At 38.0% G+C, this 204427-nt stretch overlaps 1 protein-coding gene across 2 annotated transcripts; it reads left to right on the top strand.

The window, feature by feature from the left end:
* Positions 1-4802: 4802 nt before the first annotated feature.
* On the top strand, positions 4803-200373 carry FILIP1 (filamin A interacting protein 1). Of its 2 annotated transcripts, XM_071219617.1 has the most exons (7): positions 4803-5273; positions 92290-92571; positions 138344-138517; positions 145243-145421; positions 179048-181853; positions 184687-184744; positions 197861-200373. In XM_071219617.1, the coding sequence occupies exons 2-7, from the start codon at positions 92296-92298 to the stop codon at positions 197899-197901; spliced, it is 3534 nt and encodes a 1177-aa protein (XP_071075718.1). In that variant the 5' UTR covers positions 4803-5273; positions 92290-92295; the 3' UTR covers positions 197902-200373. The 2 variants fall into 2 exon arrangements, with proteins under 2 accessions (XP_071075718.1, XP_024432429.2); XM_024576661.2 differs by lacking the exon at positions 197861-200373 and having other exon boundaries at positions 184687-185517.
* Positions 200374-204427: the final 4054 nt, after the last annotated feature.

The following is a 204427-nucleotide window of genomic DNA, read 5'->3' as shown; positions in this document are numbered from 1 at the left end:
ACAGGAAACATTCTGTGTTATGTGGGAGCTTATATTTAAGTCTTAAAGCCAGGCAATAAGTAATAACAGAGCATGTTTGTTTGGAGACTCCTCTCATGAACCCTCTTCCCCTGAACATTGTTTTGAACAAGGTCTTATCTTTCTCCTCACTGGTATATTAAGTAACTTATTAACTTTTTGCTTTAAAAAATCACTGTGCCTCTTTAAGCTGACAGGCAGGTGCCATATCTGAGTCTCCATCAACCTGGCTCCCACTATTTGCCCTGCCCTGGTGATTCCCTAAGACTCCAGTCACCCAACTTGCAGGCCCGCACAAACAAATTCCCAGTTGCTTTTCCATAAACTGGTCTCTCTTACCTCCTGCTTTGGCTTTTCCTAAAATCTCTCAAATAAACAGCATCTTGCCTCTGCATACACCAGATATCTTGCTAAGTGGCCCCAGGCCCAGCACTAGAGCAGCTATCCTTGGTTCACAGATTGGCTTCTTTTGGGCACCTCCAAGCCCAGTGCAAGTAGCAGGCATCTGCAGATATCTCTAGCTCATGCTCGGTGGCCCCAGACAGGGCACAGGAGGTGGCTGACTTTGTCCCTCCCAGAAGGCCCCAGAGCCTTTGCACCTGGTGGACAGCTTCAGACCACACCAGATTACAACCCTGCCACCTCCGTGAGTGATCAATTCAAGGGGCCTAATTGGTGAGCACCAAAGCCTCACTGAAGCAAGCCTTGCCCCGTAGGGTTGATTCCTGTGCAAAAGCTCCTCTGCTGTAGTTACAGCTGGTTTTGCAGCTGATGGGCCTGAGGGTCAATCCCTCCAGGTGATGCCAACAGCAAGCAAGGCTCAACCACAGCAGAGAGTGCACATCACTCACACAGGGGCCCATGCACCTGGAAGACCCAGCTTGGGTGACTGGGGAAGCTATGCCACTGGGCCTTATAGGACACCTACTACATAAGGCCACTCTAGCAAGTTTAGTAGAGCTCTAACAAGCTCTACCTAATACATAGAAACAAACACAGCTAAGGATCCAAAACACAGAGATAAAGAAATAGGTCCGAAATGAAAGAACAGGAGAAATCTCCAGAAAAAGACCTAAATCAAATGAAGCTAGCAAACTACCAGATACAGAGTTCAAAACAATGGTTATAAGGATACTCAAGAGACTTAGTGAGAACTTCAACAGCATGAAAAAGGACATAGAAACCATAAAAAAGAACCAGTCAGAAATAAAGGTTACACAACTGAAATGAAGAACAATTTATAGGGAATCAACAGTAGAATAGGTAAAGCTGAGAATGAAGTCAGTAATTTGGAATATAAGGAAGAAAAAACACCCAATCAGAATGGCAAAAAGAAAAAAAGATTCCAAAAAAAGGAGGATAGCATAAAGAGCTTCTGGGAGAACTTCATGCATGCCAACATTCACACCATGGGAGTGCCAGGAGAAGATAGACAGCAAGAAATGGAAAACCTACTTAAAAAAATAATGATGGAAAACTTCCCTAACCTAATAAAGGGAATACACATACAAGTCCAGATGCACAGAGGCTGAAACAAGATGAACCCAAAGAGGCCCACGCCAAGACACATCATAATTGAAATGCACAAGGTTAAAGACAAAGAGAGATTCTTAAAAGCAGCAAGAGAAAAGCAATTAGTTACCTACAAGGGAGCTCCCAGAAGATGGTCAGCTGATTTGTCAACAGAAACTTTGCAGGCTAGAGGGATTGGCAAAAAATATTCAAAATGATGAAAAGTAAGGCCTACAGTCAAGAGAACTCTACCCAGCAAAGCTATCATTTAGAATCAAAGGACAGATTAAGAGCTTCCCATACAAGGAAAGTCTAAAGGAGTTCATCACCACCAAACCAGTATTACATTAAATGTTAAAGGGTCTTCTTTAAGGAGAAGAAAAAAAAGATAAAAAATATGAACAAGAAAGTGGAAATAATACATATATCTCAAGAATTATATCTAAAAATCAAAATAAATGAATATGCAGAACAGAAATAGACTCACCAATACAAAGAACATTTTGACAGTAGCCAGATGGGAAGGGGGTTAGGAAGATGGGTAAAAAAGGTGAAGGGATTAAGAAGTACAAATTGCTTGTTACAGAATGGTCATGGGGATGTAGAGTACAGCATAGGGAATACAGTCAATGATATTCTAATAACTATGTATGGTACCTGATGAGTATGAGATTTATTGGGATGATGGCTTAGTAAGTTATATAATGTCTAATCACAGGTATACACCAGAAAGTAATATAATATTGTATGTCGACTATAATTGAAAAATTAAAAAATGATTAAAAAAATCATTATGCCTCTTTAAATGAAGAATGTGGTAAAATTTGGTTTCAGAAATGGATGTGGATATAATATGCCAACTCTTTTATAAATTCGTTTGCTTTTTTTCTCACTGATAACACTAATCTAGCTTCTTATTAAAAAGCTCATCATGACTAATCATTGAATTTGGGAAAGTCAGTTTTAGTTGTAAGTTTATCAGATATTCTCATAATGTTCACCCTTAACACTGTGGGAAAAGGATGCAGCTGAACAGTAATATATTAATGACATGTGTTGAAAAACCAGTTCCTTGTTGACTGTATACAAAACACAAATTTCTAAAAGTTCTACTGGCACTACTTCCTCTGTGGATTATGAAGGAAATGCTTTTGTCTAATCATTCCTGTGGGGAAAGCATTCAAACTAAATCCATTTTCTAGAGAGAGAGAGAGAGAGAATAAATGTGTGTGTGGATGGGAGAGAGAGAAGGAGATGGACAGCATGGGAAAAGACAGATTATTGTGAAAAATTGAATCAGACAAACACAGAAGCCTAGTATAATCAAAGAACACAACTTGAAGGTAGCAACAGTATCTAATTACGTAGTTTGTATGCTGCTTGTCACCACATTGTTTAAAATAAACTAATAGTGACAAGGGACAGCTAATCCAAGAGTTAAAGACAACAATGGTGTGGAACTAGGTTTTTATTAAAGAAAAAAAAGTGAAAACTCTAATTGTCTGGAGAGTCAGGGAAGAAATAACTATCACCCTCTCAGTGAAATTATTTAGGCCCATTGAGGCAAAGCATGTTATTTCCCTTCAGTTGTCTTGATTTTGGCTACAAACTTCTCTGCTTCATTTCGGACAGGAGACATCTATAAATTGAACTCTTTATAGTCTTTTATAGTGAAGTGGATTTTAGTATGGGGCTGTTACATATGGGATATGTGTGGGGGGTGAGCATTTTTGAAACAATAATGTCCCCAGATGCTGCCCCTTTGTATTTTTTAAAAAGTTCTTCTGGTGATTCAGAGCTATCTCATAGCCCAGGAACATACTTCCACCTCCTGTTACATCCGCTTTTCAGAAACTGTGAATAGATTGTTTCTAGCGGATCCATTAGTGTTCTAGAAGAGTCAGTTAATTTCACATAAGAATGCTTTCATCTTAATAGAACTCTTTTTAAAAAAAAATCAAGATTGGCCCAGACCCAGAAAGACTAAGAATCTGAACAAATGCAATTTTATATGTGAACGGTAGTAAATAAATTAAGAGGAAAAATTGAATGCTGTTAGTTAGTGTGGTGGCTGGGATGGGAAGAACTGCGATGTTTTCTAATGGGTTGAGGTGTTGGGATCAGCTAACCACGGAGGTGAGAGTCATTCCTTAGAAAGGACGCACACACTGTGTGGAAAGTGGTAGCCTTCCCAGAGAGACATTGGGGTTGTCCAGCACACAAGCCACTTACTACAAGATTGAAACACTTCAGATATTATTAAATCCATGCCTTTAAATGTCTGCTTGGTCCAACTTCAGTTTGCATGTCAATAAAGGATTATCTTTGAACTGATAAGTTGATCTCAGCAAAGGAGGGGGGCTCACCTCTATAATGATGTTGGTGAGATTTTTGTCAGGGCAATAGTTTAGTGTGTTAACCAATAGTGGTGTGTGTGTTCATGTCCCTTACCACTTTACCTGTGATTAAAAGGATCTCTCTCAGTTCCTCTTGCTGTTAATTTCACATAAGTAATTAGACAGTTCCAAGAACTAGTTAGTTAAGCACATTTTTTCATGTGTCTCAGTCTTGGCAGATTCATATTCTTTTAGTGTATAGAATAAAACAAAAAAATGACTTGAAACATTCTTCACGTTAGAGTTCAGGGTAGAAGTGACCCTTCTCTGGTTTTGGAGACTGCAGGGTTAATGATGAGGCAAGACAGACGGGGTTTTCCTGGACTGTTCTCCATTGCTTACTTTGAATGAATGACCTGAGTGAGAATGTTAAGATTTTCTTCCTTAACTTTTACTCCTTTCAAAAACAATGTTACAGACATTTCTTTATGGTAACCTTACTTTTACTTTTATAACATTCAGGTATATAAGCTGGCCAGGTCTGATATGACTGATTAAGTCAGTGATCTAGCTACGAATATAACACATCACCATAAAAACTCTCTGGAAATAATCACTTCCTGTGAATTTTTCCAGCAGTTGTGACCCACTTTTACATAAAAGCTTTTTCTAATTTGAGAACATTTATTTCTCTAAGAAAGCCTAATTGAGAAAAATATTGTGTTGGGAAAATGCTCTGCTCCAAACAACTGCTGCTCTTTGATTCTTTTCAGTTTTTAAAACCCAAGTCCTGCATCACAATCTGTATTTAAGAGCTTCAAATAATAATTACCTCTGTGTAAAGAGCAGAAGTCCTTAAAAGGGACTGCCGGTTTCCCCGCAATCTTTTACAGAGTGAGCAGAGCTATATCCACTGATAACCCAGCTGCCGAGGAACTGAGTAAAGCCGGCTCCAAACTTCTCAGCTGTTGACAGGCTTGACTTGCTGAGAACACTGGTTAAATATAGCACGCGCAAGTCAGCTCCTCAACAAAGTCATTGCTCTGACGGTGTTGTGGAGGGAGCAGAAGACGAGAAACCTAATCTCAGAATCCAACAACACCTAGCAACAGTTGAAAAAACTTTTAAACAAAAGTCTGGGTGGGAGATATACAACAGCCTCCAATTTCTGCTGATCGGGATTTCAGGGAGAAGCTGCTTTCCCCTTCTCTCAGTTTCCTGCGTGACTTCAGCTATTGGCTAGTCCTGGGAGAGAAAGTGGGAAAAGCTTTTTCCTCTGTATTCTTTTGGGCTGGATAGTTTTCCAGGACTCCAGTCACTCTTGGGCTGTGGGACAAGCCACTGATTCTTCAAAGGATAAACTACCTCCACACAGGACATACCCTTGGTTAAACGAGCTGCCATCAGGTAAGAGCAAACTAAATAGTTACTTACTCCTTTAAGAAATATCTGCTCCCATGAGAACAGCGTTCTCTCCGGCTCTGTGTTGTCTCTTTCCTTGGATTCTTACTGTTCCACTATGTGATAACACATTTAGGAATTATGATAATCATTGTGAATTATTTTTAAAGAACCAGAAACATCATGTCTTTCTCAGAATTATATCGATTCCCTTTTAAACACAAAGATTATGATGTTTTAATAGCCATCACAATATTTCTGCCGAGTTATCATTCTTCTGCAGGTAACAGAAGTATGACAAAGGATGATTTCACAGCTCCTCTCACAGTTAGGATGGCTAAGCAATGGAAGGGATATTTCCCCAGGAAGTAAAATAACTCATTTATTGAAACTAGCTGAGCAGCTTGTGTGGTAAATGGCAGGAAAGTCCTACACGGTGTTTGTGTTGCTGTACTTTTGACTTGCTGCTATCTGCCTCTCCCTTTGCCTCGTTCTCTGATTACACGGGTGCACCTTGTGACGGCTCTGACCTCGTTCCATTGCAGCCACCCCAATGCTGCTAACGAGGCACAAAAGACGCCTGGGATTAAATCACTCCTTGTGTCGTTGTTGCATACAAACTACTCAGGAGAATATTATTTTGCATTAAAAAATTGGGTAATAGCTTATACAAAGATAAAAGATTCTGATTTTTGAAACTAAAATTGAATTTATTAGAAAAAACCCTTCCTTAAGTTGTATGTATGTGTGTACAGTGTGTTTACTACACAGATGAAAGGAAATGAAAGGAAATCCTCCTTTCATCTGTGAGGATATTCTCTCCCTTCCATGAATTGCCATGTACTTTTCTCAGGGTTGCTTAGGCTGATTAATTTCACACTGAATCTGACAAAAACTCTCTGTGCATTGGTGCTATGCTTACTGTCGACACCTGGTGTCTATAGTTGGATTGGATTTGTGTAAGAAGTTTGATCCTTTAAATGAACATGATAATTTGAAAGAATATTCTAATGTAAGGATAATATCAAAGAAGATAGAGATGCATCTATTTTGTCAATTTAAAGAAAGAATTTACCCAAGATCAGTTTTGAACACATTGTTTGTTGACAAGTAAGAAGGTATTCCAATAAAAAGAAGAAAATAAGTTTTCCTATTTTAAGAAAAACTAAAGCTTATCACATACATTTAGTACATAGCAAGTATTATGTTCCATAATTCTGATTATATGTTTAGTTAAAAAGTGAATGAAGCTAATTATATATAATGAATGTATATAAGTAATAGTGTAAAATGTACTTGGGTAACCTTGGGTATCAGAGAATGAATCTCTTGGTGCCTTAGTGGAGACAAAGTATCTTCTTCTTGAGTTTTGAAAAGTCAGAACTAAATGCTTTACATTTTTCTCGTTTTTATCTTAGGAAGGGTCACATTGTTGGCTTACAAATGTACATGCAAGGCCAAAATCTATTTTTTTAAAAAAATTCTCTGAGGCAAGGCAGTTTAAGATTGGGGAAGCTGCAAGTCATTTCTTGAGATGTCATTTTATTTTATTTTTTAATTGAATTTATTTTATTTTTATTGCATTTATTGGTGTGACATTGGTTAATAAAATTATATAGGTTTCAGGTGTACAGTTCTATAATACATCATCTGTATATTGTATTGTGTGTTTGTGTGTTCACGACCTGAAGTCAAGTCTCCTTCCATCATCGTGTATCCCCCTCTTACCTTCTTCTACCTCCCCTCATCCCCTTTTCCTTCTGGTAATCACCATACTGTTGTCTGTGTATATGAAGTTTTTTGTTTATTGTCTGCGTAATCCCTTCACCTTTTCCACCCAGCCCCACAACCCCCTTCCTCTCTGACAGCTGTCAGTCTGTTTCTATTTAGTATATTTTGTTCGTTAGATTTTACATATGAGTGAAACCATATGGTATTTGTCTTTCTCTGACTGGCTAGTTTCACTTAGCACAATGCTCTCCAGATCCATCATGCTGTTGCAAAGAGTGAGATTTCCTTCTTTTTTATGGCCAAGTAGTATTCCATTGTGTAAATGTACTACAGCTTTCTCATCCTCTCATCTACTGATGGGCACCAGGGCTGCTTTCCCAATCTTGGTGATTGTAAATTACACTGCAATGAACTTAGGGGTGCATATATTCTTTTGTATTAGTGTTTGGCTTTCTTTGGATATATTCCTGGAAGTGGCATCATTGGGTCAAAAGGCAGATCCATTTTTAATGTTTGAGGTAACTCCATACTGCTTTCCACAGTGGCTGCACCTGTCTGTAGTTCCATCAACAGGGCCTGAGGGTTCCCTTTCTCAACATCCTCACCAGCACTTGTTGTTTGTTGATTTACTGATGATGGCCATTTTGACAGGTGTGACGTGGTATCTCATTGTGGTTTTTATTTGCATTTCTCTGATGATTAGTGATGTTGAGCATCTTTTCATATGTCTATTGGTCATCTGTATGTCCTCTTTGCTGAATTGTCTATTCAGGTCCTTTGTCCATTTTTTCATTGGATTGTTTATCTTTTTGACATTGAGTTTTATAAATTCTTCATACATTTTGGATATTTACCCCTTATCAGATGTATCAACTAATTTACCATTAGTTCTAGGCATGTGATTTATGTTGGAGTCAATGGAACAGTGTGTGGATAACTGAGGGCAGCATTTGGCCCTGAGTGAAAGCCATGTTTCCTGATGAATCGAAATTTTGAGAATTATCTTTATGGCTGTAAGTTTACCTTTGAGAATCAGAAGTAGCTCAGGTTAGACCATGTACTTTCCTCCAGTGTATGAACAGACTCTCCAGGAACCATGCACATTCTGTTCTCCTGTTCACTCAAGCTCACGTTCTGGGTTATTTTGGAATCCTCCTCTTCCCCTTTACTGTAAGAGTAGTTAGACCCCTTTCCATCTCTCCCACCACACCAAGGCCCACTCCCTTCGCCTTCAGGCTGGATTGTAACACTAGTGCTCCCCTCCCACCCTGCATTGCTATCCAAACCACTTTGCCCATGACCATGGGGTTAATTTTCCTAAAGCGTTGCTGTGTTTTTCTTTTACTCTAGTTGTCTTCTGGGACTCATTGTTGCTGCCAAACACCTAGGCTGGGTATTTTGAAATCCTTCCATCATCTGGCATATGCTTAACATTTCTAGTCTCAGCTCCCATCATTCAACAACAAGTGTCTGTCTCTTTGCTCCAGATATTTCAGATTTTGGGCCATTCTCCAAACACACACACAGCACACGCTTCGGTGTTCTGTGCCTGCCCACTTCATTCCCCATGCCTGGAACACCTTGCATCCCTTTTCCTTAGGGACCTTGTTTGCTTTTTAAAACCCAGATCAGTGTCTTCCACTTTCACAATGATTTCCAGGACTGATACCTTTTAGAAGCAATTCCTTCTTAGTTTAGACAGTTTGGTGCTCTGTTAGAATTAGGATACTTAGCAGGGTTTGCCTCTTTAAATTCTGAACAATTTTATGAAGATGATTAGGTACAAAGCATTATCCCAAGCATCACTTGGCTTTGAAGTTTTTCAGCCCCACACATACTGTAGAATGTTTTATCAACACTTTTGGCTCTAGATTCTGTTAGTGAGTATGCAAGAAAGTATAGATAAGTATAAAATCAAGAAAAGAAATTATAATTATGGTTAATAGCTTTCTATCTGAACAAATTTTAAAGGAAGTCTTCATGGTTTTCCTGTGCCCAGAAAAATTATAAGCCATTGTAACTATGCTCATGTACCCAATTGTGGAGATGAGGCACCTCTGGAGAATGAAATACAAAAGGGAATATGTAAAGGATGTATATATATGTGCATGCTCTGTGTATGTACCTAGACCTCTAAATACTATAATGCATGTACCTTTATTATCTTCTGGTACCAGATCCCATTTATAGTTACCTCTAGTACTATTCATTTAAATTATGACTCCTTTTTAAAAAAAACTTCATTTATTATTATTCTTTTTTTAGTGAGAGGAGGAGAGAGGGAGAAATAGAGGGAGAGAAACAGTGATGTGAGAGAGAAACATTGAGTGGTTGCCTCTCATACGTTCCCTGAATGGGGACTGAACCTGAAACCCAGGCGAATGCCCTGACCTGGATGAACTGGTAACCTTATGACACCCAACCACCTGAGCCACACTGGTCAGGGTCATGGCTTCTTCTATTTTTTGGTCATCATGATTTAGAATCTGGCCTTGAGCATTAAAATATTTAAATGTCATGCCATAGTATCTTTTTTTCCCCTAGACATTTAAAAAAGAGACATCTGTCAGTTTTATTTTTAATCACTCATGAAACCTGTAGCCTTACTATATGAGATAAAGCATGAATCATGACTATGAAGCAATTTTTTGTGTCCATCAAAAGAAAAGCATTCTCTTTACATTTTAAGAGTGCCAAGGAAGTTAAATTTACTCTTCTAAATGGTTGTTCAGCAAGAATCACTATGGGATTTTCCTGATGAAATTTGTGAAATATTGAATATATTCACTGAGTAGTGGTTTCCCTGTGGTTATAATTTTTACTTATTCCCTAGAAATAAAACTTTGTAATAAAATACACATTATAAACTACTGGTAGTTGTGGTTTCTTTTTTGAAGATTATTATTTCTTCATAAAACAGGTGCTCTAAGAATAAAATTCTACAGAGTTTATTTAATCCCCATTTTCCCTAATTTGTCTCATCTTATTTTTCTACTCGTGTGGGTTTTAGAAAAGCAGCACCATGGGTGGTGAGAAGGTAAGCTTAGAGAGAGATCTATTTCAGCAGAGAAGTTTAAGAGAAAAAAGATTGGTAACAGCTTGTTAGAAAAATGACACTAAGAGCCTGCAGCATGTTTGTTTATGTATTAATTATTTTTCATGCATATAGCAATTGAGTAAAAGATAAGCTAGTAAAATATACCTTGTTTCCTTAAATCTGAGTTGAAGATATAACAACAAGAACATGTTTATTGGTGTTCAGGAGGAGGCAGGAAAGCCTAGTATAATAGTTCTGGATTCAGATGTCAGCCAATTGTAATCTTGCACAAAAATTACTCTCTGCGCCTCAGTTTCCTCATCTATACAGCAAGGATAATAATAGTCTTCCTTTCACAGAGCTGTTTTGAAGATTAAATGAGTTAATAAAACTTACAGTTGCTTGGTTGACTTTTCAATATATTTAAGCTATTATTGCTTTATTACCACCCTGTAAATGTAGTTATCTGTTTAACTTAATCTTTGTTGCACACAAAATTCTTAGATACAGATAGTCTGAGAACTCAAGTTCATAGAAACAGCAGAAGAATGTATTGTTTAAATTTGGAATCCTGTTTGGGACATACTTTGCTCCTGGGTACTCTAAGCAGACATAGTTTGAACACCAGCCAATACTTTAGTATGGAATTCATATTTTAAACCCTCCCTTATCACTCAGCAGTCTGCTGTCATACAATCATTACTAAAAAGGCTAAGAAATCATGGACAGCATAAATTATTCTATGGTTTCTATATTTGTACTTGGAGATAAAGTGTGTTTATACACAGCGCTTGGGTGTCTCTTTTATAGCTGACTACACTGGGTAATGTGTGACAGCAGAGCCTTCTTCCTCCATGAAGGAACATATTATTAAATTTATCGTTCTTTATTTCTTCCCTTAGATGTTTTGTTTTGTTATACTAACCTAGTAACAGATAAAAATAAAAAGACCAAGAAAGGTCATCTCATGCTAGCTGCAATCTTAACCAAATGGAAATAAATTCTTGCTATTCATTCTTTTTAAACATGACAAGAGAGTATATTCTAAGATAAAAAAATTGTTTACTATAAATATGCATGTGTACATTATAGGGTGGTGACTACTATGCATATTTAATGCATATGAAACACTCTTAAAAGCAGAGAAGTTTCTTAGTTGCTTTAGTGCCAACAAATCTTGTGTAGGGGAGTTACTGTTTAGACCTGTCCATTTTGCTTTTTCTCAATTGAAAGGATGGGTTTGTAAACCATAAGGAGAACTGAGTTTTATAAATGTCATTCTCTAACGAAAACCTGGTTATAGAAAGAAAGAAGGAGAGAAGGAAGGAAGGAAGGAAGGAAGGAAGGAAGGGAAAAGAAAGACAATAATGGAAGATTTTTTCCTGGCTTTACAAAATACATTTTAAAGGTTCTAGGGCAAAAATATAGGAACCTTAAGAAAACGTATTGGATTATATTCTTTCTCCTTAATTGGTCAGGCCTATTCTTTAGCTCTCAGAGAAGGGAAAATGCTGCAGGCAGAATACAAGTTTCCCTGTCGCAGGAGCTGAGACAGTTTAATTTCAAAGGCCATGCAGTGAGTTGTGGAAGAACTTAGAATAAGGAAAGTCAAGCATGAGTTGAGCAGCTATAGTTGGCTCTTAACCAGCTGATTGCAGAATTTGAGAAAGTCCCGGCAGAGAGATGAAGAAACACGACATTAACCAGCACCCCAGTCCCTGAGAGCTTTGTTTAAGCCATAGCAGCACTGAAAAGTCAAAAGAAGGTTGGTGTTACTTTTCCTTTTTGGGAAATGGTGTCACTGTTCATAATATTGTGTGATTTATATGCTCCTGAGGTCTGTGAAAGACAGACTAAGAAGAATTTTTAAAGTTAATGCAGAATTTATCTCATGTGATCTGACTTTGAGTCCTTAAGTTTCATGGACTTGCTGTTTCTTTCTGGCTTAAATGCTGCCACCGACCCCCTTTACCAACACAGATGAAAATGATGATTACTGCTTCACTAGCCAAGGGCCTTATATGTCTGCACTTGAAAACAGGTTTTTTTTTTTTTTGTCTTTCAGTAATTATGACTGTAATGTTCCCAAATTTCTTTGAAAAAACGCATTAACTGCTGCTTATCTTTGTAAGGAAAAGGCATAAGAAAGCCATGAAGTGGACATGTCAGAGTTAGCCAAATGCATTCTTTAAAAAATGATTTGCTAAAGATTTAAAGCCAAAAGACAATTTGATTGAAAACAGTAGACTGCTGACATCACCAAGATAATCAAGTTATTGCCAACTTGCCTTGTTTATCTAAAAGAGCTTTGCAAAAATATGGTGTTCACACACACACGAACACATACACACTCACACACCCATGAGTCATAGGTGATACAGTCATAGGGATAAATGGACTTTATTTTCCCCTATATCTCTTTAATATACTTATGTTTTAAGTAACTCATTTTGGGGCCTGCTTCTTTGACTGAGGTGCCACAGCACAACAGGAAAGGAAGAGGCACTGCTGAGTTCATAATGCTATTTCAGTGTGGCAGCCTAAGTACATGAGGAAATGACACCATGGGCCTGTATTTGGAGCCTTGCAGTTACTGTGACGACAACACACACTAATGGAAAACAAAGACGGTCTGCTTGCCAGGGGGAGCCAGAAAGAGTTTTGCCAGCTCAGATTTTTCCTAATTATTCTGTAAGTCTTGAAATGTGACACTGGAGGTATTCAAGGCTTTTTGTGTTTCATGAACTGTTTAGTAAGTGACACATGCTTGAAGAGCAGCCTGGTATTTGGATGAAGGAGGGGCCTTACACATGAGCTTAACTTTCACGTGCTGCCTTGATAGATACCATCTCCTGGTTTGGACACCACCAAACCAACTGCTGTGGTCACAGCCTGTTGTTTCTCTGGTCCTTAAGGAAGCCAGCTGCTTTGGTAGAATTCACTCCTCAGGGGCCCCTGAACTCTGAGTAACATATCCTCACCTTCTATACCCTGTTTATTCCATAGATCATTGCCCAGAATACCAAATGTTCATGCTAATGACTGGGACTGGGATTCCCAATTCTTATATAATAATGTAATAGATCATATAATGATAATTATAGTTACATATAATACACCCTATCTACACGATATACATATTATGTAGTTATATGTAATCATTTAGTATATACAAATGATAGTAAGAGCTAGCATATGCTGGAGATTATTCTGTACCAGGCATTGTGCCAAGCACTTACATAGATGATTTTATTTACTTCTCATAACAACCCTATGAGGAACTATTTTTATCTCTGTTTTATGGATTAGAAAAATGAGTCTTAGAAATTGTTACTTCCCACTGGTAGATTTGAAATTCAGACTTAGGCAACTTGACCTTATTTAGCCCATATTTTCCACCACTTTCTTGTAACGTAGGCAGTTGTTCAAGGAAGATCCCTACCCAGATGACTGAGAAGTTTTAATGAGCAGTGTAGAATGTGACACCGCAGGGAGTCAGCTGCCACTCCAGTAGGAAGGGGTTCACTAAGAGCAAATAGGAAAGAGTCGCAGGGTCAGAGGCCGACTGGGACTTGTCTCCAGGGTTCCAGGGTGGCACCAGAAGCTTCAGTGGCCAGTGCAGTTGGGCAAATCAGAAAGAGCCACGCCTGGGGCACTGGCTTGCAGAAATTCTTCCCCAGTTATTGATGGAGCGGTACGGTTCTTGCTTTCCACATTGCTGTGTTGATTCCTTGGGAGAGGGTGCCATGGAGCATTTGAATTTATGAGCTGTTATAGCTACTGTTGTCACCAGATCCTTTGATACCACTGAGGTTTCAGTTTGTTGCTGCTGCTGTTGACAACTCAGATCCCCACCTTCTATTGTATTCAAAATGCTCTGCAGATCTCTGCCTTGGTCTTAAGCATTCAGTTTGTTAAATAGGTTCAACAAGGAGTCCTACAAAGTCATTTATTCCAGCTGTCGGTAGCAATATTCCTTGAAGCAGCCTTTGGTGGTATGTGTATATTGGTTGGAGGAGGTGGTGAGGAAGGAGACAGAGGTCTCGTTTTGTGAAAGAGTACTTATTGGCTCCCAGTGACTTTGTTGAGGCAGTGAATTGTCAATCATGCAGCATGTTGTTCCTTCAAAAAAAAAACAAACCACAAAACAGAGCTTGTTATAGTTTAAGGAAAATTAGCTGATATTTTATAACCAGTGGTTTGTTACTGTGGAACAATGGCATGAAATATTTTATTTGATATTTATTAATTACTTTATCTTTATTAACCAGAAGTTACCTTTAAAAAACCCAAATGTCTGACTTTTGGATAATTGGAAGTTTTGAGTTTCTATGTTACATGAGTGGCATTTAACTTTTGCAAGTGTCCAATTAAAGCAGCCAGTTTAATAACATTTTGATGGAGCAGATAATACTTGGCTTTTTCTGATGCCAGTGGCCAGAAATACTGTACTTTTCCAGTGTTTCAGGTATCTCAGGTAGTGGGATTGAATATCCCAGGAAGACAAATTTTTTTATGTGAATTGAACACGTAACAGAATGAATCTCTACCCTCTGATAAATTCTGTTCTATGAATTGAAAACAGTACCTTGTCACAACTATACTACCATACACCAATCCTCCCAACACATGTATACACACTCATTACTAGTCTATGCACAGGACTTATACCACTACTTACCTGACAGGCTAAATATCTTCCTAAAGCAAATATACTCTATGCTCTGTGGCATAGACCCATGTAATCCAAAACAAAAGTAGTGATGAATTACATTTCATCAAGGCCCTCTGTTTCTTTTATGTGATCTCTCCTGATTTTCTTACAAATAATCTCAGAATATCCCCTGTGTCCTCTGCTGTCTTTATGTAAAAAGGCGTAACAGTGTCGAAGGAGGGAAAGAATTAGTTATATCTTTGGAGACGAAGGGCATGGCTGGTTGGCTTCTGGCAGCATTTTTTTTTTTTCTCATTCAATTACTCTAAATTTCTCTTGGCAATAAAACTTAGTAAAAATTTCCACATTAATCCTTAGCTAATGCCTCGTAAATGGAAGATATTATCAGTTTATCATATTAATTCAAGGATTATCTAAGACATTCTGTAAGAGTTCCTAGTTCTCAGCACCTCTGCACCTGGTCTAATTTCAAGGAGGAAAAGAGGTCACTGTTGATGATCATACAGTTTTGGCCCTAGAGTTTCTCATACCCATCAGGGCACTCAGACGGTGGAAATCTCTGAGCCCACTTGGAGCTCTCAGATCACCTGTTCTTGTGGTTCTCAACAATTTCTGTGCATCAGATGTTCCTGGGATGCTTTAAAGATGCAGATGCCTGGGCTGTGCCTCAAAGGTTCTGATTCAAGTTGGCCTGAGTAGGTGCCCAAGTATTGGTCTATTTTAGAAGCGTTTATAGGATTTCAATGTGCATCCAGGGTTGAGAATCACTTATCTAGTACAGACTCATCATTTTAAAGAAGACAGTACTATGAAGAGTGGGCAGAAGTCACTTGGCAGAAATTATAAAGGCTTCTGAGTCTTAGGCTATTGCCCTTTCTCTCACATGATCACAATAAACAACAAGGTAGCTAATATTTAATGAATGCTTTCTATGTATTAGGTACTGAAAACCCCATGGGGCAGATATTCCTATACTCTATATTTCTTTTTTACGTTTTTCTTTTTTAAAAATTAATGTTTGAATACAGTTGTCTCCATTTTCCTACCACCACTTTTCCCCGCTCCACTCACCCCCATCTCCCACCCTCAATCCTACTCCCTTAGGCATTGTCCATGGGTCCTTTATACATGTTCTTTGATGACCCTATTCCTTCTTTCCCCTGTTATCTCCCTCCCTCCTCTCTTCTCCTGTGCTTACTGTCAGTTTGTCCTTAATTTCAATGCCTTTGGTTATATTTTGCTTGCTTGTTTGTTTTGTTGATTAGGTTCCAGTTATAGGTGAGATCACATGCTATTTGTCTTTCACTTCACTTAGCATAATGCTCTCCAGTTCCATCCATGCTGTCACAAAGGCTAGGGACTCCTTCTCTCTTTCTGCTGTGTGTGAATGTACCACAGTTTTTTGAGCCACTCATTTACTGATGGGCACCTAGGCTGCTTCTAGCACTTGGCTATTGTAAATTGTGCTGCTATGAACATTGGGGTGCATAGGTTCTTTTGAATTAGTGTTTCAATATTCTTAGGGTGTAATCCCAGCTGTGGAATTGCTGGGTCAAAAGGCAGTTCCATTTTTAGTTTTTTGAGGAAATTCCACACTGTTTTCCACAGTGGCTGCACCAGTCTGCATTGCTACCAACAGTGCACTAGGGTTCCCTTTTCTCCACAATCTCACCAGCACTTGTTTGTTGATTTGTTTATGATGGCCATTCTGACATTTATGAAGTGGTATCTCATTGTGGTTTTGCATTTTTCTGATGGCTAGTGATGCTGAGCATCCTTTCATATGTCTCTGGGCCCCCTGTATGTCCTCTTTGGAGAAGTGTCTGTTCAAGTCTTTTGCCTATTTTTTACTTGGATTGTTTGTCTTCCTGGAGTGGAGTTGTGTGAGTTCTTTATATATTTTGGAGATCAAAGCCTTGTCTGATATATCACTGGCAAACATATTTTTCCCATACAGTTGGTTCCCTTTTCATTTTGCTAATGTTTTCTTTAGCCATATAGAAGCTTTTTATTTGGATGAAGTCTCATTTGTTTATTCTTTTCTTTATGTCCCTTGCTCTAGGGAACATATTGGTGAAAATATTGCTGTGTGGAATATCTGAGATTTTCCTCCCTATGTTCTCTTCTAGGACTTTTTTGGTATTGTGACTTATATTTAAGTCTTTTACCCATCTTGAGTTTATTTTTGTGTATGGTGTAAGTTGGTGGTCAAGTTTCATTTTTTTGCATGTAGCTGTCCAGATGTCCCAACACCATTTGTTGAAGAGGCTATTTTTACTCCATTTTATGGAGTAAAAGGGTGACTTCTGCCCCCTTTGTCAAATATTAATTGACCATAGAAACTTGGGTTTATTTCTGGGCTCTCTATTCTGTTCCATTGACCTACATGTCTGTTCTTATCCCAGTGCCAGACTGTTTTGCTTACCATGGCCTTATAATATAGTTTGATGTCAGGCCTATACTCTACATCTTACAGATAACAAGGCTGGAGGAATATTCCAAACCCTGCCCAAACTCCCCCCAAAACAGGGGGCAGACCTGGGATTTGAGTCCAGACAACTGTACTGTCAATTTGTGTGCTTAATCTTTTAATGACTTTGCTGTTCTGGAGCCAACTCTGAGAATATGAGGTATTGAATGGCAGCTGTTTCAGTATCAGAGGTCTTGTGGCATCTGGCCTTGGTGCTCTGAATTCCCACTGAGTTATCTGCTTGAGTAGAGGTTGAGTCCTTTACTTCTCTATTTTCTGATTAAGTGGGCCCATTGGAGGCAATCCATTTACTTAGAGACTGTTCGAAGGTGCTTCATTTTTCCCATGACTTTGTTCCTTTTTTAAAAATCCTCACCTGAGGATATTTTTATTGATTTTAGAAGGGGGAGGAGAGAGTGAGAGAGAGACAGAGAAGAAGGAGGAGGAGGAAGAAGAGGAGAGAGAGAGAAATATCAATGTGAGAAACACTGATCAGGTTGCCTCTTGTAAGTGCCCTGATCAGGGATCGAACCTACAACTTAGGTGTGTGCCCTGACTGGTGATCAAGCCTGTGAAGTTTTTGGTGTATAGGATGATGCACCAAGCAACTGAGCAACATGGCCAGGACCTCATGACTTTGTTTCTTACGTCCTGTCTTTCCTTTCCATTGTAGATCAATATAATATTTTCTGCCTTACTTTTCATCTTTCCATGGAAATTCTAACTGAAAACTTTACTGTCCTGTTTGAACTGTTGGCTTTTCCACTAGTCCTGTGAGTTTGGCTGGGTTCATACTTTCCCTTGGATTCCCCTGTCTGGACGTTCATACCAGGCCCTAACTTTCATGATATTAGCAACAACAGGAAGGGATTAATCACTTTGCTTCTCCTGTAGCAGCAGGTGTGTTGGGAACAAGCTGGTCTGTCCCATGGAGCTGACAGGCCAGTCGGTCCATGTACTCTGAAGACCTGTTAAAGTCTATATTTTTAGACAGCATGTATAGAATTAATTTTCTGACTGTTTTTGTAAGTTTGAAGTTCCACAGAATAGGCTTTTTCACATCTAGGGGAAAATCCATATGCATTGTCTGGTGAAATGAACTTTCCCAAGTGAAAATCACCAATGGCAAATACTGTAGCACAGATTTTTCTAAACAATAGAAACTAAATAAAAAGTGATCAATTATTATAATTATTATATAGTAAATATTTATATGTAAATTAAGACTTTAACATGGTAAATAGATTCAGGTATGGCTTGGGACTATTTTTAAACTCACATCCCACAGAAAAAATGGTCAATAAATGTTTGTTAAATTGAATCCATTAGATGTCCTGGAATTGAGAAAGTAAACATTATTAACTGATTTCCATGGATTTGACTGAACATAATTTTTTAATAAATATGGAAATAATAATCAGTGACCATGAGTGATTATTTCTCTGCTTCTCAGTATTCTTTAAACTTTTAATGGTCACATACTGCTTTTATAACAATACAAATTAAAAATCAAAAAAGTTTTAAATGTTCACTAGAGTATCAGAGAATAACCAATGCATAACTAAGGAAGCTGGACTCTGTAGATATGATTGACATGATGTATATGTATTTCCAATAGCAGACTAGAACTCTTACTTTAAATGCAGTGGGATAAAACATAACTATTGACACAAGTCTAATTGTACTCTTTTCACTCATGTACCACAAAACACATAAAAAAGTACACATCCAGGATCTTATTGCGGTTTATTAGCTGGAAATGTTCTCATCCTCAGCAGTCTATTTTGGAGTTAGGATTGCTCCACTCCCCTACAAGTGGTAAAGCAACAGCTGCCATTTAATTAATGTTTCTGCTGACAGCTCCAGCTGATGGATAACATTGAAGTTCCCAATCAGCATCAATACTACCCATGTTACCCCCAAAGGAAATATCGATTATAGTTGCTTGATTTTGCCTTATTTCACTTTCTTTCCTGCATCAGTTCTTCCAAATTCCAATGATGCTGTTATTTACATCACCATTCACATCTTGCAGGGAATCAAGTCCCAGTGGAGCACATGTGTTCCTGGTGATGTATTACGATGGAATCTCACCAAAATGAACATGTGAAGTGCTGAGCTCAAACAGAGGAGAGGACAAGGGGGAAAGCCAGAAGAAAGTGACTGTGGTTTCTCAGAAAGTAAAGAATTTTGTCCTTTTGAGAGAGAGAGATTAGAGAAAAAAATAGTTCCTCCACAATTAAAATCCTACAATTTGATTTATATTAGGATTATTATATCAATTTATATTCCCAGACACTTTTTTACTAGTTGGACTTTAGCTACTATTGTGTGAAGATTTGAAGGGATTTGAGCTGTGTGGAAGGAACAGTTTATAGAGTGAGATCTGCTTAGTCTGCTCATCTTGAAGAACGTGCTGGGCTCAATTAGTCAAGGCCCATTTATGTAGCTGGAAGAGGGGCTGGGCTGGTGCTGAACTGGGAGCAGGTAGAACACAGGATCCAAATAGTATGGCATTAGGTGTCAAAGAGTGGTCCAAGTTAGCAGCTGACATCTGAGAGTCTAACGGTTAGTTCTGGAGCATCTTGCCAGGCAGATGGAGCATTGCAGTGTTTTGACAGAGACAGGGAGTCAGCATTTGGGCAAGCCAGTCAGCAGGACCAGGGAGGAGAGCAGGGAGGTGGAATCCAGAAGCAAGATAGTTCTGGAGGAAGAGCAGTTATAGAGACTGAGTGAGATGCCAATATTGTAATGCAATGTAAAAACAGCTGAGATGAAGCTAAATCTGAGTGCTGCGCTAGAGCTCTTTGTGGACCTACTGCTTCACGTTTAGTATGTGGCATTGGCCCATTCACTAACTATTTATTGAGATCCACATGTGTCAGACACTGAGCTAGGGACTGGGATACAACAGTTAGTATTATACTATCTCTACTCTGTAACAGGGGTTACAGGTAAAAAAAACAATAGCAATTTCAATGCCATGTGACTGGTGAACACATGGTATTGTGGGAGCACTCACACCTGGTTTTGGGTTGTCAGTGATTGGTTCACAGGTAATAGTTGGCATGAAGGACTCTTGCTGTGGGAAGGGGGCCTGTAGACACTGAAACTGAGATAGAGACGGACAAACGAGGTCTAAGGGAATGTCGCAGAAATGAAGTGATTGAAAGGCTAGAGTATCTTGAGTTGTTGCAACAAGTCCACATAGTTTTAAAAATGGCAAGGAACTTTTGAGTTGTAGTCTTTCTACTTGCATGAAAATTTTAATGTTTTTAAGAATACTGTGATGAAGAGGATGCCCTATATACATGTATTTTCATCATAACTAAATCTATAGTGGCCATAACAAGCTAGCAAAACATGTATTTTGTGGGCTAGAAAATTCCTGATCCTCAACATCACCAGTACTCTGAGTAATCTTTCAAAACAGTGACCACTCTTAATATGTCTAAAAGGGGCTGATAAATACTTCCTATAAAATTATATACTTTAGGACTTTTACAAGTTTGTGCACTTCAAAAAATACTTGTATATATTCAACACTTTAGTTCAAGTGCCTAATTGCTGCTGGAGCAAGAAACCTGTGTGAATAGCCAGGAAACTTTTGAAGCACGAGTTGGAAGCATTGCCTCACCTACCATACGTTTAAAAAAAATTAAAACCGTACTCACTGAATCACTTTCATAGTGGCGTCAGAGTCAGCTCATATCAGGTGAGATCAAGAAAAACTTGTAGACAGTCCAGAAAAATAGACACGTATATATTAACATTTAATGTTAGGAAGGCGAGACATTTCAAATCAGAGGCAAAACCATGGGTTTTTCAATTAATTGGGTTGAAATAACTGGAAAAAAATGAAATACACTCTGTGCATCATACCTTATACCAAAATACATACTAGATGCACCAGAAATAAAAGTGAAAAAAATGCAAGTGAAATTCTCTCTCTCTCTCTACATATGTATATATACATATATATATATGAAAAATCTTCCTGAGCAAGACAAAAAAGCAGTAACACAAAAGACTAAAATATTTGATGCTATGAAATATTGACTTCATAAAAATGAATGAACATTTTACACTGAAGAAAATCTCATGAAAAAAGTTAAAATGCAAACAGCAATCTGGACAAAGATATTTGTGACAAAAATACAAATATCCTTAAGATAAATAGCTCTTTCCAAATGAACAAAGCAAAAACAATGCAATAGAAAAATGGACAAATGACATAAATATTTGTAATAAGCAAGTGGAAAAACCAACCTCACTGATAATTCAAGTGTCAAATTAAAAGATGATAGTATTATTTCAACCAACACATTGACAAAGAATCTAATGCCCAGTACGGTGGGAGTGTGAGAAAGTGGACACTGAACAGGAGGAGTGGGGCAAAGCAGGTTTATAGTTGTAGTATGGAAAGTAACACAATAATTAATAAGTAATAATACAACAAAAAACTGTGTTTTGCATACTCACAACTGTAAACCTAACTTTGCTCCATTCTGTGTACTGCTGGTGGGAAAATTCACTAGGACAAGCTTCCTGAAAAGCAATTCTACAATATGTGTTTAAAATCTTTAGAATCAGAGGAAAAATAAGGCCACTTCATTTTGAAAAATAGAAGAGTCAAAACACATGTGATGTTTTTGAGAACGCATTCTTTTCTCTTCCTTCTATTGTTCTCAAATATGTCTATTGACTTCTGAAAGTTTGGCAGACCTAGCGGTTCTTATTTTTTTTTTAAAGTCCACATACTTCTTCCTCAGAAGCTTGATAGGATTTCCTAGGAGGGATCTTGTGTTTGATTAGAATTGTGGAAACAAGGTTGCATAGTCCATTTTGCCTGATCATTGAAGTGCCAAGTACATCTTGATGGCAATGTATTTCCTGAGTAATGTTACTGTTAAAACATAACCTGATAACCAAAATGCATATATTTATGACCGCACCATGAGCATGAGGGACTGGGGTCAGGTAGATTAAATTAGTCACTGGAGCAAGGCATTCCTTCCATTTGACCCTTACTTCATGGAACTATCAATAGCTGTATAGCAGCGATATCCAACCTTTTTCACCTTATGGCACACATCAACTAATTACTAAATTCTATGGCACACCAAAAAATATATATTTTTGCTGATATGACAAAAAATATATATAATTTTAATTCATTCACACCAGATGGCTATTGTGTTTACTGTTGTCATTTCATCTATTTGACTATGTATGGGAAAGAGGTCAGGGTTCCTGACTAAATAAGTATGGTGTGTTTTAAAAATTATTGTGAATAACAATAAAAATTTTAAAAAAAGAAGGCAATCCACAGAATTATATTGGCCTTTCTGCAAAAATAGTAAAGAGTGATGTTACTTATATGTATTCCTATCAGAACTTGGGTAATAAATCTGAGCCATTTTTCTCTTGCAAAAAAAAAAATTCTCGTGACACGCCACTGTGCCATGGCACACTGGTTGAAAATCACTGCCTTATAGGGTTAAACTAATCTAGGAAAGGGGGACTAAGGTTCAAGTTTTGGACAATCTTCCGAGTTCATGAGTTACTGTGAAAAAATTGTTTTACCATAGCACTTTCAGATACTGGTGGATGTTAAGGTATGATTGCCTCCAACCCCTTTCAGTGGGAGATAAGAAAGCTGAAACCCAGGAAATCTGATTTTCTCGAGGTCATATAGTTTATTAATTCAGATATGTAAATTCACAGACAAGTCACAGCATTGTGCTACATAACTCCCTAGAATCTAGAACATTACCTATATTGAGTTATTTCCCAAGATACCTATTATGTAAGAGCTCATGATTTCTCTGTCTCCTCATGCCTCTGGCACCTCCAGATGTTGGGCTTTTCAGAACACCAGCAGCTCATTACTCATCAATTCTGTCTGTTTTCCAAGGGATAGAGGGAGGCTACTTACAGAGTAGTGTGTGGTGTGCGTGTGTCCTGTGCTTCGCGATGCCCAGCTGCTTCTCATTTGTCTGAGAGCAGGGACTTTCTGTGCATGCATAGTGAGCAGGGATGTGAGTGAAATCTCACCCGAGACCTGGTGTGCTAATATTTTGTGCTTTCTTCTGGGGAAGCCCTTTTTTGGAAGAAGCCACTCCTGAAAGTTTGTTTACCCAGACTGAAGGTACGCACTAGGCATTTTAAACCAAGCTGGCCATCCAGCTCATCTTCTGTGTTTTAGGTCTGAGAACAATGTGCTGAGATGAGTCATCGTGTTTTATCACTTTCACTTGTTGTTCTTCCAAGTGTTCTTTTTCATACACTGGGCACAAGCAAATGAGCTCCTTTTACTCCTTTCATACCCATGGATAAAGAGGAATGAGCCCAAATATTACATATAATTCTGTTAATTAGAATGCAAGTGTGAATAATAGCAACAACTGTGCTTTGTTTCCAACTTCTGTCTGGTGATTGCTAGACCAAGTGATTTAACTAACAATGCATTATTCTGTGAGGCCACCACATTGTCCATTTGTGGCTCTTCGTTCTTTAAATGGCCAAGCCAATGATATTCCCACGTCCTTGCTACATATTCTCCCTTGTTGTCTCCCTCACATACTCACACAGTGTTTGTGAAAATTCTCTTTCCCCTTCTTCCCTTTCTATCTGGGTTCAGGCCTTCATATGTGTAAGTTTTGTCCCCTCTGTCACACGAAGGCCTTCTCCATCAAGCTTTCTAATCAAAGCCCCATGCTTTTCTGGGCTTATTGTTCATTCTCTCTTCATTTCCTCTTTTCAGAACCCCGCTTTCTGTTATTTCTTCTGCTTCAGCCAGTCTTAGAGCATCCTTCAACATTAATACACATGAAAGCTGCACAAATCAAGACACTTTCGTTAATGTTATAGAGAAAGTTATTATTCACAAATGATAATTTGTTATCAATAATTTACCTTCAACTTCAAGACTGATTATCAATTTCCAATTAAAACTGTTAACCCCAATCATCCTCTGAGAAATATTTACCTTGGAGGAAGGACCTGCCATGTCTTCTAGACTGTTGTACAACAGAATGGGATTTGAAGTACAAATTACCACTTGATGTGCAGGTCACACTAGGGGCTTGGGAACAGGGAAGTGGTCTGGCCTGACTCTCTTCTCAGTGTTTCATATTTGTTTTTCTACTTTGGAATTCTGGTGCCATGATGGGGAGTAGTATCTGCTACACGAAGAGACTGGAAGGATTTGGTGTGAGTACAAGGATTGTAAAGGGTGTTTAATACATTAAAGCAAAGGGCTGAGACTTGGTTATATAAAATCCTCAGCAAAATTCCAGAAACTTTTCATAAAGTGTTTTTTTTTAAAGGAGAGTTATAAAATATGGGTTTAAAATATGTATGTGGAATGGATTGGACACTATTTTCTAAAATATTATTTAAGAGCCAATATAATGGTAATACATAATTACTTTCTTTTATCCAGTAGTTTCCTCACTAATAGTGGTCAATTTATTTGTTTAATTTGGTTCACACAAAACTGAAGGTTACATATAAGCTTTTACCCTGTATATAACCTGGACCTAAATACAGAAGCAATTTTATATGTATTTTTCTACTTGTAGCCCAATTAACCTGAGTAACAAATCAGGAATAATGGCACCAGTAAAATCTGATCTATGAACTGTCTCATGTGAACATGATAATCATTAATGCATTAATGCTAATTTTAATATAACTATTATAGTTATTAGCTATAGAAAAAATAAATGATAGAATAATAATAATCATAATTACTTTTATTGTGTGCTTCAATATGCCGAGAACTATGCTAAATGCTTTATGTTCATGGTATAATCATTTTATAGACATAATCATGCTATTTTTGATAATTCCTTAAGATGTGGTCTGACTTCTTGCCATATAGAATTTGGGTTTATTTGAAACTTAGATCAAGATTTTAGAAAACAAGACACAAGCTTATGAAATAATTTTTTACTTCATAAATTTTAAAATACTTGAGTTTTGATTTGTATAAAGAATTCATTATGAAATAAAAAATTTATCCACAAAATATTATCAGATTCAAAAAATAAGCCATTTAAACTTGTTAAACCTCAGAACATGTTTTTATTATTTTAGTAATATATTCATATTACATGTATGATATATAATGATAATGTGTTATAGTGTTAACAAATGCTGGGCTTTCCTCCACAGGGAATAGCAGGATGATGGAGGATGCCCTTCTGCCATAGATACGACAAGGGTAGTGAGCTGATTTCAGGAGAGCAGCTAAGTCAGCTCTGAGCCATCTATTTAATTTATTTATTTATTTATTTATTTATTTATTTATTTATTTATTGCCAGATTCCCCTTGTGATTAGTTCAGGTTATACAACAAAATTCTTCTGTGGAAAGCTAACCACTCAGTGACATCAAATTTTCACATGCTTCTCTAGAACTATTTACATCAACCAGCCCAGACTGTGTGTAATTTACAATTCATATAACATTGATTTACACTGCAGATACATTTATGAGAAATTTAAAATTTTATTCACTTTAAAATAGAGATCAATCAAACTTTGTTATTTCCTTCTTTGAATAACTAATGAGTGTAATAGTGTCATGGAAAGAGGGAGCCCTGTACCTCCTATGGGGACCTTAATGAGCAGCTCACCCACTGCCCCTATGTCAGCTGCAGGCCTGCTGAGGAAACACTGCCTGGAAGAAAAGAACTAGCATCTCAGTAAGACCCACAAGTTACAAAGGAGAGGTCCTTCTTTCTTTCCCTCTGTTTTCATCCAGTGACTCTTCCTGAAGGCATGAGATTTTGGGGTCTGACATATGGCAAGTTACCACCAAATACCACCCGGGGTATGGGAGGTGGCATTAAATACAGCATGATGTTTAACTGAAGACATTTAATATATCACAACTATATGAGCACAGCATTCTTGCTGTGGTGAAAAACTGGAAACAGACATACATTACAAAAAAATATCTACTATCAGATTCTATTGGAAAAATTAGAAGACCATATTCCAAACGTTAACAATGGTTATCCCTTTTTGGAAAGATAAATGTGTGATTTTAAATTTCAATAATTACTATGCATCATATTTAATAAGAAAAAGAGATGAAGTTATTTTTAAATCATTTAATGGATTAGTTTACATGGCCAAGTGGATAAAAATATTCCATATAAATTTAATAAGATTCTCTGAAGGTCAGAATGCCAAAATTGTATCTATGTATGTATATATTTATAGCTGCCCTTCTTCCATAAAAGATTTAAAAGGTTGTCATACAGATTTAGTAGGGATTATGTATGTATTGTCCTAAATAAAATGATAATATCTCTGTATTTTTAAATAAAATATTTCTTGGCTAGCATGTACATGCACATTTTGCTTTCCCCCAAATACATTAATTTTATTTTATTTTTTAAAATTTGAAACAATCACAAACCTATGGAAAAATAGAAAATATAGTACAAAGGCCTCCCCTAACCCCATCCCCCAACCAAGAGAGAGTAAGTTTCAAACCCGATGTAATTCCTAGTTACTCACTGCATTGCCCACAAACAAGGACGTTCTCCTACAGGACCACGCCGAGTGTCATGGAGATCTGACTACCATCTCATTCTCAGAATCTGTTCAGTTTCCCTCGTCGCAGCAACGTCTTCCACAGCAAAGGGATTCATTTCAGAATCACACAGAGAATTTCGTTGTGACTTTTTAGTTTATTTAAGTCTGGAATATTTCCCTATACCCTTCTTGATATTTTTGAAGATTATAAGCCATTTATTTTGTAGAATGTGATCTCATTTTGGGTCTGTCTGATGTTTCCTCATGGTAAGATTATATTTAGGTTATGCACCTTTGACAGAGCACTGTTTTTAATGCCAAAAATGTCTTTTTTGATGTCAGAATTGTAACTTGTTTCACACAAGAAGGTTGTATTCTGCCCGTCATTTTTCATATGATTTCATCCTTTGTAACTTTGACATCATTTTTGACCTCAACGCAGCCCGTTTTGCTGCATGAATTGTGGCAGGAGGTCTTGTAATTGATTGTGCTTGTGGTCTAGCTTACGTTTCCTCAACCTCAACACAATTGACATTTTGCGCTGGAAAATTCTTTTCTGTGAGGGCCTGTCCTGTGCGTTCTAGGATATGTGTCCTTATGTACTCTTGACCTATACCTGTAGCATTTCCTACTCAAAGTTGTGACAACAAAATATGACTTTAGACATTGCCAAATATCCCCTAAGGGATGAAATTGCCCCTAGTTGAGAACTCCACGTATAGATTATTTCTTTTACTGGCCTGAGCTCTGTTGGTATTCAAATCCTCATGAAACAAAACTAGAATAATTTAGGCAACTTTTTTTCTTCTATTTAACTTCCATCTTCTTTTTTTTTTTTTTTTTTTTTTTATATATATATATATATTTTTTTATTGTTATGCAATTACAGTTGTATTCCATCTTCTTTTGAATATAACCAGAATATTTTAACAGTTCTGACAACCACATTCTAACCATGGCATTTTCTTTAATATTGAATATATCTAGTTCTAAGTTAAGTTTCCAGGGGACCCTTGGCAGGACATGAGACTTACTTGACTTAAGGTGCCATTTGACTAGTAAGCACCAGTCTTGGTAAGCACTTTACTTTAGAGACAAATGAAAAAAGAAGTGTGGGCACTTCTCTGGTGTTTGTATCTCTTTACTGTTGTTCATCTTTCAAATTCTATTTAAAAAACAAAAACATAGGTACCCTGCACTTTCCTTCATTATAAACGTGATTTTATGATTCCATTGTTCTCTTTGTTCCTTAGAGGCATTACTGTTTGGTCTATACACTTTGACAAATAATTATTTTCCACTTAGCACTCAGTTGTTTGTTTGCTCATTTTCACCTTTTTGTTTTGTGTACCTACCTAATCGGAAGTTCTTGAAGATAGAGATGCAGCTCTTTTGTGTTCCCTGAGATCCTGACATATGGCTAAACTCAAACATGAGATCCACTTCAACTGCTTATGCTGGAAGTGGTTAAGACCTGAGTATTTTAGACTATGACAGATTCCTACCAAACTGACCTCTAGAAAGTGCAGAAAAGAAATTCACTACAACAACTTTTCTAGCAATTCCTATTTGTTAGTCATTTGCCTTAGTATTCTCAGGAAGCAAAGGGAAGCCATTCCCACTCTGTAAATGGAAAGGTAGGCTCATTGCAGGTGCACTAGTGCCACGTGACTGAGGCTCTGACCTGGGCTGGCCCACCTAGAGGCGTTCTTGTCTCCTCCACAGTATTTTTATTTTGTGAACAAAAATGTGGTCAATTTCCCGTCAACAATTTCGGAACGATGGACTCCAGATGCATGTCAACACATAAGTTACCACGGCAATCAGCTATATTTTTCTTTCAGTTGGTAAGTTTGGTTATTAAAATATAGTATGGCCTTCTCAAAAGCAGTTTTTACCTTTTACAAAGTCCAAGATACTCATATTTTATTTTTTGTTGACAACATTTCTAAAATTTTTGACAAATATTGAGTTCTTGTAAGATTTAGTTGTTTTCATGGCCAAGTATTCAGAGGGGAACAAACATATATTGACAAGAAAGAAATAATTTTATTTTGGGGTTAGTGAGAAAAAGATACTTTATTAAAATTAACTACAGACCAATGGATTCTTCCAGTTCCAAATTGGTAAGCTTCATTGCAGTGCCTATAATATTTCAAGAATAAATATATTTTTTGTGAATAAAACCTATATGTATGTAAATATGTTTAATTATTAAAGATGTTCAGTAAATAAATCAGATGCAATTCTTCTTTAATACGTAATGAAATTTGTTTGAAAATGTCCTAAGAGTATGCTGTTGTTTTTTAAAAGATAGGAATAGCTCTTAGTATTCTAATAAACTCAGAAGAACAAGTATCTTCACCAAGGTAGTATTTTTTTATTTGCCATGTAGTGTTCTGTGATCTTAAATACCAGTATTATTCTATCTCATATAGTGATTGCAGGCTTGGGGGTTGGGCCCATTAGTCAGTACTATGCCTGGGAAGCTGACCTTCCATTCACCTCATCTTACAGTGACCTCAGAAACATGCTGGGGTTTCACCAGTCACATTTGTGCATAGGTAGGTACTAATCTAAGACCCCAAAACACAGAGATTGAAAGAAACAGCACATTGTCTAATTCAGTTTTTAGGCTGTATTTTTATTCTTCTCTATAACTATTTCAGTATTTTCTTACCTTTCTGATTTAAGTTTATACTCTTAATGGAAGGGAGTGATGGCAGGAGGGTATAAAACACCTTTAGAATAAGCAAGTCTAAGTGTCTTAAATGACCCCAGTAGAGCTGGGTAACTTTATAGAGGCCCCAAGCCCAGGAAGTTTGGTGCAGTCACTGAGAGAGCTTCTGGTTCCTCTGCTATGCACAGTAGTCTTCGAGCTCTTCAATTCCCATATTCTTAACTTACATATGGAAGTTAAAGGACTACAAATCCTTTGCTTGTCCTTATTGAGATCTTTCTGAAATTAATCACTTCTGTATTTGGAGGACTTTGTGGTTATTAAAATTTCTCTGAGAAACTATTAAGGCAGAGAAAACACCTAAGATTCAATTTCTACCTATATTGTATTTGGCTTTTATTTATTAAAAATAGTAATGACTTTCAAGAGAGGCTCCACTACTTTCCTGTAAGTGTGATATGATGGACTCAGTGCTTCCATTTTAACTGTAAAAGTCAACTTTCCACTCATTCCTTTTCCATTACTGATAAAGGAACTTTCTTTTTCTTAAAATTCCATTAAATACTTAGTGATTTTTATTTGGTTTTTGCTTTCATTATTCATTTATTACATTTGACACATTTTTAAGGTTCTACAATGTTATTATGTTATAAATACGCATTTGGGGGTAGCAAAGCAAATTCAGAAGGAGTCCTTCTGCAGAGCTCTTGTATAAAGTTAAAAAAAAATGATCTCAAATTTAGTCAGTTTGAAAGTAGCTAGACCTGATTTCGTACCCAAACTCTATTGACTGAAAAAGCCTGTGCTCTACTGTGCCCACAATCTTCCCCTGAGAGTATAGACCTTAATTAAAAGGTAGGAAAATATTGAAGTGGGTGATGAGAAAAGAAAGGTAAAAATATGGCTAAGAGACTTTGGGGTTTGGAAATGTGCTGTTTTTTTTCAATCTCTATAGGGCTTGAGATGGGATTTTTGAAAGCGGTAAGATTTATGATGTACTTTATATTATGTCTCTGTGACCAATATATGTGTTGTGGAGATAATTTGATGTTTTTACTTCTTTAACTATTTCTACTTAAATAAATTCATTCAGCCCATTAACCATAGTTAATGTTTTCCCACTGGTTTGTGCATGTCATAGCTAAAGACCAATGTGGACTAATGGGGAAGGAGAAAGAAAAATTAGTACATTCATGAATTATTCTCTGTTCTCACTTTAGACAAGTTAATTTTCCTTAAATTATCAGGTTCTATCTTAATCATAGGCCACTTGTGGTTATCAAGAAAGAAATGTTTATATGTTTGGTTCTTCATGGTTTTATATTTCACACTAAAAGCCAAATTCATTCCATCCTTTAACATCCTGTCACAAAACAGTCTATTTGGGAACCAAAATTCTAAGAAATGGAAAATTCTTAAAGTATAAAAAATTTCTTCAATTAATATATTAATATTGGACAAAGGCTTGAGAAAGACTATTTTGTTAAATTAACATTTAAATATTATGATTGCGTTAGGAGGGTGACTCTTGTTTCCAAAGCAATCATATTAGAAATTAAAGAGCACTATGTCACAGCATCCTGGGTGGGTTTCAAACTTCACCCAAAACAACCACAAAAAATAAAGCCCCACCCAAGATTACCTTTTATATTTTTAAGACCAGAGGGTAAAGGATATGCTATAACATGCAGTTTCTTTGGATTCTCTAGTACTATGAATGGAAAGAAGAAATAGCTTATAGAAAGGAAGAAGTTGCCTAGGTTTTTATAAAGTCTGTTTCATTGATTTCACCAGTTTAAAGCAACTTTACTTACAGTACTTGATATGCCTTTGTCTTTTATTTTCTACACTTAGGGCATATATTAAAAATCATTAAAAATTACTTTAGTATTGAAAAATTAAAACTTAGATCAAACTGAAGGAGCCTTGATTATCACCCTCTCCAATGCCTCCTATCTTAATCTCTCTAGAATTGTCACTCTTAACAATGTAATGTAGGTTTCTAGACTTTTCTCCATGGCAATAGAAGAGATATCTATATGTGTATATATTTTAACATAAGTGATATATCTATTATTTCACTTAACAATATGGCTTAGAGAATTTTTCATGTCAGTACATGTAGGTCTACTTCTTTTTAGGAAATTGCAACATAGTCTCCCATAGAAAGAGTATACAATTATTTATTTAACCATTCCTGTTTTTATAAATATTTGTTGCTTTGAATTTTTCATTGTTACAAATAACATTGCAGTGAAGATCCTTGTATGTGTTTTGTGGGGCACAAGGTTGAAGTGTCTCTCTGGGGTAGATACTAACTTTGGGATGATGGGTTATGCAAAATGATCTCTGAAGGGGCTGTATTTGCACCTGTTTTCCTTTCTGCCGTGTTGAGCGTGCACATTGATTTTGACGTTTCTCTGTTAAAATGAGGTTGAGCACCAGTTTATGTAAATCTTGACAATTATTATTATTTCTTCTAGGGATTACCAGTTTATATCTTTGGGCCATTTTTTCAATTAGATTGTTTTTCTTTTATTTAAATAACTTGTTAACTCTTATGCTTGTTGCTGTTTTTGTTGCTTGTTCTTTTTAACTTTTAAAGTGCTTTGGCCATTCAGGTATTTTAAATTTTCATGTAGTCAAATCTATAACATTTTCTTTTATGACTTTGGCTTTTTTTTGTGCATTATTCTCAGATGGCTTTGCTGACTCAAAGTTTATATATATTTACCTACATTTTCTTCTAATAATTGATTATCATTTAAAAAGTTTAAGTCTTGTTTGTAATTTTTGAATCGTAAGACTTTTCTCAAATGGTTAGCTAGGTTTCTTTGATTTGAAATACTATACCATTTTTTCCCAATGATTTTGAAATTCCACTTTTATTATGCTTCATATATATGTGTTCATATACACACATGAACATTTATCCTTTGAACAAAAATATTAGGTTGATTCATTGATTATTCCCTATTTTACAGAGAAGGAAACTGAGATGCAGAAATATCAAGTAACTTGCCCAGTGACACACTGGAAGTGGTGGAACAAGATACCAAACCCAGGAGTCTAGATTTAGACTCTGTTGTCTTAATGTCTACACTCTCTAAAATTCGCACTTGTGTGTGGGCCTGTTTCAGAACTCTATTCTGTTTCTTTACACTATTTGTGTATTTCTGCACTAGTATCTCATAGTCCTAATAACTATAGATATGTAACATGTGTGATATCTATTAAGATAAGTTCCTTCTCTTTGTATTCCTTTTTTAGAAAAAGACTTTGGTTACCATTGTTTATCCAATTTATATAAACATGGACAACAGTGTGGTGATTGCTGGGGTGTGGAAGGTATAAGGGGACTAAATGGTAATGGAAAAAAAATAAGAAAGACAAATAAAAAACAAAACAGAATTTCATTAAAAATTCTATTTGTACTTTGAATATGATTGCATAGAAATTACATATTAATTTGAAAAAATTTACATTTTAAATATATTTAGGTTTTTACTTATAAATATGGTATATTTCTTCCCTTTCCACCATATATATTTTTCAGTTGTTTTGTAAAATTTTTCCACAGAAGCTTTATTTATTTTTATTTTATTCCCAAGGACTTTATAATTTAATTTCTGTTTCTATTGGGAATGTGATATTTTTCCTCTAACTACATTTTCAAAACATTGATGCCAATATATAGAAAATTTGTGAATTTCTTGTGTTGATTTTGCCTCTTGCCATCTCACTGAACCTGCTTCTCAGTTATAGTAGTTTTTCATTTGACTCTCTTTAATTTTCTAGGTAGAGTGTTATATCCTGTGTGATTAATGGCAGTTTGTCTCTTACTTTCCAATATTTATACCATTTAATATTGACTTATTTATTTAACCCCATTGGCCAGGACATACAGTCTGATATTGAATATTAGTGGCATTCCAGTTTTGTTCCTGTCCTTAAAGACAGAATTTCTAATAAGTATCATATTTGCTGTTTTGGGGGCAGATACCTTTTATCAAATTAAGGAAGTTTCTTATTGTTCTTAGCTTTCACACACACACACACACACACACGCCTCCACCACTGAGTCTTTGATGCATCTTTGAAATTATTTTTAAATGATATGTCTAAGTGAATTATACTGGTTGTTCACTATTAGAAAAATATATCTTTGCATTCCTGGAATAAACTTTTCCTAAGCATAATGCATAATTCTTTTAATAGATTGCTGAATATACATTTTTAATATTTTATTTAGCATTTTTACATCAATGTTTGTGAGATTGGCTTATGGTTTTCTTTCCTTATGCAATCTTGTTTTGAATTTTTAGAAAGCTATGACATATACTTAACTTGGTAGCTGCCCATATTTTTCCATTTTATTTGTTTAAAATATAAATTTCTATTTTAAAAAAGGTGGTAAGATTTGCCTGCAAAATTTTGTGGGCCTGGTAATTTTTTTGGGGGGGAGTTATGTTTGAGTAATGTTTTGAGTTTTTTCTGACTTCATTGGGCTGGCTTATTTTTCTTCCACTTTTTTCTCTGATGGTGTAAAAATTATAAATTTTGTGTTTTTTAGTAATTAACACATGCAATTAAATATATTTTATATTACTATCCAGAGGTAATCAGTGTCTCTGTACATTCATTGAACAAAACAAAATCTCTGGATCTTTCAATTTTACTTGGAACATTTCCTTTCATTACCATTCTCTCCCATGTTAACATTATTTGGACTTTTAGTACTACATTGTTGCTTAAAAAATTATTATCACTGCTGTTTTAAAAAATCAGCCCTGGCTGGTGTGGTTCAGTGGATTGAGTGCTGGCCTGTGAACTGGGGCGTCACCTGTTTGGTTCCCAGTCAGGGCACATGCCTGGGTTGCGGGCTGGGCCCCTGGTTGGGGGCATGCAAGAGGCAGCCACGCATTAATGTTTCTCTCCCTCTCTTTCTCCCTCCATCCCCCCTCTCTAAAAATAAAACAAATAAAAATCTTTTAAAAAATCAACACTTTACTTGGATTAATAATATAATTCAATAGATTTCTTGGTTCACTATTGTTGCTCAGAGCTTCCTTATTACTATATTATTTTTATCTTGAATGGTGTAATTATTTCAGAGTTATTAGAGATGGCCACATTACTTGTTCCTTCATGTTTTATCTTCATATTTGAATGATAATTTAGTTGGGTATAAAGTTACAGGTTTAATATTTTTTCCTTGCTTCTTTTCTTTCTTTTTAAAAAAACATTTCTTCCAGTTTTACTGAGAAATAATTGGCATATGTCACTGCATAAGTTTAACACATACAGCAAGATTATTTGATTTAGATTCATTGTAAATTATAACCACATAGACCATTGTTTTTTATTTCTTGAAGATTTTAAGTTTTATTTCCCTTAGTCTTAGTGTTCTGAAATGTTATATAATGTCTAGGTGTGGGTTTAAAAAAATTATCTTACTCAGCATTTGGTTATTCCTTAAATTATGACTAATGTATATGTTACCTTCCTTCATTACCCCTAATAACTCTTTTAGTAATTCTAAGTAGATGGGTGATTAATTATTCAGGTCTATTTTATATGATTCTTAACTTTTACTTTATATTTTATATCCCTTCATCACTTTTTATTGCATTCTAGAAGAATTTTTTTGGCTTAATATTCCAGTTCAGCAATTTGTTCTTTGAGTATTCTATTTCAATGATGAAAATTTTGATATTTGTACTTTCTAACTGATCATTTTCTATGGCTTTAATAATCTCTCAAATATCTCTATGGATATGAATTATACTTATTCTAAAGTCTTATTCTGATTTCTTTATTAATTTTGACTCCTAGGTGTCATATCTTTATTTTGTAAAAAACAAAGATCTCTGTTTTATCTCTTTTTAATGGTATTGGTTTTCCTCCAATGTTTAGTAATTCCTGAGTGTTTGCCTGGTAGCTGAGACTCCTTGTTAGGTTTTTTGTTCTATGTGTTCCTGTAGCTTCTTAGAGATAGAGGCAGGATGGCTGCTGGAACTTTCATTTCAATCTGTTTTCAGGAATATGTGAGAGGGACAGAGCTGCCTTAGACGCTGCCTTCTGGTGCATGAGGATGTCTCATTCCTCCCAGATAGCTCCAGGAACTTAAGGCATCCAGGATTCTGCTTTGTTTCTTTGACCTAAAATCCTATTTCTGTTCGTTGGCACAAAACTGTAGGCTAGGTTGATAGAGGGAATGTGCAGAGTTCATTCAATCTTCTTGCTCTTGTCCCCTAACCATCATGCTGTCTGCTGTCCCCTCCTCCCTCTTCCCTTTGGTATCCATTCCTAACATTTTTGGCAGCACTCTGCTATACTTCTTTTGAGCCCTGGTTTTAAATCTTCATCTAATTCCATCTGCTTTCTGTCTTCCAGTGTTTTCTCAAAGTTTATGGTTCTCAAAAGGTTGATACTATTTTCCAGTTATATAGATTAAAAAAATTCTTTCTGAAATTTTAAGGTTTTGCAGTGGGAAGAGGAAGCCAAAATTTATTCCCACTCTACTCCCTTGAAATAGAAACAGAGTCTACTCTTCAGAACCTTAGGAGATGTTTTAAAAATGAGTTTTACAGGCCGGTTTTCAGGACTGCCATTTATGGTTATGTATGTTGTTCACTGCTTGAAGGCACCGGCGAGGAGGTAGGTGAGAGCTGAAATTGAGCTCCCTGCTTTTCACTACACTGTGTATCTTGGCAAAGGGAAACTTCTGCTGGGTGGGAGATGCTATTTTCCTCAAATTACATAATGATAACCTATGGGTCAGCAGTGGGTCTGGTCATTTGAACTTTAAATTACATCGCGTATGGTGATGGTTTCATGGATGTATACTTATGTCAACACTCATCAAATTATTCACTTGAAATACGAACAGTTTTTGTACATCAGTTACATCTCAATAAAACTGCAAAATAAAGTTTAAAAAGTAAAGGAAATTGCATTATGCAAGTAGTGAAATAGGTAAAATATGCTTTTGGATTTAGAAGATCAGTTCTGAAGCTTTCATATTTCATAAATGGGTTGATATAATATAGAAACATTATCTTAGCTGACAAAATAATGGTAATTATGAAAGAAGACACATTCACGGACCACAGAAAAGCTAGTTAACAGGAGGTGGTAATTGGCTGTTAATCAGCAGAAAAGTAGTGTAGTTAACAACCTCTAAGGGAAGTCCTAGGTAAGGGCAGAGGGCTGAAGTAGAGGTGCGCTGTCCAGTTTAGTACCCACTAGCCATACATGACTAAATTTAAATTAATTATCATAAAATTAAAAAATTCAAGGCTTCCACTATACTAGTTGCATTTCAAGGGATGAGTGCTCCATGTGACTAGTGGCCACTCTACCAAACAGCACAGATATAGAATATTTCTGTCATTGCAGACAATTCTATTGAACGGTGCTGAACTAGATAATCTCTTAACTTAGGTCCCTTCCATCTGAGTAGTTTTATCACATTTTATGAGATCCGAGATTTTAGTTTTCAGATTGTTTAAAGGGAAAATGGAGTATGGCTACATACTGAGTACAGAGTAGGTACTCAGTAATTGATAAAATTTTTGGTGAGTGGATGTATGAATGGATACATGTATGAAGACTAGCAGTGAATTTCTACTATTTGATAAAATACTGCATTTTTTTCTTTCATTCATTAATTCAACAGATGTTTGTCAAATGCCTACCATGTGCTATGTATTGCTTCAGATGCTTGGAATATATGAGTAAACTAAACAAAGATCACTTTCCATGTGGAACTTACATGCCAGAGGGATATTAGAAATAATAAGCACAAGAAGTAAATTATCACAAATTTTAGGGCAGTAAATATGAAAAATAAAATATAAAGGAGAGTAATAGGAATCAGGAGTGCTGGATGTAGATAGAGAAATGAGGGTTATCATTTTCAATAGAGAAGTGAAGATTATAACTTTAAATATGACTCAATGAGGTGAGACTTGACAAAAGACTTGAAGAAATTGGGGAGTGAGCCATATAATTACCTGGACAAAGAGCATTCCAGTCAGGAGAGCATCCAGGGCGCAGGTGTAAGTCGGGGACAGGTGTGTCAGTTTGAGGAACAGCAAGACGTGCGGCTGCAGCAGAGTGAGCAGGGGGCGTAGATGGAGAAGTCTGAGTGGTGACAGAGTGACACACTTACAGGACCCTCAGGGTCCTTGTAGGAATTGTGACTTTCACAAGAAGGAACACGATCTGATGAAAGTTTTAAAAGGCTCAGTCTAGTTTCTGCTTTTAGAGGACATTGTAGAGGGACAAGGACAGAAGCAAGAAGACCAGGTGGAGGCTGCTGCAATATCTAAGTGAGGACAATGGTCTAGGCTTAGGGTGGGAGCAGTGGTGGGGGTGAGAAGTGGTGAGGTCTGGATGTATTTTGTTAAGTACAACTCTCAGACCTCTGGGTGGATTTGATGTGGACGTTGGAGAAAGGGGGTGGTCAGGTGTAACTCCAAGTTTGCAGTCTAGCAGCGAGAAGGATGGAGTTGCTGTTAACAGAGAAAGGGAGTGCTGAGAAGGAGTAGTTTAAGGGAAAGACCAGGAATTGAGTTTTGGATATGTTGAATTTAGGATGTCTGTTAAGCTGAGTAGACTGCTGGATATGAAGGTACATATTTGGGAGAATAGTTTGGGAGGGATAAATTATTATTATTTTTAATTTATTGATTTTGAGAGAGAGAGAGAGAGAAAGAAATATTGGTTTGTTGTTCCACCTATTTATACATTCATTGGTTGATCCCTGTATTTTTCGACTGGGGATCGATTCCCCAACCTTGGTGGATTGGGATGATGCTCTACCCAACCGAGCTAGCTGGCCAGGGTGGATATAGTGTTATTGATAGGTAGGGAAATATATTCTCTGTTAATGAAATGTGCAAGTTTTAGTATATCAGAAGGTGTGAATTGGCTGGCTGTGAAGTCGAGTAAAAATGTCATTTTGTTTTTCACAGGAGCTAGGACAAGACCTGTCCAAAATTAGGTTTTGTAAGCATTCACAAAATGTTCAGGCATTAATTTTTTGCTTAAAAAAAAGAATGCTTCCCCACAGGCATGGATGTTGAGGGTATAGGAGCTTTCTGTAATTTTTGCAGAAAGCACTTAGAATTTTTTGTTAATATCAATGCTGTGTTAGGACATATGCTGGTATTTTTTCCCTCCCAGCTGCATAATATTTTTAGCAGTTAAACACAAATCACTGCATTTTAAATATATTTATTATTGTAGCATAAAAAATGTCTTTTTAAGTCATGAAGGAAAATCTTGCTGTTAATTTAAAATAATGAAATGGTTAAACATAAGTATTTGAGCATCAGGCCCAAGTCCTATAAAAACAAGTTAATCAAAATCATGGAGCTTTATAATCTTAAAAAGATGACATCAAGGGTCTGATGTCTTAGATTCTTAAGGGTAGACATGAAACAGTTCAACATCTGTGCCAAAGTGACCTCTGTGAAGCATAATATTTCCTTTTAAATATTTAGACATCATGATAGTTTTCCATGGTTTTAATTCATAAAACATGTTTTTTTAAAAAAGCCAGAAAAGTATGGCAATATTTTTTAGCTATCCACTCCTTTTTCTACCTTGCTTTTAACCCCTGTTAAATAAATACTCATCAGTCCTAATGTGAACAACTAAATTAGCACCTTCTTTCAGAAATATGACCACCTTAAAGCATCTTTAAATAGAAAAGTAAAGTGGTAAGGAGAAAGTTTACCAACTCTGAGTTAGGGTCTTGAAATCTAAAGGAATTAATACGAAGAAGCTAAGCTAAGAAATATTAGATAGATAGCTTATTCTGGGTTTAACTATGTTGCTTCCATAATGCTTTTAATAGTATTTCTCTTTCATTAAGACTGTTTGGCTGTTTTCCAGGTTAAATACAGCATAGTGGCCCCTGTTATGCATAAGGACACTTGTTTCGTGATACCTAGAATATTACTTCAGTTTTATTTATTTTTAAATTTTTATTGTTACAATTGTTTGCATTTACTACTTCAGTTTTAAAGTTTCAGAAGAATCATTTAACATGGGGGGACTCTCATTCAGGCTGTGGATTTTCAGCTGATTTGCTTTCTTAATTGAGTAATTTAAAACTGGATATTTATGAGGCCTTGGCCAGGTAACTCAGTTGGTTAGAGCATCATCCCGATACGCCAAGGTTGTGGGTTTGATCTCAGGTCAGGGCACATACAAGAAGCAACCAATAATGCATAAATAAGTGGAACAACAAATCAATATTTCTTTCCATGTCTCTCTTTTCCCTTCTTCTTTCCCTAAAATCAGTTAAAAAACTGGATATTTATGTTTTTGAAAAAAAAGTTATTTTGCTATATTTTTCTTCCTCTTTAGGTTTACTCCCATCACCCATTCGCACCCCCACCATTCCAGACACACACACACACACACACACACAGTGACTAATTAGGTTCTAATAGAACTAGATAATTCAATGATTATTAGTTTCTTATTCTGCATATTGGATGCTAAGTGCCAAGAAATGGTTATATTGGTTATGTTTGATAAATAAATTCCTCTTCCCATGAGATTATAATTTAGAGGAAGGGGGTATGCGACACATAGGGGGCACAACACTGAGCTCGAGTTGTGCCCTGAGAGCAGTTAAGTCTAAGTAAGATATGCACGTGCCCCAGGACATGGTACCAAGTGCAGACACTTTGGCCTTAAGGCCCTTTACTCACAATCTTTTCTCATGTCTCATTTGTTTACTTTCTTGCCAGAGCCAAGTATTTTGACTTAACTTTTCTCACATACAATGTGCTCATTTTTATTCTGTTGCCACTCTGAAGATCTCACATACAGACAAAGTTGCGTGACGATGGAAAAATAAATGACTGTGTAGCCACCTTTTTTAACCCCATGGACCCTCCCATTTCTACTTCAATGGCTCTTGGGCACTGTGGTCCTGATAGAGGTGGTAGAGCAGAGGAGATGGTAGAAAGTTGCCTAGAAAGGTTAAATGGTATAAAGGGAGAGTGGCAGCTTGCATGGAACTAACACACTGCTGTACCCAGAGAGCCGTGGGATGACAAGAGGGTGAACAAGTGGGTAGTGGGCTTGGCTTGAGTTTTAGAACTTTTCAGAGTTTAGAGTGAGAGAAGAGAGAGATTTTTTTTTTGAAGCAGCTACAGTGCATAACTATATAGATAGATAGATATGTATGTATATCAATAAAGATATACTCTTATTTTCAACTATTTTTGTTGCTAGCAGGATTTACATTAATTTGGTACCTGCCCGAGATGGGCACAATGATTTGGCTGGTGACCCTGCCATTGGCCACATTAGCTGTGTGGCAACTCCCCTTGGATTCTCTGGGCCTCCCCCATGTCTAGAAACTAAAGGGTTCGAACTTATTGACTCAGAAGGCTTCAGAAGCTCACTTCAGCAATAATTAGTAGGCATCACTCGGATCAGTTGTCAGATATTTAAAATATCACTTCTGATCCTAATGTATCTGCAATCAGGCCCTAAAGATATGAGATACTTAGAGGGGGCAAGTCCACATGGGCCAGTTGGCAGGGGGAGAAAGAGAAGCAACAGGAAGGGTTGTATCAGATGCGGGACGTGAACAAGGAGACGGAGGGTGTAGGCAGGGAGGTGAGTCAAGCTGTTGGGAATGGGCACTGCCCACAACCTCGCCTATGCCCTGCCTGACCCTGGGGCTGGCTGTGGCTTCGCACAAGCCCCGATCCCCACTTCAAAGTTCTGTGGGTACCTTCATTTAAAATTTTATATGAGCCCTGGCTGAGTGGCTCAGCTGGTTGGAGCATCGTCCTGTACACCAAAAGGCTGAGGGTTTAATTCCCAGTCAGGGCACATACCTAAGTTGTGGGTTCAAACCTTGGTCAGGTGGGTATGGGAGGAAACCCATTGATGTTTCTCTCTCACAGTGAAGTTTCTCTCTGTCTCTTTTCCTCTCTTTCTAAAATCAATAAATATTTTAAAAATGTTAAAGTATATGAAAACATACTTTTAAGCAAATGAAAAATTCTATGTCCAAGTCAATAAATACACTTGTGTAGTGTCAGGGAGGCACTAAAAATATTGGATTCTGAAGCCCAATGCCTGGCCTCAAGTTTGAGCAGAGCGATATTACGCAAGTTACTTAAGTTCTCTGTGCCTCAGATCCTTCATCTGTGTAATGGGAATGACCATGGTACCACTTCATAAGGTACTTCTGATGATTTTGCAAGAGGATTCAGATTAGAATAATGCCTAGCACATAACAGGACCATAGGTGTTGGCTATTGTATTATAATTTTTGGTGGGCTGAGGTTCTCTACAGCCCAGATTTAAAGCGTATGAGAGACCTGATTTCTTGGAATCAGATTTGATGTTCGTAACAAAGTGAAAGATCAGATACAAATGGGAGGCCATGGGGGGTTATTACAGTTTACCCTATTTACCCAACATCTTGGCCACAGAAAAATTTGAAAGTACAAAATATTTCTTCGTAAAGGAGCTTGTTTGAGCTAGTTTTATTTTTATCACCATGTCTTATCTCTCTGATAAACAAATCATGTCCACCAAAATTGAAAAAAGCTAACAAACATTTTAATATACCAAATTTTTTGTAATATCCAGAAGAGCTCAGTCATTTTTATAGTGTTTTTTTTTACCATATTGCCTTGGTTATCTTCTGAGAAGATGTATAAACAATCATTTTATGAAGCTCACAATAGAATCTCAGAAGTAGGGGGTGAATTCCCATTTCCAAAAAGGGAAATTTCTACTTCAGTATTATATCAAGCTTTCATGGAAAATGAAAATCATTATTAATAATTTTGATAAGTATTTTCTTCTAAGCTAAAATTCCAAGGTGTCTACTTTGTGAAATAATTTATTGATACAAATTCTCAACTACAGAAATGATTTAATATCCAACATTACTCTTGGAAAAATTCAGTTGTTTGCTTTAAGACATGTGTAACTATAAATTTTTCCCTTTTTAAAAATCTATAAATGTACATAAATGATCTTAAGTCATTGAGAAGGTATATAATTGCTGCGTGCCTTTAAAATGGCAAAAAGGTGACTTTCTCCAAAGGGTGCTGAATTTTGGGGAGAGTGTCTCCATACTTTTCAAATCTTCATATCTTTGCTGGGACTCAGCAAAGATATCTTTCTGGTTCTAGTTAGCTTAATGTTGCCTTATACTTCCTGAAGAAGGTTGTAGTTGTGGAGGGAGACCTGGGTTCCAACCAGAGACCCCTTAGACATATTCTAACTTATTGGGCTGGGAGATTTTCTGTTGTTTTTTAGGCCAACAGCCAATGGCACAAGGAATTTGGGAGACTCCTTGTTGTAAGATCACTGCCATCTCTGCTGGCTGTTTTAGGGTCTGGGTACTTTTCCAAAAAGGATGAAAATTGGAGCCAGGAGTCAGTAACATTTCCCTTCTGAAAATAGCATTTAATTAGAATTACCTATAATTACCTAACTTATTTGAAGTGATTAATGTAAATATTTAGGAAAGTTGGCTTTCGGGAATCATATAAGCACCTTGAGGATTCTGAAAATTGTCTTCTAATTCTCCTAAGAATGCAATGTGTGTGTGTAACCTACATATTAAGAAACAGAAACTATTGGACAATTGGAAGGCTGCAAACGAAATGCATCACTGTTAAATCAGTGGGTCAGAAAAGCAACTAGAAATTGTGTGTACATATGGAAATGTAGACATTAATATAAATAAAAGTGACAGATGTAGCAAGAGGATTTAAAAAAGCAGTTGGTCCAGAGGTCAGTTTTAGCAGGCCTGGAAAGGGCAATGTTAATGGCAAAGTTGTATTTCTTTTTCTTTACTTTTTCGAATCCTCACTTGAGGATATATTTATTGATTTTGAGAGAGAGAGAGAAGCATTGATGTGATAGAGAAACATCAGTTGCCTCCCATATACACCAGGGATTAAAACCGCAATCTACATACGCGCCCTGACCAGGAATCAAACTCACAACCTTTCGGTGTATGGGACAACACTCCAACCAACTGAGACACCCTGCTAGGGCCAAAGTTGTATTTCTTTAGAAAATTTTACAGTGATTGAATGATGGGGTTAGGAGACTGAGAAGGAAGTGAGATACTCTTCCCCAAAACCACCACAGGATATGCCCTTCCTAAATTCATTTTTATGTTTTATGTTAAATTTCTTTTAGCAGGATGAGCATTTCCACAGTTAGATGATCTAGTTAAAACAGTTATTCCTCTTTGGTCCAGTTCTGACAAAAATTCATACTAATCATTAATAACAAGCTGAATGAATATTTTAAAAACTGCATTTAAAAAACCTCAATTCATAATTTAAGGAAAAAACTTCAGTAAGCAGTAGCGAGAATCATTGCTGACACTCACAGAAGAGAAGCAATAAAAATCAGTCTGTTGAAACCAAGCAGGATCAGAGACAGTGTATAGTGTCATTAGATTCTTAGGTCATTAGATTATCTTGGCTAGCTCTTTACTGAGATGAGCCATGTTGCTTGCTTTGGGGCCTCCAAGCAAACCTTATGTGGCAAGAATTGACGTATGAATACATTTTCAGTACACCACTTCGTGTTATTTCACAGGCCTCCGACATTTGGCCACCTCCCAAATAATCTGTAGTTGGTTTCATCAATGCCTTCATTTTCTTTTGTAATACTTAAAAAGGTCTTTGGGTTGGCTTCTATGTAAGCAATTTTCCCACATCCAGGAGCAGGAAGATCCTGGAATAAGGCAAAGTTAAGCTCTCCCAAAGACTCACACAATGTATCTTTGTAGGTCAAAGAAAAAGTGGGAATAGGGGAAAGCAGACAAAATTGGAACTCATTCCAAGCCTGCCTTTTCACTCTTCCCTTCCTTTCCTATAAATAAAACAAGGTTGAGGAAAAAGATTTGAAAAAATATTTGAACAAACATTTTGTCCCAAGCCCTATACCCCCTCTTCCTTCTAGCCAGAGGCCACCCAGGGGTTTGATTACTATTTTCTGTTGGAGAAGTCTGAAGGAATACACTTTGGGATAGCGTAAGTGTATCTGCTTTAGTAGGTAACATTTCTGGGCCCCACAGTAATGGAACTGTTTTCTGGGTTTGCCTCCAAGTTTACCACCATTGAAACTAATAAGCTGTGAGGCTGAGGGCATATTATTTTAACTCTTCCAGGCTTTCTGTTCCTCTCTGATTAAAAGAAGAGGGCAGATTAGATGTTCTGAAAGGTGACTCTAAATTGGGATTTCTCAACTTCAACATTATTGACATAAAGGCATGGATACTTCTTTCTTGTGGTGGGCTGTCCTAAGCGTTGCAGGATGTTTAGTGGCGTCCCTGGCCCCTACCCATGCCAGTAGCATCATCCCTAGTTTTGAAGCCCCAAAATGTCTCCAGATGTTGCCAAATGTCCCTCTGGGGATAGGTTGCCAGATAAAATACAGACTGCTTAGTTAAATTTGAATATCAGAGAAAGAATGAATAATTGTAAAATACCAGTATAAGATCCTGGTATTAAATGGTACATTTTTATATGAAAAATTGTATATGATTTTGATCACGTTGAAAAGTATGTTTTGGCCTGGTTAATATCAGAATGTTTGGACATTGGGCTCTAAAATCAAACCTGGATTTGTCTCTTCCCTGCTTTGTGTCAAGGGGCAATCTATTTTACCTCTGAAAGCCTCAGACTGACCTTTTAAAGTTGATGTGGGAATTAAGTAAATCATTTTATATGAAGTGCTTATAATGAAACATTTATGTTCTATATCTGAAATTCAGATTTAACGGAGCATCCTGAATTTTTATTTGCTAAATCTGGCAACACTATCTGGGAAAGCAAAATCACTTTCTCCTTCATCCCACTGAAACCACTGTGCCAGGTAAAATTTCTAATGAAGATGTGCTCTATTCTTCCTGGTGTTTTCTGGATTAATTATTGGCACAGGCTAGACTTCCATTTTATTAGCTTATTGGAAATGTTTCTTTTTGGTTAATTTTGCATTCATAGAAAGATCTAAAAGAAAATATTTTCCAACATTGTTACGATAGAGATGTTAGATGGATTTTTTGTTAAGCCACTTCTGATTTTCCTCTGGGAAGACTAAGCATATGCTGAGCGCACTGACAAAATAGAAGAGAGAGGTTTTTTGAAAGAATGACATGTTTTTTAAAAGCACCAGTATAACCCTGGCTGGTGTAGCTCAGTGGATTGAGCACAGGCTGCAAACCAAAGGGTCACTAGTTCAATTCCCAGTCAGGGCACATGCCTGGGTTGCAGGCCAGGTCCCCAGTGGGGGCCATGTGAGGGGCAATCACACATTGATGTTTTTCTCCCTCTCTCTCTCTCCCTTCCCCTCTGTATAAAAATAAATAAATAAAATCTTTTTTTAAAAAAAGTGCCAGTGTAGAAGTAGACACTATATGGGAAATTATATTTTTGTTGAAGTTATTTTGAATTCCATACAGGAGTAGGGTGAAGGATTCTCAGGGCATTTAGCATTTTTAGCCCTGTCCTACTCTTTCTCTCTTTTTTTTTTAGGATAGTTTACCCCATGTTAGCCATAAGTGAAAGTGGAAGGATTCCCACAGGTACGTGGCTCCTCCTTTCAACTTTAAGCTCTTGAGAAGTTATACAGTATGAGGCAAAAGTAGGTTTACAGTTGTTTGTATGGAAATAGTATTGATCCAATAATTAACAAATAATAGTACAAGAAGAAACTGCTTCGTGGACTCACAGCTATAAGCCTACTTTCGCCCACCCTGTATATAGAGTGGATATCCACCCTGGATACTGAAAAAGTCTGCATGTGGGGAAGTGGGGGGTCAAAGGGAACAGAGACGTAGGCACATGTTTGTTGTGCTGAACCTGACACACTCCTTTTTCGACTTGAGTCGGTCTCATCTCACTAATTTCGGATTCTGGTTTATTTTTGTTGTTCTAGTCGGGACTTCCTATATTTATAAAAGCTTGGGGTTCAAAGATGCAGCATAAAAATGAAAGAATCTTGAGAATGTTGGAACTGGTGACATGTGGCAGCAATAATTGTAAGCCTGGGGGCTCATTGGTACTGAAGAACAAGAAACATTTTATCACTGTTTTCAACACTGGCTATAGGCAGAATCAAACATTGAAGGGGCTGCTGAAGAGCATAAAATTGTTTCTCTTTCTTACAAAATTCCAAATCACTTAGGAAAACCATACATGCAGACAGAGAAAAGGTAGTAAAAAGGAAATATATGCTAAATGCCATAAGATTGTTCATGCATTTGGTGTTACGGGAGTTCAGAGGACGGGACTTCACTTTCTTCTAGTGCAGTGGCTCACTCCAGCATCACTGATATTTTGAGCTGGAGACGTCATTGTCTTCGGGGTTTTCCTACGCTTTGCAGGATGATTGATAGGATCTTTGGTCTTTCATCATAGAAGCCACCAGCACCCCCTACCTGTTGTGACAATAAAAAATGTCTTCTGACATTGCCAAATGTCCACGGGGAGGAAAGTTGCCTGGTCTAGTAGAGAGTGGGAGACTTCCTAAAGGAGGTAGCATTTGAACCGGACTTGGGAGGGAGGGTAAGATTTTGAAAGGAAGGGGTTGTGGTGGTGGTGGGGAGCATTTCGGTGAGGGAATGGCATGAATAAAGATGCCAAGGTGGAAAAATCAAGGCTAAATTTGGAATATTGTAGGCAGATCAGTTTAATTGTGGTTATTATTCCTGTGGGAAATAGAACATATTTTATTAAATAGTATATATCTTGTGACTCTGTCTATGTCCCTAGTGACTAAAACAGTTTTGACCTTGGTAGCTGTTTAATAATTAATCCGTAATTGTATTTGAAAGGTAATCTGTATCAACATAAGAAAGGCCTTGAATGAAAGTCTAAGAGATTTAAACTTTTTCTGGTGGGCAGTAGACAACCCCTGGAAAGTTCTTTGAGCAAAGAAATGACATACATGTTTTTGAGAAAATCAAGCTGTTCTGGAGTCACTTTTCTCACTGGTGAGATAAAGGAGTGGAATTGAAGGTTGTGATAGTGACTTTACAAAAAATCTTTTTGCTTCACATTTATAAGGCACCTTTGCCCCTATTTTCTAATTTGGTTTTCCTACAAAATTCAATATTAACTACATTTTTTTAAAGTTATTTTTCTCCCCAACTAATACTGGTGCTTAATCATTGCAGCGGAAATGGGCTTTGAATACATTTCATGCTAACAAATTTTTTTTCTTCATCCCTCAAGATGTGATGTCATTAGCAGGCTTGGGCAGCTGGTTCACCTCATGGGCAAAGATGTAATTGAGTAGCACCCTGTTCTTGGCAGGGAGGGGCATAAAACCTGGGCTCCTTCCTGCATCTGGGATCAGGGTTGAAAGCATTTCCTTTTGCCTCCTCAGATGAATAAGTGGCACTATGCAAGCATTAAAAGAGCTGACTGTCATATGAATTTGGCATTGTCACCTCCACAATCTCTTGAAGGTCTGCTTGTGGTACCACAGGATTGGTTTTTGACCACTCTGTTCTTTCCATTTCAAAAGAGGCCAGACAGCTTTCTTTCTCCTGCACCCACCTCCTAGGGGCTCTTTCTACTTACTGCAGGATCGGGTCTTGTCCTGTGGACAAGTTGCATCATTGAGGGTGTTATGAGGCAATATACAGCTCAGTTTTCTTTCCCCTCAACCCCTAAAACAAACTTCTCTTGTTCCTTGGGTTTCCAAATGTCTGACTGATGTTAGGACAAAGATGGACCAACAAAATTGGAACTTGGGTAATTAGGACACAATTCTACTGGGGCTAAAAATGGTTTCTGCTAATTAAAAACACTGTCAGGCACAACACTGTCAATGTGTGTGTGTTCTAGATATGGTCATCAGGAAGTCAGACCTGTGGTAGAAATGTTTGTCATGAGAAGGAAAAACATTGGGGTTCATCGAATCTGATTAAATCTCTTGAGTTGAAACCATAATTTCAGTTTAGAGTATTTCATACAGTTATTCTTTGTCACTACTATTTGGGGTGGGCAGAATGGCCCTCGAAGATGTCTGCACATTAGTCGTTGTCCCATGAATGTGTTAGATTACATGGCAACAACGACTTTGCTGATGTGATCGTGATGATGGACCTTAAGATGGGGAGATTGTCCTAGATGACTCAGGTGGATATAACCTAATCCCCTGCATCTTTAAAAGCAGAGAATTTTGTCCAGCTGGGGGCAAGAGAAAAACAGCAAAAGAAGTTAGTGAGATTCCAAGTGTGAGAGGGATTCAATGCACTGTTCCTTGTACTGAGACGTGAGAAGCCATGTGTGAAAATCAAAGAGAGACCTCTAGGGGGTCACGGCCTTTCAGCTGACACCCAGCAAAGAAACAGAGATCCCAGTTGTACAACTGCAAGGAACTGAGTTCTGCCCACAAGCTGCGTGGTGTGAAAGCATACTCTTCTGCAGAGCCGCCAGGAAGGATGGCAGCTCTGCTGATTGATACCTTGCTTTATCCTCGTGAGACTGAACAGACGACCCCACTGAACTACATTGTACCCAGCTTTCTGACCATAGACGCTGTGATCTAATAAGTGAGTGAAATTTATGGTAAGTTGTCAGGGAGAAATAGAAAATGAATACATAGTTCTCATCATTGTTTCTGTCTTCATTACTATCACCACCATTGCCATAATTTATTGTGGATTTGCATCACATATAAAGTGGCATCAAGTAGTAGGCTCCCCTTCTGGATTGTATGCTCTTGAAGGCAGCAATTTTTCTTCTCTTTTAAAAAAAATTTCACCTATAAATTTCAAATAGTGTCTAGTACATACTATGTTCTCAGTAGATATGTCTTGAATGACTAAGTAGGGCTACAAAAGAATTTTCAATATTATCCCTTCCCTGGTGGAATTTAAAAATTTAGTTGGGGCATCAAAATCTCAATGTAAAGAAGAACCCAAAAGATGGGACAATATAATTTAAGTGCTAAATGAGAGATCTAGATAACACATACTCTAGGGTTCTAGTGGAATGGAGGCTGCAGTGCACTGAGACAGAGAAAGCGTTCGTGGAGGAGACAGGCCAAGTAAGAGGAGTAAGGAAACAAGTCAGAAGGGAAGGACAGGAGAACAAGGGCAGTCCCCAAACTCTACGCAGAGTAATCCAACATGACCAGCCAGTGTGCGTACTAGTCCTGACGTGAGCGTGGCAGGACAATTGCTGTGCCATCTGCTTGCTGGGAATTCCTGTGCACATTTTATAGGACAGTACACCTACCACTGGGGACCAGAGTTCACTGTCACATTCTTAGTGCTTTCAATCTTCTATCTGTTCCCCTCTCTTGTGATAATATGACATTTTCATATTGAATGGTGTCATACCATACTATGTAAAAATAAATTTTACTGCAAAAGTAATATGTATTTACTCTGGACTACTTGGGAAAAAAATAAGTATAAAGAAAAAATCATACACAATTTAACCACCCATAAGTAACTGCTAAATGTTTGGTATATTTTCTAAGCTCTGTCTTGTTAAATAATTTATATACTATATTCACAAAATTAGTATTATACTGAAGATACACTTTTATCTAATTTTTGTTTTATGAGTAATTTCCTATCAAATAAATAAACCACAATTTATTTAATAATTTCTACACTATTGGTCATCTAAGTTGTTTCCATTGTTTTGGAATTTGGAATCTAATACTATCGTTAAAATTTTGATAAGAATCTTTGTCAATAAAATTTTGGTTGCATCTCTAATTATATCTTAAGGATAAAGTCCCAGAAGTTGTGCCCTGATTGGTGTGGCTCAGTTGGTTGAATGTCATCCCACAAAGTGAAAGGTCACCCATTTGACTACTGGTCAGAGGACATGCCTGAGCTACAGGTTTGGTCCCTGGATGAGGTGTGTTCAAGAGGCAACAGACCAATGCTTCTCTCTCACATCGATGTTTCTCTTTCTCCGTCTCTTCCTCTTTCTCTAAAAATAAATAAAATCTTTTTTTAAAAAAGGCCCCAAAGTTGAGATTATTGAATCTAAATGATTGACTATTTCTCAAATTACTTTGTAGAAAGAAAAGGAAGAGTTTTATGTACTACCTCACATTAATTTACATTTTCATGAACTGTGTATAAGAGTGCTTATACCGTCCTTCCCTCATCAGCACTTAGTTTCTAACTCAACCTGTTAGTTACATTTTTGTTTGGTCGTGGCTTTCACTAAATGTAATTTCACATAGGTATGAAGTTATCTACGGGGGCCAGGGGGCTGGGCGGAATAGATGAAGTGATTAAGAACTACAAAGTGGCAGTTACAAAACAGTCACAGGGATATAATGGACAGCACAGGGAATATAGCCAATAGCATTGTAATAACTAGTTATGGTGTCAGGTGAGTGCCAGACTTATTGGGGGATCACTTTGTAAATTGAACAAATGTCTAACCACTATGCTGTACACCTGAAACTAATATAATATTGAATGTCAACTGTAGTTGAAAAAAAAGTTACATATATATTCATTTAGAATGGAAATTTATTTATGTTCTTTGTGAATCATCTATTGATGCACTTTGCTTATTTTTAATATATTAGTATTTTGTATTGATTTATGACAGCTCTTTAAATAGTGTCATTAATTACTGATATTTTGATTATTATAGTAATGATTAATCAGTATGTTAATGATATACAGGGTCCAGCAGAAGTAATGCCTGCTTGAGTGTGGTTGGTGGGGTAATAATGTGGGTGTAATAATTCATATTTTAATTTGAATATTTCACCTAAAATGTCATATGGTATGCTTGAGTATGATATTGTTATGTTACAGAAGTACATGCTTATGATTTTGTAATAAAAGATTTTGTAATAAAAAGGGGCGCTATTTGTGCCAGATCCTGTATTTGTTCATAGTACTTGCAAATAATGTTCCCAGTTTGTAGTTTGCTTTTGAATATTGTTTATAATGTTTATACAGCATTGACATTTCAGAGTAGTACCCCAGCTTAACATTATGGCAAGTCAATTGTTCATTCAAAAAAATTGGCACTCTGTCCCACTAACTCTATTCCTGCTGTCCCAACATGGAACAAAAAGGCCACTAGCATTTGGACTTCCAATACTTTCAAAGTAGTACAAATTGATTGTGTTACTTATGTCAACTAGTTCTTGAATTCAGGAAGTGTTTTATTCATATTTTATGATTGTTTAATAGGCCCACAGTGAATTTTCTTTTAGAATAAGCAGATAACATCAATTTCATACCTCAGAATTACATACATTTTAACCTGGATTCTAACTGGCTATCATACTGCTCTGAGTGAACTCCCAGACTCCGTTGATTTGGAGTAGGTCATAAACACTCATAACTTTTGAGTTGGAGTTACATATAAGCTGGAAGGTGAAGAGATAGCCTCTGAAGAATGGCTTTGGGAGTAAGTATTTCAGAATTTTTGCCACAATAGTCAAATAAGCATCATTATTTTTGGAAGTTTTTTCCTCCATAATTCTACTCTTGATAAGATATGATAATCTTTGTGTTTAACCAGGCTACTTAGGCATCTTTTTAAAAAGGATGTATTTACTATTTCCCTTATATGGTAGTAACACATAAGAATTAATCATGTTTCATTTTTAAAGAATTGAGAACAGAAATGCCAAACACATATTCCTGTGACCAGTATCTTTTGGAGGTGGTTCTGGTGATGTGTTGAAGATTCTGGGAATGTACTCGGGCTCAGCAAATGCACCAAGATTGCACACAGGGTGCTACAACCATCAGTGAACTGGGAGGGAGGGATGACAAAACTCATGCTGAGCATTTACCAGCCGGGTTAAGGTGAGTTTAATTAACTGGAAAGTTCAAACACAAATTTTCAAATTTATATAGTGTCTTTGAAATGAAATTGCAAAGACATTTTGCCTCATTTTTTTGGAAGGTGTTATTCTATTTGTGAAAAACAGCTGTCTATGGAAATAGGTTGATATTACAATTATTAATATTTTTCTATTTGAAAAAATGCTGATGGGGAATCCTGAGGAAATTTCCTTTCTTCCATATCAACACCTAGCTTGGTTCCTTCAAAGGCTGTCTTCAAAGAATAGGAAAAGAGACCAATTTGCGTGTGTGACAATATGTGGGTCTGTGTAGGTTTTCATATACAGTTTGCTTTTAAGATGAAGATTTAGTATATGTGGCCTCAACGAGATGTTTAGCTGAGAACACACTAGAAAGATCTTGAGCCATGGTTAAAAAATAGAATCTTTCCAAAGCTTTCTTGATCAGAAGAAACCCACACATACACTTGAAATGCAAAAATAACTTCGACTCCTTTTAGTCCTCATCATTAGCTTTCAAAATTCATTATTCTATATTACCTAGACAACTAACCTCCATCTTTCATTCTGTTGTACAAATATTTAAAATAATCTCAGCTTGGTAAAGCCAATCTTATGTCTACAAACCTGGTGACAGAAAGCACTGCTCTCCTTCCGTCTTCCTGTGGTGGGTGGAACCTCAGTGCTCCCTGCAGTGTTCCTGAGATGACATTGACCTTATTATCTAAAGTTCTGCTGAGATTTGAAAAACCAGTTCTGCGCTCAGGCTAACATGCATGGTGATCTGAAGTTTTAATTGAAATGCTTCTGCCAATTAAAACAAAGGAAGAAAATAAATTACAAATGGTTTTCAGGAAATTACGTTTATTACCAGTGTTTCTTACAGAAAAAAATAATTCTTTAAAAAATCTAAAAATCTATTTTTTATGTTTATAGCTCTTTTCTCATTTATCTCCCTACCTACACTGAAACCTCATTTTAGCTAAAAACATGTGTAGGTTCCTAAGACCACACAATTTTGTAGGCCAGATATGCTCATGGCAGTTTCGTTTCTCAATCATTTCTTTTCAGTTTTGGCTAAACATCTCCTCAGAATAATATGCTACTTTTTTGGAGGAAAGTTGACTCTTCACTGAGGTTGGATGACTTCATTGGATATGACACCAATGTTAACCAAGGAAATGAACACTGAATATTAAAAAACCTAAAGAGAAGGTGTTTTAAATCATTGGGCAGACGCTTGGCACCAGCTTTTAGAAGCAACTGGCTCAATTAGCCAGTCCAGAAAAGGTGCCCCATTGTGTGCAGAGAATCCGACTCCCCAGATTATAGAACTGGCAGGACATTGTACACTGGGTTTACTTTGCTGGGGTACGTCATCTTTGGCTCAGATTCAATGACAGATTCATCATCTTCCCAGGTGACACGGGCAAACCAAGGTTTAGTCTCCTTTTATTGCCAGGGTGAGATTGATGGTTGTGGGTAGAAAACTATGCAAAAGTTGGCAGTTCTAGCTGGCTGGAGCTTTCAGGTTTGTCCAAGTGAAAGTCAAGGGGTGTGAACCCAGGTAAACTAAATGTTTACCACTAAAGAAGCCACCATCCTTCGGAAACCACTGAGGGGCATACTCCCATTCACAGAGCACACGCCACTCTATACAGCCACAACTTTCTCTGGGAATGACTGTGAAATGGAGGTTTGCTCATTTAGTTTTTGGGCTACACATGCAACAGAGATTCTCACCACCACAGGTAGTGGGTACATCCATGGCATTCACTTAAGAAACACAGTTACGTCACTGTAGAGATTTGGGGCTTTGGCTCTTATAAGAGTGCTGTGTTTTACAATGACAGCTGCTGCAAACACTACCTGTTCACAGTGGTTAGCAGAGGACATGCCATCAGCTGTGAAAAACAGGATTTAAATGGTGAGTGGAACAAGGTGGGGCCTTATTCTCCTAAAAATCTAACTATATTAATAGCATGAGGAAATGAAAATTTTGTGATTTTTTAAAACTGAGTGATATAAGTAAAAATCTCTTAATTTAAGTTTTATCTTTGTAATCTATCCAGTGTGTGTATTTTGAAATTAGTTCTCAAAGTACTCTGTGGCATGATCATCCTCTAAATTTCATAACAAATATACCATGGATACTTGGAAGGTTTTATATTTTTAAGATTCAGCAAAAATAATGATCTTACATCAGTAGGCTCAGTTAGTATGTTTTTGTTAATAGGTATGAAGCATAAAAAGATGCACTGTCCCAAAGGAAGAAATGAGGAAAGCAAAATGTATTGAAAAGAAAGATGTGCAAAAAATGCTGTTAATAATTGTAGTGGTAACCAAAACAGCTTTATGACTTTGCAGAATGGAATCTGCAAATATACAGGCTATGGGAACTCAGTAGGTCCATTTATTCAATATTTAGTAAATATCCAGTTGCCTACAGTGTATCAGGCACTGTATTAGGTGCTAAGAGTAAAAATATTTAGAAACTTGGTTCCTGCGTTCAAGAAGCTAACACATAGAAATACACGTGGTAGTTGCCATAGTTCTATATGAACAACATTTACAGAGAGTAGCAGCTAAGTTTTCCTTAGGGAACCAGGGAAGAGAAAGTGATGCTTAAACTGACACCTGAAAGAAGAGTGAGACTAATGTTGGGGAGGAAAAGGGGAGAGGTCCAGAGGGCTGGAGAAAAGGTGATGTGTTCAGAGAACAGAGATTAGTTGGACTTGGTTCTTTGAGGGGAAGGGAAGGAATTGTATGTAGAGAGCTTGACAGGGTCTAGGTCATGTAGGACTATAAAGTTTACTTCTGGGTAATAGCAAATGACTCAAGAATCTTGAGCAGAGGATTAACACAAAGAGACATTTGTGTTAAATATATTTCTCTGAGATCTCTGCGGAATGAGTCGGAAGGGCCGACACTTGGGAGACAGAGGCTGTTGTAGAGGTGGGAGGAGAGAGGGTTCAGGTATGGGGTAGAAGTCAGACTGTATTGACAACTACAGTTCCCTCTGGCCGTCCATTCCCACCCATCTCAGCTTCATCTTATGCTGGACTGAAAGGCAGTGGAATGCCCTCTATGCTGGTCTTATTCTCTTTAATCGGTCACCAGTTCTCGGGTGATATAAATAACACACAATTACAGGTAAAATTCAAATAAAACAAACTCCGGGGAGGATACAAATTATATCATTTTTCTTTTTTTTTTACTTAAAATATTATTGGATTAGAATTTACAGATTTTGATTCTGTACAAATATAAACACACACTAACAGTGTGTATAAGTCAAATTTAATTAAAAAATGCATCTTAAAAGAGAAAGACAGTTAACTTAGAGGGAGCTGATTCCTTGGGCCTTAGATTTCAACATAAGCACTTGGGAGGAATACAAACATTCAGACCACAGGAGTACCCAACGACGTTTTTGGAAGAGTATGGTATTTGCTCACTCTCCGGGACAATATCCTCAAAGGCTAGTGTCATGAATAAATATTTTCTAAATTCCTTTCATTGTCTTATTATAAATCAATCATCCATTTACTTTTCTAAATCCTTTTCAAAGCTGAGTTGCCTGACTAATCCCAACAGGTGAATATATTTCAATTGCTCTACAGTTTCAAGAATAGATTACTTTGCCCTGGCTGGGTGGCTCTGTTGGTTGGAGTGTTGTCCTGTAAACCAAAGGTCTCAGGTTTGATCCTTGGTCAGAGCACACACCTAAGTTGTGGGTTCCATTCCTAGTCAGGGTGGGGACAGGAGATGACCGATGATGTTTCTCTCTCTTTCTCTCTCTCTCTCCCCATCTCCCCCTGTCTCCTTTCCTCCCTCTCTCTCTAAAACCAATAAACACATCCTCTGGTGAGGATTAAAAAAAATTTTTTTTAAAGAATAGCTTACTTTTGAATGTCAATTGTAATTGAAATTTTTTTCTAAAAATAATAACCTATTTTTCATTGTTCTCTGTTTGCCTTCCTGAATATATTAAGGACTGCTACTATGTTTCCACATTGTAGCTATTGCTCTGTGTTTTGAGAATCAGAAAACATGGTTTGCATACCCCATTCATGACTGTAGTTTCTTACTATCCCTTTAAACTTTTCTCAGAGCATTTAGTAGCTTTGATTTCCTCCTCTCAACAAGCGAGGGGAATCGCTATGATGTAGGACCTCTGTGTTCACATGCTGAGGGTGAGAAGTCAGAGATCTGGAGATGTTTCATAAGAGGTTATTTGGGGAGAATGTGACACTGGCCGATCAAGTTGGTCAGCGCCTGTTTATAACCCCATCTTTGGCAGAGTTTTCCTATTGGAGTCACTTAAAATTTATCTAGTTTCTTTTAGTCACTTTTTGGCTTTGCTGATTTTTCTGTAATATTTGGAAAATCATGTAAATTCTTTATCTTCTTAATAAAGAGTCCATGAGAAGAAGTAACATTCTAGAGGGCCTTTATGATTTTTGAGAGGAGGGCTCAGTCTATATTTTTAAGAATCTTTTGACTTATTGAGCCAGAATGGGCCACCTTTTCCAGATCAAATATAATGTGCTGGTGTTCATTGTGTTTTCTCACACCCTGCCTTTTTTTCTTGTAGTTTAACCAATCACACAAAGTCGTATTGTGCATACAGTTTGTGTGAGCCCTGGCTAATTGCTGCAGGGGTTATAAAGTGAATCAAACTGTTTTTGCCTTCAAACGGTTTGTGATCTTGTGGGATGAAGGAAATGGTAAGTACACCAAAACTGTAATACGCAGACAAAAATAAGTATAATTTCTGTTTCCATTTTTATTCCTTACTTGGGTTAAATTTATCTAAAGCTTTCTAATCAAAGCTCTGTGGAATGAAGGAGACTAAGAAGAGAAAAGCAAAGTCCTTGGCCTGAATATCCTCATCATGTGCTCTGAATAGTTTTGTTTCAAAGCATGAAGTCCAGATATTGGATTTATCCCATAGTTCTGTGAATGACAAAATCTTAATACTGTATCACGTATAGTGACGCTACTTATACACTACCTAAATGAAGCATTAACCCTCTTTACTACTATTTTCTGCCCAAACGGATCCATTGGCAGGCATACAATTAAGCATAATTGGAAGTAGCAAATTCTTGAGTTCACGACATTAAAACCGGTTGTCGTTGGACTGTCACTGTGCCACAGTAATAGAACGTAACAGAGATAAGCGGGAGTTGTTACAATGTGACAGGGCTAAGACACAAGGCCTTGTCTCTTAAATCCTTCTTTTCAGTAAACTTATTTATGAAATTAATTAGCCAACATTACTGATGACTAATTCTTGGTTCTTTTTATTTGCTTTTAGAGTTTCTTTTTTCTTCCTTACTTTTTAAAAAAACTTTTTAATTGAATTTATTGGGGTGACATTGGTTTAATTCTTGGCTCCGGACAGCAGGTCTTCCCTAGCTCAGTATGTTCTCAGCAGATCATGGAGCTCATGACCAACGAGCACAGCTCTGCTTGCTCCATGAGAGACTCGTTAGAAGTGTTCATGGTCACTGTTTGTATATATCTTTGACATCATCTTTTTGGACTGTACTTGAGGCGGTTACCTCATAGTGAGCACAGAGAGATCCCTGACTATATCAACATATCAGTAACTGTTACCAAAATATCACAGACCCAGGCTGTCCCATGAAGCATCTCTAGCCAAGAGGATAGCTGAAACGAGGAGTGTGAGGAAGATGAGAAAGCCAATATTCTTATGAACTAAGCTTTATTTCTAATAAAAGGAAAGAAAACAAGAACAAAACATTTACTTTGGTTCAAACTCCAGTTCGTTTTCTTCACAGAGGCCCTTTGCTTTGTCCATACAAACTCACACATTTTCTTCCTAGCTTATTGTGACATGCTTTAAGAAAAGACATTCTTTCCTTCAGACTTTTCTCTCCTCTGTCTGCTTTTCTTTCTGCTGAGAAACGCCACACTACTGTGGACTGAGGTTTGGCTGGTCAGAATATGCTTCACACTTGCCAGGCAGAGGGAGAAATGAAGGAAGCAGCAAGTAATGCTAGGTTCAACTGATGTATTGTCTTTCCTACTTCTGCCTTCGTATCATCTTAGGAATGCAGGGAAATTTCTCCAGTGCGATTCTGTCTGCATAGAAAAGGAGGAGGAGGGGTTCAGGCTGCTGCAGTTACTTGGCCCTTTCTCAGTGGTGTGCTGGAGCCAACTGGCACTGGCCTGCAGAACTGACTGCTCATCTCTTCTCAACTGCATTCAGTGATGTCAAGTGGTAGCTTGAAATTGGCCACAATGGGGGTATCTACCCCATAAAAATCTGCAAATGCTACCAATCAGGGATTTTTTTCTTCTGGAGAGTCCTTCTTAACCTATGAGATCTGCCCAGAAAGTATCCAGGAACATAATATGAAAAGTAGAGACATTTTTGTATTGAATAAGATACAAGAAACATTGTACACAGGACAATGAAGTCTCAGTCCCCTTCAAAGTAGGCACCTTGGAACTTCACACAGTTCTCTCAGCATCTTTTCCACTGTTCACAACACTCCGCAAAATTCTTTGTTGGAATCACCATGAGCTGCCCTGTGTATTTTCCTGAATCTCATTGACCATCTGAAATCTCTTCCTTTTCAAAGGTGATTTTGTTTGGGGGAAAATCCAGAAGTCACAGGGCAACAAATCTGGGCTGTAGTGGGGCTGAGTAACCTGGGCAACTTGATGTTTCACCAAAACTCAGCACAAGATGTAATGCATGAGTGGGGCATGTTGTTTTGATGAAGCTGCCTGGAGGGGCATACTCATGATGGACAAAACCTTTCCAATCAAAAAACACAGTTAACATTGTCTTGATCTTGCTGTGACTTTGCCACACCTCCTTCGAGCACAGAGAACCAGGTGACTTCCATTGGGACCACTGGGCCTTCATTTCCAGATCATAGCCATTGACCCAGGATGCATCGAACTTTTTGAGGAAATCTGGTTCATTGGTAGGAGTTTGAATCAAGTCATTAGCAACTTCAGCATGATGTTCCTTCTGCTCTGGTAGCAGAAACCACAGAATGAATTTTGCCACAACACATTTCGTGCCAAGATCCTGCATCAAAATTTTGGACACAGTTTTTGGAATCTCCAGCTCAGCTTCTAGTTCTCATACTGTCAACCTCGGATCTTTGTTGATTGCAGCCTATACACGTTCAACAATCTTAGGTGTTCTGCTTGTTGCAGGCCTTCCAGAACGTGGATCACTTTCAACAGATTCTTGACCATCTTTGAAGCATTTGTGCCACACTTTTATTTGCGCTGCATTCATTGCATCATCCCCCAAATCCCTCTGAATCTTCTGAATAGTTTCCACAGAGGAATGAATGTTCAAGCTTAATGCAAATTTGATGTAGATTCATTGCTCTACTCACTCAGTCATTTTCAATGCGACAGCCACACAGTACACATGCTCACTCAACAGCGTCTACCAACCCCACTGACTAGTGTACAGTGAAGTCATCATTGTTCATGCATGTGCATTCCAGTCCACGCTCCTTGGCTGCCAGGTTACATCAATGTCATGCAAACCATTCTCGTTATGGCTAAACTTTTCTTGACAGACCACATATACCCACAGGATTTCTGCCAGTGTCTAGGAAAACTTCACTAAACCTCTGACATATTGTGAGCACAAGCTGACAACCCAAAGTGCGTTAGAAGGGGATGAATTCTTCACTTGTGCCATCATCAAAAGATAGCTTGGGGACAGGGCTTTATCTGCAACCATTTAAAGCTCCATCAAATAAATCAATATATAACAGAAGTGTATTTTCTGAGCAAATGCAGTTTCAAGATAATCTATGATCCCTGTTCCCATTTTCAACCAGACTACTCCCACTAAATCTCCTGCCCCAGTAGAAACTCAGGAGCCACTTCTGCCCCCAACTTTGTTGCATCCACAGTAACAGTGGAGGGTTTTTGTCTTAGTGACTTCTGTAACTCTTGTGGCTTCTGCGATCCTAAGGACTTCCGGAGCATGGGGGATTCTGGCTCTGTTGCCTTTACTGTGTGTGAAGCTTGGGTGATAACTGGGTATTGGGGTTAAACCCTGGAGGTTTCCACACTTCCTGAGACCTCTTCTTTTTTTGCCTTTGATAACATCTCGGCAGCTTCAGTGATGCCAGGAGAGGCCACAGGCAGCAAGAACAAGAGAGAAGAAAATGTCAGAAAGTCTCTGGATAGTTGTGAGGACAGCACTGAGGAGCACAGTCATTCACCCCTCCCCTTTGGGAACTCCTAGAAATAGCTGAGTAAGGAGCTTTGCGGAGAACCTGTAGGGCCCCAGAAATGGGTGAGAGAAGTTTGAGAGGCCACACTTTTACTTCCAGATTACTGCTATTCTGGGGCACCTGGTTTTAAGTTCTCAGTATGTGAAAGAGCAGAGACATAGAAATGTGGAAACTGAAATCTGCCAGGTATAATTCAGCTATATGACTGAATGGTTGGTTAAAGCATTGACAGTTATTCATTCATTTGTATTTCAAGACAAAAAAAAAGAAGAAATCCCCAATGACTTGACATCCTCCTCTGAAGATTAGTGTACAAAGTCATAGGGGCCTCTGAGTTGCCATTACACATAGGATATAATTTAGGGCTTTGAAAAATCGAATGCTAGAATACAGAATACTTTTTCAGTTTTTAAAAAGAGCCCACTCAATGTTCACTCTCCTTGAGCTGTTGTGGATAAAACCTATACCACTTTGCATAGGCAGGGTGCTCAGCAGTATTTGTGTGGAACTGGCTTTGATATGTAAATATTGGCTCATTTTTTCAATAATAAAAATTTAAAAGTTTACTGAAAATGACTCCTTCAGCCAATCAGCTAGCATAGATAGAAGATATTACTAGTTTCTCTAGCTCCTTTCATGACTTATCTATCCAACTGGAATAACTTTACTAGCCTGTGAGGTCCACAAAGTCACACGCTACCTAGAATTATTTTCTTTACCCAGTGCCTGGCCCTTTGAAATCACTTAATAAGTTATATTGAATAAAAATAATAAAATGAATCCTGAAAATAATTTTACTGATAATGGTAACATGAACTCTTTCTTTGAATTTAATCTTCAGCAAGAACTTTTCAAGTAACAAAGGTTTATTCTAAAATTTCCTTTTCAGTGATATATATATGTATATATATATGGAAAAATACATATACATCTATATATCTCTGAAAAAAATATATTTATATATAGTCTGCTAATTATAAATATATATGTGACAAAAACTATTTAATGAAAACAGTGGGATGTTTTTGGTCTACCAAATGTACCAATTCTAACAGCCTACCAAATGTAGGGTATGACTGGCTTATAAATGAAGTGAAGTATATGGAGAAATAGAAAACCTCTAATTCTGTGGTTCTGGCTATGACTTTTGTTTGAGCAAAATCCAGCTATTTATAATCCTTAGAAGAGAAACTCTATTTTCACACAATTCACATGTCAGTATATTTTGCATAGCGTATTGTAAAAGATTTTTTAAAGGTAGTTCTCTGATCTTCTGATGTTTTGACTCTTGGGGGGACTTTCTCTTTCTTTTCATGCCTTCACTAGACATTGGGAAATTTCCTTCGAGCAGAGCTACTGAGAGGACAGAGGGATGATTAAGCCCATCACCTCAGCTGGTTCAGGAGTCCAATAACGCTGGCTCATTCTCAGCCTGGGACAGCTGGCTGTGCGTGGGGCTGGGGGGAACCTTTTGTTCACAGGCTATGCTACCTTCCTACTCTGGTTTGTTAGCTGTCTGGCAAATCTTTGTCTTCGGCCACAGACGTCATTAAATGAGAGAATAGGGATGACTGAAAGCACACAGACCCCTACTCCTAGAAAGGCAGTTCTCCATCTGTCTTGTGTACATGGTGAGTCAGGCTGGTACACTCAGAACAGAGAAGGACACAAAACTAGGGAAAGCAGGGTAAGGGACACCTCCCTGGTTATACATTTGGAAAATGTTCACTTTGGGCATTTTTGTTGGCTTGAACGGGAGCTGATGAAAATGAAACATCAACAAAATAAGAAGGTAGTATTGAATTACTGGGAAAGTATTTTTTCTCACGGCTACATGAGAAACAGACTTTACTATTTAAGTACATCTTAATTTTTAGACATTAAATTATAGGAACAAAGCCAAAATTAAAAATAATTTTGTACTTTCTCGATGTGTAACTATAGAACGTCCCTTGACCTTCCTCTGCCCTACCAGGATGGCCACCGAGGTTCCCAATTTTTTTTTTTTTGATGTGAAAGGATAACAGCAAGGGACACATGAAGGCTGAACTTGAAAACACAGACTGTAGTCTGATTATAAGCTGCAGCTTGCCTGAGTTAATTCATTCTGTTTTGTTATACACATAATTAGTATTTTGCTACACATGCCCTCCATTTTGAACTAAATCTGCATCAAGCCACTGAACAGCTATGTACTTTTGTTTATATTTTTCCCTCAGCCTGGAAAAAGCTTATTCATTCCCTAGGGTCCACTGCTCCGTCATCAAAGCATGCCCCTTTGTCTAGTCTATACAGCCACTTGTCTTTGCACACTTCCGATTTTTATGAGCTCAGGAGTTACTCAGGATCAGGTGCAGTTAATCTTCAGATCCAAGACTGCTATTAAAGCATTTCCCAAGCTTCCTTCTAATTTTTAAACTTGTTTAAATGTCTGTTTTATAGCCCTGCCTGGTGTGGCTCAGTTGGTTGGGCGTCATCCCACAAAGCAAAAGGATGCTGGTTGGATTCCTGATTAGGATTCTTGTGGGTTGGTCTCTGGTCTGGCTGCTTAGAGAGGCAACCTATTGATGTTTCTCTCTCACATTGATGTTTCTCTCCCTCTCTTCTGTTCTTCCTTCCCCTCTCTGAAAAAAATAAACAAGTGTTTGTTTTATAGAACAGTTGTCACATGAGAAATCATTGGGATATAGGCTTCTATTGTATTTATTCATAATTTATTATTATTTGTGTATTTAGTTTTTTCTATTTTTGGATATAATTTATAATATGCCTAATAATTAAGAAATTAGAATAACACATAATTTAGAAATAAATATACAAGTGTTGGTATAAGTGATTACATATTTAAATAATGGATTTTCTGTCTGGAAATCTATCTGTTGAAGACAATGGGGTGTTACAATCCCCTGCTATGATGGCATTTCAGTCAATCTCTCCTTTTATGTCCATCAAAATTTACTTTACATATTTAGGTGCTCCTATGTTGGGTTAATAAATATTTACTAGGGGTATATCCTCTTGTTGGATTGTGACCTTTATCACTATGTAGTGTCTTTTTTTGTCTCTTACTATAGTTTTGGTTTTAAAATCTATGTTGTCAGATATAAGTAGCTACCCCAGCTTTTCTTTTCCTTTCCATTTGCATGAAATATCTTTTTCTAGCCTTTTACTTTCAGTCTGTGTACATTTTTTGATCTGAGATGGGACTCTTGGAGACAGCATATATATGGGTCTTTTTTTCTTATCCATTCAGCTAACTTATGTCTTTTGGTTGGAGCATTTAGCCATTTACATTTAAGGTTATTATTTTATTTTCTTTTTTATTGTTGTTCAAGTACAGTTTTCACCCCATTTTCACTCCACCATGCCCCCACCCACCCCACCCATCCCTGCCTCCCACCCTCAAACCTACTCTAAGGTGATTATTGATAGATACGTATTTACTGACCTTTTTAAAATAACTATTTTCCTCTGTTTTTCTTTTTCTTTTTTTTCTTCTTCTTCTTAGAGCAAGTCTTTTAACATTTGTTGCAGTACTGGTTTGATGTTAACAAAACCTTTTAGCTTCTTCTTGTCTGGGAAACTCTTTATTTCTCCTCCAATTTTAAATGATAGCCTTGCTGGCTACAGTAGCCTTGCTTGTAAGTCCTTGTTTTTCATCACCTTGACTATTTCATGACAATTTCTTCCAGCCCAAAATGTTTCTGTTGAGAAATCAGATGACAGTCTAATCAGAGCTTCCATGTAGGTAACTACTTGCTTTTCTCTTGTGGCTTTTAGGATTTTCTCATTGTCTTCAAACTTCGACGTTTTGTTTATGATGTGTCTCGGTGTAGGCCTCTTTGGGTCCATCTTGTTTGGGACTCTCTGAGCTTCCTGAGTGTGTGTGTTTTTTTCCTTTAACCAGACTAGGGAAGTTTTCCATCATTATTTCTTCAAATAGGTTCTTCCTTCCTTCCTTCCTCCCTCCCTCCCTCTCTCTCTTTCCTTTCTTTCTTTCTCTCTTTCTTTCCCTTTCTTCCTTCCTTTCTTTCCCTTTCTTCCTTCTTTTCTTCCTTCCTTCCTTCCTTTCTTTCTTTCTTTTCCTTTCTTCCTTCCTTTCTTTCCCTTTCTTCCTTCTTTTCTTTCTTTCTTTCTTTCTTTCTTTCTTTCTTTCTTTCTTTCTTTCTTTCTTTCTTGTTTCTTTCTTCCTTTCTTTCTTTCTTTTCCTTCCTTCCTTTCTTTCTTTCGTTCGTTCGTTCGTTCTTTCTTTCTTTTCTTTCTTTCTTCTTTCAAAACATAGACCTTACTGTTATTTATTAAGTTTTGTTTTTTTTCTATTTAAAAAAATTTTTTATTGTTATTCAATTACATCTGTCTGCATTTTCTCCCCCACCTCCACCCACCCCCTTGTTTTTGTCCATGTATCCTTTATAGTAGTTCCTGTAAACCCTTCTCCCCACTGTCCCCTCCCCACTCCCCTCTGGCTATTGTTAGATTGTTCTTAACTTCAATGTCTCTGGTTATATTTTGTTTGCTTGTTTCTTTTATGATTATGTTCCAGTTAAAGGTGAGTTCTTGATCACTTGCTTACTCTCTTCTCCTTCTGGAATTCCCATGATGCAGATGTTGTTATGCTTCTTGTTGTGTCAGTTTCTAAAACTCTGTTCATTCTTTTTAATTCTTTTTTCTTTCTGCTGCTCTGCCTGGGTGTTTTTTTTTCTACCTTGTCTTCCAAATCACTGATTCAATCCTCTGCTTCACCTAAACTACTGTTTATTACTTCCAGTGTTTTACTTATTTCAGATATTGCATTCTTTATTTCTATTAGGTCCTTTTTTATGGTTTCCATGTCTTTTTTCATGCTGTTGAGTATCCTGATAATCATTATTCTAAACTTTCTATCTGATAAATTGCTTGCCTTCATGTCATCTAATTCTTCTTTTGCAGAATTCTCTTGTGCTTTCATTTGGGGCCTATTCCTTTGTCCTCCCATTTTGGCTGCTTCTTTGTATTTGTTTCTATGTATTAGGTGGATCTGCAAAGACTATGGTGTAAACCTATGTCAGATACTGTCTGTGATTGGCCCTGGGCAACGTGTTTGGAGCTATCAGTGATCCACAGCTGTGGCTCCTTCTCCTGGTCCTGTTTTTGTGTAGAAAAAACCAGGCTGCACACCCAGGCTGGCTTATACCAGCACCATGGCTGGGGGAGGGTCAGCTAACATCTCAGAGTTCCCAGAGATCCACCTTAGTTGTTAAAGTTAATCACAGATACAGCCTTAAGCTATACTCTGCATACCAGTTTAAACTCCACAGGGTGGGACAGAGTAATTCCTGTAGGCAGGGCTATTGCTTTCCCTTAGGCTGATGCCACTTGGAGGGGAGTGTTTAGCCTGAGAAAGATGGCCTTTGCCATATGGAGAATGACTTAGCACAGGGATCCTTGTGGCTGTTCCTTCAGTTCTCTCCTCAGGGCCAGAGACCCCAGACTCTTCCTCACATGTCTCTAGTCCACTCTGCCTTCCCTCTGCCAGAGTCCAGGTAAGTGGCTGCAATGGAATTTTGTGTGTTGGCCCTTTAAGAGGTATCTGTGTCTCCAGCCATCTCTCCCTGGAAGACAGAAACCACACTGCTTTCCATAGCTGGGTGTTATCTGGGTTCCTTTCTGGGCTCTGATTTTATAGGCTGGGGAGCCCAGCTCAGGGTTTAGAACCCACACTTCTCAGAGAGAACCCCTGAGCCACTGAAATATCCTTCCAGAACTTCAGCTGCCACCTGTGCGAGCCCAGCCAGTCCTTTAGCACCTCCTCTGTACTTTTTACCAGTCACGTTGTGGTGAAGTGGTTTCTTCTGTCCGTCCTTGTTTATAAGGCTTGTTTCCAACTAGTATTCAGTTGGTTATTCAGGACGATTTTTGTACAACTTATTTGTAATTCCAGTTCAGTCCTGGGAGGAGGTTTGTGCAGCTTCCACTTACTCTTCTGCCATTTTGGATCTCTACTAAATAATGGATTGAACTTTCAGAAAGTTTTAGGGAAATCCTATCTAGGACTAGGACATTTAAAAAAAAATGTATTTTTAAATTATGTTGACATACGATATTATTAGTTTTAGGTGTAGAACATAGTGATTAGACATTTATATACCTTGTGAGGTGATCAGTATGATAAGTCTAGTATCTGTAACCATTCATAGTTATTACTGTATTATTAACCCTACTTTCTGTGCTGTACATTATATTCCTGTGACTTATTCTATAACTGGTACTTTACACTTCTTAATCTCTTGCACCTTTTTGCCTATTCCCCTACCTGTCCCTTCTGCATCCATGAGTTTATTTTCTGAATCTCTATGAGTTTGTTTCTGTCTTGGGTTTTTGCTTTTTAGATTTTACATATAAATCTGTCTGACTAATTTCATTAATCATTCATGGATCCATTCGTGTTGTCATAAATGGCAAGACTTTATTCATTTTATGGTTGAGTCATACTCCATTGTATATATACATTTTTTAATCCATTTACCTCTTGATGAACACCTAAGTTGCTTCCCTATTTTGGCTATTGAAAATAATTCTTCAGTGGACATAGGGGTGCATACATCTTTTCAAAATAGTGTATTCAGTTTCTTTGGATAAATACTCATAAGTGGGATTGATAAGTCATATAGTATTCTATTTTTAACTTTTTGAGGAATCATCATACTGTTTCCCATAGTGGTCGCACCAATTTACATTTTCGCCAATAGCACACAAGGGTTCTCTTTTCTCCACATCCTTGCCAATACTTGCTAGTTCCTGTCTTTTTGATAATTGCCATTCTGACATGTATGAAGTGACATTTCATTCTGACATTAGGGGTGTTAACGATCTTTTCAGGTACATATTGGCCATCTGTATATCTTCTTTGAAATGTCTATTCAGCAATTGCCCATTTTTAAGTCAGATTGTTTGATTTTTGATTTTGAAATGTGTGAGTTCTTTACATATTTTGTATGTTTTGGACATATTATTTGTAAATATCTTCTCTCATTCAGTAGGTCTCCTTTTCATTTCATTGCTGGTTTCTTTCATGGTTCAAAACTTTTTAGTTTGATATAGTCCCGTTTGTTTAATTTGATGTAGTCCCACTTGTTTATTTGTTTTTAGCTTTTATGCCTTTGCTCTGGCAGACATACCAAAAAATATTGCTAGGACTGATGTCAAAGAGTTTACTGCTGAGGTGTTTTATGGTTTCATGTCTTACATTTAAGTCTTTTCCATTTTGGGTTTATTTTTGCATATGGTGTAAGGAAGTGGTCTAGTTTCATTTTTTAAAAAGTATCTGCCCAGTTTTCCCAAGATCGTTTATTAAGGAGATTGTCTTTACTCCTTCGTAAGCTCTTGCCTCCTTTGTTGTAGATTAACTGACCCTATAAGTGTGGATTCATATCTGGACTCTCTGTTCTGTTCCATTCATCTATGTGTCTGTTTTTGTGCCAGTATGATTATGTTTTGATTAATATAGGCCAGTAGTATAGTTTGAAATCAGGTAGTATGGTACCTCCAACTTTGTTCTTTTTACTCAAGATTGCTTTGGCCATTTGAGGTTTTTGTGGTTCCATATAAATTTTAGGATTATTTGTTCAAATTCTGTGAGAAACACCATTGGTATTTTCACAGGGATTGCATTGAATCTGTAGATTGCTTTGGGTGGGATGGACATTTTAATGATGTTAATTCTTTCAATCCATGAGCATGATTTATCCTTCTGTCTTTTTGTGACTTCTTCAGTTTCTTTCTTTAATGTCCTATGATTTTCAGAGTACAGGTCTATTACTTCTTTGTTTAATTTATTTCTAGGTATTTTAGTCTTTTTTGATGCAATTGTAAAGGGGTTGTTTTCTTAATTTCTCTTTCTGACAGTTTTTTAGTGTGTAGAAATGTAACAGATTTCTGAATATTAATTTTGTACCCTGTAACTTTACTAAAAAAATGTATTGGGTCGAATAGTTACTTGGTGGAATCTTTAGGATTTTCTACATACAGTAGCATGTTACCTGCAAAGAATGACAATTTTGCTTCTTCCTTTCCAATTTATATTTTTCTTGTCTGATTGCTATGCCTAAGAATTCCAGTACTATGTTGAATAACAGTGCTGAGAGTGAGTATCCTTGTCTTGTCATCTTTTCACCATGGCATATAATGTCAGCTATGGACTTGTCATATATGGCCTTTATTATGTTCAGGTATGTTTCTTTTATGCCCACTTGTTGAGAGTTTTTATCATCAATGAATATTGAATTTTGTCAAATGCTTTTTCTGAATCTATTGAGATGATCATATGATTTTTACTCTTTTTTTTTAAGACTGTATAGTATGTTGATTGATTTGCTGATATTTAACTATCCTTGAATCCCTTGAAAAAGTCCCACTTGACCATGGTGTATGATCTTTTTAATGTATGGCTGAATTCAGTATACTAATATTTTGTTGAGGATTTTTGTATCTATATTCATCAAAGATATTGGTCTATAATTTCTTTGTAGTGTTTTTGTCTGTCTTTAGTATCAGGGTAATGCTGGCCTTGTAAAATGAGTTTGGAAGCTTTTCCTCCACTTCAATTTTTTAAAATAGTTTGAGAAGTATAGGTATTAATTCTTCTTTGAATGTTCGGTAGAATTCACCTGTTATCATCTGGTTCTGGGCTTTTGTTTGTTGGCAGTTTTGTGATTATTGATATAATTTCATTACTAGTAACCATTCTGTTTGGATTTTTAATTTTTTTTCATGATTCAGTCTTGGCATGTTTGATGTTTTTAGAAATTTGTTCACTTCTTCTAAGTTGTCCGATTTGTTGGCGTGTAATTGTTCATAGTATTCTCTCATGCTTCTTTGAATGTCTGTGGTATTGGTTGTCACTATTCCTTTTTCTTTTCATTTTTTATTTTTTTCTACTACCATTTAGTCCCCTTATGCCCCTCTTTCCCCACAATCACCATACTGCTGTCCATGTCCATGTCCATGTCCTCTTTCTTTTCTGATTACATTTATTCAGGGTCCTCTCTTTCTTCTTAATGAGTCTGGCTTATCAATTTTGTTTATCTTTTCAAAGAATCAGCTATTAGTTTCATTGATCTTTTCTATTGTTTTTTGTGTCTACTTTATTTCTGCTCTGATCTTTATTATCTTCTTTCTTTTAGTCAATTTGGGCTTTGTTCGTGTTCTACTACTTCCTTTAAGTGTAAAGTTAGATTGTTCTGTAAATAAATATTGTCTATTTGACCTAATGTGTTATTTAAGGTCACTGTTATCTTGTGGATTTTCAGTCTAGATGATCTATATTGATGTAAGTGGGATGTTAAAGCCTCCTACTGTTATTGTATTGTTGTCAATCTCACCCTTTATTTCCATTAATATTTGCTTTATGTATTTAGGTTCTCCTAGGTTGGGTGTATAGATGTTTATAAGTATTACATCCTCTTGCTGATTTTTAAAAATCATTATGCAATGCCCTTAGTTGTCTCTTGTTAAAGTCTTTGTTTTATAGTCTACTTCATCTGAAATAAGTATCAATTACCCCAGCTTTCTTTTTCATGAAATATCTCTTTCCATCTCTTCATTTTCAAGCTTTGTGTATCTTTCTATCTGAAATGAGTATCTTGTAGGTACCATATGCACAAGTCTTGTTTTTTTCAATCCTTTCAGCCACTCTATGTCTTTTGATTGGAGCATTTAGTACACTTACATTGAAGTAGTTATTGATAGGTATACATTTATTGCCATTTTATTAATTGTTTTATTTGCTTTTGTAGTCTTTCTCAATTCCTTTCTTCTTTTCTTTTTCTTTTTTTTTTATTGTTATTCAATTACAGTTGTATGCCTTTTCTCCTCATCCCTCCACCCCACCCCAGGTGAACCCACCTCCCTCCCCCCTCTCCACCCTCCCCCTTGGTTTTGTCCCTGTGTCCTTTATAGTAGTTCCTGTAATCCCCTCTACCCACTGTCCCCGCCCCCACCCCCCACCCCCGCCCTGGCTATTGTTAGATTGTTCTTAACTTCAATGTCTCTGGTTATATTTTGTTTGCTTTTTCCTTCTATTGCTTATGTTCCAGTTAAAGGTGAGATCATATGGTATTTGTCCCTCACTTCCTGGCTTATTTCACTTAGCATAATGCCTCCAGTTTCATCCATGCTGTTGCAAAGGGTATAAGCTCCTTCTTTCTCTCTGCTGCGTAGAATTCCATTGTGTAAATATACCATAGTTTTTGGATCCACTCGTTTGCTGATGGGTACTTCGGTTGCTTCCAGTACTTGGCTATTGTAAATTGTGCTGCTATGAACATTGGGGTGCACAGATTCTTTTGGATTGGTGTTTCAGTGTTCTTAGGGTATAATCCCAGCAGCGGAATTATTGGGTCAAAGGGCAGTTCCATTTTTAGTTTTCTGAGGAAATTCCATATTGTTTTCCACAGTGGCCTCACCAGTCTGCATTCCCACCAACAGTGTACGAGGGTTCCCTTTTCTCCACATCCTCTCCAACATTTGTTTGTGGATTTGTTTATGTTGGCCATTCTGACTGGTATGAGATGATACCTCATTGTGGTTTTAATTTGCATCTCTCTGATGGCTAGTGATGCTGAGCATCTTTTCATATGTCTCTGGGCCCTCTGTATGTCTTCCTTGGAGAAGTGTCTGTTCAAGTCCTTTGCCCATTTTTTAATTGGGTTATTTGTCTTCCTGGAGTGGAGTTGTGTGAGTTCTTTATATATTTTGGAGATCAGGCCCTTGTCAGAGGTATCATTGGCAAATATGTTTTCCCGTGTTGTTGGTTCTCTTTGTAATTTGGTGCTGTTTTCTTTAGCCATGCAGAAGCTTTTTATTTTGATGAGGTCCCATTTGTTTATTCTTTCCTTTATGTCCCTTGCTTTAGGGGATGTGTCTGTGAGGATGTTGCTGCGTGGAATGTCTGAGATTTTCCTGCCAATGTTTTCCTCAAGGACTTTTATGGTGTTACGGCTTATATTTAAGTCTTTTATCCATCTTGAGTTTATTTTCGTGTATGGCGTGAGTTGGTGATAGAGTTTCATTTTTTTGCACGTAGCTGTCCAGATCTCCCAACACCATCTGTTGAAGAGTCTGTTTTTGCTCCATTTTATGCTCCTGCCTCCTTTGTCAAATATTAATTGATCGTATAGATTTGAGTTTATTTCTGGGCTCTCTATTCTGTTCCATTGGTCTATGTGCCTGTTTTTATGCCAGTACCAGGCTGTTTTGATTACAGTGGCCTTGTAATACAGTTTGATATCAGGTATTGTGATCCCTCCTGCTTTGTTCTTCTTTCTCAAACTTGCTGCTGCTATTCGAGGTCGTTTATGGTTCCATATGAATTTCTGCAATGTTTGTTCTATATCTGTGAAATATGTCATGGGTACTCTAATAGGGGTTGCATTGAATCTATAAATTGCTTTGGGTAGTATGGCCATTTTGATGATGTTAATTCTTCCAATCCATGAACATGGTACATGCTTCCATTTGTTTGTATCTTCCTTAATTTCTTTCTTCAGTGTTGTGTAGTTTTCTGAGTACAGGTCTTTTACCTCCTTGGTTAGGTTTATTCCTAGGTACTTTATTTTTCTTGTTGCTATATCGAATGGGATTTTTTTCCTGATTTCTGTTTCTGCAGTTTCGTTGTTGGTGTACAGGAATGCCTTTGATTTCTGGATATTGACTCTGTATCCAGCTATTTTGCCAAATTCATTTATTAGGTCAAGTAGTTTTTGAGTGGAGTCTATAGGGTTTTCCATGTACACTACCATGTCGTCTGCAAACAGTGACAGTTTCATTTCCTCCTTTCCAATTTGGATGCCTTTTATTGCTTTTTCTTGTCTGATTGCTGTGGCTAGGACTTCCAATACTATGCTGAATAGGAGTGGTGAGAGAGGGCATCCTTGTCTTGTTCCTGATCTTAGTGGGAAAGCTCTAAGTTTTTGTCCATTGAGTGTGATGTTGGCTGTAGGTCTCTCATATATGGCCTTAATTATGTTGAGGACTGCTCCCTTTATTCCCACTTTGCTGAGTGTTTTTATCAGAAATGGGTGCTGTATCTTATCGAATGCTTTTTCCGCATCTATTGATATGATCATGTGATTTTTGTCTTTGCTGTTGTTGATGTGATGTATTATGTTTATTGATTTGCGAATATTGTACCATCCTTGCATCCCTGGGATGAATCCCACTTGGTCATGGTGGATGATCTTTTTAATATATTGCTGGATGCGGTTTGCTAATATTTTGTTGAGAATTTTAGCGTCTATGTTCATCAGCGATATTGGCCTGAAGTTTTCTTTCTTCGTTGTGTCTTTATCTGGTTTTGGGATTAGGATGATGTTGGCTTCATAAAAAGAGTTTGGGAGTCTTCCATCAGTTTGGATTTTTTCGAATAGTCTGTGAAGGATAGGGGTTAGTTCTTCCTTAAATGCTTTGTAGAAACCTCCTGTGAAACCATTTGGTCCAGGGCTTTTGTGTGATGGGAGTTTCTTGATGACTGCTTCAATTTCCTTTGCTGATATTGGTGTGTTCAGGTTTTCTGCTTATTCTTCAGTCAGTTTTGGAAGATTATATTTTTCTAGAAATGTGTCCATTTCATCTAGGTTTTCAAATTTCTTAGCATATAGGTCTTCATAGTAATTTCTTACGATCCTTTGTATTTCTGTGGTATCAGTTGTAATCTCTCCACTTTCATTTCTAATTCTGTTTATTTGGATCCTCTCTCTTTTCTTCTTGATAAGCCTACTTAAAGGCTTGTCGATTTTGTTTATCTTTTCAAAGAACCAGCTCCTGGATTCATTGATCCTTACAATTGTGCTTTTAGTCTCTATGTCATTTAGTTCTGCTCTGATCTTGGTTATTTCCTTCCTTCTGCTTGCTCTGGGCTGTCTTTGTTGTTGTTCCTCCAGTTCTTGTAGGCATAGGGTTAGGTTGTTTGTTTGAACTGTTTCTAACTTCTTAAGGTAGGCCTGTATTGCTATGAACTTCCCTCTCAGGACTGCCTTTGCTGTGTCCCATAGGTTTTGGGTTGTTGTGAGTTCGTTTTCATTTGTTTCCAGGAAGTTTTTGATTTCTTCCCTAATCTCGTTCTTGACCCATTCATTGTTTAATAGCATGCTATTCAGTCTCCATGATTTTGAGTGTTTGGGGTTTTTACCCTTGGGGTTGGTTTCTAGTTTCAGACCCTTGTGGTCAGAGAAGATGCTTGATATGATTTCAATTTTCTTGAATTTGTTGAGGCTTGCTTTGTGTCCTATCATGTGGTCTATCTTTGAAAAAGTTCCATGGACACTTGAAAAGAATGTGTATTTTGCTTCTTTGGGATGAAAAGCTCTGTATATATCAGTTAAGTCCATTTCCTCTAGGGTATTGTTAAGTGACACAATATCTTTGTTGATCTTTTGTTTGGAAGACCTGTCCATTTTTGATAGTGGGGTGTTAAAATCCCCTACTATAATTGTGTTGCTGTCAATATCTTTCTTGAAATCCTCCAAGATTTTCTTTATGTATTTGGGTGCTCTTATGTTGGGCGCATATATATTTACAATGTTTATGTCTTCTTGGTGGATTCTTCCTTCGAGTATTATGAAGTGACCTTCTGGGTCTCTCTTTATGGCCCTTCTTTGGAAGTCTATTTTGTCTGATATGAGTATTGCTACCCCTGCTTTTTTTCCTGTCCGTTTGCTTGGAAAATTTGTTTCCAGCCCTTCACTTTCAGTCTGTGTAAGTCTTTTGTCCTGAGATGGGTTTCTTGTAGGCAGCATATGTGTGGGTCATGTTTTCTTATCCATTCAGCTGTTCTATGTCTTTTGATTGGAGCATTTAATCCATTTACATTTAAGGTTATTATCGATAGGTAGTTATTCATTGCATTATTTCCTACCTGTGTTCCTCTGTCTTTCTCTTTTCCTTCCTTTCCTTAAAGCAGTCCCTTTAGAATCTCTTGCAGAGCTGGTTTGGTGGAGCTGTATTCTTTTAGACTTCTTTTGTCTGGGAAACTCTTTATTTGGTCTTCTATCTTGATTGAGAGCCTTGCTGGGTAAAGTAGTCTTGGTTGCAGGCCTTTGGTTCTCATTATTTGGAATATTTTTTGCCATTCTCTTCTGGCTTGGAGCGTTTCCATTGAGAAGTCAGTTGCTAACCTTATTGGGGTTCCCTTGTATGTGACTTCCTTTTTCTCCCTTGCTGCCTTTAAGATCCTCTCTTTGTCTTGGAAATTTGCCATTTTAATTATGATGTGTCTTGCAGTGGGTCTCTTTGGGTTCCTCTTGTTTGGGACTCTCTGTGATTCCTGGATTTGGGTGACTTTTTCTCTCCTCAGATTAGGGAAATTTTCCATCATTACTTTTTCAAACAGGTTTTCTATCCCTTGCTCTTCTTCTTCTCCTTCTGGTATTCCTATTATACGGATATTGTTACGTTTCATGTTGTCCTGCATTTCCCTTATTGCCTCTTCATTCTTTCTGAGCCTCTTTTCCTTTTCTTGCTCCTTCTGGGTGTTTTTTTTCTACTTTATCCTCCAGCTCGCTGATCCGATCCTCTGCTTCATCAAGTCTGCTTTTAATTCCTTCTACTGTGTTCTTCAATTCAGAAATTGTATTCTTCATTTCCTCTTGGCTCTTGTTGATATTTTCTATTTCCTTTTTCATGTTGATATAGTTTGCAGTGAGTTCATTGTAGTTTCCTTGTAGTTTCTGGTAGTTCTCTTTGAGCTCAGAGAGCTCAGTGAGCTTCCTGATGACCATTGCTTTGAACTCAGTATCTGATAGTTGACTTGCCTCTTTTTCGGTTAGTATTCTTTCTGAGACTTCCTCCTTTCCTTTCATTTGGGAATTGTTTCTTTGTCTTCCCATTGTTTGTGAGGCTCTTCTTGTTGGCCTCTGCTTCTTAAATTGCTTTGTTCTGACTCCCTGGGTTTATGATAATGAACTTCTATGGTAGAATGCCAATGGGATTCGGTGGTGCTGTCTCCTTACTCTCCTGTGCTCACTGGTCTTGAGCTGACGTTTCTATGTTTAACACGGTCTAACTCTAGTCTTTTCAGCACTCCAGGTTTTGTTGTCTCACCTGTGGGAAAAAGAGAAAGAGGGGGAGAAAGAAAAGAAAAAAAAAAAAACAAAGATGGGAAGGAGGGAAAAAGGAAATAGGAAAGGAGGAAAGGAAGGAAGGAGGGAAGAAGGAATAAAGAAAGATCGGAGGCAAGATAAGAAGGAATTTTAACAAAAATTAAAATATAGAAATAGATAAAAGAAGGCAGGAAGAAGACATAAAAATGGTAAAGGATGGGAGGAAGAAGGAATGAAAAAAAAAAAAAGAGAGAGGAAGAAGGAATTCAGGGGGAAAGGAAAAAAAAAAATCTTCTGTTGGCTTTAAACCGGTCAGGTTATTTCTGCTGGTGTCCCATCTGTGCAACGGGAGGGGGTGGTTGGAAGGATTGGTTTCACTTTTCTCCCTTCCTGGGTCACACTCTTCACTGTTTTGTAGGTGTGGTCCCTGGCAGGCAATCAGGCCGTTGATCAGCCAATCCAGCAGCTTTGTTCTTGGGACGCGCAAGGGCGGCTCCAGCAGGTTTGGCTTGGGACGCGTGCGCGCGCAGCAGGGGAATCCAACCGCTTTGGGTTTGTGACTATTTGTGCCCTGAGCGCGCAGCTGGCCAACCGAACTAGCCGCCCGGGCTTGGGAAGCTGGCGCGCAGGCAGCGGGTTCAGCCGCCTTGGGGTTAGGACACTCGCCAGCAGCTTTGTGCTTGGAAAACGCACATCCAGCGGGCCCTGCGCTTGGTGAGCGCAGCCCGCCGAGCCAGAGGCTCTATGCTTGGGGGCCGATCCAGCCGCCCTGGGCTTGAGTCGCTCGGGCAGGCGGGGCCGCCCTGGGACTGAATCACGCGGCACTTGGTTCCGAGGTTTTGGGCCTGTGGGTGGAGGAGCTAGCCTCAGCTCCAAATGATCTCAGAGGTTTCAGGTTGGGCGCCCCTCCGGGGTTTCATGTATGGGCCCGTTCGCTAATCTGCGCGTGCGCGACCAGACCTCAGGTGAGCGCTCCCAGTCCAGGGGCGGAGGGGGGAGGGGCGCCAGGGGCCTTGGCTACTACCGAGAGTTCTCTAACTAGCCCCTGAGTGTCTCTATTTCCTTTTTCTTTTTGAGAAATTCTTCCTTTTCAAGCCCCCCTGGTCCAATCAAGCACCTGGGTGCTCACAGCTCCGCCTGGCCCTCTCCCAAGACTCCTGCAGCAGCCCCTGCGCCAGGGCTGGCGCTTCTGCTGCCCTTGTACCGCACGGTCCCGTCCCGGGGACCTTATTGTTCTTGAGCACTCTTCTTACAGTCTGATCTTTCAATGTCCTCTATCTTTGGTCTCTGATCTTCGTATATGCTGGAGTACTGTTGGCTGTTCGCTCTGCTCCTCAGATCAGCTAGGTATTTCCCTGGCGCTGAGGGGAAGTGGATTCCGCTCCTACCTATGTTGCCGCCATCTTCAACCCCTCAATTCCTTTCTTCTTCTCCTATGTTTTCTTGTACATTAATGACATTTTTGTGTGATTTTCTTGGATTTCTTTCTCTTTATTTTTTGTGTATCTATTAAAGGTTTTCGGTTTGTGGTTATCACTATAACAAGCTTTGTTTATGGCAGTCTATTTAAGTTAATGGTTGTTTACGTTCAAATGCATTCTAAAAGCACTTCATTTTCTATTCACAACCTCACATTGATGTTAATGATATCATATTTCATATTTGTGTGTGCATATCCCTTAATTTATTACTGTGGTTACACATGGTCTTACTACTTTTGCCTTTTAACCTTCTTTTTAGCTTTATAATTGGTTGATCCACTACTTTTACTAAATATTTGCCTTTTATCAGTGACATTTTTTCTTTTCTATATTTTATTATTTTTCAGTGTTGGCCTTTTCTTTTCCCCTTAAAAATGCTTCTTTGAAATTTCTGGTAGTGCTGGTTTAGTGGTGATGAAATTCTTCAGCTTTTGCTTGTCTGGGGAACTATCTCTCTTTCAATTCTGCACTATAATTTTGCTTGATAGAATATTCTTGGTTTTCTCTTTTTATCACTTTGAGTACATTGTCATTCCCTTCTGTCCTGCAAAGGTTTTGCTGAAAATATGATAATCTCATGGGGACTCCCTTGTGTATAACTGCTTTTCTCTTACTGCATTCAGTATTCTCTCTTTATCTTTAACTTGTGACTTTTTATTACGATGTGTCTTGGTGTGAGACTCTCTGAATTCATTCTGTTTGAGACTCTCTGTGCTTCTTGGACTTGGATGTCTGTTTCCTTCACCAGGTTAGAGAAATTTTCAGCCTTTATTTCTTCAAATAGGTTTTCTGCCCCTTCTTCTCTCTCTTCTCTTGGGATTCCTATGATGTAAATGTAGGTATGCTTGATGTTTTCCCAGAGGTGCTTTAAACTATCTTTATGTTTTCCTTTTTTTTTTTGCTCTTCCAACTGGCTTTTTTCACTACTTTGTCTTCATGATTGATAATTTATTATTCTGCATGATCTAGTCAGATATTGAATTACTCAAGTGTTTTTGTTTTTCATTTTAGTTACTGTGTTCTTCAATTCTGATTGGCTCCTTTTTATTTTGTGTCTTTGATGAAGTTCTCACTGAGTTCATCTATTCCTCTCCCAATTTCATTGTGTGCCTTTATAAACATTGTTTTGAACTCTTTTGTAGATTGCTTGCCTCTGTTTTGTTCAGTCTTTTTCTGTGGTTCCTTTAATTTGAAACATACTCCTCCATCTCCTTATTTGGCTATCTCTCTGTGGTTGTTTGTATGTATTAGATAGCTCTGCTAATCTCCTGGTCTTGAAAGAGAGGTCTTATATAGAAGGTGTCTTATGGGATATAGTGGCCCAATCTTCTCTGGTCACCCAAGCCAGGTGCTCCACAGGAGTTCCCTGAGTTGGTTGTGTGTGCCCTCCTGTAGAACTTAGGGCTGTCATTGCTGCAGGCACAGTGAAAGGTGAGTTTGATCCTCAGGCTGAGTGGCTTTTAGAAATGACCTTGATAAGTGTGGATGATCTGGTATGTGGGGGCTGGCCCCGTGGAGCAGGAATCTCTTTGGCAGGGCTCTGGTGCCAACTGAGGTTGCCTCTTGGGTGTGTTGATTGGGGAGCTACTTGGGGGAGAGCTCTGGTGTAGTTGTCACTTATGTCAGGCTTGTGACCACTTGGGAGAGGTTATGAAGTGAACCAAGATCAGCTGCCACTTATGTGGGATTGGGGGCTCTTGGGAAAGTTTGCAATACAAACCAAGGCTGACTGTCACCTGTGCTGAGATTGGGAGCATTTGGAAAAGACTGCAATGCAAACTAAGGCCAGCTGCCTCCTATGCTGTGCTTGGAGCACTTGGAAAAGGCTGCAATGCGAAAGAAGAGAGCTGCTGCTTGTGCTGGGCTTGAGGGCATTTGGAAAAGACTGTGATGCAAGCCAAGGCTGGCCACCACTTGTATGGAGGATCTGGAGTCACGTAGAAAGGGCTCCAGCAGGGCCTAGCAGAGTGGGTGGGAGAGGGGGAGTACAGTGTTAGCAGGTTAATAGAGAGTAACTGATTTGGTTTCTGCTGCACCTGGCTAGCCAGGTTGAAGCACAAAAAAAGAAACAAAGGAACAGTGGCATACACCAGTGCTTCCATCCTGAGAAGGAGTTTAGGCCCTTATCCTAATGTTAAACAATTTAATTCCTCCCCGTATGACCCAGGAGCTTCTTTAGTTGCTGCCTCCACCCTGGAATGTGAAAAAAATGAGTTTGTTTATAAGCCCTTTATGAACAGCATCTCCCATAGCCCTTCATCTCTCTTAGACTTGATCCTAGCTAGTTCACAAAATCAGACATTACAGGGACTCCTCTTCCGGGCATTGGTGTTCTGGGTTGAGTAGTCTGGTGTGGGCCTTGGACCCCTTACTCCTCAGAGGACACCACGGTGGTTCAGATATCCCTCCATTTGTGCACCACCACACTGGGTGTGAGTCCTGACCAGATTTTGTACCCTCCTCCCAATCTGTCTTGATGTGTCTTCTTTATATTCTTAGTTATAGGAATTCTGTTCTGGTGGTTCTCAATAATAGTTCTATCTATTGAGTTGTAATTTTGATGTGTTTGTGAGAGGAGGTGAGTTCAGAATCTATCTACTCCATCATCTTGATCCTGCCTCTTCTTCTATGACATACTTGAAGGAAGAAATGTTATTTTATTTTTATTTATTTATTTTTTGTGATTCCTTGTACCCAGAGTGGTTATTGTGTGCTTGTTATTTGGTATAATGGTGCACAAAGCAGTTTGTGGAATGAACTAAAGCACATAGTTCTCAAGCTCAGATAGGCAGGGGGTTAATAGTAAGAGATCAGTGTGGTTTCTACCTCAATTATGAGGGGGGACCCAAAAAACTGGAATTTATTTATTAAAATTTGTGTATTTATTCTTACATGTTTAAACTTGAGTCACTTTCAAAGTATTCTCCATTTGATGCAATACACCTGTTGAAATGTTTTTTCCATTCATTGCTCAAAACAGTGTTTGAACTCATTGATTTTGATGCCTTTTACTGCTTCTGCTGTTTTTTGTTTCACATCTTCTACATTGGCAAAACCTTTCCCTTTAAGGACTTTCCTCATCCAGGGAAACAAACAAACAAAAAAAAGGTAGCTTGGGGCAAGATCAGGTAAACAGGGAGTGTGGGGAACGGGGGTCATGATGTTTTTGGTCAAAAACTGCTGAACACTCAGCAGTGTGGGCAGGTGCACTCATAAATCATGCATCATGAAAAGGGCAAACACACTGAAAAGAGTCTTCAAAAAAAAATCACTGAAGCCAAATGCAGCCTCTCATAATACCACCAGCTGGTACACTGATACAGATGGGTTCCCACAACACTCACCTAGTGGGGGAGGCCTGTACTACAAGGGGCCCTCCCTTCAGAAGATAATTCTAATATTTTTGGGTCCCCCCTCATATTGCAGAACCTCCTCTCTACCTTCCTCAGATTAATTTAAGAGGTGTTTCCCAGCGGGTATCTACTAGGTTCTCCAAATACTGTCTTGCCCCTAACCTGGCTTGAAGATCTCTTGATACCACTGCCACCTGTGCTGATTCCAACAGTGACTCAACAACCTGTGTGCTCACAAGCCCTCCAAGTGATTCTGATGTTCGCTGAAATTTGAGAACCCCTGCTCCAGGTTTTCTGAGGAGCTTCTCTACCTGCAGTATGCTCCTAGAGCTCTGGCCAGCAGGTATATACCTGGTCTTCCTGCTCCTCTCCCCTCAACATCAGGTTTTAGGGACCAGGATAGGTCAGCTATATAAACCCTGGATTCAGCTTGGCTCTCCAAAAAAAAAAAGGAATATTGAACTAAGATTCAAAATAGGATGTTGGCACTTAGTACTGGAGAAAAGGGGATTTGGGAATTTAGCATGTTGAGAGGGAAGAGGAGAAGAAAAACATGTTCCCAGATTTCTTACCCTCCTTCTGCCATGGCTTATTTTATATAGAAGAGCCTAGTGGTATGATTTAAAGATATCCTGTCCTGGTCCTACCTCAACCCAACCTTTTACAAATGGTTATTTCTATTTTAAGTTACTAGGGTTAATAAAGACTAAGGAACATGGGGTTAGGGCAGTCAAGCTACTATGTGATTTCAACTTAGGTGGGTTGATTGCTTAACACCATCCTGAGATTCTGGAAGAGTGAGCGTTCAATAGATGGGTGAGGGCTTGGGGCGCACTTCAGGCAAGTCTGGACTGGGAAGGCCCTGTGAGCCGCAGAATGAGATCACGGGGATCTCTGTTTACAATTTCAGTGGAAGGCATAGGTGAGGAACACAGGTGGGAAAACAAGAAAGGCACCTGAGGAGGGAGGTAAAGAGGCTCAGAGAAATACAATGGATAGACTTGTACTTTTCTCTCTTTTCAAAAGCTCCTCATCAACCGCCTCTCAGAGGTCTCACGCAATCATTCATTGTTGGAAAGTCCCTGAGCTCTGGTTGCTTCCAGGCTCTAGGTATGAGTCTAATTTCTTGCTTTTCTTTTCAAACTAGAGCAGGAACAATAGCAGTGTGATTTATAGGAAAACCACTTTACTAACTCTATTGCTTGAAAGTCCTGCAGTACTTCATGGCTTATAAAACTGACCAGTATTATATTTCACACTTAACATATCCTATAACACTCAAGAACATAATAATTCTAATCTTTTATTTCTTTATGACTGAATTCAACTTTGCTTTTTAGTTACTACCTCTTCTATACTCCTTCCCTCCAATCCCCACCTGAAAGAACTTAACCTAGATATTTCCTGCTAAGTTCAATTTTATTTGGTAATTTTTTTTTTCAGTTAAACTCAATACTTTTAGGTCAGTCCTAAAACAAATTAGAATTCCATTTCAGTCTTTTCTTTCTCCCCTCCCAAGCTATTGACTGCATTTTGGGAGAGTCACACAGAAACTGTGCTTCATCTGGGGGGCGGGCAGTGAGAGGGGAGGTTTGCTGACATGCCCAGGCTGGTGGAAGTAACGGGGAGGGGGTGAGCACACCCAGTATCTGCCCTGCTGCCATCAGGACTGGCCACATAACTTAGGAGCCTGTGCATAAGGGAAATGTGGGGCCTCCAGTTAAAAAATAATTGAGAATTTTAAGAGAGCAACAGCAGCACATTAAACTGAGAGTGGGACTCTATGCATAGGTCACACACCTATGAAACGGATCCCACCTGTGTTCTCTGTTGTCATCTCCCAGCCTGGCTCCTGGTGAAAGTTCTGGCCATGGCTCTTCTGGGGAAGTGCCCTCTGTCTCCAGCTGTCTTGGAACCCTACCATAACTCTCATAGGTGCTGTGCCTTCCATTTCTCTCTACTTTGGGTGGTCTGCTTTGAAGCCCTCTGCCCTGGTGACTCTTGTACTAGCATGCCAGCCATCTTTCCTAGCTACCATGCACTCTTGCTGGGCCCTTGACCTCTTCTGTATCTCCTTCATAGACTTGGTGGACATCACTATCACCCTCTTTGTACAGACGTGTGCTGCTAAGTCTGTTGTTTGTCTGCACAGCCTATGGCATAACTAATGCCAGTGGAAATCCTCTGAAATTTTACCATGTCAGGTTCATCCACCATAGATTCTTCAAACTTTGTGAAGGAGCCCTTTGTATTTATATCCTCTCTCAACTTATCTGGAAGAGAATAGGATAGGTGGCTAGATAGCATAGCTACTACTTTAATGTTTTTCTCATTTTTTCTTCTTTCATTTTCAACCATTTCTCTAATTTCTATAAACTGGGGGAAGGAGCAGGAATGGCAAAAACAATTTCCATTTCTGCCCCAGTTTACAGAAATTAGAAAAATGGCTGGAAATAATAGTCTAAATCAGGGCTGGCAAACCCAGCCACACCCATCTGTTTATGTATTGTCTATGGCTGCTTTCATGCTACAACCGCAGAGTTGAGTAGATGCAACAGAAACCACATGACTGGCTAAGTCCAAAATATTAAACATTTACTCCTTTACAGGAAAATTTTTCTGACCCCTGTGTTAGACAATCATGGTTGAAAATGAAATGTCTTTGTCTCTGGTGGTACCTGTATTGGGATGTTGAGTGGTGTTTGATGACCTCACAGTTAATCTGCCACAAATGAATGCTTTCTGCATCACTACTGCTAGTAAATACTTTTACATACATACAGACAGCAGAACAGGCATTATAATTTCACATATATGCAGTGGGTAGGACAGGCATTATTATTCTCATTTTACAATGAAAAAACTATGCATTGGAGAGGTTAGATAACTTGTCCTGGATTACAGGAGAAGTGAGTGTAGGGTTAGACCCAGCTCTCTTGATTCCTTGGAGTTAATGTCGACAGTTCCAGGAGGATTCAGCATGTTAGGAGAACAGGTTTTGATGTATGAGGTTGTGGTCCACCTTGAGGACCACTGTGGGGCTGGGTGGCTTGCTGAGGGGGAATGACTAGAGGGTGGAGAAGAGAGGTGGTTATGGATCATTATGTGTTCCAAAAGGTGGTGACTCATTTTCTTACATACTTCCTGCCCACACACTGAGTCTGTAACTTGGGCATTGTAGTAGCGTGACATTCTAGATAAATTAAATTCCTAATGCACCTTAATTAGCTAACCTCAAAATTCTCCTCTTTACTGTTTTTGCCAGCTTTGTAGTCATAGCAACTAAATTTGTGAAGATTTGTTGATTGACATAGAATTCATGGCCTCTTCACACCGTATCAGGGTGATAAGCATCTGTAAACATCAGATGAACACATCTGATGACCACGTGGCTTCAGTTGCTTTCACGGAATGCATTTCAATAGGAATACTTTTTACTTTTCTCCTTGCTTGGTTATAAAGTAGCTATGCTCTGTTTTTAATTTAGGCTCCCCATACTCTGATCTAATCCAAGGGTTGCTCAGGGACGGTTAGAAAAGACAGAAGTCAGGGGGAGTTCAAGACAGACACAACCCATGACCTCATGTGTTACAACTGATTTTAAGTTGTTCTTTTATGTTAAGAAATGGCCCAGAGATTTAAAAGAAAGGGCATTTAAAGGACACCTGACTACAGCTGGCGTATGTGCAGGCACTTAAATGCACGAAGTCATCGCCGGCACCCAGGTATGTGCAGTGTTTCGTTTCCGCCCCCTCGGTATGAGGCACTGATATCCGCCAACCCAGTGCACATCTTTCTCCTCGTGGACGTTAGCCCATCTTGTTAACTTCGACCAGCAATTGTGATTTGCCTCATATTTCTTGAAAACACATTAAATGTACTTGAGAACCTTTGCTATATAAAGGCAAACACTTTTTTCTAACAGGAAATTTTTTGTAATCGGCTTACTAGAATAATCAGCTTCTGCACAAACTGGAATTTTCCTAATTAAAAAAAATCAGTTCAGTTTACATCCAATAGAATGACAATTGTTATGCTTCTGGAGTCTTAGTGACTTTGCCAATTCCCCAAAAGTCAAAATTCAGAAGCGCAATGGTAAGGTTTCTTTTCGGCCCCTTTGCAAACCTTAAGCACTGAGAAGTGTGAGGGGAGCAGTGGGGCAGAAAATGTGGCCTTAGAAGAATAAGGTATTACACAAATAGGAATTGGAGGGGAAAATGTACTGGATTAAAGGGTTCTATATTAATCATTGTTTTTTGCGACCGTTTGGTGGGTACTAGACTCTGGTACCAAACTTGTTGCAGCCCCATGAAAGGGTGGGTGGCTGTGAATTCGTTTGTGGGCAGTAGTTCTCATCTGGTGGTAAAAGCTTCCATTGAGATTTCTCCACGCACCCAGAAGATCCAAACCTTCTAGTGCAGGCTTCCCAGGTTCTGGCCATATTGTTTTGGACAAATAGCTAAATCTCTCTAAGCCTCACTTGCCTTATCTTCATAAGGAGAATCATTATAGTACCTGCTTTGTAGATTATTAGAGTTTCTTGAGAGGATACTATAGATGTGTACGTTTTACCCCATGCTCAGAGCATACTAAGCTCTTTAGTAAATGTCAGCTACTATTATTTTGAATAAAGGTAATATTTAAGAATAATTGATCAAATATATACTGCCTGAGATAAAGTCTAAAGTGCTTGTCTTTCTGGCTACAGATAAGTCTCTTTTGTTAGTGGAAGGGAAATGACGGATTTTTATATAATTCTAGGGCTGGGCCTTTTTAGAAGTGATGAAATACAGGAAGGAAATCTAGTCCCGGCTAACCAGAAATCTGGTAATTTTCCAGAGATGTTCTTTTTGTCAGATGGTAAAGCAAATGTTTGCAACTAATTAAATTAAGTGATGACATTCTTCAGAGGCCCACAGGTACTATTAAAATGTCTGAGAAAAATTATATTACTCAAGTAGAAAGAATATAGGTAAAATTTATTAGAAAACTGAAATTTGAGGGTCTTACTCTTTTTATGTAATCAGTGACTATAGATTATAGACTATATTTAGTGGGATAGTGACATCAGAATTACAATAATACAGTATTATAAATAAAGCAATATTTGAAATGTATTTGAGGTTAAAGGATGAGTCACTGATATTGAAAGGGCCAGAAAAAAGTTGTCATGTTGTCATTACTTTATAAAATATTATATTTATAGATGGTTAACTGCTTTTTTTTTCTGTATTACAATGAATAGTAGCCTTATTTTTGCAAGGAAGGGAAAAAGAAAAAACACTACGTTATAGATGCCAGAAGTGATACCCTTTTTATCAAAATGTTGGTAAGAGAGGTCACTCCATTTTACATTCGAAGTTTTAAAATCCTCAAATGCTACATTTACTTGGACTTGGGTATCTAACTTAAAAAGATTCCTTATTCTATGGTAGTTCCCTGATCTATTCTCTTGTGTGTGTGTGTTTTTTAAATTTTCTATAAATCTTTTCCAGGTCTGCTGTTATCTTTCTTGAAGTATATTAAAGAGAACTTCATAAAATATTTCACAATGATATTAGACTAGGGTAGAGTAATATTTAAAAAAATATTTTATTTATTTATTTTTAGAGATAGGGGAAGGGAGGAAGGCAGAGAGGGAGAGAAACATCAGTGTTTCTTGAGCACCCCTTACTGGGGACCTGGCCTGCAACCAAGGCATGTGCCCTGACTGGGAATCAAACCAGTGACCCTTTAGTTCTCATGCCGGCACTCTATACACTGAGCCACACCAGCCAGGGCAGGTAGAATATTTTTTGTTTTGCCACAGTTATAATATTTTCCTTGAACTTTTGATTACAACATTATTGCAGTGACTTCAAGAAAACCCCCTTTCTTGAATTTTAATGTTCATGAAATTATTTGGAAAATTTTCATTTGGTCTGAATAGATCTGTCCTACTGGAATGAAAATGTCTCAAGTGAACAAAACTTCTAGTTATTTTGAGGATTTTATGAAAATGAAAGATAACAAAAATAAAAACATTGCTTAACATGATGTTTGTTCTATAAGTAAGGTGAAGAAAAATTTTAAAAAATTGTAAAGGACACCCTTACTGGTGAGGCTCAGTTAGTTGTACATCGTCCTGCAAAGCAAAGGTTTATGGTGTGTATTTTCTCTCTCTCTTTTTTAAAGATTTTATTTATTTGTTTTTAGAGAGAGAGGAGAAGGGAGGGAGAAAGAGAGGGAGAGAAACATCAATGTGTGGTTGCCTCTCGTGTACACCCTACTGGGGACCTGGCCAGAAACCCAGGCATGTGCCTTAATGGGAATTGAATTGGTGACCCTGTGGTTTGCAGGCTGGCACTCAACCACTGAACCACACCAGCCAGCGCTGGGTTTGTATTTTCTCTGTCCTATCTAAAATCTTCGTCTAACCCAAGGTCATAAAGATTTTCTCCCAGCCCTGACTAGCATGGCTCAGCAGGCTGGGCATCTTCCCGCCAGGCCAAAGGTCTCGCTCGGGTCGGAGCACTTGCCTTAGTTGCAGTTTGGTCCCCAGTTGAGGTGCATAAGAGTGGCAACCAATCCATGTTTCTCTCTTGCTCTGATGTTTCTGTCCCTTTCTTTCTCCCTTTCTTTCTCTCTGAAAGCAAATAAATAATATCTCTTAAAAATTATAAAGGAAATTTCAGTGCAGACTTAGTAATACATAAGATGTATTACATAGTAATACATAAGATGAACAATCTTTGCTATTAGAATGAGTAATAGTCTTATGAGAAATGCTTGAACATTTCATGAGTTGGGTATTTATAACTAGACTTACCCAAGTAAATAAAATATGCAGAGGGAATAATCTGGCATTAATAGAGAAGGAACTAGTTGATTTGATTGGTCTTTTGCGTCTTAAAATTCACATAAAACTAAAACAGATGTTTTCCTTTGCCTTTAGTTTTGGTGCTTTGGGTATTGTCATTTATGTCTAAAAGGAAGAATGAGGATAGCTCCATGCTAATGTTCTGGAAGCCCCACTTGCAGCAGGCCTTTTGCCAGGCCACACTGTCAAAAGTAGGCTTTTCTATAGCTGTGTGCTTTCCTTTGTACCAGATACTATAATTATTCTTTATAATCTATAAAATAATTTAAAAATAGAAACTATATAAATAAAATTATTGTCACATTTCACCCTATGCACTAGATATATTCTTGAAAAACTATGTAGATAAAATAATACCAGGAACAGACAGGAGCTGAATACTTGAGAAGCATAGGAAAGCTGCCAAAACCTAATGTATGCAGAAAAGGTTTTGCTGGTGGTAGGAATGGGAGTATTGTGACCTACGTTGAATCATAACATGAAAAGACACATCTGAAAGGAAGCACGAGCAGGGGTGAAAATGCTGCAGAAAATTCAAGGTCACAATTTGCAGGAACTAATGAAGACGGGAACTAGATTGGGTATTTAATTTCTGTAGACTTCTTTCTTTATCCTTTTCTTTTTAGTTGTTCAAATGCTCTAGAAGTACTTGTTAGTTCAGCAAAAATGATCCAATGTATTTATAAACATTTTTCTGATTCCCAGGATGTCATTCATTGAAGTGTGATCTGGTTATTGCCCAGTTTATGGGGGGAAACAGGGGAGAGATGACCACTCAAGAAAGAGGGAGGGTTGGGATAACATTTGGTCTTTCCTTTCTTCACACCTTAGTCAGCAAATTCTATGCAAAGTGTTGCTAACTAATTACTACAAAGGAAAAGTAAGTATATTTCATGAACTATGTTAGGATAGTTTGCTTACTAAAGAGAAGAATCTGTGCCCCAAATTACATTGATTAAAAGTAAGACTACAGCCCTGGCCAGGTGGCTTGGCTCGTTGGAGCATTGTCCCGTACACTAAAAGGCTGCAGGTTTGATCCTCAGCTGGGGCGTGTACAGGAGGCAACTAGTCGATGTTTCTCTCTCACATCGATGTTTCTCTCTGTCTGAAATCAATAAACATATCCTTTTATGTGAGGATTTAAAAAAAGATTACAAATCTGATGTGAATCTTCAGTTTATTTAAATCACTTTCGTGAGATCTGTCTTTGAAGGATATGCACTAAGGCGAAGCAAGGGCATTCTTGGCTTCTTTTAGAAAATGTGTTATCTACATGACCCAAACCTGCAGCCATACGATCAACTATTCGGAAGCCGAGGGAGTGCCAGATGCCCTTTCCGTTACCTGTCTGCCTCTCCTGTAAGCACAATGAATGGGATTTGGCCTCCTCTGATTAAATGTTTGTTATTGTTCAGCTCCAGAGCTTTTTACACAATAAGTCTGTGATGGTCCCTGTTCAGATTTTGCATCCTGTTTTTATAACCTGTTTCCTTAATAATTGACCAGGTTCTTTCTCAGGATGATTTTTAAATGATTCATCATTTTTACAAGTTCTGGAGTAGGTTAATGATTTGAAAAAATGTATTTTTACTTAGCAAACTAATTTCTGTGCTGTGTGAGTTTTGCAGAGTGACTATGGAGGAAAATTTAAGGATTTCTCCAACTCTGTAGTGTGAAGTGAAAAAACATTGCCTTCGTAAGCATTTGTACATTTTTCTGGATCATCTGATTTACAGGGTAAACTTCTCCCTTTCAATTTGCATGTGTTTAAGAACTTAGGGGAAAGCCCTATAGTGAGGAGGTATTTGGAATCAGACTTGGGTTCAAATTCTATATTTTCTATTCACTAGGAGTAGTTGTGTAATCCAGAAAAATACATTTAATCTCTTTAAACCTTAGTGTCCTCATCTATAAAACTGAGAATGATAGCGCCTACTCCATAAGGGTTGATGTGACTATTGATTTAAATAAGATGCTATATGTAGAGTGCTTAGCACACTGTGTAACACTTAAGAAACAGTAAGTGAGAGCTATTATAATAAGGAAGAGTATGAATGTCACTAAATGTGAGACATGGAAGTTCATTGTCATCTGGACATTTTCTCCTTACAAAATAGAATAAAGTTTTTTAACGTGGACATTATTGATGGCAGACTTGGTTACCTTATTGAGAAATTATGTTTTTCTCCCTCTTACATTTTGCCTAATTCCTTCCTAAAGCATGTATTGACTGGTTTGTTGTCTCTGAGTGCCTTTGCATTCCTGAGATAGAACAGGGGCTGACTGCTGATTTGGGGGTAGAGATAAAGATGGTAGACCTTGGCTTACCAAAAACGGACTAACATCCATGAACCCATGTCAGAGGAAAAGCAATTGATGTGAAATTTCAGCAGCATGGAGGAAAATCATTTCCTAAAACATCAACATCATGGCTCTAGCACCTGAGATTTGCCATCAGCCAAAGTGAATTAATGTGGAAGAGAGTAGGAAACTTAAGCTTTTGACATGATGAAATATAGTTAGATAATTCTAAAATGTGTTTTTTCTGTAATCAATTAATTCAATAATTAATGTTCATTAATTTAGTTTTGTAAAACCTATTAATGCTATAAAAATTTATTTTAAAATATTAATATCAGACTGAAATTTTTAGAAAGAACTAAATATAAAGAGAGTTGGTACTAAGAAAATACCACTTTCTGAATGTTTGCAATTAAAAGTACAATAGATTATGTAAATGAACATAGCATGCATATAGTTATGCATTTGTACTATTTTAAGAATATTCTAGTGTTGTAGTTACTTTAAAAGATACAGAAAATCCAGAGAAATGAGACATAAATACATGCTACAGTCAAATACAAATTCTGTGTATGATTAAGGCTAAGAATAACTAAGTTTAATACATCACTCCTCACTTCCTGTGCTTTGAGAACTGTTGTCTGGAATTTCTATTAATTCATGATCTAAATTGAAGTTGTCAAATCAATATTTGATGTGCCATTCCAGAGAGCCTTAAGATCTTGTAGAGAAAGTTACTTCAGATAAAAGGAATTCACATGTGGTATGGAGTTATAAGGAGTCACAATTCAATTTGGGAAGCCCATGTGTCTTAGTTGTGATATGTAACAGGTCAAGAGCTAAATTCAAAACTTTCTATTCATCACCTCTTTTTTTTTTTTTTGGCTTGGAGCTGAAGTCAGCCTACTCTGCCCACAAACAAGCTGTGATGAAATACAGTAGGTCTGCTCTGAAGTGCTCTGGCTTCCATTACAAAGAAACATCTATCTATTCTGTGTTCACCAGTGAAGCACAAAAGATGCTCTAAAATTCCAAGAACAAATCACTGAGTTAACCAGAATACCAGGGCCAGTGTCAAGGACTGCCTCTTCTGTTTACGTTGTTCGCAGTCAGGGTGCAGTAGAAAGTTCACACACACAATGTAACAGTTGAGTTCAAAAATGGGGCATGAATGTAGATTTCAAGATTTGTTGGAAGAATTGACTATTTGCTATCTGAAAGGAAACACAACACCATAGTTCTTTTTCTATTATAAACCTATACTGTTTTGAAAAGCTTTCCTTGGTTTCTTGAGTATGATGGGTTCATAAAGGAAATTTACTTTCAGAAAATCTGGCCGCTTAGCTGTTCAGGAAAAGGACCATTTACACTGTTAGTTTTAAATAAGCCCATGCACTAAGCTACTATATTTAAGAGTTTAGACCAGTTTTGTAGTACAGCTCCCAGGATATCAGAGCTCTCTTCACAACACTTTGAATTCTAGCTTTTGAGTTCAGTATATTTGTATTAATAATGCATCTGTTGGTCCAGTCCTTTCACTCAGAGAATGACAGATAGTCTGTAAAACATTCATCATGGAATGACTCAGATGTGCTCCCCATGGGACAAGTTTGCTGCTGCTTTGTCTTTTTTCTTTATTTTACCCCAAAATATACTTTTAAAAATCTTTATTTTATAATTGATGTTTTCTCCCAATTCTTTGCGCTCTTTCTTATTCCTGTAAATGACTGACATAAACACCCCCCCCCCCCGATTTTGGAAAAAAGGCTATGGAAAAATAGGATTGCATATCACTAAATACTACACCACCTTCTTCCCTTTGCTTTTCCCTTTTTCCTTCTCCACACTAAGCCTCCTCCACCCTTTACAGATTTCTTTGTACATTGTGACTTCCATTTGACTCCTGGCAGGGTTAGAGGTTTGAATTTTCTGATGGACTTAGCTTAGAATCACTTTTAAAAATAAACTTTTTATTTTATAACAAATTTAGATTCACAGAATCGTTGCAAAGATAATAATGGGGGTTCTCAAATGCCCCACACCCAGTTTCCTCTATAGTTAACCATCTTATATTAGTATGATACATTTGTTATAATTAATAAACCAATATTGATACATTATAATTAAATAAAGTTCATAATTTATTCATATATCTTCAATTGTCCCCTAATGTCTTTTTACTAGTCCAGGAAGCCATACTGCACTTAGTTGTCCTGTGTCCCTTGGCTCTGCTTAGCTGAGACAGTTTTCAGATTTTCTTGGTTTTTCATTACCTTGATAAAGATTGTTGGTCATGAATTTTGTAGAGTGTCTCTCAATTTGGATCTGTTTGATGTTTTTCTCTTTATTAGACTTGGGTAATAGTTTGAAGGAGGAAGATCACGTTTATCACTTCCTGTCAAAGATACACATCATCAAAGTTACATATCATTAAAAATACATACAAAGACTTAGCACTGTTGATGTTGACCTTGATCACTCTGCTTGAGATGTTTGTCATGTTAGAATCATATTTTCACTCCTTCTAGGAGACCATCAAAGCATTTTCCTGATGATTTTAATGATACATTAATTAAAGCTATAAGGAAGCTAACTGGGACTGATCTTTTGGTTTTTCTTTATTGGTGGTGTTGTAAAGCTGCAATAAGTTTTTAAGTAGTTAGAAAAAATAATTTCATTGGTTATAAAAACATCTCATCTTTTTTTGTGTTAGGTGGGAATGAGATCCAGAAACCAGGGAGGTGAAAGTTCATCCAACGGGCATCTCTCCTGCCCCAAATCCTCCATCATCAACAATGTTGATGATAAAAGTCTCTCAGAAGATGCAAAAAAGAAGAACAAATCAAATAGAAAGGAGGATGATGTCATGGCCTCAGGAACTATCAAACGACACCTTAAACCATCTGGAGAAAGTGAAAAAAAGAATAAGAAATCCTTGGAGTTATCCAAAGAAGATCTCATCCAGCTACTCAGTATAATGGAAGGAGAATTGCAGGTAGAGTCAAATTTTCTCAACTATTGTGTTTCTAGTTACTAAGCTATCAAATAAGAGACTATGAAGTTGTCTCTCTCATTGGGTTATAAACTTCATGAGGAAAAGGGCTAGGTTTTTGTTACTTGTTTCTCAATCCCTAGTGTCTGGCCCCAGTTCACACTGCATATATACGTGTTGAATGAATGAATAAATGAGTAGATACTGATTCCAACTTCAAGCTTCTCTAGAGGCAGAAAATTTCTTCATGATATGATTTTGGTAATAATTTAACACAGGTTCCTATACTTAGTAGTAGGCAATCAATGAGCTTATCTAATTTAGCCATTGAGTATGGCTAAAAACTATACCAAAGTCATGATTATTAGATGGCAGAGCTAAGATCAAGTGCTATTTTTTATTTTTTCCAGAAGGTAGAGTAAAATAGAGGTAAAGAGATAGAGGAAAAGAAAGAGGGAGAACAAAAGAGAGGGAAAAGAGAAAGAAGGCTTCGTTTAAACTGGCCTTACACTTACCTTATATTTTTGTAACCTTAAGCTTTAATTTTCTACAATGTCATAGGAACTGAGATGCATATGAATAAGCAGAGCAATGTATTGTGAAGACCTAATACTTTCACACAGCATTTTCTTTTTTCTTTTTTCTTTTTAAATGTTTATTGTTATTCAATTACAGTTGTATGCCTTTTCTCCCCATCCCTCCACCCCACCCCAGGTGAACCCACCTCCCTCCCCCACCTCCACCCTCCCCCTTGGTTTTGTCCATGTGTCGTTTATAGTAGTTCCTGTAATCCCCTCTACCCACTGTCCCCGCCGCCCCCCCTCCCCCGCCCTGGCTATTGTTAGATTGTTCTTAACTTCAATGTCTCTGGTTATATTTTGTTTGCTTTTTTCTTCTATTGATTATGTTCCAGTTAAAGGTGAGATCATATGGTATTTGTCCCTCACCGCCTGGCTTATTTCACTTAGCATAATGTTCTCCAGTTTCATCCATGCTGTTGCAAAGGGTATAAGCTCCTTCTTTCTCTCTGCTGCGTAGAACTCCATTGTGTAAATATACCATAGTTTTTGGATCCACTCGTTTGCTGATGGGCACTTAGGTTGCTTCCAGTACTTGGCTATTGTAAATTGTGCTGCTATGAACATTGGGGTGCACAGGTTCTTTTGGATTGGTGTTTCAGTGTTCTTAGGGTATAATCCCAGCAGTGGAATTGCTTCACACAGCATTTTCAAGTGTATTACCTCATTCAATCTCAATAAAAATGTGGGTATCATTATCTATATTTTACAGTGAGGACACTGAGGCCTGGAAGGGTTAAGGGTTTGTCTAGATCTCACCTTAGGCCTCCTAATTCTTGGTCCAGTGTTCTTTATAGCCCATCCTCACCAACCTTCTGTAGCTATCTGAGCCATGTTCCCATTCAGTATGTTCTTAAGGATCCAAGAAGAGCTGGATTCTTCTGAGTTCCTGAGCTCTAGACAATTATATTTGTGGAAGTGGGGAAACCATAACTTCTTTTTTTTTGGCATGTGTGGGGATAGGGTGGAGGCAAAGATGACTTAAGAGTGGAGTTGCTGTTTTTCTTTTTGTTTTTGTCAGTTTCTTAGTTTGCATGACCCTCTAGGGCAGCGATTTTCAACCCATTGCTGGCAATCTTGAAAACACACAATACCTGACTATTTAGTCAGGGGTACTGAGCTCTTTTCCCTTAGACTGTCAAATTAAAAAATGGCAATAACCAACACAACAGTAGCTGTCTGGACTGAATGAATCAAAATTATACCTATTCTTTGGTCAGATTGGTACAAAATATATTTTTTGGTGTGCCACAGAATTTGAGCAGTTAGTTTAGGTGTACCATGAGATGAAAAAGGTTGAAAATTGTTGCTCTAGGGGAATAATGACTGTGTGAGATAAAACCTTTGTCTGGTGCTGTTAGCATCAGAGGTATTATTTTAACCCACCGTAAACTAGGGTGGGCTCGCCTGGCCTGTTCCTGTCCTTGCCTGTGTGTGCACATAGATAAGAAACCTTTGGGGTGAAGGGAAATAGAAAACACAACAAAACTCAAATTTAATAAAAAGACGAATATGATTGAGCTTACCATTTTCCCGTGGATAAAATCACAGTTGCATTTCATAACAAAAGATGAAATTTTCCAGAGCACCACCATTACTAAAAATAGCTGCATCTCTCCCAGAAATGTGGTTAATGTTTTGTGTTTAACCTTTATTGTGCAAGGAGGTAGAATTTATTAGTTCAACTTTTTAAGCTGCTCTAGCAGGCATTATTGACCTGAGTGGAAGTTAGAATGGTTGTCTTGGGAATCAAAACACAATGCCATCAGCTTACTTCTCGCTACCCTGTATAAGTCCACACACCCAGGACATCAAAGAAGTTACCAGGAGACTCCAAAGAAATACATTGTGCTCTCCCTTAATTTTTATGAATACAGGATACCTTACCTTACACAATGGATATCAATAAGTAATAAATAAGGAAATAAGTAAGAAATAAGTAAAAAATGTAAGAGAGTTGTAGAGGTGGTAGTGAAGGAAAAGAGACATGAAAGACCTGATATTTTAAGAAATTCCACAGTGCATTCATTTGCAAATCAAATAATTCATCCTCCATATACTTATATGGTCATACATACATATGTAAATATGTGTACTTGTAAGTGCAGATTTTGCAATATTAGATTTGTTAAAAATGAGGGTTTTCCTTTATTTACGGCTGTAGATATACGTTCTTGTAGCAGACACCTGTACTGTATTAGCATTGTCATGTGGGTGTGTGTGCACTGTAGCTGAGAGCAGGAGGCAGTTGGTATTAGCAAACATGAGTGGGCTGGTAAAAATGTGGCAGCTCTGTGCCAGGTTTTCCAGACTAAAGATAAGAAAAAAATCTATCTAAAGATTTGGTATTGTGAGGCCTTTATGCATTTATGAGCATTTAGTGAGTTGGCTCCCAGACCCTCATAGGCCACCAATTGCTTTCCCTTTATGAACTGGCCATACATGACTCATGTACCCTTACTCTGGAGGTTGTGTTTGTTCCAAGGTTGTATAAAATATTGGAACTGCCAGGCATCTTTGAAGTTTCTTGTTTACCTCTTTTGTGCCACATATGTGGAACTGACACTCAGACAAATTATGTAACTGGCCAAGGTTGCTCAGAAATTTTGTGATATTTGCTCTAGACTTAAATTCCCTCTCAGTCCAGTGTCCCTACCACTAAATCATTTACACTGTAGGGGTGCTCAAGGGTGGATTCCTTTATACTTAATCTTCACCTCCAGAATTTCTTTCAAGTAGATCAATGAACTTTGGGGCCAAAGCCATTTTGTGAAAAGATAAAACCTTATATAGGTAAGAAAAATAGAGTTAAGAGAAATCTTTCGCATCAAGGCAGCAGAATATGAGGTAAGCCATGAAGTTCATTTTGATCTGGACAGTGAGAAAAACAGGGCAGACAGCAGTGCCACATGGCCACAAGCTGGGCACCACACCACTTGAGGAGGCTTCCTGTTCACTACTCTGTGCGGGTTTTGCCCTGAAGCTGTGAAACAGCTTAGCCTCGGAGGCACTGGAACTGCTAACCAAAAGAAGTAGGGTGACCTGCAGAGAAAAGGGCTTATATTGGGTTGGCCAAAAGGGCCATTGTGTTTTTTCTGTAAAGTAAAAGACACATTTTTTCACTTTTACAATAACTTTATTGATTTGGATATTTTGAGTATGTCTACTATCTCTCACTATTGGCTTGAGGGTAGAGGCCAGGGGTGATGCTAAACATCTTCCAATGCATAGGATAGCCCCACAGCAAAGAATTATTTGGCTAAAATGTCAATAGTACCAAGAAACTTCGCAAACCACTTTGGACACATTCGATCAATCATGGCACCTTCTCCAAACACTGCACAAATCTTTTTATGCGTTTTAATTGCAATTTTACCTTTCTTGAAATAATAAAGCATAATATGCCAAAAATGTTGCCTATTTTATTCCATCTTCAATATTAAAATGGCTGCACAAAAATTCACCAATTTTGATATTTGTTTTAAATGAACGTTGATATGATAGCTGTCATAATACAACCTAACAAAATTGTTTTGAATGAAGTTAAAGACAACTAAGCACTACTAGAGCCATTGTATGGAAAAACACAACTGACTTTCTGGCCAACACCGTAATATTGAGGCAATAAGAACAACATGAGGTCTATATACTCCAGAAATGACTTGGGGAAAAGAAGGAGATGGAGGCTCAGTCAGGCTCTTTTATACTCATTTCTCTTTCTCAGACTCCTTGTTGATTTCTTCATTCTCTCTAACCCTGTACCCAGGGTTTGGGACATTATAGTTCTGTATACTTTTGGTTCTAGTGGTCTGCCACCTTTGGAATTTATTGTGAGATCTATGGGAATTTGTTGAACCAACATCGTAAATGGCATGACCTTTATTGTCAGCATTGGCAATTTGCAAACATTTGTAAATTTGCTGTTTTGTTTGCCAGTCCAGGTATCTAGTGAACTCTTGAAGTGCACCTTTAATGGACATGTATTAAAAATGGAGTTGTCCTTCCCAGGGATCTCTGCATTTTAAAGAGTCTTATCCAGAACTGGCGATGCCATGGCCCTTGTCTTGAAGAGGGACATCTTCCAGACTTTTCAAGTCACACCTTAGCCCATGAAAAATCATTTCAGCACAGTGACTGGCTGGCATTGCCTGCATGGAAGTAGCAGGGATGGTTTTTATTATTATATTTGTGTCATTGACTGCTTCCAGTAACAACTACTTTCTAATAAATTGGAACGTTTTTGCTCTCTGGGTGAAAACTGGTTGTGTATTTCCCAGACTAACCCGAGAATAATGAAATAGTACACCCAGACCATTATTTGGGCACCATGATTAATTTCCCTGTGTATTTGTCCAAAAATAGCAATTTAAAGAAGTCATTCAACTGGCTGTACTAACATGACTGAAGTTCAAAGGAAATGGCACTCAGATCAAAAAGCCATAATACAGAAGACTTGGCAGAAGGGCATTCTTATAAAATGATTTAAAAACAGGATCCTAATTAATTCTTTTTCTTGATGCAAAAAATATTTAACTATTTTATGTAGTAAATTTCCTGATGTGTTCCACTTGAAAACATTTTAGAAAAACCAACCTCAAATGGGTTTCATTATTTTTCTTTTCGTCCTTTTAGTTAGTTCTCTTCTACCTGTGTATAAGCAGACCCAAAGAAAACTAGATACCATAACTAGGTAATGAACCACCATTCCATTTGGCTTTGTGCTTTCCAACCTGAGTCAGAGACAGAGTCATCCATACATTGAGAAATCTAACTTCATCCTGGGTGACTAGCAGAAGGTGTTATATTTCAAAAAGATAATTTATAAAATAGATAATATATGGGTAGCCCTGTCCCGTGGAGTTCTCTCAGTCTCGGATGAAATGAGTCATCCCGGACACAATTTGTTCCCATGGGAAAGGGGGTTGTGATTCCCTCTAGTGGAGAATGCCCAGAGCCCTTCTCCAAAATGGCTTTTATTGGGACCGGTATTCGCAGGGGTATAGAGTATGTGTGCAAAACTTATCAATCAATGTCTAAAGGCCATAGTTACAGAAAACAGATATTATCTATAGATAACAATTGAGGAAACACAGAGATCTGCCTCAGGTCAGGGTCTGTTAGATATGCTGATGCCAGAAGGCTGTTAAGGTGTGGTTCATGAGATTAGGAGTTCACTCCTTATGCTTTGAATTTAAACATCTGGTTTATACCAACAGGGCTATACAAAGCAAAGCAAGCTTCAAAGGATACAATGTATTTTTTAGGCCTGATTTCCCATGGGAACCCTCAGTGTTAGTATTGGGTTGTGCCTGCCACCTGCATTCCCAGTGTTCTGGTGGAGACCTACAGGCAAGGCCTTGCTCGTGAGGGGCTACAGTTTCTGATACCACACAAAGTTGTCCCCAACAATAATATGTCTTCAGATTATTAAAGTTTCCTCTATTCTCCCCTTCTGGGGTTCCTAGCCATTTTCTTTAATATTGTTCACTGGTTTCTCTTTACCACTTCACTACCTACTATAGGTGAGCATTCTATCTCTTCTTTCTCAACAAGGGTTCATTCATTCTTAGGGCATTAATTAATTAATTAATTAATTAATTAATTCTAAGTTGACTAATCTTATAATATTTAAGAAACATTGCTATGCTAGAGGTCTGAGGAATGCAAATATGACTAATAATAATGCTTGTGGCTAAAATCTGATGAGTTACTAGTATGCGTCAAGCATGATTTTAGTCGCTGTTATTACAGCGGTCATGAAGAAAGAGTTTAAGAACTGATAGGAGAGATGAGAATGTATAGGAATGAATATTCTATAGGGTAATTGAAATGCAAATTATGGGAGTACAAAGGGGGAAGATTATGAAAATTTCAAGAGATGAGTAAAAGCTTCATTGAAGAATTGGTCTTTGAAGGGCTAATAGGTTTTGGACAAGTAGAGATTAGTGTAGGGCCAACATGAGCAGAATCAAACACAGGGTGGGTGGGAAAGTATGGGGCATGTTCATCAGTGAATAAATAGTCTTGATTTAGTAAAGAAGTATTTGGTAGGAGTAAAACAGTATCTCCATTTGGAAACTACAAAGAAGACATCTGAAAAAACAATAGTTAGGTGCGAGGATCCCAGGGGAGTGGAGTCATGAAGAAGCCAAGGGAGTCCAGACTGTCAAGAACAGAGGAGTCTGTCAGGCTTATCAGCAGATTTCAGCTGGGTGTGACTGAAGGGTGTTCATTGGGTTTGTGAATCTGAAAGTCATTGGGAACATTGCTGGAGCAGTTTCAGTGAGTTTAAGCCTATTTTCACTGGTTTGAAAAGCAAAGGGAAGTTAAAAAATATTAAGAGTAACATGTTCTGTTGAAAATTCAGGAATTTAGAAAATCTTTTTTTATGAGTTATTCAGATTTTCTTTTTCTTTCTTTCTTTTTTTTTTTGATATAATCAAAGAGGCCAAATTTCCTTTTTCTTTAGCATAGCAGTAAATTATTTATTTGGCACAGAGTATATTCTTAGTACACATTTGTTCACCTCCTGCTATGAAATCACCCTTTTGCTTTTTTCTACTTCTGTGTTTTAAGTGAAGCATGGGATTATTAAAAAGTAAAAGGCTAAATCAATGTGTCTTGAATGCCAAGTCCTATGAGGAAGTGTTGTAGAACTCGGAAGGTTTAGTAGTTGACCTTATTAGTGTTGACTTTGAGTCTTACTTGGATTTGAGCTATTTGCCCTTAAATTATCTGTGTGTTAAAGTTTCAACTAATACTAAATCTTGGGTGTGATCCTGGGAGTAGAAGTGAGGGAGTTAGAATTAATGAGATCAAGGAATGGTAAAGTTAAGATATTGGCTAAATATCCCACATGAATGTTGCAATTTGGTAGGGTGATGGTAGGATTTGGAATGGAGAGCAAATCTGTTTCATTTAATAAATATGAGGGTTGGGGACTAGAAGGTCAGCAGATAACTGCTTCCAGACTACTTTTTCTGAAGTGTCTCTCTGATCTTGTAGGAATTTAAAAGAGGTCTCTAGACCCTATCTGACAAAAATTAAAATTGCTCAGACTGTCTGAAAAAGCTTTTTATTAATTGACACCCCTTGGCTATAAAAGCTCATTTTTTGTGTTTCTTAACATGACATTCTTAATATCTACAAAAGACTTTGAACTCTATAATGTAAAAATATCATAGTACAGTACATGTAATGCTATTAAATTAAAAATAATGGCCCCAAATATTTACAATGATATTCCTACTATACTACTATGATTCTACTTTTCTGTCATTTTTAACAAGGGATGTCATAACTCCATTGGGGATGATGACAATCAGTTCAGATGGAATCACTTGGTGTGACCAAGCACAATAGGCTTATACTACAGGGGTACCATTTATCACTTTTTCTTTAGAGATGGCTTTCCCCCTAAGTGATTTCTATTTTTCACATATAAGGTTCCCTGTGGAGTCTCTGTACTTCTGAAGAAAGAGGCTTTTAGTTACTCTGTATGGCTTTTAAAATTGATGACTCACCTGTACTTAATATGCTCCATCTTTAGAATCTCAGGCTGAGGTCACCCTGAGCAAGGCTGCCCAGTGAAACCTCACACCACCAACATGGTCAGCATGCTGAGAATGGTATGTCTTTGCTAAGTTTAGGAGGCAGCAAAGAGACAGTTTGCTTTCTGATTAAAATCAGGACCAGATCTTATTCTTTGTTGAATATGATGCTTCAAAATCTCGTGTGTCTGGTCGTATTGTCAGTGTTTGAGCAGAGGGCTTCGGTGTCATTGTTCAGGCAGAATATTTTTAGTGCTCCTAACAGAATCAGAAAGTCAACCTCTCTGCAGTGAGAATAATATAGTCATTGACACTGTAGGGGACAATCTTGGTTTTAATGAGAAATGTAAAAACATATATTAATAGAGAAAATATTCCATCAAATAAATCTATTTCTTATTTTATGAGTCTCTGAACACAGGAAAATACTATGTATAGGCAGTGCGAGAAAGATGGAGATTTTGCCCCTAAATGCCTCTAACCTGTATTTTTCTAGTGAAAATGTTCTTTATTATTTAGTAAATGAGACCATATCTAAATATCCAACTTACCTGTATAAATATTTTCCAATTATTTGAGCATGTGCTCTTGTCACATGGAGCCATTTTTACATAAAAACTGTCATGAGAAATGTTTGTTAAATGGAGTAGAATTGAGGCATGATGAACTGGTGATTCCAGAAGAACTTGCAGAGGTAAGATCTAGACCTGTGGTATCCAACACAACTTTCTATGGAGAAAAAAATGTTCTATATCTATACCGTCCTACATGGGAGCCAATAGCTGCATGTGACCTGTGAGCATGTGAAATATGGCTAATATGGCTGAGAAACTGAATTTTAAATTTCAGTGATAAGTAATTTAAATTTAAAGAGCCACATGTGGGTAGTGACTACTGAATCAACAATACAGATATAGAGACAAACATGGTACTAATCTGAAGAGACCCTTGTTAAAGCAAAAAGATAGAGAATAAAAGGAAGAAGTTAAATCCAAACACAGACCCTAGAAAATGCTCATGGTTAAGAGTGGGAAGAGAGAAAAGAACTGGCTGAAGAGGAAGAGAGGACATGGTTAAAGAGAAAGGAAATAGATCAGAACCATAATGTGTCATGGAAGCCAGAGTGGAGAGAATTTCAGAAAGAAGGCATTTCCAGTCCTCAGAGCTGCTGCAAAGTGGAAGGATGAAAAGTGAGAACAGCCCATTTATTGAGCTGACATTTAAAAGGTGAAGTTTCAAAGGAATAGGGAGTGTTAGGATTAGATTGCTGGTGTCTAGAAGCTTGGCCAAACTTCATTTTTGAGAAATCTGTAAATAGAGAAAGGTAGCAGGGCTGGATCAGAAGGAATAGTAGGAGAGGAGAGGCTAGAGCATTTTATAGGTAATTCCAGACATCCTATCATTTCACCCAGCAATAAAGAGAATATAAGGACTGCTTTCAGGGCAGGGTACCATTTAGTCACTGGTGGAGAGAGAGCTCTGACACTAATATTGGCCTAACACTGTTATAGAACGCACTCGTGGGGGCCCCAGATACTGTTACAAAAACAAGCCCCCTCCCCCGGGATCTCTCTGTCACTATGGTTCTTTGCCTACCACCCTTAGGAATTGTGGTTCATAATGCCAAGTTTGGTAAAAAAGAAAGGAACTATTTATTCAAAAGTTATACAGGTTTAGAGTAATGGCAGAATGTCACCATTAAAATCCCAAAGTCCCTTAAAACACCCACAAACACACATAGTCTTTCCTTACCTGCTTTGCCTAGTCAGTCCAGTCAGGGGTACCGAATCTCAGGAAAAGAAATAGAAGTCCATAGCTTGCCTAGACTCCAGATTCCTCCCAGTAATCTGTGCTTGGCTGGCAGGCCTCCCAAGGTTCCCACCACCATCAGCTTCCTTGATCTCCAGTTTTTAATACAAAACCACATGGCACCTTCTCATAGCCTACCAGCAGAGTCCTTTCACCCCTTTTCTTCCTGCATGGTCTCACATTGTCCTGCACCCTGCATTGTCTCTCCTGCATTCTTTCAAACTACTAAGAGAGAGCTCTGCATGGCTGCTACATCTCGCTTTCCTGCTTCCTAAGCCTCATGGTGAAGAGAGGCCCCCAAAACCATGTGGTAAGACCCAGCATGCCTGCCAAGCCAAACCAAGGCAAATCCTCCTCTGCAACCCCATTTCTGACTCCTCTCACAATCAGCTACACCTGCTAGCACTCCTGTATTCTCTGCCTTTCTTGGCTGCCATAGCTAGTCCAGGCAGGTGATGATCCCTGTTGTGGAGTGAACCATCTCCAAGCTCTTACACAGGCACTCTAAGGGGAGCTGCCTCCCAGTTATATCACAGGTCAAAGTCACATGCATCTCCCTAGCTAGCCTGCTCTTGATATGCAAAATAACTGTTCTTGCATGTCAGGTAGGAAGCTGGCCAGCTGTTATTGATATGCAAAACAACTCTCAATGGCCCTGCTCTGTGTGTCTCATCAACCAGTCCAGACTTGTTGGGGTGGGGATATCCTATATTTTCATGATTCCTGGACACCCTGAATTCTGAACCATATTCAAATCCTTCATTTTGGGGGTTCTGATACACCCCATTACAACACATCCAATGAGAAACTAGATAAAGTGATGCAAGGGGTAAGATACTGTGACAGGTAGAACACCCTCACTCTTGGTCACTATGCTGAAGGTTCTGCCAAAGCCAACTTCTGGATTAAACATGAAATAATTTAAGAAAAATTTTAATGGTAATCCACACTTTGTTTGTTTTAAAAACTATAGTAACCAAATAGAATTACAAAGTAATTTTCAAAAAGCATCTCTCTGGTCTCTCCTCTGGGATTTTGTTAATAGTTGTTAAAAGAAAGATATGGGCAAGTAGAAAATATGTTTAAAATAGTCAAACATAAACCCAGGGAGTCAGAAAAGATCAATTTAAGAAGCAGAGGCTAACAAGAAGAGTCTCACAAACAATGGGAAGAGAAAGAAACAATCCCCAAATGAAAGGAAAGGAGGAAGCCTGAGAAAGAATGCTAAATGAAATAGAAGCAAGTCAACTATCAGACATTGAGTTCAAAGCAATGGTTATCAGCAAGCTCAATGAGCTCACAGAGAATTACCAAAAACTATAGGGAAACAATGAACTCACTGCAAACTATATCAACATGAAAAAGGAAATAGAAACTATCAACAAGGGCCAAGAGGAAATGAAGAATAGAGTTTCTGAACTGAAGAACACAGTAGAAGGAATCAAAATCAGACTTGATGAAGCAGAGGATTGGATCAGTGAGCAGGAGGACAAGGTAGAAAAAAAGACCCAAAAAGAGCAAGAAAAGGAAAAGAGGCTCAAAAAGAATGAAGAGGGATTAAGGGAAATGCAGGACAACATGAAACGTAACAATATCCGTATAATAGGAATACCAGAAGGAGAAGAAGAACAAGGGGTAGAAAACCTGTTTGAAAAAGTAATGATGGAAAATTTCCTTAATTTGATGAGAGAAAAAGTCACACAAATCCAGGAAACACAGAGAGTCCCAATCAAGAGGAACCCAAAGAAGCCCACTTCAAGTCACATCATAATTAAAATGGCAAAATTCCAAGACAAAGAAAGAATCTTAAAGGCAGCAAGGGAGAAAGAGGGAGTAACATACAAGGGAGCCCCGATAAGACTAGCAGCTGACTTCTCAGTGGAGATGCTCCAAGCCAGAAGGGAATGGCAAGAAATATTCCAAGTAATGAGAACCAGAGGCCTGCAACTAAGACTACTTTATCCAGCAAGGCTCTCAATTAAAATGGAAGGCCAAATAAGGAGCTTCCCGGACTAAAGAAGCCCCAAAGAATATACCTCCTCCAAACCAGCTCTGCAAGACCTGCTAAAGGGTCTGCTTTAAGAACAGGAAGAAAAACAGTGAAAGAGAAAGGAACACAGGTATAAAAAAATGGCAATGAATAAGTACCTATCAATAATAACCTTAAATGTAAATGAATTAAATGCTCCAATCAAAAGACACAGAATAGTGGAATGGATAAGAAACTATGACCCACACATATGCTGCCTACAAGAGACCCACCTCAGAACAAAAGGCCTATACAGATTGAAAGTGAAGGGCTGGAAACAAATATTCCAAGCAAATGGACAGGAAAAAAAAAAGCCAGGGTAGCAATACTCATATTGGACAAAACAGACTTCAAAGAAAGAGCCATAAAAAGAGACCCAGAAGGTCACTTCATAATACTCAAAGGCAGAATCCATCAAGAAGACATAAACATTGTAAATATATATGCACCCAACACAGGAGCACCCAAATGCATGAAGAAAATCTTAGAGGACTTAAAGAAAAATATTGACAGCAACACAATTATAGTAGGGGATTTTAACACCCCACTGTCAAAAATGGATAGATCTTCCAAACAAAATATCAACAAAGATATTGTGGTATTGAACAATGCCCTAGATGAAATGGACTTAGCTGATGTATGTAGAGCATTTCATCCCAAAGAAGCAAAATACACATTCTTTTCAAATGCACATGGAACATTTTCAAAGATAGACCACATGATAGGACACAAAACAAGTCTCAACAAATTCAAGAAAATTGAAATCATATCAAGCATGTTCTCCGACCACAAGGGACTGAAACTAGAAACCAACCTCAAGGAAAAGACCCCAAAACACACAAACTCATGGAGATTGAACAGCATGCTATTAAACAATGAATGGATCAAGAATGAGATTAGGGAAGAAATCAAAAAGTTTCTGGAAATAAATGAAAATGAACTCACAACAATCCAAAACTTAAGGACACAGTGAAGGCAGTCCTGAGAGGGAAGTTCATAGTGATACAAACCTACCAAAAAAAGATAGAAACATTTCAAATAAACAACCTAACCCTATGCCTACAAGAAGTCAAGGAACAACAACAAAGACAGCCCAGAGCAAGTAGAAGGAAGGAAATAACCAAGATCAGAGAAGAATTAAATGACACAGAGACTAAAAGCACAATTCTAAGGATCAATGAATCCAGGAGCTAGTTCTTTGAAAAGATAAACAAAATCAACAAGCCTTTAAGCAGGATCATCAAAAGAAAAGAAAGAGGACCCAAGTAAACACAACTAGAAATGAAAGAGGAGAGATTACAACTGATACCACAGAAATACAAAGGATTGTAGGAAATTACTACGAAGAACTATATGCCAAGAAATTTGAAAACCTAGGTGAAATGGGCAAATTTCTAGAAAAATATAATCTTCCAAAACTTAATGAAAAGCATAAAGCTTGAACAGACCAATAACAGATGATGAAATTGAAGCAGTAAACAAAAAGCTTCCAACACCCAAAAGCCCTGGACGAGATGGTTTCACGGGAGAATTTTACAAAGTATTTAAGGGAGAGCTAACCTCCATCCTTCACAGATTATTCCAAAAAAATTCAAGAAGATGGAAGACTCCAAAACTCTTTTTATGAAGCCAGTATCATGCTAATCCCAAAACCAGATAAAGACATAACAAAGAAAGGAAACTTCAGACAACTATCGCTGATGAACATAGATGCTAAAATCCTCAACAAAATATTGGCAAACCACATCCAGCATACGTTAAAAAGATCATACACCATGATCAAGTGGGATTCATCCCAGGGATGCAAGGATGGTACAATATTCGCAAATCAATAAACATAATACACACGTAAACAAAATGAAACACAAAAATCATATGATCATATCAATAGATGCAGAAAAAGCATTTGGTAAAGTACAGCACCCACTTATGATAAAAACACTCAGCAAAGTGGGAGTACAGGATGCATTCAATGTAATAAAGGTCATATATGAGAGACCTACAGCCAACATCATACTCAATGGACAAAAACTTGGAGCATTCCTATTAAGATCAGGAACAAGACAAACATGCCTGCTTTCACCACTCCTATTCAACATAGTATTGGAAGTCCTAGCCACAGCAATCAGACAAGAAAAAGAAGTAAAAGGCATCCAAATTGAACAGGAGGAATAAAACTGTGATTGTTTGCAGATAACATGATAGTGTACATAGAAAATCTTATAAACTCCACCAAAAAACTACTTGACCTAATAAATGAATATGGCAAAACAGCAGGATACAAAGTCAAGATTCAGAAATCGAAGGCACTTTTGTACACTAATAATGAAATATCAGAAATAGAAATCAGGAAAAAAATCCCATTTGATATAGCAACGAGAAAAATAAAGTACCTAGGAATAAACCTAACTAAGTAGGTAGAAGACCTGTACTCAGAAAACTATACAACACTGAGGAAAGGAATTAAGGAAGACACAAACAAATGAAAACATGTACCATGCTCATGGGTTGGAAGAATTAACATCATCAAAATGGCCATACTACCCAAAGCAATTTATAGATTCAATGCAATCCCTATTAAAGTACCAATGACCTATTTCAGAGATACAGAAGAAACATTTCAGAAATTTACATGGAACCATAAATGACCCCAAATAGCTGCAGCAATTCTGAGAAAGAAGAACAAAGCAGGTGGGATCACATTACCAGATATCAAACTGTATTACAAGGCCACTGTAATCAAAACAGCCTGGTAGTGGCATAAAAACAGACATATAGACCAATGGAACAGAATAGAAAGCCCAGAAATAAATCTAAGTCTCTATGGTCAATTAATATTTGACAAAGGGGGAAGAAGCATAAAATGGGGTAAAACTAGCATCTTCAATGAATGGTGTTGGGACATCTGGACAGCTACATGGAAACAAATGAAACTTGATCATCAACTTATACCATACACAAAAATAAATTCAAGGTGGATAAAAGACTTAAATGTAAGTCGTGTCACCATAAAAGAACTAGAGGAAAACATCAGCAGGAAAATCTCAGACATTCCACAGAGCAACATCTTCACTGATATGTCCCCTAAAGCAAGGGACATAAAGGAAAGAATAAACAAATGGGACCTCATCAAAATAAAAAGCTTCTGCATGGCCAAAGAAAACAGCATTAAAATGAAAAGAGAACCAACTATATGGGAAAACATATCTCCCAATGACACCTCAGACAAGGGTCTGATCTTCAAAATATATAAAGAACCTATACAACTCCACTCCAGGAAGACAAAAAAAAACCCCATAAAAAATGGGCAAAAGACTTGAACAGACACTTCTCCAAGGAGGACATACAGAGTGCCCAGAGACATAGGAAAAGATGCTCAGCATCACTAGCCATCAGAGAGATGCAAATTAAAACCACAATGAGATACCACTTCACACCAGTCAGAATGGCCATCATAAACAAATCAACAAACAAGTGCTGGAGAGGATGAGAAGAAAAGGGACCCCTAGTGCACTGTTGGTGGGAATGCAGACTGGTGCAGCCACTGTGGAAAACAGTGTGGAATTTCCTCAGAAAACTAAAAATGGAATGGCCTGTTGACCCAGCAATTCCACTGCTGGGATTATACCCTAAGAACCCTGAAACACCAATTCAAAAGAACCTATGCACCACAATATTCATAGAAGCACAATTTACAATAGCCAAGTGCTAGAAGCAACCTAAGTGCCCATCAGCAATGAGTGGATCAAAAAACTATGGTATATTTACACAGTGGAATTCTATGCAGCAGAGAGAAAGAACAACTCCTACCCTTTGTGAGAGCATGGATGGAACTGGAGAGCATTATGCTAAGTGAAATAAGCCAGGTGGTGAGGGACAAATACCATATGATCTCACCTTTAACTGGAACATAACAAAAGAAAAAAGCAAACAAAATATAACTAGAGACATTGAAGTTAAGAACAATCTAACAATAGCCAGAGAGGAGGGGGGAGGGGAGAGTGGGGGAAAGAGTTTTCAGGAACTACTATAAAGGGCACATGGACAAAACCAAGGGGGAGGGTGGTGGGTTTGGCTGGGGTAGAGGAAGGAAATGGAGACAACTGTAATTGAACAACAATAAAGTAGTTTTAAAAAATAAATAAAATGGGGGAGTTGGACTCTGCAAAAATAAAATAAAATAAAATAAGGTAAGATAAAGTAGTCAAACAGTATAGAAAGTGGTTGAGATGAGTATACCTGTGTGAAGATATAGGTACCTGAATTGGATGGAGGGGGAGAGAGGGGGTAGGGATGTAGAGAGCGGAAGATTAGGAGAACAGGTTCTAAATATTTTATGTTCAGCCTCCCTTGAAAGGAAACAGAGACCTTGATGACAGTAATCCCATGTCTAAAGAACCCTAGAAGTTTTGCTAAATCTTTCTCCTTTTATGTAGGAAGTTTCCAGGCCCCTAACAAGCTCGTGATAAAGATCACCAAAGTGCTAGCAGCAGGCAGAGAGAGAGATTCAGCTGTACCTAAGTTAGGTGCATTTTTTCTGGTTTACACTATTAATTTATATAAAATGTTATTATAGTTATTGAATGTTTGTTTAAGAGTAAAATGCAGAAGTGCCTGTCTACACCATGGTGAATGATGGTGTACAGCTTAGTGAGATGTCACTGTACCAGCCTGTTTACAACTGCCTGCAACTTGACAACGTTTACAAATTCCTGGGTCAGCCTTTTACCTCTTTTTTGTTCTCTTCTTTCTTCTGAACAGTTCAGGGACACTCCTGAAAGTCAGTGGGCAAAGACTTAGTAAAGAATGGCCCTTCTTAGTTGCTTCCTTCCTCATTATGTTCCCTTGTGATCCCTGTGCCCCAGTGATCCTCAGACCTTTCCTGTACAGTGGTAATAGTGGGTCTGTTCTGAACCATGTGTGACCTGTAGCATCCTCGGGTTTGCCAGACAGGGTTACAAGTGCAGACAAAATGTGGAATATTTTTCTTTGCAAAGCAACCTGGTTTGGGTGGTATTTGAAATCTGACTTCATAAGCATCACGTCAACCACTTATGGACCAGTCTCAAAACACATCAAGAACCCAATGACTCATGTCACATGGCTGTCAACAGAGAAATATTTTTATCCAGACCGTCTGTATTTAAAAGGGAAAGCAGGGAACTGATGAAAATTGTTGAAATCATTTTACTGTGATATTAGTACCTAATCAAAAGAAAGGATAGAAACTTTGATTCAAGAAGAGCATTGCCATTTGGGTCTGTTTAGCTGACGTAATCCTATCTGTGAACGCAGCCTTGTTCTTCAACAATGTATATGTTTTTTTTTTGTTTTGTTTTTTGTACTGGCAGGAAAGAACTTCTATGGACCTTTCTGAACAGTAGCCATTAATCTCTAGCAATACTTAGTCCCATGTTAAACATTTCCTGATCAAGGGCCTGAAAGGAAACCAGAAACAATAAGCACAAATTTTAGTAGACACTGCTCTCCTGCCTTTAAAAGTAGTAATAATGAAAGCACATTTGCAAGTCCATGGTTTCATGGGGAATAGCTAATTTATGAGGTAAATCAGTGATAAACCAAGAGTTTGTATGTTCCTACAAACAGATGGAGGAAATAGTCTCAAGGACTGAAAAGCAACACTTGCACCAATGAAAATGAGAGACCCTTGAAAACTGTTTTTGAGTAGTAAATGGGTCTGCCCTGAGGTGTCATATTATAGCCTTGTCATCTTGGAGCAGTGAAAAAAATTTATGTTTTATGTGTATGTGTGTGAATGTATATATGTTATCTAAAATATATGTATACAGCCCTGACTGGTGTGGCTCCGTGGTTTGAGCGCTGGCTTGAGAACCTAAAGGTCGCCAGTTTGATTCCCAGTCAGGGCACATGCCTGGGTTGCACGACAGGGCCCCAGTGGGGGGCGCTCAAGAGGCAACCACACATTGATGTTTCTCTCCCTCTCTTTCTCCCTCCCTTCCCCTCTCTCTAAAGATAAATAAATAAAATCTTTTAAAATATGTATACACATATACCTATATACATATAATTTTTTAAAATAGTAAACTTTTTTAACCTGAAAACAAACAACGTGTAAGAACTGTGTTCTGAAATAATCAAAATGTGAATGTCTTTTTTTTTTTTCTTTAATAGAATGTAAATTCCTGGCTTTGAGTTTAAAAAGGACAACCATTTGAGTGCAGATAAGATTGCAGTTGCCTGCAGAGTATGAGCCCTGCACATTTGTTATTGTTGCAATATCTGACATGACTTGTTTATAGGTGGTTGTGGCATAACATGTCAGCCTGCGGTGCCAGGTAGGCTGACTGCATAATACCAGGGCAAACACCTCTCTTGAAAAGAAACTTACATATCCTGAGCAGAAGACACTTCCAGGGTCTCTGAAGAGTTGAGCACAGGGAACTGAACACTTCACTTCCTTTCTTTCTCTCCGGAGCTGTAATTACTTAGGTAGGAAGGGATGTAGGCTTCCCCTTCTTTACCTGTGAGACAAGATGCAGGTGGTTGTAAGTGCCCATCTCTCCCTGAGTACTGCTGCCTCATTGTAATGATGTTCACAGATATCACCCTGTTGTCTACCTAAGGCAGAGAGGGGACCAATAATTGACAGGTAATTATGGAATGCTAGCTAGGTGGTGGAGGGAATGTGAGGGGGGAGAATAGCCCCACAGTCCTTGACCTCAAATAATGAGGAGACATGACCTCCATGGTCACTGCTTCACTTCAGGCATCCCTACCACCTTTTGCATGGTTTGTTGTAAGAGTCTCCTAGCTGATATGCCCTTCCCACAGTCTTGTCACCCAAAATTTCCCATATCACAGCAAGAATTAGCGTTTTAAAGTATTGTTTAGCCAAAAAGTCCATTTGGTTTTTTTCATACAATGGCTCTGGTGGCGCTTAGTTGTGTTCCACTTCCTTTGAAACAATTTTGTTACATTGTATTGTGACAGCTGTCATATCAGCATGCATTAAAAAAACTTATCAAAATTGGTGAATCTTTGTGTAGCCATTTTAATGTTGAAGATGGAAGAAAATATGCAACATTTTATTCATATTATGCTTTATTATTTGAAGAAAGATAAAAATGTAACTGGAACACATAAAAAAGTTTTGTGCAGCATATGGAGAAGATGCTATAACTGATTGAATGTATCAAAAGTGGTTTGCGAAGTTTCATGATGGAGATTTCTCGCTGGACAGTACTCCACAGTCTGGTGGACCAGCTGAAGTTGATAGCAGTCAAATCGAGGCATTGAGAACAATCAACATTATACAACGCAGAAGATAGCTGATATACTCAAAATATCCAAGTCAATAAAGTCATTGGTGAAAATGAAAAATGTGTATTTTATGGGGGAAAACACATGAGATTTTTAGCCAAATCAATACAAATTGATCAAATCTTTCATCTGCTTAAAGCACTCAGAGGCTCCCTGTTGCTCTGAGAGGCTTTTATTGACTGGCAGCTGCTCACCACTCCAGCCTCATTTTCATTGTTTTCCCCCAACATATGGTCCTGTCATACTGACTTGTCTGCAACCCTCTGAACGTATCCTGTCTTAAATGGTGTGGCGAGCCTCTTATAATTGGGGAGTATTCTTTTGCATTATGTATGATGCAAATGATGTGAAAGAACAGGCTCTAATATTCCACGTGTTCAAGCCTGGCTGATGGGAGCAGTGCATTGGCCCTATTCATTGACTTCTGTCTTACTTTATTGTTGATGTCGTTTCTACATCAAGTAGAAACATTAGGCAGGGAAGTTACTTCTTCTTACAAACACCTACTGTTTGGCTAGTGCTTAAAAGCTTTTCCATCACTTGTTATAACTAGCTCACATGTTTGCTCAAGGATTTCATATTAGAGAACTTCCGTTTTGCCCAGGTGTTCAGAGATTTTTATATTTTGATAGAGTATTGTTCCTGTATCTCTTCCAAGGTGGAGTTTAATTGTTTCATATGCTCAGAAAAAATGTTGTAATTATAAGACAAGGCAAGTATACGGATGGAGCCATTTTCTGATTCAGTAGTAAAACTGAGTCCAAACATAAAAAATATAATTACAGTATAGGGATAATGTTTATATATTTAAAATATTTAGTGTTCAAATACTTTTTGTGATTTAAAACAACAGTTTCATTATCTTTTATGGTTTTTATTATTGAATATGATTGACATATAACATTAATTTCAGGTGTACAACATAATGATTCAATAATTGTGTATATTGTGAAGTGATTATCATAATGTCTAGTTAACTTAAAAACATTTTATTTAAAAATTGGAATAGTTAATTCACACATATGGCTGAAAGCTAGAAAAAGACATAATGTATGCAATTATGTATATATTCTTTTTGTGTTTTATACAAATGGAGCATTCTATATACACTGTTCTGCAACTGGTCTTTTTCAGATATCAGATATGCCTTGGAACACGTGGAGATTTCCCCTATTAGAACACACGGAGATTTCACATTGTTTCTAATGGCTGCAGAGTATGTGTAGCTGGGTGTACCTTAGTGCGGTCCCCTGTCGATGGGCATTTAAGCTGTAACCAGCCTTTGACAATCACAAATAATGCTGCATGAATGTATTGTGCCTCCACCTTATTGTGCATGTACGAGTATTTCTCTTGGTCGTATTCCCAGCATTAAAATTGCTGCATCAAAGGATGTATAAATTTGTGGTAGATTTTGCTAAGCTGCCCTTCATAGATCTGTTTTCTCACATTTTTGCCAACACAGTATATTACCAATTATGTTGCCAATCTGATGTTTTAGTTCCTTTGCCAATCTGATAGGTGAAGTGGGCATCCCCTTGTAGTTTAGTTTACCCTTTCCTATGAGTGAGGTCGAGCATCTTTTCAAATGTTTTCAGAGGTATTTGTACTTACTTTTAGTAACTAGTCTGTCCCTATCATTTGGGTTGTTGCTCTTGTATTGATTCATATGAGTTCTTTATATAGTAAAGAAGTTAGTTCTTTGTGGCATGAGCTGTAAATCAAATATTTTTCCCATCTCATTATTTTTATTTTCCCTTTGCCTTTGACATTTCTTGCTATGCAGAATTTATTATTACGACCATTAGCCAGAAATACAGCTTTTCTTTTTTGGCTTCTGATTTCAAACAGAGAAAGGCCTTCCAACTCTTGTAGTATGAAAACTTCAAGTTTTTTCTATTACCCTCTTCCATTTCCCATTTAAATATTTTTTCCACCTGGAACTCATCTTTGTTTAAGGTGAGCCACTGTACTTTTCTGTAGATGGCTGTTGTATCAGTCAGGGTCTAGTCAGGAAGGAGAGAAACCACTTTAGATATTTGCAACAGAAAGAAGTTAATAAAGGGATTTGGTCCCACAGATATTAGAAGGCTGAAATAATAAAAAGAAATGATGAGGTAACTATAGATAATAACTGTAAGAAGCAGCTACTACCTCTAGAGCTGGGGAAGCAAAGGGAAGAGGTAAAATTACTAGAACACAGGCTTTCAGAAGAGGATCCTCACTGAGGAGGGCTCACTGCCCAGCTTCTGCTGGAACCACTGAGGGAGCTCAGTGAGGCTGGTTCTAGAAGAGCTGAGGAAGCTAGCACTGAGGCTGAAGCTAACTGCTGCTGCTGGAGCAACACTGTCAGAAATGGGACAAAACAGAAAGGAACTCCCCTTTCTCCCCTTCCCACCTTTTAATATCCCTCTAATGACTCTTCTTGGCAGAACCAACAGGAAGCAGTAAGCACAGGAGTCTGGGAAATGCAATTTGCGAGCTCCAGACCCAGTATCACAGAGCAGAATAAAGATAAATGGTTTTACAACTAAGAGATAATAAGTAAATAAGCATTAAATTAAGCAATCAAATTTTCCCAACTTTTTGAAATGTCACCTATAATATGGTGATTTTCACATGGTGTGCAACAAGAATTTTTAAAACATGCAACACCTGAGTATTTAGTCAGGGACACTGACCTCTTTTCCCTTAGATTGTCAAATCAAAAAAATGACAACAGCCAACACAATAGCCATCAGATATGAATGAATCAAAATTAAACCTTTTTTTGTCAGATCGGCAAAAAATATATTTTTTTGGTGTGCCACAGAATTTTAGTAATTAGTTTATGTGTGCCACGAGATGAAAAAGGTTGAAAATCATTGATCTACAGGAATGTTGAAATCACCAAGAAATTGGACAGAAGCAGTGTTTAGAGAGGGTAATGGCAATCTAGGAGTTAACATCTTGGGAAAAGAGAGTGAATGACCCTGGAGATGTGGCACCTGGCTACAAAAAGAAAGGATACAGACTGATACCATCATGAGATTAAAAGCTAGGACATTTTAGGGAGGAGAGAAAAAGAATGATCTAGAAGAGTGATGCAAAGCAAGGTGGAAATCTACTCTACTTCCTGACCCCCTGGTACAAGAACAATGGGTGAGAAACTATTAGCATTTTCTGTGGTCTCCTGGGGGAAGCAGCATTCTCAGGAGAGTGTCAGGGTTCCCTCAGGGAAGTGGTTCTCAAAGTTGTCTGCAGGTGCTGGGGCCACTCTCCAGACCAATAAAATAGTGACCTCTGGAAGTAGGAGGCAGGCATCAGTGCTTTTTTAAAAAGCTTTGCATGATTTCAATGTACAGTCAAATTTGAAAATCACTGCCTTAATGCAAGGAAGTGAAGGGAACATTCTCAGAAGAGTTTGTGAACTTAGATGAAGTGGCTTAGAGTTGAATATGAATTTCAAAAAGCACAGTGAAAGAATTTCAAGAGACGGAGATGGTGAGTTATAGGGTTAGAAAAGATGATGGTAGGGCCAGATGCACATTTGAGTTTGGGAGGTGAGGGGTGTGAGTTTTTTCTGGGTTTTTAACTTGTTGTACCTAAACTACCAAGTGCCTATAGTTTAGCAGCTGCCATATTGGGAATACACAATTGTTTTTGTTATTCGTGGATTTGGTGAGTCCTTCGGAGCTGTGGCTACAAAAAGCCATGCCAAACATATCAGGAAGGGATGCTTCAAGTGGTTTTGCTGTGGTAAAGTCACTCAGGGACATAAGCCTTCATAAACGATCCCCATGAATGTGACATGGTCTGTGAGATGGCCACTAGAACTTCAGCCGGGAAGAGTGAGCCTATGTCTCTGTAGCTTCATAGTGCCTTGCTAAATTAGCTCTTGAGATTGAGCATGTGTGAAGAGTAGCTGCAGAAAGAGGGCATTCGGACTTCATGTTTATTGGCCTTGAAGGTTCTGGAGAAACTGGAAGGAAATCTAGGGATATTCCTGTAATGTTATTTAAGACCAGCCACTGTTGAGCATAAAATGAGTTCAGCATCAAGAAATCTGCCAACACTGGTTGTCTGATCTCATCCACCTGCCTCTTCTATTTAGTCATCTCCACCATGCTTTCATCTGACCATTGGCCTGTGGGTGATGAAGCAAGATAATGACAGCTCAGTTAAGGTTCCTAACCACAAAACCTCTGCAGAGATTAATGCATATCAATTGTCTGAAACAATAATATTTGGCAACTTGGTAACTACAAATAAGCAGCAGGAGTTTGAAATCACTAAGGGGACCCTGAGCCATTTTATCGCATCTACCATAATTAAGAAAGTACTTTCCCTGAAAGTTCCTATCTATTAATATGAATGTTGGCCAGTGGTTCTTAGTCACTTATTATGAAAAAGCTGATGCAGTGGGAACATTATAGAAGCTAGTAAAAACAGAGATTTTTAAATATCAGAACCAATGTCATGTTGTCTGATGAAGCTCAAGCTTAGGCCATCATAAAAAACAAATTTCTAAGCACCTGCAAATAATGAGACCATGATCTATGACATGCTTAACTAGAGTGATCCCACTTTGAATGATGCCTGGTTATTGGGAGTAGTTACTGATAAGCTTATTTATGGCAAAATAAAGTTTGTTCAACATCTTCCCTCAAGAACACTGTAAAAAATTGGTTGACTGTAAGAGCTGCATGTGGGGAAATCATGCTTGGAAATAATACTTTACATATGCACTAACCTGAAAATTAAGGTAAAAATATTGACTCTCATATTTTAAGCTCAGCAACCACATTTCTATTGCTAATAGAGACAATGTATTTGAACACACAGTCAAGTTTCAGTAAAATATCATTTTCTTTTTTAGGGCATTGATTTGATAGCATGTCAGGATTCCTTCAAGTGTGCCTAATGACATTTAAATACTGATAAAAATTTGATCTGGCCTAAAAAATTGCCCATTTCACATTTTAAAAATGAAATAATTAGCATGTGGATTAATTCCTGCTTGAGATTGTTGCAGTGTATTTACTAGTGATTTAGTATAATGGAGAGATTGCTGGTCTGAGAATCAGGAGACCTGAGTTCTGACATACAATCAACAACTGATTAGTTGTACCCCTTGGGCCAATCACTGACTTCTCTGAAACTGTTTCCTTGATAAATTAAGTGGTTAAAGTTCTTTCTTACTTTAAATACGATTCTATGAATCAAATGTTTTGGTAAGGTTTGGAGGCATTTAGGTTGGTCAAAAAACTGGAATTAAAGGTAATCATTCCTCATGACTTCCTTATGCTATCCCATGCTCTGGGATTTTCCTCTCATCCTTCTTTCCAAAAGGTGTCTTGATGAACAAATAGCTATAGGAATTACCCTCCCAAATCTCACTTCTACTGGATTATGAAGTCACACATGCATAGGATTATGTCCTACTCACTTGGGATTCATTACAATATCCCACAGAATAGCAATTTTACATATAGTTGCTAAATGAATAATTAATAAATAGAAGGAAGAAAGGAAAAAGGCAAGGAAGAAAGCAATAACTACTGCTCCATGTACGGTGTGTGCTGGTACCAGTGAAGAGAGAGGTGGTGGCTACACCCTTCAATTTTCATCTAAGAAGGGAACAGGACAAATCAAAGAGGTGTTTGATAAAGATTTTACTTAATTACTACAGGCATAATCACAGTAGAGATCTTTATTTCAAACAAATTCAACATTTTGGAATTCTAGTCCAACATAATTATGTGATTCTTTCCTTGAAATTAAAAAAAAATTTGTATTGGTATTAGATTTTGATCTCAACTTGGGTTAAAGTTTCAGGTAAGAAGAACTGAGAAAACAAAAAGACTGAATTGAGAGATAAACATGTAAAAATAGAAGCAACCCAAAACAAATAAGCAAGATGTAACTCTTAGTTCTGATTAAATTAATATTAGCATCAATAGCATTTCAGTCTTCTTGAGCTTTACATTATATATGAATAAAAGGAAAGTGGTACTTATTTGAGGGGCTCTCTCTCTCTCTCTCTGAGAGAGTAATAACTATTGTAGTTCTCTCTGAGAGAGAGAGAGAGAGAGAGAGAGAGAGAGAGAGAGAGAGAGAGAGAAAGAGAGAGACACTCCATAAAGTATTACCCCAATTCTGGGGATTGCTCCCTGGATTTGCATCCTGACACCTCCACCTGTTATTTGTGTTGCTTTGGGCAAGTCACTGAATTCCTTTGTGCCTGCCTCCATCTCTTATCTACAAAGTGGTGATAATAACAGTGCCTATCTGATAAGGTATTGTGAGGTTTAAATTTGATAATGTTTGCAAAGCACTTTGCATATTTCCAGTTACTATTAACTGTTCAATACTATTAGGAAGAGAAGGAGAGATAGATACACAGAGAGAATGGTGTATGTTTGCTGACATCTGTATAAAAAATTATAAATACAGGCATAAAAAACAGTTATGAAAAAATCTACTTTAAATTATTAATAGAATTGGCCTGGGGAATGGAATTTTGAAAGGATGTGATATACACATTCACTTTATTAAATGTTGATTCTATAATGTTGATTTTTTTTAATAATCAACATTTCTTACATTATAATTTTAAATCATTGAAAATTTCAAGAGTAGATCTAAAGAGATAATTTACCCAACAAAACTAATTCAAAGAGAGTGCATTTAAACAAGTTTATGCAGAATCAAGGCAGCAGAAGAGGCCATAAGTAACAATTCCTTCTGGGGGAGGTAGGTGATATTTCTATGCACATTCAAATCTGGGGTGTTAGTTAATCCTTTGTGTTAGGTAGGATATTGCAGTTTCCACCAGAGTTGAGAAAGTTGATCACACCTTACCACTCACCTGGTGAGGAGCAGAACTCAAGTGCCTGATCCCATCAGGGCCCCTCCTCTACTTTATGGCAGTAGCAGAGTTGGTCATTCCCCACTGAGCCCCAGTTTAACGCCACAAGTAGTAACTCATTAATATAACCTTGAAACCCAGCAGAGCAGAGGGTGACATTTTCTGATGAACTGGCTAATTTGCTGTAGATCTATATAAAGACATGGGTGAAACTTCTCAAATATATACTCACCATTCTGGCAATTTCTTATATCTTGTAAAGTTTACATACATTCATGTTTTAGACTTTTAGACAATCTGTGGCTGACAGATTGACACTTTTCACCTGTAGACAATTTAACATGGTGAGCCTTGGTTGAGATCTCATTTTTCTGGCTGCAGATTTCACAAAATCCCCCAAAGAGTCTATTCAGTAATTGTGATGCATTCCTGTAGCATTTAAGACTAAGCCCTAAAAGCTCTGCTTTGTATACTTGATCTGTAGCGACCTTTAGAGTTTGCTGCCCATTGAAGTGAAGGTCTTCCTTGTGAAATCATAGAATAGAGCCCCAGTTCACTTTCTGTTAGTTGATATCACTGAACAAAACTACCATTATCAGTATCTGAGAGAAAAAAGATATGGTATCCTGTCTCTTTAAAAGTTTAAGAATAGCAAGCACAGTAGAGTTAATTCTTTTGGGGGCTGTGCCTTGAGAATTTTCTGGCTCAGAATCAAGCTACAGATCATTAATTATGTCAGTGAAAAGCTCCGATGGCCTGTTCTCTTCAGAGAAAAGTGACATCATCCATAGAATTCTCTGGCAATAAAGAAGAACAAAGCTGTGAGTGCAGGAAATAACAGACAGATGTCCATGAGTGCATATTTTATCTACTTCAAAGTGTGTTGCAAGAAGTCATGCTCCAGGGTTGGGCTGTCTTCCAGCAGCAGTGGCTTGGCAAGGGGTCTTGGAGAATCAGAGAAGTAAGTTTACATGATAGAGTTCACTGCCTCACATGCTGGCCTGAAGATAGAAGCGCAGCATTTTTAGGGAAGTTATTAAAGAGACGACACTGCTCAAGAAATGTTGGCGAGATCATGACAAGCCAGTCAAGTTATGGAGTGTGGACCAGATGGGGGCAGTACCATTTGTGGTTGAATGTTATAGTTTAGGAAACATTACCCAGCGAATTTCATTCCAGGGCCTTCCCTTGCTTTGTGCTTGCATCGTAGCTTCACAGAAAACTTTTACTGACCCCCACAGTAATTGCTAGTGGAAAGAATAAATATTTTGAAATCAAATAACTCTGTTTCTTATGAATCATGTGACCTCGGGCAAGCTATTTAATTTCTTTGAGCCTTATTTTTCATCTGTAAATGGAATTAAGAAAAATAAATTATATAATACCTCTAAAAAATATTGTCCACACTAGGGTACAATGTGATTATTGGTGGTTACTAAATTCAACTCTGTCCTTCCTGAAAAATGTTAGTTCCATATATTATACACATAAAACCTGAGGTATTAGTTGGTGTAGATGTTTATCTATGCAAGCAATTTTTGAATGATAGAAAGACCAATGTTTCAAAATTTCAATTATCCAAGGACCAGAAATTCTGCTATTAGAGATGTTGTCCTCCAATTTGAAACTACCCATTTCAAAAGTTTTTTTAACAATATTTTATCTGATTTTCAAAACAAAACCAGTTCAGTATAGATTATTTAGAATGTACATTCTCGACGAGAGTGCTATTGTTCCTAACTGGGTAAAAACTTGTTCTTAGAGGGAGGTGAAAAAATTTTAGATGTGACAATGGTTTGTGGTCCTCAAAAAGACCACAGTACAGTCCTGGCTGGTGTGCCTCAGTGAATTGAGTGCTGGCCTGCAAACCAAAAGGTCATCGGTTCAATTCCCAGGGAGAGCACATGCCTGGGTTGTGGTCTAGGTTCCCCAGTTGGAGATGTGCAAGAGGAAACCAATCAATGTATCTCTCGTATATTGATGTTCCTCTCCCTCTTTGTCTCCCCCCCTTCCCCCCTTTCTCTCTCTCAAAAAAAGTAAATAAATAAAATATTTATTTAAAAAAATACCAAGGTACACTGGAGTTTAAAATTTCATAAGGGGGGCAATGAGGAGAAACATACGCAAAAAAAAAAATCTCCTTAGAAAAGTAAAACTGAAAAAGTTTAAGAAACACTGATGTAGAAATATTACAAAGGTGCTCTGACTGGTGTGGCTCAGTTGGTTGGGCATTGTCTTGCAAAACAAAAGGTCACAGATTCAGTTCTCGGTCAGGGCACAGGCCTGTGTTGCAGGCCTGGTCCCCAACTGGGACACATGCAACCAGTCAATGTTTCTCTCACACATGATGTTTCTCTCTCCCTTTCTCCCTCCCTTCACTTTTCTCTAAAAATAAATAAATAAATAAATTTAAAAAAGAAATATATTAAAAAGTTACAAAGAAAAATATCAATGACTCATAACTATACCAATCTGAAAAAAAAGTTGTGAATATTTTGGTTTTTTCTATACATATTTTTTTACATAATTGCAAGCACAGTGTACATACAAATTTGAATATATATTTCTTACAAGCCTTTCCTACATCATTTAACATTCCCTAATGAGATTTTTAGTCTGTAAAATATATTATCCTTTGGAAATATTATATTTTACTCATATATATTCTTATTACTGAATATTTAGGCCATTTCTAATTTTTTACTTTGTTATAACAAATTTTTTAATTTGTTATAAACAACATTTCAACAAACATATTTGGGTACCAATCTTTGTTCTTCTTGTTAAACTTTTCTATTAAAAGACATGAATATTTTACAAGTCTCTTCTGTGCATCTATTGCCAAATTGTTTTCTAGAATCCACATGACTTCCCCACAAAATTATGAGAATTCTCATTAGTCAAACTTTCTCTTGTAATAACTATTGTAGTTCTAAAATGTGTTCTGATTCAGGGATGAGCAATGGTGCCTCATTGCTTTCAATGCATTTCTTTAGTTGTTAGTTAAGTTGAACTATTTCCTAATGGACATGCTATATATCAATGAATTATCTATTTATATCTTTTGTATATTTTTCAATTGAGACTTGGAGTTTTTCTCACTGATATACGAAGTCTGTCCAGAAAATTGCCAGCTTTTATATGTAATATAAAAAATAGAGACATTTATTGAAGAAAATACAAGATACAAGAAATATTGTACATAAGACAATGACACCTTAGTCCCCTTCAAAAAGGTACCTTGGGACCTCACACAGTTCTCTCATCACCTCTTCCATTGTTCAAAACACTCTGCAAAATCCTTTGTTGGAATCACCATCATCTGCCTCATTGCATTTTTCCTGAATCTTATTGATGGTCTGAAATCTCCTCCCTTTCAAAGGTGATTTTAGTTTTAGGAAAAGCCAGAACTTGCAGGGCACCAAATCTGGGCTGTAAGAGGGCTGAGTCACTTGCGCAATTTGATGTTTTGCAAAAAACCTCTGCATGAGATGTGATGCATGAGCAAGCATGATGTCATGATGAAGCTGCCAATCACCAGTTGCCCATAGCTGTGGCCTTCTGAATCATCTGAATAGTTTCCATGGAGAAATGTTTAGGCTTAATGCAAAATTTGATGCAGATTTGTTGCTATACTCACTCAGTCATTTTGAATGCAGTGGTCACACAGTACACATACTCACTCAGCAGTGTCTACCACCCCCACTGACTAGTACAGTGAAGTTGTCATTGTTCACACATGCGCATCCAGTCCACTCTCCTTGGCTACCAGGTTACACTGATGTCTTGCAAAGACATCACTCTCTGTGATGTCTTTGCTCGGCTTGCTCCACTCTCTACCGGTTTTCAGTCACTCCCTCTGCTACCCACAAGCAAATTGGGCCCTTCCGGTGCTGCTTCCCAAGTGGGTGGGTTTGTGCACACTCTAGGCCCCTGTGGGTCTCTCAAACGGCCTCTCCTGTGAGGCTGGGAGTTTCTCCTGCTGCCACCTCAACACCCACGGGTGTTTTCACTCAGAGGTTTGAGGCTTTATTTCCCTGTACTAGAGCCCTGGGTTGCCAGGTCTGTAACCGGGTCCACCAGCTGCTGTCTTGCCGGCCAGCTTTGCCCGCCCTGCTTCACAATCCGCCAACTCACTGGGTCTGCCAGCCCCGCCTTGCCGCATGTCCTCTCCACCCGGCTGCCCATCTCCGCCCCTCCGACTGGATTGGATGAATGTTTCTTCTTTATCTCCTTGGTTGTCAAACTTCCATACAGTTCAATTTTCTGTCAGTTCTGGTAGTTTTTTGTTTCTAAATTGTTGTTGTCCTTTTGGTTGTGTGAGGAGGCACAATGTGCCTACCTACACCTCCATCTTGGCTGGAAGTTTAAAGATGTTATTTATTTATTTTTAGAGATGGGGGGAGAGAGGGAGAAAGAGAGGGAGAGAAACATTGATGTGCGAGAGAGATACATAGATTTGGTTGCCTCTTGCACGCCCCCTACTGGGGACCTGGCCCAGGCATGTGCCCTGACTGGGAATCAAACCAGCTACCTCTTGGTTCACAGGCTAGCACTCAGTCCACTGAGCCACACCAGTCAGGATGAGATTTTCTTGTTTAAAAAATGTTTTGAATGTGCCCATCTCTGGTCCAACATAGGGAAGAAGAAACATAGTTGTAGTAGGAGATGTAATCAATCACATTTTCTCTTTGAAAGGGTAGATTTGGTATTTCAAATAGTGACATGACACTAGAAGGCAAATATTGCTCATAAAAAGCAATTGGCAAATAACAGATAATATAGACGTTTTATGGCTTTCCAGGGACCTCCTTTCTTTAAAAAAGGACATTCCTAGTAGAAGTGTTGATTGAAATTTTATTAAATATCAAAAATGAAATTTTTTGAAAGTTCTATATTTTGAAATATATTCTATAGTTCTATATAGTTCTATATTTTGAAAATCTATATTTTAAGATTATTTTTATTTTCTTTTACTATATCAGCAGGCTTGACTTTGGTTGCACCTTTGTACCCAGGCAACGCCTGTGTTCAGCATGAATGCCAGCACAGGATGTGCTGTTCAGCATTGCTTCTTACAGATGCCAGGTTTTAAATAGAATGCTCAGAAAAGGCTAGAAAAAGCGGTGTCATTTCTGCTGCAATATAATCTTTTGACAGTGGTGATGAAGAAGCTACCAACTCTAGAGTAAATAGGGCAGTCCAAATTCTTGAAATAGAGAGGGAGCTGCTCCTTCCGCTCACATCAACAAATAGTGCAGGAGGCTTAGGAACACACGGCAAGCCAATGTGGGTTGCCAGTTGTGTGTTAGGTCTGAGGCATAGGAATCTTGGATACTGTTATGAGTGGTGTGGGCAATCACAGGATACTGAGAGCAACAGGGACGAGAACTACTTTAGTCTTTGACTTACTGATTCAGCTTGTGGAAAGGCTTTTAGTTGTGTTGCCCAGTGGATCCAGCAATTCCACATTAGCCAGTCCAGCCTCTTATTGTGTATCTACAGTATTCCAGGCACTTTATTAGTCACTTCACATATACTTTGTTCTCAAACAGGTGAGGAAACTGAAGTTCAAAGCTAACTTGCCAAAGGTAACATAGCTATAGTAAATTGCAGAGCCATAATTTGTCCGTTTGCCTGCCCAAAAGCAGGGTAATTAACATTTGCCAGGTACCTTTGTACATTAGCCCATATAAAACCTGTGAGGTAGCTACTGCTATGCCCACTTTACAGATGAAGAAACTGAGTTCAAAGAAGCTAACTCACTTGTTCAAGACCACACTAGCAGTAGTGCTGATGCATTTTCTAACTCAAGATTCCCAAGCACATGTTCTTTCTACTACATTGCTTTTCTTGAGTGTAGGAGTAAAAATAAGCAAAAAAAGTAACTGCAAGTTTACATCAGGAACTTGTTTAAAGAGAAAAACAAAAAACAGGTGGGTTAAGGAACCATATAACAATATACATCTTTAGTATACCAGGATAATTGATACTTAGAGTACTCAAAAAGACATTAACTTATGTACATTATATTTTTAATAAGGGAGGGACTTTATAATTCATTTCAGGATGCTCTTATTCCCAAATCCTTAAAATAAAAAAGCTCTACTGTTTAAATTACTAACCCTTGATTTCTTACAAAAGTAAATATCCAATATCACATTCCCTGTAGGTTTGTAATGGCTGAGATTTTCTTGTATTTTTGTTCAAAAAATTAAACTCTGCTTGTTCTAAGTTGACCAACTGTATGTTATAAATATAGAATTCTTTTAGGTCAAGAGCTGAAGTGAATACATCAAAACACACAACAAATGCAGAGGAACTCAATGCCATGTAAGTCAAGTAAACCTCATGTATAACGCTATCTAGACAATGTAGTCTTACCTTGCTTCGTTGAAATATTTTCTCTTTTGGAAAAGTATTACTCATATTTTTCAGCCCTCATCAGTCAGAGGTTAAAAATAAAATTAAAGAAAATAAGCTTTTTCCTCTCCTGCCTCTGCCCCCACCTGCTCTGTGGAAATAAGCTAGAAGTCCTTAGATATGTTCACTGGGCTATCATCTGGCATTTACCACTTCATCCTTTTTCTTACTCCAACCCAGCTGCCCCTGGGCGGGCCTGCTGGAAGCACAGCCAATACTGTGCTTTCCCTTCTGTTTATGTCAGTTGGTGTCTACTTGAGGGCTGCTCAGGCTGATGTCTACACTGAGAGCATGATGCAAGATATAGAGGGGGCTGCTCCTTCCTTCCTTCCCCCTTCACTACTGAGGCTCGATGCCCTGAATTCCTATTTACTAATTCCTCTAGTTATTATTTAAGTCTTTTATAGCAGTTCCTCACACTGGGACTCAGGCATGGGTCAGGGGGTGGAGCTGGAGGGGAATCTGAGTGACAGACTCTGTGCTGCACTCAGACTCACCCTTCCCCTCTGACCCTGCCCCATTGTCCTTCAACCAAAATGGTGCCCTTCCTCCCTTGGGAAGAGTTCTTTCCCAGGAAGAGCCTCAATTCCTCATGCAAATAGCCCTGTGGCGGAGCCAGCCTGCCAGTCAATCCTCCAGACAGAATTACATTGAAGGATTTCACTCAAGCTTGAAAAATGACTTCTGGAGACCATCGGAAAAGGAGACAATCATAGGGAAAAGTGAGGATGTGGGAAAAATTTAACCCAATAAGCAAACTGGTATACAGCAGAGATGTCTGTACAGAGAGAGATGTCTGGTGCAGATGCTTTATCTGTCCTGGATCTCACCTGGCTGGTTTATGTTGATGGGATTTAATTTATGGACTTGGATAAACAACCTCAGTGAGAAAATAATCACCTAGTTGTGCCTTAGTGATGGCTTCCCTCATGTTTTAAGGAATTCAGTTTCTCAGCTGGTTCACAGAAAGCTGGACTCTAACTCCTGGGCCTGGTTACATATAGGGTTGGGCAGTTCAAGGGCTCTGCTCAAGGTCTTTATTGGCACAGAACAAAAAGGCTGCAGTCTTTTGGAATTTAAGAAATTATGCACTGTAAAATCATAGCACTGCATGGGGAGACTGCGACCTTATCTAATTTTTAATCAGGACACAGTAGCTGTTGTATATCCCAACATGTGTGAAAAAGCTATTTATAGCTATTTATATCTAGCTATATATATAGCTATTTATATCCCAACCTGTGTAAAGAAGAAAAATGAAAAAAACACATTAAGTAATGGAAATGCATTTAAACCCATGGATAACTGTGACTTTCAGGTAACTAATTACAAGAAAAAGATGACAGCACTTTTATAATTTAATACATCTAACTCAATTTTTTTAAAAAAGTGGTAATCTCAGACAAAGGATTGAGGATGATTGTTATTTTCTTGCCTTATTTGAATTTTCTTGGATGTGAATGAGTTGCTTTTAATTTTTAAAAAATTGTGGTAAACATACATAGGATTTGAATCATTTTTAAGTGCATAGTTCATTGCCATCGAGTGCATTCACCCTATTGAGCAACATCACCACCATCCATCTCCAGAATTTTTTCATCCTCCAAACCTGAAATTCTCTGCCCATTAAATATCATTAATCATCCTTCCCACCTTGCTCCCCTACCTCTGAAAACCGCCATTCCACCTTCTATCTCTATCAGTTTAACTGTTCTAAGTACCTCAGGTAAGTGGAATCATATAGCAGTTGTCCTCTGTGACTAGCTTATTTCCCTTAGCATGGTGACTTTCCAGGGTCACCCATTTTGTAACGTCAGAATTTCCTTCCTTGTTATAGGCTAAATAACATCGCATTGTGTATGCATCACACTGTGTTCATCCATTCGTCTATCAGTGGATATTGAGTTGTTTCCCTCTTTGGCTATTGTGAAGAATGCTGCTATGAATGTGGCTCTGCTTTCAATTCTTCTGGGTATGCATCCAGAAGTGGAATTGCTCACTCGGATGCTAATCTATTCTTAACTTTTTGAGGAACCACCGTACTGTCTTCCATAGTGATTAAACTATTTTACATTTTCACCAGCAGTGCACAGTATTCCAGTTTTTCCACACTTTGTTAATACTTATTTTCTTTTTTTTTGTATGGGAGCTCTCCTAATGGGTTTGAAGTGGCATCTTACTATGCTTTCGATTTGCATTTCCCTAATGATTAGTGATTTTGAGTATCTTTTTATGTATTTGTTGGTCATTTGCATATTTTCTTAGGAAAAATGTCTATTTAAGTCCTTAGCCTACTTTTTAGTTAGGTTGTTTTTGTTGTTGCTGCTGCTGCTGAATGGTAGGCATTCTTTATATAGTGTGGATACATAGGGTTTGCACATATTTTCTCTCGTTCTATGATTTGTTTCTCACTCTGTTGATTGTGGTCTTTGATACACAGAAGTTTTAAATTTGGAGATAGTTCAGTTTATCTATTTTTTCTTTTGTTGTCTGTGCTTTGGGCGTCATATCCAATAAATCATTGCCAAATCAAATGTCATGAAGTTTTTCCCCTATATTGTCTTCTAAGCATTTTACCTCTATTTTACCATGTATAGTGTGCACATTTTTGCCAAAATTTTTGAGGGAAAAAAAAGGATGGGCATTATACATGGGTAGTATCTGAAATACCTTGTATCTGTTCTTGTGTCTTGTAATTATTTTTTACATAAAAATTGCTTATACCATAATGTTAAAAAAATAAATGCTAAATTTCCTTTGTAATATGAAAAAAAGTATCTAAATATAAATAAATAAAAAATTGAATTAAAAAATTAAAACAAAAGATTTTTTCCTGAAAGTTTGGGCTAAAAACTTTGGTGTGCATTATACATGGCAAAGTATGGTAGCTCTTACATTTAGGTCTTTGGTTCATTTTGAGTTAATTTTTGTATGTGGTACAATATAAGGGTTCAATTTCATTTTTTTTTTTTGCATGTGGATGTACAGTTTTCCCAACATCATTTGTTGAAAAGACTGTCCTTTCCCAGTTGAACGGTCTTGGCATCCTTATTGAAAAGCATTTGACCACATTTGCTAGGGTTTATCTGTGGACTTGATAATCTATTCCACTCCACTGGTCCATATGTCTGTATTTATGCTGGTACCACAGTGTTTTAATTACTGTATCTTTGTAGTAAGTTTTGAAATTGGAGGTGTGAGACCACCAACTTTGTTCTTTTTGCAGACTGTTTTGGCTCTTTGAGGCCCCTTGAAATTCCATATGCATTTTAGGATGGATTTTTCTGTCTCCGTAAAAAATGCCATTGGGATTTTGAGGAATTTTACCTTTAAACATTCAAGCATCATGGTGATAATACAAGCAAATTTTACATGAAAAATAGCATCTGCTTGTAATATTTTAATAAATTATTTCTTTTGGATGATTGTAGTCTGAAGTGTTAGAAAAGAATGATCTTGAGTGAACAAGTTATCCAGAGACTATTAGGCTACTATTGATCATATAGTTGTGGAGAGAAATTTCTCCAGAGAAACCAAAAGACACCATTTTGGCTTCAATGGCCCTTTAAACTAACTAAACCTAAATCTCCTTGTATGTTGTTGTGTTACTAATCATGTTAGCTTTGCTTTCTAAAATTCAGCAGAAAAAAAATGGGTTTAATTTCTATAGTAATAGCTAATACCATAAAAAATTACATAGTTTTTTTCTTGTGATATATTTACAATTTTGTGTTCACCTAACCTGGGTAAATAGTATAATTCAATTTGTATGAGATTTAAAGATAGACTATGTCCTGTTGCAACATTCTGGGATGTACTACTTTTCCTTATTCAGTTTACATATTTTCCTTTTGAATAAACTTAAAAAGAACAAAATGACTCCTAAATTGTAGACAATAATTTCAGATGAAAGAGTAATTGTTTAGATATTTTAAACAAAGCTGAGTAGTTAAGGTTGTCCTGAGATTTTCAGTGACAGATTATACCTCTTGGACTTCACATCACTTATTTTACTTTTCTTTATTTCAGCAAATATTTACCGAGTGCTTATTGGGTGAGCAGACACTCTTTTAGTGGACACTGTAGACATAGCCACTGCCCCCCTCCTTAAAGCCCCTCACAGCCTAATAAAGAAATAGACAAGTAAACTAACACATCATTTTATTTAAAAATGTACAGAACATTGAGTTAAATTCCCAGAATGGGAAAGCATTCACAGAATGGGCACACATTGGTCTTCCTGGATCATCTTTTCTAGGATTCCTTGGCTCACTGCAGCAACAAGACCATATTTAGGTAGTTAACTAAATAATACAAAGAAGTGATAGTGTTTAAGAACTGTGACCTTCTGGTTCTTTCATAAGCATAGAAGTAGATTCATTCTTTCCTTAAAATGCTTCCACCATTTAAAGTCAGCAGCTATTGGCAGGGAACTGCCCTGTGGTGTGCAGTGTCTGAGAGTAGGGCGGGTTTCTCAACTTCCTGCCTGGATGTGCTCCCTCCAACCTAGGTGAGTTGATCACCATAATGGAGCTCATGGTGGTATCATCTAAGAATTTGTCTCAAGCTATCCGCCTTAAGCAAATGTTTTTTAAATCTTGTGGGTTTATTCCTAAACATTCAAGTGAATATTAAAATTGTATTAATGTTAAGAAAAGAGTTTTAAACTACCACCCACCCCAAGTCTTTAGGTACTCATAGTGCTTCAGGAGGATGCACCATGTTTACTTAACTCAAGGCTCCAAGTCTCATTTTGATTCTACTCTGTGCTCCCAGACTTATACACATACCATTTTAGAAATGTGGAAAAACTGTCACATGGATATAAGAACTAAACATTCTTTCCTATTCATAATGGGATTTTCCCCCCAAATTAAAAAATCTCAGAAGTTTAGGAAACTGTTAAAATTGTCACCAGCCATAATCATGATCAATCATAATCATGATTAATGCCATAATCATGGCATTTTGCCTTTAAAGAAAGCTAAGTTTTGCATAATACATCACATAAACAAAAGGGAAGACAAAAATCATATGATGATATAGATGCGGAAAAAGCATTTGATAAGGTGCAGCACCCATTATTGATAAAAACACTCAGCAAAGTGGGAATAGAGGGAGCATTCCTCAATGTAATAAAGGTCATATCTGAAAAACCTACAGACAACATTATACTCAATGGGCAAAAAATAAAAGCTTTTCCACTAAGATCAGGAACAAGACAAGGATGCCCTCTCTCACCACTCCTATTCAACATAGTATTGGAAGTCCTAGCCGCAGTGATCAGACAAGAAAAAGAAATAAAAGGCATCCAAATTGGAAAGGAGGAAGTAAAACTGTCATTGTTTGCAGATAACATGATAGTGTACATAGAAAATCCTCTAGACTCCACCAAAAAACTACTCGACCTAATAAATGAATATGGCAAAACAGCAGGATACAAAGTCAATGTTCAGAAGTTGAAGGCATTTGTGTACACCAACAATGAAATATCAGAAACAAAAATCAGGAAAAAAATCCCATTGTGATAGCAACAACAAAAAAATAAAGTACCCAGGAATAAATATAACCAAGGAGATAAAAGACCTGTGTTCAGAAAACTACACAACACTGAAGAAAGAAATTAAGGAAGACACAAACAAATGGAAGCATGTACTATGCTCATGGATTGGAAGAATTAATATCATCAAAATGGCCATACTACCCAAAGCAATTTATAGATTCAATGCAATCCTTATTAAAATACCAATGACCTATTTAACAGATACAGGACAAACATTTCAAAAATTTATATGGAACCATAAATAACCCTGAATAGCAGCAGAGATTTTGAGAAAGAAGAACAAAATAGGAGGGATCACAATACCTGATATCAAAGTATATTGCAAAGCCACTATAACCAAAATAGTCTGGTATTGTCATAAGAACAGACACATAGATCAAAAGAACAGAATAGGGAGCCCAGAAATAAACCCATGTCTCTATGGTCAATTAATATTTGACAAAGGGGGAAGAAGCATAAAATGGAGTAAAAATAGCATCTTCAACAAATGGTGTTGGGATATCTGGACAGCTACATGCAAAAAAAAAAGAAACTCAACAAAAACTTATACCATACACAACAACAAACCGGAGACATTGAAATAAAGAACAAACTGACAGTAACCAGAGGAGGTGGTTAATGGTGCAGGAGGGGAGAGGGAAGGGTAATCAAGCAACATGTATAAAGGACCCATGGACAAAACCACAAGGGGATAGGACTGAGGGTGGGAGGTGGGGATGGGTGGAGTGGGGGATAGCATTGGGGGGAAAATGGAGACAACTGTACCTGAACGGTAAAAAAAAATAATAATAATAAGTAAAAAAAAGGAAAGAAAAGAAAGCTAAGTTTTGGAAACACTGTGAATGAAACTCAATTCCTAAGTATGTGAAGTCCTGTAGAGCTGCCCTGCTAGATGCAGGGACATTTTGAAATATCCAGTCTTCTCTCCACTTGGTGTTTGCCCCAGAATGACCAACTCACCCTGTCACAGGTAGGCACAGATAACCAGGTTCTTGGTGATTGTGGACAAAGAATTGAACTGAACACACAGAGTTTATAGCATAAATAGAGAGAGCAGATTTATTAAGTGATAGTACACTCCACAGAATATGGGAGCAGGCCAACTCCAAGCAGAGATTGATCTCAGGGTCTGGAGGAATTCTGTTCTTTTGTTTTATTATTTTTTTTACTTTTATTGTTACTCAATTACAGTTGTCTCCATTTTCTCCCCATCCCTCCACCCCACCCCAGTCTAACCCACCTCCCTCCCCAACCTGGAATTCTGTTCTTATAGGGCGGATCCTTCCTGGCTAGTTTTGGTGGGCTTTTATTGTGCATGTACAAGTACTTGTATTACTTTAAAGCTACTGTGCCTGTAGTCTCCCATGATTTTCCTTGATTGGCCACTAGAGAAGGGGGTCACACAATGTTAAATTATTATAATGCTATTATAATGAAGCAGGGGTCATGCAGCATCTTCTGCACGGGTGCATTCATGAGTCACCATGATTCAGCACTTTTCCAGAAAGCAGGAAAAACTGGTCTTAGAACAGGGTCACTGTCCTGTATCAATGTCCTTTATCTTAGCCCTGGGGCACCTCCAGAGTTTCCTCCTTCCTGACTATCTCCTGCCTCAGTCCAAGTTTGCCTGGGACTGTTCTGATTTTCAAATATCTGCTTTATGAGATCTTGTTCTTCATAGTCCCAGGCAAAACGGGGACAGCTGGTTACCCTTGTTTGCCCAGAACTGGCAAACAATTCCAACAGTTTCCAGGGACCCTCCTGGTTTAGGAGACTTGTCTGAAGTGACCATGATTCCTTGGTGAAGCAGGATCAGTGGAACTGGTGAAACTGTGAGAACATAAGAAGCTTTTGGGGCAAGCAAGTCTCCAGGAATCAGACAACCCTGCTGGGGAGCTTGAGCTAACACAGCAAATGTTTTAAGTGCTTTTGGTGGTGAATTGGTTTATCTGTCCTAAAGCAGTGGTTTCTAAGTGCAGTTGTACTTTAGAATCACCTGCAGAGATATTTTAAATCACAATTCCTGGGCTGTACCAACAGACCTGCTGATTCAGAATTTCTGTGTTTTTAACATAGCAGATAAATGATCTTTCCACCATACAAATCTACATCACTGTCCTGCTGCTTAAAAATTCTAAGGCTTCTTGCTGTTCCATGGTAAAATGGAAACTCACTGCCCAATTTATAGGGTTTTTTATGACTTGCCTTTTGGTTGTCACTCTAGCTTCATGTTGCCCCAGCCATGCATCTACATTTGTTTGGCCTTTGCCTGGTCTTCCCTTGGCCAAGATCACTCTCACCCTAACTACCTCCCTATTTCTCTGGCTCAAGTATTTGTGAGATTTTGGTTCACTTCCTCCAGGAAGCCTCCTCTGTTAGCTCAGTTTCAAGTCAAGTGTTACTCTAATGAAGTCCTTAGCTACCCGTATCTCGTGTCCCCTAAGGTTTACCATGTTATATTGCAAATGTCTTTCAATTGATCGTCCAGATTGCTATAGGTTTTAATCCCTGAGGATGAAATTTTCCTCCAGTACTGAATACAATGCTTTGCACAAAGTTAATGGGCACAAATATTTATTGAATAATGATCGGATTTAATCCTCTTTTCAATTATGCCACTTGTGTGGGCTCCACCTGTCCTATGTCTTATCCTGTCCCTCCATCTGAGAACTCCTTGCAAATCCCAGATACCCTTCCTTGACTTTATAAGATGAAGTACACACACTAACCTGTTGGCCTTGTGATTTGCAAAGCAGCTCTTTGCTGCCCCCACAAGTCTTGAATCAGCCCCTTATGTAGCCAGTTGAGGCAGGCCCTTGCTCCACCTGGTCCCATTTCAGTCCTGCATGGACATCTTTGCTCTTAGCCTCAGTATGCCTCCGTTGGCACAAAAGAGGAACCGTGTAGAATAGAAAAGAAGGATGTGACCCCTCTGTGTCTGTTTCTATACCCTTACCCTTATCTCACATGTATTTTCCTCCATCATCATGACTAAATAAACATTTTTATTAAGTCTCTTTTCCTTCAACCCCTCTTTCTCTCCTTTCTCTAGAGTCCTCTTCAAAGTATTCTTCCCTTTGGGTCTCTTTGCATATATTTAAATATAGTGGTCTGCTCAGCAGCTCCCCAGGATCTTAGGACTTCAATCACTTGCTTTTTATAAGACTTCTCTGAAAAAACAATAATGTTCAAGGACAGGAACTTCCTTACATTTGTAATTCTTTTATACAGAAATTAACAAGGTTTTCAAAATAGAGATATAAAATGGTTTTATCCCCAAAATGTAACATCTTATTTACATAGATTGAATCATATGTTTAAAGTAGTGTTTAAACATATGATTCATATGTTTAAATCATATGTTTAAAGAAGAATTAGGTGTTTCACATCAGCTGGAAAGAAAGAAGCTGTTTTCCTCAAATAAGAAGATTTGGTCAAGAAAATAAATGCCAACAATATTTACATATTTAAAACCAAATGGCTTAAACTTTCAAACTGAAACAGCTACCTATTTACAGTTTTACTCATTATTTACATTATCTTGTTAGAGCTTTGCATGTCCCCGTGACACAGAGGGGCTGCTGTCCCCACATTATAGACAAGGAAACTGAGTCAGGGAGAATAATTAGCTTTTGGAAAGAGGCTGTTCTGATTTAAAAATTCCTTTTTGAAAAAATATTAAGGGCAAATTTTGAAATGTTTAGAATGTTAAACTATATCAGTCTTAAACACTATATTTAGTTAGGGAAAAATATATCTTATAAAATTTCTTTCCTCCCCATGCAGCAAAAAAGCATCTAATTATGGGGACCTAATAGAAACTAAATGGTTACTATCAACTTGGCACCTACCATGTGCCAGCTTCTGTACTAGTTATTTTACATATCGATACTGGATTTCATCCTAACAATAATTGTATGAGCAAGTTATTAAAATCCTATTTTATAGACAATAAAATTAGGTCAAAGCAATGTTAGCAGCTTGTACAAATCACACATTGCAGCTGGGACTGGAAACAAATTCTGAGTTTCTTCAAAGCTGGACTCTATTATTCCATGCTGTGACTTCTATTTCCATGTTAATTTAAATTCTTATTTGCCTGATAGCTTTATTTAATTTCCTCTATGCTCAGATCATGTAAGTTTAAGCTAATTAGCAGTATAATTTATGAACTCAAGATTATTTGATTTACATTTGAGAGCCACTCTCTGATTACCTCAATCCACAATTAGAGACAAACATTTTTTCAGAGATGTCCTTTGTGGAAATGCCATATGGAAATAGTTGTGCTGTGATTTCTTCAGCTGTCTAGTCAGAATGTGACTAATCAGAATAAATATTAGATGGGAAAACCTATGATCTTTACATCACTCTGTTTTGAGTACACTTACCAAGCTCAGTGGCTGTTGTTTCTGTGGCTTCACTGCTATGTTTGAAATAATTAGAAAAAGAATGGAGACAATGTCAGAAATAGTATAGAATAATCATTGAGGCAATTTTGGTTTATTTCCTTCTTGTGCTAAACCCCAGAGACACTTATCATGGGCTTGTCTATGACCAGAATGTGGGCAGTTTCTCAACATCTGGTACCTCAAAAAGAGAGCTTTCTGTTACATTATTTGGCTTTGTTTTGTTCATATGAAATAGGAATGATGAAGTATTTATTTTTTCTTTATAACTTTGTCTCTCTTTATAAAGTTAATTACATGCTCACTGTAGAAAATTTAGAAAATGCATATAAGCAAAAGAGGTGGGGGAGGAGGGAGGAGGAAGATTGGAAGGGGAAGAAAGAGAGCGAGAAGAGGTGTAGGAAGGGGAATAAGAACAGCCCTAGTCTCCATACAATAGTTTAATGCTTATCTTCTAAGCCATTGTCTTTTGGCTTTTCAATATTTTTCTAAATTACCTAAGTATATATAAGTTTCAATTATAATTTTTTCCCAAAGATTTTGAGTTCTGTTTTCATTCTGTTCCTTTTTAAAACTTCTACTACATCTGTCTCAGAGAGCAAGGAGCAGACAATTTGAAATATTTACATTTCATGATGAATCGGCATCTCAATTGATTATGCAAAAGACAGTACATTCTATGTCTGCCCTATAAGTCTTTGTATTTCACATGTTAAAATGTGAGATATAGGAAACAGCCTTTACTTCATTAAAATTTTTTTAAATTTTAAAATGAGTTGACATTTAATCTTATATTAGTTTCAGGTGTACAGCACCAAGGTTAGACATTTATATAACTTACGAAGTGATCCCCTCAACAAGTCTAGTACCCACCTGGCACTGTACATAGTTATTATAATATTATTGACTATACTTCCTATGCTATACTTTGCATCCCCATGACTATTTTGTAACTGCCAATTTCATAATCCCTTCACCTTTTACACCTGGCCATTAAACTACTTCATTTGATTAAAAGATGGGAAGGAGACAGTAGTTTGTCATTGATACTTCTAGGTCACCAATTTTCCATTGTCACCTTTATCACTTCCAAATGCAATTCCAAATTTTCCTTTCTGTCATTCCATAAATTCACAGCCCTGCGTTTCTTTCTTCTTCTTCTTCTTCTTCTTCTTCTTCTTCTTCTTCTTCTTCTTCTTCTTCTTCTTCCTCCTCCTCCTCCACCTCCTCCTCCTCCTCCCCCCCCTCCTTCTCTTCCTCCTCCTTCTTTTTTTTTTTGAGACAACTTGTTTTCATTCAACTTTGGCCAAAGCAAAAGGCTGACCTCCGGTGTGAGGAGTAAGGTGACAACACCTTTCTATGAACAGTAAAAGGAAATGCACTTGAAGGTGGGAAATGTACTGAACTGGGGAGGTTTAGATTAGATAATGCCAAGGATTCAGTATGGTTAGTTGGTCTCTTCACCGATTACTGTGGAACAGTACTCTCAACTCTGGAATCACTTGAAGAGTTTTAACAAGTGCTAATGCCTAGTTCCTTCTAAAGATTTGGATGTGATTGGTCTGGGATGGCCTGGACACTGGAATTTTTTAAAGTTCCCCTGATTCCAATGCAGTCAGGTTTGAGAACCATTATTTTAGAAGATACTATATATATTCACTGATGTGGTAAACATAGGGAGCACTTCCTGCCTGAAGACCAATAACAATGGATATACCTTAGGTTCCTTCAGTACAGGGCCAGGGTATACAGATATGGAGTTATGCCTTCCACAGGGGTGCCTGGCAGAGGGGATGAATAGGGGCTAAAGCACATCCCATGCTTTGCTCACTAGGCAAGCTGCAGTGTGACCCCGGGCTTTATCTCCTGGCACCTTTTCTAACTTGCACAAAGACACTGTACAGCCTAGTCTGACACTGCATCTGGGTTTGTGTCCTTTCACCCTACGTGCAGACACATTGCCTTTCTATTGAACTATTTCTGACTTTAACTATCTCACTCATTCCAAACCACTAGGTCCTTCAAAATTAATATTTTCCATTTTTGTCTTGAAATGAGCACATTATATGTGGCAGAAACAACATGGGAAAATCTGCAAATTCCAGTCCATTGACGTTTCTGTAATGAATTAGTCTTTAGCCATCTGGAATTAGATTATTTTGAAGACTACGAATTAGCAATAAAAGTGAAAAACCTCAAGAAAGACCAACTTGATAATTGTGCTATCGCAGGACTAACTAGTTAGCTCTGATGTTTAGAATACCGTGATAATAAGCCAGGTGTATAATTTCAAACCTGTAGTCAGCATAACACAGGGAGAGCCTCTATTCCATTGTCATAGACCAAACTCTATGGCTAACCAGTTTATTCTTTCGTGTAAGTTGATATGAAGTCAGGATACTTCATAACCATCACCGTTACTGGAAAAGCAAGTGTGTGACTAAATGGGAGTACATTTAGCAAATGTCAGCTTTGTCGTAACTAGAAAGATTAACGCTACCAACCAGTAGAAAGTATAGCCAGATGGATTTGTATTATGGGGACCATATCAATATGATATAAAACCTATAATTATGTGGTTTTCTCAAGAGCTTCAACAAGATACTAAAAAAGTTTTGCTAAAAAACCAAAAGAGCAACTCTGACCCCACCATCCTGAGTCATCTGATTGGTAATCTGTATGTTAAAGGGGTTAAATTTCACCTTCAGTTCGAATATAGTCATTGAAAAAGCCCAGTCCAGCAGCATGTGAATTCCCAGCCGTGCCTTTCTGTGCAAAATAAATCACTTGATGGGAAACAGGAAATCACTAATACAGGCTGTTTTTGTTAATGATACATGTAGTTATAACTAGAATGGGGAGAGCAGGGCTTTATTTTAAACCAGATTTGAATACTACACTGAGCATAAATAGAAAACTAGAAAACTTTAATTGTCATTGACCTTATCTGCACTGAAAAGGGGTAAATATCTCAGGAGCAGGCCAACCTCCTCTTATAATCACTGCTACGTAGAAAAGGCAGTTTTTATGTAGTTAATATTAGCACAAATCCTTTGCTGCCTGCCTGCTTCCTAGCAACCTGAAGCAGAGTATCTGCTTGCCAATCTGCTTTTGGTAAAAAATAAGAACAGAAGACCCAGTGAATCTGACAATCGCCCTGAAGAGGTGGGGGATGTATTCAGTAAGCTCTGTGCTGATTTTGTGAGCCCGGCATGTGATTTATGTTGCCAACCATCTGACCTTGCTGCACTTTCTACCACAGGCCAGGGAAGATGTGATCCACATGCTGAAGACGGAGAAAACCAAGCCTGAGGTTCTGGAGGCTCATTACGGGTCTGCAGAGCCAGAGAAAGTGCTGCGGGTCCTGCACCGAGACGCCATCCTAGCCCAGGAGAAATCCATAGGAGAAGATGTCTATGAGAAACCAATTTCGGAGGTAAAGACATGACACCAACAATCCCCTCAGAAGGGAACCTCAGACTGATACCTTCACATTCTTCCATTTTACATGCTTTAATATTTTTTCAAAGGCAACATTTTTATGATGCACTACCATAGAATTAAACTGTGATTAAATTTCATGAATTATTGTGGATACAATTCAATAATAAGAATTTTGAAGCATTTCTTTGAATATACCTAAAGTTGGAAATATATTTCTCTTATGATTATGATAGTTGCCTGCCCTTACAGTCTGTTTTTCTTTAATTTCTGTAAGAGATGAATGTAAAATTTGAAGTGCTTATGAGCTTTAGCATTGAGTTGTCAGGGTTATTATCAAATTGCTGACCTAAAATAAAATTTATTTCATTATTGATATTTATGATTCTAAAGCCACTGTGTTTTGGTATCTTCTCAGCTCTGTGATAATTACAGTGATCTCATTCGAGTTGCTGAAATACAGTGGTGGGGGCAACATCCCAAAGGAATGCTTAAGGCAATTCTTTAAGATGACATGAAATCTAATAGGGCTATAATTTAATAATTTTGATATGAGATTATATTAGGAATTATTGACTATTGTTATTAATTACCCATGATGCTATATGTTAAAAATACTCTCACAATGTAATAGAAATTCGATGCTGAATTAGGGAACCAGTTGATGGATCTAACCATATTGACTGTTTAGATTTCATGTACAAAAATTCATAGATGTGAAATTAGTATCATAAATGAAAAAGAACACATAAGTGTAAAGTCTGAACCAATTTATTGTAATTTAACTTTTAGTCAAGTCTTGCACAGCTCAGCTTGACATATCCCAGACAAGTTCTGCTTTACACGGTATGCACAGCAGATTGATGATCTTATAATATTCTATTTTCTGCAACTAGGATAAACTGCAATGTCGTTCTCATCTTTTTCCAAAATGCTAAGAGATGATTTTGTGATAGGATGCAGTCTGCAGGCTGAAAGCTTCATGTTTGAGATCCATGGTTACTAGCTGTGTGTGGCTTTGGTCATGTCGCTTCAGCTCTTTAAGCCTCAATTTCCTTATTGTCAGGTGGGAGAAACAACAGTGCACATATAATAGAATTGTTGTGAGGATTAAATGAAGCAATGCCGAGAAGCTCTTAACATTGAGTCTGATACATTTTAGGTCCTCAACAAATATTAGTCATTCGTATTTGCTTCTATCTAAGGTTGGTAATTGCTCACACCCTTAATTAGTTTCAAACTTAGAGGGATTTGAGGAGTAAAAGACATATAGAAGTCAAAATATCAGTTCTATGTTATTATTATAATCACCCGAGTTGGGGAGACTCAGTTTAGATAAATGATATCTTTTGAGCTTCCTAATTCTTTTCTCCCAAACTAGAGTGCAGAATGACCCCTCAAAGGAGCAGTAGGTCTGCAAAGTACATGCACTTACCAGGGTGACGGCCTCTAGTGCCCTGAGTTTTATGGATAGCACACACAGAAAGGAGTTTCTGACCTACCTTCAGAAAGTGGACCTAACCCAAATGCTACTGCCTTGTGGACAGAAGAGCAGAACAGAAAACGCCCACCTTGTAGGTTGTCCTTTTGGAATTGGCTAAGCTGGGCATGATTCTTGGTTTTTCTCTCTAAACAATCTGAAGAGTTTATTCTTCCCTTGGGGAAGACTGAGTGAAGAGGTAGAGAAAAGGACAGAAATTACTATTCCCAATGCTGCCAGAATGGTGAAGTCCTGTTTTTGTGAGAGAAACACAATGCTAGAAGGATAAAAGGTTTATCTCTCACCATCTACAGATTTTTGGTCTCTAAAGCCTTCTGGGCTTAACAATCAAGTTCATGTTACTCAGGAGCAGGAGTCCTGCTTTCAACTTCATGCGGCAAAAACCCCAATACATCACTGTTTCTTTAGCATAGTCTAGCTCTTGTTCCTAGAAGCCATACTACACCTCACGCCAAAAACTTGTTGCCCATTCAAATATCCATACCAAATTAGGCCCAGCTAGGCTACTCAAGAGAACTCATTAGGGGTTAAGCAGGGAAGCCAATATGGTGGACCACCCCCCCCCCCCAACCTTGCCAAATATCTGGGGAGAAATTAAGCTTCAAAGACTAAATCCTCCTGAGCTTTTGGGATATCAAAATTCATAATTCTTAAGCAAAATTCCAAACAAATTAAGGTTTCAGTGTTTTTCCTTTCCAAATTCTTATTCTGCTTAACCTTAGTGAGAGGGATCCTAATCTTAAACACATTTCAAGGTGAATTAATACATTCTGAAGTGCCTCTATTCTACTTTTTTTTCAGAGTCCGAAGAATTATTGGACCCATGCAATTATCATAGTATCATACCAACCTCACATTCACAAATTTTAAAAGTTCAAGAAAGTCCCCAGCTCCAAGATCAGTTTCTTTAAGCAAAATGATATTCCTTGACCCTAGAACTCAGTGCAATGCAGATCCACATTACCCCCGCAAGACCAAAGCAGAGACGTGGGGGATGTCTAAGGGGAAGAGGGCAGATACAGAAAATCTTCAGCTACAGTAAAATTCCAGTCAGTCTGGGCAGTTGTCCACATCGGAGAGAGATTGTTACCATCAAAATGTTAGTAATTATGGGATATGGCAAACCCTATGTTGGGTGGAGGAATCTGTTTGCATATATAGTACTATCCTTGCCTTCAGTGAAAGGATATATATCTTTTTGAAATATATCTTTTTGTGAAGTTTAGGGATTTGCAGTGGCAACATTCTCTGTGCCCGGGTCTTATTTTTAGGTGCTCTAATTTTCCACCTGTATATTTAACACCTGTTTAATTCTTTTCTTGCCCCTATGCTCAGGCCTAAGAAACCCATCTCTTACCATTGGTTTTCCTTATTGCCTCCTTATTTCAGCTGGAGAATTACCCTTTCCCCAGGTGTCGCTTCTGCAGCTTGAGTGCCTTGAGATCCAGTGAGAACCTTACCTTACCCAGGTGTTATCAGAACTTAGCCTTCCCTCATGTTGGAACTTTCTATTCCTTGAGTAACTTGTCCTACTCAAGGAGACTAAAACATTTTCTTTTGTCACAATTTTTTCCTGCAGTAAGAAGGCTCAGCTGAGTTGGGTGGGTTTTTTTGTTTGCTTGTTTGTTTTTAATATTTTGACCAGTTTGTTCAAGTGGACCCCTTCCTTCTTTATTCTTATTTTATGGATCTTAAAGTGTTTTAATTAGTTTGTTTGCTTCTGCTTCCCCTGTGCTTTCAGACCTAGACATTTGCTTTCCTGATGCTGTTTCCATATTCTATATTGTATGGTCCCTCTCAGTGAGAGAAGTAACAGCAAGGAGTTAGGAGTCTGCCAAGAGGATCCTTTGTTCAGTACAAATCTTATCCACTTTTACGTCCTTGAGTTGGATCATCTTTACTGAGGAGTACTTTACACATCATACCACATCTATGTTGTGCCGGTGTCTGCTGCCATCCTGCCTGAATCCCCTTTTATTTGTCTCATCTTTCCTTTAAATTCTACATTTCCAAGTTTCTTGAGCATGTTCACTTGGGGCCCATGTGGTTGACACTCTGACATTCACCAAATAATATTGCAAATATTCTTCTCTGATCTTCTCAGATTTTAATGTTTTATGCAACCAGTTTGAATAGCTATTGCAGTCTTCAAATATTTCTGGGATCCTGACACCCTCTTTGTGGGGGGGTCACACTGCTCTGTTTTCTGGGCTCTCCTGTCTCTGCCTCCTCTGATCACACACCCTGATTCAGCAATGACTAAATTAGCTCACTTTTTGTAGCCCTGTCTTTAGGAGCACTTAGATCCATTTTCCTTTTGTATAAATCCAGTTTGGCCTTTGAGACCTCATGTTTCCTCCTAAGTAGATTTATTTCTTTCTAAATTCCTTAATACTTCTCCAGTTAGCCTTCTGCCGGTAACAGAGCTAATACCATTTTCTGAACTATGATCCTTTTGTCTAAAACATCCTGAAGTTTTTCCCCATCTAAAATCCTTGTGCTTCTTCTCCACCACACCCTTCCTTAGTCAATTTGGGCCTTTGGCATTGTGACGAGCTCATTCAATTTTACTTCCATCTCTGTCCCGGTGGGAGCTATATTTCCAAAGTAATAGGTGCCCATTTCTCCTTTACTCCTCATTAGTAAAAGCTACCATTCCCCTATAGTTGAACCACAGTTTGGATCCTGTAAACCAAAAGCCAAAGATACAGTGTACATGAATGAAGAATCTACAGAGCCCATAGCTTTGGGAGGTGGTCTTCTGAGTCTCTGGGCAAGCCATATAGATCCAGGGGTTAGCTCACGTCAGTTCTCTCCTAGGAACTCAGTGCAGTCACAAACAAAATAATAAGAAGCAGGATCTGACACTCCAATCACTGCTATATGTGTTGGTTCTTACATCCAGAGTTTAAAATTGAAATCTAGATCTTCGCACACTAATGCTTTATAGCTAAAGAGAAGTGGGTCTGTAGTTCTGCATGAAAAACGCAGAGCACACACCAATGTCTCGGCGTCCTTCCTATAGGTTAGAGACAAACAGTGCCAGGGGTCAAGCTGAGCTAGTGTATGTGAGGTGAAAATTGCCCACAGAAACCCCAGCAACTACTCCAGTGGCCTAGCCCCAGGGCTGTAGCTGTTTCAAAGGCCCACATGGATAGAACGTACTACGGCTAAAGCCCACCTTTTGTCCAGGCTTCCCCAGAACACCAAGTATCAGCATATGCTGTTTTTTCTCTAGATGTCCTGCACAATGTCTATCTATCTGGATATCTCATTCAACCGTCCAATTAATAAGGCTCCCATCCGACCCACCCCCTCCAGAGTTCCTTGAATGGATTGAGAGATAACTGTAAAAGTCTGACAGATGACTTAAAATATTTCGCTTTATTATTAGTATAAATAAATAAATGACCTCACCAAGCTTTTTATACTCCCCCTCTAGACTTTGGAGAAACCACTTGAGAGAGAGTTTGGGCCAACAGAACACAATGTATCATCTTGTGACAGGCAGAGTCAAAAATAAGAAATGAAAAGGTTCAGCTGCTCATTTCCAGTTCCCTATTCCAAACATAACCTTCAAATAAGTCACCCCTCCCTCCTTCATGAGGAGTGGGAAGGGTATGATAAGTGGACAGAAGTTTTCTTTCAAATACTTTATAAAAGCATGGAGAGTCCTATGTTATCATAAAGGATCGAAAGAGGGAGAGTCACTCCTTCTACATTTCTGATGATAAGGAGGAGGAGGATAGTGTTTCAACAATGCTTGGAAAATTCTAGAAAATATGGCGAAAAACCACATTTATAGAAGAATGAGAGAGTCCTGGGGAGAATATGTTGTAATATGAAGCTATGAGAAAATCTCTTCTATAGACTGTCCCTTTAAGGTGGCAGAAATTTACCAGACCCATAAAGGTACAATTTGCCAATCCCTGATGATCTCAAATATTATCAGCCACCAGTTAACCTGGACTTCTTCACCAGCCTGTCTGCTCACTTGCTTTTAGGAGATCTAGGCAGGAGGCACTGAGTATTATGGGGACAGTATCTCTTTTATTTTGGGCCCCAGAAATTACTCATTCACAATAAAAATATGCAACTGTAGAGGGAACCTTGGATCCTTCCAATGACTGACAGGCAAACATGGAAAACCCAGCCGGAACAGCTCTGATGCTGATGCTCCATGGAGCTACCCTCTTGGGTTTTAGGGACTTGGTTGTGGGATTGAGAATGAGTTTTCAATACATCTGCTTCAACATACTCAGAGAGCAGTGGTTCTCCACTGGGGGAAGTCAGCAATTCTCCCTGCCAGGGTACATTGGGCAATGTCTGGGAATAGTTTGTCACAACGGGGGGTGATACTGCTGACATCTTGGGGGCCAAGGCCCAGGAGGCTGCTAAACATTCTCCAATGTATGGGACAGCCCCCCCCAAATAATCATTTGGCCTAAAATGTCAGTAGTGATGAAGTTGAGAAACCCTGTACTAGAATTTGAAGAGGACAGTAGGATAGGGACCTATCAATATTGTAAGATTTGATCCAATTTAACAAGCATTTACTGAAGTCTTTCTTTGTTCCGGGTACTTTGCTAGGCACTAGGGACTAAAAAGATGATTAGGGCGTGACCCCTTAAAGATCTGCAGCCTGGCCAGAGGAACAGGCAGAAAGCCCTGTAACAACATTTGATAAGATCTCTCGTAGTCTGCAATTTGGGCTCTCCACACGTTGTGAATCCTCCCTATGTTTATCATTTCTTGAAAAAGAGGATAGTAGGTCCTCTGTATACTTTTCCTAGGAATGTGTTTAACTGCAAACCTTCCAAAAAAAGATTGTGATGATGGTAATTACCTCCCAGGGGAGAAGTTTGATACACATGCAAGCCAAGCTCTTACATGTCCTGAGATCGAGAGGGATGTTATCTTCATTCTGTCGGACTAGAGGGTCTTGTGTCACCTTATGAAACAATGACAGGTTTTGTTTTCCTGCAAGTTCAGGAGCCACACCTATGTTCACAGCACGAGGGCCAGAGCCCAGAGGTTACTAATGCCTTATTATTGACTAGTTTATAAAGCCAAGCGACCTAGAGAAAATGATGGAATGGGGAAAATGGCCGAGAATACCCCTTCAGGTAATAAATTACTAGACCAATGTAAACAAATTATTTAGAGTCATATACAAGTAAAGTAAAATATTAAACTCTTTCCCATGTTTGCTTACTCAGCTGGACAGACTTGAGGAGAAACAAAGAGAAACCTACCGGCGCATGCTAGAGCAACTCTTGCTGGCAGAGAAGTGCCACAGGCGCACGGTGGACGAGTTAGAAAACGAGAAGCACAAGCACACTGACTACATGAACAAGAGCGACGACTTCACCAACCTGCTGGAGCAGGAGCGGGAGAGGTAATGTGCACACGTGCGCCAGGCGCACCAGGGCGCCCGCAGCCCTCATCTCTGTCCCTGCTGTCAGGCACCAGGCTTTGTTCCAGTGACACCACAGATAGGTGCCCAGTCTGATTCCGATTTCTGAATGGCTTCTGACCACAGAGAGCGAGATGGACTTTTATCTGGAACTATTAAAGAGAATATATTTGAGGTTGCATATAAGTAGGACTGCACATTCCCACTAGACTTCTGTAAGCCATAAACTTTATAGTTGGAAACCAACACAGGAAGATTATACTTGAACTTGAATAATGAAACAGCCACATTTAAAAGGCCTCTCTACTAATTGAAATAATCTACTTGTTCTCTTTGGGATTGAAATCCACTTATTCAGGAAGGCAAATTTTTAAACTTAACAATTTAAAATGAATCCTATTCATTCTTAATACCAGTACAGAAATTCTTAATATTCAGGTGTACATAAATTACTTAATGTACTAGAACTATCTGTTTAACTTTTTAAGGATTAAAAACTCTTAAAACAATGTAAAAAATCAAAGGCAAAACAAAACAACAAAAACTCAGTGTGTTGAGCCTTGCTTATGTATCCTTGTAGGTAGTTTTTCTCAGACTAGGGGTTGCCATATTTGAAGCTGACTCCAAATTGACAAGCTCTGTGCTACCCAGTATTTTTAGCATCTTCTTTTTAGTTTATTCTGTCCTTTTTCTTCCCTTACCTGAATAGTTATGTCTGTAAATTTCACAATCCTTGAAACCAATGGCTTGAATCCTGATGCTTTGAGTTATCAAGCGTGTCTGCTTCTGTGTATAAGACTTGCAAATTAAGAGCCACTCAGGGAATCAAAGGACAGATAAAGAGCTTCCCAGACAAGAAAAAGCTAAAGGAGTTCATCACCACCAAACTACGTACAAAGTATTGTATAACATGTTAAAAGGTCTTCTTTAAGAAGACGAAAAAAAGATCAGAAATATGAACAATGAAATGGCAGTAAATACATATCTAGCAACAACTGAATGTAAAAAACAAAATAAAGAAACAGAACAGAAACAAACTCATAGATACAGAGAACATTTCCACGGCTGCCAGATCGGACGGGGGTTGGGAGGATGGGTGAAGGGATTAAGAAGCACAAGTTGGTTGTTGCAGAACAGTCACGGAGATGTGAAGTGCAGCAGGGAACAGTGAGCAATATCAGATGAGTGCAAGCTCTATCAGGATGATCACTTAGTAAGTTACATATGTAATGTCTACTCGTTAGGGTGTACACCTGAAAGTAATAAAGTCATCTGTGTCAACTGTAGTTGAAAAATAAAAATGATTTAAAAAAAAGCCACTCAGGAACAGCTTTACCAACCCCAGCTTTATTATCTAGTTACCGAAAAGAGATCTGGTTTCCTTAGAATAGTTTACTTACCAGAAAAAGCTATCACAATAAGAGAGGAAATAAAAACGTAAAACAGAGCAAGTCTGTGTTAAATTTTTAAAAAACTATTGGTACTGTTTATTTATTATTGGACTTGGCACATTCCTTGGGGAGGCGAAAATGGAAAGGAGAACAATGGCTGTACAATATCCTCAATTTATGGTTTCTTTCAGCCTGTCTTCTGCTTCTGTCAGCTCAGGCTTGTCAGCTTCATGTTTGAACAAATAGTTGGTCTAATTTGAGATTTTCGGTAACCAAACAGTGAGGATAAATGCCACCTGCTCAATCTCTGAACTTCCCAGCCTAGAGCACAGATGTTGCAAAAAAGTTTCTAAGGACAGTGTAAGTTACAGAAGCCAGTAACAGACCCCTGTGCTGGAGTGTGGTCAGGTAAAAGGGTCACAACTTGTTTGATACGGACTTTTTAAAAGCTCTGAAATCAAATAATTTTTAAAAACACCTGTGTGGATTGATTATTTTCTCATCACTCTGTGAATTAGTTCATTAACCAGATACATCTGTTTTCTCCAATTCACACCCAAGATAAATGCCGTAAGTGGCACCAGCTCCCTTACAGAGTTGTTGGCTTCAATGAAGTGTGCGGATGGAGCGGCCGAACTTACCCAGGCTCTTTTTCTGTTTTCCTAATTTTTGTGTTCTCTCGGGGTAACTGAACCGTTCAAACAGTACGTTTACATCAGTTACGCAATGAGTGGATCCCAGATGTGTTTATTTACTAACTGCATGTTGATCAGCTTCACGCTGAACAATGCCAGTCCCTTTCTGGGAGTTAAGTTTACTAAGACAACTACAACCGCCCTGTCTCCTGAGCGAAGTGCTGTGAAGAGGTTTTTAAAAATCAAAGTACATTTCTAAAAACTTATCTTAAGATGCTTTTGATACTTTGATTGGCACACCTGGGATATATCTCCAAACTTTCATGTTTTAGATAAGAATTCACCGAGGGACCTTTGAGTCTCACTTAAATATCAGACCCTTCAAGGTTTTGAAGTTGTACTTTTTGACTCAACAGATTATACTTTAGTGTTGCATATTTTTTACTGTCAATGTTTTTTTCTTCCCAGATCTATCCTGAGTATCCACCAGTGCATATGGCACTGTGGGCACACCTTGACATAGTTGTTTGTTAAATTACACACCCACTATGACTCTGGTAACTTAAGTTGGCTTCTCTGAATTTCTCTGCGAACTGAGGCACCACCGTGACTGGCCTGCCATGTCCCTGGGGCAGTGAAGCCTACAGGATTTTCTCAAAGGTCAGGTTTGGGATTCTAGCCCTTTGGAAACTGCCCTGCTATAAATCTGCTTTGAGTTAAATCCTCTTTTTGAAGTAAGCAGTCATAATTAGATCTACTTATAGGGGCTGGCAGTTTGCTGACCCCAAGCCTTGTTTTCCCATGGGTCACAGCAGCCGCAGCTGAGCTCCTCCCCATGAGGACCTAGGACTAGTCCCTCCAGGCTCAGTCAGGGCCCAGGTGCTCTGGCAGCCTGTGCTGGGGCGCCTCTGTGGCCGCAACACCTGCAGGGGAAGCTGAGCTACAGCTAATAAAGAACCGGCATTTCTCAGCACTACAGGGAGACCTAGTCCTTGTTTGCTTCTTTGGTTTGCACTCCCTTTACCATCTCCGGAAAAGCCCTTTTTGTGAGGAAAAGAAAAAAAAAATAGACAGAGAAAGAGAGACAGAGAGAGCCAAGAATTTTCCTTTGGAAACATTTACCTTCGTTTCATCTGTGAGTAAAGGAAGGAAGTGAGATTTGAGATAAGCCTAAGTGGCTTGCTTCTTATAATCACCCAGTTTCTCTCCCTGGGTGTTTGACTTTGCAGGCTGTCTTCATCCCAGGCAGCTTTTCATTGGGTGGTGGTGGGATGAAGCGGGGAGGGGTGCAGAGCCAGGGGACTCTACCTAAAGGAGCCTCTGGGCTCCTGTTCTCTTTAATTATCCTGCTCTGTGAGGGGTTCTTACTTCCGGAAAAATGGTTCAAGATAACAAAAACCGACCTAGGCTACAGGATTAGTAGCAGGTTTAGATAAGCAATCCAGATTCATGTGTTTGATGAAACCAGGAATCTGAGGTTCTGAGCATTGCAAAGGACTTCTGAGACCAGCCTTTTCAAGTTCCTCATTCTATGGGTGGAGACATTGAGTCCCAGAAAAATTATGTAGCTCAATTAAGATCATAAAGCAGGTCACTGGCACTTTTATGCAAATGAGTCCCTTGGGCAAAATGGCTTGTTTTATGTTTTCTTTGTGTGCGTGGACTCCCCACCTCCATGATTTTATGTCCAAACTGTGACACAACATCTTTACAAGGCAGAAGAGCGGATACTGTGAGCATATAAACACAGTGATATTAGCACCAGTGGTATTTCTAGACTGTCAGCATAAGAGGAGCTTTGAGACATTGTCTGTTGGAGACGCAGTCTGGGGACTTGTTTTGGAGCCAGGTTGGACTAGGATACAGAGCGTTCCACTTCAGCTGCATTGTCTGGGATTGTCTGGACGCAAGGCTAATGATGGTTATGGAGGGCTCTATGAAGCCCTCCTCCAAGCTGCCTCCCTGTTATGGTCACTGGCCTAGACCACGCAAGTATAAAAACTTTTCAGGAGTTGTTAAGTTCATCTTGTATAAAAATTCCACAAATTAAGTCCCTAAAATGGGCAACATATTGTTCTGGGCTACCTTTGTTCTAAGTCAACAGACTGTGATGACAATTTATTACCATCATTTGTTGCATACTTATTGTTACAAGTAGTCATATTCCTAAATTAAAAGGAGGAAATAGCATGAAAAAAATGCATTGGCTTAAATGGCATTGTTAATAATAAAGATGAAAATGTCCTTTATTGCATTAAGATTGGGTAAAGAAAAGCTCTCTTTCTAAATGCTATATTCTGTTTGGTCCATATTTTAAGCCAACTCGATCTTTAGAGGCATAATTCTGGGCACATGAGATCACCATTACAGTTTATATTTTACTCCTCATCTGAACAGCGGGACTTGTGATTTTAATCTTAAGCTTCACTAGGGTTGTCTCAAGAATGTTGGAATAGAGATAGCAGAGTTGCATTTTTTAAAAAATGGTCTTGAACTTAAATATTTGGGGGCAATGTGTGTGTGTGTGTAAATGATGTGGGGGAGTACTGTTTAAATCTGTAACTGTAAATACAGATTTTTAAAGCTTTTGGATTCTTCTATGGGCTGAGCTGGGACTGAATAAATAATTACATCATTATATAATATTGTAGCAAGCTTTCCAAGTATAAGTTGTTGTTGTTTTTTTAAGTACAAATCAGCAACTCAAGAGAAATTTCTGAACTTGTAGAACAGTGAATGCAGGAGCAGGAGCTTGAATGATGGGGAAGCTTTCAAGCCCCATTTTGGTATCGTTTAGGTCAATGTGAAGGGGATTGGACATTTGCCTGGTGGCCCGTGGAACAGGCTGCACTATTACATTTGCCTGTGTGGGGGGAATGACCAATAAGATGGAGTAAGCTTTTGAAAACGGGGTCTAGTGGCCTAGGATTTGGGAAAATATTCTTGGCTCACTTTGTTGAAAAAAGATTCACATCTGGTTCCTGGGCATAATTTCCTAAAATTTATTGGATTTAGATGTCTTATCTCTAAAATATGGCAATGAAATTGATGTTTTTCACTGGTAGCTTGGAAGATCACAATAAAGCACTTTGTAGAAAAAGATAGTTGCTGATGTGTAAATGATCAGGTCTTATCAAGCAGAAAGTAATCAATAGGTGGAACATATCAGCAGAAAACATCTGAGCCCTAACACTATGTTAGCGCTCTGCTAGATGCTGTTCAGTAGCACAGTTAGCTTTTGTTGACCTCCCCAAAATGCTGGACACATATACATCTTGTTTAATCCTTACACAATTGTAACACGTATAATAATTACCATCCCTGTTTAGCAGGTGGGAAAGCAGACAGGTTATGTTCCTTCCCCCAACGTCACTGCTAACAGTTAATTGAAAGAATCAATATTAGAACTGATCTTCTCACAGTAAAAAAATAAAATGAAGTAAACGTTTTTACTTCTAAATTCTTACCTTCTGATTAAACTGAACACCTCATTTCATTAATGCAAGGAGGAAAAAAAGATGACTTGGAAAGCCGGACAGTGGCTTCTTGGACTGCCTGACCACTCTGTCCAGGATTCAAATTCACAGAGTTGGTCACGAGATATACCCCCTACTATCAGTATCCTACTGACTGAGAAGTTTCCTGAGAAGAGAGTTGTTCAGAAAGGAGAGGGATTAGAATTCAGAGATTCAGTCACAGAAGGAATATGTTTTACAGCTGATTTTCTGAAAGAATGCTGGGCTTAAACTATACCTTTCAATTCCTCTTATCCTTGCAATATGCAAATCCCACTTCTCACTGGAAAATGGTATTGAAATGAAGGAGGCTGAGTTGGTATTACTCCTGTAGCACAGATTGGGTGTTTATGTTGGGGGGTGGGGTAGGTGGGGATAATGTGGAAAAAAAAAAAGAGATGGTTCATCTTCCTTAAAGGGACCAGGCAATCAGTGACTCAAAGACAGCTCCCTAGGGCTAGAAGTTTGGAATTAAAAGGGAGGTGATCCTCCTAAATGACCCGGGATATTAATGTATGTACTCTCAGCACTGTAGAACTAGGAGTCTGTCACTAACCCTTAACCAGGCACCCTGTGGATTAAATATGAGTGAGTCCATTAAAAATGCCTTGAGGTTCATTTCACCAGATTCCAACTATACAAAAATGCTGGGTCTTAAGTAGATGTGACCTTTCCCCCCAAGCTTTACAGCACCCTCATTCTCAAGGTCATTGAGTTAGCAACCTTTGATCTGAGACTCTTCAGTCTTAGTAATATAACTTTAATAGATATGTTTAGGAAACAGGTTATCTGATCAACAAAATTTTCTGGTTAATTAAAGGTTGTGATGCAAATTAATTTACTTTTACTGTTATAGAAAATATTTCTCAGATCCATTTTACTTTCCTTAATTTTTTTTAATATACCACAAAATCCAGTTAATTGTATTTGATGATTCAGGATCTTGTAGTGTTGCCACCAGCCACCCATACAACTTCAGAGGTTATTAGATTATATTTAAATGTAAATGTCAGTTATGGTTACATTTGTATTGTATATAAGGACGGTGAAGAAGTTTTCCAGATCTTAGACTTAACCTAGCTGAGTGTCTTAATTCATTAGATTCAATATATTTGGACTTCCAGGACAACAAAAACAAAACTTGAACCAAGAAGGACTCTAATATTATACAAAGGGGTGGGATAATAATCAAAGAAAACTGGACACAGGAAAGGAAAGGCATTGAAAAGGATGGTTTGAGAGACAATGAGCAAGAAATACACTTTGCTGTTTAAGATTTTAATACATAAAAATGTCTTGGTCTTGTTATTTGGTATCCCTTATTCTGGAAAAGTCATAGGAGAAGTGAAAATGGAGGATGGGGTATGAGAGGTAAACAGTGAGAACCCAGTAGTGGGAGGTGGTTAGGTTGTCTGTCTCTCTATATCCGAACCAATTGTTGAGTTGTTCTCTTTCAGAAAGATTTCGGGAAATTGTCAGACAGTTTCTGAAACTCTTAAGTACCCAAGTCACTGAAGAGGCATCTTCTGAGAGAAGTAGAGGACACTTCAGAGATAAAGTAGGAAAAAGCAAGACTAGTAAAATTTTGAAAATGAGAAGTAGTAGATATTTTTCTACCAGAAACAAAACTCATTTTAAAGTTACAATAAGTAAAATATTGTGTTGTTGGTACATGGATAGACAGATCAATAGGGCTGATAGATGTTGTGGAAATAGATTACAGTAGATATGGAAATTTCAAGTAGACATGGCATTCCATATCAGTTTAAAAAGTTGAGACCCTTAGTAATGGCTATTATGATAGTTATTTTTCTGTATAGTGCAGATAACTTATTTGTAAGCATGGGGTACAACTGATCATATTTGAGTTAGGGTCACTGCCCTCTGGCCTTATCTGGGGTCTACCCTTTCAGGAGACCATTCATCTAACGGCAGTGGTTAACGTTAAGGGAAGAGTTAGCATTGACTTTTTAAGTTTCCAAAGGACTGATAAGTCCCATGTAATAAAAAATATATATTTGAGGAATAAAATGTAACTGTAAAATATATAGCTTGAAAATGATGACTTTTCTATGAAAAAATCAGTATTATGATTTTTAGCCACATAAAATTTTATGGGAAGTAAAATATGTGATAACTATAAGCATCATTTGGAAAAAACCTACAATGGTAACTTTGCTGAAGTCATAAATATTGCTGTATTTCTATAACCTTGTATATTCAAAAAATTATTGAATTAAAAAGAAGTGATAGAACACATTCTATATCTTGAAAATAATATAAGTTTAAGCCCAGCTTGGACTGACTTTTATAATAACCTGGGGAATAATTATTCTCTTTTCCCAGCAGCTGCATAAAGCAAACTGCTTTAAACATGAAAAAAAGCCCCACAAACTAAAGAATTTTACCTAATAGTGCACCAAGTTAAGGGGTTATTTTAATGCATGTGTTTTTCATAGAAGTTATTGTTGGTTGTTAAGTGGAATCCAGATATAAATTCACTTATTTAGAAAGTCTAGTGCAGACCTACTTTATATATTTTAGATAAAAAGTTGATTATTATTGATACAAGATATGTATGCAAATACAAATTCATGCTTACTTTTATTGTTAATCAGAGAGCCCTCAGAAACTAAGGCAGATGGGAAGTTTTAAGAAACACATAATGAGCCCTGACTGGTATGGCTCGGTGGGTTGGGCATAATTCCGCAAAGCAAGAGGTCCCACTTTGATTCCCAGTCAGGGCACGTAACTGGGTTATGGGCCAGGTCCCAGGTTGGGTGTGTGCAAGAGGCAACAAATTGATGTTTCTCTTGCACATCGATGTTTCTTTCCCTCCCTTCCCCTCTCTCTAAAAATAAATAAAATCTTTAAAAAAACCACAATGAAAATCAGGAAATAATAAGTAGGCCAGTTATAATGGTACTTTAACAAGCAAATTTTAAGTCAATAATTACAGCCTTATTATTGTCTATCCAAGTGACATACAATGAATAGTGCTTTGAAGTGACAAATTTTTTCAAATTCTTTCTTATCTATTAACACACTAATACTGTCAATCATGAACCAGGCAATTATAATGCCAGAAAATTGATCAATAAATTTTTTTTTTATTTACTGACTTTAGAGAGAAAGGAAGGAGGGGGAGAGAGACAGAGAGAAAGAAAGAGAAACATTGATTTGTTGTTCCACTTATTTATGTATTGAGTGGTTGATTCTTGTGTGTGCCCAGACCAGGGATCAAACCCACAAGCTTGGTGTATCAGGATGATGCTCTAACCAACTGAGCTACCTGGCTAGGGCTGACTAATTCTCGTAGGCATTCTGTATTTCAGAAAATACAAAAACCAATCTGTACCCTATAGATTTTTTAAAATTAATTGAAGCATTAGTAAGATATATAAGTTCCAGAAAAAGCAACTGAATTCAGGTTGCAAAAACAACTGGACTTAAAAGTGAAAATTTCCAACCACGGATTCATAGTGCTTGGTTCCCAAATTCCAAACTAGTTGAATCAAGTTTTTAATTGAGCTGATGTTTTGTTTTAGCATCATGGATAAAATCAGGTGGTAAAAAGTAGCAAGTGAGATTACTCTTCTGAAATGAAACAGCTTGGGAATGCTGCCCTAAGTTGGCAGTCGTTTGTTATCACACTTAGTACCAGGAGAATGTTTTTGCACAAATTTACACAGCAAGAAAAAGTTAAGAAAGGAAACTGCTGGAAAAATCTGTTGTCTCTTAACACCACAGAGAATAACTCCATTACTCTGAGATTTTTCCTTTTTTCCAGGCTGGAAGAAGGTACTCAGATTAGCATTACAAATCCTGGACTCCAGGGAGGGAGTTGGAACTTGGAAAGGTGGTGTTTTCAGCGTTTGGAGGTTTCTCCTTTCTGGCTCCTTGACTGCGCGTGCACTTTTTTCCAAGAATGCTTGTGTTTGGAAAGTACTTCACGGTGGTGAAAAGTTTGAACAGAAAAGATTAATCAAAGGTTGGGTCTTTCATGCTCAATGCATAACATATTCGGCTCTTGGATGTGAATTTGTTAGCCAAGAAACTATTCAAATAATATTCAGGGGCTGAAATGTGAGCTTCAACTGCAAACAAACTAGAGGTCAACTTTACTTAATCTTAACTTATTCCTCTTAAGTTCAGAAATGATGTGCCTTAGGATTTTCTGTACATTTTTAACAGTGCTTAATATCCTATAAGCATTTACTGAAAGTTACTTTTATTTAATGGTTAAGGAAGTACATGTCTGATCTGAAATGTGAAGGAAACTGCAAATGATGAACCATAACTGCTCCAAATCCATAGTGCTGTTAGAAGGGAGAATGCTTTGGTCTACCTTGTCTTTGTCTTTTATTACAATGTCACCAAATCTTGTATTCTAATTACCAAAGTATTTGTACTTTGCCCACTTAACCTATACCCACCATCCCTCCCTCCAATACTCTCTGATTTGCTCAGCTTTCCAGTGCTCACAGTTGTCTGACTTCTGGAATCTGTAACATTTGAGAAGTTCTGGATTATATTTCTCCCAAGGAAGGAGGCATCATTGTGTGAAGAACTACTGCTCAGACTTAATCCACCATTACCAAACCTCCAGGGAGATCCTGGATGAATGTTCTCCTGCCCCCAAGTGAGGAACGCAAGTACAGCACTTCTAGCATATCCTATGATTTTCTTTACCTTGCCTGTCCAGGCCAGGCCCCCAGTGCATCCACTTCTCACAATTCTGGAACATAACCTCCACTGCAGCAATAATAATAATAATAATAATAATAATAATAATAACAAAATTGTCTTCTGAGATGAAAGCACATTGAATTGGCACCACCAGCAATCACCCACACATTGAGAAGCTTCCCACTTGCCATATGCTAAACTAGATCTTTCTCAGAAATGTTCAGGAAACATCCTCTTGTTCTCTTTTCCTGATCAATTTAAATAAGGAGCGATTGTGAGAAGATTTGATTTTAAGAGCCACTGTTCAGGTCTTAATGTTCAGGGGCAACCAGATGCTTTTAGGATGATGGGAGCCTGGACACTCTGGATCCAGCACTCTAAGAAGTTATGGTTGCACTAGAAGTCCTAACACAATACCAACAGTGGGCTTCGGACTGGCATGGCGGCCCGTCATCACAATAATACTTTCCATGTGCATTCTATTACATTGGTGCACACAGTTCAGTCAACATGTGCTAAAGGGTTGGAGAGGAGAGCCTCCATTTGGCTGTAATGTCATTCATAGAAAAGAAAGTTTCTAATTCTTTTTAAATAAAAATGTTTGTTTAGTTCATTGAGTAATAGTAACTAAGTCAGTATCCATACTTGACCAGACCATTTGGATGGCTAAGAGGTTTTTCAAACTATTAAACTGTGTTCCAAACAGAACTCTTGGTCACTTCCTACAAACCTATTCCTCCCAGCTGTGTCTATCTCAATTAACAGTACTTCTACTTAAAACTGTGACTAAAAGACCAGCAATCATCCTTAATCGTTCTCTTTCTCTCATCCTTCAGAATGTAACCAGTAAGTTATACTGATTCTGCTTTTAAACTGTATCTGGAATTTGTCCATTTTCCCCCAGAACCATTGCCACCATCCTAGTCCAAGATAAAGCCTTATCCAAGCTACCATCACACTGCTTGTCCAGCTACTACATAGTTTTCTTTAGACAACTTGTTTCCACTCTCGTCCTCCCTGCCCCCAAGTACATTCTCTGCATATTAAGTCATGTAATCAGATCCTTCAAAATACAATCCAGCTCCTTACCACGGTGTGGCAACTTGCTGTTTTCCAATTGTCATATTTTATTGGAAGATATTGATAACTCATGAAAAATGATATGCCATGATGAAAACAAGTCTCAAACTGGTTTTTGCCACACATACAGTTACAAGTAAGCCATACTTATAAGCTTGGTGAAGTTTCAGTCCCCTGTCCTTAGACATGCTGACAAGTTCCCAGCGTGAAAGGTTCAGTTAGGCCGATGCAGCAACATTCTAGCTGCAGTATCAGCTGATTTCCTGGTGACATCAGGTGATAGAATTTGCTGCTAAGTTTGAGGGACAAAGAACCAAATGGAGCCCTGGGTCTAGAAAGAGTAGCACTCCTAAGGATGTCAGGCTGCTAGGCTGGCCAGGGGCTTATGCCTCATTTAAACAAGAGTGGGGACACAGTGTTTTCAGTCGCTCATTTCACCAATAAAAATATGATTTCTAACATTCTTTGACCAATTAGAAAAACTTCTAGCGCATGTTGAAGGCCTTGCATTTTGTCAGAGCTACCTCTGGAGCATATACTCCTGATAAAGATACTTCAAATGATAACTAAATACCCCTACCAGTTGTCTGAATGGACCTTGTACCTCTCTTCCTTTGCTCCTCACACTCTGGTCACACTGGCCTCCTTCCTGTGCCTGGAACCTCCCAAATGTATTCCCAGTCCAGACCCTTTGCACTTGCTGCTCCTTCCTCTGTTCTCTGCATGATTGGTTTCTTTGTTCCTTTGTATTCATTCGGGTGTCACTGCCTTAGTTGAAGTCTTAAAGACACCTCCTTTGAAAACATTCTTGCTCCTTTTTCTCAGGGCACCTATCACATTGGATAGGGACCTTGTTCATACCATATCCCCAGTGCTTAATATAATGCCTTGTCTTTGGGTGGTCTATTAAGAATGAGTGAATACAGTAATCTTCTGGGAAATGCAAATCCAAACCACAATGAGATACCACTTCCCACCTGTTAGACTGGCTACAGTCCAAAAAGCAAGAGATAATTACTGTTGGTGGGAATGTGGAGAAAAGGGAATGCTTGTGCACTGCTGGTGGGAATGTAAATTGGTTCAGCCTCTATGGAAAACAGTATGGAGGTTCTTCAAAAAATTAAAAATAGAACTACCAAACGATTCAGTCATCCAATTTTTGGGAATATGTCCAAAAGAAATGAAATCAGGATATCAAAGAGGTATCTGTTGCAGCATTATTCATAATAGCCAAGGTATGGAAACAATCTAACTGTCTGTCAATAGACAAATAGGTAAAGATGTGATATAGGTATAGAATGGAATATTATTCAGCCATGAAAAAGAAGGGAAGCTGCCATTTGCAACAACATGGATAGACCCTGAGGGCATGTAAGTGAAATAAATCAGATAGAAAAAGAAAAATATTACATGGTATTTGTATGAGGAATCTTTAAAAAAAAAAAGTCAAACTCATAGAAACAGAAATTAGAAAAGTGGTTGTTGCCAGGGGCTGGAGGGTGGGGGAAATAGAAAATAATAAAAAAATACAAACTTTTAGTTCTAATATGAATAAAGTCTGAGGATCTAAAGTGAAACAGGGTGACTATAGTTGATAACACTGTATTGTATAATTGAAAAGTACTAAAAGAATATAGAGCAAGTCACTACAGTGTACATTTTAAATATCTTACAACTTTATTTGTCAATTATACCTAATAAGGCTATTTTTTTGAAAGGAGTGACTAGAAGACACTTTCTGAAGACAGAAAGACACAAAGAGGTAGTCCCTGCCCTTCAAGGTCTAATAGTGGGACATGCCTTCTCACTGTGACTCTAAGAAGGTGCTCTCACCCATTGAAATATCTTCTCTAGCTTCCACGAGCCTCCTCATAAGAAATGCCACTTAGCCAAGGAATCTTAATTAATTATGCTAAATGCAGCTGTTTTAAGTGAGTCTTAATAGTAGGGCTTTAAGTACCTAATTCTGAATGTAACTATTTAGTGGTATTAAACAGGGAACAAAAATACAGATCTGTGACTGACATGGGTGGCATTTGTTTTACAGAATTTTCAAAGGTGATAAAACATTTCCTCTTGCTATTATCATTTGTCTTTAGATACTGATTTGATAAAGTTTTGAACATAATCAGTGCCTCCCTGGGATTATACCTCAAACCTAAATCATCAGAAGGAGATTTCATGCCAGATGCCACTTGATTATATAATCAATCACGGCCCCCACCCCCACAACATTCTCTTTTTAAACATGGGTTTGTATTGTCTGTGTCAAAATTAGGGCACAAATTTGTGCTGTTGCAAAGTGCCTACCATCATCAAAATGAATAAACTGTGAACAAATATATTAATTATTTATTGTGGACCCACTATGTGTCAGCCTGTGGCCTTATATTATTTAATTCTCATAACAACCCTACAAGTTAAAATCCATATATAGCTGAGTAAACTGGAGCCAAATGAATTGTAAAACATCTTCTGGGTTATCCACCCAGTAGGTGCCACGCCAAGATTCAGTCTCGGGTCTGTCAGTTTCCAAGAAGGCCTTCCCCAACACTGGCGCAGCGTGGCATGCAACAAAGAAGTAGTGGCAGCAGTTTCTTCTTGCATTGCAGTTTTTCCCATCATATTAAAGTAGCTGAGAAAAAACCTTCTAAACAAAACCAAAACCAGCAACTAATTGGTTCAGTATCTGTAAATTTACCTTAACCAGGAAAGTTGTTTAATGTAGCTTTTACTAACATAACTGGATCGTCAAAACATATTTATTCAGAATTGCAAGCTTGAAGCATGTATGTGAAACCCTGAAACATACTAAGTTCTAAGTGCTATTAAAAAGAGAGACATGTTCTTAAAGCAAAAAGCATGAACTAACGTAGGAATGTAGAAGAGCAATTACATTTAACTTCTTTTTTCTTCATATTCTTTTCTTTGCCATAACAGTGGTGTATTTATACAATATCAAATTGTATTTATATAATATGAGGGCTTAAAAATGCTCTCCAAAAATTTAATTCTGTGAATGGTAAAGTTAACTTGAGTAACTTATCTGATATTATGCTTTTATTCAGTAATTAAAATGGGATTTCCTAACATAAATGATATATTCAGTACATATAGAAAAAATTACACTGGAAATTTTTAAAGTTGCCTAATGGCTTTTTGGCTGAATTATCCCTCATGGCCCCATCTGGCAAAGAGAGTAGGAAACAAGGTAAAACAAGAAACAGCGGAGAAAAAACTATTTTGAAAGTGACAGAAAATTTTGAAAACATTTAATGATGATGTAGACACTCCTCAAAATTTAGTTGAATGTGTTTAGCCACTTTGTTTGTGTGGACAGCACTTTTTGACATTTCCAAACACTTTCAGGGGTGTGAAGGTAGCCTGAGACGGGCTGCGGGACCATGTTGTTATAGTGGCCTCCAGGCAGTATGGCTGCAGACCACAGTTGGGCCTTGGTGGGCAGGCAGCCATGGAGGATCCTGTTCCAGAAGGGTGGATTCACCAGCCAACTCTGGAACCAGGAAGTCTAAGAGACTGGACTTCCAGTCTCTTGGTGGAGAGAATTCTTGACTAGCAGGCTCCCTGAAGAGTGGAAGGGTAATAAATTGGAAAACTTCGGCATGGAGAGGGGGTGACCTATTCAAGAGAAATAGCCTTTATCCAAGGGATCTCAATTTTAATTTACACAATCACCCACCATCAGAATGCCCAGAGTGGAGGGAGTTTTCCCTGTTGATTCCCTAGGGCTTCATCATGGCTGCTGCTGTGCTACTGCTGCTGCTGCTGCTGCTGCTGCTGCTGTGGGTGGAGGGGAAGCCCCTAGGGCCATGCTAGAGGGCTGGGCTAAGGGTGGTGGTGTTTGACTCCAGGCTGGGTGGGGGACTGGCAGCGTCTTTGATCTGCCCTGATGGCTGAACCTCTCGGGTTGAGGAAGGACTGTGGCTTTTGGGGTCAGGAAAGGGTAAGCTCTTATCCTGATGGTGTGGCCCTTCACCTTGGTTGGTGTGGTTCTCAGGATCAGGTGTGTGCCGTGCCCAGCACTTTGGTGTACTTTCTGCCATTATCTCTGCTACCTGGGTGTCCATGTTGCCACAAGGCAGCCTGAGTTCCTCCTCCTGGCCCATAGTGAGCCATAGGTCCTTTATTATACCTTCCAGGGGTCTTCTTTTTCTGGGGTCAAGGGTCATTAATTTTTAAAAAGTTTTTGACATTCTATAGACATAAAATATGGGACATGAAAGTGCCCATTCGGTATCTCTGTGTCAATTCCTCTAAGTCCTCTCCCACAGAGGCAGGGTCCCCATCACCATCCAGTACAGAACTACTCCCAGGCTCCATACATTGACCTGGGGCCGCAATAGGTCTGGTGCAGGAAAAGCTCTGGGGCAGCATAAGAGAGGTGCCACAGAACGTGCTCAGCTTATGGACAATAAGTGCATTAGTGAGGCCAAACCCTGCAAGTTTTACATTCAGCTCAGCATCTAAAAGTACGTTTTCTGGTGTCAGATCCCTGTGGACGATGCCCCTCTGGTGACAGTACTATACCACTATACCAGCTGCTGAAACCTGGCTTAGGCCTCCTTCTCAGTGGCTGTGGTCCTCCAGATAATCAAACATATCCCTTCCACTCAGGCTCCATAATAAGGAATAATGTTTCCTCAGTGACAATCACCTTGAATAACTTTATATTTGGGTGATTCAAGTCCTTCATACAGTGGACTGCTTGAAAAAGTCCAGAGGAGCCTCACCGATTGATAACTTTGATTGCCCCATCTGTCCTGGTCAGAATGTGCCAGGCCAGTCCTCACCTTGGCAAAGGTTCCCTGGCCAATGGTGTTCAGGTGCTCATAATGGCCAATAGGTGGCTCTTCCTTGGCAGAGATGGCTGCAAGGTCATTAGACATAGTGACTTGCTAACTACACTAATTGACAATATTAACCATCCATGCTAACAACACTAACTATACTAACTATGGTAACTAATACTAATTATGCTAATGAACAATAGTAATAAACAATGCTAATTATACTAACTATACCAATACTAACTGTGCTAACAGTGCTAATAATACTAATAAATAATGCTAACTATACTAACTATGCCAATACTAACAATACTAAACCAATTCTAAAAAAATGAGTAAAAGAACAAAGAAAATAAATGAAATTAAAAATGAGACAAGAACCAAGAAAAATTGAGAGAAAGAAAATTTTAAATGTGAGAAAAAATGAGAAAAGAGAACAATAAGAAAAGTAAGAAAGGGGAAAATAATTAAAACATGAGAAAAAAGAAAAAAATAAGAAAAATAATAAAATGGGGCTGGGGAGGAGAAAACAAGATAACTAGTCTGAATCCAACAGGTCACCACAAATTAGATTCCTGGGCTATAAAGCACAAAAACGTCAGCCCAGCCAGGGCCTTAGAATAGGAATTATTTGTAATGGGACCTTATAAGGTCAGAGCAAGAAATGTGCCAATAACAGTTGGTGATTAACCACAGTGGTTTTCTCATTTTTTGGTGTCAAGATGCCCTTAACTCTGGGGAAAAAAAAAAGGACCCCCAAAGAACTTTTTGTTATGTGGGATATTAAACATTGATACTTTATTAGAAAAAAAGCACTTTTAGGAAAGAAAGAAATTTAGGTTAAAAAAATTTTTTAAAGACACAATGATCCTTCAACTAAAGGGCACTTGGCATTCTGTAGCCCACAATGTAGTGTTTTCATTTAGATAACACGTAAATGAACCAGCACTTTGGTTGAACTGTGAATCCCCTCCAATTGGCCGAATCAGAGATGAGGCTCTAGTGGGTCCCCTATTTAAATTCCAGTGTGTGTTGAATACAACTGTATAGTGTTTAGCTAGTTTGAAAAATCAGGAGTGAGGCCCATTTGACACTTTATGCATATCTTTTCTTTATCTCATTCTTCCCCCTCAACTTTATCCTTCTCCCCAGTGCATTTGCCTCAGTATAAAGCATAATTCCTGTTGACTTGCTTTGCTTCTTAAGAGCTGCCTGCCCTTCCAGTCCTGGGCAGCTCCACCCCTTTTCACAGACCAAAGTAAATCTGCACAATAATGAACCATATAAGGAAGGAATGACATCATCAGTTAGTGGTCCCAAGCTGTTTTGCACAACATTCACCTTTCATTGTTCTGATGACAGGGCTGGAATGTGACGGTTAATTCCCTGTGGAGTAGGGGGCTGAGCAGGGCCTGCTGCTGTTGAACAAACTTCAGTACCCCCTCATAAAAAACAAAAACAAAAACAAAAGCTACCATGCTTCCTAGTATCAAGGTAAGGAAGTCAAGATCTGTTTTGATTTAAGCGACCGTTAGTTACTCTAGCCCATGCGCATTTCATTTGTTAATAGGCTTACTTGGCAGTAAGCTCATTTCTAAGTGTTACTGCAAAGAGCATCTTTGAAGCTGGGTTTGGACATTTGTAGAGCCTTCTCTAATCTGACAAGGGCTGTGAGAATTCAACAATCTTTCAGCTTTCGGCTGTAGGTTTTACTGAGTGTGGATGGTGACAACCCTTGAGAGTGATCAGCTTGTGGTGACTTTCCTTGATACCTCAGAATCCTTGACTGGAACGGGCCTAGATGCATCTTGTGGTATGAGGCATGCTCCTGTTTTTCTATGACGGTGAAAAGTAATCTAATTCTACAGAAACTTGGGGTAGTTTGTATAAATAAGAACGGGAAAATTTCTTATCTTGTTACTAACAATCCCACTGTGGTTAGAAGGTTAGCAGAACAGCCTTTCCTTCGACTGTAAATATATCTTCTACTTTATGATTACTTGATGATCAACAACTAATTTGAAGTAAAAATACTATTTTTAAAGTTTTCTTTGTTCTTTTTACTTGGATTTTCTGCAGATCTCTCTGCATCTGTGGAGAAGGCTTGTAAAAGTTGGCAATGAATTAGAATGCAGAGAGATCCAAAGAAAGCCCTGTTTGTTCTAAAACAGTGTGGCAGTGATAACAAGAATGAAGCAAATACCAGGTTTGATTTCAGAGGATGGCACTAAAGTTTGGACTGGGTTAAACAGTTGTGTAAAAAGTTCAATGTTAGTAATTTTTCAAAGTGCCATAAAAACGTCTGAATTCAGCAGTGTGTATCAAAATAAATGCATTTTATTGCTTGCATTTAGCGCTCAGTAGGGCTGGAGGGTAGTGTGAGTCTTTCGCAAAAGAACTTCACTTGGCCAAAGCCAAATTTTTCTAGCGTGATTTTACATTCACATGACCTGTTTCATAGAAATTTGAACAAAAGGGCAGATGGTGTGGTTCTCATTTGTGTGTATTTAATTTTGTGTAACCTTGATGGTTAATAATGTTTGTCTCTGTGTTTAAAGTGATGACAATCTCGAGTTCAACTGTGATGAAAATCTGGGTAGACTACATTGATCTGACTGGATTCTTAATTCCTTGTGACTGGATGAACTTCTGTTTGTTTGTAAAACTAAATGTCCTTGCCACAACAGAAGTACGCTCATATTTTTTTTCCCCTCTAGATTAACAATAGTAAAGATAAATATAAAATTAAGTCTCAGGTTTTGGAGTTTTGTTTATTTTGACTTTTTAGTTTATGCATTGGATTTAAAGTTATTCCAAAACTGGATAAAATAACTATTAGATAATTTTTGACATAATTTTTACAAGTTTATAGTGAAATTTCATGTGTTTGTATTTAAAAGTTTTTTAAAGATGTTTAAATACAATGGCAATACATTCTATTGCCATTTTAAAGAGGGAGAAGATTATTTGGGGATAAGTAAATGCACAGGAATGCACTAATATCAGTGATTTATATACTGAAGCTAATTTGCTACTTATTTCATGTCTATATTATTTTAAACAAATATTATTTATGAAAGCAGGTTTGCCCAAGACAAATTAGCTTACTAGTGTCTTAACAAAAGATTTTACAAAAGGATATATTTTTATATTGTGAGCTCCCATAATGTAGAAGCTTAAAACATGACTTTTGCCTAGCACTCTGTAAACGCATGTTTACAGGGTAAAGTGAGGTGTATTTATACCTTTGTGGATTGTTTTCAACTTGCTTGAATAGTCTCAGGAAATGTGATTCATGCTCCCAGCTCCTCCCCTCATGTTCTGAGTGACAAGTGCAGCCCACAGAAGGGAGGCCTCTCTGTGGAAGTATGTGGGAGGTCACCTGCCTCTGGCATTCCTAGTGAAATCCCTCCATTTAGCTTATTTTCTGAGAGAGAGAGACAGAGAGAGGGAGACAGACACAGAGAGAGACAGAGAGACAGACTGACAGACTCCGGTGTTAACTACATGGTGTGAGGAACCTGGGTGACACACACTTAGGGACTGGGATAGGGAAGTTCTCTGGGTTAGAGCGAGGGAAGAAAATGCCCAAGGCCACACACATCTAGGTGACAAATGTCCCTGGTTCCTGCCTTTTTCTGTTCCTCATGAAAATTACTAAGTAAATTTATTCACCTGGCTGATTCTTTATAAACAACATAAAAAAGAAAGACTATTTTCTTTCTACTGTTTTAAAAACATTTCAACTGATCCATCCGAGAGTGTTTGAAAAGTATTTTGGACAACTTAGAAAATATGAAAACACAATAAAAGGCATATTAGTGTGATTAGAAACTACTCAACCATGCCCACAAGGTAAACAACATTTTCAAGTTTCAAGAACGAAATTATATTTTCCATTGCACTAGTAGATGAACTTCCCTCCCTATTTTCTTTGAAGAATGTATTCTCATTGTTGGGAAAAGATATAAATTGGCAGTAAGTTCCAATTTAACATTATTGTTAATACTGATAGCTAACATTTATTGAGTACTTAGCTCCACACATATGATAATTCATGTGATTCTGACAATGACACTGGGGATACTTACTTTGTTATCATCCCTCTTTCGCAGAGGAGGAAACTGAGGGAAAGAGAAATTTAAATACTTGCCCAAGTGAGTAGGGGCAGAACTGGATTCAGACCAGACAGCCTGGCTCCAGAACCCCTATTCTGAACTACTACACTGGACACTGCAGGATAGCTTTGAAGTGCCATGTATAAAAAATACACATATATTTTCTGCTGATGAAAATTATTGGCATGACTGAGTTACTAGAGATTAGTTTTCTTACACATTTTATTAGATATGATTTCCTATTTGGTTCCTTTGTTGGAAGTTATCCATATTTTTTCCTCCTTTCATATTCCCATTCAGCTTTCAGTATTTGTAATCTTTCTCCTTTACTCATATCAACCAGAAACTTTCTAGTTATAAAGAACCTGTGGTGCCAAATGCATGAAGAGCTATGCTTCAGGATTGTTGTCCTGGGATCCTTTACTCATATCAACCAGAAACTTTCTAGTTATAAAGAACCTGTGGTGCCAAATGCATGAAGAGCTATGCTTCAGGATTGTTGTCCTGGGATCCAAGGCAAGGCCCTTCCCAGCCTTAAAGTGGGGACAGGTGGGACCCCTTCGTGTCTGGTCTGAGGGAGAGGAGGAACATCACTCTGCCTCCCTTTCTTCTATTTTCAGAAGTGTCCTTGATCCTGCCCCACCATAGCAGTTCTTTTTCATCAGCTCTTGCTTGAACTACTCTGAACCACTGCTATCCATTATTTCGCTCTTCTTGGATTTGACCTATTATCCCAAGCTCCAAACCTGTCTTAGGAGAAATCATGATTCATATAAAGTTGGGTGTAGAGAAGGAAAGTGATCCTGAGCCCTGAAATTCATATATTGTATGATCTTTCAGGGTTACAGCAAAAACTCAGACAGCTCAAATGGGGTAATTTGATATTGTTATACATGTGTGGTTGCAGTGTCAGGAAGCAGTTCCATCGAGCCCTAGTAATTGGTGTTGCGGGGGTGGAGTATGGGCCTGTGTACTTCTTACTACCCATTAACTTGGAGAAAGGGAGTAATTACTAGAACTCTCCAGAAAAGCTAGAGCCCTCTCCCAGAGAGGGCTGCCTAACAGGGAGTATTGGCCCTTAGTGGAGGAATGAAATCAAATATCCAAGATTCAGGAGGGAATTAATATCCTATTCTCCAATCTCCTATCAGTTCCTGCTATTGGCTAAACCAAACTGGAAGCTAGAAGGAGCTTGTTAATACAATGCCTAAAGATCAACCCCCCCCCCCCCCCCCCAGAGTACAGAATTGAGACTAGTGGAGAAGGAAACTGGAAAGATAAAAGGAAATTAAGTTACACAAAGGATAATGATTAGAAGTACAGAATTTTGTGTTGTTAAATAATAACAATATACAAATTAATAGATTGGTAACTTGGTAACTTCAATAACAATTTTTTTCTATAGCTGTTAACATTGATCTCATTGAGTTGATGTCCCTATTCAAAAACACTTCCTACCAAAATGTTCATAATCCTGATTTATTTTCATCACAAGTTTATAATAGAAAACTATATATATTTTTCAAAGATGAATAAAATTGAGATTAAAGGAGGACATTTCAAAAAGTCATAATGCTAGAGAAGACCTAGAAATTTATCGTGCCCATGCTGACTCAGTTGAGTTTTTAAGAAAGACAGTTTTGCCCCTAATCAAGTCAGTAGAGTCTTGAGGAAAAATTGGGCAACCGGTAGCCATCAAAAACCTTCCCCCTAAGGTCCCACGTGGTACCACTCAGATCCCTTGGCTGTTCCATGATGCTAACAGGGCAAGTAGGGCTGAGGCACTATCATTCACACAATGACCTTGTCAAAGTATAGAGAAAGTCCTATGTAATTGTTTCTACCTTACTGCTACATTCAATCAGTCTCTGAACCAGACAATTATACATCTTAATTATTTCTGTAATCTCCTTTTCTCAGGTCACAACTGTGATGTTCATTTTTTAAAATTCTTTCATCAATTCCAATTCTTTCATCACTGCTTTCCCTGTCTCTAGTCTTCCCCTTCTGTAGTCCAGACAATCACACTGTCATCAGAAATGTCTAATATCCAAATTTGATATTATCACTCTTCTTAAAGCCTTTCAAGACCATGTATCCCTCGCAAAGGAGGAACAATATATCCCTCACAATGGAGCTGGGCTCCTTAGGATGACATCAAACTTCTTGATGATCTGACCTCTACATTCCACTGGAGTCATGTTGCTTGACATTTTCCCTCCTACTGTGTGTTCTGACATTGAGTGTGCTGTTCTGAATGAGGTTCTGTTTTCTTGTGTTTGCATGCTCTTTTTCCTTTACATGATGTGGCGTCTCCTGCATTCTTTATTTGTATAACCTCTGTTTATTCATTAATGAACAAATATTGATTGAGCACCTACTACGTGTTAGTCACTTTGTTACAGGGCTGGTGTTCAGCCATGGCCCTGCTCTTATGCAGCTTTTGCACTGTGGAGAGGAGGAGACAGATCATATCCAAGTAAACAAATAAATGAACCAGATGATTTTAGATGATGAAAGGGTAGTGAAAGAAGGAAATAGAGTGATATGATGGAGAATGGCTGGGGAAACTATTTTCAGTAATCTGGTCAGAGAATGCCTTTCTGGGAGGAGACGTGAACTAAAACCTAAAGGATGAAAAAGAGCCCATAGGACTATGTATGGCAGTGCAGGTTGTAGCTTGCAGGAGCACCTGTCCAATGCAAGAAGAGGGGCTGAAATCCATGTCTCACTCTGCATACCAAGCCAGGTATTCCAGCATGGGACTAGTTCCCTAGAGAGGAGGGGGACTCTCATCTACTTCTCCCAAAGTGACCATATGGGCTATACTCTTGTTAGGGAAACAGTATTAGGAACAAAAATTACAAAAGCCTTGAGCAACTACTTCTTCCAATCACATCCCCATGCTTTGGTGTCCCTCAGTAGACTACATTTAAGGCATAAATGGCACATTTTATATAATGTTGCACTTATTTATTTTTATTCTGAGTACCTAATACACTATCTGAAATGGTGGGGGGCATTTGGCTCATTTTTATGAATTAATGGATGAATTAATGTTCCTGCTTATACTTCCGTATGAGTCCGGGGGCCTCACACTAGAATGCCACACAGTGATTCTCAAATACAGGTATCCTGATGGGCAGCAAACTATCATGGGAAAAAGTTCCTATGGTTTTATGAGAAAATGACAAATAATTCACTAGACTTTCATTTCTACTATGATTAAGAGCTATTTACTAGTAATATACTGTTATTTCTTTTTAAATATAATATTTACATTTTATATTAGCATGCTACTAGGTTTACTTAAAGACTAAATCAGTACTTTACAGTGGCATCTGGCTGCTACCACATGTTGGCAAACACTGACTGAGCATGTGCTCACCTGGCAGTAGGAAATAATCTTCAAGAAGAATAATTTGTTATCCTTCATGAAGTTTTCAGTTGCTGCCATCTGTGACTTTTAAAGGTAAATTAGTACTGTATTGTTTAAACTTCATAATCAATTTGTTGTGGGTTGCTGGGGTAAGCTACAGAGGCTCCATAATGAATACTGGTTTGTAATTTTCAACAACTGGACTTCAAGGTATGCCATTAATGCACCTATTCTACAGCAGAATTATACCTAATCCCCTCAAAATCTGATGAAGAGTAAAATTTCATTTGGGATAATATACCTGGAATATGTGTGTGTGTGTGTGTGTGCTTGTGCTATTTTCATTACTTGGGCTATAGTCTCAAAGTAAATGTAATAGGGTTACTGGATTATTTTTAAATTTATAGGATATAGTTTTATATATATAATTATGTATTTAACTTCAAAGCAGTTCATAAAAGCTGCTGGCTAAAAATGTCCTGATTTTATCTTACTTCAATTTTTTATCACCAAGTTCTTTTTTATTGTGAGAATGGGTAAGATAAGTCTCTGTCCCACTACGCTGAACCAGGGTCAAAATGTTTATCAGACACTCTGTAGTACTGCTCAAATTTTGTGTCCTATTGTGAAGGCTCCACCCTTTCTTTATATATAAAAAATGCGCATCTAGCATTCAGCACTCAGGGCTCGGACTAGGTGAGGCAAATGAGGCTCTGCCTTGGGCATAAATTTAAGGGGATGCCAAAACACTCTGTAATCAAGAGATGCAATATTTTAATGCATTTAAAAATAAAAATTAATTCAAAAATCCCATAAGGAACACAATATCAAAATTTCAAATGAGGATGGGATCTGACTCTGTAGCTGCATGACCCAGCCTTACCCACCACACTCTAATTCCAGCCCTGTGCAGTGGGTTGGGGATAGTAGATTGATTCTGGATAATTATTATAATAGTCTCCATCATGAGGAATGGAGGTGATTTACGAAAAAGTAACATTTCTTCCTGAATCATGTGGCGAAACCATGTCCAGTCATGTTACCAAGCTGCTTAGCTCTGCCCTATGCTCTAGTTAGTAAAAAATGCATAGTGATTAAAGACTTCTAACCACATGCAAGCTTGACTCTTTTGAGGTTCATTCATCTTTAATTGCTATCATGCCCTTGCTAGTTTTTACCTGCCTTTTCTCCTGAAAGAAAGAGCCATACACACGGAGTGAGTTTAAGAAGAATAGAAGTAGTGAAAGTGAAGAGCAATAATGAGAAGGGAAACTGGCATGGTCTGCCTAAGAAACAAACCTAGGCAACTTTTAAGGTGACATCAGTGTTTTAAAATGAGATCTGATGGATTAAGATGGTGACAAGCCGACAAAATCTAAAGGAAGCAAAGAGAAAATTGCTACTAGGGCTAATGCGATAAATTTGGAGAAGTGACTGAAGAGGTGGGAGTGTCAAGAAAGTTGGGAAAAGAACCTGTGAATCTTACATGGTTTACTTTTCAAGGAAGACTAGTGAGAATGGATAGAGGTGTGGCCCCGAGTCTTCAGGAGCACTGATTGACAACCATCCAGAGAAGGTGTTTATCTCAAGGTGGTAATCAGGATCAGGTTAAAGAAACTTCACTTCCCCCAACCAAAAAAATTGTCCTTATACTCAAAAAGGAGAGATAAATGAAGAGTTATCTGTGGAGCAGAACAGTGTGAAGATGCTTTTTCTAGCATAAGTTTGACAAAGCATCAAATAGATCCCATGTGAAAGAAAAAGTAAGTCTCTAACAAGCTTCATTTTATAAACATAGAAAAGAATGAAAGAATCCCTCCAATCACAGAGAAATACGAGTCACCTGGCACTGTAAGGAAAGTAAAAATATGACCAGACACCACAGCTGCTGAGACTTGGAGGTGGAAGGGGCAGGGTGCGGGGAGAAAGGTAAAAACTATAAAAGGGGGTTAAAAACTTCATAATGCAAATTTCAAACATTCATAAGAATAAAGCAAATAATATAATGAACCCTCACTTAGCTTCAATAATTAATTCGTGACTAGTCTGATTTCATCTATCCCCACTTCCCTGGATTATTTTGGTATAAATCCCATAAATACTATTTTATTCATAAATATTTCAATATGTATTTCTAAAAGACAAGGATTTTTAAAAACAATATTACCAAAATCCTTTATCACACCTAAATTTTAATAATAGTTTTTTAACATAATTTTTCCAACTGTCTCATTGAAAAAATATTTGAATAAGAATTCAAATAGATTACAGTTGGTTACATCTTCTAAATTTCTTTTAGTCTGTAGTTTCCCCTCCACCACCCTTTTTCTCTTACAATTTATTTATTGAAATAACTAGTTTTTTAAAAAAAAATCTTGTATAGTTTCTTACATTTTGTTTTTTTCCGATTCCAACATCACAATGTCATTTGGTATGTTTCTTGCCTGCATCTTCCTTACAAACTAGTAATTGGTTATAGGGGCTTGACCTAATTTGTGCTTAAAGTTTTAGTAAGGATATTTCTTGGGCGGGTATGTAATATGTGTTCAATGTTTTGGCTGTTTCTTTTTTTGGGAGACATCGCCTATATCCATTATTTCACTGGGGACTATAAATTGGTAGTATTCAATATTTACATTTTTATTTATTAATAATGACATACTATGGTATTTATAAACTGGACTATCTTTATCAAGAAAAACTCAAAGACCTTTAAAGTTATATGGGAACAAAATAACTCACATACCTCTATATAACCTCCAATATATATAAAAGGTTGATATTTTAATCCTGCCCTATCTCTTTACTGTGTCCACTTTCCTGTTTCTCCTCTCTTTTACAATTCAGATCTCAAATAATTAATCTCAGATATTTGTCTCCATTTTGATCTCTTGCTTTTTTATCAGCTAAAGCTCTAATCTGTCTTTTGTTCCCTAACTCCACTAAAACTGCTCCAAAGCAGTACTGATGATATCCATATTGACGTGTTCCATAGAAAAAAGTTTTTAAAATTTGAACTTAAGTGAAAACAATGGACATTTTCCTATTCTCTCATTTGATCTCTCCAGAGTGTTTGGCATTGTGGACACGGCAGAGAGAAGCCCCCTTGGCATCTGGGAATGCACTGTTTCGGTCTCTCTCCTGTCCCTGCTCAGGCACCCTCTTTGAGTTCTTTGCGTCATTTCATTGTTTTTTCTGTTCTTACTCCTTTTTCTCTCTTTGTGGACACATCTCCTACTTATCCCCTCCTTTCTTACGGCTTTAGATTGCACCACTCCCTGGAGACTCTGCCTGGGTATTTCCCGAAGTCCAGTCTACCAATAAGAATTTCACATGGAGGCTCTCAGGAACCTCAGGTACCTTTCCGGAACATCATGATCCACCCCCCCCCAAGTGTATTTCTCTTTTATTTCCCTCTATATGATACACGCTGACATCAAATTCATAACCTTGGCCAGAAGCTGAAGAGTCTGTCCAAATTTCAGCCTCTCCGACTTCGCCCCATCTATCACTGAACCCTGTGACTTTTGTCTCCTAAAAATCACCATGTGGACCCCCTACCCGCCCTTTTCAATGACACAAGTTTAGTTCAGACTCCATTCTGTTACTCAGCCCCTACTGTTGTAACTTCCCTACTGATATCTGGCTCTTGGATACATTCCTCCATCATCCACACATCTGTTAAATTCCGTCATATTCTGAGTACGATGTTCAGATTCATCCTATTAGACCATGGGCTGCTTTGTTAGGCTTGTCCTTCCTTTCTAGCCTCATTTCCCCCTACCATCCTCACAGGTATTCTTCATTTCAGTTGAGCTACACACTGTGCCTTGAAAATGAAGTATCTCATTTCCCAATTCTGCGCTTTTATGTGCTGTTTTCATTAGACTATTATTTTAGATTTTGCAGGTGAGATACAGTATCTGTTGACTATTCTTCTTTGTTATGTTTTACAACACTTTATTTATGTATGTATTCATTCATTCATTTATATTTTATTGTTTATGCTATTACAGTTATCTCTACTTTTTCCCCCTTTATCTGCCTCTACCCAGCAGCACCCATCCCCCCACTCCCCCACCCATCCCCACACAGTTTTCTGTGTGCTTGGGTTATGTGTACATGTTCTTTGGTTAATCCTTTCACCTTCTTTCATCTGGTCCACCTCTCCCACCTCCCCTTTGACAGCAGATGTCATTCTCTTCCATGTATCTATGCCTCTTTCTTTATTTTGTGCATTATTTTTTTCAGTAGATTCCACACGTAAGTAAGATCATATGACAACCTTTTAAAAATGTAAGAGCCATTCTTAGGTTGAGAGCTGTACAAATACTGGTCTTACTCTAGATTTGACCCACAGACAAGGGTTTGCTAACCCCTGGTCTAGAGGGCCCTTTCCTTGCCTTCTCCACTTAGCTCCTGCTTAAGCTTTTAAGACTCAGGTTAAGAGTCTCCTCTTCCTGGAAGCCTAATTCCCTCCCTCTGGTATGACTTAGCAACCTTTCCTCCTCATCTGCTCCCTCTGCATATCTTTATCTCTAAAATTGTCCTCCACTTTAGAGAGCAAATGCTTTAGGGGCAAGAACTGGATCTTTTTTAAAGGATTACTCTGGCTTTGGTCAGAGAACAAACTGTGAATAAGAGTGGAAGTTGAGGCCCAGATAGATTGCTATTAAAATAATACAGATAAGAGATGATGGTAGTGTGGCCACAGGTGAGAGCAGTAGAGGAGGTGAGAAGTAATTGGATTTGAGATATATTTTAAAGGTAGAGTTGACAAGACTTGCTGTGATATGAGAGAAAGAGAGGACTCAAGTATATAACCCTAGATTTTGTGCCCCAGTATTTGAAAGAATTTGTTTGTAGTTGATTGATTTGAAGAAGATGTGGTTGCAATAGGTTTGTAGGGGAGGTTTGAGAGCTCAGAAGAGATAAGGAATAAGAGCCCAATGGGTTCATCCTAACTGAATAACAATGTCCATGCTACTGAATGGGTTGATGCCAGCAGGAGGGAGGTCTTGAAAGTGTTTGAAGGGCTCTGTGTACTGACCTGCCTTTTTATTAGTGATTGGGGTCATTTTGCCAGTGACACAAGGCTTGACATAAGCTGATATATTAGGTAACAAGACAAAGTCCAAGGAGGATCTTGACAATTCCAGAAGGATGGAATGAATCAAGCAAGATAAAGTTAACCTAAGTGAACACAAAGTCTTACAAATTTTAACTGTTCAAGCAGTATCTATTTGAGGAATAGCATTGTTAAAAGTGTATTGTTTGTGGTCAAACAGATCTGGTCCAAAAATCCCAACTCTTCCCTTCTTAAATCCTGTTCCCTTGATTAGTCAAATAACTTCCTTATTTATAAAATGGCACAGTAAAATACCTTCCTTGCTCAAAAAGTTGTTATGAAAATGAAATAAATAATAAAGTACTTAACGTATTTCTTAGGATGTAATACGTAGTTGGTAAATAAGATGTTTCATTACCAAAGACCTTTCTTTCTAACCTTTTTTTTTTAAATTAGGTATTAGCAAATATTGGAGTTTAGGGTGGGCCTTTAAGAGCCTCTTGAAATAATACTTGGAATAGAGGTTTTATAGTACCTGAAACATTATTTTCCCAGAAAAAATTGTCTTGTCAGCCTCTCCAGTCCCACCTGAAAATGTTAGCCCTCTTCTCTTTATCTTTCTGACTTCTTCTTTAACTTCTTTCTGCCTAAGATTAATAACCTACTTTATGGGTATTTATTATATTTAAGTCACTCTCTTATCATATTTGTTTATAATTTTTCTCTCTTTATCTGACATCTTGGAATACTTTCTAGAGCTTTTTACATTACTTTTCTTACTATATTTTTTTATTGAGATAATTTACATATGATATTATTCATCAATTTTAAATATACAATTAGATGAGTCTTGACAAATATATATACATCATAAACAATCAGAACATTTGTGCCTACACTTTTAAAGTCTTCTAAGTGAAAACAATTGAATTTCTTAACATGTCTATAAATGACAAACTTGCAAGTTAAAAGATATAGTTTTATTTAGGATGAAAAGAGAAATGAAAAATACATTTAATAGTTATTAAGAAAGTCAAAAGAATGCTGTGCTTTTACGTCATGATTTGGCTTCACTCAGATTCAAATGTCTCTCATTTTCCAAATCTGTGCTTCACTCAGATTCAGATGAAACTGGGCTACTGGAGGACTTGGACAAAGGAGTGACATAATCGGATTACTCTGGCTCCTGGGCAGAGAACAAACTGAGTGTGAGGAAGAGTGGAAGTTGAGGGTCAGATAGATTGCTATTAAAATAATCCAGATACCAGATGATGGAAAGTTAAAAAACAAAGTTTTATTTAGGTTGAAAATGGAAATGAGAAATACAAATGTATTTCTCTTAATAGTTATTAAGAAAGGCAAGAGAATTCTGAAAAATCTATTAGATCATTTACTTGTCTTCCTTTTGTCCTCTAAATAAGATAAAATGCTTGCAGAAAATGAAGAACTTGCCAAAAATAAATTTGATTTCAGGGTACTTAAGGCTCTGCCTGTTACTACTGATCAGAATTATGCTACTAATTCATCTTCTTAGTCTTGGTCTTCTGGTTTGTTTCCTTTTCATGCTAATGTGTTTAGAATCAACACATGGTTAAAGAATGGCAACATGGGCAGAGAGGAGAATGGAAAGGAGGTGGTAAGACAACAAGCAACACCAAAATCCTCTTGTTCTGTTCCTTAAATAGCATAATTACATGAAAATGGTGCCCAGCAATGCAAATTAATTGTTTAAAGCACAATATAAAATTGTAACTGTTAGGATGAGAATCTATAAAAAGATCTAACTTAATCAGATTGATCAGGGAAGGCTTCCTGGGGGAAGGGGCATTTAAAAATGAGACTTGGAGGATAAAAATCAGCCAAGTATGTTCTAGTGTGTGCGTCCAAGTGAAAGGAGGAGCAGGGAGCAAATACTAACCAGAAGTCATGGCTCACGCAAGGAATGTTAGCAGCTTAGATAACAGGGTAGATTGATTTGAGATGAATCTGCCAAGGTAATCAGGAATCAAATTGTGCTGGGACATGTTATAAATTTCATGCCTCTATTCTTAGAGCAATAGGAAGCCATGGAAAGCCAGAGAGTGACATATTTGCATTTGGGTGAGATATGATAATAAAGCTAAAAGTACACTTACTATGGGCTGGTGTTTTAAGTGATTTTTGTATATTAACTGATAGGCACTTTACACAAACCCCATGAATCAGACAGTATTTGGGTGTCCAATTCATCAGTGAGAAAGCTGGGGTATACAGGAAGATTATATAACTTGTCCATGATCATACAGCCAACAAGTGGCAATGCCAAGATGTGAGGATAGAATTCAGGAGGCTGTTGCAAAATTATCAGCAAAAATGCTCAGGGCTTGGCCTGGAATAATGCAGTTGGGAGACATTAGGATAATAGGTTAAGATATATATGAGCTATAAAATTCACAGGATTTATCTTCAAAGCACTAAATTTCTAATCTCTTGGTATACTTTTCAGATTTTCTTATTTTATTATGGTAAGAACAATTAACGTGAGATCTACCCTCTTAACAAAACTTTCAGTATTGTTAACTGTTGCCTGGTGTACTTTTCAACTTGACTGTTTTGCTTTTGCCTCAATTTTCTACTAATACTAATAATATTCTTTCTCATCTTTTTTTTTTCATATTCCTGTCAGAGGTTTTATTATTTGCAATAATTCAGACCCAAAACATTGAAGTAATTTTTCTCTCTTTTGCTTCCTCCTACTGAGTAAGCAGTCATAAAGCCAAAGGCAAGTTACCTTTTGCAAAGTTTTCACAATTCATTTCATCCTTCCCATCCTTAATGCCCTGCCTACAGAAATTTGAGTGCAGATCTACTTACATAGAACACTATTGGCAGGCTGTCACGACTGAGCCATCCAAATTTACTGTGGTCCTAGATCTAACCCTCACCTGCACCACAGAAACTGGATTTGGGGAGAATGCAGAGAATGGGCCATACATTATTGTTAGGTCCTCTATAATTAAGAGAGGGGAATGGTTTAAGATGTGATAGAAGAGGGAAGGAGAGACAGCTTAGTGGGGTTAGAAAAAGATAAATAATCACAACTAGGACATGAAAAATGCAGTTTTCTGGAACCCAAATTCCTATTATGGTTATGTTCTAGCTCAAAGGATTTCCTGCCCATCAGAAAGCCGCCTACTTTTCTTTGGCTGAAACATCAGGGCCTCAGGTTTTACTATCAAAGACAGGACAATGATATGAAAATTCTTATGGATTAAAATTTGAAAACTTCCCCTGAAGTCTCTTCTTCTCTATAGTTTTGTGATACAATTTCAGGTGATCTGACTCCAAGTAAAAAGAGATGATCCACAAAATGCCCTTTTATACATGTAACAACCACATTTAGTGAAGCCATTACAGCATTGCTCATGCAAGTCCATAGGATTTAAAAACAATCCTTTTCTCCTATTTTAGGAATGAAGTCATAATGTGTTTTATAAGTAATGCATTTAGTTAATAGATACGTATACACAAGGATATGTTTTATAAAAATAAATTCCATTAAAAAATCTTCATGACATCACCAGAACAATTTCTGTATCTGACACTGAATTTAATTATAAATAGCTTCTGTGTGTATGTTCAGGCCTTTCTTACACAATGAAATGTGAGACTATTAACTTCTGTTTACTTGGCTAACGGCCTAGTCATAAATATGAAATAAATCACTCAGAAGAAATACGGTATGGAATGTATTAAAAAGAAAATGTACTTAAACAAATGCATGTTAGTGGTTGTTTGTAACTTGACTTTCTTGTAAACATAAATTACTAAAATGCATTCTTTACTCATGGTGAATATGATTTTTATTTTAACTTTTTTATGGGTTGTTAAAAATAACTTAAAAATTGGTGCAAATTAACTGACCAACACAAGGATGGTAAAGAGGTACTCTGGCATATTTATATTTCTAGTTTTTAAAGCCAAACATAAATACCATAGAGAAAGTGAATTTCACACATGTGAAACATAATCAGTTCTGTGGCTGCCACATTTTTTATTAATAGCAGTTTAGATTTCCTACTTTACATAGTTCTCTATTTTAAAAGATTGTTTAAAACAGAAAACTGAAGCAAAATCCTGTGCCAGTTCTGGTGTTAAGGAAAATCACATTATGTGGATCAACATTCTACCAGAAAGCTCGTCTTGCTTTGTCCTTATCCAGTGACAGTAACACAGGAAATAAGAGAACCTGAAGGTTCTTCCTTTCTGGGTCTGTTCTTTCATTTAAAGTAAAAAAAAAATTTTTGAAGCCATATGATGCAGGGGAAGCCAGGATTCTGGAATTGTACTGCCTGAGTTTGAATCCCAGCCTGCTATTTACTGACTGTGTGACCTGTGGCAGGTGCCATGTCTTGTTTTCCTCATGGAATGATACTAGCAGTACATGTCTTACAGAATTGCCATGAGGACAAAATAATTTCCAGTGCCTAGAACACAGAAAGCACTCTATAAATAGTCATTATTATTACACAACCTACGTTTTATTCAATGGTCATGTTATTGAAGTGCAATATATATGCAGAAAGGAACTCGTAAGTGCTCAGCTTACAGAAATTTTATAAGCAGGACAATCCTGTGTAACCAACACATAAATCATGAAACAGAAACTGGTACCTCTTCATGCTCACTTCTAGTGACTACCCCTCTCTAAGGGTAGCTAATGTACTGACTTCTGATTAGTTTTGTTAATGGCTATTTGTTAAACCTTGATACTGTAGCAATTGATAAGAGACTTATTGTAATAGTATTTTATTTAATATCTAAGATAAACCTATTTGCTGGTTAGTCTTTTAATATTTATAATAATAAATATAATCTATATGAATAGAATATATAAAGTATAATATATACTAATAAAATATATCTTAATGCATTTTGTTTTATAGGTTGAAAAAGCTCCTTGAACAAGAAAAGGCTTACCAAGCCCGCAAAGAAAAAGAAAATGCTAAGAGACTCAATAAACTAAGAGATGAGCTTGTGAAACTGAAGTCCTTTGCACTCATGCTGGTGGATGAAAGACAAATGCATATTGAGCAACTTGGCCTGCAAAGTCAGAAAGTGCAGGATCTTACTCAGAAACTGAGGGAAGAAGAAGAAAAGCTCAAAGCCATTACTTCCAAATCCAAAGAAGACAGGCAGAAATTGCTCAAGTTAGAAGTGGATTTTGAAAACAAGGCTTCGAGGTTTTCCCAAGAGCATGAAGAGATGAATGCCAAGTTGGCTAATCAAGAGTCTCACAACAGGCAACTGAGACTCAAGCTGGTTGGCTTAACTCAAAGAATCGAGGAGCTAGAAGAGACCAACAAAAATCTGCAAAAGGCAGAGGAAGAACTTCAGGAATTAAGAGATAAAATTGCCAAAGGGGAATGCGGCAACTCCAGCCTCATGGCAGAAGTGGAAAACCTCCGGAAGCGTGTGCTTGAAATGGAGGGTAAAGATGAGGAAATCACTAAAACTGAATCCCAGTGCAGGGAATTGAGGAAGAAGTTGCAAGAGGAAGAACATCATAGTAGGGAACTCAAACTTGAAGTTGAGAAGTTACAGAAGAGAATGTCCGAACTGGAGAAATTGGAAGAAGCATTTAGCAAGAGTAAATCTGAATGCACCCAGCTACACCTAAATCTGGAGAAAGAAAAGAACTTAACCAAAGACCTGCTAAATGAACTGGAGGTGGTCAAGCGTCGAGTTAAAGAACTGGAATGTTCTGAAAGTAGATTGGAAAAGGTTGAATTAAGCCTAAAAGATGATCTTACAAAGTTGAAGTCATTTACTGTGATGCTGGTTGATGAAAGGAAAAATATGATGGAAAAAATAAAGCAAGAAGAGAGAAAAGTGGATGGACTCAATAAAAATTTTAAGGTAGAGCAAGGAAAGGTTATGGATGTAACTGAAAAACTAATTGAAGAAAGTAAGAAGCTCTTAAAACTAAAATCTGAAATGGAGGAAAAAGTATACAGTTTAACAAAAGAGAGAGATGAGTTAATAGGCAAACTGAAAAGTGAAGAAGAAAAGTCATCTGAATTAAGCTGCAGTGTTGACTTATTAAAGAAGAGACTTGATGGGATAGAGGAAGTGGAAAGAGAAATAACAAGAGGAAGGTCTCGAAAAGGACCTGAGCTCTCCTGCCCAGAAGATAACAAGATTAAGGAACTAACACTTGAAATTGAGAGACTGAAGAAACGTCTCCAACAACTGGAGGTGGTCGAAGGGGATTTGATGAAGACAGAGGATGAGTATGATCAGCTGGAGCAGAAATTTAGAACTGAGCAGGATAAGGCTAATTTCCTCTCTCAGCAACTGGAGGAGATAAAGCACCAAATTGCCAAGAATAAAGCAATAGAGAAAGGTGAGGCTGTGAGCCAGGAAGCTGAGCTGAGACACAGATTTCGGCTGGAAGAGGCTAAAAGTCGAGACTTAAAAGCTGAAGTGCAAGCTCTTAAGGAGAAGATTCATGAATTAATGAACAAAGAAGATCAACTTTCTCAGCTCCAAGTGGATTATGCTGTCCTTCAACAAAGATTTATGGAAGAAGAAAATAAGAACAAAAACATGGGACAGGAGGTCCTCAATCTGACCAAAGAGTTGGAGCTTTCCAAGCGTTACAGCCGAGCTCTGAGACCCAGTATGAATGGAAGAAGAATGGTAGATATTCCTGTGACCTCGACCGGAGTCCAGACTGATGCTGTTGGCAGTGATACCACAGAGGAGGAAACACCAGCAGTATTTATACGGAAATCCTTCCAAGAAGAAAATCATATCATGAGTAATCTTCGACAGGTGGGGTTGAAAAAACCTATGGAACGGTCCTCTGTCCTAGACAGGTATCCTCCAGCAGCCAATGAGCTCACTATGCGAAAGTCTTGGATTCCATGGATGAGAAAAAGGGAAAATGGGCCCTCAATCATTCAAGAGAAAGGGCCACGAACAAGTTCCAGTCCTGGGCACCCAGGAGAGCTCGTTCTTTCACCAAAGCAGGGCCAGCCCCTGCATATTCGAGTGACACCAGACCATGAGAACAGTACTGCGACTTTGGAGATCACAAGCCCGACATCTGAAGAATTTTTCTCTAGTACCACTGTCATTCCTACATTAGGGAATCAGAAACCAAGGATAACCATTATCCCATCACCAAATATGATGTCTCAAAAACCAAAAAGTGGAGATAGTACTCTCGGTGCAGAACGAGCCATGTCCCCAGTCACAATTACCACATATTCCAGAGAGAAAACCCCAGACAGCGGAAGAGGTGCATTTGCGGACCGGCCCACATCCCCCATTCAGATAATGACAGTGTCGACCTCGGCTGCCCCAGCTGAGATTGCAGTCTCTCCCGACTCCCAGGAAATGCCCATGGGAAGGACTGTTCTGAAAGTCACCCCAGAAAAACAGACTGTTCCAACGCCTGTACGGAAATACAACTCCAATGCCAATATCATAACCACAGAAGACAATAAAATTCACATTCATTTAGGTTCTCAGTTTAAACGATCCCCTGGGACTTCTGCAGAAGGAGCAAGTCCAGTTATTACTGTCCGACCGGTCAATGTGACAGCCGAAAAGGAGGTTTCCACCGGCACTGTCCTTCGCTCTCCCAGGAACCATCTCTCCTCACGACCTGGTGCAAACAAAGTGACAAGCACTATCACCATCACACCAGTCACAACCTCCTCTACTCGAGGAACCCAGTCAGTGGTGAGTAGAAGAGGTTCCAAGTGCAGACGGAGGGAGGGAGGAAGAAAAGAGTGAGAATAACCCAGCGCCTAAATTAAAACAAAAGCAATTGCCTCTTGCTCCACCTGAACCCACTAGCAGATGTTTTCTAGAGGACTATCTGTACCAAGAAATGAAAATAAAAAGTGGCCTAATTTTTTAATAAATTGAGCTAATTTGGGCAGAAAATTTTTTTCATGTAAATTATGGAGACCCCCCAATACTTGCAAAGATGGTCTCTTTGTAATGTTAGCTTAGAGTGATAATGTTTAAAATTTGATTTTTATGTTTAAAATACTTTTTAAAATGGAGACTGAGGGGATATAGTCAATATGCAAGAAAAATTAAAACTGTTCCTGGGTTATATTTCTATAACCTAAAATATTCAATATGTGATTATGTATGGTCACAGTCATACTTTACTCCAAAAATGAGATTAAAATATTTTAATATTGAAAACTTTTTTAAAAGTGAAAAAGAAGTGAGTTTCTATATCTAAATACTATATTTATTAATAGTATTTTACAGAGGGCTAGTGCTTGATATATATTATTAAATAACAAGCTGGGAGGTTAAGTAAATGATAATAAAAAAGCATGTCCAAAGTACAAAAGCCAGAACTTAAAAATAAATTCTATTTTTCAAAGTGCTTCCAGAGATTGTCTTCATTTATTGGCGACAAATTAGTAAAGGAAATCATAGAAGATCATGTGCCATTTAGATATTAATTTAAATGAACAGACCAGAAATTATGATTCCTAGACTCCGAACGAATTCTGCAGCATATATTGGAAACTCCTAAGAAAGCTTATTTATTTAAGTATAGAAACTGTGGCTTATTATCCCCTATCTTCAATATAATTTACTTTTAATTCTTTATGTACAAATGTAGACTCAAGCCAGTCTTCAAAATGTGAATTAGTAATTGTTTTGCCAGGAAAGCTTTTCATTATTGGCTCTGTAGGAGCCAAATAGCATTCAGAATTGCTCACCCTTCTCAAATGGTTGAATATTGCTTTTTAGGCAACGTAGAGCATAGCTTGAACTTTTATAAAAATACAGTGGAGGTGTCAATTGTTGCAACTGAGAGCAGGTCTCTCTGCTGGAACATCTTATTCTCATTTTAAGGGTCAGATCAAGATAGTCTTACCTTCTGTAGCAACCTTTATGACTACTGATTAAACCCCATACACAAATAGGATTTCAAAACAGCTAAAATTTCTAAGGCCTGAGTAATGGCTCACCTATGTCAGGTATAACTGATCCCATTAAATTAAGGATAACAAAAAGTTTGGGATACCCTTCTTAGAAATCAGATAATGAGGCTAGTTTATTTGTGCATTTATTCATGAAAGTATTGAATTTACTGAGTATTAACTCCACTTTAGCCACTGGATTAGGTGCTGGCTACAAAGGGGTCCTTTAGAAGCTCTCAGCTTGGTGGGATAGTCCTGAATGGAACCTACCTAGTGGTCTTATGAGAGTTCGAACAAAGGAACCACAAGAGAAAGTTCCACAGAGAAGGAGGTTTTGACAGATGAGGGGAGATTTTTCAAGAAAGAGGAGGAAAGGAGTATGCAGAGAGAACAGTGCATGCGAAGGTACAGCAATGTGGAGGAGCCCCGCAGGTCTGGGGAAGGGTGAGCAGTCCTACTGTGCTGCGGCAGCTGAGACAAAATACAGGAGTGAAAAATGGAGAGGCAAACTGGGGGCAGATATGAAGAGGGGCGCATGTCTCATAAAACTGGCATTTATTCTCGTGGAGTAGATAAGGGGAATTGAAAGGGTAAGGATGATAAAAACATTATTTATGTTTTAGAAAGATATGTCTACAAAACAGTTTAAAGGATAAATTAGAGGGGACAGAGGCTGAGGACAGAGCTATCGTTGCAGTTCTCTAGGCTAGAGATGGTGTCGGCTTGAAGTATAGTAGTGAAAAGGAGATATACTGAAATCAGAATCAAAGAATTCCTGACAAATTGAGTGTGGAGGGTGGCTCTGAGGTTTCTGGCTTGGATGTATGAGTGGCTAGGAAGGGAAGCAAAGTGGGGCTACTGTTTGGGGGAGAAGATAAGGTTCGGGGCATGTTATATTCGAAATGCCTGAGGAACACTGGAAATGTTTAGCAAGTAGTTGGAAACATGGATCTGTGTTTAAGGAGAGCATTGAAGGCTTGAGGCCTGGAACTTGTCAACACATCAGGTGATAACTGAGGTGATTCTCAGCATGAAAGCAAAAAATTAAAGGAGGACTGGGAATGGAATATGGTGATGCCCACATTAGCAGGCAGGCAAGCTAGAACAAGGAGCCAAGCCAGCCAGAGACTGAAAAGCAGTCAGAGAGACAGAATGTGATGGGTGAGACTCAGGTAAGAAATTACAGTAAGAGCTTTAGGAGCACCTCAGAAAGGAGGGTGTGGTCGTCAGTGACAATAATAAATGAGAAAACTTTGAGTCCTTAGGAGAGATGGCTATGGAAAGAAAGTGGAGGTAATTTGGGGGACAGTGGGAGCAAAGTTGCCTGGGTTAATGCCAAGTGGCCTGTATTTTTTCTGTGAAATAGGAGGCAAGGTCATCTGCAGTAAGGATGCGGTGAGGAGTTAGGGTAGGAGCTAGAGAAGAGAAGGAAGTTTGACATAGATGTTTCAGGAGAGGAGAAAGGGATGTGATCACAATGGATTAGATAATGACTCCAAGGTTCTAAGGATAATTTCACCTAGGGAGGGGTTGTCTGTGGCAAGAGTCCTGACTGATAGCAAATCCGGGGGAAAACTCACCACTGTCTCCCTTGTGTTTCTGTATTTCTTCTCTTACAGTTAGGACAAGACGGGTCATCCCAGCGGCCTACACCCACCCGCATTCCTATGTCAAAAGGTATGAAAGCAGGAAAGCCAGTAGTGGCAGCCCCAGGAGCAGGAAATCTGACCAAATTCGAGCCTCGAGCTGAGACTCAGTCTATGAAAATAGAGCTGAAGAAATCTGCAGCCGGCAGCGCTACCTCTCTTGGAGGGGGGAAGGGCTGAGGGCAGTGGCTGAGGGGGTATGTTGTGCAGACGCTAGTGCTGCAGTGAAAACAAACCTTCGTCTGTTCGTGCCAACTCTTTCCCTGTACTAATTTAAGTTTTAAATACCTTGTTTATAAAATAATCTACTAATAGCCATGTGTCTTTCCTATTTTGTGAATTGGTTTTGATGCTGGGGAACAGAACTAACCCGCAAAACTACTGTTTGCTGTGAGTGTGGTCAAGGAAGCTGCACCTGAGACAGGGCCTGACGACTAGTCCCAGTTTTGCTTCTAGAAAATGGGCTCATCAATTAACCCATCTGAACCTCAGTTTCTTTGTCAGTGAGATACGGGAGCTGGACAACATCCTCTCCAAAGCCAGCTCCCATATTTCCTAATTGTAAATCAAATGTAATAAGCCTCGTTCCACAATATTGATTTTTCAAAAATTCTATTATAAATACAAAGTACTTTAACAATTGTCATTTACCTCTATCAAACCCTGAATTTGCTTCATGTGCTGGAAGAAACATCTAGTTATCACAGGGCCTGGACCTCTAAAGTTTTGAAAAACAAAAGCCTCTGAAATGATTTCAGAAAATAATTTGAATGTGAAATAAAATGGAAATGAAATATGGAATCCCAAAGCAGAGTTTTACTTATTTGTGTGTGTTTGTGTGTATTGTAGAGGTTTTGGCCATCCCCAAAACATCCCCAGAATTTCAGACAATAATTTTAGAACCATTAATGTCAGACTCGTGCTCTATTCAAGTGTGCGATTGATTTAGATCGTGGAGCAATTTGACTAGAGCTGCCAAATGGCCCCGTATAGCTCAACAGAGGTTGTAGTGAATAGGAAACAGCAGAAAGTAAATTCTGATACATTAATGCCAAGAAAAAAGTGACATCATGCATAGCTTAATTGAATTGAAATATTTTCCTTAGTTAACTGTGAACTTCACTTGCAAATATAAAACCAGCTCGTGACTGTGTGTGTGTGCTGTAGAGAAGTGTATTATTATTCCTGTTAGTTTTACTTGTGAGTGTATCGTCATTAATTTTGAGCATGTTTTAATCAGCATGAAAGAGTGTGTGAGTGCAAAATGCCAGGTTTTTGGGGTTTTTTTTTGTGTGTGTGTGTGAGGAGACTAACCATGTTAAAGTGAACACTGCCTCATAGTCGAATAACCACAAATGAGCTCAAGGCTAATAACCTGTAGCATAGCATATGCGGTCTTATGTAGGAGCATCTTTTTCAAGATTTCTGAGTCAATGGCTGAACTTTACAAAAATACAATAATTGCAAAATTACAGGTTATTTTTCCACTTTTGAACTGTAAGGAACCCAAATTATCTGGATATTCCCTGCTCTTGATATTTGGGGAAAAGAAAATTAAATATATATACATATATAATTAGTTTTTAGCCCATGATTAATCATGCTTTGTAGTAAATAGACTCTTCTCTAAGTTCTTGGCACTGTGGATTTCCTATACCTTGCAGAACTGAGACTTGAATTATACATGATGGTGGTAGATGCCTCACAGTATTCACATTCACTTTAATCAGATCTCTGTTGCCTATCATTCACCAGTTCTCAGCATATATATATAAAAATATTGAGCAACTATGATAGACATGCCATAATAATGGGATTTCAAGGTAGGAGAGGCTAAGAATGAAGATTATATAAAATATAACTGTAATCAAGTTTAAACAAGAAATCTTTCCATTTTGAATATTGACTTTTTTTAAAGGGAATTTTCCCCCCTTTGGAAAGTGGACACAATCCTTTTCAAAAACAAGGGCATTCTCTGGCATTTAGGGTATTTAGTGTTATTGTACCATAACATGACAAACTTAAGCAAACGAAGGTGCCAAAAGTATGAAACACTGTGTTCCTTTTGACTGTACCTGACATTTTTCAGTGACTTTTACCATGATCTCATTGTCACTGTTGCTATTTTTGCTTTTACCTGCTTGCACCGTGCTTACGTCATTTTTGCCTGGAAGTCCGTACCATCCACAGGGAGAGTGCTCCGAAAGGCCCAACAGCGCATGCACAGTATGTTTCTACATCTGGACCTTGGAACAGAGCCGCCTACAAAGTACAATTACTAGGAAAACTTGGCAGAACAACACATACTCACTTTTCAGAAATGATAAAGAGCAACCGCCATGGCAGCTTTTCTTTGTAATTTTAGAACCAACTCTACATTTATTGGATAGCTTTGTTCTAAACCACATATTAGAAATAAATCCACTGGGGATAGGAGGTGGAGGATTAAATACACTCCAACTCCAGCTTCCATCTGTGAGTATAATGTTTTTAAGATGCACTGTAATGTGCTTTTATAAGAGTGAATGGGATTAAAAGGTTATAGTCTTTTCCTTGTCCTGGAACATAGCATTGTATAGTCAAATAAAAAGGGTCTCACCAGGGCTGCCGAATATCTGCTGCTCAGGTCCCACCCTGTGGAGCAGCCTGGAGGGGATGGATGCCATTTCCACAGATTTCAATGTGATGGCGCCCCCTCCCGCCCATCAGAGGACGTGCAAGGCACCGTCTGCACAGCTACACAGGAGGCCCTGGTCTTCTCCTCCTGAAAATAATCTTCACGTGCTGACCATTTTAGCACACCCTGATGGTGGCCATTTAGCATGCATGATACCAGAAATGTTTCTGTATGGGACATGGCCCTAAGGGTATTTGTCATTTCTTGAAAATTACCTTTCTGACTAAGTCACCTGCTTAAAAAGAGTCATTCAGTTGTTACTTGCATTTTTATCAGATTTTTAGTGAGGACAAGTTAATGGGTGACAACTGAACTCTCTAGAGATTTTTATCATCTTCAATAAGGGAATGGTGTTACCAGATCTCTTACCCGAATATTTTCAAGAAGAGAGTGAAGAAATAGCTTTGATGCATTGTGTGGGAAGAGCATAATTTCAGGGAAATGAAACCATCTCCAAGAATGCAAAGTGTACAGAGGTTTAAATTTCTTATCCCTCATAGCTTCAGAATACTGGGGAAAGAGTGAGGCTTTCCTGATTGGAAAGTCCCAGGGATATTAGATAGGAAGAGCACATTCATGCGGGAGGCCAGAGGGCAGAGAAAGGAAGAAGTAACAAGAACAGCACTGAGAGGGATTCCCAGTAAACACCAAAATAAGATTCCAAAGGTTCCCTAACCCAGATGAAGGTTAGTGTTTACTTCTTGCCTCCTCCTCCAGGCTCTCCTCATTGGTTATCTCCTCAGTCTTTGCTCTTTCACCTCCTCCTTTGCACTTGTTACTTGCACACAGGATATAAATATGCTCTGGCCTGTTCCATTTTAGAACAATTCTTTCCTCAGCTGTGTAGTCCTCTCTAGCTACTGCCTTATCTCCCTCCTGCCAAGTTAAGCCATTGAAAGAACACTCAAGCTTTTATGCCTCCACTTCCATACTTTCCATTTACTCTTTAATTACTTTTTATTCTTGTTAAAGTAATTTGTACACATAGTTAAAATATCAGCCAGTGCTAAAAGACAACAAAAACAGCTGTTTCTTTTCCCTCAGTTTGGTCCCTGGAGAAAATAATTTCTTAGCTGTTTGAATGATTCTTAGCTGTTTCTTCTGGTATTTATCTCCATATTTCTTTTTTTCTCTCTTTATTTTATTTATTTATTTTTTAATATATTTATTGATTATGCTATTACAGTTGTCCCATTTCCCCCCCCTTCACTCAACTCCATCCTGCCCACCTCTTCCCTCCCACATTCCCCCCCTATAGTTCATGTCCATGGGTCATACATATAAGTTCTTTGGCTTCTACACTTCCTACATTATTCTTACCCTCCCACTATCTATTTTCCACCTATCAATTATGCTACTTATTCTCTGTACCTTTCCCCCCTCTCCCCCTCCCACTCCCCTGTTGATAACCCTCCATGGGATCTCCATTTCTGTGGTTCTGTTCCTGTTCTAGTTGTTTGCTTAGTTTGCTTTTGTTTTTGTTTTAGGTGTGGTTGTTAATAACTGTGAGTTTGCTGTCATTTTTACTGTTCCTATTTTTGATCTTCTTTTTCTTAGGTAACTCCCTTTAACATTTCATATAATAAGGGCTTGGTGATGATGAACTTCTTTAACTTGACCTTATCTGAGAAGCACTTCATATGCCCTTCCATTCTAAATGATAGCTTTGCTGGATACAGTAATCTTGGAAGTAGGTCCTTTTCTTTTATGACTTGGAATACTTCTTTCCAGCCCCTTCTTGTCTGTAAGGTCTCTTTTGAGAAATCAGCTGACAGTCTTATGGAAACTCCTTTGTAGGTAATTGTGTCCTTATCTCTTGCTGCTTCTAAGATTCTCTCCTTCTGTTTCATCTTGGGGAATGTAATTATGATGTGCCTTGGTGTGTTCCTCCTTGGGTCCAGCTTCTTTGGGACTCTCTGAGCTTCCTGCACTTCCTGGAAGTCTATTTCCTTTGCCAGACTGGGGAAGTTCTCCTTCATTATTTGTTCAAATAAGTTTTCAATTTCTTGTTCTTCCTCTTCTCCTTCTGGCACCCCTATAATTCGGATGTTGGAACGTTTAAAGATGTCCTGGAGGTTTCTAAGCCTCTCCTCATTTTTTCAAATTCTTGTTTCTTCATTCTTTTCTGGTTGGATGTTTCTTTCTTCCTTCTGGTCCTCACTGTTGATTTGAGTCCCAGTTTCCTTCGCCTCACTATTGGTTCCCTGTACATTTTCCTTTGTCTCTCTTAGTATAGTCTTCATTTATTCATCTAGTTTTCGACCAAATTCAACCAATTCTGTGAGCTTCTTGATTACCAGTGTTTTGAAGTGTGCATCTGATAGTTGGCTATCTGTTCGCTGCTTAGTTGAATTATTTCTGGAGCTTTGAAGTGTTCTGTCATTTGGGCCATTTTTTTGTGTGTGTGTTGGTGCTTCTGTTACTTAAAGGGGTGGAGCTTTAGGTGTTCCCGGGGGCAGGGTAATGCTGATCGCTGTGCTGTGACACTGTACGTGGGGGAGGGGCTGAGAGGGAGCAATGGTGCCCGCTCCACTCTCTGCCAGATTACAGTCACTCCCTCTGCTACCCACGGTGATATTGGGCCCCTCTGGTGCTGGTTCCTGAGTGGGTGGGCTTGTGCACACTCTAGGCCCCTGTGGGTCTCTCCAACGAACTCTCCTGTGAGGCTGGGAGTTTCTCCTGCTGCCGCCCCAACCCCCATGGGTGTTTTCACTCAGAGGTTTGAGGCTTTTATTTCCCCACGCTGGAGCCCTGGGTTGCGCGGTCTGCTTTGCTCCCCACCGTTCGTCCTGGTTTATCTGTGCGTGAATGTGGGGCTGCGGGGTCTGCTGGTGGTCAGACTGCCTGACCCGTTCGTCCCACACTCTGCCAGTCTCGGTCCCGCCACGGCCACGCAAGTCCTCTCCACCCCGGTGCCCGTCTCCGCCCCTCCTACTGGTCTGGATGAATGTTTATTTTTTATCTACTTGGTGTCGGACTTCCTTGCCATTCGATTTTCTGTCAGTTCTGGTTGTGCAAGGAGGCGCAGTGTGTCTACCTACGCCGCCATCTTGGTTCTCCGTCAGTCTCCATATTTCTAAATGATATACTTGTACTGACTTTTTATTCATCAAGTTTAGATATTATTTTTTTCTTATCGTTATTATCTTGATGGCTGAAGATTTAGTCTTCTCACATAGTCCCATCTCTCCTCTTTTCCCATCCTCCCAATATGATTATATCACACTTTTTTTGGATAAATCAGCAGTCAGCATTTGTATGTTTATATATTAATGTTTATAGTGTAAATTTAAATATTGTTTCCTGCTGAGTTAAGTATTATACTATGATTATGTTTCCTTTGTATCACTTTTCCCCTTTATATGAATAATTTCTTTATTTTTTCATCTGCTAGGTTTTCTCTATTTAAATTAAATTAAATTAAATTAAATTAAATTAAATTTATTTTTAGAGAGTGGAAGGGAGGGAGAAAGAGAGTGAGAGAAACATCAATGTGTGGTTGCCTCTTGAGCACCCCCTACTGGGGACTTAGCCTGCAACCCAGGCATGTGCCCTGACTGGGAATTGAATCAGAGACCCCTTGGTTTGCAGGTTGGTACTCAATCCACTGAGCCACACCAGCCAGGGCTCATCTGCTTCGTTTTCTAGGTATCTATCCTTATTTTTTCCTAAATGCTCCAAATAGGCCTGCCAAACACCTACCAAACCCTGAAACACATCAGTTTCATATTTTCCCTGGAGGCCTTCCTAGTTCAGTCCTCTGCTTTCCTACTTAGTATGGGCCACTTGTCCTCTTGGCCTGCTGTGCAATCTGTCCTTTTGCTTGTCTTAAAACCTGTTTCCTGGATTTCTTTTCTTCTACCTCTTTTGCTTAACTCTATCTATCTATATATCTACCTGTCTGTCTATCTATCTATCTATCTATCTATCTATCTATCTATCTATCTATAACCATCTATCTGCCTGTTTGTCTGTCTACCTATTTTTTGAAGTATATTTCCCAGTAGTTTCTGTAGAGAAAAACCCTTCAGTAGCCTTCCTGGGCAGGCTACCTGCATTCCGGGAGTAGATCAGGGGAGATAAGATGGAGCGTCTCATAGTTCAGCGCACCAACTTTTTCACCCCCCTGTATTCAGTCTGTGCTGCCTATTCTTTACTTAGGCTCAGAACTTCTTAGGATGTTTTTTGTTTAGTCTGTGGAAAGGGTGAAAACAGAATGAGGTTATGCTCTTCTCCCTCTATGACCAAGAAGACATGTGATCATCTTTGGTTTTCCTTTGACCTCTTTGACTGTTTTGCCTCAGTCTCTGCGGATGGCTCCTCATTTTATGCGGATACTTTAAGGACTGTTATTCCTCTCGTCTCCATCAAAAGCCATTTTCCTACACTACGTGCTAGTTCTTGTTATTTTATGTACTCCCATAGCTTCACTTATCACCTACATGCTGATAACTACCAAACTGCTATCTCCAACTCAACTTGTCTCAACATTCTCCGTACCTCCTCTACCCCTCTTCCAAGTCTTCTCTTACTATTCTCCACCTCGGCAGGGGTGTTCTGATTCACCCAAGTACCCAAGCTAGCAACCTAGTAGCCATTTTAGGCTCACCCTTCTCCCTCACTCATACAGTAGACTCATCCAGCAAGTCTCTCATATTCGAACCCCCTAACACCTCCAGCAGCTGAACCCACTTCTCCATTTCTCCCACCACTGCCTGAGTTGCGGTTTTAATTACTTCTCATCTGGTTTACTCTAATCCTCTCTTAACTGGTTTCATAATCTCCAGCCTGAAAACTCTCTGATTCATTTTCCATTTTGTTTTCCAAAGTGCAAGTTGATCATATCACTCCTCTATTTGAAAACCCTCCAAATGTTCATCATCACCTATAGAAGACAATGCCAACTCTTTGGTAAGGCACTCGAGGCGCTCTGTGATCTTGGCTCTCTGCTTCCCTAGTCTCTGAGCATCCCTCCTTTTTCCTCGTCTGGACTCCTGCCACCCTGGCCCACAGATCGCTTGCAGAGCAGGCCAGGCACCTTTCCTTGATTTAATCAACTTGTTCCTTTTCCCTGGATTGCCTTTCTCTTACCTTTCCTTCTGGTGGTCGTGTCCTATATTCAAAATCTCTTTAAAAAAACAATGCCTCTGTTAGGAAGACAAACCATACTTTCAGAATCTATCCTGGGGTTTAAAGCCTGTCCATTACTGTAAAAACTTGGCACTTATTGTAGAGAAAGAAAACCAGCAGTTGAAGGATGGCTGAAAGTCAGGGGGGAAAAAGAGATGTTCTTGCTTCTTCCCTTTCTCTGCAATGCAAACCTGTAAGAATGACATGGAAGGTGCGGACAAAGCATGTGTGAGAACACGGAAGGGAAAGAGCGAGTGGAATTGGAGGGAATCCAGGCACTGCCATTCTGGATAGTGTAAGTTACTTCTCTTTCCCCCCAGAGGCACCACAGGAAGTAATGGATGCAAAACTGCCAGGGGTCCTGGACTGGGGAGTTTTTGCCTCTGAAGCCATCTCCTGCGTGGAGAACTGAGTGGGGCCTGAAAGTTTACTGTGAAGTATAAACATACTTGAATGAGGCGCATGAAAGACACTTTAGGAAAGAGGAAGTTTTGGGTGATTTGTCATGTTCTTTAGATTCATGAAGAATCCTCTAAAATGAGTCAGAGAAGCTCTCATTTTAGAGAACCAAACACCACCACCAATAAGCAGGATGTCGATTTGGAATAGATAGCAAGATAAACATCCAGAAAAAGTGGAATACTGACCAATGAACCGGATATCTGAGATAGGACTGAAAACCAGGAGACCAGAGAAAGGCTGTCTTACATTTGGCAAACTGCTTTACTGTGTTTTGGTTTAGCATTTAGCTATAGTCTTTTATGATTCTGGCATTCCTCCTTATAGTCATAATATGATATGCTTCATTATTGTTTAGCAAGCAACTTAAAGGATTCTTGACGCGGTCACCAGCAAGCAGTGTCCACATTTGGGAAAGAAGCAAATAAACTCTCAGGTGGTTGAGAAACCCCAAGAGAATTTATATCATCTGGTTGAAAAGTTTCCTGAAGTACTGATTAACAGAAGTATTTTTAATTAGCTGAGCTGAATCCAAAAGAAGGAATACAAATCCAAATCAACAGAAGAAGTTTACTGGACTTCCTATTTAAAACAGATGTTTTATCAAAACTCTGATAAATTTCTGAATATGATAATAATAGGAATGAATGGTGAAGTAGTTTATTAAAATGCGAATCTTAAAAGTAAACAATATCTAGACACTCCTAAAGGGTACAGAATGTAGGCCATTTTTGCAGGTGAATAAATTGCCCTGCAGACATCAAGTTCAAAGCTGGGGTTTGGTAGCTGGTGGACAGGAAGAGCAGCGCAGACATAAGCTGGTGCCTTGTTTTCCATGCAGAGCCCCTGGAGAGTAGAGAGCTAAGGGATATGGGAAGCAGGCCATAAACCAGACAAATTGATGGAAAATTCAAGAGAAAATGTTTTCTATAACTTGTTATACAGTTTCTTTAGTTTGTTTTTTAAATTAAATCATTTTTATTGTAATTCTACTACAGTTGTCCAATTTTTCCCTCTTCTCCCTCCTCTGTCCCTCCTACCCCCTACGGTATGCAGTTTCTTGTGGATAAAGCAGTCCTTGTTTGCTGGTACAAAGTCCTGCAATAAACTGAACTTCTGCTATGTTTTGTCTTTGGTGTGTGAACTTAGAGGCTATCTATTAAAGTGATATGGTCTCATTTACTAAAGTAGATTTTTAAAATTCAGAGCTCATGTGTTCCCTCACAGAGAGTTTGGCAAAGCATAAACATATGCATCGCTTGGGAGGAAGGCAGACTTTCCAATGAGTACATCTTTCCTACCCCACAGCCAAGGAGCTCTCCAGGGAGGAATCAGAATTCTTAGTTGTTGCCAGGTCGCCCTACTCTAACACTCAAGAGACAGTCTCCCCCAAATTTCTCCCTAGATCCCATCTTGGATTTCATCATCTGGCTGGCCAGTAGTTTTGGGATACCACCCAAGGAGGATGAATAGTTACTGAGTTCAGAATTAGGAATTGATAATGTGTTAAACTTCCTTTCCATTGAAGTTATCTTCACTAGCATAATAAAAGAATGAATTCATATACTATACCATTTCACAGTATATCATGATAACAAATAATGTACTTAATATGTTACCTGAAGTTCCTTAAGGAAAAAAACATCAAGGTAACTCTTGGAAGAAACACATAAAAGAAAATGTTATCAAGTGCTTTTGGTAAACTGTTTAATATCAAAAATATATAAAAATCCAATATCTCCATGTATATATGATATGTAATTTGTAAGGTGTAGAGTTATTTTTTCATCTTCAATTAGAAAAAAGGAAATGATGTTATTAAATGTCTGTACATCGGAAGGCTCCAAATTAAAGTGCTTTGCCATATTGAGTTTGCTGGTAGAGGTGATAATTAAGTATGGCCTTTGGTCTCAATCCGCCTCTACAAATTATGAATGTCAGAAAAAATGGTACCTGTAAAAAAATTATTACAGGACTATACTTATTACTTAGGTCATTTTAGAGGATCCAAATGACTTATAATTGGGTCCTAGTCTGAGATTAATAAAGACAGTAGAAGATGGAATAAGATTTGCTCATTGAGTTTGAAACATCAATAAAATATATGACTATTTTATTGTACTAAGTCACAAAAAAAGGAAGAGACTTGGAAATATTTTTTTTAACACAAATAATGGCATTAATCCCTAAAGCTTTTTGTTTTACTTTCTCTCTCTCTCTCTCTCTCTCTCTCTCTCTCTCTCTTTTTTTTTGCTGGCCACCATGGATTCACATACATTAGACAATTTTGCTGTGTATTGAGTCACCTCAAAATTTAATGGCATGAAACAACATTTCTTTATTTCTCACAATTTTGTGTAGTGGCTGGATGATTCTTATCTTAGTTTACAGATCCAGGGAAAACATAGATGATAAGCAAACATAGATTTAATAAATATGTTCAATAAGTTTCAATAGAGCTGCTATCATCTAGATATTGTTTCATTATCTCTAGAAACAAGAGGAAATATATCTCCATGCATACAAAACAAAATAACTTGAGCTTAATTGTATTCCTTTAAATAAAGTTTATAAACATAAATGTAGAACATCATCTTTTACTATTAGAGTTAAATAAACTCTATTCGCCATTGGCAAATATTTCTGAGACAGTCTTTTTAATAACATAATCTGATTAATGGCATTAGTAGATATTCCATGCATAGATTACCAGTTTGCTAATTTAAATACCATAATATAATGTAATAGTCCAACCAAGACATTCTTCTATGGGTGGATCCTTCTGTCACATGTATTTTTACTAAGTGCTAATTCTGAAAAGCTATTATTATTATACAGATTACAAAATGCTAGGACTAAGAGAAAGCAACTCTAGGAATTTAGAGGTTTGCACACTCAAGGTGAGAGAAGATGGTGTTATAGCAACACAAAATATTGGTCCCACAAGAGACGTTAGAGATGATCTCTAATACTCTCATTTTGTAGTGAGGAAACTAAGGCACAAGAATTCTGAATTACACCTACAATAAACAATTCTGGATTTCACTCTTTTAAATTTATGTTTTCCGTGCTTTTTTAAAAGAGGAAAATGGAAATGATTCTTTAATTCTATTAGGGAAATTGAGAACTACATATTTTCACTCTTAAAACTGCTACAGAAATTTTTAAAAAGAAAAAGTGTTGAGTGGGAAATGGCATTTTAATCTTAGGTTGTGATTTTCAGCTACATAATATTTTAATTAGCATTTTTACTTTTTGCCTGAAGATTCTGATATATTTTAGGCATTTAAAAATTATAAAGCGAGAACAAGTTTTCAATGAAGAAAAATTAGATGATTTTTAAAGGTTTCTGGCAGAGTGAAAAAAATAATATATACATCTTAAAAGCTTTATACAACTTAATATTTAAATATTATTAAATATATCAAACATTTATAAATTTTATTTTATTTTGCTTTTTTTACCTGTTTTATTCCAAACTCAATTTGAAAAGTTGAGGAGAAATGGAAATATCTCCCCCTAGTGGCCAGTTAATAAAAGCAAATTAAGAAACTTTCACAGAGGGTAACTCGCTGAACATAATTAGCAGAACCTGTAAGTCTATGACATAATGTGCTTTTCTCTTTTTTAAAGATTTTATTTACTTATTTTTAGAGAGAGAGGGGAAGGGAGGAAGAAAGAGAGGGAGAGAAACACTGATGTGTGAGAAATATCAATCTGTTGCCTCTCACACGCCCCCAACCAGGGACTGGCCCACAACCCAGGCATGTGCCCTGACTTGGAATCCACCCTGCGACCTTCCAGTTTGCAGGGCTATGCCCCATCCACTGAACCATGCCGGTCAGGGTGACATAATGTGCTTTAATTAATATTTACTTAGATATTAATTACCTAAGTAAAAATAAAATGTAAATAGTATTTGAAATTAAAATGAAAATAATAGGTGGAAATTTCCTCATGCTATTGATAAGCCCTGATGTTACTTGCTACACTTACAACATTGGCCTAAGTGACAGAGAGGTAACACATTTTTGGGGCAGAGAAATCATTGAGTCTTATTTATTTCCTGTCATCTTTATAATCTAAGCAATGACAGGATTCTGTTTCATTTTGCTCAGCAATGTAGTTCCTTGCCTACCACAGTAATGGGTACCCAGTTGTATGTCAATAAACAGTCCTTGAATGATAGAATGAAAAAAATGATAATACATGTTCATGAATGCAAAAAGATTAAAAGTGAAATCAATCAAATATAAATATTATACATCCATAATGTGGCTGGTACATTCTAATTGCTATTTCAATGTATTTTTTATTTACTTTTGTAAGAATGAATTTAGATTTAAAAGCACATATGGAATTATACAAAAAGAAGCAATCAGATGAAAATGAGTCATTTGTATTTATTGACTTCTTAAGAATAGATAATCAATATTTCACTATTAAAACTCAAATTCACACACATTAAAAAAATTAAAAGCATATGAATATGTTCAGAACAGGGAGTACAGCTGGAAGAGTTACTTCTAGGAAATAGTCTGGTTCTCCACCATGGGGCTTATTGCCTTTGTGTTTAGTTCTTTGCTTGAGTATAAAATCGTTCTAGTATTGTCCTAGTCTAATTGTTCTAGACTGTTAGGTATGGTTTCTAGAAAGCCTTAAGAATTTTGGAGGTAAAGCACCTATGCCAATACAAAGAAGTTACCCAAGAGCAGTAAAGAACTGCAGGAGAAGCTATTGGGCTCATGTACCTGCTTTTGTTTGTTTTGTTGTTTAATACTAATGGTCTTTTAATGAAATGATGTGGTATTGATCCTCACATAGACTACTGATTTGCATTTCAGTTTAATTGAAAATGCTGTATCTTTCTTCTCTTTATAGAAAGCATCATCATTCACCAGTTACGTATGAACTCCAGATGAAATGGTAAACCAAGCACATATTGGGTGTGTGTGCTTCCTCTGAATCCCTGTTGAATGGATAGTATGTCTACAGCTCTCCATCATCACTAAGGTCTTCCTTGCTACTGATCACTACTGAAAATAATTTCCTACTTCCAGTGAATTTTTTGAGGCTATAATGTAAAAAGCGGAAAACAGCATAGCTGATAACACAAAAATAGGTTGCAAGAGCGACTAAATCTTTGTGTCAAAAGAAATTTCCTTTTGAAAAGCTTTCAGGTCCATGGGCACATGTTATGTAATTTATTTTTATAATACACTTTGTAATGTGATTTTTTCCTAAAGTGTTTCCTTTTTCATAGTCTATGGCACATATACCTGTAGAATATACTCTCAGTTCTTCAAAGCATGGGCATTGGTGCACTAATAACAGTAACCTATAATTATTTTTTTATCAATTTGTTATTTCTGAAGAAAAGAAATTACAGCACTCTATATATTTCCTGGGGTAAATTCAAGAGTTAAAACAGAAGTAGGTGCTCCTGGAAGAGTTTTTATCATTGCTTGTACAATGCTGTGGTTCTGATCCTGGTTCAACGCTAACAAATAAAGTTGGGATTTAAAGTTTAACTTTGAATACTTAAAGCCAGTTTCTAAAGTTCCTCTTTCTAGTGTTCTGTGCCAAAACTCTTGAATGAGTTGATTTTAATATGGAATAAATTAATAAAAGATGTATGAGTATAACGTGTAAGGATTATAGGAACACCTTTAACTGACAGTTCAATTATATATGTTTGCATTATTTACTTGTATGTGTAGGACTCGCAGGAAGGATATCAAGATATTTCTCACAATCTACCTAAGTGAAAGCCTGAAAATAAAAAACGACCAAGACAGTATCATCATTTAAAAAAAAATGGTAATAGAAATCCAAAGATAGATAACTTTTTATCTTGTAGATTGGATTTGGTCAGATTTTCAGGATAACATACAGGTTGGAGAATATATTCTTTAAAGATTAAAAGCACATGAATTATTCAAATTTCAGTGTCAGAGCTGCTGTTGATTTTAGACTTATGTAAAAATGTGCATCTAAATCTACTTGAAACTCAGTATGGGTTTTTTTTTTTTTTTAAAGACTTTGTTAATATGGACATGGTTTCAATAAGGTCTTTAAAAGATAACTTTAAAGATAAAGATTTGGTACATCAGTTTCTGAGGGCAGAAATTGTCTGTTATGTAACTTTACTGAGATTAAAGAAACTATGCTTCTGGGTGTCATAAGGGTAACTATTGTAAAAACCATACAAAAAGCCCTGGCTGGTGTGGCTCAGTGGATTGAGCATCAGCCGGGGAACCAAAGGGTCACCAGTTCGATTCCCAGTCAGGGCACATGCTTGGGTTGCGGGCCTGGTCCCCAGTGGGGGCGTGCAAGAGGCAATTAAACATTGATGTTTCTCTCCCTCTCTTTCTCCCTCCCTTCTCCTCTAAAAATAAATAAATAAAACTTAAACAAAACAAAAACACACAAATAACAGTGTTGGCCCAGTTCTCTATTCTACAGGTTGTACCCAGGTTTATATGCCCATAGATGGTAGTCCCATAGATGGTAGTCCACACTGAGTCTCCAGAGTAGAACAATTAATGTTGGATTTGCTCCCCTATGTGACTTTGTAAGGTTTGAAGGTATACCTTGAGGAATTAGCAAATCACATTCAGTGGGCATTTTAAATTAAATCTATTTTATGTAAAATTAGTTTTGATTTTTGTAAGTGAAAGAACTGCTACAGTAGGCTTGTCCTAGCTTGAATGAATGTGTATGCATCACATAACCTTCAGGGCTTTTGATTACTAATTAAGAAAACTAGAGCGTGTTTGTGTGAAGATTTAAAAAATTTTGTTTTGGATTTTGTTTTCTGCAAATGTTTCTAAACTGTAATGACATTTTCAATTAAGAAAGGGTTTTATTTAGTATTGGTACATTTTTTTCACTCACAATTAAGTTCCCTTTTTGCCAATGTTTAAACTTGGGATGGCAGAAATATTCTGATACGTCACAGATTAGCATTTGAAACAATCAACTTTTTCTCAACTTGTGGAAATTTTATTACACTAATTATGAAAATGCTAGAAAATAAGACTTTAAATACCTCTTGACTTTAAAATATTACAAGTAATTTATGTATATTTGGGTCTGCAGTTTTATGTCTCTTGAGTTTATAATGAAATCTGTTACTTGCGGTGAAGAGTGAGGATGACGGTACAGTCAGAGTCACCTAGGTGGACAATGAGCTTTTTCCAGCTCATGCTATGAGTAAGTCTTCTGTTTAAACCCAAATGGAATCAGAGTGACAGATGGCTAAAATTAATTAAAAAATTGAAAAAATTGTTTTGAAATAAAACAGAATATTAAAAATTAACAACAAATAGTCTTATGCTTATCTAATGAATAAACAAGCAAGTTCATAAATAGTCATATTCCCAACATCCATATCCAATTGAGAAAACTGCCCCCACATGCAAACCTGGCGCCATCGTAGGCTCATGAAATTTCTATACCTTTTACTGTAAGTATATCTCCAATCATCAATATGAATGATAATCAGTTTTGAATGGAATAATTATGTTTTGTGAAGCATAATCGTAATTAGTGTTTTCAGTTTAAGGCACAACAAATGAATCCATTATTTTACTCTTTTCTTTTTGATAAGTTTGTTTTTTGAGGTATCTTCTACAAAGATTTTTTTTCAAGTATTTAATAAAATATTAGGATGTAATAAAAATAGTGGATAGAATAAATATTCCAGATGTTAGGTGCCTGGAATGTTCACAAAATGTGAAGAATTAATTGTATCTTAGTACAATCATAAAAGAATTTCATGGTGTGGAGTATCTAGCTTAAGCATTAACAGAGACACCAACTATGTTGAGATAATTCACAACTCCTAAAAATCAATGGCAGAGCAAGAGTAAATGGTGTGTCAGACAATGTAATATGTTGTGTCTTTTCTCTTTGTGCTGTGGTTAAAATTTCCTGGAAATAAATAAGAAATAGAGCAAAGGTAGGGTGCGTTCATGAATTTGGTGAGAACTGATTCTAAAAATATCAAAAATGCAGAATGAAAGTTTAAAAAAACAGCTGGCCCCTGAGGAATATATCCTCTGCTGGACCTCCAGTGCTATGCCTCTGCCAAAAACACTAGTTAGAAGACAAAGAGGAAAAACAATAAAAATTGTAATGAATTCATAGAAATTGGGAAAGTTTCATGGAACTAATGTTGCTTAGTGACCACTAATATTTTATTTTCTTAAACTTTCAGCATTTCCACTGTAACTATCTGATGACCACCATGTTTGTTGCATAGGGGAAATGCTGTAGATTCATATATTTGAACAGAAATGTGTATAGATGTCATGACACGATATATTTACTTTTGGGGTCTTTTTTGTTTATGTTATTTAGTTAACTTTACCTTACCATTCACAGATTTTGTTCACAGTGCAGACATGTATTTATTTAATCTAGATTTTTGTTTTGAAAATATCAGATGTCAGCTTCTCCAATATAAGAGGATTACCATGTGATCAGATATTCTTGAAGTCCTGCAGGTTTAATGGATTTTCAGAAGCAAATGAGTACACTGAAAAGTTTTGGAGTTATATTCTACTTTCACAGCATTCTCAATTTTCTCTACTTTAAGTTTTATTAAGTACACGAGAAGTTTATTTTTCACTATAGCCAAGTGAATTTATGAATATGTACTTGTCTTTCATATGAATGTGATATCCTCCTTTCAGTTCATCACAGGTTATTGAAATTATTTAACCAATTAAGACATTTTCTGTTACTTCCAAAGTCAACTTTGTTTATCAAAATCTCACCAGAGTGAGAAAAATAACAATTGTGATATAAAAGCATTGTGCAATATTCTTTTTTGAGTTAGAACATAATATGCATAAAATTAAAATCTTTTAAAGTGAATATTCCACCTTATTTAAAATTGTCTGCTTTAAAATAGTTTTCACCTCTGTATTTCCTATGTTGTTAAAAATATGGTGTTTTTTACTGTGAATAAGCAGAAGCGGTACAATAAGCAGATCTGCCAAATACAAGATGCTTTTCCTCTGCGTTGCAGCAGAGTTTGATTCTTTAGTAGATGGAAACTGCAAGACACCTGGAGATTGAAACTGGTTACAGGATTCCCCTTACCCCTTTATCCTCACCAGAGGCTTTGTCAATATACATTCAAACAATACTCTACCGTTTTCTAAAGGTAGATTACTCAGTAGAGCAAACAGACCTGACGTTTTGCCAGCAGTCCATAGCCCAGCCTCTACAGAAGCAGTTGGGCAATGGTTTCAGCAAAGTGGGATGGGGTTGTACTCTGACCTGTTTGATTTCTCATCCTAGTGCCAATAATGGTGGCCCATAACCTAGCCAATCCTCACTTGCTTTTGTCTTATTTGGGACAAAGAAATGGATTGCTTCTCTTTATTATTTAAAGATATACATATCAAAAAAGCAGGCACAGAAGATGTCAAAACGCTTTCCAATGGAAAGTTGCAGCTGTTAGAGATCTTGCCCACAGGGCGTCTCTGAGACCTCTCTTCTCAGAGGAGTGCCCTTTCATGCCTATTGTTTAAAAGCACTGGCAAAAAGCCACTGTCCATCTATTTCATGACTTCCCAGGAGAATGGGTCCCAGGATTTCCATTAGATTTGCTCAAATGGATTTCCTCCCCTGGAACCCTGGGCTAGAGTCACCTTTAATGCGCAACAGGCTCTCCCCTTGAGTAGACAGACTGCAGTAACCTCCCTGGGCCCCATGCTTGTTGGCAATAGGCAACAATGCACCATGGTTTTTTTTTGAATGTCATTAAAATATACTTTTGAAATGTATTTACTGCATCCAGAGGAACCCACGAAAGATGTCAAACACTGAGGCCTTCTTTTACCAGGGCCACCCTCAGTGCCTGTGTGTTCCACAGATAATGGCCGGAACCTAGTTCCCTGGAGCTCACATAATTTTTATGAAAAGATAACCCATCCTGCTTTAGTTTCCCCTGGCATTATTCCCAGCTTTTCTTTCAGAGATCAGCACTTCTAATGAGAAAATCTTTTTCTATTTCTCTTCAGGAGTCTATTTGTCCCATTCTGCCTTATGCTGACCAGCCTTGGTATACAAAGCTATCCCCCAGTTTGAGTAAGCTTCTTAAATGCAGGACTTACATATTCCTCATAGTGAATACAAGGTACTGGATAAAAAATGCTGGCAAAAGGCAATGTAATTCCTTCTAGAGAGGGGCCTTTTCCCAGTCTTCTTCCAGCTATCCTATCTCCTTTCCCCCCATCTTTACAGACCTTTCCCATGACCACAATCACATTCTTCTTTTTGGTCTTTCTGGCTCCCGATACATATTTCTTTCTTCTCCTCAAAGACAAGGCACATGTTTGGTCAAAATGGCAGAGTGTTTTCTAGGCACCTAATTATTGCCTCCTAATCCCTAAGGGTTGCTCCTTTAGGAATAGTACCTCAGTCAGGGTATTTTGTACCAGGTCTTCTTCACTACAAATTGTGCTGGCTGCTCATTCTTCCCTTGCAGAAACCTCTGTGCCCACTCATTGTTTCAAATGCAGAGAATCTGGATTAAGCAAGAAAAGACTCTCAGTAATCACTGATTCTAAGAGAAGGTATGCTCTCTGCAAAGACAAAGGGCCCTTAGCAGACTGCCAGATGGTATTCCATTTTAACAAGAAAAGTGTGTTCAGTCATTTTCAATTCACAAAGAGACCAAGCACTGGTTCCCACATGGAGCATTGGTGCACACAGGCAGCAGGACAAAAGGACCATATAGACTATCAAACTGGATATCAAACTACCACGAGTGCTGGGTATCAGAGATCTCTGTTTCCAGAACAACTACTAAGATCTTGCCTGAGAAAAAACATATGATCAGCCAGAGTATACTTTCACAAATCATTACTAAGCACAGTATAAGGTTTAACTATTTATCTGTCCTTTTTTGATCCTATTCTCTCCTGAGTGGAGAACCACAGTATCACTCAGACCTTAGGACTTACTTCTACAGTTTAGTTTTTGACATCATAAAGTAGGTGTGGTACCTGCTCACATCTCCCATAATCCCTTGTGCACACATCTCATGTATCACTTACCTCACTATTTCAATTGTTTGTTGGCAAATCATATCTCCCAGTAAAATGTTTCATTGAGTAGGTCAGGTTAGTTCAACAAGATTTATTGAATATCTTTTATGTCCTAGGTACTTTTGCCAGGTGTTGGAGATACAGAAAACAAAAACAGTCTCTGATTTTGAGAAACTTGTATCTAGTGGGGAAGACAGATTTTTCAGTAGTATGATAAGTGCAAAGATAGAGGTATGTATAAGTTGCCTTGAGCTCAGAAAGCAGTTCTTAGCTCAGTCGGAGGGGACAAAGAAAGATTCCTCAGACTATTGACTTGCATCCTGAAGAGTGAGTAGGAATTAGAGAATAAGGGAGTTTTAGGAGAGGTGGCGTCTGAAGTGCA

This window comes from Desmodus rotundus, chromosome 11 (assembly GCF_022682495.2).
Source record: "Desmodus rotundus isolate HL8 chromosome 11, HLdesRot8A.1, whole genome shotgun sequence".
Taxonomy (NCBI): Eukaryota; Metazoa; Chordata; class Mammalia; order Chiroptera; family Phyllostomidae; genus Desmodus; species Desmodus rotundus.
This window is presented reverse-complemented; position numbering and strand designations above follow the sequence as displayed.

Bases quoted from the DNA above. Each gene is read 5' to 3' on its own strand.
- FILIP1 (XM_024576661.2), top strand. From the start codon at position 92,296: ATGAGATCCAGAAACCAGGGAGGTGAAAGTTCATCCAACGGGCATCTC. The intron at 138,518-145,242 runs GTAAAGACATGA...TTGCTTACTCAG, and splicing joins ATGAGAAACCAATTTCGGAG to CTGGACAGACTTGAGGAGAA. The intron at 181,854-184,686 runs GTGAGTAGAAGA...CTTCTCTTACAG, and splicing joins CTCGAGGAACCCAGTCAGTG to TTAGGACAAGACGGGTCATC.